General features: G+C 56.4%; 4 protein-coding genes across 9 annotated transcripts; 3 read left to right on the top strand and 1 right to left on the bottom strand.

The window, feature by feature from the left end:
- The first annotated feature begins 11,298 nt into the window (after positions 1–11,298).
- LDB1 (LIM domain binding 1) lies at positions 11,299–54,638 on the top strand. Of its 3 annotated transcripts, none has more exons than XM_067536973.1 (11): positions 11,299–11,593; positions 45,677–45,779; positions 46,465–46,509; positions 47,003–47,078; positions 47,594–47,696; positions 48,222–48,394; positions 48,916–49,038; positions 49,282–49,365; positions 50,781–50,904; positions 51,221–51,363; positions 51,672–54,638. In XM_067536973.1, exons 1-11 carry the CDS (start codon positions 11,569–11,571, stop codon positions 51,900–51,902), a joined length of 1,230 nt encoding a protein of 409 aa, XP_067393074.1. In that variant the 5' UTR covers positions 11,299–11,568; the 3' UTR covers positions 51,903–54,638. The 3 variants fall into 3 exon arrangements, with proteins under 3 accessions (XP_067393074.1, XP_067393073.1, XP_067393075.1); XM_067536972.1 differs by having other exon boundaries at positions 11,300–11,593; positions 51,221–51,369; XM_067536974.1 differs by lacking the exon at positions 11,299–11,593 and adding an exon at positions 32,108–32,350 and having other exon boundaries at positions 51,221–51,369.
- Positions 54,639–72,435: 17,797 nt separating this feature from the next.
- LOC137146109 (prominin-1-A-like) lies at positions 72,436–95,993 on the top strand. The gene is made up of 26 exons (XM_067537255.1): positions 72,436–72,586; positions 73,923–73,994; positions 74,670–75,082; positions 80,390–80,451; positions 80,858–81,063; positions 82,770–82,890; positions 83,026–83,089; positions 83,767–83,856; positions 84,552–84,742; positions 85,177–85,251; positions 85,748–85,811; positions 86,199–86,358; positions 86,795–86,947; positions 87,323–87,446; positions 88,146–88,237; positions 88,671–88,755; positions 89,618–89,761; positions 90,270–90,341; positions 90,593–90,685; positions 90,844–90,897; positions 91,516–91,596; positions 92,059–92,127; positions 92,588–92,677; positions 93,178–93,290; positions 94,104–94,127; positions 94,600–95,993. Exons 3-26 carry the CDS (start codon positions 74,953–74,955, stop codon positions 94,649–94,651), a joined length of 2,409 nt encoding a protein of 802 aa, XP_067393356.1. The 5' UTR covers positions 72,436–72,586; positions 73,923–73,994; positions 74,670–74,952; the 3' UTR covers positions 94,652–95,993.
- A 714-nt stretch (positions 95,994–96,707) lies between these two features.
- On the bottom strand, positions 96,708–103,063 carry HPS6 (HPS6 biogenesis of lysosomal organelles complex 2 subunit 3). Its single transcript, XM_067537254.1, has one exon. It carries the CDS (start codon positions 102,933–102,935, stop codon positions 100,464–100,466), a length of 2,472 nt encoding a protein of 823 aa, XP_067393355.1. The 5' UTR covers positions 102,936–103,063; the 3' UTR covers positions 96,708–100,463.
- A 778-nt stretch (positions 103,064–103,841) lies between these two features.
- ARMH3 (armadillo like helical domain containing 3) lies at positions 103,842–260,622 on the top strand. 4 transcript variants are annotated; one of them, XM_067537258.1, is made up of 26 exons: positions 103,842–105,133; positions 116,490–116,601; positions 117,160–117,216; positions 117,399–117,545; positions 118,558–118,665; positions 119,622–119,714; positions 120,605–120,679; positions 121,369–121,455; positions 129,751–129,807; positions 131,073–131,116; positions 134,308–134,368; positions 135,076–135,122; positions 135,897–135,972; positions 138,279–138,372; positions 142,863–142,964; positions 147,981–148,039; positions 150,414–150,479; positions 151,621–151,690; positions 152,760–152,820; positions 158,368–158,456; positions 174,783–174,865; positions 175,859–175,985; positions 180,300–180,375; positions 225,038–225,116; positions 254,235–254,351; positions 259,224–260,622. In XM_067537258.1, exons 2-26 carry the CDS (start codon positions 116,500–116,502, stop codon positions 259,314–259,316), a joined length of 2,070 nt encoding a protein of 689 aa, XP_067393359.1. In that variant the 5' UTR covers positions 103,842–105,133; positions 116,490–116,499; the 3' UTR covers positions 259,317–260,622. The 4 variants fall into 4 exon arrangements, with proteins under 4 accessions (XP_067393359.1, XP_067393357.1, XP_067393358.1 ...); XM_067537256.1 differs by lacking the exon at positions 103,842–105,133 and adding an exon at positions 106,536–106,859; XM_067537257.1 differs by lacking the exon at positions 103,842–105,133 and adding an exon at positions 115,233–116,036.
- The last annotated feature ends 17,247 nt before the right edge of the window (positions 260,623–277,869 follow it).

Genomic DNA, 277,869 nt, shown 5'->3' with positions numbered 1-277,869 from the left:
GGCTGGTTCCGCTGCCTGGTTGTGCACCGCGCTGTGAGATGGGCTGGTGAGCCGCAGGTGGGAAAGCCCCGTGTTAGCAGGCGTGAGCCCGCACCGGCGTGTGCAGCGCCTGGCACGGCAGTCGTCCCGGCTCGCCCCAGCCGCCCGCACTCGGTGCATTAAAGGCCAGGCCAGGCCAGGCCAGGCAGTGCTTCTCAACCTTTGTGATACCAGACACCACCTGAACTGGGCCGGGGAGATCTCAGGGACGGAACCGGCGGGTCCAGGGGCGGGTGGATGAGTCGCACTGGGCTAGGGGAAGGCAGGGGACGTTTTGAGAGTGGGCACGGAGCCTGGCTTCGCTGCCATCTTCCTTGCGGGCAGTGGTGGCAAAAAAACCCCAAAGGGACCCGCCCCTGGAACCTCCCCCTCCGGGCTGGGCTGGGCTGAGCGGGCAGAGGCTGATGTCACTGGTGCCAGGCGCCCAGTCACCGCCACGTCACCACTTCCCCAGCCTCCTTTCCCGCGGTTAGCGCCCAGGCTCCACCCACCGCCCAGCTGCAGCTTCCCTTCCATGCCTGACTGGCTGCAGCAGCCTGCAGGGACCGGGCCTGGCGGCAGCAGCTCCCCAGGGGAGATCAAGGAAAGCCGTGAGGCGTGCTCAGCCAGCCAGGATCGTCCCTCGGCTTGGCCAGGCCTCCATGTGCCGGCATCCAAGATCCCCCGACGAAATGCCAGTGAATGCTAGGGACTCCCCCCGTAACGCCGCAGGGACCCACCCTCCCGATGGGCAGCTGCCTGAGCAGCTGGACATGCCTGGATAGTTCATAGGAGCTACCCAAGAGTTCCTGGTCTGCGGATCCAACAAGACTTGTGTGGACACGGCTTCCTCTGTGCAACACTTTTCCCCAGCACTGAACAACAGCGGCCTGACGGCAGCCGCCCCAGGGAAGCTGCTCTCTGTTGTTTCTCGCAGCGCTGGGCGGCTGCAGCACTGAACTCCTGCCTGAGAGCCAGACCCTGGACAGGGCTAGAAGGAGAGGGCCCGTCTACACTACAGATCGGACGGTGCTGCGTTCTAACGTGATAGAGCCCTGTCTGACCGGGGAGAGCCGTGTTACGGCCCAGCACCATGTCCTAGCCCGGGCTGTCAGCTGCAGCAGTCCGAGGTGTCACACCGCTGGATGCCATCCATGCGCAAGGCAGACTGCGTTACCGGCGGCCGCCTGTGATGGGGTGAAATCGAATCTGTGACGGGAAAGTGGCCAGCCCCTGCCCAAGCTGCGACAAACGCTGCTTCTTTGCTCGTTGATTTGATCAATTCGCTCCCCCGAGCCTTCCGTGGCCTTTCATCAGTGTCACGTCACTTTCACCCTCCAAATGCTGCCCCTTCATCTCGTGCCCCTGCCCCTCCTGCTCCCCCAACATCCTGACCCTCATGTCCCATGGCAGCTCCTTACACACACTCCTAGAATGGGGCGTCTCAAATGTGTTCTGCTGGGACCCCCTTTGAAAATATTTCAGACTGTGAGACCCCCCCACACACACAATGCCGTGCCATCTTTACTTCTGCACTGCCGGTGGTTGCAGCGCTAGCGTCAGAGCTGGGCGCCCGGCCAGCAGCCGCTGCTCTCGCCATCCCTCTACAATAGGCTTGCGACCCCCTTTTGGGTCGGGACACCCAGTTTGAGAAACACGGTCCTAGACTGAGCGCAGGAGTGCGGGGCACCGGCAGAGCCGGGGGAGGAGCCCAGGGCTGGGCTAGCAGGGGAGAGTGGGTCGGGATTGAGGGGTACAGACAGAGCTGGGGGGTCCATCCAGCCCAGGATCCTGTCTGCCCACAGTGGCCAGTGCCAGGGCTTCAGAGGCAATGAACGGAGCAGGCCATCACCGATCATTTGGAGCTCAGGGCTGCAGGGCACCGGCAGAACTGGAGCGAAGGGGGAGGGGAAGCCGACGGGCACCTGCCAAGTTCTGCCTGTGCTGAGGTTTGCAGGATCAGGCCCCGAGCTATTGGCATTGACCGATTTTCCCCTCCAGACTCCTGGGGTTTGGACACGCCAGCATTCGCGTCTCTCGCTCTTCACCCCGCCTTGGCTCTGCCGGGCCCCGGGCAGGTCTCGCAGAGGAAGCGGACAGGGCCGCGCTGCAGGACGGGGGTCAGGCAGGGCCTCATCCAGCACAGGGCAGCACTCACAGGGTGCAGCCTTCTGACCCCGGCCCTTTGGCACGGCCCCGTCCACTTCCACTGCGCAGTGGGGGAGCCAGACGGGCAGGGTGCCGGGTCCCAGTGTTACCCAAATAACAAATTTCACAGGATCTTTTTAGGGGATAAGGCAACAAGCCACGTTTATTGTGAACACAGAAACTTGGGAAATAGTTTGAAAGAAAAGAAAAGTATCCACACTGCAATAACATCAATATTGAGCTTTAACAAAATAGTACCAACAATGCAACCACTATGAAAACAGTATTAACATCGTATCAACACAACTACACAGAGTCTTGTTTAATAAAATCTACTTTGTTGACATGTTTCAATCGGAACTTTCATTCACACACACTGACAGGCACACACAGACAGGGACAGACAAACATACATAGGGATCTTCCAGATGTCATAGTTACCAGCCTCTTGGTGCTCGTGATAGTCACTGGCCAGGTGACTAGAGCACGAGGATGAGGAGCAAGGTTCTGCTGATGCGCACCGGTACTCCTGGCTGATGTGATGATGTTGTAGACCCGAACCTCCAGCCTTCATCTTCTTGTCCCATTTCATAGGGAAAGGACCCCATGTCAGTCTATGGGTTTTGCATTGTCATGCTGCAACTGCATTCTTGGTGTGATTCTCAATCACCCACATTGTTGCAAGCCTGATCAGATTTTGTCCTTTGAAATGGGCTGGCTCCAAAGTTATCAGGGTGGCTCCTCTTCGGCCATTTGATCATCTTCGCTCCTTTCTTCTTCCCTCAAGCGTTTTAGGTGAGGCTGGTGTTTTCTTCATGTCTGTTTCGATATCCCTCACTCAGACCAATCATTCAATCACTCTCCCTGTCTACACCCAACTCAATTGCTCAGCCATTCACACTTCAATCACTCAGGGCCAACTCCTAGCCGAAGAACTTTGAGGGCACAACATAGAGTCATGCCTGGAAAACTGGGGGCTCCTGGGACTGTGGCGCTGGCCTGCAGGGGCAGACTAAGCCTCCATCAAGGTGTCTCTTGGTAGCGCTGTGCGTGTGTGCACACGCGTGTGAGCAGGGGGCTGTTAGTTCAGGGGAGCTGTTCTTGGACGAGATGGTTCTCTTCTTTCAGAAAGGGCCCCGGGTAACGGCAGCCCCTGGCAGCGGGGGGACCTCGGGCCGTGCCAGGTGGCAGACGGGGTGACTGCTGGTAACCTTCCCTGGTGCAGCGTGGCTGGGGCCGGGAATGGAAGCTCGGCGGGTCCCAGCTCTGCTCTGGGCCGGAGCTGGATCCCAGCGCCCACAGGAAAGGGAGCCGAGAGGGTGCCGGGGCAGTGGCAGAGCAGGGGGAGCGAGGTCAGGAGCCAGTCAGCTTGGAGTGGCCAGTGGGCAGTGGTTACCCGCCGGAGCACACGAAGAGGTGGAGGCGTGTGCCAGGGCGGGTACCTGGCTTGGGCTGGGCGCGTCCTGACCCCATTGCCCCACGTTTCAGGTTTGGACCCCCGGACGTGGCCCTGGGCAGCTGTTTCAGGTTCTCCACGTGTACAGGGGTGGGGGGCACCGAGCGCCCCCTGCTCAAGGCCCGTGCGCCTGCAGGTTTGCGCGATTTCTCCGCTCACGGCGCCCCCTGGCCGGGTGTGAAACAAACCGAACCCTCCCGGGGTACGCAGCCAAAACCTCCCCAGTTTCCTGCAGCCCTCCCTGGGCTCAGTCTTTGCCGGCCCCACAGGGCCCATCGTGGTGCCCTCGCTCAGTCCAGCTAGCTTGCAAGGTTCCTGCTCTGGACCTGAGCAGTGCCCCGAGAGCTTCTTCCCTGGGGACTCCTCGCCACTACTCGAGGCCTCACTCACCCCAGCCTGCCTGCGGAGCCAGTCCCTGTGCAGCCCCTTCCCTGGGTGCCACGGTCTAATTCCCTGGCCTAGGGCATAGCCACTGCCCCCAGTAGCTGGCGGGGGGCCTGTCCTGTAAGGGCTGAGGCCTTGTTCTTTGGCTAAGCCGCAGCAGCCGCATTAGGAGAGGCAGCAGCCAGGAGCTAAGAGGCAGGTGGTCACGTCTTCACAGCACATCACACAGCGTAACAGCGGCTGGTAAGAAGGCGGTTCCTGTCCTAACAGCGCCTGGCCTGCCGCCACCAGAGAGACACACAGCGCAGGATGGCTAAAGGAAACGCCGCGGTCCGGCCAGGATCCGCTGATCGGCAGCCGGGGCCGTGAAATCCACACGGCTCATTGTTTGCTCTTTATGGCTCTCACGTCTCTGCCGCTGATCTGAACGGTTCTGTCTGCTTCGGATTGTTTCTGGCTGTCGCATCACTAATGGTGCAATATTTAAATCAGTGCCGGCGGGGGATGGGATTGGGTGCAGGGCTGGGACTGGTGTTTGTAGCACTTCAGTGTAAACCGCCTGGTTCCGGGGGAGCGAAGCAGGCCCACGTTTTAGCTGCAGAACTGGCTCCGAAAGGACGGGCTTTGGAAGCTGCCTGCAGGACACAGTCCAGTCGGAGCTGCCAGACTCGGTACCCGGCCAGCCACAGAAAGCGGCGTCCCCAAACCATCTAACCCTGACTGGCACCAGGAGACGTTTGCCTGCCCCGTTGGGAGTGGTGTGCGCTGGATGCTCAGCGTGTGTGTCCTGGCTTGGTAACTGTTAATAAATGGAGGTTAAGGATATCACTGGGTAGGGCTGTTTCACTGGTAAAAGACCCTGCAACCCGCAGAATATCACCCCCGGAGCCCTACAAACTGGGAAGGGTGGGGGGGTACTGCAATGAACCAGGTTATGCCTGGAGCTCTACGGGCTGGGAACGGGTGACCCTGAGCCCTAGAGTGTGAACTAGGTACAGGAAGGTGCCTTTCCCCTGGAGCCCTACAGACTGGGAAAGTGTGGGGTGCCCTAGTGTGTGTGGATAACACTCCCACCCTCCCCTCCAGGTCCCAGCCCAGGGACCCATTAAGCATAGCAGCCTCACGCTATGTCCCTTTACTGATTGCTGCTGTACCTTTCCTTGAGCCACTTCCCCCCTCAGCCCAAAGATGAGTCCCGGCAGCCAGTCAGGAGCTGCTCCTCCATGCACCCCTGGTCCCAGCTCTGCCTCCCTCCCACCTAGCCTGCAGCTCCTTTTATATGAGCCTCTGGGCCTTTATTGGTTGTTCCCTGCAGCCTCTTTTCTGATTGGCTGCATCCCACACAGCCTCTCTAGGAGGCTTGGAGGACCCTCTCCACTGCCCTTTTCTGGGGTGGGATGTGGTGCAGGGCTGTAAGGCCACATGGTCCACCCATCATACCGAATTAAGTGATCCAGAACGACTCTTCTGCGAGCCAAGCGTCTGCTCCTGGGGAAGGGAAGGGCTCTCCAGCAGGCAGCGTGCTCGGGGCCCTGCCGGACACCTCAGTGTCAGGTTACTGACCAGGGGGCTCTCCCGTGGGGCGCTCTGCCTCTCCGGCATCCCCAGCAGCCATGGCCACGGGCAGCACCCATCCTCCACTCCCTCCTTTGCTTCACTGCGGAGAAAGCCGTCATCCCTCCGTCTTCTCCCACTGCTGGGACACAGCCATGGTGTCCCCAGGGCCTCATCCCCTTTCTCTCCCTCGGGGATATGCCAGGCGTTTGCCCAGCGACAGGGCCCCTGTTGTGGGGGCCATGGTGGGTCAGGTGCTGGGGGGGGGACACACGAGCACAAGCATTCGTTATTTTCCCAGCTCCCATCTCCATGCCAACAATGATCCAACGTTGCTTTTTCCTCCACGCTGGCCTTCCCCCGTCAGGGTGAGCGCGTAGCAGGGAGCTCCGGCAGGGCAGGCTAATGCTGGCATGGGCACCCCACCGGTGGGCCTTGCATCGGAGCCGTTACCTGCCGGCACACCCCACAAAAGCAGGGAAGGATCTCATTCAAAACGGCGACAGCCAAATCGAGATGCTGTGCAGCGGGGGAGTTTACCAGGACAGCACCCCCAGCTGGCCGAGAAGGGAACCCCAAGCTCTGCGGGCGGTGGCGAGAGAGCTACCTTGCCGCGCAATGTACACGCCAAACTGGAGCGTGACTTCACCTTCGGACAGTGCCTGCTCTGCCCCGAGGGGCCCGGAGAGCCACGCAGACCTGACGGCGCCACGCAGCCGCTGTGCCTTTTGCAAAGCCGCCGTTCTGTCCTTTGAGTCGGGCGATTTCCCTCATCCAAACCCCGGCGTGGCTAGCAGTGCATGAAGCTGTGTGCACAAGCACGTCCTCTCCGCTTTCCCCTTTGCACATCTGCAAGGAAGGTGGCTGGCTGGGTCAGCCATGCCGTGCGACACTCGTGAGCGGGGCATGGGGGGCGCTGAGAGCAGTAAGATACGCGGGGGGTGGAGGGGTCCTCAGCATGTTGGCTGAGGATTTGATGTTTCCAGGCATTCTCTGGCGGGGCCACTGTTTCAAGCAGGCTGAGGTAGAAGCTGAGGTTGCCACACATGGCGATGCCCTGGCAGTGCCCGGACGACGCTGTTTAAATCCCCCTGGACCGTTGCAAGGCAACATCACAGAACGGTGCCCACAAGAGGTGCCCGCCCAGCACTTGCTGGCTGGGTCTCAGCCTCGGATTTGGGGATGTGACACGCTGTGCCCCACGCACACCCGCACGGTGTGATTTGTGTATCATGCGTGTTCACCCTGGCAGTGCAGCTGGGTGTTGTCTGATGCAGAGCAGGCCAGGTGAGGCGTTTCTGGGATGCTCACGGCACACTGCACGTTACTGTTGTGGTAGCGTGTTTCCTGCAGTGTCACACACGTACAGATGTGAAACCGCTGTGTCATAGCCCCCACGTGTGTCCACAGGGCTGGACTAGCTGCAGACAGACACACAGCTGGGTTTCCAGCCCCGCAGAGCCCTGCACACAGGAACATGAGTGGCCTGAGCACCTGTGAGCGCTTTGGCTCACGAGGGAAAAATCCCGCCCAGGGCCGATCACCTGACCCAGGGGTCGAGGAAACGTGTTAAAAGCTGGGGTGTCTTTGTCTCAGGCTCGAGTTTCCCTGGGAACCCATCTTCTCAGCCACATCCAGGACGCTGACAACTGCCCACGGGGGGCCCGGCTGCAGGAGCCAGCGCAGGCAGCGGTGGGTAAGATAACAGCAAGGACTGAACCGCTTCTGAAGTATTAAGTTTAGCTTAGGAGGCGAGTTACCTTTTTGTTAATTGTGATCCAATCTCTTGATTCATATTCACCTGATTTATCTTCATTTAAAATCTTGCTGTCGTCAATAAACGTATTTGTTTGTTTTATCTAACGCAGGGCCTGTGGATTGAGTGTGCGCAGAGACCTCACGCAGGGACAGAGCTGGTGCCTAGCAATGTCTGTGATAAACTGACAGACAAGCGTACAGGAGAGTGCAGGATGCAGCACTGAACCCTGTCAGACGGCAGTTCTCGGGGTCACATCTGGGACTTCTGGATGTTTGCTGGGGGTCTATCCGATGAGTGGCTGGCCAGGGCTCCTTCACTAGGTCAGGGACCAATCACTCGCAGGAGGCTGGGTGTGGGCTGACCCAGGAGTGGGTTGTTCACACAGCAAAACGGGGTAAGTCGGGGCCCAGGACTGAGGGATTCGGATGACACAGCTTCACACTAGTCCAGATTGCAGGGGGGAATGTCACAGGGGGTCTCCTGAGTCTCTGGCATTGTCTCTAGCTCGGGGTTTGGGGGGGTCGACGGGATCCTGGCTGGTGGGCTGTCTTTTGGGGTCGCCCCTTTGGGGCTGGGCTCATCAGCTGGTGTAGTGTCTTTAATGAGGGTCTCCCTCCAGCCCCTCCTCTGGGGGCAGCCTGCTTCCCAGCGGGTCCGTGCGTGCTCCGCATGGGGCAGGGAGGCCCGTGACCGTCTCCCCCTTCCCATGGCAGGTTTGCCCCGTCAAGCCCCCCTTGAAGAGGTGGCCAGCCCTACCGGTGCCCTGCTTAGTGCTGGACGAGCCCAGAGGAGCCAGTTCATCCCCTCTCTCCTACAGCGAGGGGTGCCCGCCCCAAACCCAGGCAAGGGGTGAGCCGGAGACGAAGGGGCGACGGCAGACAGAGGGGCAGGCGTCCGGCGTAGATGCCAAGCTGGCCCACAGATGGACAGGGGGCATGTTCTGGAGTGAGCTGGTCCTGCAAGTGGAGGAGGCTGGGCCTCCCCTGTGCCAGGTTTCGGCTGCCTCCCCAGATCGGGTCAGTGATGCCTGCCAGACCCGGACCTCAGAGGCCTGCTGGTGCTTTCCTGTGACAGGGGCTGCTCGCTCAGGGGCGGAGAGCTGTCCCGGGGGGGCCGGATGGGAGGTGGGAAGGGGCTCTCTGCAGCAGCCACATGGACATGCCCGCCGGGGCTGACCTTGCCTGCCCCCAGCCACGCCACGCTGGGGCCGAGAGCCCTGGAACCGGCTGCTCTCCAGCCAGGGGCCGAGCGCCTGTGAGCAAGCAGCAGGAGAGGTGAACCTAGGCAGAAGGCAGAGATGGGCCTGCCCCAGCGTGAGGGGTGCTGGCTGGAGGAGGTGCGGCCAGGGTAGCCCCTCCCTGGGACCCCATCCCCTCCTGCTCACAGGACAGTGGGTGCTGGCTGGGAGGGGGCCAGGCCTCTGGGCTGGGCAGTGCTGGGGCAGCCCTTCGCCCTCCCCTGGGAGGCTGCAGCCCCTTTTGCCCCACGCTCCACTGCCTGGGGCTTTAATCCCCGCCAGCCCCGGAGCTTGGGGAGAACTTGGGGGAGGGAAGGTCCGTCCCAGGAGAGGCCCACGAGCGCTCGCCTGGCGGCTCCAGCTCTTCTCCCGCTTCGTGCTCCCCTCCAGGCACCATGGCAGAACAGAACAGAACAGACGTTCTGCAGCCACCACACAGGGAAAGGGGCTGCAGGGGAGGGTGCCCAGACCAGGGGGGCCTGGTCCCTCGGATTTATCATCCCCACCTCCTGGCCAAATTCCACTCCTTCCCCCATTGCCCACTTTCCTTCCTGCCCTCTGCTGGCATGCAGTGGAACAGCAGCCGTGCCCCACCCCAGAGGTGGCTGCATGACAGCGGCAGGTGACTGACGCAGCAATGAGTTCCAACGGAAAACGCAGGTAGAGTTCAGGGAGGCCACGGCCAACGGCCCATGCCGAGATTTGGGCCTCAGGCGAACGTCTCCTGTGCTAGCCATGCCCTGAACCCAGCCCCACGGCTGCGGAGCTGACGGTTTCTGCAACCAAGCAGCCACGTGGTGGCCTGAGGATGGGAGTTGGGAGGCCGAAGCCACGGTTCTAGGTCTGACTGAGGGACTCTGCTGCGCTGGTTGGGGTCCTAGTCGCCCCTGCAACGTCCTGGCAGCAGAGATGCCCGTGGGCAGCATCTCTCCTCCTGCGCCTCGGGGAAGAATGCATGCGGATGAGGGGACCCTGCTGCTGTCACCCTCGCTGGCCCCTCATGGCTGGGCCGCGGCCAGGGCGGCGGGTCATAGCTCCAGGCAGAGATGCGGAGCGTGGCGTCCAAGGGCAGGAGGGACCCTTGTGACTGGTCTGACCTGCTGCCTGGCACAGCCCAGGGGCCCTGCCACAAGCTGGCACCGCGGCCAGGAGCTCAGCCAGGGGCAAAGCAGGCGTGGCCATCTCTCCGGAGATCTCTCACCCACCCAGGGTGTGAGCCCAGCACTGTCCGTCCAGCCCGGGAGCCTGTCTCTAGGGGCCAGCCCGACACGTCGGAGGATGGGCCAGGAATCCTACCGAGGACAGCTGCGTCCCCTTATGCGTCCAGGAGGTTCAGGCGGCTTGTGGGGAGCACACATCAGGGCTGTGAGCTGAGGGCCCGCGGGGGGCAGCCGTGCCAGTCAGGGGGGCACTCAGGGAAAGGGGGGGCAGGGCAGCTGTGCGGGAGACTGTTCCTGCCTGAGTGGAGGGGCGAGGCGGGGCGGCTGTGAGTTCCCTTTGGGGGTGGCAGTGGAGAGGGGTGGTGATTCCCTGGCAGAGGGCCGGGGACTGGAGCAATTCAGGTTGGTGCTGCCCCTCCCCCCGTGCAGATGAGGCATCCTGAGCGTGGGGGGCAGGACAGGGCCACCCCACCCCACAGCCTCAGCCAGCTGGAGCCCCTGGCCAGGGTGCTGCAGTGCAGGCGGGCCCCTGGCATGACTGCTCTGGAGCCCGGGGGATTCTGTGCGTTGAGTCTGGGGGGCTCTGTGTCGGGGGGGGGGGGCGGGCGGGTCTCAGGGCTTGGGGACTGGACTGCGGGGGCCGCATGCCACACCCCAGGGAGTTGGGGGGCTGGGGGAGGGCTCCCCGAGCAATGCCCCAGTCACACACCCCGTAGCGTCAGCGGGGTGATACTGGGGTGGGAATCCCAGCCAGCAGGAGCTCCCTGTAGGCTGCCACGTGCCCCCCCCCAGGTGCCCTGCTAATGACCCCCCCCAACCCCAACCCCCTCTTCCCTGCTGAGCTCTGCCCTGCCCCCGCAGCCTCTTCCACCCTGATCCCCCCGCTCCCAGCCCCCCACCTCCTCCTGCCCCACGATCCCAGCCCCGACCCCACTGTATCCCCAGCCCCCACCCAGCCCCCGTCCGGCTGCAGGGGAGGGGGCGGCACACGTTGCACCGGGCAGCGCCAGCCGGGCTGGCTCGGGGCCGCAGCTCCCTTTGCCGCAGGCCCCGCCCCGGCCGGAGGGGTCACCCCAAGGGGGGCGCCGCGCCCAGCCCAGCAATGCGGGGGCGCCTTGCGTCGCCTGCGCGCTGCGCCCGGCACGGGCCGCGCACACACATACGCGGGCACACGCGTGTCCGTGCACACACATGCATCCATGGACACGACACACGCACGGGCACACACGTACCTGCGTGCGCACACACATGCATTGCGCACGCGCACGCGCGCGCGCACACACACACACACGCACATACGCGCACCCCCCCCGGCGCACGTGCACACCCAGCAGGCACCTCTATCGCTCGCACACACGTGGACGCACACGCACGCACCTGCACACACGTGGACACGCACGCACGCCCCCAGCACGGTCCCACAGGCGCAGGGAGCTAGCTGCGTGCGCACAATCCCACCCGCGCGTTCCTGCGCACACGATGCGCGCGCGCGCACCCCCATTATCTCACACACACGCACGCACGCACGCACAGACGCTGACGCCCCTCCCCGCCGAGCACGCGCACACACCCACCCGAGCACGCGCACACTCGCGCAGGCGGGCAGGCAGGCGCGCGCAGCGCAGGGCGGCAGGCGCGGGCGCAGCGCAGCAGCCGCGCACTCACCATGTCAGCAGCGAGGTCGGCCCGGGCCCGGTTTTTTCCGCGCTGCGTCACGCGCCCGTGACTGCCCCGCGGGCGGCCAGGGCCAGCGCGTGGGAGCCGCGCGGCGGGGAGCCCCAGGGGGCCGCGCAGCCCGAGCCCGCCGCGGGGGCCGCCGCCAGCAAGCCGGGGCCCGGCCGGGCATGTGAAGATGTCAGTGGGGTGCGCCTGCCCTGGTGAGTGGCTCCGGCCCGCGCCCCGGGGGAGGGTGCAGGGTTCCCCCCACCCCGACCGTCCTGCCCCCCAGGTGGGGCGCGCAGCGGGGCAGCCGCAGAGCGCCGGGCACGGCCCGTGGGTCGCCCCCCGGGAGGATGCCATATGGGGGGGACAGGGGCGCGGGGTCGGTCTGGGGCCAAGGGAGCCTTCCGCAGAGGTGCTGGGGGGGCGCCCTCCAGCTGCGGCCCCCCCCCCAGAGCAGCCGGCACGCTGGGGGCTCCGTCCGTCCGTCCGTCCGTCCCGGGCTGTGTGCGCACCCCTGGCTTCGCGGGGTGCAAGGAGCGTTCTCCTCCGCCCACAGACTCTGCCTGCAGCTGGGGGGCGGTGGTGACCCCTGGCCCGGCTCGGCTCGGGGGGAGGGTGATGGCACCGTGGGGGGTGTACCAGGGTGGGGGTGGGGCGGTAGTGCCCCCCGGCCCGGCTCGGCCCGGCCCGGCTCGGCCCGGCTCGGGGGGAGGGTGATGGCACCGTGGGGGGGTGGAACCGCCGGCCCCCCCAGCCCTGGCTCGGGAGGAAGCGGTTGTAAGCACCTGGCTGCTCAGACCAGCTGGCCGCTCTTCTCACCCCCCTGCCGCCCGGGGAGGGCGAGGGGGCAGTGGCTGGGGAGAAGTGTGATGAGGAGGCCAGGTCTCAGCTTCGTCCCCAGCCAGGCTCTCGGGCCCCTCCCCCTCTTTCCCAGCGTTGGGGCCTTGCCCTGCAGGGGGGCTGCCCCCCAAATGGCCCGTGGGGAGCCTCCCTTGGCTCTGCGGTGCCTTTCAGCCTTGCCCAGCGGTGGGGGTGCCGGGGCGATGGCGGGGGGGGGGGGGTCTCTGGGAGCAGCGCGGCGGCTGCCCCAGGCTGGGAGGTACCGTCCCCTGGGCTCAGTGCCCCTCCGTCCCTGTGCCGGGGGTGCTGTGAGCTGCCGTGGGGCCCTGGCCCGGGATGGGGCCACGGGCAGGGTTGTGCGGTGCTGTGCTGGTGGACGTGGCTCGTGCCCTCATTCCCTTCTTTTGCCCTGTGTGGGCAGGACTGGCAGTAGCCACTGCGGGGGGACTTGCCCGCCCAGTAGATGCAGCTCATCCTGGGGACCCTGGCTGTGCTATGTGCAGGGCACCACAGGCTGGGGGTGGGGGGAGGATGATCTGATGTGTTGGGGCTGTTGTGGGGTCTGGTTGGCCAAGCCGGCGGGCAGTGTTTGTGTGTGGGGGTCTGGTTGGCAAAGCCGGCGGGTAGTGGGGGGGTCCTGGGGTGTCCCCCAGCAGGCCCCTGCTATCAGGTGGGGAGGCGTTCCCAGTATGGGGTGTGAGCTGATGGACCCCCTGGGCTTGGAGGCTCGTGGCGTTGGGGTACCCGGCACCCGTCTGTGAGCAGGCTTTGGCCAGGCCTGCTGGGCAGGGTCCTGGATGGGGCTTGGCTGGGGCTGATGCTCTGGGGTTCCCCTGCCAGCTGTGTGTGTATGTGGGGGGTGGGTGGCCCAGTGATTCGGGCACTTGCCTGGGACCAGGCCTCCTGGGTTCAAGTCCACCACAGACTCCTTGCGTGACCTTGGGCAAGTCCCTCAGCTGCTCCGTGCCTCAGTTTCCCTGTCTGTACAGTGGGGATAGGGGCTCTGTGTTGCCTCCTGGGGGGCGCAAGGCTGGCTCCATCCCTGATGGCGAGGGGCCCAGAGACCGCGGCAATGGGGGGCCGGCGGAGTCCTGCCCCATTGGTCGATAGGCTGTTGCGTGTGGGTTGCCTGGGCGCGGCGTGGCTCCAGCCGCCCCCCCCCTCCCCCGCAGAGAGCTGGGGCGAGGGGGCGTGCTGTGGGGTGCGCAGGGAGCCTCCCCCCACTTGGGCGTCTGGGGCCAGCTCCCCCGGCAGGGCTCAGTGCAGGCTGTGCAGCCCTGGGGCCCAGCCCCCCATCCGGCTCCCCCTCCTTTCGGGGCTGGGCACCCCCCTTTGCCTGCCTGGCTGCCCCTCCCCCGCGCTGGTTCCAGGCAGCCAGGCGGCCCCTTCCCCCACCCGCCTCCCCCGAAGCTGCTGCTTCCTCGAGCAGAAAGTCACGTGAGCCTCCCTCCGTGCAAGCCAGGCCAGCCCTTAAAGGGCCAGCTGTGGGTCGGGTCCCCCCCACGCTGGGCGCTGCATGCACGGGGGGTGGGAAGGACAGGCCCTGCCCCACACGGCTCACCGGGCCTGCACCCCTTATGCCGGGAAGTCCCCGCTCGTCCCCCCCTATGGCCCAAGGAGGTTCCGCCGGGCAGCGCCCCTAGGCCCGACCCCCTGCCCCACTGCTGCCACAGCCAGGCAGGCCCCACTGTGCCTTGAGGCAGGTGGCGCGGCGTTGGGGGGCAGGGCCCCTTGCACGGCGCAGCGGGGGTGACAGACAGGGCCCCACCTGGGGAAGGGGGGAGGCCTCTGCCCTGGGTGTTTTGCCCTAGCCCCAGCACTGCGTAGGGCTCAGAGACTTGCCCCCCGTTCTTTGCACGGGCAGGCCTAGGCCTCTGCCCGCGGTGGCTGCGCGGACAGGGCTGGGAGCGGATAGACAGACAGACAGACATGTGCCTGCGACATCCCTCCCCGCGCAGGCAGGGCTGGCGAGGCAGCCAGCGATTTCCCCGCCAGCCCCCGCCCCCCCCCCCTTCCCGGCCTGTTTATGGGAATATAGAACAAACAGCCTCTGCCTCTGGCCGCCTGCCAGCCAGAAATGTTTAATGAGCCGCTGGCCGGGCTGTGTTAACTTGGAGCCGTTTCCTTTACTGCTTCGGATTGGCCGCTGGGCTCTGTGCCCCAGCCGGGGCCACCGACCCACTCCAACCCCCCGCCCCCTCTAGGGGGCAGGGTGCCCCCTCTGCTTTATTGGGGGCCGGCTGGGGAAGGGCCGGGCAGCTAGCCGGTCCGCTGGTGGGAATGGTAACGTCTTGCCCCATTGCTGCCCTGCACCCCCCCCATCTTGTTGCCCTGCACGCAGTTTTTGCCCCTTTGCTCCGTGCCCTGATCGAAGAATGGAGCCGGTGGGCAAGGGGGCCGGCACGCTGTACCGAATGGGGTTGTGTGAGGGTCTGAATGAGGCCTTCTGCCAGGTGGGATCGGAACCGCTCCGCTCCGTTGTGCGTGTGTCTTAGCCCCTGTATTGCTGCGGGGGGAGGGGGATTCTCCTGTGGCTTAGCTGGCAGGGGAGGGTTGGCTTTGTGGAGCAGGGGGATCGGAGCTCGGTGCTCGCTGGTCCTGTGGAGATCCGGGCGGGCAATGGTGGATGCCCCCGTTTCCCCTCTATGTGGTGCTCTCGGCGGGGTGCGGGTGGCGGGTGCGGGTGCCTGTGTTTCTCCTCGCCCCCAGGCATGGACCGATGAAACCCTGCCGGCGCAGGAGAAAGAAACAAGGCCCAGCCCGGGCGGTGGTGTCCTGTCGCGCTCTGTGCCCCCGCCTGCGTTGCCTGGAGCTGGGCTGAGGGCACGCCCCTGCCCCTTTGGCCGGGCACAGCCCTGCTCTTCGCTTGCCGCGGAAGCGCTCCAGTCTCTGCCGCGCAGGCCTGTGCAGGGGGTGTCTCGCAAGCTGAGCGAGGCTGGGCTCCTCACCCCTGGGGCGGCAGTTTCCATAGCGCTCCAGGACGTGTCCCAGGGGAGCTGAGTCACAGGCCCTGGTGGGGCCCCGTGAGCAGAGTGGCAGTCCCTGCCTGCTCGCCTGGAGTCCCTTCTCTGCCTGCCTGTGCGCCAGGATCTCGCTCCGCCTCCGGGGCTTGGGGAGTAGCAACCGCCTGGTTTGGCAGGGGGGAGGTGACTTGCCCAGGGTCAGGCAGTGACGTCGTAGCGGAGACGGGCAAGAACCCAGGTGTCCTGGCTTACTGGCGTGTGCTCTAACCACTAGACCATCCTTCCGCCCACCCTTAGGGCTCCCCCGTTAGCCCCAGTAAGAGTTGCTGCACTGGATCAGCCCCTCAGCGCCTCTTGTCCGGCTTCCCTCCTCTTGCCACAGCAGAACAGAGAGCGAGAGATGGTTTTTGGGGGGTGGAGGGGTGTGAGGTGCTTTGGAGGGGGGGAGGGGGTATCTGCGAGCTGTGGGTCCAGGCTGAGTCTGGGGGCGGCTGTGCCTTGCCCAAAGGAGTGACAGGCTGCCAGGGGCTGTCCCTGGGGCGGGGAGGGGGGCCGAAGCAGCTCCCCGTCCCGCCCAGCTGGGCAGGGGGATCCCACTGCCCCGCACTGACTGCTCGCTTTGGGGAGACGCAGACGTCGGGTGACACGTTCTCACAGCCGCACCTGGGACCCGGGCTCGGCTCCCCGCCGCTGTTGGGGGTGGGGGAGTCTCCAGTGTGGAAGGGTTGGAGAACCCCCAAAGGCTGGGGAGAGCAATCTCTGAGGAGGAGAGGATCCATGGGGATCTCTAGGGCAGGGGCCGGGCACACGGGCCCTACAGCACATGGGAGGCCTGTGGACCCCTGGGAGTGGCGGGAAGCGTCCGGAGAGTGCCCTGAGCGGAGACGCGGGGCGGGGGGGACGTGGGGCGGGGGGGCAGGCCAGGGTCTGCGTGCCGTGCCGTGGGCGGGCGTCTGGGGCTGGGGGCAGCAGCGTGTGAGTGTAGCCATGGGGTTGGGGGGCACAGTGGGTAGCGTCTGCAGCTGTTCAGTGCCCGCATACTCATGCACACGCATGAGGCCAGCCTGGGCACGCCGGGCAGCTCCCTGGCCCCGAACGGCGTGTTACCCGGCCCCGAGCGTGGGGCTTGCTGCGTTGGTGCGAGGGCCTGCGTGCCTGGGCGTGTCGCTCGCGCAGAGCGCCCTGGACTCTGTGCCAGCCCCGGGGAGCAGCTCCTGGGCCTCTGTGCCAGCCTCTGCCAGCGTCGCACCCTGCCTGGTGCCGCCCCCGGGGACTCCTTTCTGCTCCAGTCCCAGCCTCTCCCGACCGGGGGCACTGGAGGGCAGGGCCGGCTGTGGGGGAGGCCGTGGGGCAGGGCTGGCTGGAGGAGGGGCTTCCAGCAGGTGGCACTGTGGGGAGCGGGGCACAGCATCTACCCCGAGTGCGTCCAGTCCAGAGGTTGGCATCTGGCTGGGGGTGAGGGGGTCAGCGTGGGAGCCCAGGGTCCGGCTGACACCCAGCGCAGCACGGGAGGGGGCGAGAGCAGAGACCCGGCCCGAGTGGTCTGCGGGTGGGCCCCGTGTTCAGGGGCGCATGGAAACGGCGTGAGGTGGGCAGCCCCGGGCTGCAGGGTTGTGTGGGTAGCGCAGTGTCTGACACGCAGCCGCGAACCTGCTGTTCACGCCACACATCCCGGCCCGAGGGGTTCCAGATCGCCCAGCACTGAAATGCAGCCACCTCTGGGGTGTGCTGCCTGCAGCAGCCGTCTGACCGTGCCCGGCGCTGCCACACGACAGGGTAGGGCAGGAGAATCCTTATCCCGTGGTTGAAACTGCCAGTGCAGGCGGGGGCCCCTCCTGCACCCCCCCGTTCCAAAGCACATGGGTTTCCCTTCGGGGCTTCTGCATTCTGCTCCCCAAGCTTGTGCCCGTTACTGGCGGACCAGAGCCAGGCCCGGCCCGGCATAGCTTCGCCCTGCTCCCCTCCCCCGGCGGGGTGGGCCCCCTGCCTCTGGGGAAGCGGGGAGGGAAGCTGGGCTTGCGATGGAGATCTGGGGCTGCACTGTGGGTTTGGTCCTTCACGTGCCCCTCCGGTGTCCGAGCTTGTGGCAATGCTCCCCACCCCGTGGGCTGGTGGGGCGGAGGGCAGCTGTCGGCTCGGGGCCTGGGGTCTCGTCAACAAGCCAAGAAACTGTGTGTGGCCCTGATTCCGCAGCTGGACGTGCCCCGGGCCGGCGCCGGGGGGGCTCAGCAGCCCGGCGGGGCTGGGGTGCCGTTTCAGACAGGTGTGTGATTTCCAGGTGGCTGGTGCCCTTGGATGAGACGCGCGGTCCAGCTCCTTGCACCCCAGGTCCCTGCAGTGTCCCCCACGGCCTGGGGTTGCCACGTCTCCCCCTGGGGAGGCCATATTGGAGGCCGGGGCTGTTGATGGGGGGGCAAAGGCTGCTCAGTGCCTGGGATGCTGACGGTGAGATCCCCCTGCTCCGCCCTCCGTCAGCAGTGTGGGGCGTATGACACACAGCCAAGCAGGGCCGGTTTCTCCCTGGCAGAGGGCACTGCTGTACAGACATGCTGCCCTAAATATCGCCTGGGATGCTGCTGACGTCCCCGCATGGCCTGGCCTGGCCTCTGCTCTGGTCGCGCCTGCTGGGCTCGGGCATCTCCAGCCTCTCTGTATGGGCCTCGCTGCCTGCCCTGTGTGCTGGGCCCAGGCAGTCAGTGCTGGGGGAGGTGGGCAGGGGCCCATGGTGGGGTCCCCCCCAGAGCCTCCTGCCCACTACCAGTGGGGCCAGCGCGCGGCCGGAGAGCTGTACCCGGGGCCCTGGCCGGCGCTGGGGGAGAGCGTGAAAGGCTCCGTCCCCCACCTCTCCTGGTGTGGGGGGGATGCTGTCGGCCAGCCTGCAGGGTGCTGCTGTGCTCTCAGACCCATATCCTGTATAGTTGCCGGGTCTCCGGCGTGGGTCCCGGGGACAGTTGTCTGTGGGGGCAGGCAGGGCTGGGCAGAACTCGGGCCCCCCGCCCCCCCCCATCGCCGGGTCTTTGTCTTTCCAAGAGGAGTGAGGAGTTTCCTCCCCCCCCCACCTCGCCCCACTGAGCTGCTGGGCCGGGGTCAAAACAAGAACAACCGTTGGGGAGGGTTGTAATCTCCCAGTGTCACAGGCGCCGGCCCCACCCCTCCACGGCTCCGCCAGTGACCACAGATAACAGCCGGCCCCTCTGGGGACAGCTGCCGCAGGGGGCCCTGGCATGGAAGGGAGACGTCCCGCAGTCCCCGGGGCTAGGAGCAGTAACAGCAGATAGCCGCAGTGGGGGCACGCCACGCCCCTGGCAGGGGGGTGGGGGCTGCAGGCTTTCCCTCGCCCCCGGGAGTGGGTGGGGGGGCGGTGCGCAGGGAGCCCGTGGGGGTTGGAGGGATGCCAGGAGCCCCCGCTCTGTGCTGTGACCCCGGCAGCAGACGTGTGAGGTTTGTTTTGAAGAGGCTGAAGGTGGGATCGTTTTCTGAGTGGCTTGTGTGCCCAGGAGCCGCAGCCGAGGCGGGGCCGCCCCGCAAACCCGGGACAAAGAGACAGTCCCTGCCCCGAGCCTCTAGGTAAAACGTCCTGCTAGATTTCAACCCCTCCCCTGCCTCTGCCAGGGCACCTGGCTGGGGGTTCGGCTGGCCCATGCTAGGGGCAGAGAGGGAGCAAAAGCAAAGCAGGGTCACACTGCTGCAGCCGTCCCACTGGGGTTGCCAGGTTCTGCAGGGGGGGACACGGACGGACAGGGATGAGCAACAGTCTTGACGGAGGATTCTTAGAACTTGGAGCCCAGCGTATTGGGCTGGGCTGGACGAGCAGAATCAGAAGTGCCCAGCTGTGTGTCATAGGCACTTTACTGCACCCAGCCCGTGGGGATTCTCCCTGAGCACAGGTGTCAGGACCTGTCTTGTCTCCCTCGCCTGGGGCTGTGAAGCTCGGCATGATGGGGGAGAGCTGTGCGGGGCACGGGACCAGCGAGCGGGGCTGTGTCTTGGAGCCCTGGGTCAGTGTGTTACGCGTCCCCCCGTGGGGGCTCTGACACAGCCTGGCGCTCCAGCTCAGGCCGGAGGGACTTGTGCTCTCCCCCGTCAGTGCTGGGGTGTCGGCCGAGACGGTGCCCGTCCGGGTGTCCTGTTCGCATCCCACCTTCCCCTCGTGCTGCGGGCGCTGGCGGCTCCCGTGGCCTCCCCGGGAGGAATCCCTAGTGAAACTGTGCAGCTGTGGATCCCGTGGGGCCGCTTGCTCGGCTCCAGGCAGCCCTTGGCTCGGGTTTGCCGGGGCACGGAGCCTGGCCTCGCCCGGGGGGGAAGGGGGCCAGCGTGCTGTGGGTGCACCGCAGCGGAGGACTCGGTCTGGCTGAGCGGCTCCCGGTGCAGGCGCACACGCAGTGTGTGCAGGCTGGCTGGCCGTGCCAGGGCACTGCTGGAGGGACGCTCCCAGCCCAGCCATCCTCGCGGGCAGCGCGCTGTCCTGAGGAAGGGCGCGCGGCGCTGGATTTCCGGCGCTGCCGAGGGGCCCGGCTGGCCCGCGCCGTTGTGCCGAGCCGTGGGCAGTCCCTGCCTCCCCAGCAGCCAGGTCCCAGCTCCGGTGTCTGTAGCAGGAGGAGAGGCTGGGGAAGTGAAGGCGGGTTTGCGGGCGGAACTCACAATGGCTGCAGCTGCCCCCCCGAGCCCCACCAGCCCCGAACACCGGCAGTGAACGGCTGGGGCTGGGCTGAGTTAGCCCCGGGCACGTGCTGCTTTTAGACCAAGGTGCTGCCTGCCTCTGAGAGAGCCCCGGGCTTGGCTCGCAATAGCGGGGCTGGGGGTTGTGCGCCTTGTTCCCACCCTAACCCCTGCCCCGTTGCATGCTGGGAGCCCCTGGGGAGCTGGGTGCTCTGACACAAAGGGGTGCAGACCTCCGGCCCAGGGGGCCAGGCGAGGGGGCTCAGGAGCAAGCTGGGGGCAGGACTAGAGGGGGGCTTGCCCCGGGCGGGTTCTGCAGGCCCATTGACAACTGAAGGAAAACTCTGGCCTCGTAACCGGGGACAGGGGCTACCGCGGACAGGCCGGATTTAGTGGCTCTTCAGACAGCCAAGCCGGGACTCTGGGGCGGCCTGTTAAGGCTGTGGAGAAGGCAGGGGCAGGGGACCTCAGTTCAGCCTCCCGGGGAGGGAGGAGGCAGAATGCCCTGAGGGCAGCTCTGCTTTGCAGGGGGGCAGGCGGAGGCGAATCGGGGCCACGCTTCCCCAGAAGAGGTGGGTGGCGCAGGTGTGTTCGAGAGCCCAGGGCTGGGCTAGTAGGGGGCTGTGGGTCTGGGCTGAGGGTCGCTTGAGATCACCAGGTCACCGAGAAGCCGGTTGGTTTCCCCTCTGTCAGTACAAACTCTCCTGGCCCACGTCTGATCTCCGTGGTGCGCCTGGCTCCGTTTGCCGGCTGCCATCCGTGCCTTTGCCAGAACAGGCTGCGTCTGGCAATGGGTTTAATTGTCTTCCTCCCCCACCCCCTATGAAACTCCAGCGAGCCTCTGGGCATGGCGTGGCCGGCATGTGGGTCGGGGGGGATACTCCCCGTCTTGCAGACCCCAGCTGGGCAGGGCGGGTGGCCGGGGACTCTGTGGTTGGGGTGGCGTCAGTTTGCAGCGTGGTGGGGCGGGCCGGAGCTGGCGAGGCGTTCCCGGCTGTGGCAGCAGGTTGCCTTCGGCCCAGCTGGCAGAACAGGGCGGCTGTTCAACAGGAAGGACACACGCATCAGTGACAGGAAAGAAGCAGCAAAAGGAAACAGACGCGATACATTATTGATGGGGCCATTTGATGCTGCTATATTAGGAGAGGCGTTTCGGAGCGCTCAGCTGCAGGGCACTGAGCCGGGCGATGTGCTGCAGTAAACTGTGCGTGCTGAATGTCCGGGGGAAACACGGCCCTGGATTGCCCTCACTGGGGGCAGGGAAGCCGAGTTAAAAGAAATATTTATAGTTTATGGAGCTGGCCTCCTCCAGTGGTTGGAGCAGGGGCGACTGGGCGCCAGGACTCCTGGGTTCTGTCTCTGGGAGGGGAGGCATCGATTTCTGCAGAATCTGGGTTGTAATGTTTAAAAACCCCAAACATTCCCGGCCCCGGTGTTGTGGAGCAGTTGTCCTGGGGCCTGCAGGGTAACAGAGCAGCAATACCTGCACTCCTGCTTTGCCAGAGGGGGAGTGAAATTCACCAGACTCCGGTCCGTTTCAGGCTGCTCTGCAGGCTCTGTGTGCAGCAGGGAAACACTCCGGCATCTCCTTGGTTTCACCCTGCCCTGCTGCCAAGGGGGGAGCTCTGGACCCAGAGGCAGGGGCAGACGCCTACCCCATTCCTTCTGCAACCGCCCTGGGGACAGAAGGCTCCTCCCCCTCCTTCCTTCCAGCAGCTGGAGTGGGGGGAAGCGGAGCCCAGGTTGGTAGGACCACACCTGGCTGAGGGCTGGAGCTGGCCCCAGGATGGATGAGGTGCAGCTGCCTGTAGCAATCCCAGCCCCTCCCCATCCCAGCAGGAGGGGTTGTCCGGGTCTGAGCCCACAGCCTGAGCCATCTCTCTGACTGGGGGCTGGGGGGGGTCTCAGTCTGAAAGGCTCCTTATGCATTTCTTCCCACTGCTCCTACCCACAGACCCAGGCACCCCTGCCGGGTGCGGGCGTGTCTCTGCGTGGCCTCCAGCCAGCCGTGCTAGGCAGACCCAGCCGCCTGCGCCTTTCCCCCGGCTCAGCCCCTCCGGCTCCCCGGGTACTGGCGATGTGTGTGACAGCCGTGCCCAGACCCCCCTCCCGACCGAGGTCCGGGCCCCACCCTGCCGGGTGCATCGTCCGAACCAGGCCTTGCCCTGAAGAACTCACAGTCTAAACAGCCGAGCGGAGGAGGGGTGGGGGAAGGAAGGATCATTACCCCCAGACGCGAGCTAAGGCCCTGAGCCCCCTCCCCCCCGTTTCCCCCTCTCTCTAACGTGGCGCGTGGGAGAGAGTGTGACATTGTGGCTGTGGTTACACCGGAGCCTCCCACCAGCCGTGCGTGCGGCTCCGGCCTCTTATGCAGCTGTCACGGATTGCAAACTCCTTCCTGTCTGCCGTCACCCTGTCCCTGGCTCCCCAGCTTCGGCTTCCCTGGTGCGGGCTGGGGCTGGGGTTATTTTCCCCCGGGTGGATTTCTGTGAGCTTTTTCCAGCTGAGTCTCACTCTCACGATTTGTCAGGTCTGGCTAAATCCCTCTGGGTCATCTCTGCCCTCACTGCTGTTTGCAGCTCCTCCCAGAAGCTGCTCCTTCCACGTGTGGGCTGCGTGCAGGTTGCTGCAGGTTGTTGATGGTGAACAAGCCCAGTCCTAGCCTGGCTGGCTTTGGGCACCTCCCCATGGCTCATGGCTCTTCGCTTACCATCCTCCAGCCATTTTCCCTCCGTGTCCCGGAGTCTGGCTCTGCCCGCTTGGAGTGATTTTTTTCCCCCATGAAGACTCGGAGACACTGTATCCAAAGGACTAATTGCAGGAGAGCAGCGGGATCAGATGCACACGATGACTCATTTCTGTGCGCACACGTTGGGTTTGCAGGCATGGCCGAGCCACCTCGGCCTGATAATCCTGCGGGAGGTGGGTTATTTTCAGCGTGGATGATTCATTCCCCATGAGAAGTAGTGTCTTTGTGTTCTGTCTGTGCAGCACCTGACACGGTGGGGGTGAGGGGCCTGTCTGTGCCCGGGGCTTCGATCCTACAAACAGCATAATCCTAAAAAGGCTCCATTCCCTCCCCCCCAGCCCCTAACAGCTGCTTGGGCCCCTCCCACTGGAAGCCAAGGGGAGTCCACGGTCCCTTTGTCTGGACATGGAGGTGCTGGGGATTCTCAGCGGCGGACCCTGGATCCTGCCGCTCAGTTCTTCCATAGGTTGGTCCCAGCCTGAGTCTGTTGATCTTCAGGGCATGGCATGAAGCCATAAGAAGGATCGGCCAGGCTTGGACCAAGGGTCCATCTAGCCCAGGATCCTGTCTGCCCTCAGTGGCCAGTGCCAGGGGCTTCAGAGGGAATGAACAGAACAGGGCAGTTATTGAGTGATCCATCCCGTCGTCCACTCCCAGCTTCTGGCTGTCAGAGGTTTAGGGACACTCAGTGCGTGGAGTTTAGGGACACCCTGCCCGTCCCAGCTAATATCTGCCCTCCAGGAACTTAGCTAGTTCTTTTCTGAACCTCATTATACTTCTGGCCTTTACAACATCCCCTGGCAACGTCCCCCAGGCTGGCTGTGCGCCGTGTGAAGAAATGCTGCCTGTTGTTTGTTTTAAACCTGCTGTCATCGGGTGACCCCGGTTCTTGTGTTGTGAGAAGGGGTAAAGAACACTTCGCCAGTCACTTTCTCCAACCAGTCATGGTTTATAGACTGCTATCACATCCCCCCTTACTCCTCTCTTTTCTAAATTGCACTGTCCCAGCCTCTTTCATTTCTCCTCAAATGGAAGCTGTTCCATAGCCTTCAAGCATTTTTGTTGTCCTTCCCCATACGTCTTCCAATTGCTGTAGATGTTTTTTTGAGCTGGGGCGACCAGAACTGCACGCTGTGTTCATGGTGAGGACGTAACCAGGGATTTCTGTGGCGGGCGGCACTATGATATTTTCTGTCTTATCATCTGTGCCTCTCCTAACAGTTCCTAACGTGCTGTTAGCTCTGCCGGCTGCTGCTGCGCGTTGAGTGGATGTTTGCGGAGAACTCTCCGCGACGGCTCCACGGTCTCTTTCTTCAGCTAATTTAGACCCCACCATTTTGTCTGTCTCGTTGGGATGATGGTTTCCAATGTGCGTTACTGTGCTCTTACCAACCTTGCGTTTCACCTGCCATTTTGTGGCCCGGTCGCCCAGGTTTGTGGGATCCCTTTGTAACTCTTCGCGGTCCGCTTTGGACTTCACTCTCTTGAGTAAGTTTGTATTGTCTGCAAACTTTGTCACCTCCCTGTGTACCCCCTTTTCCAGATCATCCAGCCCTGGTCCCAGGACAGATCCTCAGGGGACCTGCTGTTTACCTCCCTCCAATATGAAAACTGGTAACTTATTCCGGCCCTTTCTTTCCTGGCTTTTAACCAGTCACTGATCCAGGAGGGGACCTTCCCTCTTATTGCATGGTTGCTTAAGCGTCTTTGGTGAGCAGCCTTCTCAAAGGCCGTCTGACGTCCAAGTTCGCGGTACCCATTGGCTCCCCCTTGTCCACATGCCTGTCGACTCTCTCCAGTTGCTCTCACAGCGTGGTGAGATCCCTGTGCTTTGCCTGCCGGGGCGGTGCTAGGACGCTCACCGCAACCTGTCTGTCCAGGTACTTTATGTGACCCCAGACCCTGCAGTATCTGCCCCCTCCCAACGGAGCAGTCACTCTGCGTCTCTGTGTGGTGGGGGAGGGGCATGGGACTAGCGAACAGACGTTTTTATGGGAATGTGAGCGGGTGTGCACGTTGTGTGTCTGTGCCGTGCCGTGCCGGTGTGGCTGTCTCTCTGTGCCGTGTGTGTGTGTGTAGACTCTCAGCCCCAGAGCAGAGTTTTGGGTCTGGCTTGTGAGCGGCATGCTGCCCAGGCTTTCCTCTCTCTTGTGGCAGTGAGTTCCGCAGGCCACGGAACCTGGGACAGTTCTGTCTCCCACGCTCGCGAATCTCTCCAGACAGTGGATGGTTTCATTGCTCTGGTGGGAGGCAGCTGTGGCGGGAGGTCCTGCTCACAGAGCAGGGGAAGGAAGAGGTGTCTGCGAGGAGTTAGGGCCTGAATATCAGAGGCCGTGCAGTACGTCTGCTGGGGAGCCGCGCAGGCAGGGGGAACTGGGGGGCTGGGCTGTCGGGCGCCGAGCCCTGTCCCAGCTGTTGCTTTCCCAGGGCGCGTGGCGGCTTCGTTCCTAGATTCACCGAGCGGCAGGACAGATCCTGGCGGGGGTGGATGTGTGGGTCAGCGTGGCCGGGTCTGTGTCTGGCTGGAGGGGGCGTGCGCTCCTGGCCAGTCCTGGTGGAAGGGGCATTTCGCTGCTGCAGCTCTTTAGACCCCCGACGCTGGGGGACAGATCAGGGTACGGGGCTGGATTCTTCAGTTCAGCCAAATGTGCTGGGACTCCGCCGATAAATCCCCAGCCTGTGTTTAGAGAAGAAGCGGGGAAGGCAGCAGTCAGACATTGGTGGAGTGTAATGCTCTGGGAGGGGTATTTTCCCGTATTAATGTACTTGCCCTAATGGCTGCAGGGGACAGCTGGGAATCTGAAACATCAGGCTTTGGACTAGCTGGTCTCCCTGGGGTCCCAGGCTGAGCTCTCAGCCAGGCTCCCTCCATTCCCGCACCCGGTGCCAGCAAGGATGCAGGGCCTGCCGTTGCTGAAGTCGACGGCAGAGGCAGAGGCCAGGGTTTGGGCTTCGTCTGTACAGCTCCCAGTCCGTAGGGGCCCTGTAGGTCCACACACCAGAGACGCAGGTGCTTCACCCCCAGTGGCCAGCTGCAAGCAGCCGGCTGTTCACCGCCCCGGGGTCACACACAACTGGTGTTACGCAGCGGTCAGCTACTCAGCGTAAGGACTGGTGCCCGTGCTTTTGCCACGTGGGAGAAGAGCTTATCAACAAAAGCCCTGTCTGCTCTGCCTGTGGCTGGAGGATCCTGGCAGCACTTTTTAGGAGGAGCAGGAGTTTTCCCTGTTGTCCAGATCAGGATTTCCCCACTCGTGCAGCATGCTGGCAGCCAGCTGCCTGCCGTGCCCCACCCCAGAGGTGGCTGCATTTCACCAGGGCTGTGTGGTTAGTGTTTGTGAAGGGCTTTGGCCTGAGAGGCATCACATACCGGTGATATGTGGTTACTCCCTGTGAGATGACCCCTGAGCGTGGTGTGAGGGGGGGCCCCAGCACGCATTGAAGGGGCAGGAGGATGCGCTGCCGGGGGCTGGGCTAGTTTCAAGGGGGCTGTCCATGTTCCCCCTTGCTGGCCCTCCTGTGTGGGGTCTGCTGGCCGTGAGTCTGTTCTCCACACCCTGCCCCCCGACCGCCCCTAGGGCAGGGACTCTGCCGTGCGAGGGAGGGCACAGCTGGCTGATGTGCTGCCCGGGGCTGGCTCACGTCTAGCTCACACCAGCGGTGACGCGTGTGTGCCACAGCTGCACCCCTTCATCCCCCTCCGAGGCTATCTGGGGCCTTGGCTGCTGCTCAGTGGAGAGCCCAGGGGTTGAGTGGGTCCCTGGGTGGAGAGATGTGGAGGCCTGAGCCCTGCATGTCTCTGCTCTCCCCACCTGAGCCATTCCACTGGGCCAGCATGCCACAGGCCCTGCAAGCTGCTGCCAGTCTCCCAGCCTGAGACCTGGGGTCCTGGGTGCCAAAAGACCCCGCGCTGCCGGCTGGGAGGTCTACCACCACGCCCGGAGCAGAGCCAGTCTGCGGAGGGCCTGGGAGGGGCAGCAGACAGAAACGGGATTGGGGCCCCTGAGAGGGCAGGGGATTCAGGGCGAAGGGGCACCGCCTGGGAGCTGGGCTGCGCCCCGTAAATGCCAGAAGGGGGCCCCCAGCGCTTCTCAGGAGGGAGGGAATGGGCACGCCCCGCCCCGGCTGCATTCCAGCGTCCCCTCTCCAGCCAGCGCCTGTTTAATTATTAACTCCGCTATAACCATAAACAGCTGGGTGCTGCAGCCATGTGGATGGACCCGTTGCCGTCAGGCCTAACCGCCAAGGGCCCCTGAGCCTTTGAGTGGATCACATGGATGTATTCCCTCCGGGTGACGGGGTACCGGCCTTAAAACATGCACCTCTCTGTGTGCTGTGTGAGACCCTCGCGCAGCCCCGGCAGTGTTGGGTGCCCTGCCGGCTAGCTCTTTGAGAGGGGAAAATGGCCCGAGTTTGCTGTATTTGAACATACAACAGCAGGCAAACGGCTTGTGAGCTCCAGTGGCCACGTCTGCATCACGAGCAGTGCGGCACTTCGCACAAAGAGCATTTAAACACGTGGCCATGAGCAGAGACCCGTGTCGTTGTATTTCAGGCGCCATCTGAACGGGGGAAGCGTTGGAATGCTTCTCTGCTTTCCCTTAGCCGTTGCTGGGAGAGAGTGTGTTTGTGTGTGCGTGTGCAGTCGTCGTGTGTAAGCCGGCGAGCAGGGCCCCATTCTGCTGGGCATTGTACAAGTGCAGAGAGACCGGCAGGGCCCTGCCTTAAAAAGCCGGCTAGCTACATAGGCAACGTAGACAAAAGGTGGGGGCGTTGAGGAAACTGAGGCACGGAGCGGGGAAGCGATGTGGCCGGGGTGGCCCAGCAGGACGGCGGCAGAGTCGGGAAGAGCACTCGGGTCGCCCAGAGCCGTGGTCCGCTGGACCGTGCTGCATTTCTGGAGCTCTCAGGGCACGGGCCCGTCGGCTGTTTGGTGCACGGACCCTGCAGCAGGCCGGACTGAAATTGAACCCGTTTTTGCTCTGTTCGCGTCAGTGTTTGTTTTTAGACGCAGGCGCACGGAGGAAGCTGCTCTGAGCAGCAGAGCCGGGACTTGCCGGCAGGGGGAGCAGCGTGTCCCGGTCTGTGCCGCGCTGCGGGGAGACGGAGGGTGGCTGTCCGTGGCTGTCCACAGCAGACCAGGGGCAGTGCAGGAGCTGCACGTACCTAGCCCTGCCAGCTTCCCAAAGCGGTGTCCTGCAGGGCAAGGGCAGGGCCCCGGGGTCCCCTCTGCCCCGGCTGATGTGGTGCCGGAGGAATGCACCCTCCAGCTCGGTCGGGTGCTCACGGGGTGGCTGTGGTGGGGGGGGGTCTGTAGGAGGGGGGTTAACCCCGTCAAGGCTGAGCAGTGTCACTGGGGCGGGTAGGCACGTCTGCACCGCAGCTGGACTCGGCTCGCGGGGCTGTGTAGACGTCTGGGCTCGGGTCGGAGCCCGGACTCTGGGACCCTTCCCCTGTGGCCGGGTCGCAGGTTTATAGCCCCACTGCCCAACCCCGGGCTATTGCAGCGGCGACGTGGACCCTGCGTGGCCAGAGGCAGGACGGCGAGGACGCGTTGGGCCCCTCAGGCCGCGCCGTGGGGTGAGCCCTGCGTCTCTGGTGGGTACTGCCGTGGAGATGTCCCGCGCCGGCGCAGCCTGTCCAAGCGTTGCTCTGCGCCCGCCGCGGGGGCGGGGAGGGGAGGGACACGGGCGAGCAGAGAAGCGGAAGATGCCCCAGCTCGCTGGTGTGTGCGGCACAGGAGTGCGTGCGTGCATGCCGGCATCGGCGGAGGGTGAAGGTGTTGTTTGTGGGGGCTGAGTAAAATGTAACAGCTGCAGAGGGAGCCTCCCCCCACACCCACCAGCCCATGGTGTAAGTTACCTGGGGTCCCCCCGCTGTGAAGAGAAGAGAAGGGACCTCTTCTGCTCCCCGTGATGTGCTCTTTGGGGGCTGGCATTTTGTGAGCCCCCCGTGCTGTGCAGTGAGTTGGTGCTTTGGGCCCGTTCCCCCCAGACTGCGCGGCCCCTGCGCTCTGCAGCATGACGCAGAGGGAAGGGGCGTCTCCAGGGCACTTCCTGGCATTAGCAGAGGGGACCCAGGCTGCCTGGGACATGGAGACTAACCGGTTCTGTCCCCGATAGATGGAGGAGAAAGCATGTTGCCGGGGACATTGCCCATCCCGTGGGGCTGGGCCCCTCTGTCCCGGCCCAGTGTGGAAGCGGGGCTGAGGAGAGCAAAGCCACTTGGCTCCAGACTCGCTTGGCTGGTGTGTGTGTGCGTTCAGATGGGGTGTGTACACGTGTAGACACGTGCATGTTGTACACGCCTAATCCGTGTGCCAGCGTGCGCCACTCTGCATCCCGCATGTGCTGGATCCGCAGGGGATGGGACCTCTTCCGTCCCCACGTGTGTAGCCGAGATCTTGAGCTCCAGGTGTCCGGACTCCTGTTCCAGGTCTAGGGGTGGGACATAACACACGTGACGGGGTGATGCTGATAACACCAGGGCGTGTGTGCAACAGCAGGGGTGTTGGTGTGCGATAGGGGGTTTGTTTGTGCATGTGCTTTCTACTGGGGGTGGCTTTTTCCTACCCCCTGCATTGCACGTCCTGGTCAACGGACGCTGCCGCAAGGGAGGGGCCGAAAGTGCCGTAGACAGACAGGTGGGAGCCTCCCGCTCTGCAGCAGCCCGGAGGTGGGGTGGGGAGAGAGAGACAGTGCAAGACATGCTAACCCTCGGTTCTCCCCTCTGGGCTCCAGGGGATGAGGCGTGGGCAAGGAGCCGGCCTTCTAGACTGTAAATGTAAAGTGCCTGGCTCAGCATGGCCCTGGAGGAGGCTAAAATAACCCGGGGTTGGTTCTCTCAATGCTGCGCAGAGCGCCCATTCGCTGAGTCCCAGCTCCAGCGTCATAGCCCGGCGCAGCGCAGGGGTGGCCGAAAACTTGCCGTTCAGATGTTGGGTTTTTAAATGAAATTGGCTTTTCGACTAACTGGAGATTTTCATGAAAACTCTCATGGGGAAAAAAATGGGATGTTTGTCAAGAAAGTGAAAAGGCGCTGGGTGGTAGAAACTGAAAACCAACTTTTTGTTTAATTTCAAATTGGGGGGAAAAAAGGGATTTTTGGTTGCGGAGCGCTGGAAAAGGTGCCGTTTTTTCATGAAAACCCACAAAGCTTCTAAAGAAAAAATTAAACAACAAAAACTTGTTGTTTTCTGGCGGCGGGGGCGGGAAATACATTTCCCCAACCAGTTCTGCTCCGGGCGCTTCCGTCTTCACAACATGGACTAGCTCCCCAGGCTGGTGCAGGCGTTTCACCGAGGGGGAGGAGTTCCTAGCACTTATCACCCCAGCAGCAGTTCCCAGGCCTTGGTTGTATCAGCTGTTTGCAGCGCCTGGCCCGGGGTCCTGAGTTACAGGCCTCCTCCCTCCCTTCGGCTCCATCCCTCCATTCAGTGCCTGGCCCGCCCCCACTTCTGACACAGGGCGCTATGGGAGAGGTGCCCCAGAATACCCCAGGGCAGCCACGGTGTGACAGTGGCTCCGTCAGAGACGGGTTTGCCCCGGGGAGAGGTTATCCTGGTGCAAGGACAAATGAGAGAGCTGGTCACTTCCTGCCGCCTGTGTCCCTGCCTAGTGCAGACGCCCAGAGAAATGAGGCAACATGCCCAAGTCCAGCAAATCAGTGGCAGAGCAGGAATTCCTGGTCCCAGCCTTGAGCTTTATCCACTAGGCTGTGCTTCCTTTCATGAGCCAGCCTGAGGCATTGAAAAAGCCCTCCGGGCACGTGAAGACAAGAACAGACTCTAGGCCCGTGTTTCAGTTGCGAACGTGAGAAGAGGGCATTTCCCAGCAGACCTGGGCGTGCCCTGGGGTTGTCAATTCCTGTGGCCTTACGGTGACTCTGAAGATATTTAGTGTGTTTCTTACAGCCTCAGCTGCTGGCGTCTTGCTGTGATGTGAGAACCTCAGTTGTCTTTTCACTTTTCAAAGTGAATTCCTTGCCCTCCTGCTTGCAGAGAAGAGCAGCTTGTAATAAAGAACATTACATGCTCTGAGCCGCAAAGGCAAATAAAAAGACACAAAATGTGTTACTGTTAAAATCACGATTTTTAAGCCAGTCTCATGATTTTTAGCACCTGACTTGATTTTTTTTTTAATGCAGGGGCTGCTGGCTGTGTGTGTTAGGTTTTCCGTAGACAAAGAGCAGCCCAGTGTGAATGACACTTCCATTTAGTTGATGGGAAAGGAAGAAAGAACAAAAGCAAAGTCTCCAGGGGAGAGCACAGTGTGCGCGTCTCCTCTGGATGATACCGCATCTGCTCTGCCTCACAAAATGGCAGCTGCTTTTAGAAGTAGAACATTGCCATGGGCAGCCAAATGTTGGCTGATGTGAAATGGGGTTAGGAAGTGACTGGGGCGGTTCTTTCGGAGACTGCGTTCCCAGTGCTTGCATTTCCGCAGCCCAGCTGCTCCTGCATCTCGTGGTGTGTGGAGGGAGCTGCAGGAACAGGAGAAGGATGGAGAGGAGAAGGGGCCAGCATGAGCCACTCATCTGAGCTCCTGCATCGAGCAGGAAATTCATGTACCTGAGTGGGTCTTCCAGGTACCCAGAGCGATGGGCCCGGCCATCACCCTGCACAAGGGGGGGACCCAAAGCCAGTTCCCAGCTGGTTGCTCTTGCTATAACCAGCTGGCCTGGAGACCCTAGTGCACCTGCAGGAGTCACAGCCCGGGCCCAGCCCTTGTTAAAAATCCATGCCAGCAGCTCAGATTAAAGGGGCTACTCCTCGGGTCAGCCGTGGTATCAGCTCTGCCCTGCAGGCAGCATGGGCCGGGTTGGCAGATAGATTGTCAGTCAGATTGTTGTTTTCTCAGAGCCTTTTCCAGTGGCTCCAGTTCAATTCCCAAACCACCAGCGTCTCAGCCAAGCCTCCGCATGCCCCCCCTGGACTGAGGTGGTGCCGGCGCTGGCGCTGTTTTGTGTTTCGTAAAGCCCCAGCTCCTGGAGGCAGGTGATGCAGGGGAGCGGCGCCGCTTTCCTTTAGCAGGATGCAGGGAAGGTCCCGCTCCTAGCTGCGGACAGAAGCCAGAAAAGGCTGGGCACCGGCACCAGCCGTGGCGTGGTTTTTTAAGCCAAACTTGGGGGGGGGGTCCCCCGACTCCTAATTTTTACCCCCTGGGCTGGGCTGTTCGGGACCCACCAGCTGCCCGGAACGACCCCAGCCCCCCGGTACCGCCCGGCTCGGGGGCAGTTCGGACCCGTGGGGCAGGGAGCTGGTTTTGCAGGGCGGTACCTGCCTCCCCTGTTCCGGGCCGGGCCGGGCCGAGCCGAGGAGCCGCCCCCCACCGTGGCCTGGGGGCTGGCGCTGCCCTTTGTTCGCCGCGCCTCCCTGCAGCCGGCGGAGCAGCCCCGGAGGAGCCGGGGGGGGGGGAGCAGAGGCGGGGCCTCCCTGGGGGGGTGTGTCTGCGTGTGCAAAGCACGGCGGCGCTCCACACACACCCACACCCCCCCCCCGCGGGCCTTGCACTCGCAGGCGAGCCGCGGCAGCCGGCAGCAGCCATTGTTCCGGCCGGGGGAGGCGAACAAAGGAAGCGGCCCGCGGCACGGCCCGGCCCGGCCCGCTCCGCTCCGGCACTTCCCGGCCCGTGGGCGGCGGGGGCGGGCCCGGGGCCGGGCGCCGCTGAGTCCCCCCCGCACCCGCAGCGCCGCGCCCGCTCCCTGCCTGCCCGGCCCGGCCCGACCCGCTCCGCTCCCCGCCCCCGCGGCGCTTCTCCCGGGTAAGTCGGGCCGGGGGTCCACGCGTGACCGGGGTCCACGCGGCGGGGGCCGATCCGGGGGGGGTCCCGATCCCGATCCCGGGGCGCCCCTAGACCCGCGGGGCCGATCCGGCCCACGTGCGCGGCCTCCGGGGCGAGCTTCGGGGCCGCCCCACGGGGCTGGTCGGCTCGGCGCGGCGCGGCTCGGCTCCTCGCTCGGGGGTTTAAAGTCCACGAGACGGACCCCCCCCCCCCGCCGTATTCGTGGGCGCCCGGGACCCTCCCCCGCCGCCCCAGTTCTGCAAAGTTTGGAGGTGGGACAATGGTTTGTTGTCTGGGGTTTCTCTGCCTTGAGGGGGTTCCCCAACTCCCCTTCCCCCCCCCCCGTGTCTGTTTTAAATGTCTGGGGTGAGTTGTGGGGATCCCCACAGAGGCACTGACAGCAGCACCCTGTGGGGACACGGGCAGTGATAGACTCCACCCAGCCCTTCAGTCCCCATCTGCTGTACCCCGTTATCCTGCACCTGGACCCCTGCCTGGGCTCCTCACCCCAACCGTCCCTACTCCACACCCACACCCCTGCCTGGCGTGGGGGGCTGACATCAGTGTTTTCCTGTCGTCCCCCCCGTTGTGCAGCTGGTGTGGCAATATGACCGGCCAGTGTCCCCAGGGACTCGACTGAGAACCCCAAACTCATCCCACTGGTGACTAAGGGGAATAAAAGCTGTAAGGGATGTGAACCCTCTTTGGCTCCAGGATTTATGCCAACATCTGTTTGCCCCGTCATCGTATTCCTGGATCTTCCTCCCGTTTCACACTCCCTGCTGAAACATCAGGTGTTGTCCAGTGTCAGGGACAGGAGCCCGACTAGGTGGCCGTTGCTCGGATCAGACGGGGCAGGAGGCCCAGAGACCACAGTACAAATTTAAGAACATAAGAACGGCCAGACGGGGTCAGACCAGTGGTCTGTCTAGGCCAGGATCCTGTCTTCTGACAGTGCCAAGACCAGGTGTTTCAGAGGGAATGGCCAGAACAGGCAGCCATCGAGTGAGTGATCCATCCCCTGTCGCCCACTCCCAGCTTCTGGCAAACAGGCTAGGGACACCCCGAGCAGGGTTTTGCATCCCTGCCCATTAATAACGCTAAATAATGGTCAATAGATGACGCATTGACCTGATCTGGGACGAGCGTCCCGCTGTTCGTAGGTTTGCGGCTCGGGTGGAAAGGCCACGTGGCAGCCCCCGGCGGTTGGTAATTCGGCTCTCCGTTTGAAGTGGAAGCGCTCTGGGGCAGGGACTGTCTCTTTGTTCTATGGTGGTTCCACACCGAGGGTCGTGGGCCGGGCCGGAGGCGCGTTGGTGCTCCCGCAGTGCAGTGGACAGGTAATAGCCGTGTGTTGGTCGCTCTGAAAGGAACGTGTGTGGGAGTGTGGGGCGGGCGGCGTTCTATCCGCGACAGGCTGCCCAGCCTTGTATGGTGCCGCGCACCCCAGCAGACCCAGGGTGCTTCCTAAAAAGAGTCTTGCTGGTGGCCCCCCTGCCCCCGGAGCAGCTGCCTGTGTGGGGAAGCGGCGCCGGAGCAGGGGTAGTTGGACTGAGGATGCTGAGGGAATCCCACTTCCGTGGGGTGTAAAGGCGAGTTGTTAGTAGGTGTGGGCCGAGCCGTTCCAGCTCGCGTGCAGAGCGTGGTGCGTAGCATCTCACAGGTGCTGAGCAGGCAGGGTTGAATGCGAGCGCCTCGCTAGGCTCCAGCTCGTCGGCTAGCATGTGCCAAAGTGTCCTCGCCAGCGCCTTAGAGCACACGAGCTGACGCCTTCTCATAGCCTGGTGTTTGTGATGATTTGCGTTAGCCGTAGCACCAAGGAGCTGCAGCATTCGGCCAGGACGCCGTCCTGCTCGGAGAGGTACAAACACAGAGCCCAAAGATGGTCCCTGCTCCAAAGAACTCACCGTCTCAGACAAGAGATGCAGACCGACAGGAGCGTGCAAGCAGACAGGATTGGTTGCCAGGCCGAGCGGTGATCTCGGGCGGTGATAGGCTGTTCAGTTGTCTTGTACAGCTTAGATTGTAAAGTCTTTGGGGCAGGGACTGTCTGTTTGCTCTGTGTGTGCAGCGCCTGGCGCACTGAGGTCGTGGTCCGTGGCTGGGCTCCTAGATTGGACTGCCGTGCAGATGGTGATGATAACTGTACCAACCCTTTGGGAAAGCACCCTGTGAGCCAGGCAGAGTGGACAGGGCCGGGGTGGGGTGCAAGAATCCTCTGAAATCAGTCCGGAGCTCAGCTGGCCTGTCGCGAATGGATGGATGTTTGAGATGAACCCCTGGTCCCTGGGATTCACACCTGGGGCTCCCTCTCGCTTCTCACAGTAGCCCAGAGAGGCTCCAGCTGAGCAAGGCTCTGTACCTACACAGAGCGGGGACGTTCACACTGGAGTGTAAGCCCAGGTCAAACTCAGCCTCATGCTTAACCTCCCCTTCCGCCTACATGCCAGTCGTGCTAATCAGGCCTCGGGTCCAGGACCTCACAGGGGTGGAGGGTCCAAGCCTGGGTCAAGCCGGGACCCAGGGTTCAAGCCCTGTTACCTCACAGTGTAGACGCAGCCCCACTGGACTCGTGCTCAGGGAGTCTGCCGAAAGTATCCCACGGGCTGGCTTCCTTTGTCCTCCGGCCAGTCACATTTTCCCACACCGCACCATGCCCCAGGGGCTAGTGTGGCCACATTTGGGAGGGCGCCGGGAAGTCTGGGGTACGGGTGGTTAGACTCGTCCCTGTACAACACCGTGTAGACGCTGGAGCCCCAGGCTGGGACCCAGGGCTCAACAACCCCTAACCCGGGGTTACAAACAAGTGGAGACGCTCAAGCCCTAGGTTGACAAAGCCAGGGTCGGCTACCTCGAGTTCTGCTAAGCCGGGGCTTACAGAGTGGTGTAGACAGACCCAGCAAGAGTGGGTCCCTACCCCGCCGAGCTCCCAGCCTACGCGGACAAAGGGGAGAGTATTGTTCCCGTTTCACAGAAGGGAAACTGAGGCACGGGAGATGATGCGTGCCCAGGGTCTTGCGGTAAGTGAGAGTTGAGTGGGGCTCTGGCTTCCAAACCCAGTCCATGCTGCGTCCCATGTCCAGTTCTTATAACTTGTCTTCTCGCTCCGTCCCGTGGGAGCCGTCCCATGTAATGAGTGCAGTCTCCGATACCCCCTCTCTGCCAGGGGATGTGTCCTGCTCAGGGGCATGGAGCCACTGAGGAACCCATGCCCTGGGCTCTGTGATTAGTTTTCCGATTTCAAGTAGCATAGCTGTTTTGTAATCCGCCCGCTCCCTCCTCCTGTAGAAGGCGGGGCTTTGTCTGTAGCTAGGGTCGCTCCTGAGAAAAATCCGGCCTCCGCGGTGGCAGTCAGACCCTGTGATGTTGCCCTGTGCAGGTGCAGCCTGGGTGTGGTGGCAGGGTTGGGGCCGAAGCTGCTGAGGCCTTGATTTACACACCCGCTTGCACCGGTTTCATGAAAGGTCTGGTGTTAAACTGGCTCTGTGTGTAGACCAGGACTTGGTCTAAATCTCGGCTAATAACACAGCCAGCACCCAGAGGGTGTGTTGGGGGTGGGAAGAAATGCAGTGTGGGTCCAGAGCTTGTGAATGCCGGAGCAAGCTGGGGTACAGGTTCTGTCGTCTTCCCTTTGGAGTCAGTGGGGTGGGAGGGAGGCAGGCTGGTGGGTCAGGCCCTGGACTGGGGGATCTGGGTTCAATCCCTGGCTCTTGTGTCTGGCACAGACACCCTTGGTGCGTGTCCTTGGGGGAATTGCCGAGCCTCTGTGAGATGGGGATAACGCTGTAATGAGCTGGCGAGGGTGCCTGAGTCACCGCCGCACTCTGCTTCACAGAGAGACGCCCGCTTCGCTGTGTGTCACGGGCCCAGTGCTGTAGGTGGCTGAAGGGGAGTCTCTCGTCCCTTTGGAGCAGGAAGTCCCGAGTTCTATTCCCGCTGTGGCGGGGAAATGCCGAATCTCTGCTGTGTGCAGCAGTGAAGTGAGAGGTGCCTACAGATCAGGGGAGATACTTAACTCCCTCGCAGGGCGTTGTGTGGGTTAAATAATAGACCAACTGCTGCCCTGTACCTTGTACTGCTGGGTTCATATAGTCATGCTGTCCCTGCTCTGCCGTGTGAGCCATCAGCATCTGGGGCCCAGGTGGGAAATTTGTAAATCTTCCATTTGCTCCTCGTTCTCCTCCATTGTCCTTCCCGGAGACATTTCATCTCAGAATCAAAGCCCTGCGCAAACCGCGGGTCACCTCAGCGTGCCTGCTCTGCTCAGAGAGGAGCACATGATCAGCGGCTGGTTTGCTTCCTGCTCCTCCCTTTCAAAGCGGTCAGTTTGCCGCTGTCGTTAGCTCTTCTTCTTTGACCAGAAGTTTGGCACTTCTGGTGTTTCTCTCAGTCCCAGCTCTTGGAGTCAGGAGATTCTGGGCAAATCTTGGGCTTTCATTAAAGTACATTTCTAGGCCTTGTGGGGACGGAGGAAATCCGGACGCTGTAACCCGGTTGTGACCTTAAAGGTGCAGAAACTAGAAAGCAAATAAAATAATGACTTTGGGGCTCTTTTTTAAAAAGAAATCTCATGATTTCGGGTGGCCTGACTCTCCGGTTTGAAGGCCGGGGCTGGCGGGGCAGGCTTCCCTTGTTGCCGTAAAGTAGGTGGGTATCCGCCACGTGGTACAGCAGGGGAAAGCGGCACACAGAGGTGAAGTGTGACTTGCTCACGGCCACATGCTGAATGCCTGGCAGTGACAGGCACTGAACTCGAGTCCTTGGGCTCAGTCTTACGTGCTGCGTGCCCGTGTCTCTCTCTCTGTCTCTCACATGGCTTGTCCTTCGGTGTCACAGGCGCGGTGAGCGTGTTCGGTTGTCGGAGGAGCGGAGCGTTCAGAACAGATTGTGTGTCTCCTCGCCCGCCGGATTCTCTCCTTTATCCCTGGTAATCCTGCTTCTTGCAGCTTCCCAGTCCCAGCCAGCTCCCTTCTCACAGGCGGTTCCTGCCCCCCGCCTGGAGCACTGACTCATGGCTGCTTCCCACGCACCAGGCTCCTCGTTCCGGGGACCCACCCCTGGCGTTAGCACCGCAGCTCTGTGCATCCTCTTCCCGGGTGCAGCCTGCCCCCTAAGAGGCCGTTACAGCCCCAGGTGTGGCCCTGCCGCCTTTAATTGGCGGAGTTGGGCCCCGTGCTCTGACCTGGAGCTGGGCCCGGTCTCCTCACAGAAAGCGACCCTTTTGCTTGCAGTCCATCCTTACGCCCATCGGAGGAAGTTGCAGGAGACTGTAAATTATTCTGGGCAGGGACCACGTCGTCTTCCGTGTGCACGCAGCGCCGAGCACCCTGTATTACAGCAACACTGCAAACTGAAGCAGTGCCTCGGGCTCCAGTCCTGGCCGGCCCACGGGGAGCTCGGAAGGGTGTGGTGAGCAGGATGGTGTGAGGCGCACCGAATGGTTTCTCTGTATCCGACCGGCCCTTGTATCCTGTGGTAGCTTGGTAGCTTCTCGAGCATCCCGTAAGTTTTGTGCAGAGCTAAAGCACCTTCTGCGACGGTGTGCAGCTCGGGTGTGCACACCGGGTGGAAGCAGGCTCCTGGGTGCTCCCGTAACACGAATAATTAATAGTAACAGTACCGTGTTGCTGATGAAATGACACTGTCCGAGCAGCAGCATCCGAAGGCCTTAGCTCAGTGAAGAAACCCACCAGGCCAGCGTTATTCACGGGGCCTTTCCAGGACGGGAGAAGGCTGTTCAGGTGTTGTCCCGGCAGACGTCGTAGCTTTGAGCGAATGCCCATGGCTGAGTAATATGTGGGGTTTACACATTGTCCCTTAGCCGCCGTCGCAGCCCCCAGAGCATCCTGTGTGTGGGAGCGACACCCCAGGTCTTTGAAGGTGGCTGCCCCCCGTTCTGTCGAAAGCACAATCTCGAAAGCTGTTGTTTGTGTCAGATTAGCCCCCAGAGGCGCCAGTCAAGACCAGGGCCCCATTATGCCAGGTGCTGTACAGATGCAGTGCCTGCCCCGAAGAGTTCACCATCCAGTGCAAGGGCTTGTCTGCACAGTGAGCTGCCACGATTTAAGGCCAGGTCTGACTTGAAACCAGCTGAGTGAACCTGGTGCACGGCCCTGTGTGCACACTCTGATTTCTCTTCCTGAGCGGCTGATTTCAGTTTAGCTTACGCTGATTCCTAATGGTCCAAAGCTAACCTGAAATAAACCAGAGTGGGTCAGGAGCAAGTGACGTTAAACTGCCACCACGTCTCCATGTCGGTGGGACAGGAAGAAGTGTGACGGACTAGTGGAGAGCACGCACCAGCCCTGTCATTTTTGTCACCCCCGCCTCCCACTTTCGAAGCATTGCTCCTGGCGCGTCTCACCTGGAAGTGGGACGTGAACTGGGCGTCCCTGATTCCGCTTGGTGTTGCTGTGCCCGGGCTGGGGCTCCCCGAGCGAACATCGCTGCTGGAAACGAAAGGGTCCCCCCGCATTCTGCACCGGCTCTGTCCAAGCGTTCGGAGTGATCCCGTGCTGTCCCGTCACCACGCGCTGGGGGAGCGCCGGAATGCCGGCCACTGGGAGTTTGCAGCGAGGGGTTGAGGCGTCACCCCGATGAAGGCGGTGCTGATGGCCTCGTCCCTAACGCTGGAGATGTGGCCCCTGGAGACGACGTGTCCCAGCGTGCAGCCCTCAATCCTGGTGCAAGTGAAAACGGCTCGGCTCATGCTGGGATTTGTGGCGTTTCCAGCCTCAGCAGGGGAAGCTGGGCCCATCGCTCTGCCTTTCCAGCCGGTCCGCACCGGTGCAATCCACTGACGCTCCTGGCTGCTGGAATGGGGGGTGCAGTCGCACCCCTGGGATTGAAGTGGTTTCCAGCATCTGCAGGGTGTGCAGTTTGGTTAGTAGTTCGCAGCACCCCCACTCCACGAATCGTTCCAGCCCCCCAGCCGGCGCACACAGCCGGGCCTGATGCCGGCTAGCCAGAGACCAGCACAGAGGTGAGTGAGCCCCCAGGGCGATGTCCTGGTGTGTGGGCCCAGGCCCCCCAGCTGCCCAGGAAGGGGAACGTGCTGGGCTTGCTACCAACGGGTGCTGTCCTCGTACCCTGTCTGGGGGCTTCCGTATCAGCCTTCCGGCTGGTGGGTGCCCGCTCGAATCCATGAGCTCCCCAAACCAGCCTCCTGACGGGGGAGAAGAGGTCTTCCTCGCTCCAGCCTTGGTGGCATGGGTCCTGCTCCCCGGAGAGCAGCTCCAGCTACTGCTCAGCATTTCCCAGCAGCAGCAGCAGCCATGGTGCAATTCTTCACAGCTTCCCTATTGCAAGAGGCACGTTGCACGTTCCCCAAGAAGGTTTTCTTACTGGCGAGAGGATCCCTCAAGTGCGTAGCTCTGTGGTTCCCACATCCCAGCATCATTATTTTTTCAGCTCCATAGCTGTGCATGGCGCTAAACGGACAGAGAGATTCCTGCCCCAAGCGTCCTTGTTCGGAGCGCGCTCGGCGAGGCCCGGGACGGAGCAGGATGTGCATGAGAGACGGAGCACGGTGAAGGGCTGTGTGTCTACAAGGGGGTTCTTGTGGCTAGCGCTGGCCATGGATCTTGTTAAAGAGATGAAAAGTGTAAAGGAATAAATAGGGGCCATGTGGATATTTATTGGAATCACAGGAAATTACTGAGGCCGTGTCGTCTCTACAGAAGAATTCTTCCATCGACCAAGCCGTGTACGCACCAGGGGTTGGATCAATTTAACTCTGGCATTTGGGGTGTGAATTTTTCACACATGCGCCCCCCCCCAACCAAGTGCTGTAGCTGCATTGACCTAATTTTTAAATGTTAGACCAGGCCTGACTGACATTACATCGATAGAAGTGACGTTCAAATGGGTTTAAAAGGCAGGGTTTCCTTAGGGGTTTGCGCTGGTGGAACTCCTTCAATTTTATGTCACTTTGTTATCCCACTGCAAATTCTTCCATGTAGTCCAGCCTGGAGGGAGCTCCCTGTCCATGGGTCTGAGTGAGCTGTAGATATAAACAGAGAAGTGGGGACCTGACATTCCCGGTATTTCTAAGGTGGAAAACCCCGCAGCTTTCAGGTCTTGCTTATAGAGGATAAAGAAGCAAAATATTGCTGCAAACCCAACCATATGTTTAACTCGACTACTGCACAGCTAAGCTCTTCAGAGTCAGGGAAAGCAAGAGTTAAAGTTGCAAATATACCCTTAACTCTGCCCCGTGGTACTCAGGCATTACGGTGCAGTCTCCAATTACATGCTGTTTCTCCAAGAATACCATCTCTGGTACGTTGTCTTCTGCAACTTCAGATGCACAAGTCAGGGGTAATCATTGACTTCATGGATTTTGGATTAGGTCCTGTGTGCCCAGTACAGTTCTAATTGAAAAGAGGACGTATGTTCCACAGATGGTGACAATGATTAAAATAAGTGCCTGGGACTTTGTCAGGGTGAAAAGTCTGAACACTGGTCCGTGATGAGAGCAGAAATCATGACAAACCATGAGAAGATACCCCACATCTGTAGGGCTCAGAAAGGGTGTGTTGTGTTGTCTGAGAAACAACAGATGGAGCAGAGTTAGGGTTGGACATACCAGGTTTCCTCTCTTGTGAACCCTAACCAGGACAACTCCAGCATTCTCAAGGGTTTGGATGGACTTTGTATATTTAGCTCTCATAAAACTTTCTTGTGTGCCATGGAAAAAAATTGCCACTCGATTCCTCCCTTGCTGTGGAGCCAGGCTCCAGGATCTCAGCTTTGGGTTATGTGGGGTTGGGTTTGGGGTTTGGGGGTCTTCTGGAGGTTTTTTTTTTCACCTCTAGCCCACATGGTTGTGGGAAAAAACCTTCAAAATATGACCTGAGTGTAACCAGTGCAGACGTCTGCCTGAGTCTGCTAGCAGCCTGAAACGACACTTATGAGAGAGGGAACTGTCCCATTAATATCAATGTGGTTAACACTGAAACCTAATGATGATATTTTACATAGCAACAGTATTAACTCCTTCACTGCTGATCATTTTAATGGGCACTCCCAACTGATGATCTTATCCCACGATCCTAACCTGCCCCCTGGAACCAGGAGCCCCACGAGCTCCCCACTTCGGATGTCAAAGGCCTCCATCTGTCCCCTTCCCCTAATGACATCTGTGATGCTGTTTTGCATTTTCAATTGGGGAAAAAAAAATTCCGTCACACGATGAAAGTTAGAAATGGCGGGGCTGCTTAGAATGCATTCTCCAGGGCCTGCGGGGCTCCTGGGTTTGAGGCATTTCTTCTCGTTCATATGCAAGTCCAGGAAGACAGCAGGGTTTGTAACTGATGTGAAGCTGCTGCAGAATGCAGAGAGCTGCCTGGGCAGATACTGGTGCTTGCCCACATGTTGGTGCCTTTCGCTGAATGGCTGGAGATGCTTCCTTCTGCTTCCGTTCCAGCCCTGCCGGATCTCCTGGTGCTGAGAGCCCACCGCCGAGCGGCGCTGAGCTGCTCGCTTTGTCTGGAAGAGGAGCTTTGCCCTCTCTGACCCGTTGCTGCGCTCCTGCGTCTCCCTTCGCTCTGGGTCCCGTGGTGGGAGGTGCGTTCCCTCCTCGCCGGCGGCTCTGCACCCAGCGGAAACGGCTTTGTTAAAACACGAACAGCGTTCCCACGTCCAACCTCGCCGTGCTGCTGGGGAGCTGGCAGGACTTGCTGCCAGGAGCAGTCCATCCTGTTTGCATCCTGGGTGCGGTGGGAGGAAGAAACCCCGCCGAGGCAAGCCGGAGCGGTGCCCCCCCCCGCCAGTCCTGTCCCTTCTCTTCCCCTTCCTTCTTCTCTCGGCGGCCGGGCAGGCAGGGACTTCGCTCCCCGGCTACGAAGCTGCATTGCCCCCGGTTAAAAAGTTCCTGTCCTGTATTTAGATGCTGTTTCCAGCCATTGGCTGCCAGAAGGCGAGGGTGATCTTGGTACCGGTTACAGCCTCTGGGCAGTGCGTAGCAGCGCGGGGTGCGTGCGTGTGTGTGTGTGTGACGGGTGCCATCGGACGCGTCACCGCCCCTCCCCGTTGGCACGTTCACGCCGCAGCTTGTTTCCCCGTGTTCCCCTCTGCCTCTTCATGCCCCTCCCTTGTACATCACGTCGCCTTCAGACTGCGTGCTCCCCAGGGCAGCGGCCCCGGCTCTGCTGGCTCTCCGAGCTGCCCAGTGTGCTTGTGGGCTCCTGAGCGGGCCCTACCCAGGGCGGCTCCTCTCCGAGCGGTGTCCGGCTGGGCTGTGTGTGAGCCCCTGGGTCCCGGCCACGGTGCTTGCGAGGGCAGAGATGGGGCCGTGAGATCCATCCCCCCCCCAGCGCTCCCAGCATCTGCCACCCCCCCCCCCCCCCCCCCCCCCGCGCCCCTCGCCTGCAGGGCCGGTCAGCACCTGCGCTATCGCTCGGACGCCAGCCTGGCCAGCCCGGGCCGAGCCCTCCCCAGCCATAGTCCTGAGACAGGCTGGCCTGGCTGAGCACCCAGCCAGGCTGGTTGGCCAGCGGAACTGGTGTGTGGGGTTGCCGGCCCGGCCGGGTGCTAAGCGGTGCCTGTCTCAGGACTGTGGCTGGGGAGGGTTGTCCCGGGGTTGTTGGCCTGTCGCCATGGCCGTGGGAAGGTCGCCGAACGGGTCTCGCAATCCCCCAGCGGGTTCTGGCTGCGTTTGCGGCACTGGTCTCAGCGTGGGAACGGCCCAGGGGCACGGCCCAGCACACCATGACTGGAGGGGGCAGAGATCTATGCACACGGGAGCCTGGGGGGTGGGAATCGGGCCCCAAGAGCTCTCTGGGTGTTGGCTGGGCCGGTCCATGTGGGCAGAGCTCTGGCCACCCCTCCGCCGGGGATCTGGGCACCAAGAAAAGCCAAGCACAGGTTAAGGAGCAGGATTTGAATCAGTCGGGGGGGAGGGGCCCACAGACCCGGCGCAGACCCCTCCAGCCCCCCTGTCCACGCCGGAACCGCCAGGACCCCGCGTGTCTGAGGGCGAGGCCTGGCTCCCCCGTGCGCGGGTGCAAAGACCCTGGGACAGAGCCACGCCCCACTGCCTGTGCCCGGCCCGTGTTTGTAATGGAGCTGGGGGCTGGTGTCCCAGGGCCTGCGGTGAGGCAGGGCAGGCCCCAGACATGCTGGCTCCGTCCCCCCCCCCCCCCCCCTGGTCTGTCCCACCCGGCCGCCAGACTGGGCTCGGGCGGGGCCGGCGTGGCCGCCCTGCCCCACCTCGCTGACATTCCTGGGGGAGCGCAGGGTGGGATCCTGGCCCATGTGCCTCCCTAGCCCCTGCCTGTCAGCACCCAATGGGGGGGTGGGGGAAGAGGCCTGCCTGCCCCCTCTGTGGTTGCTGTGACACGGCCCTTGGGGGGACTGGAAGGGAACTAAAATCCCACAGCCCCTGCTCTCCCTTCCCCCCAGCTCTGCCGGTGCCACTCAGTTGTCTCCCTCCCCCCCCCCCTCCCCCCCCGCAGACCCTCTGTCCCAGCCCTGGGATCCCCCCCTGCTGGGCTGCAGCCCCTGGGAACAGCTGGGCGAGAGCCAGGAAAGGGTCCCGCAGAACCAGCTGAGGTTCAAATCCCTTCGTGGGGAGAGGCCGAGCCAGCCCGGGGCTGCAGGCGGGGCTGGTGGGACTGGCCGAGGCCCCATCTTCCCTGGGCGGCTGGGGTGGGTGCAGTGGGAAGGCAGCCCACAGCTCTGAGCCCTGCGGGGGGAACGAAGCTGCTTTCCCAGGGCGGTGTCAGATCAACCCCGTTCTCCTGCCCCTGCTCCCCGGGGGGTGGGCTGCCCCCTTTGCTCAGCCGCATGCGCCCAGGGGTCTTGTAGGGCCGGCAGCAGCGGGGAGGGGGCTGGGACGTTCTCGGGGTTGGTGGGCTGGGACGTTCTCGGGGTGACGGAGGCTGCGTGTCACCTGGGGGCGAGCTGAGCCCGTCGGTGCTGGGCGGGGCCAGGATCCCTGCCAGGCCGCTGGATGAACACCCCCCCCCCCCCACACACACACACACACACACACACACTGTGGCTAAAGCAGCTTTCCTATGGGGCGCTCGCGTCGCTGGGCCCTGCCGTCTCAGCTGGGCCGGTGCATGGGGCAGGACCGCCCGGGTCCTCTCCCCAGGGCCCCGTGTGACTCGCTGTCTGACCTGGTGGGGTCTTGACACCCCTTCTCCTCCACCTGCCCCCAGCCAGCAGTCTGGGCTGGTCCGTGCTGGCAGCTTGGAGACCCGCCGGGGAAATGCGGGTGGGAATCAGATCTCGGCTCGGGGGCCGGGCTGCTCGAGAGTCTGTCCCGAGGACGTCGGAGCCAGGCAGCCCCACAAGTGAACTGCCCCCTCTGGAGCCCTGCATGGGGCTGAACACAGCCCCGGCCTCGGAAATCCAGATCCCAACCACACCGGAGCCTGGCGCCATGTGGGGCACTGGGGGCGGGGCCCAGCTGGTCTAGGGTTGAGCTTGGGGCGGGCGGGGGGGTGGACCCGTGGGAGGGGGGAGGCGGGGGTGTGAAGGGGTGAATTGTGGCTGGGGAGTCTTTGTCGGTTGCTGGGTTGCTTTTAAATCTCGCTGGTCGGGCCGGGGGGGGCCTTCGTTTTGTCCTGAAATAATAAATTGCTGCATCAGAAAAATGTCGGGGGGAGCAGTGTCCGGGGGGGGGGCTGCAGCCCCACGTGTTGTCCCCAAGGGCGGTGAATTGGAAGGCCCGGCTGCCTCAGTCTCCCAGCTATGGAGCTGTTGGGGGGGACTCCTCACTCTGTGGGGTGCAGGGGGCCAGCGGCGCGGTGCCCTGCGTCCCGCCCTGAGGAGCTGGGGGCAGTGGGTCCGGGCGGGGTTGGGAGGAAGGGGGCAGCCGGGGCCTGTGGCTGGGACGCACCCACCGTGGGGCAGGGGCCCGTGGCCGCAGTGCAGAGGCAGCGGGTCATTGCCCGGAGCCCAGGACAAAGCACCAGCCAGTGGGCAGGGCCTGGATTATTGCGGGGACGTTTGGCCGGGAGCGTGTCCAGGGGAAACCCTCGCGTTTATGGACGTGATGGGACAGGAGCCTGTCCCTAGACCTGCCGGTGCCCCTCAGCCCCCACCCGCAGCCCTCTGCCTGCCCCGCCCTGGGCCCCTCCCCGCTCGCTGTGCCCCCCATTATACCCCGGTGCTGGAGAACCTGTCCCATGGGCCCGTCCCGGCCCCACCGCCTGCCGGGATCCGCCCGCTGGCACCGGCGCATGGGGAGGGCGCACTCGGATGGGCCTGATCCTGCCTGGGCCCTGCTGTGACACATGAGGGCTGGGGGGCTGCGGATCCCACTGACCTACCCCCCTTTCTCTCTCCCTCCAGGCTGTTCCTCTAAGTCATTCAAGCTGTACTCGCCAAAGGAGCCCCCCAACGGCAACGCCTTCCCCCCTTTCCACCCGGGCACCATGCTGGATCGAGATGTGGGGTGAGCGGGGGCTGCGGGGGGCAGGGAGCGGGTGGGCGGCGGTTCCCTGCCGGGTTCGGGGTCTTCCCAGGCCAGGCTGCGGCCTCCCCCCTCCCGTCACGCCCTCCCTGAGCCGAAGCAGCGGGGCGGCCGTGGCGCGGGCCGGGTCAGGAAAGGTTAGATACCCGCTGGCTGGGGTGTGGGGGTGCGGGAGGGGAGCTGGCCCCCAGAGAGGTGGGAGAATGGCCCCAAAGACAGGCTGACCCTTAGGGCGTTCCTGACTCCCCTGGGCCCTACGGATGGAGCCCAGCCCCTGGCCGGGCCCTACGGACGGAGCCGGGGTGGGTTATTCTCCACGGTGCACGATGTTCCTGCTGTGCACCGGGCACCTCCCCCAGGTGTGAAGGAACAGGCGTTACGGCCCGGCGTGAAGGAACAGCGCCCGTGTCCTCGGAGGGGCTGGGCGCCCGGCACGTGAGGCCCGGCTCGGCTGACGGGTGTGCTGGCTGTTTACCGCGTGCCGAGGCCGTCACGCAGCTCGGTGAGACTCTGGGAACGATGCCACGACTCCCTGGTGTGGGTCAGGGCAGGTCCGAGCCCCCGCTGTCCCCGGACGGGGGTCACACTGCATTTGGGGTTCATCTTCATGGGCCGGAGGCTCCGCCAAGGACCTGCTCTAACGCCCCGTCGGCTCCTTTCTCCGCAGACCTACTCCCATGTACCCGCCAACGTACCTGGAGCCCGGGATAGGGTAAGAGCTCGCGCTGGTGGGGGGGCAGGGGCGCTGCAGGCAGCAGGAGTCCTGGCGGAGCAGAGGGGGCTGTGGAGCCCTGGGCCGCCCCTGACAGCTCAGTCTGGGCCGGATGCTGACCCCCCATTGCGGGGCCGGCATTAGAACTTGGGGCTCCCGCCTCCCAGCCCTATGTTCAGGCCGTCAGGCCAGGCTGCCCGAGGGCCGCCGGAGCAGTGGGTGGGGACGCTGGGGCAGAGGACTGGGGCAGTGGGTGGCGGGGGGGGGCCCGGCTGGGGCAGTGGGCGGGGGGGGGGGGGGGGGGCAGGGACACAGGGTTGCTGGGGCTGGGAGAGGGCAGGGGGCTGGGACGGGGGGCAGGGGGCTGGCTGGGGCAGGCCGGGCTGGGCAGGGACACAGGGATGCTGGGGCTGGGAGGGGGGGGGGGGGACTGGCTGGGGCGGGCCGGGCTGGCCGGTCCCAGCCCCGCTGAGTGGCCGCGCTTGCTTGGCAGGAGGCATACGCCGTACGGGAACCAGACGGACTACCGGCTGTTCGAGCTCAACAAGCGCTTGCAGAACTGGACCGAGGTGTGGGGGCGGGGCTGGGGGGCAGGGCGGGACCCAACGGCTGGGAGTGGGGGGAGGGGGAGGGGACCCTGGGTGCCAAGCCAGGCCAGGGTGCTCGTGGGTCTCACCGGGCCCTCTCCTGGCCCCTGTGCCGTGGGGCTGGCTCAGGGTGGGGCCTTGCCAGCCTGTATCTGCCCTGGCACAGCCCCTGCCAGCACCTGTGCGGGCCCCGTGGGCGTCGCCGGGGCCAGGCCGTGGGGTGCGGGTCCCTCGCTGCTCCCCCGGGGGCTGGAGGGCGTTATAGCTCCGTCTCAGCCCGCCCCGGGGTCACACATCCCGGAGACCCGGGTCCCGCCGTCGCTGGCAGCAGCTCGGTGGGCAATGGCTCTGTCAGAGTCTTGGCACCGGCTGCCCTCCCCCCCCACTCCCCCTAGCTGGGCTCTAGGTCCCGGACCCCCAGGCAGGGCTGCTGCCCTCTGTGCAGGGCGGGTTCTCACCCCCTTGCCCGTGACGCTGCGCCCGGCTCCCGCCCCCAGGAATGTGACAATCTCTGGTGGGACGCCTTCACCACCGAGTTCTTCGAGGACGACGCCATGTTGACCATCACCTTCTGCCTGGAGGATGGACCAAAGAGATACAGTGAGTGCCCTGCGCTCCCGCCCCACGGCGGCCCTAGGCCCCGCTGGTGCCCCGTGCAGAGGGGGCTGGCGCCGGGCTCAGTGGGTCTCTGCCGGTGCCCCGTCCCACGGAGAAGGGTGATGCTGGCAAGGGCTTCGAACCCATCTGTCCGGGCCGGGTGTCCCCAGCTCCGTGCGCCCATGGGGCTGGTTCTGGTCTGGGCTTGGCTCCACAGTGACTCTGGGGCAGAACTGAGCTCTGAGAACCGATACCGCGGTGACGGGCACCGTTGCAGTCCCGCAGACGGGGGGCGAGGGCCAGGCCTGGTTGGGCTCAGGAACAGGGGAACCAAGGCAAAGCAGAGCCCGCAGCGCCCAGCCTCGCGCCCCCGACCCAGGGCCATCTCAACCCCCGCAGGGCAGCTCCCTCCGCCCCCGGGACTGACACTGCAAACGCCCGGGAGCTGCCTGGCCCGAACCCCAGCCCTGCAGAGCTCCAGGGAAGCCGGGCACTGACTCTCCTCCCCCTCTCCTCTCCCCGCTGCAGCCATCGGCCGGACCCTGATTCCCCGGTACTTCCGCAGCATCTTTGAGGGGGGGGCCACGGAGCTGTACTACATCCTCAAGCATCCCAAGGAGTCCTTCCACAACAACTTCGTCTCGCTGGACTGCGATCAGTGCACCATGGTGACCCAGCATGGCAAGCCCATGTTCACGCAGGTAGGGGCCGGGGCCGGGCCTCCGGGGCTCTGCGGGGCCGGGCGTCAGGAGCCCGTCCCAGGGACCGGGCCTGCCTCCGGTGAGCACGGCGTTTCTGCCCCATGGAAGAGACTTTGCCGCCGAGCACGTCCGTGGGAGAGGGTCCCTGGGAGCTGCTGTTCAACGCCGCGGTTCCCAGCAGAGCCAGTGTACCGGCCAGCGCGGTGGGGCCAGCCTGGGCGCCCCCGTGTAGCTGTCCCCGTCCCAGCCTGCCCTGCAGCCTGAGTGCAAGGGGACCAGTCACACGGCCCCGTGGCCACCCGCTTCGACTCAGGGCACCAGACGCTGCCGTGGGGCTGTGCGGCAGGGCGGGAAGCCGTTCCCCTGGCGTGGCGGGTGGGGCCGGAGGGGCCGTGCATCGCACCTTGGGTCTGTCCCGTGGGAAGGGGAGCAGCAGGTCGGCGCTGGGTGAGCTGGGAGGGGCAGGGGAACTGGGCTGGGCTGGGGCCTTTGGCTTGACACAGCCGCGTCCCCGTGCCCAGGTGTGCGTGGAGGGGCGGCTCTACCTGGAGTTCATGTTCGACGACATGATGAGGATAAAGACGTGGCACTTCAGCATCCGGCAGCACCGAGAGCTCATCCCCCGCAGCATCCTGGCCATGCACGTGAGTCGCCCGGGGGCCGGGTGCGACGTGGCCCCGCGTGCCTGGGTCCTGAATCCCTGGGGCCTGGGTGTGCACACGTGGGCTGTGCTGCTCGCTCCCTGTGGTGCAAACCCCCCCGCGGCCGCGCGTGCCGGGGCGCTGCCTGCGCAGCTCTCTCTTGGCCGGGGTGGGGGCGCTGTCGCTGTCTCGGGTGCCGGCCCCGCCCGCCCACGGCTGACGTGTCCCTGTCCCCTGCACTTCTAGGCGCAGGACCCCCAGATGCTGGACCAGTTATCCAAGAACATCACGCGCTGTGGGCTCTCCAACTCCACCCTCAACTACCTCCGGGTACGTGTGAGGGGCAGGGGCGGGCGGGCGGGCGGGGCCGTAGGTCAGGTCTCCACGCTGCCAGGCCCCTCTGCAGCCTTTGGTCCGGCGGGCCCCGCGGTGCCGCTAACTCCCCTGCGTGACACGGCGGGCGAGGGTGGCTCAGCCCCACAGCGGCGCCAGCGGCTCCCCTCCAGCAGGGCTGCGAGCGGTGCTGGGCCGGCTGTGGGGCCTGTGTCCCCCCACGTCTGGGCGGCGTTGGCACGGGACCTTGGGGAGAGCCGGGGAGACGCTCTGGGCTCAGCTGTGGGTCTCGTGCGTGGCCTGGCCATGGCTGACGTGGCAGAAATCAGCTCCTGGGTGCCGAGCCGCGCACGGCGAGAGCGCGGCCACGCTGGTGGCTGGGGTGCTGCGAAGGACTGGCCGGGGCGTCGCCTCTTCCCTCCTCTCAGCTGGGCCAAGCCTCGGGGCCCCATTTGACTGAGTCGGGCTGATCAGCCATGGCCACAGATGCCTCCTCACCTTCCCCCGGGCAAGCCCTGGCCCACAGTGACCCGTGGATTCACCACCTCCAGGCTGGGTCACTGGAACCCGCGGCTGCCAGTCCATGGGCTTGGTGCTACACCCCAGCTTTGGAACCGTCTCTAGGAGGAGCCCCTTAAATATGCCAGACCCCCCCCAGCTCTCCTTCCTCTGTCCGGGCTTCCCCCCGCGAGCTGCCCCGTGCAGCCGGCTGAGGCGGACGCCGGGAGAGGCGCGACCGCTCTGCAGGGCCCGATGCACCAGCCGGGGTGTGGGGTGACGCCTGGCAGAGCAGGCTTTGCTGGGCTCCCGGACACAGCTTCGGGGCGTCCATAGCTTAGCCCAGAGATGCAGCCCGTCCTGGCCAGTCCAGCGCCCCACCCCCGGCCACGCCGCCGGGGATCCATTCCTGGGGGGCCCCCCCCCGGCTCTCCGCCAATCCCAGCTGGGTGAGAGCTCCCAGGTGTCTCCAAAACCCAGCTCCCGTCCCAGCCCTTTCGCTCGGGCCGTTGTCCTGCAGAGCCGGGCTGAGTCGGTGGCTCCGTGGCTGGGTGTTAATTGCTCAGTCCTGCGGCCTCCCATTGTCTTCCCGGACCCTGGGTGGGTTGCTGTGGGTCGGTTGCAGCCTGTCTTTACTGACCCATCTCTGGCAGTGACCGGGCGGCTCTGCCCCTGCCGATTTAACCCTTCGGCACCCGCTGGGCAGCACTTCCTTGCCGTGCCTTTCACCTCCCAAAACACTGCCAGCAATTCCCGCTCGAAGCGTGGGGCAGCCCCGGGAGGCTCTGGCGAGGGGCAGCGGGACAGGCTGGGCCGGGGTGGGGCAGGGCCGGCGGGGGGGGGGGGGGGGCTGGAGGGCTCTGCTCTCCCCGGCGCAGCGCACGCTGACTCCCCCCCCCCCCGGCTCCCCGCAGCTCTGCGTCATCCTGGAGCCGATGCAGGAGCTGATGTCCCGGCACAAGACGTACAGCCTCAGCCCCCGCGACTGCCTCAAGACCTGCCTCTTCCAGAAGTGGCAGCGGATGGTGGCGCCGCCGGGTGAGCCGCAGCGGGCGGGAGGGGAGGGGAGGGGAGGGTCCTGGTGCCCCCCGGCTGCGTGTGCGTGCTCGGATCTCGCCCGCAGTGAGGCAGCGGGGACGGGCATCGGGCTCCTGGGTCCCCTTCCCAGCATGGGGCAGAGGTGGGGGCGGGGGCACCATGGGCCCGTCCCTCCCCCTCCCCACCCGGGCAGCGGGGCCAGGTGCGCAGAACGGGATTGTGGGAGCAGGACGGGGCCTGGCCAGGTGCCAGCAGGTGCGGGAGGGAGGGGGGCCCCCAGCCCGGCTAACAGCCCTTCCCCCCCCTCCTCCCCCAGCCGAGCCGGCGCGGCAGCAGCCCAGCAAGCGCCGGAAAAGGAAGATGTCCGGGGGCAGCACCATGAGCTCGGGCGGCGGGAACGCCAACAACAGCAACAGCAAGAAGAAGAGCCCGGCCAGCACCTTCGCCCTGTCCAGTCAGGTACCTGTAAGCATCCCGTTTGCATTCCTCTTCCTCCCGGGCGGGCCGCCCCCCCTCCCCCCCCCCAGCTGCCGGTGCGCGGGTCGGGTGCCCCCGGGGTGCCAGGGCCTGGCCCGTAGGGAGCTGGGTGTGCGGTGGGGGGAGCAGGTCACAGGCCGGGCCCCCGCTGGGCGGTGCAGCTCTGGGAGAGGGGCTGGGGGACTGGGGGGTCACTGGGAAGGAGGGGGCGCTGTGGGGCGGGCGGGGGGGGGCCCCTGGCCAGGGCTGCCTCCGCCCCGATTATGTTGCGGGACCGTCTCCCCTTTCAGGATGTGATGGTGGTGGGCGAGCCCACGCTGATGGGGGGCGAGTTCGGGGACGAGGACGAGCGGCTCATCACCCGGCTGGAGAACACGCAGTTCGACGCCGCCAACGGGATCGATGACGAAGACAGCTTCAACAACTCGCCCGCGCTGGGCGCCAACAGCCCCTGGAACAACAAGCCGCCCTCCAGCCAGGAGAGCAAGTCGGAGAACCCCACCTCGCAGGCCTCGCAGTAGCGGGGCGCCCGGCGGGCTGAGTCCTGGACATGGCGAGGGAACGGGACTGGGCAGGGGCGGCGCCGCCTCCTGCCGGGCCGCAGAGCCGGCGCTTGGCGCTCCCGGCGTCCCCAGCCCTGCCAGCTGCCCTGCCCCCGTATCGGCCCTGCTCTCCGCACTCCTGCCTTCCCCCGGACCCCCTTCTCCCCGGCGCAAGGCTGGGGGTCCAGGAGGGCTGGTGGCATTTTCCCCACCGCCCGGGAGAGTGTTGTTCCCGGGCCTGCCCCCTGGAAATAGGGGAGCCCGGCTCCTGGGGGCGGGGGGGTTCTGCTTCCGACTCTCACGCCCGCCAGCACCCGACACCCTCCTTCGATTGGAAAACCAGCAGCCGGCAAGTGGCCGAGGACCACGCGTTGGGGCTCCCCAGGCGTCCCCCAGCTGCGGTACCCGGGGGCAGGACGCCTCCAGAGCCCTGCAACGAGGGGCGCAGGGTGCGTGCCTCCAGCCCCATAACCCACGAAGCGGCCGCTTCTCCCCTCCCGCCCTGGGCTGGTTCGTTGCCGCCGGGTGATCGCCGGCGCCCCGCACGTGGGGCATGTTGCCGCGGCTTGGTGCGGGTGGCCACCCGCGAGGCGCGTCCCTGTAGCTCCCCCCCTTCCGGGGGCTCGGGGAGCAGCAGCCGGGGAGATCCGTGCTCGCCGGGCCGAGTGAGAGCGCGGTGGGCCCAGCTGGAGCGCTGTGTATATAGAAACCCGGGGGGCAGACGGGCGCCCCGCTGTGTAGTTGGGGGCGAATCCCCCCCCTCGCTGGGGCTGGGATGTGGGGAGAGGCCGGCTGCAAACGGGAAGCTCCCCAGCGCCATGCCTGGATTCCTGGCTGTTCTCGCCGTGCGCGTCGGCCTGGGCCCGTGACGGCCCCGGGCTCCTGGCGCCTCCTACTTTGTTTTTTTAAAAAAAATAATATTATTAAAATTGTAAGTTTAAAAAAATGGAACACCCCCCCCCCCCCCCCCGCCTTCACCCTGCCCCCTCCCCACAAACCCTGCCCCGATTTTTGTACAGGCTTCTAGGTCCCGCGGGAGTCATGTTTTATACACAGTTCAGAGAGCTTCAGACCAAGGAGAGACTTTGCAGACTTCCTTTCTACCCCTCCAGGGGCGCGGGGCAGCCCCCCCGCCCCTCCCTCAATGTAAATCTTGTGTGCGGTCGTCCCTGCTCCCCCCCTCGGGTTTGTGTACCTCGTGCGTGTACATTTCAGCGCTGTAGCCTGTGTGTGATCCCGTTCTTCCCATGTGTTCTCACTAGAGCAGCTGCCTCCCTTGATGTTAGGGAAAACAATAATAATAACCATGATTTTTAAAAGGAAAACGCTCCCAAGGCTTCTTCCACGCAGGAGCCGGCTGGCGGGCGGCTGGGGGAGCCGTCACCAGTTCACGCGGCGGGCGGCAGGGCCGGGGAGCTGCGTGGCGGGCCCGGGTTGCCGTCGAGTGCTCTGCGGATGGGGGTGATCGCCTCCCGCGGCCGGGCAGCTCTCAGTGGGGCCGGGATGGATTCAGCGTGTTTTGGCTGCAGCCGGGCAGATGGACCCCGCTGGGCAGCGAGGGGGTGGGCGAGAGGAAATGGGCAGGACGCGCAGGGAGGGTTCTCCGCTCCGCCCCTGTCCGCAGAGCGTGGCTGGATCTCCTGCTGTGTGCGTCTGGGGGGCCGAGCTGGGGAGCACGGCGGCAGGTCTGTAACAGCCTATGGGGCCCCCCACCCCCCCGTGTCGGCTGCCGGCTCGTTTTGGGCCCAGCTCCGTGCCGGGAGATGGCGAATGTCCCAGCCCAGCCTAGGGTGTTTGGTTCCCAAGGGGCACCCCTGCCCCACGCCAGGGGGCATTGCCCCTCCAGTCCCCATTCTCGGGTCCCCCAGGCGGGTGCAGACCAGGGGTCAGGTCCCTGTGGATCATTCGGGGCTGCCCCTCGGGGTGGGGGCTGTCTCCTGCCCCCCAGGGGTGTACTCTTGTGTCACACGTACACGACTGGCCGAGACTACATGGGCCAGCCACCGGCTAGCAGGGCCTTGGCTTCCCACCGAGCCGTGGCCCCCCCGGGCTCTGGCTCCTGGGGCCACAGAACTGGCGGCTCAGGACAAGGGCCCCAGCGCCCAGGGCAGGCTGGCTTCCCAGTCCCACTCCTTCACTGTCCGTGGGGCAGAACCAGGCCAGTTCTGGGCCCAGTGGGGCACCCCCTCAGTGGCGGGCTGTGGGGGGCTCTGCTCCGACGGTGGGGCAGAGAGGAAAGCGTCGCACTGTGAGGGGCAGGGCTGTCCCTGCTGCGTCCCTCGGCGATCCTGGGCCCCGTGTCCACCCCCGTCCGATGGCCTGGACTTGTGCTGTCGGGGGGGGGGGGTCATTGGAAAGCCGGACCCCCCTGCAGTGGCTCAGACCCCAGGTGGCCTGGGCCACTTTCCAACGCGTTTCCCAGCCCGGCCCCGCTAGCGCCTCCGCCTGGCCGGGGGGCGGCTGCGGAAAGGGGTGGTTTGGGGGGAGCCGGGAGGGGGGGTCTGTGTCTCGTGTGACGGCAGGTACGAGTGTCACCACCCCGTCACTGGCGTGGCATGAAATGGTGACGTGGGCCCCCCCGGCGCCCCCCCCGGGCGCTGTACCGTGCCCCCCGCCCAGCCCCGCCTCTCCCCCCGGGCGCTGCCGTTCTTTCTTTTGCCTCGTTTGTGCCATTCCTGGGTCATGTACGGTACCAATAAAAACGACTTTTTGGTTTGACGCTGTCCTGGGCTGTTCTTTCCCCAAGATGCTCCCGCCGGGGGCCGACGTCCCCTGCACCCCCTGTTCCGCAGCCGGGGCCTCTTGCTGACCCACAGCCAGGCTCCCGGGGGGTGGGCACATCCACCCCAGCGGGGTTAGCCCGGAGCCGCCCCCCCCGCCTCCTCCCGCCAGCCTCGGCTGGTGCAGAGCCTGAGTGGGGAAATATCGGATGGCGTTTGCCATGACTGAGCCGCTCCGGCCCCTGCGGCTGCAGAACACGGAGGGGGTGGCTAGCGGCCCCCCCTCGGCGCTGCAGTCCCCTAGCCAGCCCACAGGGGGCGCCCATGGCGGCACGTGCCGGTGGCTACCTCGCCGGCCTTTCGGTGCCGGCTTTCGGGCCGCAGCGTTTTCGGGTTGGTCTCTGTGTAACGCCAGCGAGAGCAGATGCTCCTGGCGCGCCCAGGCCCTGCCCTGGAGCTGAGGGGGGGGGGACGCTTGCTGCCCTCCACCCTCTAGGGGGGCCCTGGGCCGGGAGGGCGCCCCATTTCCCGCAGAGGGGGCGGATAGCTAGCCGAGCCGGCTCGTGGAGCACGGCCCGTCTCAGCCAGGCGCCAGGACGCGCAGGGCCAGACCACGGCGCGACGGCGTGACCCTCTGCCCCAGCTCAGGCCTGGCACCCACCACGGCCCGGCCGGCAGCCCACAGGTGACTGCGGGAGGCCCGGCTTCACGTCCGGCCGCGGGAAACTGGCAAGAGAGCCCTATGCCCGCAGCCGAGCGCACGCCAGTGACGGCCGAGCGACATTGCCGGGTAAGGGCTGCCCGGGCAGGGCGCGGGGGCCAACGGGCAGGCCGGGTCCTGGGGGGTTTGCACAAGCACAAAGCTGCTGCAAACCGGGGCTGGCGTCCAGGCGGGCACGCACCCCCAGCCTGGCTTGGCGAAGGGGCCCCACCAGCCCCCACCGTGCCAAGAGAGGCTCCGTGCCCTTCCTGGGACAGGGCGGGGCTGTGCCCCCAGGCCCAGGAGTGGCAGCGGCTGGTGTCTCCCTGAGCTGAGGGAGCCGCCGGCCCTGCCCCCAGCACTGGCCGTGGCGTCTGGGGGTCCGTCTCGGGGAGGTGTGACTGGGGCAGGCCTAGAGCGAGGGGGGTGGGCTGGGAGCTGGCACAGACCCTCCCGCAGCCCGGCTCCGTGGGCCTCAGCGCTGGGGGGTCAGACTGAGGCTCTGCAATGCACAAAGTTCCGGGCGAGGCCGAGCAGCCGGGTGCCGCGTGGCTGCCCGAGGGCGGGGACGGAGACCACATGCAGCCCAGGCCTTGCGGTGGGGTCGGAGCCGCTGAGCAGGTGGGGGCTGCAACCTGCGCCCCACCCCAGGGTCCTACCCGCTGCCCTGTTCGCTGCCCTTTGCCATGCCAGCACGTGGGGCGTTCATCTCCCTGTGTCGTCATCCTGCCCATGGCTAAGCCAGGCCTCGTGCTGAACCGTGCGCCCCGCTGCGGTCCTGCGTGGCCGGGATTAGCCGAATGGCAGGAGAGGGGGGCGCGACCTGGAGCCCAGCCAGCGCCACCCGTGCTGCGCTGTGAGTGAGCCGGCCGGGACCGCCGGGGGCACACGGGTGTCTGCAGGGACTGGGTGTTCGCTAGCGAGGACGCCACTATCAGTGCCCTAATTGCTCCTGAGATCCAACCGGGCCAACTCAGCGACATCCCCTGGGCCCGGCTCCCGTGCCTGGCCCAGCGTGGTGCTTCGGGAGCGCAGCACGCACCTGCCCCGCCACGCCCTGAGCGGCCCATCTACCACCACAGGCTGGTCAGCCGCCAGCCAGCTGCGAGCCGGGGTGACGAGCTGCCCGATGGCGACGGCCGCGCGGCGATGAAGCGAAAGGGCCCGGGACCCGGGATGCAGCTGCAGCCTGGATGTGCCGTTCGCATGGCCGTCCTCACAGCTCCCTGGACGTGGGTGCGCAAAATCCACCCCAAGCTTCAAGCGCAGGCCAGCCCCGTCTCCTGTGACCTGGGACGTGTGGGTGCCCCTGTCCCTTTGCCCAGGGAACCAGCAATGGAAGGACACCAGACAAAAGGGGCCACCTGGACTCTGCTAGATCCAAACCCCCTGGAGCACCAGGAGGCTGGGATGGCCCATTGCCTTTCTCCTGCCTCCAGCTGCTAATGGCTGCATGGGCATCTCCCCGCCACACCCGCTGCTCAGCAGGGAAAGCAAGCCAGGCAATAGCCATTTCCCAGGCACAAACAGCCCATTTGAGCTCCTCCCACGCCCACCTGGGGAGCCGCTCTCTGGTTCCTGGTGTTAGCAGCAGATTGGAAGCTCTTCAGCTGATGGACCTTATCCTGCCACACCCCTCACCTGATCCGCACGGGAATCCACTGGGCCTCTCGCCCTGTGTGTTGGAAACATCAGCTGCAAAGAGACAACCCTGGGTGAGGCCTCGGCTGCGGTTTTCCAAAGGTTACAGCAGAACCGGAAAAGGTTCAGGGACGGGTAACAGCGATGAGCCAGGCTTCCATGCGAGGTGAGACGACCAAGAGTGGGACTATCCATTTTAGAAAAGAGACGCCAAAGGGGGGATATGATAGAGGTCTATAAGATCATGACGGGGGTGGAAAACGCCGACAGGGAAGGGTTATTTGCCCCTTCCCACAATACCAAAACTAGGGGCCGCCTGATGAAATTAACAGGTGGCAGATTTAATACAGACACGAGGAAGTACTTTTTTGCACAACGCACAATTAACCTGTGGAACTCATTGCCGTGGGATGTTGTGAAGGCCGAAAATATCACTGGGTTTAAAGAAGAATTAAGTCACTTCCTGGATGCTAGGTCCAGCAATGGCTGTTGGCCAAGATGGTCTGTGATGCAGCCCCATGGTCTGGGTGTCCCTAAACCTCTAATTGCCAGAGGCCGGGCAGGGAAGAGAGGGTGGATGGCTCCATAATAGCCCTGTTCTGTTCACCCCCCGCCACAGCTCTGGCCCTGGCCACTGTCAGAGGGCGGCTCCTGGCTAGATGGACCCTTGGGCTGGCCCAGTCTGGCAGCTCTTGTGGTCTTACAGGGGGTGTGGGTGTTCGACGTCCAGGTCTCGGGTCCCTGGGTTCCCGGGCGGCTCTGGAGAGCTGGGAGGTTTGACCGGTGCACAGCCTCCCGGCTCAATGCCCACATGCCAAGGGGGCTAGTTAGGGGGTTGAACACACAGTTTGTTTCTCATTCGCAATGATCCAGCTCAGGCACCAGAGCCAACAGGGGGGAGAAGATCTCTGCTGTTGGCGAGTTGAACACCCTGACCTCTTCAGTGCAGAGCTGAGGTCCCCCGGGGAGTCGCGGGGACCTCCAAGGGAGACCTCTGGCAAACGGGGAGCACCAGGCCTCAACAGCCCCATCTTGCTCAGAGACAGAATAAGCCAGCAGGAAGCACAGCGCAAGACCCCCCTTCTTCGAGCGCTTGCCCACGTCTCCTCCAAACAGGGGTGCGTGCGCCTTGTGCAGGGCGGTCGGAAGCTTCCCCCGTGGTACCCGGTGGGTCGGCGCCGGAGCCCCCTGCAGTCGTGCCGCCGTGGCGTCCGGTATAGGGCCCTGCCGAGCCTCTGCCTGCTCAGTTCCCTCGCGCCAGCTGTGACGGTGGCTGGATCCAGCCGCTCTTGCTCCGCAAGGGTCCTTTCTCCCCGTGTGTCCGTTCCCTTTTACCTGTCGATAGCGGTACCAGGTAAGTGCTTAGCTGGGAGAGTTCAGGCAGATCCCCTTAAGGGATTGGTCTTTGCTCTCCAGGGGGCCTCGGTCCCCTGGACTCCGTGCGAGGAGTATAAGAAGCCCATGCCAAGGGGCGACCCACGCGCCACGTGCCTTAAGTGTCTCGGGGAGGCGCACCAGAGGGGCTGCGGCAAAATCTGCAGAGGGGTCTGTCCCCGGACTCCGGACACAAGTCAGAGGTTGCAGTTCCTCCTCTTCGCCCGTCTCCGAGCCAGCGCCCGGCGCGTCAGCATCCCGTCGAAGCGCTCCAGCCTCCGTTCGGGACCCGGTGCTGGGGAAGGATGCACAAGGAAGTGGACAGGGGTCGCTTGCCCCCGCCGAAGCCATTGGTGCATGAGAGCAACGGTGCGGTGCGCCCCTCGGGCGCTGCTCCCAGGACCGCGGCGCCATCGGCTCCGGCCCCGGAGAGGGACACGTTGAGTCCGGCGCCGACGAGCCTTTCCCAGGGAGCTGGTGGGGACGAGGACCTACCGCTATCGCTGCCCTCCACCCGGGAAACCTTTGAAGCCGCCAGGGAGCTCCTTGAGAGCCTGGTGCCACGGCTGCTGCGGTCCCGGGGAAGGCGACCAGAGGCAGCGCCGCGGTGCAAGGCGGGTCGGTGCCATCCAAAGGGAAGCCGCCGATGATGTCCCAGCAGCCATCGCCCCGGCACCGAGGGGCACTGCGCCGCCCTGGTCTCCCAGAAGCACATCAGGATCCAATTCCGAGGCAGAGTCCAACACCTCGCAGACAGGACAGGGGACGGTACCGGAGCCAGGAGCCTTCTGGACCCCATGGGCCTTCCATCAAGCCCAAGGGCCCCAATCCGGACGGTGCCTGTCCTTGGCATCGGAGGCAGGTTTCACCAGGCCAGGTCAGAGACTCTCTCCTGACAACGGCACCGAGCAGGACCCCGAGCCCGGGCACCTGTGGCACCTACATCGGTACCGAGTCCAACACGGCCGGCACCGGCACGGAAACAAATCACCCAGCACCGCGCAATCCCCCGGGCGCTGAGGGGCAGGAAACCATCCCTTTACGGGAGTCGTCGTCCTCATCCCCGGACACGGCCCTTGCGGGCGTCTCTCCAGCACCGGCAGCGGAGGAGAGCAGGGCGCAGCGGGACCTCCTCTGCCACGTTGCCCAAAACGTCTCTGAGGGAGGAGAGGACCCCACGTCTGATCTCTTGTCCCCATCGGGCCCAGCTAGGGTGACCCGGCCCCTCCCAACGCCGATTGTTCAGACTCTGAAGGCAGCGTGGCAAACCCCTGCTTCGACTCCCCTGCCTGCAAAGAAAGTTAGCGCGAGACCTTTGTTCCCTCGAAGGGCTGTGAGCATCTCTATGTTCATCCCCCGCCGCCCGGCTCCCCGGCTGTCGCGGCTGCGGGTGAAAGGGAGAGGCAGAGGAGCCTGGCCCTACCCCCCAAAGCCAAGGGAACGGAGCTCTTTGGCAGGACGGTGTATTCCACCGGTGGCCTGCAACTCCCGGCCGTGCTAAGCAGGTATTCCTATACCACCGGGGCCGGCTCTAAAATGTGCGGCGTCCGTTGCAGCTGACTCCGAGAAAGAGCGTGCAGCCCCTGTGGAAGAGGGCAAGGCGGCAGCAAAAGCCGCATTACGGGGGGCTGGAGACGCAGCCGACACAGCCGCCCGCGCTGGGGCCTTGGGAGCAACACTGCGCCGCAGCTCGTGGCTACAAGCATCGGGCCGCTCCCGTGAGGCCCAGCAGACCGGGCAGGGCCTCCCTTGCGAGGGCCAGTCGCTGTTCTGGGACCAGACCGATGCAAAACTGCACAGTTTAAAGGACTCCGGGGCCACCCTCAAGTCCCTGGGCCTACCCACACCGGCGCCGCAGAGGAGGCATTTTAGACCTCAACCGTTCCCTCATTTTTACCACTCCACCAAAGGCAGGATTTTAATCACCGAAACAACAGAAACAACAAGAGGAAACCTTATCAATCCTCAGCTGGCCACAGGGAGGGCCCCACAAAACAACCTCCCGGACAGAATCCAGCTTCCGGGTGCGCCCGAGGGTGGAGAACCAGTACAGAGCCTGTCTCTGCCACCCGTTCATTGCAAACCGCTCAGCCCACTTCTACCACGCGTGGGCCCAGATTACGTCAGACAGGTGGGCACTGCGCCCGGTGGAACTGGGCTACTCCAGTTCAACTCCCTCCCGCCCCGTCCCTCCTCAGGGACCCCTCTCACAAGCAACTTCTGATTCAAGAAGCGCAGCAGCCCCCACGGTGGGCGCAGGGGAAGAGGTTTTTATTCTTGGTATTTCCTAATTCCGAGAGCCAAGGGTGGCCTCAGAGCGATCCTAGACCTAAGAAACCTCAGCAGATGCCCAGAGACGCTGCGGTTCAGACGGGCGCCCTGGCGTCAGTCAGCGAGTCTGGATTTGGGACCGTTCTCTCCATCACAGAGGAATGGAGTCGTCACCCTGTGGTCACAGTCAGAAACTGCTGGAGGCTGTTGGGCCAGTTGGCCGCCTGCGCTCAGGTGGGTCAGGACGCCAGGCTGCACCTCAGCCCCTCACAGGCATGGCTGGCACCGTTTACCACCCCTCGGGATGGTATAGACACGGTAGAGTCAGTCCCGGCACCGGCATCGGTCTCACTCTGGTGGTGGCTAGACCAGGGCGTGCTCTGGGCAGGCGTCTCCCAGCCTGACCCTGTAACCCATGCCTTGGTCTCGGGTTGGGGGGCCCATCCGGGCCAGCGGAGAACGCCAGGGCAGTGGTCACAGGGGAACCTCTCCGCTCACGTCACCGGGAGAGAGTTGAGAGCGGCACGGCTCGCGGGTCGAGCCTTCCGGGGACATCTGGAGGGCAAGTGCGTCGCAGTACGAACAGAGAACACGACAGCGATGTTCTGCATGAACAGATGGGAGTGCTCGCTGCTCCCCCCTGGCAGAAAGCCCTCGACCTCTGGCCCTTTCGGGTCGCTCTCACAATCCACATAGAAGCCTCGTACCTGCTGGGGTCCCAGAACATCCCTCTCAGCTCGATATCTACCCATGAACGGTCTCTCCCGCTCAGAGGTGGGGAACGGTATCTTCCAATGGCGGGGAGTTCCCCAGGTAGACCCGTGTGCAAGGAAGTCCAACAGCAAATGCCCGCGGTGCTGCTCTTCCCAGAACCACAGTCAGGGCTTGACCGCAGACGCTTTCCTCATTCCCTGGTCGGGCCCTCTGCTCTACGCCGTGCTCCCGACGACCCCGCTACACAAGCTACTTCTGAAGGTCCGGAGGGACAAGTCGGTGATGATCATTAGTGGCCCCGTCATGGCCGCGCCAGCATGAGTTCACCACACTGCTACACCCCAGACAGGATGGCTGCAGCACTAGCCTGCTCAATGGCCCATTAAGAAATTTACAGGTACAATGGGCCTAGAGGGAGAAGCCAGGAATATACCTGATGAGTCACCAGGACTTGCTCATGTGACTCTGGACTCCATCTTATTCCTGTAAATTTCCACAAGCAGCATGGCCTAGGTCAAAGGATATAAAAGGCAGCTGCACCACATCCGTTTTGTCTTCAGTCTCCAGCCTACCTCTGAATCAACTCATCTACAACTGAACTGAAGCTGTGAAACAAAGGACTGAGACCCAGCCAGGTACTGGCTGTGCACCAGAGGGACGATACAAGCCTGCAAACGCCACAATTCTATTAAAAACCTAATATATCTGGACTTTCAAATCAATTGTGTGTGTCTGATTGCTTTAATCCTTTAACATTTCTCTTACAGTTTGGTTCTGTCTTGTTATAATAAACCGTTAGTGTTAGTTACTGAAGGACTGGCTGGCAGCGTGGGATTTTGGGTAAGATCCAAACTGACATTGATCTGGTGCTGTGGCTGACCCCTTGGGGATCAGGAGAAACCTTTTTAATACAGAGCAGAGAGTTTAAACAACTGGTCTCTTTACTGGACCTAGTGGCCGATTGGGAGCCTGAGACTGGAATGCAGTGAAGGGGGCTGTGTGTATTTGTGGACTGGCTTCTTGACAACCAGTGTGGGGAATCATAAGCACTGTTTGTGGCTGGTTGGGAAGCCTGACTTCAGTGTCACACACCAGTGCTGGGAGAATCTGCTCTTCTTTTACAGCCTGTCCTGACCTGGGCATTTTCAGGTGGCTGCCCTAGGCACGGACGGGTCATAACAGGTGCCATTGGGGGACAAGCTCCTGGCGACCAGGTACGAGGCGTGCGCACCTACTTGGAATGGAGAGCAGCAGCCCACCTCGCAGAACAGCAGCTGCGGAAGGTCAGTGACCGTCTTTTTTCACGTTGCCTCTTTAAATCCCCACTACCTCCCGCCGGCGCCCGGGCTTTGGTCTAGCCTTTCGCTGGGACTGGCCTTCGTGGAGTAGGACTGTGCCTACGGGCCCCAGCTGAGAGCCGGGCCCCCATCAGATGGGCACTGCAGTGACCCTGACGGAGATCCAGACCCCTGGTCAGAGCCAGTCCCTGCCCCAGAGAGCAAAATTTGTCTGCATGCCCCTTTTCCCTGAGCCGTTAGCTCTTCAGACAAGGCCCCGGCCGGCCGTTCTGTAGGATTGTGCCCCTCTGTTGAAGGGTGGGGAAGATCCAGCTGGAGTCCAGACCCCGTCTTCCCCCTGCTCTGCCCCCCTCAGGCAGGCCGGGCAGGTTAAACCGGGAAGTTCCCTTGCAAATTTCACAGGCTCCAGGGTCCTGCTGAGTGAAGGGCTGGCTTGGCTGGGCTTGTTCGCTGCAGGATCCGTCCCGCCTCCTTCAGGAAACGGGGCAGGAAACTGGCCCAGTGCAGAGAGACGCAGTCACAGCCTGCACCCCCCCCCCCACCCCCCCCCCAGCTCAAACTCTCGCAAGGAGCAGCAGCAAGCTGTGTGCAGGCAGCTGGGGAGGAGCAGTGCACCGACGTAAATCAGGAGTCGTTAGGTTCACACCAGGGTCCAAGCAGGATCCAGCCCGCTGTATTTATTGGGGTTGGCTCTGATCCAGCTGCCTCAGGGTCATCCACAGCTCCTTGGGCTGTGCCCATCCCGTGGGACCCGGCGGGCGGGTGCTGTCATGTGCCGTGGCTGGAGGAGCCTGCGGCTGAGTCCGCCGTAGCGGCGCTCAGGATCGCTGAGCCGAGCGTGTTCGAGTGAAGGGCGTGGCATGGAAACCTGCCGGGCTGTTAAAGCTGACCGGTTCCCTGAGCCGTAGCAGCTCCGCTGGCGGTTTTGGCAGGAGGGGCTGTTTGGCCCAGGGCTCTGGGGTCACAGCTGGGGCAGGCGAGTGAGGAATCGTAGCGAGGGCGCCGGTGGAAAGCTCAGGGTCTCGCGTGGGAAATGGACGTTTTGATGCCATTCCGGGCCGTGAGGACGTCCGCCAGCCAGGCTGGTTCCGTTCCCGCCGAACGAAAACAAACGTTGAAACCCCGAAAGCTGCCACGGGAGGGTGTCGTGGCCGTCCAGCCCCTGTAACTCTCAGCTTGGGCCCATCAGCTCTCAGGCTTCAAGGCTTGATGGGTTGCTCCAGAGGTCAGGAAGGCCCCCTCGCTGTGGGGGCTTTTCAGCTCCTGCTGCCTGGGGGCAGGAGCTCAGACTTCACGGTATGATGCTGCAGGGTGGGAGCACGGACGGGGGCTGGCAGGGGGCATTGGTTGCAGTCTGCGGCCTGCTTCCCTTTCCCGCCAGCACTATGACAAGGCCAGGGCACAGATAGAAGAGGGTGAGCATGAGACCAGGGCAGTACGCAGAGGAGGGAGCCCATCCCCTTGGCATGCAGCCTTCAGCCCCGTACCCAGGTCAGAGCTGCCTCTCTGCTATCACTGCCCTAGCTGGGAGAGCGGGTGCTAACGCGTCCCCTCGTCATCAGGGCATGCGGGTGATGAGGCTCTGACGTTTGCAAAGCACTTTAAGCTCCGCCCTGTGGCGGGCGCTAGCGACGGGGGAGGGTCGTTCTTGACCAGCGCTAATGAGTGACGCCCCCGCAGTGGGTGCATATTTGTAGCCCCAGGTCGTGGGGAGGAAGTTGAGGCGCAGAGCAGGGTCGGCTGGACTATGGAGCCCACACACCTCGCTGTGGGTGTGACTGGACCGGCACGGTCGCTGGCTCCAGGGAGCCGCCTGAGTGCAGGATCCTCGCAGCAGGGGGGCGGTGATGCTTCGGGGGGTGCTGCCCAGCCCCCTCCCCCTCCGCCCCCCGCACTTGTTCATCCGGCTCACGTGACATTGGTTCCCTGCCCCGATCGGCTGGCCGTCGCTTTGCAAGCGACACTGGCTTCCGTCCAAAGCCCATTTCCGGGGTGCTGGGGCGAGGGGACCTCAGCTGTGCGCTGGTGCATCCTGAGCAGCGTGGCTGGGCCAAGGATTCGTGGCTTCCGGGGCCCGACAGGAACGCGGCATCTGGTGCGAGCCTCGGACAGCGCAGGGGGGGAGAGCGTCCCTGAATGACCCCTAGCGCAGAGCAGATAAAGCGTACGCCTTATCGCCATTAAACCACCCCGCCCACGCTCACGCGGAGCCGCGAACAACGCAGCCCAGCCAGCGACCGCAGCCGGAACCCGGGCTCCAGCACAACACACCTGGCAGCTTCCCCCCCACCCCCGCCCCGTTTGCACAGCAGCAGCTCTGCTCAAGGTCACCCGGCGAGTCAGGCACAGAGCCAGCCCGAGGGCCCAGGGACACAGGCGTTGGCTGGCTCGCAGAGGGGAGAAGTTAAACAATAACTTGGGGGCTGGCTGCCAGGAGAGCGCCGCAGCTGCCCAGACGGAGAGTAGGTGTGGGGCGGGGGCAGTGAAGTTGGGTCCATGAGCCACGTCCTCATTCGGGGCAGCGGCTCCTTAATCGTGGTTCCCATCCTCGTTCAAAGACCGAAATCACTTGTAAACTATCCCACCTCGGCGTCAAGGGTTAGAGACGGCGTCAGAGGCCTGCGCTGGGACGGGATACCCATGGCAATGGCTGGTTACTTCATTAGTCGTGAATTAAATGAGCAGATAAAGAACTGGGCTTTGGCGGGCTGTGGGCACCCCAAGGGACACGTCCCCCACCCCTTCCACCGTTCCGCCTTGGAATGCCTGCCGTGACTTCTGTTCAGGCGTGGCCCATGTCACCAGCCCTTTGCTCCTACCCCCCCCCTGTCCCCCCCCAGCACACGGACACCCCTTGGCAGGGCAGACGTTGCGGCAAACCGGAGGGGGAAGCTGCGGATCCCGTGTCTGCAGGCAGAGAGCTGGTGAGTGTTGTGTGTGTGTGTTCTCTGGCAGGGTTGTGTGACGGGGCTGTGGGCCCCTGAACCGGCCAGGCAATTCAGGTCTGTGTGTCTCAGAGAGGGCGTTGGTGCCGGGCCCCTTGGGGCGTTAAACCGAACCAGTGTTTGAAGTCTCGGCGTGACGGTTCCCTCCTGTTCGGGAGGCCGGGAGGCTCAGGCATGGTCCACACTATGAACTGAGACCGACGGAAGCTGCCGTGCCTTACGTCAGCCTAATAATGTCTGCGTCTGTGCTCCCAGGTCCCTTCCACCCACCTACTCACCTGCAATGTCGACTTAATGACTCCGCCACCGTGAGAGGTGAGCGCTTAAATCGACGTGGGTGAGTTGACGGAAAGGCAGTGTAGACGCAGCGTTGTGTAAGTCGACTGAATCGGCCTCCAGGAGGTGTCAGAGAATCATAGAAGATGAGGGTTGGCAGGGACCCCAGGAGGTGTCTAGTCCAACCCCTGCCCAGAGCAGGACCAACCTCAGCTAAACCAGCCCAGCCAGGGCTTTGTCAGGCCGGGCCTTCAAAACTTCTAAGGATGGAGGTTCCCCCACCTCCCTAGGTAACCCATTCCAGTGCTTCACCACCCGCCTAGTGACAAACTTTCTCCTAATATTCAACCTAGACCTCCCGCCCTGCAACTTGAGACCATTGCTCCTTGTTCTGTCACCTGCCACCATTGAGAACAGCCTAGCTCCATCCTCCCTGGAACCCCCTTTCAGGTAGTTAAAGGCTGCTATCAAATCCCCCCTCACTCTTCTCTTCTGCAGACTAAACAAGCCCAGTTCCCTCAGCCTCTCTTCATAAGTCTTGTGCTGCAGCCCCCTCATCATTTTTGTTGCCCTCCGCTGGACTTTCTCCAACTTGTCCACATCCTTCCTGTAGTGGGGGGCCCAAAACTGGACACAATACTCCAAATGTGGCCTCACCAATGCCGAATAGAGGGGAATAATCACTTCCCTCGATCTGCTGGCAATGCTCCTACTAATGCAGCCCAATCTGCTATTAGCCTTCTTGGCAACCAGGGCACACTGCTGACTCATATCCAGCTTCTTGTCCACTGTAACCCCCAGGTCCTTTTCTGCAGAGCTGCTGCCTAGCTCGTCAGTCCCCAGTCTATAGCTGTGCATGGGATTTTTCTGTCCTAAGTGCAGGACTCTACACTTGTCCTTGTTGAACCTCATCAGATTTCTTTTGGCCCAATCCTCCAATTTGTCTAGGTCCTTCTGTCTCCTATCCCTGCCCTCCAGGGTATCTACCACTCCCCCCAGCTTAGTGTCATCTGCAAACTTGCTGAGGGTGCAATCTACCCCATCCTCCAGATCATTAACGAAGATGTTGAACAAAACCAGCCCCAGCACCGACCCCTGGGGCACTCCGCTTGTTGCCAGCTAGACATGGAGCCATTGATCACTGCCCATTGAGCCCGATGATCTAGCCAGTTCTTTATCCATTGTATAGTCCATTCATCCAACCCATACTACTTTAACTTGCTGATAAGAATACTGCGGGCTACAGTGTGACCCGTCCATGCCTAGGGCAGCCACCTGAAAATGCCAAGGTCCGGGCAGGCTGCAAAAGGAGAGCAGATTCTCCCTGCACTGGCGGCTAACGCTGCAGTAAATTCCCCGACCAGTCACAAACAGGGCTTCTGAGCCCCCACACTGGTTATCAAGAAGCTAAAAACAAGACGCTACACAGCTCCCTTTACTGCATTTCAGGCTCCCAATCAGCCACTAGGTCCAGTAAAGAGAGAAGTTATTAAAACGCTATTCCCTTTATCAAAAAGTTCTCCTGACCCCAAGGGGTCAGTCACAGCACCAGATCAATATGAGTTTGGATCTTACCCAAAATCCCACGCTGCCAGCCAATCCTTTAGTGACTAAAACTAAAGGTTTATTGTAAAAGGAAAGAAAGAAAGAAGGTGAGAGGTGTTATCCGATGAAAGCAATCAGATACATACAGATGATTTGAAAGTCCATCTATAACAGTTCTTCAGTAGAATTGTGGAGTTTGCAGGTTACTTTGTATAGTCCCACTGGTGTATGTCCAGTATGTGGAATTGGATGGTCTCAGTCCTTTGTTTCACAGCTCCAGTTGCAGATAAGTTGGTCCGGTAGAAAGCAGGAATGAAGACAACATGGGAGCAGCTGCCTTTTATGTCCCTTTGCCATGCTGCTTGTGGAAATTCCCAGACATAGACACAGACACGACAGAGTCCAGGGTCACCTGGGCAAGTCCTCGTGACTCACAAGGTGTAGCCCCTGAGCTCATTGTACCTTTGAGTTCCCTTAATGGGCCATTATGCTGGTTTATTTGCTGCTGCCGCCTGTCTGGGATTTTGCCCAGAAACACAGCACAAATTGAGAAACAGAGATCTCAAACACAGCCATCACTTCCAATACAAATATGACACATACACCTAAACAATGTCATCATACTTAGCAAATTGTAACCCCTCTAATGGTACCTAATATGGCCTATCTTGTATGAGGTGTTGTAATTTTGCAATATTGATATTAAATCATATTCTGAAAGGTCCCCTAATCCAGACAGTGCCGCAGACCGTATCAACAGCTTTGCTAAAGTCAAGGTATATCATGTCCACCGCGCTCCCCACATCCACAGAAAGCAATCAGGTTGGTCAGGCATGACTTGCCCTTGGTGAATCCATGCTGCGCGTTCCTGATCAGCTTCCTCTTTTCCAAGTGCTTCAAAATGGATTCCTTGAGGACCTGCTCCATGATTTTTCCGGGGACTGAGGTGAGGCTGACCGGTCTGTAGTTCCCCGGATCCTCCTTGTTCCCTTTTTTGAAGATGGGCGCTAGATTTGCCTTTTCCCAATCATCCGGGACCTCCCCCAATGGCCATGAGTTTTCAAAGATAATGGCCAATGGCTCTGCAATCCCATCAGCCAACGCCCTCAGCACCCTCAGCTGCATTGCATCCTGTGATGTTCACAACAAGAGTGCGCAGCTGAGCAGGGTCCATGCTGCTTGGACAATTGCGTACCCGCGGCTAAGCCAGCCTTTCGAAAACAGGCGTGGAAAAGCATGGGTTGTTTGCCGTTGATATCAGGGTAGGGAGGGAGGAAACTGCATCATGGGAGGCTGAAGCCATGTTTTCATTCTCCCTTGCAACAATGTTTTGGTCCCATGAGGCGTTGCAAGCCTGTCCCCAAACTCCCTGCGGCTAGCTGCACTGTGGGGTAGCTGCCCACGGTGCACGGCTGTGTGCATCAATGCAAGCGCTGTTATTGAGATGCCCTCCACCGACACACTGAGCATGGTGTGGACACGCCCAACTGCCTTCATTACTGTGGCTGCTGGATGTCGACTTAAATTAAGTCGATTAAAATTTGTAGTGTAGACCTGCCCCTAGTTGATTGCCAGGCGAAGCGGAGTGGCAAATGGGGTGAGTTTCAGTGGGAGCATAGAGAGAGAGAGTCTGGGTCCTGTTCTAGATACGGCTCTGCCCCAGGTAACAGATGAGCAGGGTGAAGAAACAATTTCTCGATGTGCCTGGGATGTGCTAGGTTTTCCTTTTTGCTGGAAGCCAGACTAGCTTTCCAGGCTCTGAAATGCAAGCCGGTGGCCAGACTGCAGGAGAGAAAATACATCGTCTGGAAGCGGCATTGTGAAACGTCTGAGAAAATGAAGACTTCTTGGCCACGCAGATTTGGAATTCAGTGTCATGGAGACCACAGGGGGGAAGGATCGTCAGTAATGGAATGGGAGAGAATAAAAACCAAGGAAGCCAATACACGAGTTGTGACCAAGAGGGGACAGAGGGCCTGGAGGAATTCAGCCTGGGCTAGTAGCAGCAAAACAATGTCAGATACCCGGCTAGGCAACTAGAGAAGAACCTGTCTCCGGCGGAAGGGAAAAGAAAGTTACAGGGTATGTACGTGATGGGAGTCCTTGCCATGTGAAATAGACAGCACTCAAGAAAGGTTCTTCAACCATCCTAAGAACGCAAAAACTCATCATTGGCAACACCATATTAAGATGAGGGGACAGAGAACTCAGCTAGGGACACAAGGACCATAGGACGGTGCGCTGTCTCCTTGGAGTGAGTATCTGAGACATAACCGCAAGATTAGACAGGATGATGAAGTTGACTGATGAGTCTCGACCGATGATGATACTCATTGGAACCCAGGGCACAGAATCGCCGGGAGCCACCCAGGTTGTAGAAGACCTTGGGCACCTTGGAAGGAAGAGGAAGAAAAGGAAAGTCCAGGGGATCTTCTCAGAGATTCTACAGTGAGTGAGTGAGAGAAGGGAGAAAATACCGGAGATAAACTGTTGGCTGCGTGACTGGTGTGAGGCTGAAAGTGCTGGTTTTGTGGAACATTACTCCACGTGCCCGTAGGAGAAGGAGCTAGCTGCACAAAGGGGGTGGCCCGTACCTCCCAGTTAGAGGGGCTAACCTTCTTGGCTGGAGACCATCTGGAGCTGCTAGGAGGGCATTAAACTACCAACGTAAGGGGAGGGTGCTAAGGAGGGAAATGCGGCATAAAACTCAAACCCCAGGTGCCCTCAACACATCGAATTGCTGCAGCAAAGAGCGTGAAGAGAAGACGTTTTTCAGATGCTTCTCTACAATGCTAGGAGTCTGGATAACCAGTAAGAGGAACCAGAAATTCTCACTGAGGAGAAAAAAAGTAATTTAACTAGCATTACGGAAACCTGGTGGGACCATTCTCTTGACTGGTTAGAACCTGTTTAGGAGGAATCTAGTGGGTAAAAAGTGTGTGTATGTCTACATTAAAGACACCGGAGAAATCCTTTCAGCTGCCTCTCTCTAGCTCTTTTCCGAAAGGGCCGGCAACCGAAGGAATGGAACTCCATTCTCCAGTGGACGTTCGGAATTAAAGAGGAAAGGAAGTGGAGAGATTCTAGCCACAGCTCGAGTTCTCCAAGTTCCATTCGAGCCATATTGTCTCGCAGTCACAGCAGCACTAAAGACGCCGGTTGGTGGAAGTAACTGTAGTGTATAGAAATAGGACAGCATTTCTTTACGCAGTTTGCGGGTGCTCTAGGGGTTCTCTCTGGTTTAGAAGCCATCAGAAGAGTAGCTGTGTGCATTAAACTCGGCCTTGTGTTTGCACGGAGTTAACAAACACGTGGGAGCCAACTGTGCAAGGAGCAAAGACCCAACACAACTCATAACCACGGTTGTTTGGTAGACGCTGTAGCACACACGTTTGGATAACCTGAGCCATTTTTCCTATTCTTGTTTGATCGAACACCAAACCGAAGCGCCTGTAAACCTCTTCATTTGTAACCAACTTATAACTTCCGGCAAACCATGGCAGCTGGATTTACAACAGACTGGCCAGCTGTCCATGCCCAATTGTAGGTTTACTACAAAAGAAAACACACACAAAAATCTGACAGCAAATGTCAGAGCAGAAATCAAGGTTCCTGTCCTCAGCTCTTCATAACAAAATAGCGGTTGCAGGGACGTGTGGCCCCAGGCGTATTTGCCACGCGCAGTCAGTCAGCCCCCCAGCTCCTTATGCGAGCCCCACGGACAATGTGGAAGTGGGCGGGGGGTCTGATATGGGGCCGCGTGTTGTACAGAACAAAGATGTGGCTCATTCCAGCTCCTTCAGACCAGGCTATTGGCCACGGGACACGTCAGCGGGGGTGACCCAACACTTACTTTGGCACGTATGGCCCGTCTAAATCCAGCTCCGTGCTGGAGTCTTTCATTAATGAATAAAGAGCCATTTAAATGCTCATCACAGTCCAGCGCCCGTTTGGTGCACGTCCCAGCGAAGCACTGCTCTGTTACCGTATGGTACAGCAGTATTGGCCTTCGGCTGAGCAGCTGGGAATAAAGAGCCGACTTCAGCCTGATAAGCAGAGGGGGGTGGGAAGCAGCAGCAGCCCCCCCTCCCCCCGCTCTGCCCCCACTTGCTGGGCCCTTTGGATGCAGGATGCAGCCAGGGCAGACACACTCCCCCCCGCCCTGTTACAAAGGTTGGCTTTGCCCATGCGTGTGCCTGGCATCCTGCACGGGGAACATAGCTCACGCATGTCGGTGCCGTGTGTGTCATGAGATCCTGCCGTGCTGGAGCTCCCGGGCTCCCTAGTGCTATGTGTGAGAGGCAGGAGCTGGGTGGGGCAGCTTGGCTATGGGGCGCAGGAGGGTCAGGAGGCAGCGGGTGGGAGGATGGGGGCAGAGGCTGCATGGGGAAAGAAGGTGAGGTCTGGGGGGCAGGGCTTCTGTGTGGGGAAAGGGGCAGGGCGTGGGGGGCAGGGCAGGTATCTGTGGGGGGGCGGGGTGCATGTGTAGGGCAGGATGCGTGGTGGAGGGGCAGGTCTGGAGAGGCCAGGGTCTTTGTGGGGGGATATGTGTGTGGGCAGGTCTTGGGGAGGGGAGAGGGTAGGGAGGAGCAGGGGCAGGGTCTTGGGGGCAGGGTATCTGGGGGAGCAGGTCTCGGGGGGCAGGATGTGTGTTTGGGGTGAGCAGAATGTGTGGGGGGCAGGGCAGGGTGTGTGTGGTGAGCAGGGTGTGTGTGTGGGGTGAGCAGGGTGTGTGTGTGGGGCGGGGCAGGGTGTGGGGAGTAGGGGATGTGGGGGGGCTGGGGGCGTGAGGGGGTGAGCAGGGTGCGTAGGAGGCGGGGGGGGGCAGGGCAGGGTGTGGGAGGGGCAGGGTGTGTGGGGGGGCGGGGAGGGGAGGGGAGGAGAGGGCAGGGCAGGGTGTGGGGGGGCGTGGGGGGGCAGGGTGTGGGGGGCGGGAGGGGTGGGCAGGACAGGGCAGGGTGGGGGGGGGGGGCGGTGCCGGTCTCCCTGCCCGCCCCCAGGCGGTGCGAGCTCGCCGGGCGGAGCGGAGCGGAGCGGACCGGGGGGAGCCGAACTTTGCGCTGCGGGCGGGCGGGGGCTGCGCTAAGCCCGGCCCCCGGGCGAGCCGAGCCGAGCCGAGCCGAGCCAGCGGCGCTCTCCTGCCTCGCCCAGCGCCAGCGCGGCCGGACAGCGGGCGGCGGTAAGGAGAGCCTGCCCCACGCCTGCCCCACGGGGCCACCCTGGCACCCCCCGGGTCCCGCTGCGGGGTCTGTCCGGGGCTGCCCAATGAACGGGGAGCGGGGAAACTGAGGCACAGAGAGGGCACGGGACCTGCTTCCCCTCCAACCCTTGGAGACCCCTTCCATCGCAGAGCAGGGCACAGAACCCAGGCATCCTGGCTCCCAGCCCCCCCCTGCTGTAACCACTAGACCCCCCCTCCTTCCCAGAGCTGGGCACAGAACCCAGGTGTCCTGGCTCCCAGTCCTGATGTCACCCCCCAGCAGGCGTTCCCAGCAGGATGGAGGTGGGGGCTGGGGGGGCTGCCCCGCCTGCAGACCTGCCCTCTGATGCAGCAGTGGGGGCTGTGTATGCAGCTGGGAAATGGGGCTGGCTTCCCGGCTCGCCCCCCCAAGTGCTGTGACCCTCGGCTGCCTGCAGGGGCTGTGGGGGTGCAGCTACCAGGCAGGGGGATTCCCAGGGATCGACCCCTGGGTGCTGGCGCAGCCCTTCGGAGCAGGGCCCTTGCTCCTTCCTGTTGGGAACGGCACCTCTTGGGGTGCCCACCCCAGTGCTTTCAGTGGCAGGGCCTGGAGGAAATTCTGGCAGCTCGGGTCAGGTTTTCAGAGCGGAGCAGCTGCTGGGGAGATTCCCAGGGGCAAATCCTCAGCCTGGTGCCCAGCAGGCTGGCTCCTGCCCTCAGTGGCTAAGGGGGGCAGGCAGTGTGTACCTGGGGGCTCATCTTAGTCCCTTAGGGATCCCCTGTTATTTGTGGGGTCTGTCTCTAGCCGACAGGGAGGGGGGCAGGGAGAGGGCGCTGGCCCTGCCACTCAAGCGCACACCTCGCACATCCTTTGATCCCTGACCCACAGGGCTGCCCCAGCCATCTGCCCCTGGGAGGAGCTAATGCCCCACATGTAGGGCAACTGCCCTGAAGGGGTTAATTGGGCCCAGCCTGGAACCAGGGTGTTTCCAGATAAAGCGTGTGACTGCTCTGCTGGATTCCCCCATGAGCAAGGGAGGGCTGCGGGGATTGGCCGGGGTAGCTGGGGCCATCTTCTAGCCGGGAGAGGGCATCTCTGGAGCCCGTGGGTTGCCAACCGGCCGTAAATTGACGGACAGTCAGTACAAGAATGTACAATTTGAACACTCCCCGTAAACCCGCAAATAACTGCCAATGTCCGTGCCACTGGGCAGCGCTAAACCCGAGTGTATGGTGACATGGGTTGTTGCCGTTCAGAATCAGGGCTGGTATCGTGAAATGACACTGACCAGGACTTTCTCCGTTTCCTGTGTTTTCCTATTGCACACGCCCAAAGAACCCGCTTGATCAATTAACTGCAGCTCCAAGAAGTGCGCCATTCCGAAGCCCTGGGTGCAGCACAGTGCACGTGAGTACACACGGCGGTGACAGTGGTGTGTTGTTTGCGGGGTGTGTAGTGATGGCAGGGAAAGTTACCGGGTCAGTACAAAAAAATCAACGGCAGATCGTCATGTCAGTCAGAATTAAAATGCAAGGTTGGCAGCCAGCAAGGGAGCATGACACTCAGGGCAAGAACCTTGGCGGGGGGCCCTGGAGGGGAAATGGGAACCAGGCCCCCCAGCAACCTGTTAATGGGGTGCCAGGGGAATCACATACCCCAGCACCGGTGTTGCTTTGGTGGGTTATGGGGACCAGAATCAACCGAACCCTCTACCTGGGGATCTTCCGCTTCAGAAGCCGCTCAAAGGTCATGGGCGAGGCAGGTTTGGGCGCGGCTGCCCCTGGGGTGGTGGTGGGGGGGGGGGGCGGCAAACTCAGCCCTTCCTTTGCATTTCGTGGTTTTGTTTTGTGCAAACCACCAATGCACAGGAGCAGCCCGCAAACCCGGCAAGCTGGTGTGGGGCCCGCAGGCTCGTCCACCCCGCGCGGGCGGCCCCTGGGAACGGGAGGCTGCTGGGAAAGAGGGTGATGGCCGCTGCCCCTGCTCTGTAGTGTTAGTGTGACGGGCTGCCCCACGCCTGGCCTGCCCCTGCCCTGCAGCCTGTACCCCGTGGCCCCACTCCTCTTTGTTCTCCCCCACCAGGAAGCAGCAGGTATTTAAATTTCTCCCCTGCGTTTCCTGCTGGCTCCGTGCCCTGCTGGCTCCGTGGCCCTCTCACACCGCTTCTCTGTTCCGGGAGCCTGGCCCTGCCGGCCGTGCCTGAGCCCTGCTGAGGAGCCCCATTGCCAGACCCTCACGCCCCGACGCCGAGGAAGGCCAGGAGCTGACTGCGCCCCCAGAGCCGCGTGTTCCCCTCCCACCCCTGACGGCCCGTGGAGCTGCCCCAGCGTCCGGCCCAAGCCCCGGCTGAGGATCTGCTCCCAGGATGGACCTGAAGAACCTCTCGCAGCCGGAGTACCAGCCGGAGCCAGTGCCCCCCGAGGGCAGCTTGCCCGGCCTGTCTGCCATGGTGCACTCCTTCCTGGGGCTGGTGCAGCCCAACGCCTTCCCAGCCGGTAAGAGCATGGGATCCCCCCCCGCCTCCCTCTCACTCTGGGTTTCTTTTCCTGCTTCCCGGCATGGGGCGGGGCAGGACAGGTGGTTTCAGCCCCCAGGCATTGAAGCGTGGAGCAGGGAAGGGTCAGACCCGGGTTACTTGGGTCCCTGCAGAATCCAGTTTGAAGAGCTGCTTTCAGCGCCATCCGCACGCGTTGTCCCTCTGCTCCCGGCCCCGTGTGTCCCCACGGCCCCCAGCGCTGCGTTCGCCAGAGCCGTGCCTGCCACCCTGGCGTTCTCTGCTCAGCAGCTCGGCAGCCCTTTAGCTGAACGTGTTCTCACGGGAGGCAGCGTGGGGCTCCGGGCTGGCGGGAGGATTCCTGGGTTCTACGTCTGGCTCTGCCGCTCGCTTGCTGGCTGAGCGTGGGCCGGTCACTCCGCTGCCCCGTGCCTCAGTTTCCCCACGTGTGCAAAGCGCTCTGAGATCTATGGAGCGCATTGAGCCCGAAGGCAGCACGCACCAGCAGCTCTGCATGCAAGGTGGTGCAATGCGGAGGGCAGCTAACAGACGGAAGGGCTGTGGTGTGGATTACAGCATCCGGGGGAGGCGATGCAACCTGGTGGGTCCCACGACAGTGAACGGTTTATTTCTGATTGGGCAATCCGCTGCCTCTTGGAGGGGACATGGCGGGGGGGCTGGGAGGAGGCCATGACAGGGGCCAGTGGGGAAAAGTTTGGGGTAGCGGATGAAGGAGGCAATGTTGGGGTCATTGATGGGAGATGGGGCAGAGACCCAGCTGGGGTGGAGGATGCGCCTCAGCCAGACTCTCTCTGCCCCACCCAACGCGCCTCAGGCCTCTGCGCTCAGCCCCAATCCCCTCGTTCTCCGTGGGCTGTGGAGGAAGTCCTGAACGCCTGCTCACCGCTAGCGACCACGTCTGCCGCGGGACTGGTGCACAGAGTGTTAACAAATAAGTTGCGTGACACATGTACCCAGACTCCGCGTCACCCATTTCACCGGCAGGGCCTCGAGATCCACTCCCACTTGGCGGGGGGCTCGGTAAAGCCCTCGGGGACCCAGTCTAGATGACAGGCTGGCCCCGCAGCCCTTCTGCTTTGACTGGGGCCTGCGGGCTGGGGCCCGACAGCCGTGTCAGGCGGACGGTGGTGCTGGCGTCTGGCCCTGAGGGGTGAACTCCGTTGTGCTCTGAGACTGAGCCGTGTGTGTGTGCGGGGCAGCGATCGGGGCCTTCCTGATTATTGCGTGTGGCAGCGCATTGTTTAACTGTGTCAATTCAAAGAAAGAGGGAAACAGGGAGGAGGCAAAATCTGCAGGCGACACAAAACTACTCAAGATAATTAAGTCCAAAGCAGACTGCGAGAATTACAAAAGGATCTGACAAACCCCGGTGCCTGGGCGACACAGCGCGTGCAGCGGTGCTGTAGCCAGGTGGGTCGCAGGGTATCAGAGAGACGAGGTCAGTGAGGCAACAGCTTTTATTGGACCCACTTCTGTGGTGTCCTGCCACACGAAGGGGCAGTAAAAGATGTTACCTCACCCACCGTGTCTCTGGGCGACAGACTGGCCGATGAGAGTCACTGTTGGTAAGTGCCAAGTTATGCATCTCGGCAACCACAATCCCAACGTACATCGAAAACGATGCGACCTAAATACGCTCAGTAAAGAGACCGTGGAGTCATGGGGGGAAGTTCTCTGCAAACATCCACTCAATGCGCAGCAGCGGCCGGCGGAGATAATAGCACGTTAGGAGCCACGAGGAAAGGGGCAGGTAATACGACAGAAACGATCACAAAAGCGCTATGGCAAACGCCTGGTCCGTGCACACCGTGAGTAGTGCATGCAGCTCTGGGCACCCCAGCTCAAACGAGCTCAGTTAGAAGAGGGAGAAGTACAGAGGAGGGCAACAGAAATGCCTGGGCGTGGAACAGCTTCCAGCTGAGCAGAGATGAATAAGAGCGGGGCTGGTCGGTGTAGAAAGGAGACGACTAGGGGGGATAGGGGAGAGGGCTATAACGTCATGCCTGGGGTCTGCAGAGTGAATAAGGAAGCGTTATTTAGCCCTTCCCATAGTGCAAGAAGCAGGGTTTCACCTGACAGAGTGACTAGGCAGCAGGTTTAAAAGGACCAGCAGGCAGGGCTTCTTCAGACAGCGCACAGTCACCCTGCGGGACTCGTTGCCAGGGGATGCTGTGAAGGCCAAAAGCATAAGTGGGTTCAGAAGAGAATTAGCTGAGTTCTTGGAGGCTAGGGCCAGCAATGGCTATTAGCCGGGATGGGCAGGGTGCAAAACCCTGCTCGGAAGTGTCCCTAGCCTGCGTTTGCCAGAGGCTGGGAGTGGGCGACGGGCTGGCTCACTCGATGATTGCCCTGTTCTGTTCATTCCCTCTGACACACCTGGCACTGGCCACTGGCGGCAGACAGGATCCTGGGCTAAATGGACCCTTGGTCTGACCCCGTCTGGCCCTTCTGCCAGGACCGGGCTCCTCTCTGCAGAGCCTGAGCTGAGTTTGGGTCGGTAGGTCCTGAGGGGAGCAGCCAGAGTGGCACTTTCCGCCAGGAACAGAGCAGTTGGTTGCGGGCTTTGCAAGCCATGCTGGAAGCAGCCGGGAATCTTTCGTCTCTGGGTGTGGGACTCTCCTGCCTGCCCCGAACCGTGCAGGAAGCGCAGCGTGGTGACAGACGACCAGCCCCTGTCAAAGCACAGAACTGGGAGCCAGGACTCCTGGGTCCCATTCCACACCCACTGCGTGACCCGGGCTGAGTCGCATGCGGCCGATTTTTCCAAAGCGTCCACTGAATCGGGGCGCCTGGGGCCTGATCTCCAGAGGTCCGAGCACCCGCCGGTCCTGCTGGACAGAGATGGGCTTGTGGGGGCCCAGCCCCTCTGAGACTCAGGCCCCTTTGAGGGGTCTCAGGTTGGGCACCCGAGGTCCGTGGCCGTTTGTGAAAATGTTGGCCTTGGACTCTCTGTGCCTCGGTTGCTCTGCTCTGTAAAATGGGGATAATGCCCCTTCCCCGTTCGCAATGTTTGTTGTGCGCCCGGGTGTCAGCCGGTGCTGGAGAGAGGGATCTGCTCTTGTGGTGTGCCAAACCGGGCTGAGGCTAGTGGGTGCTTGGTTGGCGGACGGTGCAGGAAAACCTGCTGGGGGCCGGCAGGCACTGGGGTTGCTGATTTTTTCCTGTGAGCCAGTGCCCCGGAGGGACCGTCTCTCAAAGGAGATGTAGCACCATGGTCCTGGCTGCCTGTGGTCAGCGGAGAGCCCAAGGCGGGTAGCCCTGGTGTCTGCCCCGACTGGTTCGTGCAATTATGGTCCCCCTGCAGCACCCACTGCAGACTGGTTTCCCTTTCGCTTCCGGCTGCTGGCTGCTGTTAAACAGCTGCCGTGTCCCACCCCCGAGGTGGCTGCACTTCAGTGCCAGGTGGAGTGATGGATGCACTTCCTTTGTAAAGCACTCTGGTTCCCATACATCGCACAACCACCTCCCCGTCCGGGCCGGCCCCCTGCTCTGTGGAGCGCCTGAGGTGCTTTTGTGCACTCCCTTTGCCTCCCCTGGGTTTGTGTTTCCTTGTCACCCCCCTTTAAGCTTCTGTTTGTTTGGGAGTGTGCAAACAAGCCGCCTGATTCTCGGCAAGGGCCACCTGACTTGTTTGATTTCATGGTTTGTTTCCTGCTGCCACCCAAGTGAGCCGATGCCGGGTTCGGCCCTGGGGAGGTTGCAGAATGCAGGGGCGGGTGCTCGGGGGCGTGTGCAGGAAGCAACTAAAGCGGAGGGATAAGTGGGACTCGGGGGTGAATTTGAGAATGGGCGTCGCTATGGGGCTGGGGTGAGGCGAGGGGAAAGCGGGGCCATGGGAAGGAAAACAGCGGGACAGGGAGGCGTGTGGGCGGGCATGCGTTCCTGCAGATAGGAACTAGAGCTGGGGATGGGCCGGAGCCCCACAAACGCCCAGCGGTGCCTGGATCTCTGGAAATGCCTCACTGGAGAACGTCCTGTCCCCCCAGCTGTGCCCCGGCAGGGTGGAGTCCCTGGCACCCACGCCCGGCCCGGGTCTGCGCACCAGCCTCTGGGGGGCAGGCTGTGCCAGCGGGGGCAATCGCCGCCCAGCGTGGCCGGGGGGGCACGATTCCCGCTGCCGACCTCAGCTTTCTGTGTAGGGGCAGATGGCGCCTCCCAGTCCCTGCCGCACTGTAATGCCCGGGCAGCGCCAGGTCAGCACTGACGGCCAGGGGAGAGCGTCCCCGCTGGACCCCGCCCCTGCCCTGCAGCCTGGCGCCCCTGCTGGGCCCTGCCCCCCACTGAGTCCCACCCCCGCTCCCAGAAGCGCCTGCCTCTTTCTCAGGGTGCCCCTTCCAGACAGACCCTGCCCCTGAGCTCCTGGTGGTGGTGGTGGTGGGGTGCGACCAGGACCAGCTGGAGAAGTGGGCGTGGCCGGGTGTGGGGGGCCCTGCTGTCAGGGGAGGGACCTGGGGGGCAGTGCTGGCTCGTGGTGACAGGGCTGGCTCAGACTCGCCTGGGCCAGGCCAGAGACGCTGCAACCAGGGCCTGAACCCTGGACCCAAGAGCAGTTGAGAGCCAGGGGCTGTTTTGTCAGGACCCCGGGAAATTGGGGGCTGGGAGCCGGCTCTGGCTGAAGCCCAGCCCATGCCCAGGGTGCCCGGCTCCCACCGATGGGCTGTCAGAGCTGGGCTCCCGGCCAGGCTGGAACTCCCGGGCACCTTGGCGGGGTAGGGGAGGCCGGGCTCTTCCCGCGGTTGCCGCCTCCCTCTCTGGCTGGCTGGTGCACTCCCAGGGTCCGCGGGCTGGGCTGCCCCTGTTCTGCCCAGGGCTATGGGGCAGGCGCCCGGCGGCTCTGTGCATGCTGCAGCTCGCTGGTGCCGAGGTCATGCCAGGGCCGCACCAGCCGAGGGAGGGACTGTGCCGTGGTTCCCGGGTTCATCCCAGCTCCTGCCAAAAGGGAGATCAGTGGGTGTGGGGGGAGGTCGCTGGGGTCACCCCCTCAGCAGGGTCCCAGGCGTCCCAGCCCGGACATCGACCCTGCAGTTTCACAGCCCCGAGGCAGCTGAGCCGGGCCAGCCGTGAGTGTTTCAGTGCGTGGTAGACGTAGCTGGAGAGGCATCTCTTCCTGCAGACCCTGCCCCAGCGCAGCTACGAGTTCCTGGGCTCGAGGCGGGGGTCGCTGGCTGAATTCTTGGGCCTGGTTGAGGCGGGGGGGGGGGGGGGAAAGGGAGGGGCTCAGCAGGGTCCCTTTGGGCCAGGGCGTTTCGGGGGCTGCCAACTCCCCTCTCTGCTCCTGTTTCCCCAGAACTCCTCACGAACTTGATCCAGCGGAAAGTTGAGATTACAGAGCCCGTCGTGTACAAGGAGGTAGGGCCCGAGCGGGGTCACGGGGCAGGGCCCCCATAGGCACAGAGGGGTAAGGTCGCTGCCAGGGCCCAGTGGGGTCTCTGCGGTCAGCCCGGCCCCAGCTGATGCCCCTGCTCCCCCTCCCGTGATGCCATCCATGCTACATCCTCAGACAAAGGGGCAGCGGGGCTGGGGTGCTTTGTAAGAGTGCGGGCGGAAAGCCCAGCAGTGGCGGGGACTCCTTTCTGCCCCCCCAAATCCTCCCTCCTTCCCTTCCTGTCCTGTCCTGCCGCGCAGTGTTAAGCGCTGACGTGTTCCGCCCCAGAGGTGGCTGCATTTCAGGGGCGGGTAGGGGGGCTGTGAGGGATGCCAAGGGCCGTGGGTGCTGCTGGGATGGAAGTTGCTAGTGCTCGCTCTCTCGCCCTAGGTGCTGCTTTATGAAGTGGGTTTCCTGGTCTGCACGGCCATCGGGGTCCTCTTCATCATCCTCGTGCCCCTGGTCGGCTTCTGCTTCTGCTGCTGCCGCTGCTGCGGGAACTGCGGGGGGAAGATGTACCAGAAGCAGGGCAAGCACACCAGCTGCCGGCGCCGGGCGCTCTTCGTCTCGGTGCTGCTGGTCACCGTCCTCGTACTGTGAGTGCCGCGCCCCGGGCCCCTCCAGACGCTCCCCCACCGGGCCCCCAGCAGGGCGGGGGCTGCCCCCAGCGAGCACCTCCGCGGGGCCTTATTTCAATGGGCAGCCCGAACCACGCGGGCTTTGGCCGTGCTGCCCGGCCGTGTGTCGCTGGCCCCTGTAGGGGTGCAGTTACCCCTGTATATTGGGGGGCAGGTTGGCAGGGGCCCAGGATGACCCTGCATTGCACCCCTTCTCCCACCCGAGCTAGGCAGATCCCTGGGTCGGCCCCGTCCACGGGCCAGCCTGGCCGGTCATCTCTTCTCAGATGGCAGGGTGGCCTGGGCCGGCGGCTCGAAACCCCCCTAGGTCACCCGACTGCGATATTGTTGTTTTCCTGCCACGCAGCGGGTGCCCCGGAGCCTGCGGGCAGGGGAGCCCTGGCGGGTTTCTCTGTGCGCCGAGGCCGGGGATCCCAGCCAGGGGATGTTCTCCTAGCGCCAGCCGCCCGTTGCAGGGGGTCCTGCTCCCCCGGGGGCTGAGGTTCTGTCTGCAGAGCAGCTGGGACAGGAGACCCAGCTCCCTGGAGCCAGGAGACGCCTTTGGGTGGGGAGTGGCTGGGCGCAGTCACCCCGGGAGCCCAGATGCAACGGGGAGGGGCAGATGCCTCCGCCTGCGGGGAGGGAGAGCTGCTGGGAAAGCAGGCAGGCCAGGCAGCCAGGAGGGCCCTGCCAGGAAGCCCCCATTGTTCGCAGGAGCAGATTCCTGCCGCGGGACAAAAGGCCGGAAGTCACTGGGAGTTGCCCGTCACCGGGTGAGTTCAAGCCGTGGTCAGAGTGTTCCAGGCCACGGTGGAGCCAGCGCCTCAGAATCAGCTAGTAGCCAGGAATGGGGGGACAGCCCCCCGCTCTCCCAGTGAGCGTGAGCAGCAAGGCGAGGCTGGAGCAATGGCCCGGGAGCTGGGGGGATCTGGCGCTTGTAGCTGGGGCCCGGCCAGACTTGCTGGGGCAGGTCGCTCCCTTGTGCCTCAGTTTCTCCATCTCGGTGTCAGGGAGGGGCCGAGGAGGAGTTGCAAAGGGGCCATGGGGGGGCCAGGTTGGGGGCCTAGCTCCACTTTGGGGGAATCCCAGCAAGAGCCCCTTGGAAGGGGGAAAGGTTCTAGAAGTGCTGCCGTGGAGTGGCTAGCCGTGCTGCCCCCTGCTGGGCAGGATCAGAGCTGCTAATCTGTGTGTCATAGGCTCCGTACGCTGTGGCGATTCTCCATGAGCTCAGCTGAGTGGGGATGCTCTGTTAGCCCCGCCGGGGCGGTGAGTTCGCCGGCTCAGTGTGTGCAGCTCGGTGACCCCCCAGGTGTGTGACGGTGCCGGTTCTAACCTCCCTCAGACGCTGGGTGCAGACCCTCAGCGAAGGGGGGGTCGGATCCGAAGGAAGCTGCAGGGCTGGTGTGTTCGTTGCGAGCCCTGCTTTATGCTGTCTCGTTGGCTATGCTCCCTCACTCCCAAGCCAAGGGTGGACCTCGCCAGGGGGGAAACCGAGGCACAGTGAGGGGGCACAGCGAGGCCGGGGAACGGAACCCAGGAGTCCTGATCTCGGAGCGCTGGACCGCATGGCCGTGAGCAGGCCCCGCTGTGCGTGGACTGTCTGGGGGCCCAGCACGCGCAGCTCAGGTCCACCCCAGGTCTCCAGGGGCTGATGCTGCCCCCACTCCCTTTAAACCTTGTCCCAGGGCCGGGAACGTCTGCGCTTTCATCAGCAACAACCGCGTCTCCCGCGCCGTGAACAGCAGCTTCGGGACCATCAACGCCACGCTGGACAACCTGCGCACCTTCGTCGGCGCCATCCCCCAGGTACGCCCGGCGCTGCCCCCTGGCCAGCCTGGGGGGGGTGCCCAGCCGGGAGCCCCCCAGCCCTGCCAGGGGCCCGCGTTTGCCCTTTGCTGCTGTGGCTGGCCCGTGTTCACCCCCTTCTCCTGGTCCCCGCAGCAGGTAGACGTCATCATTGCTACCAGCGACGTGCCGGTCGGCCGGGTCAACAGTAGCCTGCAGAGTGAGTCTGTGCGCGGGGGGTTGGGGGGGCTGGAGGAGGCCGAGGCCCTGGGGACCCGGCTCCGAGAAGGAATGGGGGACGCGTGGTCCGATCGGCCTAGCAGGATCCTGACTGGCCACCTGGGCTAGCCCTGCCCCAGTGCTCAGAGCCCCACGGAGCAATGGGGGGGGGGGGCGGTTGGCCTGCCCAGGGCTCTGTTCCCTGCCTGTCTGGCCCTATCACAGAGCCCGGCATCTATGGGCCCTATAAGCCTCTTCCTCCCTGCTGCTGGGGGCGCTGGCTGGGCACCAGCCCCGTCCCGGGGCAGCCCAACTACCCCGCCAGGCTCTCACCCGCCTGCCCCTCCCCTCCCTCCTGGCTCCTCCAACCCCCCCCCCCGCCCGCCCCAAAGCCCTTCCACCGGGGCACGGCCCCCTCCAGCCCAGCCAGGGTCATTCTCCCCGTCAGGGAGCCAGCAGGGCAGTGCGGAGGAGGAAGGAACCCAGGAGTCCTGGCTCCCAGCCCGTCCTCTCCCAGGACTGTGGCGTGAGCTCCAAGGACTGTTCTGCCCCCCTGTCCATCCTGTGCATGCCCACGCTGCGGGCGGCTGCCAAGGGGCAGGGGCTTAGCTCTCCGGGCTGGAGGGGGGCTCGGGACCGGCTGGGCCTGAGCTGACCACGCTGCCCCCTTCTCCGCAGACATCGGCCCCATCCTGGGGGGCAGGATCGTCTCTGAGCTGGGAGACGAGGCCTACGGGGCGCTGGGCTCCGCCACGCGCCTGCTGGAAGGTACCGGCCCGGGGCTGCGGGGTGGGAGATGGGGAGCCCCCATGCACGGCCCCTTTGCCCCCCCATTAGAGCTGCCCCCCCAGCATCCGCTGAGAAGGGACGAGCCCCAGGGCAGCTCAGGGAGAGGCGGTGAGGGGGGAGGCCTGGGGGTGTTTGGTGGGAAAGCGCTGGCTTGGGGGGGCATGGGGCAGCGCCAGGGGGACACTCGGCAGCGTAGACCCTGCCCCCACAGCTGAGGGGCCTGGGGAATCCCTGGAGCCCAGGGACCCTCTGCCCTGGGCATTGAGGGGCTGGCCGGGCAGCAGCGTGGACTGGAGAAGCAGCGTCCTGCCCCGTTAACCATCCCCTGGGATCCCCCCGATTCACCGTCGCCCCAAGGGCCTGGGCAGTGCCCGCACCCCGCACCTGGCCTGCCCTGGGGCACAGGGAGCCCTGTCCGGCCCCACGCCTGCAGCGTGAGCAGGGTGGGCGTGACCAGGCTGGCAGCCCTGGGACCCTGGTCCTGCTAGCCCCATCCTCGGCCCAGGCCCTCCTGGGGGGGCCAGCTCAGCCTCACCAGCCCCTTGTCTCACCTCATCCAACCCCACAAGTCCGTGAGGTGCCAGGGGGCAGCACCCCGGGATCCCCGGGGCTGGGGCAGGGTGCAGACGGGACGAGGACTGAGTCCCTCGCTCTGCCCCCTCCGCCCGCCCCAGTGACAGACCTGGTGCAGAGCCAGCTGCACGCCGTGAACGATTCGGGCCAGCGCCTGCAGCAGCTGCAGGGGACGCTCAGCCAGAACCTCAGCCGCCTGCAGGTGCAGATCAACCGGACCCTGCAGGCCTGCGGCGCTCCCTGCTCCCAGGTGTCCGTCAGCGGCCTGGCCTTCGCCGCTGACTTCGGCACGGTGAGGCCAGCACGTGGGGGGCTGGGCGGCGTGTGGGGCTTGGGGGGCGTAGGGGGTGCAGGGTGGCGTGGGGGCTGAGGGGCATGGGGGGCTGGATGGGTGCAGGGATGCAGAGCGGTGTGGGGATGAGTGGGGGTGCACGGGGGGCTGGATGGAAGGCAGGATGGTTTGGGGGCATAGCGGGTGCAGGGTGATGTGGGGGCTGGGTGGGTTCACGGGGACGGGGGGCTGGAGGGACAGTAATCTCCCCCAGGTGGAAGTACCCCCCCCCCCAAACACCCCCTGACCTGCCCGCGTGCGCAGACATGGGCCCACGTGTGCCCCGCACGCACCGTCCCGCCCCTGTGCTGGTGCGTCCACAGCGAGGCCCACGGCGCTGCCTCGCCCCCCCGCGCCAGCCCTGCCCTGTGACCCCCACGCTCCTTTTCTCCCAGGTCCCGGACGTCAGCAGCCAACTGGAGCTTCTGGGTAACCTGTCCAGCGCCAACCTCAGCGCCACCCTCCAGCAGGTACGGCGGGGACTGTCGGGGGCCCGTCCCTCCCCGGCGCGTGGGGCTGGTCTGCAGGGGCATGGCAGGCTCTCCCCGACCCCAGGGTGTGGCATGGCCGAGGGGAGGGACCCAGCCCCTGGCACAGCCTGGGTCCCCGCGCCGGGGCAGTCGGGCGCGCTCGGACGGGGGCACGGGGACCCAAACCGCTGACGCTGCGTGGGAGATGCCTAATGGGCTGGCCGGGCGTCCGCTCCCACCTGAGCTGGAACAGGGCAGCGGGCGTCTGGCCAGGGCCCGGTGCCGCCTCCACCCTGGCTCCTGCCTGCCTGCGCACAGAGAGGCCAGAGGCCCGGGACTGGCCGGTGCTGGGCATTTCTGACAGTCCCGTGGCAGGGCCGGGGGCGCGGGGCTGGAACAGGGCTGAGGGTGCGTTTGCCCTCGCCCCGGGCTGTGCACTGGGATCTGAGCCTGTCTGTCCGTCTGTCTCTCTCTCCCCGGCCGTCTGGGGCTGCAGGCCAACGAGACGCTGAACGACACGCCCCGGCGGGTGGAGGAGCAAGCGCAGCCGGTGGTGTCAGGTGAGCCGGTAATGCGGGGGGTGCCCGCCAGGGACGATGCAGGGTCAGCTGGGGCGTCTCTTCCCCCTCCCGCCAGGGCCCCCTGCTCCGGACCGGGCGCTGTCTCGGCTCACAACGCCCGGGGCCCTGGCTGTCCCGCAGGCTCAGCCCGTCCCAGCCCGGAGCCGGGGGTCCAGGCTCCACATTGACCTAGGAAGCGAGTCCGTTCTCCTGGCTCTCAGACCCTCTCCTGCCCCCCGGGGCTCCCCGGCTGCCCCCTCAGTTCTGCCCGCTGCGGACTGCGTCTGCCCCACGCGTGGCTCAGGGGGGAGATGGGGCGCTGGGGGGCTAAAGGAGCAGCCAGCAGGCCTGGGTGTCCCTGACGTGGCCGGGGCCCGTCCCGTGCAGATGCGCGGACGCAGCTGGGCAAGGTGCGGCAGGAGATCGGCGCCGTGCGGAGCAAGATCACGGCGCTGGACGCGCTGGGGAACGTCACCACCACGCTGGACAGCCTGGGCGGGCAGGCCGGCCGCTACGAGCCGGAGGTCGCCACCTACGACGGCTACAGGTAGGGGGTGGGCCGCTGCCCCACCGCTTGGGGAGGGCTGAGCCAGCGTGACACAGCGGAGCCCCCCGGGGGCCCGCCAATCTGGGGCGGGGGGGCTCGGAGCAGGGGGCGCAGGGGCTGGTGACCGACGGCACGGTGGGGAGCCCCGAGTCGGAGCCTCCTTCCCAGCGGCGGGCTGGGGGGCGGGTGTTGGAGGGTGCCAGGGGAGAGTGGCCGAGGCCAGGCAGCACAAGGGGGGAGCAGCCGTCCCTAGCATGGGGCAGCCCCACTGTGCCCCACGGCACCGAGAGGCTGGGGTGCTCTGGGGAAGGGGGGGCTCGGTTCTAAGGAGAGGAGAGACCCCCCCCTTTAATCTGGCTGCCCCCGCTGCAGGGGGTGTCCCCCGGCTAGCCCCCAGACGCCTCCTGCCCCACCAGGTCCTGGGTCTCTCCCGCAGGTGGATCGTGGGCATCTGTCTCTGCTGCCTGGTGCTGCTGGTCGTCCTCTGCAACCTGCTGGGCCTGCTGCTGGGGGCCGTGGGGCTGCGGCCGTCGGCGCTGCCCGTCGAGCGCGGCTGCCTCTCCAACTCCGGCGGAGACTTCTTCATGGCGTAAGAGCCCCCGCGGCCCTGAGCCGTGACTGGGGCCCCCTGCGCTGCCCGGGAGCGCCCCGGGCAGAGCGAGCGGGGCCGGGCATGTCGAAGGGTGGCCGGGAGGGGGCGGTGCCCCGTGCCCGGCGCTGGGGAGACCCTCGTGGGAACCCGGGGCCCCAGGGGTGGCTCGGAGGTGACTCGACCCCAGGGGGAGAGGGTCTAGCAGGCCAAGGCAGGGTGAGATCTGGGGTGGTCAGCGAGATCTGCGACCAGGTTTCCCCGTGTCGTGCTGCGCCCTGCCCTGCCCTGGGGGGAACGGGGCTGTGGCCGGGGGGGCGTCCCTGCCCGCAGGTGCTGGGGCCCGGCTGGTGGCTGACGGTTCCTTCCTCGCAGGGGCGTTGGCTTCAGCTTCCTCTTCTCCTGGCTGCTGATGCTGCTGGTGCTGGTGACCTTCCTGCTGGGCGGCAACACCCAGACGCTCGTCTGCCAGCCCTGGCACAGCCAGCAGCTGCTGCGGGTGAGGCCCCGGCCCGGCCGGGCGTGTCGGTGCCAGCGGCTGACTCTGTCTTGCCCGGGGGGGTGGAAAGGCGCGAAGGGAAATGGGAAGCTCTGTTCCCAGCCCCAGGGGCCTGGCGGGAGAAGGGGGCCAAGAGAAAAAGCCCCTGTTCAGCTCTGGGCCGACGGTCAGCGTTTGTGAGGATGGGGACCGAGATGCCGGGCTGGGGACAGAAACACGGCCGTGTGGGACCCTCAGCCCCCCCGCCAGCCCAGCCCTGGCCCCCCCAGCTCTGCCAGTGCCCCTCAATCCCGACCCACAGCCCCCTGCCAGCCCAGCCCTGGCCCCCCAGCTCTGCCAGTGCCCCTCAACCCCGACCCACAGCCCCCGCCAGCCCAGCCCTGCCCCCCAGCTCTGCCAGTGCCCCTCAACCCCGACCCACAGCCCCCCGCCAGCCCAGCCCTGGCCCCCCAGCTCTGCCAGTGCCCCTCAATCCTGACCCACAGCCCCCTGCCAGCCCAGCCCTGAGCGCCCTTCCTGGGCATGGCTGCAGTGGTGGGTCGGGTTTGCCGTGTATCCTCCGGAGAGGAGCACAGCTCCAGCAAACCCTTTCCACGGGGGAGCTGAGCCGGCGGCCGGGGGGGGGGCGGGCGGGGGCCTGGCGCTGCGCAGCTTGGCTGGGGAGGGTCTCAGCCGTTCTCCTGCTTCCTTTGCTCCTAGTTCCTGGACACCCCGGGCCTGATCGCGAACTTCAATCTGTCGGAGATGCTGGGGCTGCAGGGCGGGACGGTGACCCTCTCCGGAGTGTACAAGTCAGTGCCGTGGGCCCTCCCGGCTCCCCCTTCCTGCGGGGCCTGGGGCCGGTCCCCTCCCTGTGCCTCAGTTTCCCTCTCTGCACACGGGGTTGGGGGGGACAGTTCTGATCTCTTGGGGGCCGAGGAAGGACGCCCGGCTCTGTGGCGGAGGCCTGTAAAACGCCGAGGGGGGTCACACCGTGTCTATGGGGCAGGGGCGGCTCTCTGGCCCCAGACACCCGCTGGGCGCACGGTCCCGGGGCCCCCATGATGGAGAAGGTCCCGCCGGCTGCACGGCCAGCGCCCCTGTCCCCAGCCTTCGGGAGCCGAGGGGCCCCGGCTCGAGCCCAGGCTGTGGGCCGGACTCAGTGCCTGCGTCTGTTTCTGGGGGGTGCCTGCCAGCACCCCTTGGCCGCCTGCCCGGTCCTCAGCTCTGCCCTCTGCCCCGCAGCGACTGCCAGCACAACGCGCCCTTGTGGAGCACCCTGCAGCTGGGCAAGGCCGTCTCCTTGGACGAGATCTTGAACATCAGCCAGGTTAGTGCGGGGAGCAGGGCCCGGCTGGGTGGGGGTCCTGAGCTGCCCGGCGGGGGGCGCTGGCCTGGGTCCCGCGGGACAGGGGGTTCAGAGTAGGTCGGGGTGCAGCTGGGCAAGCCGGGGGGGCATCCTCCCCACACGGGGTCCCTTGATTTCATTGCACCAGTGCCTGGCCTGGGGTTCCTCTGGGATTCCCAGCCAGCATCCCGGCCCCCCCGCCTGGCCCCCCAGCCCTGACCCGGCCAGCAGCGCAGCAGGCGGGATCGGGGGCCAGGGCCTGGCTGGGAGGTTTAGCGCCGGCCGCCTGCGCTCTCCGTGCCTGGGCCAGTTGCCGGCCCCCGGGGTCTGTGACGGGAGCCAGGGCCAGCCCGCTGCCGGGGAGATGGTCACGTGCTGAGCCGTGGGGGGCGCGGAGCCTGGCACGTCGGGGCAGTAACTCACCTGCGTGTGCCAGCCAGGCTGTGCCCGGGCCCCAGGCCCACCGGGAACCCGGGCGCGTGTGTGAGCTCCCCGCCCCCCCCAGCTCCTTTCGGGGGCCCTGCAGGAGGCAGGAGCGAGCTGTGCTGGGACTCAGCCCTGACGTCATCTCCTTCCCTAACCGAACCCAGCTGCTGCCGTGGGTCCGGCCCCAGGCGCTGGGTCTCCACAGCGACAGGCGGGATCGGAAAACGTCCCAGCCCTGTGCCGGGGGGGGGGCCCATGTTGGGCACAAGAGACTGGGCTCGGGGAGCCGGGGGGGGGCCAGAATCCCGCTGGGAGTCGTTCTGGATGCTGTGGCAGCGGCTAAGCTGGGGTCCCTGCCGGGGGGGGGCTCCGGGTTCCTGGGAGCCCCCTAATCTCTCATGGTGTTACTCCTCTGCAGTATACCAGCGAAATCACCACGGCCTTCGAGCAGCTGAACGTCAGCCTGGCCCCGGTCACCTTCCTCAGCCAGAGCCAGAAGCAGCTGCTCCGGGACGTGGGCGCCTCCGGCCTGCAGCCCAACCTCACGGGCGCCCTGCAGCAGGTGGGCCGGGGGCGGGGGGACCGGCATGGGGCAGGGCCCATCTCAGACTGGGGGGGGGGGGGGGGGTGATCTCGGGGCCTGGACATCGGGGAGGGGGGAGGTTTCCGCCAGGCCTTGTCCCATGCCATGTTCCTAGGGCAGCCCCCTGGACGGGGCCCGGCAACCAGTGGGGGCTGCTCCTTCCTCCCCCCGGGTGTTCCTACCCCTCCCGTGTGGGGCAGGGTGATGGCGGCAGGGGCGGGGGATGGGGCAGGAGCCGGGGGGCGGGGGCTGGGCTCTGCGGGTCCTCCCAGGTCCCCGGGGCCGTCACCCACTGCTTCCCCCACACTGACCGTGGGGCCCTTTGCCCCCCACCCCCTAGAGCAGACTGGGTCCGTGTCCCTCCCTCCCAGAGCCCTCCCGGGTGGCACCAGGAGACGTGCCCGCGTGACGGGTCTGTCCCTGCCCCCCCCCCCGAGCCCCCCCCACCTCTGGCTGAGCCCCCCCCACGCTCTCTCGTCTCTTCCAGCTGGAGAGGAACGTGACGCACCAAGACCTGACAGCGCTGGTGGCCCAGCTGGAGACTGTGGCCAACGCGACCGTGAGTGACGCCGGGACCCCTGCGCCGCGGCCCCATGGGGCGAGCACCAGCCCCGGCGTGGGCTCCCCAGGGTCACTGGGGCCCTGACCCGCCCCCCACCCTCTTTGCATTGCCTGCTGCCCCCCAGGGGGGTTCCCGGGAGATGGGCGGGGTGGGGAGTGTGGGCCGGGGAGCCAGGCCCCAGGGGCTCAGCTGCTCCCTCCATGGCCGGCCCGGCCCCCAGGCCCTGACCCGTCTCCCCCTCGGCTCAGGACGACGCGAGCAGGAAGCAGGAGCTGCGGGACGAGGCCGCGGAGCTGAGACAGATCAATGGGGAGATAGAGTCCAGCTTCCGCCCAGAGATGGTGAGCGACCCCCATGGGCCCCGGCCGCTCGCGCTGTGCCCCCAGCTGGGGAGCAGGGAGTGGGGCAGGGTCTGGGACACGCAATCCCCGTCCCCCAGCCCCCGGCTGAGCTGCTGGGCGTCCCCTGCCCCGTCTAACCCTCCTGCCTCTGTCCCCAGCAAACTCTGAACCGCAGCATCCGCGCCCTGCAGGCCACGACCCCCCAGGTCCCGGTAAGCAGCGTGGGCAGCGGGAGGTGCCGGGTGCTGCGCTGGGGGGAGGGACAAGGGGGCCCCCCTCTTGGAACCAGGCCCCGGCCCCGGCACACGGCCCGTGAGGGGCAGCCCGGCGGCTCCTGTCCCCAGCCGCAGGCAGCGTGGCCGGGTGCAGGCGTCCGCCCCTGCGCAGCCTGCCTGCAGTTCTGCTGGCTGCCAGCAGGCGGAATAACACCCCCAAAGAAACCCGACCAGGGGGCAGCCAACAACCCGCCGGGGCTGTGGGTCTAGGAGCCTGGCCCCGCAGGGACGCCCGCGTCACCCCGGCCCAGCTGGGGAGGGACTCGGGGAGGGGCTCGAGCTGGGGGGGGGGATCCAGGGGGAGGCTAGCGGGGGGCTGCAGGTCGGGAGTGAGGGGCACCGGCCCAGCTGGGGGGAAAGGGCTCTGAGCGCCAGGTGTCCTGATCTGATAATCGGACCGGCCCAGCCCTGCTGAGAAGCTGCCCCCGTGTGGCCGTGGGGGGCCGGGGCGCTCGGGCGCTGCCTTCCCACCGGGACTGGGTTTGCGGAGCCGCTGCAGCCCGCGGGAGCTGCTCCCAGCCCGGGCCCCGGTCCCACCGGCTCCTCTCGCCCCAGGCGCGGGTCAATGACACGCTGCAGCGAATCGAGGCCGCTCAGACCCTCCTAGACACCAGGGCTGCGGGGATCATCCGGAACGTGAGTCCCGCCCTGCCCCCTTCCAGCCATGGGCCCCGCGGTGGGGGGGGGCCCAGACGAACACCCCACGGCTCCAGGGACCCTCGCCTCTCCCAGGGCGTGAGGAGGAAATGCCCTGCCCTGGGCACCCTGATAGTCTCCGCCATGGGGCTCCCTGCACTCACACCCCAAGCCTTCCATGCACCCCCAGTTCCAGGAGAAGCCGGGGGGCAGGGCATCGGGAGGGCTTCTGACCGCCTGAGGGCGGGGGGGGCGGGGGTGGTGGGGATGTGTGGGGTCACGGCACGGAGCTGTCCCCTGTCCCGGCTGGACCTGAGCCCACCGGGGGTCCTGCCCCCCAGCCACTGGGGCACGAGCTGCTCTGAGCTTTACAAACGCTGACTCCCTGCGGCGGGGGCCCCGAGCCAGGCTCCGTGCCACTGGCCCTGGGCGCGGCGTCTCACCCCTCTGTCCGCCCCACAGGAGAGCCGGGCCTTTCTGCACAGGTTGCTGAACGTCTTTGAGACCTACGTGGCCTGGGCGAAGAGCACCGTGAGTGATGCCCCACAGGGACTGCCCTGCTCCTGTGGCAAGGGGGATGGCAGCGAGGGGTGGCCCAGGAGAGCCGGGCAAAGCCAGGCCCCTGCCCTGCCTCGCTGTCTGGGTCCCCGTGCACCCCCGCACTGCCCCCCGGCCAGCCCCGACACCGCAGCACCGCCGGCGTCTCTCGTGAAGCATTTCATGGACACTAACGAGCTGAGCCCCCCGGGGCCCTCGGGGAGGGCAGGCTGCGATTGTCCCTGTTTGGGAAACTGAGGCACAGAGCGAGGCAGGGCCTTGTGGGCACGCAGCGAGTTGGGCACAGCCGGGGTTAACCCCGGCTGCTGGCGCGCGCCTTATCCGGCTCCAAGCTGCTCCCCTGATGCCTGGGGTAGGTGCCGGGGAGGGATGCGGGGCAGGGGAGGCGGCGGGCGCTGACGGGCCGCGTCCCTGTCTCTGGTTCTGTCCCCAGCTGACGGAAGAGGTGGGGCGCTGCGGGCCCGCGGCCAAGAGCCTGAACGTGGCTGCCACCGTCGTCTGCAGCTACGTGGTGGACTCGCTGGTGAGGGCGTGCGGGGGCCGTGCTGAGGGGCCGGGCAGGGGGCGCCGGGTGGGCAGTTCTCGGGAGCACCGGGCGGGCCGTGTCCCCGGAGGCCTTGGTGTGCCTGACTGCCCCTGGGCGAAGCTCCCAGCTTGGGGCTGGCTGGCGGGCCGGGATGCAGACTCAGCCGCCACGGTTGGGCTCCCCTGGCTGCTGACTTGGGATGGCTACGGCCCGGGCTGGCCCCGCTGCCCCTTCCCTCTGCCCAGCCCTGGGGGCGAGGGCAGCCGCGCTGGGCACGGCCGGGGCCAGGCTCCCGGGCTCCGCGTGGGGGCCCTGCAGAGCTGTCGGCTGACTCACCCGCTGGCCGGAAGGGGTGGGTCCCATCCTCTGCCCACCCGCGGTGCGTGGGAGCCCGCCTGGCCCCGCGGCCTGGGCCCCGCGCTGCAGAGGGGAGACGGGGCCCCGGAGGGGGCAGCCGGGCGGGCGCTGACGTCCCCGGGCCTCTCTCCCCTGCCCAGAACGGCTTCTGGTTCAGCCTGGGCTGGTGCACCATCTTCCTGCTGCCCAGCATCATCCTGGCCGTGCGACTCGCCAAGTTCTACCGGCGCATGAAGATCGACGACGTCTACGAGTAAGGAGCCACCCGCCCCCACGGGGGCACGCGGAGCCCTCGCCCCGGCCCCCTTCTGAGACCTGCCCCGCGCCCGGCCCCACGCTGCCTTGGAGCAGGCTGTGAATTCACCCGAGCCCCCCGGGCCATGCTCTGGTCCCCTTCCACGCGCTCCCCGGCGGCACCGGCTTCGTGGCTCCCCTGCCCCCAGCTGTGAAAGGGGTGAGGGAGGAAACGTGAAGGTGGCAGAGGCACGGGCCTCCCGCCACGCGGCAATGCCCCTGAACCAGCCCTTCCTCCCCTGGGGTCGGTGCTGGGCCGCTCGGCTCTCCCCACGGCCGCTCGGAACGCCCCGGCCGGCCCTGCCCCACTGTCTCGCTGGCATCCCACCCCTTCGCCCAGAACCCAGCTGCAATCGGCCCTCTCCAGCCCTCGCTGTCCCAGGGGGCCCCACAGGTGCTGGTTCCAGCTTCTCTGTGGGGCCGGGAATTTGCCCGTGGGTGCGTGGGGGTCTGTGCAGCTGGCTCCTGGTGCAGGGGGCGGGTCCCGTCTCATCCCGGCCCAGAGCAGCGAGATGCTTCCGGACCGGTCCCTCTGCCGTGCGAGAGTGGCTGGGCCCAGCCAGGTCCCTCCAGCCTGGCTCCCCCCCCACGGAGGGGCAGGGGTCCCTGCCCCCCAGCCCCGGAGCACAGGCCCGGTTGGAGGGCACTGACAGATGCTGCCAGGTGCCCCTGGCAGGGCAGGCGTGGGAGGGGGCCCTGCCCGGCCCAGACCAGCTGCCAGCGCGGCGGCAGTGTGTCCGTCCCCTCTGACAGCCTCCCTCTGTCCCCCCAGGAACGACGAGGAAGCCATGGAGATGTAAGTACCTGCGCTGCCAAACTCCGGGGTGTGGGCACAGCGGGGAGGGTTGGGGGGGCATGAGGGGCCAGCGACCATCCCAGAGGGGCACCCCAGGCTGGGGGTGGAGGGACCGAGCGGCAGGGGTGAGGGCCACGTCTGCACCGGGGAGCCGTGGGCGTGGTGGGGGTGCTGGGCTGGTCCCCGGTAATGTATACCTTCCCCCCCCATGTGGGGGCCCTGCACGTCCCCCACGGTGCCTCCTACCCGGGCCCTGCCCCTTCCCTGGCCATGTCTGCCCCACACGGGCAATGGCCCAGCCCCAGAGCGCCAGGGGCCGCCAGAGGGGCCACGCTCGGCTGGGCCCCGGGGAGGAATCTGGGGCGCCGTTGCAGGATCTGGCAGCCCATGGTGCCTGTCTCAGCCTGCGCCTCCCCCCGCGCTGCTGGGCGACCCCTGGGTGCTGGTAACCTCCCCCCCCTTGCTTTTGCAGGTCTTCGACTACGACGCTGTTTAAAATCCCCCGCGTGGGGACAAGGAATTAGGGGGTGTTCCCCCCCCCCCCCCACCCGGAACCCGCCTCGAGCCCCACGTGTGGCTGGGGGGGGAACAGAAGGGACCGTGGGTGGCCGCTCGCTGATCAGGCGGGACACCCAGACTCCTCCACCTCGGCCCGGCTGTGGGCCAAACCAGCCAATCTGCTGTGCCGGCTCCACCAAGCCCCGCCTCCAGGAATTTGCTCAGCCAATCACCAGACTTCCCTGGGTGGAGCCATCCCCGCTATATCGTGTTTCATAGACCCTGCACTGCACCACCAACCCCGGGCCCATTGGCCAGGAGAGACTGGGGCAGGGGGAACCCAGCAGTCCCCCCTCTGCCATCGCTGTGGGGGGTCGCTGGGGGTGTAAACCGATGTTTAGCACAAAGTCGGGGAATCCAGCTCTGGGGGGCAGGACCCACAGCGGTTTGCTGCCCCTCCCCCCCCAGCTCAGCCTCCCTCCCTGGGGGCTCAGTTGCAGTGTTTGCCCACATGGCTCCGGCCGCAGGAACGGTCCCGGGGCTGCTGCTGCGGGGTGGGGTGAAGGGGGCCCCGATTTCCCACCCTGCCCTACTCAGTGCGGTGGGTGAGCAGAGCTCGCCGAGGGCCCCTGGCCCCTCCTGCTGGGGGACGAACCCGCCTGCCTGGCCCTGGCCCTGCCCTGCCCCTGGCGCAATGCCGATGATTATTTATTTTTGCGCACGGAGCTGCTCGCGGCTCTGCCTGGGGTTGTGACGTGGCAGTGACCCAATAAAGTGTGTGCAGCAAAGGGACGCCTCACGCCAGCTGCTTTCGGGGGGGGTCGTGCCAAAGGGCGAGCTTCGCCCAGGGGGTACCTGGAGCGGAGGGGGCTCCAGGGCTGGCCTGGGCACGTGTGGGGAAGCAGAGATGGGGGCCGGTGCGAGGGAAACCCTTGAGCTTCCCCCTTGCATGCCAGGAGACATCCCAGCTCGTGCTTCTGTGCCCCTCCAGGCTGGCCACCCTCTGCAGGGCCGTGCCCCCGGTTGGGGGGCTTGGGAGGGGGCTGCGAAGGGGTGGTGCAGAATGACGGCGCACCAAGGCCGTGCCCCACCCTGGAGCGCAGCGTCCGACCCCCGGCTGCGCTCAGCGTCTTGGCTGGCCGGCTCGGGGAGCAGACCGGGACAGCTTGCCTGGGCGTGGGAACCCAGCCAGATCGGGGGCTGAGCCCTTCCTCCCCATGCCCGAGTTCTGCCCCCAGGGCCGGCTCCCGCCTGCGCCGCGGGGGTGTAGCAGCACAAATGGGTAGGACGTGGGCCCAGCTGAGAGGCAGGAGGGGAGGGATGGGCCAAGGGTGGCCCTGAGCGGGATCTGGGCAGCTCGGTCGACAACTGCGCCAGGTGCCTGGGACCGAACTGGCGGGTGATGAGCCCCAGATGCACACCCCCGCCCCTGCCGCCAGGGCTCACAGCCGGCTGCCACGACGCAGCCCTGGCGCCCCACAGCCAGGCATGCATCAGGGCTGGCCCCGCAGCTGGTTCTGCTTTGTAACAGCCAGCCTGGCTTGAAGGGCTCCCGTCACAGCCGGGTTTGCAGCCTGGCTCTGGCGAAGGGGAGATCGCCAGCTCCTTCCTGCACCCAGCCTCTCTGGGTAAGGTGCCGTGGGGGGGGGGGGCCCAGGCTTCATCACAGCGGCTCTGTGCTGTGACCCCCCCTGCAGTGGGTCACGCTGGCCGCCGGATGCCCCTCCCTCCCCGCTGCAAGTGCTCGCCCACGCAAGCTTGAGCAGGGGAATTCCACAGGCCCAGCTGGCTCGGGGCCGGGTGCCAGGCCCTGCCCACCTGGCTGCCTTCCCTTCCTTTGAACTTCCTCAGCAAACCCCAGCTACCCCTGGGCAGCTTTGTCAGGCCCTTCTCGATTGCCTCCTGCTCTCTGCTCTAGGCTTGCCTCATCCACCTGGAGCCCCCGCCTCCTCCCCACCCCCAGCCATTTCAGCTGGCTTCAGTATTCTTCACTTCCAGTCCTCCACCATTAATCAGCTGCCATGCGCCATTTCAGAGGGGGCTGCATTGCAGCAGTGGGCCAAGCAAGGGGGCAGCGTGAGAAATGCTAGAAAGACCAGCTGCAGCGGGCACTAGATGCCGGCTCAGGGCGAGCCAGGATCCTTTGAGGCACCCCCTCAGCCTCACTGCGGACATCCTTAAAAGTCTCCAACGCATCCTGGGCTCAGGACCAGCTGGCGGCACAGGCCCTGTGGGAAGGAAGGCGGCTACCAGCCCACACGCAGCTTAAATCACTGCTTTACCAGCGGCCTTGAGACCAGCTCAGCACTAACCGAAGCCGGGCCCGTGTGGGCCGCCTGCCTCCCTTTACCCGCAGGCCCGGCCCTGGGAGGCCCTTCAGCAAATCCTCTTTCTAGCGGCCCGGCTGGCACGTCTTGCTCACACGCTCAGGGTCATATTGAGGGCCAGACGTGGGGGGGGGAACAATTCCCCCCCCAGCTCAGATTGGCAGGGACCTCGGGACAGGGGGTTACGGCCCCGTAGGAGCAGCGCTCAGGGGCTAGGATCCTGGAGGCCTCTCCTCGACTCAACGCCCTGCAATCTCTGCCGCTGACTCAGCGCAGGGGCCGGGGTCCTGAAATGCTTTCGTCTGACTGAAGTCCCTGGCTGAGTCCAGGGGCAGCCGGCTGGAACGCAGCAGCCCCTGCGAGCTGGGGCTGGGAGCAGCTGACCGGACGGGCCCTGTGCTCCGCGGCCAGGGCCAGGTCCTGCCTGGCTGTTAAATCTCCCGCCCCTGCCGTACCCAGAAAAGCAGGCGCCCGCCCGGCCTGCCCCTGCCTTTCAATTTTGTTCACTTAAAATTCTCTCAGCCGTTTCGGCTGCAGCCCGGCGTAGTTCAGCCTCCGCGGCCCAGCCTCGCGCCTGGTGCCCAGGGTGCAGGCAGGTGTGTGCTGGGGGCACCCCCCCTCGCTGGGTAGAGCTCCAACAACCTTCGCTTGTCATTTCTCTTGCTGGACACGCAGCCTCCTGCTGGCCTGTGACCGGGCCCGCCCGGCCCCCTCTCCACCGCATGGGGGGGCCCTGCCTGTGAGCCTGCGCCAGGCTGGACTCCAGGCCCCCCTTCCCCAGCTGGCAGGCAGCTGCAGGGCTCAGGGGGGCACGCAGGAGCCTCTGCAGCTGATCCGCCCCCCGGCGGTGGCAGCTGTGCTGAGGAAGAAGCTATTTCTAGGGGCTCGCTCGAGCTGGAGCGCTCTGTGGCTCCCACGTCCATCCTCCTACCCCCTGCACGGCCCCCCCTTCCGTCCCCCAAAGCCCCGGGCCATGCGGGGGGCAGGGCTGGGCTCACGGTGGGAGGGACCGAGGCAGGTCCACCTGCCCCAGCCTCGCATGGGCGAGCGTGGCAGGCTCCCCCTCCCTGCTCGCTGCTGCACAGGCCTGAGGTGCAGCAAGGGGGAGCCCCGTGCGCCCCCCTGCCCACCACCCTCACGCCACTGCTTGGGGGACGCCGGTGCCCAGCCCTTTTGGTCTCTGTGTCAGTGGTTCCCAGGAACAGAGAGGCCCAGGGGGAGAAAGCGACCCACTTCCCCTCTGGGCCACGCAGACAGGCAGCTCCCGGGCTGCCGCAGGCACAAAGCTGCATTGATAACGAGCCAAGCGGCTCCTGAACGGCCTCGGCAGTTCCTCTTCCAGCACGGAGCTGGGTCTGGCCCCGCCGCACGTCCCGCTGCAGGGACTTTCCACAGCTGCCCAGGACTCTCTCCCCGGCGGGGGAAGGAGAGTGAGGACATCAACGGCTTTCACCGCCACCCATGCCCCCAGCCGTCCCCTCGAGCGCCGGCCAGCCCTGGGCGCCCCTCGCCCCCGGGCCCTGCAGCCAGGGTGAGACAGCAGCGGGACTGCAGATGGTTCAACACCTTTAATAGTGCATGCAGCACAACAGCGGCGGGACAAGGGCCGGTGAAGCCAGCGACTGCCTCGAGACACAGCCTGAACCAGCCTCGCCCGCTTGTCTCGGGCCAGCGCGAGAGGTTTAATGAGGGGCAGGCGGGCACAGGGCCTGCGGGTCACCACGGCAGCCAGCGGCAGCTGGCCAGGCCCAGCAGCCTCACGGGCAGGGATCTGAGCTGCTGCCAGGAGCAGCCCCTTCCCCCCCCCCGTTAAAACAGCAGCTTCCCTCATGCAATGAGAGCTGCATCCCCAGGCCCTGCAGCTGCCCCAGGGAGCAGAGCCCCTTTGTGCCCCAGAGGGACTGGGGGGTGAAGCACAGTAATGGGGGCAAAGCAGCTACAGCTCAACGCCGCTGCCAGAGCCTGCGCCCTCTCCTCACCCCCAGAGAGTTGTCTACACTAAGGCTGTTGTCCTGGCGCTAACCTGGCACCAGGCTGACCAGGGTAGCCCACCCACGTGAACCGGTAAGTCAAGGTGAAAGGCTCTGGGATAGACAGTCCCCAAAGCAATCACCTCCCCTCCCTGCTCCTGAACCCAGAGGAACAGGGATGGGCAAGCAGCTGTGCAGCCTACCAGCTGGAGCGCCCCACGCCATGTGGGGCTGGCCTGGTTGCACCGTGCCCTCAGCCCCCCCGAGAGAAGGGAGAGGGGGCTCAGAGCCTTTGATTGATTAATTTCTGGCGGTCTAGTGGCAGGGAGCCCGGGGCTCCTCCAGCAGCCAGTCAGCTCCGAGCGCCAGCCAGCTGGCAGTCCCCCCAGCGTCCCCTGGGCTACGAGCCCGCGTAACTGCCTCCCTGTGGACGGGCAGCAGGGGCCAAGCGTGGCCGACCCCAGCTAGAGCTCGGAGGGGCACCGGGCGCTGAGCACCCCTCCAGCTGGACCCCCCCCCACCATTTAACAAGACCCAGGGCCGCAACAGGACCCTCCATTTCTAAAACCACCACGTGGGGAGGTGCGGGTTCTTTAAAACGTTCCCCCCCGCGCGCACACACACATTTAAAACAATGAAACCACCTCGGGAGGATCAAACCAGATGAGCTTCCCCACCCCTCATCCTCAAACCGGGGCTGTGTGCACAGGAGACGGGGGTGAGCTGGGACCGGGCCGGAACCCGCTCCCTGCCCCAGCCGGCCTGTACGGGCCAGACACCCTGCCCCAGGCAGAGATAAGGGTAGGGCCGAGGGCAAAGGTTGTGACCAGAAAAGGACAGGCCAGGCCAGGCCAGGCCTCACTCTGCCTCCTGCACTGCAGACATGGCAGGCCGGGGAAAGCAGCCGGCCCCAGGCACGGCCCACCCAGGGCAGCTAGCGGGGGCGTTCTCAGGACACGCTGGGACGCAGACAGAGCTGGTTCGCTCGCTCTCCTTGGCTGTGCAGGCTGAGGTGCCAGTGCCCGGACAGCCAGGAGATTAGGAGCAGAACACAGCCCCGGCGGGGACTTCGCTCAGCCACGACCCCGAACCATGAAGGTGTTAAACCCCAGGCCGTGGGCAGGTTAACGGCAGTGACTCAAAACCAAATGAAGTGAAACGGGAACTGTGGTGCAGACCCTGCCCTTTATCCCCTGCCCAGCCCCCCTTGCTGGGGGGCAGGAAGCCAGAGCTGGAATAAAAGGGGCACTGGAGGTCGGGGGGGGGGGTCTCTCACACATGCTCCTTCATTGGGGAAACAGCCTCAGTTTTTAAAAAAACCCAGACACCCCGGTGATCCTTCCCCAGGCATCACCTGGGCCCGGCCTCCCCCTGCCCCACTGACTCAGGAACGGTGCAAAATCTCTGGCATTTGTTTTAAGCAGGGAGGTTTAACAAGAGCTGGTCTCCACCTCTGCAAATGGGAGAGGCTGGCGTTTGCTCCCCGCCCCCCCCGGGCCAGGCTTCTAGGTTTGTCACTCCTGCTCCATGCACCAGCTTTTTCATACAGCATCGCCGGGGTCGCACCCTGGGAAAGGAGTCCTGTGCGCGCCCGCCTGCTGTGCCGTTTCCGGGGCTGCCTTCGGGACAGCCCTGGGCTCTCTTGGCGGGGCGGGCGGCGGGAACGTGGGGCCCTGCAAGAGGTCGGCGTAGAGCTCGTCCCGGCTGCACGGATGCTGCGCCACCCTGCGCAACAGCGGCTTCAGCAGACCCAGCGTCAGCGGGGCCCCCCCGTCAGAGAAGGGGGCCGGGTCTCCCTGGGCGCTAGGGAGGTGCTGCAGGACGATGCTGAGAATGTCCGAGACGGTCAGGTCTGCCGGGCACAGCTCCCACAGGGTGTCCAGGTACGGGTCCAGCTCCCTGTGCTGGGCGAACTCCACCAGGAGGGTGGTGAAGATCTCCTTGTTGAGCAGCGGGCTGAGGCTGGAAAACTTCTCAGCGGCCTCCACCACCCGCTGCCACCTGCGGAGGCGGACGAGGAGCTGCACGGCCTGCAGGATGGCTTTGGGCCGCCCACTGCACAGCAGCAGCTCCATCTCCAGCTCGCCGGCGGGGGCCGCGCAGGCGCTCTTGCTGGCGAGGACGGCCAGCGCCCTCTTGTAGAGGGGCACCCCGCCCTCGGGCCCTTCTTTGGCGCCGTAGGGCCAGGGCGCCCCCACGTACTGCTGGGTCAGCTCCACGAAGCGGGGCAGCCACTGGGGTTTGAACCTGTGCAGGGACCCGCAGACGAGCTCGAAGAGCGGCACCACCCCGTTGGGGCCCATCTCCGCCTGCTGGGGAGAGGGAAGGACGGGCCCCCCCAGCACCTTCTTCCATATGTCCGGGGTGGCCCTGGCCACCAAGAGGCCGTCTCCATTCTGCTGCAGCTGCAGCTGGCCCCTGATGGCTTTCCAGGCCGCCCTGGGGAAGGACCGGAAGAGAGCGTTCAGATAGGCCAGGTTCTCCCTGTCCAAGTCCAAGTGCAGGAGGCGGCTGAGCTCCTGCCCCACCAGCTCCTCGCAGCACCTGTCGACATCGCCGTCCGAGGCGCTCACCACGCAGGATTTGAGCAGCTCCAGGCTGAGGTAGCTCTGGAGATCCAGGCTCATGGTGCTCTGCAGTTTGGCATAGGTCCCCTGCAGGCCTCCAGCTGCCTTCTCCTGCCCACGGAGGCTATGCTGCAGGATGGCCGAGAGGGCGATGGGGGCCTGGAACATGCCCCCTTGCTTCAGCTTCTCCACCGTCAGCCGGGAGCTGCTGAGGCTCCTTCTTTGGTAGTACTTGCAGGCCTCCTCAAAGACCATCTCCACCAGGGGGGGCTCAGGCCTGCTGCCCTCCTCCCGGCTGGAGGAGCTGACGCGATAGATGCCCGTCGGTGTGAGGAGCTGGACCTCCTCCTCCTCCCCCCCGCCCGGGGACTCCAGGAAATGCACCTCCTTGGTGCTCAGGATTTTTTTCTCCATCAGCCTCCCACTGGTCAAGTCAATGAGATACAAGACTCCGGCCAGCACACAGGCCAGGGTGCTGCCACAGGCCTTCAGCTGCACGGGGTCTCCTTGGGCCAGGGGGATGCCCCCCAGGTCCCAAATGTGTCTCCATGTCCCGTCTGGCTGCACCAGCCGCACCGTGCCTTGGGTGCTGAGCAGCAGGAGCCCCCCGCAGCTGGAGAGGGCGCAGGTGTGAACGTCCAGCGGGCCGGTGGACAGGAGGAGACCCACGGACCCAGACACGAGCTTCCTGAAGTCGCTGGAGTGCAGGGCTTCGCTGTGGACGAACCCCAGGGACAGGGCCACCAGGGTGACTTTGGCCTCCCGGGGGCACCAGATGAGCAGGAAGGTGGCGACGCTGGGGCAGGTGGCGCAGGTGGGCACCAGGAAGACGTGCTGGGGTGAGGCCAGGACTCGGTACTGCGGGCTGTTGTGCAGGGCTATCCGCCTGGCACCCAGCTGCAGCCCCTGCTCGCCCGGCTCCAGGGCCCGGGTGCAGATGCAGTACTGGAAGGCGCTCCTGCCCGGGGCCAGCTGAGCGTCCGCGGGGGGCCTCTCCTCACACCACACCAGGCTGCCGCCCTGGCTGCAGATGGACACGATCCGGGCCCGGGCCCCGTGGCACAGCTCCAGGGTCTGCTGCAGCTGCCAGCCCCCCGCCGGCCCGAAGCGCCACACCTCGCTCCGGCCCTGCTCCCAGACCAGGGCCAGCACCCAGGAGCCGGGCGCCGCCGCGGGGCTCCGCAGGAAGAGCACCCCCACGAGGGGGGGCTGGGGCGGCTGCCAGCTCCTCTCCAGGCCCCCCCCGCCGGCGCCCAGGCGCTGGAAGGCGAGCAGCTGCGGCTGGGGGGGCGGCCGGAGCAGCAGCAGGTGGTGTCCGTCCGGGCTGGCGTGGGGGCGGCTGGGCGCCTCGCCGGGCCCCCGCTGGCTCAGCAGCTCCCGCAGGCGGCGGCCCTCGGCGAAGTCGCTGAAGTCCGAGACCTGCTGCAGCGCCCCGGCTCGCTTCATCGCGGGGCGCCCGGCCCGGCCCCCGCGGGCATGGGGCGGAGAGGGGCGGAGCGGACTGCCCGGCGGTCAGCGCTGCCGGAGGAGCCTTGGACTCCGCGCGCCCTGGTTCCTCCTGGGGCTCCCCAAACCCCCCCGTGCGCCCTGGCTCCCCCCGGGGGCTTATACTGGCACTAGCGCCCCCTCCCCCGGGGCTCCCCCGCGCCTAGGGGCTCCCCCACCTCCCCGCGCGCCCTGGCTCCCCCCGGGGCTCCCCAAACCCCCCCGTGCGCCCTGGCTCCTACTGGCACTAGCACTAGCGCCCCCTTCCCCAGGCTCCCCCGCACCTAGGGGCTCCCCCCGGGGCTCCCCACGCGCTCTGGCTCCCCCCGGGGCTCCCCAAACCCCGCCGCGCGCCCTGGCTCCCCCCGGGGGCTCCTACTGGCACTAGCGCCCCCTCTCCCGGGGCTCCCCGGCGCCTAGGGGCTCCCCTACCCCCCCGCGCGCCCTGCTATCCGGGGCGCCCGCTACGTGCTGGGCCGGGGCTCGGGGATCTCACGCCGCCCCCTGTCCGGACCGGGCTCAGCTGCGCTCCGCGCTGCACAATCACGAGGCCTTTTAGCGGCCGGGCGGAGCCGCGCTGCTCGCTCCCCGCGCCGGGCCCAGCCTCCCTCTGCCTCCGGCCCTTGTACTTCCGTCTCTGCACGATGAGGTTGGAGCCAGACCCTGGCTGAGCTGAGCTGAGCCGGGTCCGGGCCGCCCCCTGGAGCTGTAGCCGCTGCTGCTAGGCGGGGCGTGGGGAGAAGGGGGGGCCTGGCCCGCCGCCCCGCCCTGAATTAAAGGGCTGCAGCTGCGGGGGGGGGGCACTGTGGCAGCTTGCCGGGGTGGGGGGGCTGCTCCCTGCTCCAGCAAGCCCATTGCACTCAGCTGCCTCGTTCAGCCCCAAGTGGATCCGTGCCACTTGTGTCACGAATTTGGCCCGAGCTCAGTCAAGGGGGTGCCAGACGGGCAGCTTGCCAGGATCCTGAGGGTTGCACCCCATTTGTAGAGGAGGGAGCAGATTTCTGCCACTGCCCTAATCTGGAAAAGAGAGGGTCAGCTAGGGAGGTGGACTATCCCTGCCTGGAACAGCACCTCCCCTGTAACCCTGAACTGGGGGCGGGGGGATGAGACTGGTGGAAGGCACGAAAAAACTCTCCCACGAAGAGAGATGGAAAGGCTGGGGATCCTTTCCCGTAGAGAGGAGGTGATCAAACAGGGACACGATACAAGTGTATAAAATAACCTCTGGCCTAGAGAAGAGGAATTGGGAGCGTCTCTTCTCCCTGTCTCTGGACAGAAGGACAAGGAGGTTCGCTTATGTCGAAAGGTGGCAAATTCAAACTGATGAAAGGAAATACTTCTTGGCACAAAGCGTAATTAGACTGTGGAACTCACCGCCACAGTATGTCTCTGGGGTCAAGGATTTACTAAAATTCAAAGGGGGGTTGACCCTTGATATGGACATGGCCAGAGTTGTGATAGTTGATGCTATGACAGATTTAGAAGAGATGTGCATCAGGATTTAAACCCATCTCTAATGATGAGAGTTAGGATGAGACTTTCATAGGCTGCAGATTATTCCCCCTCCTGCCTGTTATGGGGTTCCTGCACCATCCTTTAAGCATCTGGTGCTGGTCACCCTTCCCAGAATCAGGATAAATCATGGGTCTGATCCAATCCAGCAATTCCTAAATTTGGATCAAGAAGGGGCATACGCCGGGACGTGCACACGTCTCTGAAGGGGGTACTTTTGTTTTAAAGAGGAAGATGTTGTAGAACTTCTTGAGACACTCTTCTGCCACCCCTGGCTTGCAAAACTTGGGATGGTCGAGAAACGGCTGGTTGCTCTGGCATACTCCCCTGCCCCCAGCACTTCTCAAGGAAGGAGAGGGGCCTGGTATTTCAACACAAGCCATCCTGTGTGATTCCTGTCATGAATCAGCTGTGATCTCAGAGGGAGGGAAGGTTCTGGCTGGCCGCCAGTCTGCTGGAAGGGAGGGGACGTTACTGTGAACCTGCTATTGAAGGAGAAGAAGGAATTCTGGACTCTCATGCCCTGAGCAACCAGACCTTACATTCTGACCTTAGCTGGGCCACAAAGACCCGTTTCTTTTCTTCATTGGCTTGAGATGTCTACCTCCGGCTGCTGATCTCTTTTTAAAATTATTGCTTGGTGGCAGGTATTTCGGGGGAGGGCGTGGGAGGGAACGCTGATTACTGCAACAGGAGCTCGTGTTCACTGCGTGGCTGGCTGCTTCCCATGGTAGTCTGGCTGTCGGGTGGGCAGGGCTGCCTGCACGGCCGTGTTTGGATGCCACGCTGAGCCTTGCACCCTGTGGCCGTCGATGGGCTGCAAGGCTGAGCGTGGGAGATGACAGACATTGTGACCCTGCGCCTGTGCCTGCTGCTGGGTCCGCACTGAGTCAGGACTCCTGGGTTCTGTCTCTGGGAGGCGAGTGGGTCAGAGGAGGGAGGGCCGGGGGGCCAGGACTCCTGGGTTCTAGCCCCAGCTCTGGGAGGGGAGTGGGGTCTAGTGGTTGGAGCTGTGGTTGTGGTGGGGTGGGGGGGGGTAGGCTGGAAGCCAGGACTCCTGGGTTCCATTCCTGGCTCGCCACTAACCAGCTCAGTGCCTGTCTGGCCTTACAGCATGAGGGGCTGCCCCCGGTCCTGTTGCAATGGTCTGGTCTGGTCTAGGCTAGGCCCCCCCTGCCCCGAATAGAACCAGCGCTAGGACCCGGCAGGACGCTGGGGGCGGCGGCACTGACGGGCTCCCGCAGAGCGCACGCGCAGTGGGGCGGAGCGAGGCCGTTGGCGCCTGCGCGTGGCGGGCTGGGAGGGAGGCGCTCGCTCACCCGAAGGTAGGTGCCGGGGGGGGGCCTGGCGTCTCCTCGGCCACGCGGCCCCGCCCCCGCCCGCCGGGCCCCCGTCGCCATGGTGCCGAGGGGGCCCCGCCCCCCCAGGTGGCGCCCGAGTCGGCTGGGGGGCCTCGCAGATCCGGGAGGGGGGGGCGGCGTCAGCTTCTGTAAGGCTGGGGCGGCCCTGCCCCGGGGGGGGGACAGAGGGGGCTGGGAGCCCTGCACGGCGGGGGCCTGCCCGGTGGGGGGCCCTGCCCGGGGGTCCTGCGGGGGGGCTGGGACCCCTGCTCTGGAGGGGGGCCCAAGAGGGTTGTGAAGGGTCGGGGGGCCCTACCCTGGAAGGGGCTGGGGGCCCTGTTCTGGGGGGGGGCAGAGGGGTCTGTGAAGGGGGGAGGCCCTCTGGGAGTGAAGGGGGCTGGGAAGGGTCGGGGGCCCTGCCCCATGGGAGTGGGGGGGGGGGGCAAGAGGGGGGGGCCCTGCCCCATGGGAGTGGGGGGGGCAGAGGGGGCTGGGAAGGGTCGGGGGGCCCTGCCCCATGTGGCGGGGGGGCAGAGGGGGCTGGGAAGGGTCGGGGGGCCCTGCCTCATGGGAGTGGGGGGGGACAGAGGGGGCTGGGAAGGGGCTGGGGGCCCTGTTCTGGACAGGGCAGAGGGGGCTGGGAAGGGTCGGGGGGCCCTGCCCCATGGGGCGGGGGGCTCATGGGTCCAGCTGTCATCCCTTTGGGTCCGTGCCCCTCACTGTCTGCGGTTGCCCAGCGCGGCCTGAGCCGGAGCGACCCACCCTTACGGCTGCTGTTAGCCCGTGGCACCGGCCACGCAAGGATGCCCAGCTCCGTTCCCGAGAGCGTCATCACAGCCCCAGCCCCCAGTCGGGTCCCTGTGGGTTTACTCCCCTGTTGGGACTGCATGAGCGCCAGGGTCCGCCCCAGTCGGGTCCCCGTGGGTGGCTGCGGGAGGGCAGCGTTCACCCCGGCTGGATTCCTGTGGGCGCACCGCTGCCATTGGGAGACGTTATCTGGGAACACGTTAAAGATACGTGTCATTCTCCTGAGGTGTGTGGACAGAAAACGTATCACTTAACGTACGATGTCGAGAGAGACTCCCCGGCCCAAGTTACACGGAGCTTGTAAAACAAATGATTTTTGCTGTGAAGTGTTGTCTAGGAACTGTTACACGGACAGAAACGTTTTTAATATGAACCCTATGGTTCATGAGTATTTCTAGGACTGATTTGCCAAAAAATGAACCGTCACAGACCTGGTTCTGGTATTGCTAGCGAAGGGAGTTGTGAGAAATAATAGGCTGGGTTGGGCTAGCCTGCGCCGGGTCTGTAAAGTAAAGATCAGTTCTTTGTGCGCAATGCACTGGGGAAGGGGAAGCCAGTGAAGGGATGCAAAGAGAAGGATGTTGTGTGGAGCTAGGAAAATGATGGTTGCAGCATTTTGAATGCATATAGGTGGGCCCATCAAGTCCAGAGAGGAGGAGGTGGCTGCAATTGTATAATGAGGACCTGGGTGAGCATTTTATCAGCTCGAACACAGAGGAAAAGCTGGATCTTAGCGATGTTGTGCTGGAAGAAATGGCTTGAATTTGTGGGTCTGGTATGAATATTTTTCTTTATATCTGTGCTCCCTGTAGTGGGGGGTGATGGGAGGAAGTATAGCTGTGTCTACACTAGCTCATTATTTTTCTGGTTTTCAGCAACAGTATAAACTCCAGGTTAGTCCAGGCAGAGGCATTTTACCCCAGCTTTGGGCCTGGTTAGATGATATACTGGTAAAAATGCATGCATCCAGTCTACGCTAGAGCTTATGCTGCTGCTGGCACTGCTGTGGCTACACTGCTGATGAAAAATGGATAGGAAATTTTCGAGTGTAGACAAGGGCTATAGGTGAGACACCAGTTCATATGTTTTGTTAATGATGAGTCAAACTATGAAAGCGATTGCTTTTTTTTTGTTGTAGAATATGGGATGGGAACATTTCCAGCTCCTGCTGGAAGTACAGCCTTAGCTATCATATAGGTCTAGTCTTTGAGGGGGCCCTCTTTTTATTTTGGTTGTTGGTATTGCACTGTTGGTATAATGGGCATTTTACAGGTGTGTAAGAAGACAAGATCCTCTTCTGAGCAGTTTTCATTCTAATAGACAATGTACAAACAAAGTTGTAAGGAGAATTGGCCAAAACGCAGGATTTCCAGTTTGCAGGAAAGGTGGCGTTTTCAGAATTTGGTTTTGTTGTGAATGAAAGTGAATCCAAACTTTACTGAAATTTCCCATGAACTGGAAATCCAGCCAAAATTCATTTCAGAAACACTCAGGTGTTCATGAAAGGAAATCTCTCCTGGCTGGAGAGCTCCTGAATGAAACTGATGTTCTTGTCAGTTTAATAGGTGCTAAGAGCAGACATGAAGCTGACAAAAGTGTCAATTTCACATAGCAATTGCTGGGAGCTCCCAAGGCCTGTAGCCTCAGGGCAGTCCACATGATGGGGCTGCTCCGGAGCTGCAGATCTGGAGGCTTGTCCTAGGCTCTCAGCTTAGCAGCAGGGAGCCTGGATGTCCTGGAGTGGTGAGTCCTGTCTCTCTCCAGCTCCCTGTGGTGGCAGGGGGAGGCAGAGCACTGGGGCTGTCCAGCTCCTGGTGTTGGTTGGGAGGCTGAACAGCAAGACATTGAGCATTGGCAGCTCTTTGGAACAACTTTTGTCATTTTCACTAGCAAAAAGTGAAGCTGACGAGCCTGCCAGGTGGGCAGCCAGGGAGATATCGTTTGGATTTTCTTGATGGAAAATCAATGTTTTTTGACAAAATTGAAATTTCCTTGTGGAACATTTTAGTTTTGCAAAAAGGGCATTTTTCAATCAGCTCTAGTTATAAGGAATGGATGTAATCTATAGGGAATGTGAGCTGGGTTGTTTTGTTTCAATAAGGTAGGTGACTGCTTAGTTCCAGGTTTATTTTATTTTGAACAGCTATAATTCTGATGTCGTGCGAGTGAGGCGAGATGGTTGAAGTGAGGCAGGAGAGCAACAGAGATGGGCTAGTGGTGGAAGGTGCCTGGAGAACTGACTCTTTAGGAGTGACCTGTTGGAGGAGAGCCCTGTGATTGACTGGCTGTTCCAAGCAGAGGAAGCAGTCTTTAAAAAGTTGCAGAGCTGTGAGCAGGAGGAGATGGAAGGGTTCAGGGAGGTTGGAGTTCGCAGAGCATATAGCACAAAAGGGCTTGTGGAGGGAAACCAGGGCAGAGAGGAAGGTGGCCATGGCATGGCAATGTATGAAGCCTTGGGTGTGAGGCACAGATTTTGAACTGGATGTGGAAGAAGACCAGGCTCTCTCCCCTGGCGCCAGGTATGAGGCGATGTGATTGGAGTGTGGTGAGTGTGGGAGAGGATTTTAGCTGCAGCAGCCCGAATGGGTTATTGAGAGGCAAGGTGACAGACGAGGAAGGAAGGGGCATGGAAAAGGTTACAGTAATTAAGGTGAGCTAAGACAAGCTCATGGACAAGAGTTATGCTTCCGGGGTTAGAAAGGAAGTGGCACATACTGGAGATGCTATTATAGAGGTAGAAGTGTCAGGATTTGACAAGAACTTGGATGCCAGCAAGGAAGGTTAAAGAGGCGTCAAAGATGACCTCAAGGTTGCAGGCCTGAGAGTGATCTGAGATCACTGTCGACAGGGATGGAAAAAGGGTGGTGAAGGTAGGAAGCCACGGGGAGCTGAGCTTGATGGGAGTCTTGAAAGGAGACGTCAGAGCGACAGGTGGTGCAGCAAAGGAGAGGTGGGTTTGGCTTACTGTCATCAGGTGGAATCTGAAGTCATGAGAATAGTGAGCTCACCTGAGGATGGGGCATAGAGGGAGAGCACAGGGGCTGAGGACAGGCCCTCTTGAGAATACTTCTGGGAAGGAAGAGGGGCAAAGAGGCTCCGCTGAGATCAATCCAAAAGGAGAGGTCAGCAAAACTTGCCATCTTCTGTGACCCAGCCACCGAGTGTGATCATTCTCGGGGTACCCAGGACTGTCAGTCACCTGATTACCCTCTGCCTCCAGCGCGAGGGAGGCTTTCTTGGGCTTAACTGGGTGACAGCTCCCTGTCAGTCCCCCAGATAATTTTCTCTGGGCTAGGCCAGCCTGCCCTTTGCTTTGTAGGTTAACAGAAGTTGCATCCCAGTCCCAGATGCCCTTTGAAGCATTCCTTTCTGATATCCAGCCCATGACCCTGGCTACACACACGATCACCAAGTCTGCTGCTCCCAAAGGAACAGCACACACCAGCTTGTCTGGTTCCACTCAGGATCAGCACTTAGCTTAACACCACAGCACTGAGATAAACTTACTCTTGTTTCACTATAAATTTATCATTCAAGATTCGAGTGATGGTGCATAAGAATATTGGAATCAAATGGTTACATATAAAACAAAATCATAACATGCTTTCTAGAGACTAACTCAAGAGGTTAACCTCCCATCTAAAGAAGTTTTATCTCACCCAGTGTCTTCTGCAGCTTTTCATCCAAGGTTGGCTGAGATCCTGTTTTCATGAGTGTAAATGCACTGCCCGTTTACTTTCTAGGTGCAGGCTGATGAGGTGTTGTCTTTGCCTCATAGATATACCCCCCAAAGCCTATTGTCTTTACACACAGCCAGCATAATCAGCTGTGGTTTGTTTTTCCTGTGTGCTCCTTCCCTGTTGATTTCACATCTTTCTGCTAACTTCTGACTTCCTATGTAAATGGGCATTCATAGTGTTAGCTTACAGTGCTTGATTTACATTCTGACTGAGAGATATATATCTGACCTCCTGTTTGGAGGAAATTGTGTTTTTCACCCCTGCCTTGATATAGACTTAAAACCATAATTTCAGTTTTTAAACATAACACTTTACATAGTAGCTGTATATACATTTCACAAAGCTATTAATGAGTGGTGTGACCCCAACTTCCATTTAAGACCTCACATGACATTCTTAGGTGAATGGGAATGTACAAACCAGAATCAAGATATTCCTGTAACCCCCTTGCCAGGGGACATTAAGGGTTTCTGGGTCACAGTCAGCCTGGTTTAGTCTCCCTCCATTAATCGCAGGTCCAGTTTCCCAATGGCATCTCTAGTGACCCAAGTTACTTCAGTCTTAGTCATGTTCATTTCCATCCCAGGCTGGTTATTATTCTGCATTATTATTGATGTTTCTACCATTTCCATCTAGTAATGGACCAGTATCATTATCAGGATTCTTTTCACTCCTAATATATTTTAAAAACTCCTTATTGTCCTTAATTCTGCTGGCCATTGATTTCTTCTTGTGTTCCTTGGCTTCTTTTATCAATTTTCTACAATTCCTAACTTCTGTTTTATATTCATTTCTATCAACTTCTGCTTTCTTCCATTTGTTACATATTATTTTTCAATTTTTTTTATAGTTGCCTTCACTTTCCCGCTAACCTAGGTTGGTTTTTTAACCAGCACAGTCTTCTTCCTCAATTATGGGATACTGGCTTTTTGGTCATCTAGTAAAGTATTCTTAAATGATTCCCAGTTATTCACATTTTTCTGATTCAATTCTTCCTCCCAGCTGATTTGGCTCATAATTGTTTTCAGCTTTGTGAAATTGACCCTATTAAAGAACAGAGTATAAATATATATGACTTGTCTGGACTTTATTCTTCTTGTACGTTATAAGTGTGATTAAATCATGATCATTTGTATCTAAGCTCCCATTAATTTTCAGTTCTGTGATCAGTTCTGGTATCATACAGGGCTTCGTTTAAAGACAATGGGAGGGTCATGATGGCATCACAGAGGGCTTAATTTGTAGATCGTGGGGTTGCATAGGCTTAATTTGGCCTGCAGAATCTGTATTAGAGCACATGATGTGCGCAGCGAAAAGAATCCAGCCTGACAGGCTGGGAGAGGAGTGTGAAGGCTTGTGGGTTAGGAAACGCATCATTTTACTTGCAAACTAGGCATATTGGCAATGGAATCACTGAGAGATGACAGATGTGGAGCCTCACAGCGGGACCTTGACACAGTCACCTTCCGTGAATGCTCTGTGCTTCATAGCACAGGTGCTAGTTTTGTATTTGGACAACTGCAGAATAAGTTCAGAAACAAACCATGTTTGGTACAGACCTGGCAGTCAGTACTTGGTGCTAGGAAGCATTCACTATTCTTGAAATCATTTGTATGGGTGAGCCCAGCCTTTCTAGCCATGATAAATTGAGAGAAATTGGACTTTAAAGCAAGTGTATACTAAGTCAGTCCACGTTTTTCAGAGTATTTGTTGCTGTTGAATATTAGCTCCATAAAAAAAGGCCTGGATTTCAGACTAAAGTAGATTTCATACCCTGCAGTGCCCTTCCCAGCTCTGAAAAAATGTAGTTTATAAATAAGATAAATATTTGAAAATACCATGTAGCACATATAGACAACACAGTATTATCTTCCAGTTTTTTTTAACAGTGGGATGCTGCAGTGGTGAACAGGAGCGTGGTTATTAAGCACTGCATGCTGAAAAAAGTGCAACGGTTGCACTGGGGTGCATGTGCAAAATTGCTTACAAACACAAGAATGTGCAGGTGGGTTAGCCTAGGAAACCAATGCAAAAGCAATGCTAATCAAACATTTACGCTGAGATGTTAAATACAAAAGTCCAGAAATTCAAAGCTGCGGATCATCTAGTAGACCACAGGTTGGATACATGTAGTTTAGAGTTGTTACAAGCATATACAGTAATATTATTTTTTGCCATTACAAGAGACACATGCAGTAAAACAAAATAGGTCTTTGTCAGGGGGCTGAATTACTGCTTTTGTGGAAACCGTAGTTTTGGCTGTCCCAGTTTGTGTGATTAAAGCTGCAGCCTTAGCATTACGTTAAGGTTTTTGCTTGCAATTTCTGTGGGTATTTTAATTGCAGTTAATGGCAATGTGTTCCTTGGAACATCGCCTGGTTGGTGTGTAAGAGCTCTGCTGTGGATTCTAAAATGAAATTGACGGCAGATGTGCCAAGTATGCGCTGTGCCTGGCTATGCCTTCAGCACAACCCAGTAGTGGCGATGGGTGAGCTTTGTAGTACAGGCAAGGCTTTTAGGCACCAGCACTTAACTGCCATGGCTTTTACGTCTTCACCTTCATGGTGCCATGTCTCGCTTCTTTAGTCCCAGCTGAAGTGTCCTGAATCTTCTGCTGTGCAGTGAGGAGCTTGGTGTACTAAAGGTTCCCAGGCAGCTCTCCTGAGCAGTCAGCTGCTACAGCAGGATTCATTTGAGTGCCAGGCGTCAATGGACTAGACCTATGACCAGAATAAATTATCCCTGTATACCTAGGAATCTGAAAACCTGTTGATGCCTTTACATCAGTAACTTGTTTAAAAGAACAGCTTTGTTAACGACAGCCAGCTAGTCCCATAGATTGGTTTATAAAGTCCCATAGAGTTCTGCTAATTCAACGTCTTTCTATCGTGCATAAAAGTTTTCAATGACACGATTGGGTGAATGATCAATATGTCCTGCAGCTGCGTAGAAAGCCCCCGGTAGCTAAGTGCAGCTATTAATATCGCCAATATCTAGTTCACTGTGGCAGCTGGATGCACCTTAGAATTGCCTAAAATGAAACCAAAGCACCATTAGCACTGGCTTGATCGTCCTAGGTCATGAGAGCACCAGCCCTATGGTTCTTTGGAATGAAAGGAGACTTGAGCTTTTCTCCTCTTGTTCCCCCACATGCTCATTTGTAGGAATTTGTAACCATTTGTAAACAAAGGTGTTCTTTAGTTGTAGCTCTAGCAAGCTTCTTTCTGTGCTTTCCCTGTAATTCAGGTTGAGAGATGCCAAATCCCAATTCTCATCTGCTCAGCTGAAGCTAGCCTAGCAGCAAGCATTTGTTTCACAAAGGATTTAGACTCTCCTGTCTTTCTAGACATGCGAGAAAAGTGCTAAAACGCATTGCAACCTCCCAGAGCTCTTTCGGTTTGCAGGGTGTATATTGAGTGTATTGATTTTTTTCCCTTAATTTGATGCAAGAGTACAGACCTAGAAGTATTGCAAGTTAGTTTATTAGCTTTGACATTGAGATTCATTAGCTGTAATCCAATTAGAAGCACACTGACAGATGTGTTCCTGTACTGGGCCTGTGTGCTGTTTCAGATTTAGAAACTTGTGATTCCAATTGGAGAGTTTGATTTGGGTAATCTCATGCAAAATCTGTATCTCCAGGCGAGGAGTGGCAATGCTTTTGATTTGCTTTCTAATAGAAACCTTTCTGTTTCCAATTTTCTTTTCCTGATCAGGGAGACATCTTATTTCCCATGACACAGATAAAAAGAAATGGAGAGTCCTTGAGGAGGGAAGCCATCAAGATGATTTAGCTGTTTTCTTTTTAGTTTGTTTGACTTAAACTTTCTTCAGCTCTTAATTGGATTTAAGGTCCTGCTAGGCTATAGAAGTGCTGGTCTAATATACAGAGGATGTGGTCCAGTAATTATCCTGATTCGTAGTATTGTGAGGCACTCCCAACCCGGTTTCTGGAGCAAATGAAATCCAAATCTCTGATCTGAAATGGACATCCACTAGTCACTGAAATTTGCTCTTTGAGGGAAAGCTTGTTCTGGCAGTAGCTGTCCTTTTGAACACACTGCTCCTGTGGAAGGAGTGCAGGCGTTCTGCTTTGGAAGCTGGATTCCAGAGCTGTCTCCATGACTGCAGAATTGTGAAGCTCCAGGGGCACGGGAGGCATGTTGGGATGCACTTACCTCTGTGTGCATAATTTATTGTTGCTGAGTTAGCGGTTGCATGTGCTTGTCCTTCTTTTTCTGGAGTCTGCTTCATTTCTAAGCTGTGCCGTCAGGTGCGTTGGCTGTTTCCCAGTGATTATGCAATCAGTAGGCTATTGGCTCTTTGTAGAGACCTCACATGCCACCCTTTGATAAACTTATATGCATACATCTGACCCCGGGGATCCCTGTCAGACTCTATGCACCCCCTGTTCCCTCTGCCAGTTGGCACCAAGCGGCTCCTGGGTCACAGAACCCTGTTTATATTTTTGGAAAACAAATTCCTTTTTCCTTGTGAAAGGGTCCTCTCTAATGCTTGCTTTTGCTAGGTATTTGTGACAGTCCATTGTCAGGCAGCTTGCAACCTCCCCAGCTTCTGGAGACGCGGAGAGAGTTTCCGTTCATGGCATTTTCTAATGAGCTGTTAGGAAAGAGACACGTAGGTCCTGATGCTGCAGTTGGGCCTCTAGGGGCAGAACCGTGTGCTTCTGTGAAGCCCCAGTGATCTAGGGAGAAACCATAACTGCATTAGCATTTGTTACAGGGAGGCAAATCCTTGCAGCTATTGCACAAGTGGGTGAGCATTTTACATAAGAACATAAAAAACGGCCCCACTGGGTCAGACCAATGGTCCATCTAGCCCATAATCCTGTCTTCCAACAGTGGCCAATGCCAGGTGCTTCAGAGGGAATGAATAGAACAGGCAATCATCAAGTGATCCGTCCCATCGCCCATTCCCAGCCTCTGGCAAACAGCAATTCCTGCCTGTCCTGGCTAATAGCCATCGATGGACCTAATCTCCATGAATTTATCTAATTCTTTTTTCAACTCTGTTATAGTCTTGGCCTTCACAACGTCCCCTGCCAAGGAGTTTCACAGGCAGTTGTGTGAAGAAACACTGCCTTTTGTTTGTTTTAAACCTGCTGCCTGTTAATTTCATTTTGTGACCTCTAGTTTGTGTGTTCTGAGAAGGAGTAAATAACACTTCCGTCTTTACTTTCTCCACACCCGTCATGATTTTATAGACCTCTATCATATTCCCCCTTAGGCGTCTCTTTTCCAAGCTGCAAAGTCCTAGTTTTATTAATCTCTTCTGGTATGGAAACTTTTCCATACCGCTAATCATTTTAGTTTCCCTTTTCTGTACCTTTTCCAATTGCAATATTACATTGGACTTTGGTCAGGATTTCAGTAGAGTAATGCACTGTAGCGTTTGCCACTCTTCTAGGAAAGAAATACAAAATAATACATGCCATAGCACAGGTTGAGCAGGCACTTCTTTACTCTCTTTCTCCAAATAGCAGAACAAGAACCAGATTGGTGGGCAGCAGATTTAAATCCCATAAAAGGAATGACTTTTTCAGAATGCCTGTGGAACTGATTGCCACAAGATGTCATTGAGACCAAGATTCCAAAAAGGACTGGACATTTATATGGATAGCAAGACCATCTGGAGTTAAAGCAGTAAGGACTTTAAAAAAAAATTGGAAGGAACATAAACCCTCCTGCTCCAGGCCACAAGCCAATCACTGACTGACGGGTTAGGAAGAAACTTTCCCTAGAAGCAGGTTATTCAATATCTGTGCTGCAGGGTTTGTTGCACCTTCCTCTGAAGCAATCTGGTGCTGGACACTGAAGTAGGATCTGACTAGCTGGACCTTTTGGTCTGATTCAGGTCTGGTGTGGCAGTTACTTCCTGCATGCTAGTGGCTGTTAATATCTTCGTGTAGCATGCAGAGATATCAGGGCTATGGCAGACAGAACACCTTGGGGAAAAAACATCCATGCATGGGCCATCTCTTTGTTCTGTGTTTGCACAGTGCCTAGCACAGCGGGGTCCTGGCTGGGACTACAGCTCCTACCACAATACTTCTCCTCCTACTTTCTCAGGAGTTTGGCTTTTGTTCTTACACCTAGGCTGTACACCATGGCCCAAGCTGAGAAGAAAGGCGGACTGCTCCGGAAATCTTCAGCCTCAAAGAAATCATTGAAAGAGAAAGTAGTGCTAATGTACGACGAGATCTTCATGGTAAGGATTTGGCCCCTTTTCCTTTTGTAGTGGCTCTCTGCAATCTTGTCCCTTTGGTGACTCCTTCTCCTGGAGATGGGGATCCTGCAGGGCAGCAGCAGCACTTCTGCCAGAGCCAGGCTGTCTCGTGACTGTCCCAAACTACATACCTTCCTCTGCCGCCTCCTGCAGCGATGCTCAGTGAGGGTCTCGGTGGATGCCACTTGTGGTGATGTGGCAAGCGGTGGCCATGAAACTAGGCCAGAGAACAGGAGGCCAGGGGAGCCTGTGCAGTAGGAGGAAGAGAGAGGAGCTGTGAGGAATCCTCTCCTCCTCAGTCTGCAGGAGAGAATATTTCTGGGAGAACAACCCCAAGAATGAAAGCTTCTCAGGCAAGACTTGCTTTTGCAAGTCCCGCTTTTGGGGCTTGGCGCAGGCAATATATTGTGTTCGGAGACCTCCAGGAACAGGTGAGTAACCGTCTCTTCCTGACTCTGATTGACACTGATGTTCTGCAGGTGTGCTTAGCCTGTCTTCTAGCTGTACTGTCTGGTCTCAGGAGTCTGCTTTCTCTTTCAGACAGAGGACCCCAGTAAATGCAGCCCTCGGTTCTGGGAGGAGCTTTTCCTCATGAAGGTACCATAAGAGTTGAAAACCATCCTCTTATCCTTTGATTTGCCTTTGCTTGTTTGCCCTGTGCTGTGGCAGATTCTCAGTACAGGGCCTTGCCCATCTGTGTGTCTCCACTTCCTTTCGAAGCCCTCAGCAGCAGGATGAAATGTATTAATGGGCTTTTCCTTCATTCCTTGACCTGACAGGTGAACCTGGAGTATCTAGAAAGCAAGCTGGAGTCTCTGGATGGAGAAGAGTTAGTGAAGATAAAAGATAACATTAACTGTTTGTTCCAACACTGCATCCAGGCCTTGGGGGAAGAGCACCCAATCCGAGTGGTCAATGCGTTACAGGTACCGTAGCTGATGGCTAGTGAGGTCACGGGAATGGGGCAGTTTTCCACTCCTGATGGAATAAGCTTGTTGATATCGTCAAGCCCCTTGTGCTGGTTTCTTTAGTGTGGCTGAGAGGCAGTGGCCGCTCACTGGTTGCTGCTATTATTTATTCTGTTCTGATGTTTCAGGTATTCACAATCCTGTCTACCTTTGGAAATGTAAATTGGTCTTAAAATTCAAATAGTGAGTTTCTGGAATTGTGAGGAGGACCACATGCAGCGGGATGGGGGGGAAGGGAGGAAGGAGAGGGACTCTTAAGTGTAACAGGTAACCAGGCTGGGAGTGTAGTCCAAGAGAAGGTTGATCTCTCTTCACCCCATCCATTCCTTGCGCCTTTGCTGAGTTTCCTGACAGAGGAAATGAAAGAGAGCTCTGGAAAAGACGGAGTGAAATCTGTACAAGAGACCACCCTTCTTAGATGACTTCTTGTCTGATGAGACTGCCCCACATGTCTCTAAGTGGATGGAATACAAGTTTGCTCTAGGCTTTGGAAATGGTGTGTTGTTGTTTTTTTTTAAAGGGACACTGTCAATTGCTAAACATAGCATCAAGTGCCACCCCTGCCTCAGCATCCCTGTCTGGGGCTTGGCAGTCACACGTGTCTATTTCGGAAATGTTTCTCTCCCCTTGTTCTGTGCGGGGCACCCGTGCAAGCAGGGGAAGCTGTCTGACTGCACGGGAGAAGCAGTGAGAATGGCTGGCTGCACAGTGCCGTCAAAGGCACACAGTGAACGAGCTGGGGAACGTTCTATTTTCTTTAACCTCAGCGTTTTCAGAAATGGAGGTGCTGTGTCGCACAGCAGGAAGGGACGAGCTCAGCCAGGAGTGTGACCTGAGCAGATGGTGGCCCTCAAAGCACCTCTTCTATGTCATTCCCGTGAAAGGGGCTTAACTTGGGGTTTGCTGTGGGTGTCGTAGGTGTGGCCTGATGTCCTATGCTCAGCTGCTTCCTTCCCTCTTCCCTCCCCAGACGCTATGCGCACTGATTCGTGGCGTCCATCAGAAGAACAAATCCACCTCTGGGTTCGACATCATCAACATGCTCATGGGCTTTGACAAGGCAGAGCTGTGCATGAAGGTAGGGGCTTTGGCACGCGGAAGAGCACGCCAGCCCTGTCATGTGGGGAAGGCCTTTGGAGACAGTTGCCGTTACAAAGAAGAGCACACATGTGAACGCTCCAACAAAGTATTACATGTAGCTGTCTGGTGTGCTCTGCCTGCCAAAGGCTGGCCCAGCCCAAGGGCACTTGGAATTCATTACAAATCTAACGTATCGATGGAGGGAGTTGGTTCCTTTCCTTTCACTCCATGATGTTGATTCATAGATTGTCATTAATAGATTTTAAGGTCAGATGGGACCTTATATTATCTAGACTGACCTCCTGTATAACACAGGCCGGAAAATTCCACCCAGCTACCCCAGTATTGAGTCCAGTCACTTGTGTTTAATGTTTATGTGGGTAGCCGCCTTCTTGGTGTTCCGATTTCCCTCAGTACAGATGGGTGGTTGGGAACTTATACACTGTAATCTCAGCCAGAGTCTGACCTTTGAATCTTTTACCAATGAGTGTTCAACTGTCCACAGGCAAATGCTTACTGCTGCTAGACAACTAATATACACATGTCCTGTTTATAGCAGTCAGAGGTCAGAATGCCTCTGTCCGAACTGGCATCTGATCTGTAAATCAGTTCCAATGTGGGAAGGCCCTACAGGGGATGCTCTGCTTTTGAATGTCCCCTCCTGCCATGGCTGTGATGGAAGGTTACAGTTTAATAAGGCTTTTTGTGTCACAGTTATGGAGTAATCCTATTAATGAACTTAGATGGTTATCTGTGGTGGTGGGGTAACTGGGCAAATGTGCTGTAAGGACTAACATGACCCAGCAAGCTAACTTCACATGTGTCCTAGGTTTTGGCTGGGATCAATCCCTCCCTGACGGGCTTTGTTCAGTGTTTGGTAGCCAGATGGGAGTGCTGTATGTAACTTGAAGGATTCAGATAGTGAAGTCTTATTGTCGCTGTGTCCTTCCTCAGAATCTGATGGAGAGTTTGGACTCGCTGCTTTGTGCAGAAGGCTCTGAAAGCCTGAAGAGTTTGTGTCTGAAACTGCTTCTCTGCTTGGTAACGGTAAATAACACAAAACCGATGTTGAACAGCGCGAATAATCCAAACCTGGAGGGCAGAGGTGCCTGAAAACTGACCAGAGAGCTCCTGAGTCAGGAGGAAGGGGGAATATTAGTGAGTGCATGGGACAGTGGTTCTCAATCAGCGCGCAGCTATGGCCCATGTGACATGCTGAGGGCCATACAGGTAGTATTGGACGCGGCCCGCAATGGTAAATAGGTTGAGAACACTGGCGCAGGACAAAGTGTGCTGTGGGGTGTCGTGGCTTGAAGTACTGCTTCCAGAACGGTCCGACACTGCAGTGTCAATTGATCAGTCTCTCTAATGGCCATTTGTCATTTCCACCGAGCACTTACTGAAGAGAATCTCATTAAAAAGCCCGGGTGGCACCCGCTGGGGTGTGGAAGGGCTGCTGGCTAGAAGGGCCGGCCTTTGCTGAGGCAGAGACGTGCTGCTCTTCGGGTGGTATTCGGGGCCTGCGCAGCCTTCGCTGCCCTTAGCAGGGGAAGAGGCGTGAGGCTGGGACCTGACTCTTTCTGCTGTGGTGTGACGAGTATATAAGTACATTAATCTCTCCCTGGGACTGGGATTTGCACACAGGAGCATAGAAGTTTTCTGTGCTGCACAGACTATGAGAAACTGGCAGATGCTGTAACTGGGGTGCACACAGGAGTCAAGGAGCTGGGTAGGAAGAGGAGCCTGCATGGCTATTTCCACTTTGCCCAGCTCTTCCAGTCCTACCCAGACTTTTGCCTTGCTGAATAAACAGGAGATTAGCATGTCTGTTCAGTAGGGTAACGCGGCTGTTTCCCAGGAACACCAGAGGCAGTTACAGTATGTTAAAGATTATGGAGCTTCAGTCAGGGCTTTAAAAAGCTTTTGATTTCTTTCAGGTGACAGATAACATCAGCCAGAATACAATCCTGGAATATGTGATGATTAACAGCATATTTGAAGCTATTTTACAGGTAAGTGTTTCTCATCTCTGGTAGGCTAGGGTTTCTCCCATAGTGCCAGACTTTCATTATACATTTACCTTTCAATGCTTTCAAAACAACAAAGGCTTACTGGTGTTGTGTGTCAACCTCTTATTCATAGTTGGGTGGTAGATTTTTCTAATGCTGCTTCCTTCTTACTCCAGTCTGTTGATGTCAGTCACTGTTGGGCTTTTAAGATTATTACACTTCTATCTTTTATGCTCAGAAAGCAGCTGAATAGCTCTGTGGGTCTAATTTCATGGAGGATTTCTAAACCAGAGGAACTTATTATGACAGTCAGACTGGGTATATCCAGCAATTTTCTCTCCTTTGATATGTTATGCTTTTTAGCCAAAGAACTTGGCTTGGGAAACCCACAGACCACATGCAGTATATATTGGCAATACATTGAGATACTGTCACGTCCAATGCTGGATGAGGCTCTGGGTGGGAAATTTTGCTGTCTGTAAGCTTATGACTCATAACTGGCTCTCTTTGGTTTCTTGTAAGCATTACAATTCACTGTTTTAAATCTCATCCATTAATTAGCACATAATATGCTGATATGTTCATGAAAGTCTTGTACACATTGGTCTGCTTGGCCTTGCTTCTTCAGGCAACTGGCTGCATTTCTTAGCCAACTACTGGGCAACATGATTCATTCTTGCTTCTTGTTTCAGATTCTGTCCAACCCACCTAGTCGCAGGGAGCATGGTTATGATGCTGTTGTCCTTCTTGCTTTGCTAGTAAACTACAGAAAGTATGAGGTAGGTGTTGAGGGTGGTTACACTGATGTCTTCACTCAATTTGTTCTTGGCACGTGAGTCTTTGGTGAGAGCTAAAATACATTTTAAAGGCCAACCACTGCTCAGGCAGCTTGATACTTCGAGTCCTCCTTTTATTCACTGTTTAGAGAACAACTCCTGGTGCTATGAAGCTAAAATCTGTTTCCTTATGAGAAAGTGACTTCTCTGTTGTGAGAGTCCACACTGGCTGGCTGTTGTGAGGTTGTGCACAAGAGCTGCGGTGCTGCCATCGATGCAACTTTTAGAAATAGGCATCATTCAGCAGAGTAAAAACATACAGTTACAGGAACTGCGCACAACCTCTGCATGCACATTGGCAGAGAACGTCAGCAATTTTCCTATCCAATTTTGTCAGCATCCGTTTGTGTTTCTTTTACACGTACATGTATATAGAAATGTGCATGCGTTCGTACAGTTATTTATATACAAGTACAAAGGAAAGCTGTTTAGGCGATTTGCCTGTGGAAATACTTTGGTTTGCAGGAAGCCCTCTTGAAAGAATGGCTGGGGTGTGTGTGTGAAATATATTTTCTCTGAAGAGAAGCAAGCTGTTACAGAGTTGCCTTGGGTTTCAGGCCTCAGACATGTGATTTGGAAGCTGACTATCAGGTCAAAAGAATTTAGATGTCTTGGGAGAGATGCCAGTCATGTGACCCGGGGATGAGCTGAAATGTCACAGCCTGCAACTCCTTAGGAGAGTGAGAAATGTGACTCTGCATCTCTCCAGTTGTCTGCTCTGCAAGAAACACAACTCTCTTTTCCTTTTCCAAGCGGGGCTGCTGCGTTTAGTAATCTGCTTGTGCTTCTGCAAAGTCTTTTCCTGTTGATCTTATTCTTGAGAGAGAAAGCAAAAGAAAGGTTAAAATACAGGTGAAGGCAATGTGATATTTTAAATGTATGTCATACAGTTTTTCCTCGGTGTTGGGATTTTGAATGTAATTGTCTGGAGACATGAATTCTGGGCTGTTAAGTTTTATGCTAAGCATGAAATACAGACGTGTTTCTCTCTGACCTCATTCCTCACTGAGGAAGAGAGGGCTTATATTAAGGTCGCCTTGTGTTGGCAGTGTGTGTTGTTCATATTGCTGAAGGGTTCACACTATGCTACACTATACTTCCTGAGTCTGGCCACTCCTCCGCTGTCTAGCAAGGGGCTAGGAATCCCACTGGCCAAATGTGTCACTCCCTCTCTACCTGGAGGATAACTGCCTACTTCTGCTACCAGTTATTCATTGAGCTCTCGGGGTGGACGCCTGTGCTGTCAGCCCGCAAGCTGCAACTCTGCATTCTATGTAGACCCCTGTATGCCCAGGAGCTGCAGCGCATCTCCATGCAACGTGGGCTGTTGTGAACACCTCAGACTTGTCCTCTGCTCTCCACATTGGCTTCGCCTGGAATAGAAAGTCAAGCCTGAGGGCTTATCCTTGTCTCGAGGTGCCCAGGTCTAGCATGTCTCAAAGAGCCCAGTGCTCCCATTGCAGGCTGTAGTTGACAGCCCTATGCCTCAGGCAGGATGGAGCCTTTTACCATAAGGGTAAAGCTGGTCTGTGCAAGAGACGCCACTTTCTTGGGCATCAGCCCATGATGTGGAATGAACCCCAGGAGCCAAGGACCAGCTAGCCCCGTCCCCCACACTTGCACTCCAAGTGCACAGAGCACATCTTCAGTTTGCCTCTCTACATAAACACGGATGAGCATGGACATTAACGGCCCATCTACTGAAACAAAACACTCCACAGCACAGGCAGTTCTTTCCCCTGCCAGAGAATGAGAGAGAACAATCCAGAGGTGACAGCTGTTAGCCACATCACTTGATGTGCAGCTGGCAGGTGGCCCGGTACTGCAGAGATTAGCGTGAGCTAAGAACCTGTATAGAATAGGATAGCGGTCCTGCTTATGACCCGTGTGGGCTTCAGTTTGTTTCCACTTTATGGAGCTTGTTTTTTCAATTAGCTGTTCGAGAAACGTAGGAAGTTACACACAAAACCCAACACGAAAGGAACACAAAGCTTGCAAAGCACTCAGAAGCTAGGAGATGACAGAGTGTAGTTTGCTTGTGCAGTCTGAATTCGGCCCCCTTGTGTGTACGTGTTGTCGTACAGTCTTTCATTACGTGATGGCATACTACTTCTTCCACAGGACCCCTGCCTCATTCCGTGCACAGGATGGACCTGTTCTGGGGATGAATCAGGGTTGTGTTTGTCTGTAGGATCTCTGCCTCATTCGTTGGAGAAACCGGAAGGTGTGTAGTGAATGAGGCAGAGTATTGCAGAACAAGAAAAGATGGGCTCATGGTTAAGGCAGTTGAAGTCTGCCCTGGAGAACTGGAGTCTATCCCTGCCACTGAGTTCATCCGTGATGCTGGGCAAGCACTTAAACCAGACTTTTCACCGGCGGTCACAAACTGTGTGTTCCTCATTTTCTGGGTTCCTGACTTAGACCCTGATTTGCAGAAGTGCTGAGCGCTCACAGCTGAAGTCAGCAGGGGCTATGAACATATAAAGTGCTATATCATGCTAAGTACTCTGAAATATCAGGTCCTAGGCATCTCAGATTGCACCCAACATTAATGTATTGCTGACATTATTATCTTTTTTTTAAAATCAGCCTGAGGCAGACATCCGGCATGGAAAACTTCAGCCCAAACAGTTAGAATTTGACAAAGTTAAAAGCAACTGAAAAACAGGATCTTAGAATGAGTAGTGTCAGACAGCCTTATCTATTACCAGCTCTGCCTGTAACAATGCGTTAGTTATTGTGGTCCTGAGGGAGAGGAGCCATCTTTCCCTTGCCTTACTCGGGCGTTTTTAGAGTTTGAATTGTTCATTGCTCGGCTGTCAGCATGTTAAATTGTTTCATGGCTCGGTTTCCTTTGGATTCCTGTCTTTCTTTTCACTTGGGCTGCATTACTGTTTATCAGTTCCCTTTCAGTTTGTGTCTCGTGGGTTGCTAAATTGTTGTTCCAGTTGCTTAAGGAAATCCAATTGGGCTGAAAATTGATTAATTGCCTGTGATTTGGTGTGTGTCTCTAAAGAAAGCACCAGTGTGTTTGTATGAACATGTTCTTTCAGATTTTTGGGACTTGTGTTTTCTAGTGTCCTTTACACCTCCATGTGGAATGTCTGTCCAAGATTTCATTACCAAGGCAGCTGCACTATATATCTCAGTATTCTTATTAACTTCTGTTATAGGAACTGAAGAGATGTGTCTGTTCTTTACACACAGCTTTAAAGGGACAACATCAACCTGAAATGTAGTCAATTTCAGAAGTAGTTTCAAAATAGTTTCAAGTCTGATACCTGCCCAAGTCCCTCTGTCACTCTTGGTAATTTTATGATCATATTTTTTTATTTTGTAGAAAATGTTTCCCTCTCCCTTGTTGCTTCGTGAAAGACACACATGAACAGGGGAAATTAAATAATTGACTGCACAGGGGATGTAGTGAAACTAATTGTACTCTGGCCTGTCAAACGTAGAAAATACACTTGGTCGCGGAGGGAGAATGATGTTTTTTCTCTAACCTGAACTATTTCTAGTCATCTGAAGTGTTGCTTGTGAGATTGGGAGATGAAAAAACGAAATTCAGACAGAACAGTGACTGAAGTTGATACATCCCTTTAAAAAAATCACATTAACTAGAAAAATTACATTTCTGCCTGGAAATGATTTACGTGCTAGAGTTATAAACATCGGCTAAGATGAGGGGAACTGAAAGATGCTAGCAAAAAATATTTTTCTCTTTTGCTTTGTTTCCTGTTTGCAGGGCAGCACTTCCCTGTGTCTGGTCAGGTTCACTGTTTCCAACCAGTCAATCTCTCTTTGAAAAGACCCTTTTTCAAGGAGGGATCAGAAAAACTTGTATAACATCTCTGTCAAGGGAATTTTGAAAGCGATATTGGAGGACATGCTCTGTAAAAGGAGCTCGATCAGAAACTTGAATTATTTTAAATTAATCTGTTTAGAAAAAATGAGTTACCCTTCACCTTTTCTTATGAGAGAGGGGATTCAATGTTTCTTGAGGGACTCAAACCTTCTAAGGAGGTTTATTTCTCAGTTGTTTATTTCAGCTCCTCTGTCTTTCTAATTAACTGGGAAAGTTCCTTGGGTTGTTAGCTGCAAAACCCGTGCACAGCCCCCAGCCTAAAAGAAGTCAGTTGGTTCTGTTTTTTCCTCCTTTTTTTGTTTCTCTCTCCCCACACTCCCCTGGGATATTTTGGTCTCCCTCTGGGCCTTGTATAATCAGCTGAGCTTTCACAGTGGTTGAGGAGTTGGGCTGTCAAGCTGTTCCCTGCCCGAGGCCCCAGTTGTTGGTCTAACTGACTGAAGAGTGGCATGGGGGATGCCAAGGTTCCATTTAAACAGGTCGCACACTTCTCCTTTAGTCCCCTGCTTGCACTGATGAGCTTGGAGACCCCACTTAGCAGGCTGGGTGACTCCTTTCCAAGATTTCTCCTTTCCCTGTCCTCCTGTGGAAGCAACTGCTTAGTGGCTGCATCAGCAGTGAGGGAGCTCGGGTCTAAAACTGTGCACATAGCACCATTAGGCAGATGACTGGTTCTGCTCCCACTTATCACTCGTGCCAAAGTTTCCCTGCTTAGAAGGCTGGCTGCAGAGTGAGACCCTCTGGCCAGGAAGAGGGTGGAATTGCAAGTCTGGCTGTACAGTTGTATGAGTCCGCGACTCTGCAGCGAACGCATACATTAATGGACTCTGGATTGCATTTGCATGACTAACTTGAATATCACTGAAGTATCCTAATTAGGGATTTGATATCTATTTAGTCTGTATTTCTCCTTAGTTTTCTTAGTGAAGAATTTCTGATTTCTGTTAATGTCTGCGGTGGCGTGGTGGCTGGTGCGTGAGTCACTTTCTTTTTGTTGCATTTGTGGAGAAATTCAGAAAGCTTTTGGTCACTTCAGTGCGTGGCGTTGTTCACACTGGGGGTTCTGCTCAGCTGATGTTGTAGCCAGGTTGTCCTTGTGTGGTTCCCTGACTCTGTTTATTTCTGCTTCTCTATGATTTATCAGTAGTTAATTTTTGGTGGCTTATAAGAGATATCCCTTGAGAGTTTATCATCTCCAGGCATGTGGCTCTGTAACTCCTGTCTGGTGAGCAGAGTGAGTGCTGGGATGCTTGTTCCGGGAAGGTCGGGGTTAGAAAAGATGGGCTTCCTCTGGATTGCTCTGTCCCAGGTGATCACCTCACCCTGTTAAAGGCATTCCAGTAATAGGAGAAGCTCAGAGAAGGGCAGTGAAAATAATTAGACACACGAGAGGGGGCTTCCTCTTGGGGAGAAGTTACAATGATTTGGTCGCTATAGTTTGGAAACGTGTGAATAAGGAGAGAGGTGACAGAGGTCTAGAAAATGATACTTGGTGCGGAGGAGACTGTGCTCCTTGTTTCCCATCCCTCTAATAGTAGTAGAAGAGCAAGAGAACACTTGAACTTAGCAAATTTTAAGAAAGGTGAAAGGAAATGGTTGTAAGTTGCATATAATTAGCAACTGGTAGAACTCACTGCTGCAGGATATTACTGAAGCAAAGACTATTTAGTTTTTGAAGAGTATATTTATATAAAGAATGGCACCTGCAGTTATTCAAAGGACTCTTTCTTCCAGCCTCGAGGCATAAGCTGGGGTCAGGAAATTTCCCCATTCTCTTTGCATGAGGTAGTGTTGCTCAGTGAGGTGGATTGTGGGGGGTTTCTGCCATTGTCTCAAACATATAGTACTGGCCGCTATTGGAGACCGTGTACCAGGTTAGCTGGACCATTGGTCTGTCCTGATACACCATCTCCTCTGGGTTTAAACTCCTAAATGTAACTGAAGAGGAAATGTAATTCTCTCAAAGCACTGAAAGCGTGGGAGGGGGCTGGGCTCTTAGCCTGTTCCTGACTCACTGTGTGACCTTGAGCAAGGCACTGCAGACAGTTGTAAAGTTGGGTAACTCGGTGATAAATTGCTTGATAAATTGAGGCTGCATCTGAAGGAACTTTGCTGGATGTTTATAACCGTCCCCTGCCCCTTTTCCTTTTGTTCCAGCCAGTCCCAAATGGCCTTTGCTAGTGTCTGCATTGACACGGGTAAACAACTTGGAATAAAGAGACATACTTTACTGATGAAAAATGCTATTTAGAATAGTAGCGGCTTCTCTACAGGAGTTTAGTTTGGACATTTCCTTCAACTGGGAGTTCCCATGAACATGAGAACGGCCGCACTGGGCCAGGCCAGTGGTCCATCTAGCCCAGGATCCTGTCTGCTAACCCTGGCCGGTGCTAGATGGTGCAGAGGGAATGAACAGAAAAGGACAATTTCAAGTGAGCCAGCCTTGCTGTCCAGTCCCAGCTTCTGGCAGTTAGAGGCTAGGGACACCCAGGGCACGGGGTTGCGTCCCTGCCCATCTTGGCTAATAGTCATTGACGGACCTAGCCTCCAGGAACTGATCTAATTCTTTTCTGAATTTTGGTCTTCAAAACATCCCCTGGCAACGAGTCTCACAGGTTGACTGTATGTTGTGTGAAGAAATGTTTGTTTTAAACCTGCTACCTATTAATTGCATTGGGTGACCCCTGCTTCTTGTGTTATGTGAAGCAGTAAATAACACTTCCCTAGTCACTTTCTACACACCAGTCATGATTTTGTAGACCTCTGCTATATCCGCCCTCCGTCATCTCTTCTCTTCTCTGAACTGTCCCAGTCTTTTTAATCTTTCCTCATATGGAAGCTGTTCCATACCCCTAATGATTTTGTTACTCTTCTTTGTACCTTTTCTGAGATGGGACGACCAGGACTGCACCCAGTATTCATGGTGTGGGCATACCATGGATTTATATAGTGGTGTTATGATATGTTCTGTTTTATGATCTTTCCCTTTCCTAGTGATTCCTACCATTCGGTTTGCTTTTTTTGACTGCTGCTGCACATTGAGCAGATGTTTTCAGAGAACTATCCACAATGACTCCAAGATCTCTCTCTTAAGTGGTAACAGCTAATTTACACCCCAGCATTTTGTATGTATCGTTGGGATTATGTTTTCCAATGTGCATTATTTTGCATTTATCAACATTGAATTTTACCTGCCATTTTGTTGCCTAGTCACCCAGTTTTGTGAGATTCCTTTTTAACTCTTTGCAGTCAGATTTGGATTTAATTGTCTTGAGTGATTTTGTATCATTTGCAAATTTTGCCACCTAACTGTTTTTTCCAGATCATTTATAAATATGTTGAACAGCGCTGATCCCAGTAAAGAACTTTGGGGGAAACCACTACTTACCTCTTTTCACTGTGAAAACTGACCATTTATTCCTATCCTTTATTTCCCTATCTTTTAACCAGTTACTGATCCAGGAGAGGACCTTCCCTCTTATCCCATGACTCTTTACTTTGCTTAAGAGCCTTTGCTGAGGCACCTTGTCCAAGGCTTTCTGAAAGCAAAGTGTGATATATCCCCTGGATCACCCTTGTCCACATATTTGTTAACCCCTCAAAGAATTCTAATAGATTGGTGAGGCATGATTTCACTTTGCAACAACCGTGTTGGCTCTTCCTCAACATTCTGTGTCTCATAATTCTGTTCTTTACTATAGTTTCATCCAGTTTGCCTGGTATGGAATTTAGGCTTACCGGCCTGTAATTGCCAGGATCGCCTCTAGAGCCTTCTTAAAAAATTGGCGTTCCGCTAGCTATCTTTCAGTATTCTGGTACAGACAATTGGTATGCTCCTTGGATTCCGAACTTTCAGTGGTCTGAACTAGGAAGGATTGAGTCCTAGCCCTGGCAGTTTGTGATAGATGGGTCCTTAACACTATCAGGCCTTCACCGGTCCTTCACTCAAACAGTTATTGACAGTAGTCACAGAATATAACTCGTCTCAGACCATGGTAACGTTCAGCTCCTGCATCGCTGCTTGGGCCTGCTGCATCATGGCATGTGTCAAAAAGGGTTGTGAGAATTTACCAGGCTATTGGGATTGGTCATAAAAGATAATACTGAATGCGTAGCTGAGACAGCAGGGAGCTTGTCTCACCGAGGGCAAAGCCAGACAGACCATCAGTTCCATGGGAGACTGGAGTTGAGTGGGCAGAGTGGAGCCAGAGCCATGGTATAAATGGAGTGAATGGCTGCTGTTGGATTGTGTGTGGGGGCAGCAGGAAGAAACCTCCATGGGAAGCTGTGGAAACTTTGCTGAATAGCTAATAGGCTTTTTTTAAAGCAGGAGGCCAAACTAAAGCTGTTTCCTTTCTTCTCTTGTGTCACAGTCGGTGAATCCCTACATTGTGAAACTCTCCATTGTAGACGACGAGGCCACGCTCAACGTGAGTATCCAGCTTGTTGGGACCCTCTCCTGTGCTCTGTGTGCTTTTAGGTCTTGCCCTCCTGGCCAGGAGGGGATTGTGCTACCCCAGAGGGCATCAGCATGACTGGCCTTCCTGTTAGCTGCACCTCTGAGACTTCTAGGAGTGGAGGGGAGAGACTGATTCCCGAGCAAATAACCGTGACCAAGTGGGGATGTTTTGTCTGAATGCTCTGTGTGTGCCTCAGTTTCCCCTATGTGTCACTCAAAGATCTAGGTGATGGGACAAGGGTGTGTGATCATTGCAGGGACTCCTAGAGGGCAGGTGTGACTATCGTCTGGCTGCCTGGGCACAGACAAAGGCTGGCACTTTGTATCCTGGCAGCTGATGGCTGGGGCCCATCCTCTGCAAGGACCCAGCCAGAGGTGTTGGAGAACAAAGCAAGAGGGGGAGGCCAGGTGACCTGTTTCCCCGGGAAAGAAACAAAGGATGGAGTAGGGCAACAGGGTGTGACTGAGGCTGGGCGACTGGAAGCTGGTTGGGTCTCAAGGGGAGTGAGCCCAGGATCCTTCCCTCCCCACGCCCCAAGATGGACTTTGCTGTAACTTCCTACCTTCTGTGCTAACAAGATCTGTTCTACGCTGTGTTCCCGATGATTAATAAACCCTTGTTTTATCTCGCTGGCCGAGAGTCACTTCTGACTATGGAAGTGGGGTGCATGGCCCTTTGGGGGACATGTCAGGCTTCCTCCGGTGTCTCCTTCAGGGGGACTCCTTGCGGGGAGCTCCCGGTGTGAACAGGGGTGGTGAACGCTCCGAGGTCAGTCTCAGGAGGTGCTGTAGTCAAGGACTCTTGCCCTGGTGAGAGTGTGCCGTGTGGGGAGAGAGACTGCACTAGAGCCCTGCGCGACAGTAACAATGAAATATCTAGTTGGAATGGGGACCTGGACGGGGAGAGAGGGACATGCTAAAATCAGGCAGCTCTGCTTCCTGGGGATTTGCCGTCGAAAGGGGCCCTGGCAGTTACGGATGCTTTCTCTCTGCAGTAGAATCAGCTGTGGAACATCGGTTTAACTTTCCCAGCCGTGGTTAGTGTTAATCCATGCTTGGGCCCTGACTTTTTAAATTGTGCCATGCTCTTTCACTCCGTATTTATCAATTATAACACACTGAATTGTGTGTAGCACCCAGGATGTTGGTGGGGGAGGAGCTTCATACATTCAATATTATTTGATTTCCTCTGGCATGGCATGGCATTGCAATGTAAACTGTCTTATATTCTTGCAGGGAATGGGACTTGTAATTGCCCAGGCGTTATCGGAGTACAACAGGTAAATCCGCCTTCTAAATACCTTAGTGGTTTTTGACAGAATGGGTAGTTGCTATCCCCTTCCACATGTGTTTTCTGGTACAGCAATCACTCATTGCTCAGCGCTTCTGGTGCAGGTGGCGATACTGGAACTGCCTTGCGCTTTGAGGTCCTTAACCCTCTGAGGCTGTTGTTGGTATCATTGCCAGCATGAATCTGCACCAGGCCTGGCAGATGAGTTTCAAGAGATGTCTTGCTTTAGGGAAAACCAGACAGATCTTCATTGTATGTTTTTTACCACCATTGACTGCACCTTTGTGAATCGTCTGTAGAATCTCAACTTGTGATGCGAAAATGAGTAAGAACATAACATAAGAACGGCCATACTTGATCAGAGCAATGGTCCATCTAGCCCAGTGTCCTGTCTTCTGACAGTGGCCAATGCCAGGTGCTTCAGAGGGAACGAACAGAACAGGCAATCATCAAATGATCATAGAGTCATAGCAGATTAGGGTTGGAAGGGACCTCAGGAGGTGTCTAGTCCAACCTCCTGCTCAAAACAGGATCAAACCTAATTAAACCATCCCAGCCAGGGCTTTGTCAAGCTGCACCTTAAAAACCTCTAAGGATGGAGATTCCCCCACCTCCCTAGGTAACCCATTCCAATGCTTCACCACCCTACCAGTGCAAAAATTTTTCCTAATACCCAACCTAGACCTCCCCCCCTGCAACTTGAGACCATCACTCCTTGTTCTGTCATCTGCCACCACTGAGAACAGCCTAGCTCCATCCTCCCTGGACCCCCCTTTCAGGTAGTTGAAGGCTGCTATCAAATCCCCCCTCATTCCTCTCTTCTGCAGACTAAACAAGCCCAGTTTCCTCAGCCTCTCCTCATACGTCTTATGCTCCAGCCCCCTAATCATATTTGTTGCCCTCCGCTGGACTCTTTCCAATTTGTCCACGTCCTTTCTGTAGTGGGAAGCCCAAAACTGGACACAATACTCCAAATGCGGCCTCACCAATGCTGAATAGAGGGAATAATCACTTCCCTCGATCTGCTGGCAGTGCTCCTACTAATGCAGCCCAATATGCTGTTAGCCTTCTTGGCAACCAGGGCACACTGCTGACTCAGATCCAGCTTCTTATCCACTGTTACCCCCAGGTCCTTCTCTGCAGAACTGCTGCCTAGCCAGTTGGTCCCCAGTCTGTAGCTGTTTATGGGACTCTGGACTTGTCCTTGTTGAACCTCATTAGATTTCTTTTCGCCCAATCCTCCAATTTGTTTGTCACTCTGTATCCTATCCCTGCCCTCCAGAGTATCTACCACTCCCCCAGCTTAGTGTCATCTGCAGACTTGCTGAGGGTGCATCCACCCCATCCTCCAGATCATTAACGAAGATGCTGAACAAAACATCAACATGAAGATGTTGATTCTTCCCATGTTGCTTCTGGCAATGATTCACTGAGTCCTGCTCTGCCAGAAGAATCACTGAAAGCCAATCTGAAACAAACACGAATAGCTGGGAGTGCAGGAATTGCCAGACTGTATCAGACCAGAGTCCATCTAGACAAGTAGGCTGTCTCAGACTGGGGCTGAGAAGGAGGAGAGGAGAAGCTGCCAGAAATACAGCAGCAGGAAGCTACAGGATAATCTGCCCCTGAGGAAGTGTTCCTCTTAACTCCCCTTACACAGCTTCTTCTAGCTTGCTGTGCTGAAGCACTGGTTGTCTGCTCCGTTACTCTCCTGCCTGCCCCATAGCAGTTACCCTTGGTGTAGATGAGAGGGGGCCCCGTTGCTCTTGTCTCTTTAGCAGACTGAAGCTGGGCCCAATTGAAGTAGAGTTAAGTGGACGGTGTCAGAATCGGGCCCCTTAAAGTTGGGCACCTCTGTCAAAGTGACCTGACTTTCAGACATGCTGAGCGCTTGCAGCTCACGTTGGCCTCCGAAGCGGAGTGTTTTGAAAGTTGGACATTTAGGTGAAATGCTTCTCTATGAGCCCCAGGGTTGGAAAACGTCAGCCCAGGTCATTCAAACAGATTCCCAAAAGAGGGAAACATTAATTTTCTAGCCCTCGTGGTTGTGGAGAAAACTGGAAACGGTGAAGCACGTGCAGCCTGAAGGCCAAGAGAAGAGCCCCAAGTGCTGGTTTGTAAAATCTCTCGTGACTTTTGAACACTGGGGTTAGTGATTCTGGACCTAGCGTAAGGAACACTGTCAGTCTGAATAATCGACTTCGCTTCTCACCATAGTGGCAGTTTACTTGTGGCGTTTCATTCATCTTGACAAGTGAAGTGTGTGGGTGGGTCACTTTTGTGTGCATTTATTAGACAGTTTTGCTTTCTGGTTCTCCCGCAGCAGCTCAGCGCTTTGCTTTTTGGATGGCAAATGCTGCTGAAAACCTCACTAGAAACGAGCCAGCAGATCTCTTCATATGATGATTCGGTTTATATTTATCTACACTGAAGCAAAAAATAAAAACCATCCCTCCGCTATCATGCCCCCACGCCTCCCCGAGAAGCTGCGCAATCTCTATTCTATGTAGCCTGCTTTTCCTCCCCCAAAACTGTTGGTTTGTTACCTTCACTTGTTGCATTGTAAGTAATTGTGAGCTCCCCTGGGGGAAGACCTTGTTTCAGATGTTCTCATACACCGGCTGAAAACCTTTTTCTTTTACGAGTTCGGGTTTGTAAAAAGCTTATTTCCCTGCAGTTCCGTGGCTGAGCTATTTGGTAGCATGTGTTTCAGATTCCCCTGGTTCGTCTCCTCCTCTCAGCCCAAATTGGGTGGGTCTCGTACGAGTAGCAGTGTGACCTCGGCCTCAGATAACACAGTGCTCACCTCTCCTTTCAGCCCCCAGACTGTGCCTTAGTACAGAAGACGGGCAAGGTGGGGGGGCAATATCTTTTATTGGACCAGCTTCTGGTGCTGAGAGAGACCAGCTTTTGAGCTTACACTGAGCTTCTTCCTCACTCCCCTTGTGTCTCTAATATCCTGGGACCAACACAGCTACAAGACCACTGCACACCTTAATACATAAGCTATACGTAACAGAGATTTTAACTCCCTCTGCATCTCTTCACAAGCTTCTTGAAAAGCAAGCGTGAACGTCGGTGCTCTCATCCTGGCCAGCTGTGTCTGTTGCATAGAGATTTGGATAAAATAATCCTGTTTCCATGCATAACACCCCGCTTTCTCTTGCCCCTTTTGTTCAGGCAGTACAAAGATAAGGAAGAGGAGCACCAGAGTGGCTTTTTCTCAGCCTTAACCAATATGGTAAGTGAGCAAAGCATTTTTTTCCCTACTTAAAAAGATAAATAAAGTATATGGGACTATGCGAGGCCTTGATCCAAAATCCACTGACTTCGGTGAGCTTTGGCTCCGGCTCTGAAGAGCGGGTGGTACAGGGTCTGAATGACACCACAGATCACATTGCTGTGCTGTGCAAGGAGCCCGTTACAGCTGCCTAGGGGAGCCCTTTTTAAGGCTGCGATCTCAGTATTCTTTGGTTGAGAATCAGAACTGTTTTTTCCTCCATCTTCATTTTTAAAAGCTGCACACGGCTTGTTTTAAAAACAGCTTTTGTCATAAAAGAGATCGTTGTTCTTCTGCAGACGCTGCCTGACACAAAGCCGCATTGCTGGCCCAAAGTAACGGCAAATGCATTGCCATAAACACCCAGTGTTTTGCCTGGGCTGTATTGGGAGCCCATTGAGAGATCCGGCACTGGAATCCCGTGGTCCTGGGATTAGCTGTAGCTGGGAGATGTACCTCAGTTCTGGGGTGCTTTTTCCAGGGGCAGCTCATGGCAGCCTGAAGAAGGAAGCTGTGGGATTTTTCCTTGTCCTTCCCCTCGTCTGCAAGCCAGCCAGGGTCTTTCAGCCTTCAATTCTGCCCATGCCTGCTCTTGCTAGCTATATGCAACGGCAACAGCTTTTCCTAATGTCCTTCATAGAGCTGTGCAATACTGTGTCCTTCCACAGGTGGGCAGCATGTTCATAGCCGATGCTGATGAGAAAATCTCCGTCCAGTAAGTACTCAGACGTTCTCTGCACAGTGAGCGGCAGCTTCCCACGCTGGTTCTGAACTGTGAAATGTCACCTACTGCTGTTCCAGCAAGGGGTCGGTTTAATGTAGAAAACCAAGCGGAAGCAAAGTCAGCTCTGGCCTGACAGCCAGAATTGTACCCTGTGAATGGTGGGCGAGGCTGGTACTCAAATGAAGTGGCTGGCAGTGCAGGAGCCCTGGGCTGGCTTTCTCCGTGTAGCATTTTGCAACGCTGTGCGCAAACCGAATAGTGTGTTGGATGCAAAGTCTCTGCTGTGGGCTAAAGGAGCGGGTGGGGAATTACTGTTTGTGGAGCCCCACTGTTGTGTTTGGTGTTGGCAGTGGGAGACAGGGCCTCCTGCCCGAAGGAGTGCTTACCTTTCAATCTCCTCCGTCCCCAACCCAACAGCAAGGGGATGGTGGAGGCGGCAGGCTGCTCCGTGCTCTCAGAAGCAAGGACTTTAAGGAGGAAGCAAAGCGTGAGACCAAGGAACAAAGGCGAGCGCTTCAGTGGGGGTGGGGCTACAAGATCTTCAGAAGTGACTAGTGATTTGGGGTGCCCAACTCAGTGCACCTTAACTGGAAGGGGCCTGGCTCTCAGAGGGAGGGTGCGCACTACTTCTGAAAATCAGGCCCCTTTCCTGTGTTTCAGGCTGGGCTCTGCGAATCGTTCGTCACCCCCGAAAATCCTTTGCTCTGGTGTCTGTCCCCTGAGGGCAGCCCTTCACGTAACTGTGCTTCTCTGCTGCTCTTGTAGAACGAACGAGGCGATTCTTCTGGCCCTCTACGAAGCCGTTCATCTAAACCGGAACTTCATCACAGTGCTGGCACAGGTGGGCTCAGTTGTGTGTGTTCCTGTCCATTCCTTTGAGTGGGGGGGGCCTGAACACTTAACCACAAAAGCACTTCAGCAGCAGGTCCAAGGCAGAGCTGGAGAAGACCTGTTAGCTCAGTCAGTCCATCTTTTCTTTCCCTGGGTTCTTCGGTATTTTGTTATAGTTCCTAGCCAGGTAGGGCCTAAAGCAGGCCAGGGCCCGGATTCAGGCTGACTTAGGAAATACAGCGCCCCTTATCTCTCACCCTGCCACAGAAAAGAATTCAGAAGTTTGTTGGGAGAAGTTTTCTGGGAGATGCCTTGTGGCAGACTGCTGCGTTTTTGTGTCTGGGGAGGGCTGGATGTGATTCCCTCTAAAGTCTCTTCATGCTGCCTGGAGGCTGGCTGAAGGGTCTAATCAGAAAGCGCCATGGAGGGTGGTCTGTTCCCTGCTAGCCTGAAGCGAAGAAGCTAATCTCTGCTCCCCTGTGTAGCACCACAGGTTAGTAAATCATGGCAGTTTGTTTTAGAGAGTAAACTACTGCCGGAAGAGTTTGGTTTCAAACACTCGTTTCTATACAAAGTTGCGTGGAAAAGGTGATGAAGTTAACCTTCTTTGTAGGTAAATTGTTCTGTCTTGAGAACCAACCACTCCTGCTGCAGTATCAGTGTGTGCGGAGGGAGCAGTAAAACCGTGTTTGTGTCTGAAGAGCAGTGGATCTATCCATAGATTTGATCAGGAAGCTTAGGCTGGTTCTCTGAATGCCATGTGGGTTTGCACACATACAAGCATGCTGAGAGGCAGACAGTAATGAGTCTGGTCATGCTACTAACCTGGGCTAGAGGCAGCCCTAGATACACCTGGGCACACAGTGGGATGTACCAGACCTGAAGAAACCATCGGGTGGGCTATCAATAACCCATGCCTGAAGCAGGGCATGTCATGTCTTAAAGCTCCACGAAAACAAAGGAAAAAACATAGGGCAAAAACTGCATTCTCTGCCTGCCCCGGTACTGCAGGAATTTCCCACCACTAATACCTGGGCGTGGAGTGGAGAGTTGCAGACGTGTGAATGAGGCTAAACTTCGATCTACAGTGTTATTACATCATGGTCTTTGGAGCTGCTAGTAACCTGCTCATACTGAACTCTTGCTGCTAGGTGGTGCTATTCTCCCCTGGCTGACTGCTGCATTTATTTTATTTTTTTTCGAGGGTGGGGGGAGAGAGCAGCTCAGTGAACCCTGGATGGTTTTATTACGTGACAGAAAACATCTTTTCAATGGAAAATGTATTTTAAAGCTATATTTCATATATTGGCTTTCGAATAATAGCAAGTGCCCATGGTTCCCCTAAACTGTGTGGATTTACATCCCACTCATAGTTCTACAACACTTCCCCTCATTTTCAAGCCCTTAGTATGCCACACATTGTATTAAGCATTTTGAGATGCATCTATATGCAAGACACTGTATGAAACAGTCTTGGTTACGTTCCAGTCGGACTTAAAATAGAATAGGGTGCTCATCTAGGATGGCACCAGTTCTAGCAGATGACTGAAATAAATAGAAGCCTATAGAGAATAAGGTTAAAGAAGTAATTAGGCATGGAGCAGTTAGTAACAACGAGCTGGGGAGAAAAGCCAATTGGAGAGAGCAGAACAGATCGATGATGATGATGTTTCTGGAGCACTGCCTTCGCTTGAAGCCCTCAAGCTTTTCATCAGGGCAGGAGTGTAGTAAATTGCTGTTGTCTTAAAAGGTGAACACATGAAAATCCCATTTTAAAAAGGGGAAGGAAGGATTGGAAGGGAGAGTATTAAATATTCCAGGGTCCCTCTACAAACACCGCTGGGGGAACCAAAAGCTTTAAAGGGGATGGATTGGTGTGTTTTTCCCATCCCCACAGTACCTGGGTGCCTTACAGTCTAATGTATTATCCTCACACGCCCTGTGCTGCTATCCCCATTGCACACATAGTCAGAGGGTTTAAGACCAATGGGGACCGCAGATCATCTGGTCTGACCGCCCGTGTGTTGCGGCTTTGTGAACTGAGGCACAGGGAGGCGAAGTGACTTGCCAATGGTCACACAGGGAGGTTGTGGTGGAGAAGAGACTTGAATTCAGGTCTCCCAACTCCAAGGCCAGTGCCCAGACCACTGGCCATCTACCCCCCGTGCTGCTCAGCATGGTGATTGAAAGCCCTCTGACTTGAGATCCGGTGTGTGACAGCACATCAGCAGCCTGTGCTCCCCTGGGGTAATCTGCCTTGTGCTGCTGATCCATATAACTAATGTGTGTCTTTGGGATCACGTGTTTCTGCTTCAGAGCCATCCGGAAATGGGGTTGGTGCCGGTGCCGATAAGCCCAATTCCAACAACGCCAGTCACTCCGCTCGGGACCACTCCACCTTCTTCAGATGGTGAGCCATGTAATCCTTTTTTGGGTGTAAGCATTTCAAATGAACCATAAAATAAATGGCAAAGCAGTTTTTCAAGGTGGCAGCTAACCCGTTCCAGCTGGAGCAGAGATATCCTGTTGTCTTCCTGGGAGACCTGGTTTGTTAAACAGAACCAGATGACACTTTAGATGGCTTTTTATTTCTACTGCGCATAGACTCTCTGCTCGTGGGTATACTGCCAAGAGGAGCCGTGCTGGCATCTTTCCCAAAACCATAGCCAAACCCCATCTTGCTAGAAAAGTAGGAACACAGCCCGCCTGTCCCAGTGCGTCTCCACACAGACGCACCCATCCAAGTCAGGGTTTTTTTTAAGGGCTTTGTTTATGGATGTGTCTAATGTTTCAGGGGTTTCTGTGGCTCTGATCTCCCAGGCAGTTAGTCACAGTGGGCTCCTACTTGTCACTAAGGCACTTGTTTACAGCTTGAAATGAACCAGGATTTGAATCCACGCTATTTGGGATGCAGGAGCTATTTCTCTATTTCCTCTGCCCGTTCTTCAGACAGGCCTTTGAAATGCAGCTTAAACTGAGATCTGGGAGCCTTGTTATTCTACACAAGATACCTTAATGTCTGCAGTAATGCACACTAGATCTGTATAGACTTGCTCTTTGTTTGAGATCGTGGTGACTTAACTCACTCTGAGAAATGTAGCAGCATTTGTCAATAATGTCACTTACACCATCAGTGTCTGAAGAAAGCGTTTAGCAGAAGAATGGAGTCTGTTTGAGTCGAGCACAATTTGGCAATATCTTCCAGCGAGAGCAGCATGGTCACCCTCTCATATCTGCTATTCAGGTCATTTGATATCCTGGTCCTAGACTGTTCTTCTCTAGGAGGATGAATTCTGCCTGGTTACCATGGATATCAAAAGCTTCAGTTAAAAAATGATGTCTTGAGCTGCTCTGTGTGTTTGTTCTCTGTGATGCAGCGGGCCGGGCGCTCCGTATGCTTCCTTTCATTGCTAATGTACCCGCCCACATGCTTTATGAGACGACTGACAGGATTGTGCTTACCTGCAACTATCTCCCTCCTTCCCCCATTTACCGAAAAAAGTCATTCCACGTCAAACAGACACAGCGAGTTCAGCCTTCCCTGGCGGCTCCCCACCGCTCGGAGGGCTCTTAAGCTTATGAAAAGGGAGTTGATTTGAACCTGCAGGGATCATGTTGGGAGGCATTTTTCATTGAAATTCCCTGTCGCCTTATCCCTGATCCGTCCTCTCTGTGATGCTGAGCACGGGAGCCTAGCTTTGGTTTAATTACAGTGCTGCTCCCCGGCAGTGCTCTTATTTTCAAGCCCTGTCAGAATTCCTCTCATTTTGCAGGGTTTTGCAATTCAGCTGTAAAATTGACTCTCGGCTCTGAGTTAGCACAAGATAGCTCAGCTTTCCAATGAAAGGCTTTTTAAAAAATGTCCTTTCTGGTGCATTAAAAGAAAAGCCAACCTATTTGCAAGATACAGAACATGCAAAAATCCATGTGTGGGTTCCAGCCACTCTTCTGTGCTCCTTGGGTTCGAAAACAGGCTCGTGTTTGGAATTGAAATTCCTCAGGCTGTTAGCCTGTGACATGAATTTAAGCCCTTTTAAAGTGTCAAAATAAAGCCTGCAGGGTTAGCTGGCTTCAGCAGTGACGCGTTCTGCAGAGCGATTCTTTTTTTAAGTAAGACTTTCTCAATTTGCTGTGAACTGTGCATCTGTAATATGCAAATATAAGGTGCCTGTCACCATGGGATCTAAAGGCTGATTTGCTTACTGTTGTTTAATATTCATCAATTGCATACATCATAGCAGCTCCGGAAGGACCCATTATGGATGTGAATACATATTGCTGACCTCAGCTGAATCTTCATGAGCAATTCATGGGGGTTGGGTAAGAGAGCGTCCGATCCCATTGCACAGGGGTGCACAGACTTTTGCTGTTTGAAGGTCATATTAGCAGCCTGTCGGCAGCCTCTGTGTTAAATGCAGCACATAGCAGACCTGGAGAAGTGCAGCCCCCACGCACTGAAGGTCCCATCTTGCACTACTCCAGTTTGATTCAAATTGCCGGGCCCCACTGGCTGTTTGGACCCATCGTCTCTGTGGACTGCAACTTTGTGTTAGAGATGAGCCTGTAAACCTTCATCAGCTGCGTGTAACCCTCCTCCCCACTCCCTTTTGGGCCTCTCTGTCTGTCAGGCCCATTTTTGATCCCCTTATTTCCTGCCTTACACATTGATGTAGACCAGAAAATTAGATGGCTAAATGCTGTTCTTTAACAAACACATCTGAAGGCGTCTGCCTTAGAACCGCAGGAAGCCGGACGTCTGAACGGGGGCTAGAACTTTTGCATCAATTCAATCTCAGGTTGCTGGATGTTGAACTCCGATCTCCTAAAGAACGTGCGCCTCAGAGCTCCCGTGCAATCGTTACAGAAGCCTGTTGTTCAGTGGCTAGAGCTGGGACCTGGGACTCAGGGCAGCTGGGTTCTATTTCTGGATAAGTCCCTGTGTTGCTTTGCTCCTCTGAGTTGTCACCCTTCCGTACCGCTCTGCGAGGTGGCGGGGTTGAGCCGACAGTTTGAACCGGGGGAGAGGCGGTCTGTGTATTTATTGAGATCTATTGTTGTAAAGGCTTCTGTCCCAGCCCCCCAGTGCATCGTACATACATTAAAAACACAGTCACATCAAGGGTCAAAGCAGCAGCCTCTTCTCAGCCCAAATCCTCTTGCAAGCCCCAGCGCTCTGAGCTACTCTGCTCTGCTCTGCTCTCTATGGCCAGGCCAATAGATCGGCTTTGTGCTTGCTGTGAAGGCAGGTGGAAAAGAGGGAGTGGATTTCAGAGAGGAGCGCCCCTTGGAGCTGCTGGCAGTGCCTTCTGTCCAAAAGAGGGTCCTGCTCACCCCTCTGATGAGACCAGGTCTGTGGCAGTGTGGCCTGGAAAGAGGGGCCCCTCAGATAAGCAGGTCTCAAGCCGCTTAGGACTTTCATTGGTCTAAACCAGCACCGCGAAGTCCACCTGGAAGTTCCCGGCAGCCAGTGCAGATCACAGAGCAGTCATGTCATGCTCCTGATGACCGGAGGTTGCTGCTCAGCAAACAGGCTGCCAGGCCCTGGCCCAGCTTTTGGTTCCCCGTAGCCGCTGTTACGGACCTAGAGCTGCGGAGCAGACCCGCCCCCATGATTGTTGAAGGAGGCTGGGTGATGTGTGTGAGGGAAGTGGGATGTTTGCTGTGCACGCGCCGTGCTTTAATTCTGGGGCAGCTGCTGGAAGAGCGAGCAGGAAAGCACAAAAGAGGGTCTAGATAAGCAGCCTCCCAGCAAACACTGGGGGCAATTGCGGGGCAATGGCTCCAGCCCGAAATCAGGCAGCTGCCTGGCCAGGCAAGAGCTAACAGATAAAGGGTTGCAAACAATTAAAAACTCTTTTCAGGAGGGAAAAGGGCAGGGGTCTTGGATGGGCTCGTGCTCGGTGGCTATAGTGTGGTGGCTCAATCCCAGCTAGTGTCTTTGTGAGCAAGGAATCGCACTCCCACTGCGGGGTAGAGGTGCCCACAGTCAGACTTGCTGTGAGTGAGCATGGCACTGCCGCTCAGGGCACTGCCGCTCAGGGCCCGGGCTGAGTCCAGCCCAAGGTAGAGGTGATGGCTTGGGGAGTGCACTCAGAGACCGGGAGCGGTCAGAGGTGCAGTTAGCCCGGCAGCTGTGACAGCCTCCCGCAGAACGCGTTGCAGAAGTGTCTCTGTGAGGTGGCAGAGGCACGGAGGACAGTCGCAAGGTCTGTATCCCAAATTCTCACCTCCTCCCGGCAGATGGGGGTAAATGTCTCCCCGTGGCTGTGTGATCACAGCAGAAACTGATCGCCTTGGATTGTGTCTGTTGTAAATCTGTAGAATTGCTGCCTTTAAATCTTTATTGTGGGAAACGTTGGTGGGCATCTAAAAAAATCTGTAAGTTGACCTACCGCGAACCTCCTTGGTCACACAGCAGTCATGACTCTCCTCCCTCTGTGCTGCGGCTCTTCTGCTCGGTGCTGTTCCCTCACGAGAAACGGGCAGTTTTTGATGCCCCAGAGAGAAAAGGAGGGAGGCTGGCATGCAACTGGCACTTATCTCTTCATGGTTGTGTCTTAAGGGCTCAAATTCCATTATTTAAACTCAGCAGGGCCTTTACCAGGCATGTTCCTTTCCAAGTGAAACTGGTGTAAGCCTCATCTGCACTGCCTGCTAGCGTTAGTCACGTGGGTTGGTAGGCGCAGAAGGCCACGGAATCTGTGTGCATAGGGTCAGGAGGAGAAGAGAGCTGGGACCCCTAGCCGCAGCTTGGGGCAGGAGAGGTGGACTCTGGAAGGAGTCGTGCCCCACCCACTGTTCATTACACCCCCAGACCCTGAGGTTCCTTGAGCGTCTTACCCTCGATTTTACTGCATGTGAGATGCAGAGGGTAAATGCGTTTCTTCTGCTTTGTTTCAGTTATAAGCTCAGCAGAGCTGCCTTTGGATGCCGATGTGCAGACCAGCAACCTGCTGATAACCTTCTTAAAGTACAGCTCGATTGTCATGCAGGACACAAAAGGTACGTAGAACCTGTTAGGGAGGAAGCCCGGGTATAAGGTGCTTCCTCGACTCAGTGGCGTGGTGCTAATGTAACTCCGCATGCACAACTTACCTGGGCTCCTGTGGAGGCTGAAAGTTCTGTACCTCGAGAGAATGAACTGACTTCTCACTGCCAGAGGGTCTCAGCATGGCCCTTTCCAGGAGGCATGAGCGGATCCAGTCCAAGCTGTATGGGAGGGGAGAGGAATTCGTACACTGTAGAGCCGGATTTCTAGGAACGTTACGGGACCGACACAGGAGTCAGAACTTGGCTCCAGGAGTGAAATGTTCCGCATTCCCCTCAGCACCTAGGGCTGATACGAGGGGCACTGGACTGAGTACAGGGGGCTTCCACGATTCCCTGTTGTAGTAAGACTTAGATGCTGCTGGCCCATGTGCTTTGCTTTGTGTTTCCTGGCGTTTGGCATTGGAACCGTGGTCCCATGCCACCAACACAGCGCTGGCTAGGTGTGCACAAGACGACTCCATTTGTGTACCTGATCACTAGTGCGAGCAATTACTTCACATGGGTGAACAATTTTTTTGTGCCAAATTGCAGCCGATGGCAAGCACACTATTATATGACCGGTTGTAGACTGAATGACAATAAGTCGATCCCACAAATGATATTGCTGTTGTGTTCATTTGAGCACTGACAAAGTACCTGTACAACACACACAGCCCTGTACTACACACAGAGCTTCCCTGCTGTGAAGAGCTTGTAGTCCAACGTACAGACAGTAAATGAGACCATTTGCAAGAGATGCAATATGCCAGGTGGCTAGTAGAGGGGAAAATCTCTGACAGGACAGATATTGCTCTTAATTTTTTTAAAATATAGCTTGATGTGCTTATTTCTTACACATCAGAGTATGGGAAATGTGCACAGGGACAAGGAATTCGATCTGATGCTCTTGTCTTTTCAGCATGGAAAAGTGATGCCGAAGGGGGGATATGACAGGTCTGTAAATCATGACTGGTGTGGAGATAGTGAATCAGGAAGTGATATTAACTCCTTCACATAACACAAAACAAGAAGCGGGGTCACCCACTGCAATTACACAGCAGGTGTAAAACACACAAAAGGGAGTACTGCTCCACACAATGCCCAGTCAGCCTGTGGAACTTGCCGCCAGGGGATGTTATGAAGGCCAACACTATAAGTGGGTTAAAAGAAGCACTGATAAATTCAGGGGGGGAGAGCTCCATCAGTGGCTGTTAGCCAGGATAGGCAGGGATGCAGCTCTGTGCTCTGACTGTCCCTGCCGCTGACTGTCAGATACTGGGAGTGGGCAACGGGATGGATCACTCGATGGTTGCCTGGTCATTCCCTGTGAAGCGCTTGGCACTGGCTACTGTCAGAGACGGCACTGAGCTAACTGGACCTTTGCTCTGACCCAGTCGGGCCATTCTAATGTTCTTGTGTCCAGCTTCCTGCTTCGGCCAGTCACTACAAATGGTCCAAATGGAAGTGTAAACCCCCCATAACAGACAACTGTGATGACATGCCTGTGGAGGGGATTTCTTCCTAAATCTAGGTGGCACATGGCTGGTTTGCTCTGATGCATGGAGGCTGGTGTCCCTTTGTTTCCCCCAGCTGGGTAACCGTGTTTGAGGTTTGCGGAAGGATGTCTGCGCAACCCATGGCAGCGAGCCTCCTGTCCTTGCTCGACGGGTTCGGGCCCACGCTCCAAATAGCTGCGTAGGCATTGGGGCTGGAGCTCAGGCTTGGAGAGCCTGAGCCACAGGTGACTAGCGCTGGCTACACAGCTAGTTTTAACTGCTAGCGTGAGCTGGAGTCTCCGCCAGGCTGGACGGCTCGCTGCTGCAGGCTGCCCCTAAATGGCTAACCCTGCTAAACTGTTTGCCGGGAGCGTACCCCGTGACAGTGAGCTCCACTGGGTTATTAGTAGCTTTACGCACCATGATAATTTAAAAACGTGCTGCCTTTTAATTTCTTCGGGTGTATCGCTTTCTTCTCTTTTCATGAGTGGGTACGTGGGGGCTCCCACCAACCATTCATTTTACCATACGAGAAAGCATTTAACATGAACATCCCAAGGAGGGATGGCAAAGCAGAGAGAACCAGTAATGCTGCTGGATCACTTCTACCTCAGGGTGGGTACGTGCATGGTGATGTCAATTTGCTCTGTCTTCAGACCTGCATAGTTGTTCTAACCCTGCCCTGCAAGGCATAATTTAAACCCCATCCATTCTGTCAGAATCCCGTCTAATTTAGCCCTCTCTGCCAGCCCCCAGTCAGGGGAGCCGTGAGAGGGACCTCTGTCTCGTTTTCCCCATCTGTAAGCCTGGGCTAAGATTTACATACATCCCATGGGAGCTGTGTTGTTTCCGTACCGTCATGCGTGTTTGTAAAGAGCTTTAAGATCCCCGATGGAAGAGGCAAAGTATTGCTGTGAATAACAGCCCCCGTTGCCCATCACTGGAGTGTCACTCACAATACGAGCAGGCTAACGCATGAGTACTGAGTGTGGAGCAGTAGCACAGCCGGATCCCAGAGCAGAGAAGTGGAAGCAGCCCCTAGAAATAAGCCGTGAGCTCTTGCAGTAGGAAGATAACAAGGCTCCAGTGTATTGGAGCTCTCGAAGGCCATTGCTCCTGCCCTCCTGAAGTGGCAAATCTTTCCTTTCTTTTTGAAAATGGCCTGCCTACGGTAGGGAAATACACAGGTGTAGCACTCAACCCGCTGCACCCCAAATGTGCCCGCAGGTTTACTCAACACAACGGCTTAAAATCCCATCCTCGGGGGCTCATTTTTCCTTTAATAATCCTACGTCCCAGCCCCAGCACTGGTATAGAGCAGAGCCAGCAGCCCGAAGCCAGATCTGCCTGCGAGCTCAGTGCGGTCTGTGGGTATGTGCAGTATTGCCGAGGCTTTGGGAGCGGGGCTGGGGAATGCCCTTTGCTGCTGGATGAAGAAGGCTGGTATTTTAAAACTTTCTTCTTGTGTTTTACTTTAGAACCACCCAGAATGTCAGGTCTAGGTCTGGTCTTCCTTGGTTTTCAGGAGGATTTGTTGGAGGTCTCAGAAATGTGGATTGGGGGCTTCCTCAGACCTTACTTGCAGGGCCGGGGTGCAGACTGCAAACTGGGATTCCTTTCTCCCCCGGGGTTCTCAGTTATTCCATCGGCGACGATAAAACAGAATAAAGGCAGCATTTTAAACAGTCTGAGGAAAGGTTGCTTCCCCACTCAATCATTTCCTTCATATTTCTGAACTGATAACTGCCAGCTTCTAGCGTCTGGAGTGTCTACCAGAGCAGACAAGCCTGAATTCCTAAGGTGGAAACAAGTGGTAGGTGTGGGGGAACCCTTACCTTTAAAAATAAGCCCTGGCAGGCTCTCTCTGTCCATCATTTTGCACCTGGGGCAAGTCTCTCAGCACTCTTGGATCTAGATGAATGCTGGGAGTAGAGCTCTGCTCTTTGACTGCCAGCACTGTGCTCGATGCACTAGACTGCACTGCCTGTCTGCCACAGCTCTTCTGCATGCTGTACTGGCTGGCGTCAGTTTTGTCCTCGGAGATACGATGGAAGGGCAGTCATGGTGGAAGAAGGGCTTTCCACCGGGAGTGTCGGCCAAGGGCTAAGCTCTTTGTGCAGAACATTTGGGAAAGGCAAATGCGTGAGCCAGAGAGAGTGACCCCTCTGTGATGTACCAGGGTATAATCTAGGCCAAAAGAACAGCTCTGTCACCCCTGTCCTGCAACCTCGGGTGCCTTCCAGTGCCTCGCTCCCCTCTGGGCTGCTCACAAATAGCCACACAGCATGCAAACCATACCCCGCGTGTCTCTAACTGCAGCCTGCCAGCCACCGCCTGGCTCTCCCCAGCCTGGGTTAGACTGCAGGGTGACCACAACATACCCCCACTCCCAGAAATGTGTCCCCCGTACTGCCCAGCCCTCTCCTGGACAGTCCCAATATTTTCAGTCTGTTTTTCCTTCCAGGGAATAAATATGCCAGTTTATTATCTCACGTGGTTATTCAGACCCTTCCATGTTAGATAAACCGGTCAAACGTGTTTATTAACGACAAAGAGGTTGTCAGTGAGTACAAGTAAACGAGGCAGAAAGTCAGCAGTGGCTACAAGGAAAATAAAGAGAAGCTGCTTAGCAGCACCTAACTGAAACGAGAGTCAAGCCAGGTTTCTCACCACATCCTTTCAGCAGTCTTACTCCCCAAAGCCTGTAGGTCAGCACCCTCCCCCGGAGTCCAGCAGTCCTTCCTTTGTTGCTTCAAGTGCATGAATGCGATGGGCAGGGGGAAAAGAGGGACACATGGGGGGGAGGGGTTGTCCCTTCTTGTTGTTGTTGCAGTCCCCCTCTTGAAAACCATTCCCAGCTGGGCACTAGGGGACAGAGTCTATGTGGAAGGATGTTCCCTGCTGTTTTTTTCCTCACCTGGTTGAGCTTTCTTTGTTTCCCTCCTGCTAGCTGACTGTTTACTGCTTAGCACACATTCCTTTGTCTAGGACAAACCCGTTTGCTGGCTGCTGGCTGGGCAGGGCTGTGGTTTGGAACATATGTTGTTAACACCATACGGGGAGCTCTTATAACTTCACAATGTCGCCACGTACATTTTCTCAGGACAATACTGACCAGCAAACTGAGTTTTCAAATACCTTACAAGGCATACCGTGTACAGAGATCATTACACTGGCATGCAGGGTGTGAATACAGGGGTGTGTCCTGTGGGACTCCCCAGAGCACCTGTGTGAGGGAGAGAATCAAATCTGATGTTCCCTCGTTGGCAGAGACTCCCGGCAGCTCAGAGGGGCGTCGTGGTCCGGCTGCTGGGATGCTGCTTTAGGGCCACGGTTAGACTTTTCGCTCTCGGAGGTGTTTGAAGAGTTTCTGATACTCGGCCTCACGTCTCGTTTCCACGAGGGAGGGTCTTTATGCTCCAATTCCGTGGGCTGACCCTTTGGTGTGGCAAGGCCTGGTGGCTTACGTGAGCTTGTTTCTGTTCCTTTGCAGACGAACACCGGCTCCACAGTGGCAAGCTCTGTCTGATTATCCTGACTTGCATAGCAGAGGTAGGTCCTGTGCGTGTCCCCCTCTCGTCAGCACACGGCAGTCTGTCTCACGCGGCGCCCGGCACCATGTGTGTGCCCTTCCCCTGCTCTCTGTCTCTTGGGAACTGGAGTGGGCTGGGGGAGGGTTACCCTGCCAGAGAGAGTTTAATCCTTGACTGGGAAGTCCAGTGCTGGTGCTGTTAGCACTAAACTAGCAGAGCGATGCATCAACTCAGGGCATGTCTTCAGCATCTCGTGTCAAATGTGGGGAGCCCAGTGCACGCCAGCCTGTTTCCTCTCATTCAGCATATGTGTGAGATCACTAGGGGACACCTGGAGATGTTACAAGCTTCCATGCAGACAAGACTCGGATGACACCTGTTAGAAATAACCAGACAGGTTGTCCCGGGGGTGGATTGGGGAGACAGAGCCCTTTATTGCCTGCTCGTTCCACCTCGATGCTGCGAGTGAGCAAGGAGGGGGTTTCTTTACAATCCTTGTATCCATCACAGTATGTAACTACCCATTTCCAGCAACTCCCCATAGACCCTGATTTGGTTACATTGACCCCTATAAAATGAATGTTAATAACTACATAATGAATACAATTATACCCGCCCCCGTTTGTTGTTTACAGGGTTATTGCACAGGGCGCAGGCACATCACCTTGAAACTCACTAACGTTCTTTAAAATATACTGTATGCAAGGGAGGGAAAAAAGATAATGCTGTATTCCCACCAAAGACCTTGAACGGAAGGGAGAACAGTTATTTGTTAGTCTCATTCCTTGAGCAAATGGCTAGGAAGGGAGGGAAAGAAGAGAGAGAACAGACTCTTAACTAAAATTCACACCAATTAACAGAAACAAGGTTTGCCCTTGCCTTGACCCTGTTCCCTGTAATTTAGGCCTGACCACTTGTCTAGCTTTTAACTCTCTACTCTCCTACAACACCGTTGTTCATGCCAAACAGACAGCGCCGCTTTTCAGCTGGCCCAGCTCCAGAGAGCGATCCGGGGCTGGTTGAAAAGCAGTAGGCTGGAGCTCAGCTCAAGCAAGGCAGAAGCAAATGCTGCTGGAGCCAGGAAGGGGCCATGGCCTCTGCAGACACCGACCACTTTGTCCCTCTCCTACCTTGAGGGAATTGGAAGCTGTCAGCATGATGGGCAGACTGCTCAGTTGGGGAGTCAGAGTGTCAAGTCCTGCCTGGAAAAGGGTTTAATGATTTTTTGGTTGCACGAGGAGTGAGACTTAGACAGAGGGTCGTGAGCCACAAGTGGCTCTTCCATGTGTCTCCTGCGGCTCTCTGCAGCACGTGATATTAAAACACTGGCTGCTGTCATTATAAACCAATCGGCTTTTGCTGTGTTAGTAACCAGTTGTAGTTGATGATGATGATTGTATATAAATGAAATATTTCCCCCGTCACACTGTTTAAATATGAACATGCAGCACTATAGGAAATGAAACAATGATTCACGCCACTGTGGCTCTTCTGGGTGATATTGATCACTAATTTGGCTCCTGAGGTCAGAGGGTCACTGATTTAGGGCGACAAAGTCACCGTTGTTGCTCGGCTTTTGCAGCATTGCCCTTCCACTTCCCGGAACACAGATAGGCCCACTCTCTGGCTGCCCTCTGACCGTGATGTATCACAAGAGTAATGTTTCAGAACGTATTTTTTCCAGGTGCTGCATCAGAGCTCGGTAACTCTTTTTTAATTTCATTACAATGTTAGTAATGAGCTATTCTTAGCACCGGAGCTCAGCAGAGGGGCAGGTAGACAAAGGGAGAAAAGAAATAACTGTGTCTAGCAAAGGCGTCTTTGGCCCAGGCATTAAATGGAGAAGATATTTATTCCCACACTCGGCTGTGTATTGCACCAAACTCAGTTTGATTTAGTGTTGATGATGGAATGAGATTTGCCTGAGGATGGGGGCTGATGAGCCACCTACTGCTGTAATAACTTCTGCCGTGATGGGGCCATCAAAATGCCACCATAAACCTCCCCCTTTGCTCTGTCACGGGGATGAGGCAAGAGAGGCAGGCATGAGAACCTCCTCGTGCATTTTACAGCCCACATTAAAATGTTCTTGGCGTTGTCGCACATGGAGTCTGCGACTTGGGTAAGCGAAGAAAGAAATGGGAAATAAATTACTGACCAAACACGCTGTGGTGCAGGTGGAGACAATTGGGTTGTAGGACTAGAGGCACAAATGGGGAACAGGAAAGAGAAAACTCAAACAAGCACCTCTTTCAGTCGACAGGCAGCTTTTTAACCTTTTAGTTGCTTACAGCTGCAAGCTTTGCCCTGGCACCCCTGGGGTTGCTTGAGCAGGGGGGTTGTTGCTGGGTAGTTTAGACGTGTTGCAGCTCACACCGTGCTCTCTCCCATAGGATCAGTACGCTAATGCCTTTTTGCATGATGACAACGTGAACTTTCGAGTAAACCTGCACAGAATGGTGAGTCTTCCCCAGCAGGTTCCTTCCTTTCTCTGTGGGGCAGAGGAAACGGAGGTTTTGGGTCCTCAGCTGGTCGTGTATTGTTGGGATCACCCAGCCAGTGCACGTGAGAAGCCAGCAAGCTCTCCTGGCTGAGGAAATGTCGTTGTGGAGTGACTGGTTGGGCTGGGGGGCCTGGCTCATGCGCTGTCTCCTTGCAGGCTAGCTCGAGGAGCTGGGTGAGGGCTGACTTGGAGACGCGTCTGGCCAGTGTAGCTAGGGAGAGGACGTGTAATGTGAGGTCCTTGGGAAATGGAGCAGTTAGTGCATTCTGCCTCAAGCCTCAGCAAACGTGAGGCCCAGGTGATACATTAATATGCAGGTCCAGGGGACTCTAAACCCTTTGAGCTCAGTTCACCCCCTGTTTTAAATGGGTGGTTCGCCCTCATGCAGGGGACGTGGTGTTTTCACTGCTGCCTTGCCCCAGGGGTCTGGCTGCAGGAAGGCAGCTTTCATTTGCATCCAGGGGGTCACGCGAGCCCAGCCTGTAGAGGCAGCCCAGAGGATGTTGTGAATTGGTTTATGCTTCCTCAGTGGGACTGGCTGCAAGCACCACCCCTCCGACCTGCAAGGTGGTCATTCCACTGTTGCAGTCTCCCTCCGAGGGAATTTTTCCCCATTGGCAGCTGGTGGCCTTGGGAGATGCTGGTGCCCACTTCAGGGCAGAATCAAGCCCATTATTTTTAAAGCAAGTATAGTCTGAAGGCATTAATCCTTCCTTCTCTGCAACAAGCATTGAACTGGAAATCATCTTTCCAAGCTGCTACAGTTGATGGAGGAGACTTGTCACGCTCCACTCACAGAGTGAAAAACAAGTTTCTGGCTCCGGGAAACCGCTCTCCCTGGTGCAACAGCGTCTCCACTTACACAGCTCAGAATCCAAGTCCCTAGACTCACAGCTGCTGTCTCCCCGGGGAGCAGGGACCCTCTCTGCCCTGGGCCGCAGCAGCTGTAAAGCTGAGGTGGCAATAAAGAAATGGAGAAGCCCAAAACTACAGGAAAGCCTGTGGCAGTGGTTTGATTTGTGTGGAAAGCAGGCGATAATGTGCTGGCTGCCGTGCCAGGCATTTGCTGACTTCCTTTCTTCTTTGTGTGTTTGAAGCCAATGAGACACAGGAAGAAAGCTGCAGACAAGAACCTGCCTTGCCGCCCCCTGGTGTGTGCAGTACTAGGTGAGTATTGCTGGGGTTGGGATCTTCCAGAATCGACCCGTGTCCTGTGATGAAGAGAAAATCAGCTCAGGCTGGGGGACTTTACTGGCTGTCTATTATCTGTGGAAGGAATTTGATTTCTCAGCAGGGTGCATTGCATCCTATCCCCTCATCTTCTTCTAGTGGAAATAGATAGTCAGATTGCTGCCATGTAATATGCTGCATGTTGTAGATCTGTGGAAAGCCACATTTCCTCTAAGGTTTTTCAAAAGGCATTGACCCCCTCACTTCCCTTCCTTGAAGGAATGTCAGTGATGGACCGTTAGTTGGTTAATGCATCAACACTCTTAGGTGGGTAAGGAGATGATTGGGCATGCAGAGTCTTTGGGTGACACAGCTGAGAACGAGCTGATGGCAAAGACGGATATTTGGGGATGGAAGTGACTTTTGGGCACCTTGCCTGCCTGGAACAGACAAACAGGGCTGAATGTCACTAGCTGGAGTGTTGTTTTGCCCCTCCCTCTTGCTGTTCTAGCACTGAAGCCACCTAAATGTGCCCCTTGTGAAATTGACCAAGATTAAAACAGAGTAATATGTAGAAGACTTCAGTCCTTTTTGAAGCAAGACTGGATTTATTTTGCTTCAGAGCCAAATCTGTAGATATATGGATGTCCTCTACGTTATCGTCTCAGAAAACGAAGCTGTAAAACATATCTGGTCTCTGGTGACAACCATGTTCTAACTTCCATTGGTGCCAAGGGTTGAAATATGAGTGCAATTCTATGCATCAAAATTAACGATGTGTGTTTTTTATCTGAACAACAGTGGGGGGAAAAGTGTGTGGAGGAAGCGTGTCTCGGCGAGAATAGCATTAAAATGCCAGGCAGCTCTCAGTAGCTTCTTCCTGGGCTTTCAGAAGAGATGTGTAATTCAAACTCAGCTATTACTAAATTCTCTCTCTTGCTTCTAATCAGGATTGTTGTCTGGTGACATGGGTGTGTGGGTAGTTTGATGTGCTTGTTGTTGTCTGCCAGGCGATACTGCATCTAGTTTTACATTTACTTGGTCATTTTTCTCCCTGCTCTCCTAGATCTGATGGTGGAGTTCATCGTAACACATATGATGAAAGAGTTTCCTATGGATCTATATGTGTAAGTGACTGAGGCCTGGTTGGCTGTGAATTCATAAGAACATAAGAATGGCCAGACTGGGTCAGACCAATGGGCCATCTAGCCCAGTATCCTGTCTTCTGATAGCAGCCAATGCCAGGTGCTTTAGAGGGAATGAATAGGACAGGTAATCAAGTGATCCGTCCTGTCAGCCCATTCCCAGCCTCTGGCAAACAGCAATTCCTGCCTATCCTGGCTAACAGCCACTGATGGCCCTGTCCTCCATGAATTTATCCAGTTCTTTTTTGAACCCTGTTATAGTCTCGGCCTTCACAGCATCCTCTGGCAAGCTGTTCCGCAGGTTGACTGTGCGTTGTGTGAAGAAATACTGCCTTTTGTTCGTTTTAAACCTGCTGCCTGTTAACTTCATTTGGTGACCTCTAGTTTGTGTGTTATGAGGAGTAAATAACACTTCCTTATTTACTTTCTCCACACAGTCATGGTTTTTTAGACCTCTGTCATATCTCCCCTTAGTCATCTCTTTTCCCAGCTGAAAAGTCCCAGTCTTATTAATCTCTCCTCATGTGGAAGCTGTTCCATCCCCCTAATCATTTTAGATGCCCTTTTCTGTACTTTTTCCAATTCCCATATATATCTTGAGATGGAGCAACCAGATCTGCACACAATATTCAAGATGTGGGCGTACCAGTGATTTATAAAGAGGCAATACGATATTTTCATTCTCTGGAGCCTAGAGACGGGGGAATTCTAGTCAAATAATGCACTTCAGACTGAAATAACATTTTTGTAGGCAGGTGGGGCTTTCCAGAAGCTCCTAGGTCTGAGTCTATATTTTTGAGACATCCAGTATGCCAAGAAATTGAGAAAGAAATGAGTTTTCCCCCACCAGACAGATTTCCTAATCTGCCTGACCAAATACTAAGAGCTACATAGTGAGGAGAATTGTTACAATACATTGCGCCAACTCTGGGTTGGAGCCAAAAAGCCAGTGTTGAAACACCAAGGATGGATAAAACAGGGAGTAGGAGCCATTCTGGAGATTGGCCCCAAGCAGTTCCACCACGACAGAAAGCAACCAGCTCCTTGAGAAGGTTGTTTGCTCGAGTTCAGTGCGTTTCAGAAATCATGCGGATCACAGTTACAGAATTGGTTGGAGAGATGCAGGGGAGGCTCGAATCCAGGTAAAAGTGCTTCTTAAAAAGACAAGAATAAAGATCAGCAGCAGCACCACCAGTGGACAGCTGAATCCCTCAGTTCCCACGTGTGTACACAGTCCCCTCATTAAATTCCTGTCTGAGACGATCCTGCAGCAGACAGAATGATTGCAGGCGAGAAGAATGCTATGAATGCACAAATAGTGTTGCATCAGCCGGTGAGTACGTTTAGAAGGTGACAGTGTGGGGCTGTTACGGGGAAGGTACATTAACATTCATCAGAATAATTCTGATTGCTTTGACCTAGGGGGTGCCCGTGAGTCCATACTCGGGGCTGTGTGTTCTAAATCTGCAGCACTTTCCCTGCCAGCCTCCAGAAAAGGAGGCCAAAAATGCAGCTAACGCAGGTCACGATCCCTAATGCAGTGCCCTCTGGGAATAGGTAGGCTGACTGCAGGGCATGGCTTGCCTGGACAGGGACAGGATTAGGCACCGTTATCCACCCTCCCTGTGCGCCCTGCCTCTTGGTTCTGCTATTGATGGGCCTCGCTGTTTGTAGCCCGTCGTTTTCAGTCCCAAGCTGTGCCCCAGAACACTGACCACCAGCGGCTCTTGATTTCACAGGGGTAAGAAATGGTTTGGCTTTTATCAGGCTCCCACGGGGCATTGCCTGTGGAGCTGTACCACAAGAGCGAGCCTGGCCCAGCACGCAGGCTTTGGTGGAACGGCACTGTGCAGAGATCTTGTACATGGTCCGGTGCCGCTAGCGTTGGTGCTAGCAACACTGCCGCAGAAGACACGCAGAGCCTGGCTCGCTACTTCAGTTTGCTTCCATTTCCCTTTGTGAACTGAACCCCACGTTAAGTACGTACCAAACGCCATGTTCAGCCAATGGTTAGGGTTTAATCTAATCACACACTAACTAGGAATTTCAGCCCTTCTTACCATCTCTTGGTACGGCAGGGGGTCATCTAACAGTGGCTGATGAAATGTGTCATAGTCTGATACTTGTAAGCCAGGCTTTATTTTAAGCCCAATTTTGAACAGCCTTCCTCTCTACTTCCAAAACTTTTCCAGAAAGAGCTCCTTTCTGCTTCATTTGTGTGTATTTCTGCCTGGTGAGGGTGTGTGTGTGTGGGTGGGTGGGGTTAGACCTTTGAACAAAGATATTTTTCCTCATTGAAGTTTTTTGGAAGGTTAATAGCTAAAATCAACCTGGTCTAGCAAGTTCAAATTTGTATTTTTTAAATTTTGTTCTTAATGAGATCTGGTGCCAGGGACAATTATCTAGATGGCTAGGTCATTAATTTTGGAGTTCGTCGCTGTGAATATTTGAACTTCTGGGAGCTCTGCAAAGTCTCTGTGGCATTTATAAAGCCTGCAAGGTTTGGAAATTGTTCGAACGAAATAGCTGTGGTTTTAGGAGATTGCAGAGTCTGCAGCATAGCTGCCAGCCCATGATATGAAGGGGCAGAGCTTCCCCGACCCCCCTCAGTTCCTTCTCACCGCCTGTGGTCCGTAGTCGAAGAATATGTGAGCGTCTCACACTCTTTTCCATTGTCCCTTTAGAAAACTGTCAGAGATCTTTTATTGTAAATGGGTAGTGTAGTGGTGGTGGTGTTGTAGTTTAGTTTAGTCATTTCCAAAAAATTCTCTGTGTCTTTCTCTTCTTCGAGCTTTTGGCTCTGTACTGGGGCATGCCTGTGTCTTGTGGATTTCAGCGCTGTTCGGGCTCTAACAAATCTACGCCAGTCTGCAAGCCTCACACCAACTATTGAAAATGTTGAGGGAAGGACACGGGAGGCATAAGTGTCCTATCTCTTGGGGGCTAAGACCAGGGCTAAGAAGTTGAGGAAGCTGGACATTGAGACACCCTGGTGGAAGCAGCTTTTCACCCCCATTGGGAGCCTCACTGCTTGGTGTGTAGGAATTTGGACTTGATTCGGTCTGAGTGCACCACCAGACTTGGGGTCATCCTTGCATCGAAAGGAGCCAGAGGGAAGACACCATTCTCCATCTCCAGCATAAAAAGCAGAAGAAGTCCAGCACTTTTGGCCTTGTCTGGCCCGAAGAAGCCCTCCTTTTTGAGGACTAGGCCCCCTACCCCTACTAACTTTCACAAGAAGAGTGAAATCAGCTGCTGCTAAGGTGTTCCCTGGAACCACATTCGAGCAATATAGAGTCGTTAATTCTGGCACCTTCCACCAACTCCATTGCTGGGACCTTCAGTGGCATCAGCTTCCCCTGTGATGGACCCTGGTATCGGTGCTGGCCATCCTGAGGTGCATGCAGCGGCCACGGGTCTTTTATGTCTGGCAATGCCGGATTCTCCGCTGTTGCAAAGTCCGTTCCAAAGTCCAAGGGAGGCCTCAGACTTGGCTTAGAGCGGCGGAGCCTCAACCGATGCTTGAAAAAGACAGTTTTTGTATGGTTACCCTGGCCTCCATTTCCCCGTCCCTAGACCCCAACCACTGTTTCGCTCTCCTTGTCTCAAAGGCCACCTACGTCTATATGGCCTTTCACCAGAGACGCAGGAGGTTCATGAAACTTGTCGCAGATGTTCATTATCGGTTTATGGTCCTGCCCCCTTTGACTTGGCATCAGCCCTCGAGTCTTCATGAAGTGCGTGACAGTGGTGGCACGCATCTCTGGATGACTGGCTGATCTGAGGTCAGTCCAGACACCACGTACTAGTGGACAGCGAGAAGATCCAGTCGCTCTTTTGGTCATTGGGCCTGTTACTCAACAAAGACAAATCCATCTTTTTCCCTGTACAGGGAATCGGATTCATAGGAGCAGGTCTTGCTCGACCTCAGCCAAAGTGGGTCTACTTCAGGCCAGGTTTCAGGCAATGCTGGGCCTATGCACGAATTTCAAGGCACATCCTTGTACAACAGTCTCCAGTGCTGACGGGATGACAGGACAATCTGTCACTTTGCAGAGTGTCTTCCTGGGTCTCCTCTTGCATTCATCTGTGCTACGATATTGCTAACGTTCCTCTACCTCAGTGAGTTTTAGCACGCTCCACAGGAGTGCAGCATCAGATGTTTTCTTGAGTCATGAGCCCATCAATGACGTTTACAGGGCTGCAACTTGGTCATCTGTTCATACATCCACTCTCATTATGCTCTCTGCTAGGAGAGTGGTGTTGGAATCCTTGTTTAGGTGGACTCTGGTACCTTCCTCCATCTGGAATTGCTTATGACATGTGCAGACGTTCAGAGATAGTTACATGCCTGTTTGGTAACTTTGTTCTTAGTCGTATTGCACATGGATTGTCTTGCACAAATCCTGCCTCTTGGCAGGGGGTTAGACTAGATGACACTCGCGGTCCCTTCTAACCCTATAGTTCTATGATTCTGTCCACTCCACAACCTACCTCCTTCCACCCTACATCAGAGTGGCAGCAAACTCTGCCTTCCAGTGTGAAGAAACTGAGTGGGGCGGGGGCGGTTCCGCCCCTTTACGCCCTTGACTAGCAGCACGAGCGTGTGGAGGTGCATGTGCCACTGTGGGAAAAAGTTCTCTGGCTTTGGTGCACTTGTGCACACACACCTAAAGTGGAATGGACGTGCAACGCATCTTGAAGAACAACAGCCACCAAACAGGTATTCTGCAGACTTTGCCCAGGAAACTTGCAAGCTCCACAGATGCGACTCGTTCCCAGGAAGGTCTGGAGGTGCTGGGGGCTTTGGTCACGCGCTCAGTAGGCAGACTTTGATACGCGGTATATCTGCTGAGTGCAACACCTATTGCTTTGGAGCTTGCAGCGTCTGCAGGCATTGCCTCTGCAGCTTAGTCAGCAAGGGCTGTAAACTCAGTGCTGTCTCCTGGGTTCCCCGTGAGTCGTGCCTGTGGGCCTTGCAAGGACTTGTGTGTGCTTGTGATGCTGTTGTGCGTGTGGCGCTGATAAGGTTTGTTGCACCTGTCACTGGTTCCAGTGCAAGGAACTTGCAGGCTCACTGAACTCAGCAGGCAAAGCACGGCAGTTCTGCGAGCCACGTAGCTCCTTTCCGTGGGCCCTGCAGGCTCCTCCGGCCCGGACAGTGAATCTCCTACACTCCCCATGAAGACACTGGCCAAATGTGAGAAACCAGCAACCCAAAAGAATCCAGGGTATTGTTCTGTAAATGTTTCCATAGCTCATTCAGTCCCTGGGAGCTTAAACGCTGCCATGCGAGACGCTTTCTCTTGTCCTGTCCTAGTGGCACTGCTGCCCTCCGGGCAGCAGACCTGGGATAGTGTGTCAAGCCCTCCGAGTTGGGGACTGTTTCTCCCCCAAGAGAGACATCCTGCCGCCTGCTGTCCTTTCCCTTCTAGCGGTCTGCAGGCCTGCTGCGCAGGGGTGTAAAATGGCTGCTGCAGTGTCTCGGGGCGAGTGGTAATCCTGCTCTCCTCTCTCTCTCTCTCCTAGGCGGTGCATTCAGATCGTGCACAAGCTGCTGTGCTACCAGAAGAAATGCAGAGTGCGGCTCCATTACACCTGGCGGGAGCTCTGGTCAGGTATCGTAAACCCTTCGCGTTCTCTGTTCTTGTGCACGTTCAAGGACCTGCTGTTCCCTTGCTAAGAGCACTAACTCCTTCCTTCCTGAACTTTCTGAACCACAGCTACAGCTGTCGCCAAAACGACTTGATTTTCTGTGAAAAATTGCTGCATGTAAATGAGAGTAAAAAATCCACCTCCTCTTCGCCTGCTCTGTATCTGTCTCTGGTATTTCTTGGGGTCTTACCATAGTAGCTAATCTGCCTTCTTCTGTGGCCCTGCTCACCATGGCATCCAAGTGCCTCGTGTTGTGTATATTTCATAGCTGTCTGCAGAGCCCTGACTGGAGCAGGCTCTCTGTCCTGCAGACAGCGGAGGAGGGAGGGTGGCTGCGGTGCTGGAGGAGCTGGACCCTTCCTTTCCCGCTTCGTGGCAGTAGGTGGTCGAGAGGCTTGGTGAGGAGATGAGCGATCGCTTGCCCAGAAATCTGAATGGGCAGGAGGAGATGGCTTTTAAACTCTGCCCCCTGTAGTGTTTGCTGAGGGTGCACTTTGTTCCACTCCCCCACCGAGCGAGAAAAGGCCTTTTTCTGGCTTTACTTTTGTTTTCCATGAAACGGAGTCATTTAACATTAACGTGGACACAGCGCTGTATGGTTTTAGCGGCCGGCGTGATCTTTGTATTCGCCCAGGGGATGGACCCAGGTGACCTAACAGGCTTTTTCCATTGCTAATTTCCAAGCTTCTGTTCCAGCTGAACTGTGAGGGTACAATCACGCCCTTAGTCTTTGTGGGTTCAAAGGGAGGTTTATGCAAATTGAAGGGGACCTTGTCCCCTGTGTCCTGCTCTGGGAGTTGGGGTTCAGATCTACAAGTGATGACTTGGCTGGATTCGTGCAGCTCTCGCCAGGAACTTGGCTAGAGGATGGCTGTTGAAAAGGCGTGCTGAGTGGTTTCAGAAGCTGTTCTCAATTCACAGTTGAGCACTTTCCTTCCTTCGGTGGCTGTGCAGAGTTGAGTGCAGGTACATGGGAATGCATCAACAATCTGACTCCATCTCCGTTATTTAATTTTGCCTTTGGTGACATGTGACCCATCCTGCCTTTCTCCGTTATTCCTGCAGGAGCTGAAGTGGGGGCCCTTAATTAATTAGTGAGTTCTTTCCCATTGCTTTCTTCAGAACGGAGCCCGCAGCGGACTGGTGGGGTGGCGCTGAGATCCAGTGCCAGTAGGAACGGTATCAGGCAGGGAGTGAGCTGTAGTTGCAGGCTGGAAATCAGAGCAGTCCCAAGAGATAGCATTTTCCCCACATCCATTAGGAGACTAGTCCAGAGTTTAATGCTCTCACTATTAGGGATCATTATAAACCTAAACTTTCCTTTTTAAAAACGTCACCCCCTGCACTCTGAGACTCAGGGCATGTCTGCACGACAGAGTCAGTCTCATTAAGTGACACGACATGCAGCTACCGCAGTACTTCAGTCGGATTTGTCTGCCCACACTAGTGTCTTCTCTTGGTGGGATGCGTCCCCAGGAGGAGTGCTTGAGCCAGCTGTCCGTGTGGGGCATTGTGGGGCAATGATGGGTGGAGCCCTGCCGGGCGGGGCTGACAGCTGGAACAGTCAACGCAGTGTTTACAGACGCTGCGTTGACCTGAGTACACTGACCGAAGCGCTGTGCCTGTCACCGCGGCGGAGTTAAGTCGGTGAGTGGGCGGCTTACGTCGGTGGGGGCAGCACAGACACTTATCGAGTTCGGTTGACATAAGCTGCGTAGTAGAGACCAGGCCTCAGTATCCAGAGGCAGTTTTGCTAGCTCTCGTTAATTAGCTACTGTTTGTACAGTGCTTAAAACACGTAAAGTGCCTTAGAAATGTGAAGTGCTGCTTGTGCTCTGAAAGGAACCAGGGAAGAGCAAAGCACTCAGGATTGGGTGAGTGTGGGTGGGCTGACGCACCCTGCACGCTTCAGGAGCTCGGTGTTTTCTGTGAGATTCTGCATGATCAGGGAGATCCTCTCAGGAAGAAATCTCTCGCACTGAGGATTGTTCTGTGGTTTTTCCTGTAGGATCTTTGAGGTTTAGCAGGAAATGACGCTTTTCAGCAGGTGCTTCGCTGATTCACGCAGGCCTGGGTAGACCTGGGATTAAAAGACACGTGCACCTGTGCCAGGCGTCCTGCTTAGCCCAGGCGTGAATTTCCTGGATGGTGTCTTTGGCAGGTTGATTCCCGAGAGGCTGGTTCTACCTGTGGATGCATTGGGTTGTTCAAATGATATCCCTTGACGAGGGAGCTGGTTGATTTCCATGGTGCTAACTGCCACTGGCACGAGTGAATGGGGTGTTCTGTCCTCGCTCTGTCGGCTACCTGATGCCATGTCAGGACACAGAAATCTCTGTACCCAGCTCTGCCCGTTCCGAGCCCACGGCTGGCAAACTGCCATCTGCTTCCTGCGCCAGGCCACCGAAACGTTTGGTGCCTCTGGCTGAAGTGCAGCAGGGAGCTCCAAGTCTGCAAGCCTGCAGAGCTGCGGAGCGCCAAAGCTGTGTCACCCTGAAGCTCCAGCGACACCTTGCAGAGGGTCCTACCAGCCTGCCTCAGTGCCTTCCGAATGCAGGAGCTGCACAGACTGAGGCAAGGGCTCTGCTGTGCGCCCATGGAGCGGCGGAAGAGAGCACCCCGGCGAAGATGGGGGTGGCAAACCAATGGGGGAAGGCTTGTAAGGCGTGATTGACAGGCGGGAGGGAGTTGTGCATGGCACATTGGAGGAGGAAGGCTGTTCCAGGCACAGAACGGCGTGGGGGAAGCAGACAAAGGCAGTGCTGTGCAGAGAGGAGGCAGCAGCGTGTAGGGCGGAGCGGAATTGAGATGAGAATTGTAGGCGGTGACGGCAGAGTTGTGCAGAGCCGCCTCTTCCCTTCCTGCATCCAGTGTTGGTTGGTCTCTGGACATGTCCTCGAATGGATAGACGCGCTTCCTCGGTGTTCTTTGTCCAGGGGTTGAGAGGCCAAAGCTTCTGCAGTCTCCTGCTGGGACTTGAGCTACAGGGAGATCTTGCAGTGAGTGCAGAGGAGCTGGGCGCCCGGGAACGCTACGGAAGCGCAAACAGCCACGAATACAGACGGAGCCTGTTGTGTGTGATGCTGCTGTCAATCGATGTGTGCAGCCCCTCTTGGACACTTTGCTCTTGGGCATGTATTTTTGCTGAAATGCCATCACATTGGTGGCTTTCCCTTTTCATGGTCATGTGAGTTTGCGGGAGAATGGTCCCTGGTCCAGCCCTTAGATGCCTATCAGATTTCTGCTTTACCCTCGCCAGTTGTATTTCTAAATACGTTTATAGTACGAGGTGTGCCAAGTAGGTATTAAGACACGAAGGCCAGGAGCTTGGTATCAGTTCCCAGCTAGGCGGGCTCAGATGCCCACAGAGATTGGCTGGTTTGTGAAGAATGAGGGGAGAATCCAAGTGCCTTGCCCTGAGCAGCGGGTGGCAATCTGACGTAGCTGAGCGCCTGGAAGTTTTGTTGTTTTAAAATATTTCTGCTTGCAATTTGTAACTATCAGCCAAGTCCTGAGCTGAGTGGCTCCTCCAGACTCCCACCGCAAGAATCCTTCTGTGTCCACCAGAATCCTCCGCTCAGAGTATCCAGCTTATATCCAAAACTTTGAACAAAAGAAACTGGAGAGCATAGGTGTCACGGTCACAGGGGAGCTGCGCTTTAGACCCCGTTAGTCCGTCGGGAGTGCTCCCCTCTGCTGACAGATTTTGCCACCTTCACCCTCCTCCGGGTGGAACCATGTGGTCCCACCGCTCCTCAACTGGATCTCCGGGCTGAACCCGTTTTACCAGCTGTGATAACACGACGAGCCCAGCTGTGCGTGGCGGCTGTTTGCCCTTCGTTTCTGGTAGCCTGTGGCCAGCCGCTGATTACGAAGTATTTATTGACCCAAAGGCCCACAGCCGGCAGGGCGAAGGGATACAACAATAGAAGGCCTGTACGCCTGGGTCCTACCAAAACGTTATCCTTTCCCTGCAAGTTCCACTCCGCCCAGACCGCTGCTCCTGGCCGGAGAGAGACAGCCAGCCCCCTCGCGTTCTCCAGCGACTCTGGGAGACTCCTCTCCAGCCCCTGCTGCCCCCTCACTCCCCTTCCTCGCTAGGCTGGGGCTGTTAGAGGTTTGGTGCCCCTTTGACCCTAGGCTTAGGCCTTGGAAACATGAACCTGCTGGCTTGGTTGGGCCAGGCAGGTGGGCATTTCAGCCCCCCCCCTTGTTCCCATAGGACCCTGGGTATTCCCTCTGGAGGCACCTTGTCTCTGTTGTGTTTCCTTTCCTGTTTTCTCCCCAGCAGCCTCCTCTGATTTAGCTCCAGGCAGTCAGGCAGGATAATCTCAAAGTAGGGATGTGAGGTCAGGTGATATTCATACAAAATAAACAAATATCTCCCTTGTTCTCCACAACAGGGTTTGAATTCTGCTTTCTAGTTTGAAGCCTTATGCCTCCTTCTGATTTCTGTCCTCCCCGCGGCTGGCGGGGTGCACAATGATCTGTGTGAATACAGAATGACCACCTAGTCTGGCGGGCGTAAGCCGTGGAGCTGGGCATTGCTGTGACAAGTAAAGTTGCGCAGCAGATTCCACAGTTTGTGTTGCTTTGTCAGGAATTTAAGTAAAACAAATGGTGTGGAGCTTCTCTGTTGCCACAGCCAATTAATCATTGACTTTGCCAGAAGAAGAAAAGGCCAGGCCCTGAGAGGTGGTAATCACCTCCTTCCTGTGTTTGCTGTTCTAGCCTCTGCTGCTACCCGGAAGAACAGATGTCCCCTCCTGATCCCATAGACACTGCCCCCTTGGGTGTACCATTCCAATGCAATCTTTACTTACAATTTTCCTGCATACAATATGCAGCGTGTTTTGCAACTGTCTGTTACTGCCTCTCTTTGGAGTACACAGTAGCTGAGGGTGCTACATATGTGTGCTTACGGTTCTAGAAAAAATTCACACAGTTGCTTAAACCTACTGTTAAAACTAAAATGTTTGAAATGCACAGCACCTTCTACAATGCTGGAACTCTGTGTTTTAGGATTTTTATACTAATAGCAAAGCAGATTCTTTCTATGCTACTAAGTAGACCTTGTTTCTATTCCTTGTGTTGACTCACTCTGTGACCTTGGGCACGTCACTTAATCTTTCTTGTCCTCAGTTTTGCTATCTGTAAAATGGGGATGGTTCCTGCTTTTGGCAAAGGCTCTGGGTTCCCTGGCTGAGTGCTATAGAAGTGCAAAATTTGCTGTGGAAAGCATTAAAAAGGCAGCCCTATTAACTGAGCAGAGACAAGGAGACAGTGATAGGTATTTAAAATGGCTTTCAGTATATGTAATACATAGTCTCTTAATCAGTACATATTTAGGGTTGTATCATTAATCACTGGCGTTTTGCTTTGGTAACTGGGGGCTCAGGTATTGACCACCGATAGCATTTGTTACTGATAACACTTCCTGTACTCCAGTAATTGTTCGAGACTTGATTCAGTTTATCGATTCGTGTTGCTGGGCAGTTTTTTGAACCAGTTCTTTCCAGACACCTCTCCACTCCTGATCCCACTGTCAGGGGCTGCAGCAGCGATCTAGCTGGGGAAACTCGCCTTCTGCAAAACCAGGGCAGACTGGCGTCATGTGACTGTCTCAGTGAACCAGCTGGGCTAGGCAGGAGATACAGTGGCAATCGGGAGTGCGTAGGAATAAAAATTTGACGGCTTTTGGAGGGTAATGTCCTGTTCCCCCGCCACAACCCTGGGGCTGGAGGAGTTCTGTGTCCTTGCCAATTACTGGGGGGGCCCCGTGCCCCTGCTTTCCCCCCCTTGAGCATGCCCCTGATGGCAATGCATGCAGCTGCCAGCAGAAGCGTGACTGAAGAGTTGATTGGTCAAATGGGAAATGGCTTGGAAAGAGGTTGTAGTAAAAGGAAGAAAAGGCCTAAACTGTGACGTCCCTTCAAGCTGATACAACATCATTGTGACAAATGTTCTCTGGATTTTGCGTGCCCACTTTCTCATTCCGAAACACAGGGCTGGACGCCCAGCAGAACCAGTGCTGCGCTTGCTGCCGCCATAGGGGCAGTGTTACTTAGCAAGCATGACTCTGCAGAGCTGTCCCATGCCAGCTGGCCAGGTAGCTGACGGTGGCTGCACTGGTTTTTGTGCTAGCGGAGATCCAGGATACGGAGGCAGGGACAGAAATGCTTCCAAGCTTGAGAAGTTGTTGCAAGCAGGGGAGGAGGAGGAGGGCTCCTGGAACGTAGCCTTCAAGTGGCAATAGTGAATGATTTCTTGTTCAGCCCGGCTTTTTCTGCTGCAGCTACGGATGGGCATGAGGAAGGAGAGCTAGTGCATTTGAATGACATTAAAGCCATGACTGATGTAGAGGGAAAAGTCTGTTCGGCTCCATTGTGCTAAGTAGTGATACTCAAAGTGCATCATTTTGAAAGAAAAATAAATTACACAAGACTTGACCTTTCAAATAGCTGGCAGTAAAAATGGAAAAACACTTCTCTGTTGCTTTCTAAATCCACTCAGCTTCTTGTAGACTTCAGAAGCCTGGAGAGCCGGGGCTGGAATCTAGCAGCCTCGTAGAGTATGCTCTTCCCTTAGTCTGTTCTAACTAGGTTCTTACAGTGCACTCATTACCCTAGCATCTGAGTGCCTTTCAGAAGTGCAGCCATTCACGTGGCTACACATCTGGTGTTTGTTCTCTCATCCTCCCAGGGGGAGAATGTGCGGTGGAGTGGCTTGTTTTGGTAGGTGATTTTTTTAATATGCATGTTGCTTTATGTTTATGTCAAAGAAGGCAGGTCAAATAAACATGGACCTAGATGCAGAAGATGGTGACGTTTGTGATAACCCTTTGTTCCTGAGGGAGTTCGTTTCACAGGCTTGGACTGGCCCCTGAGAAAGGTTCTGTTGTCTTCCCAGATGAATTTCACCCTTATTGTAGAGAGTTGCATTGTGCCAGCAGAGCATAGTTCTTGGCCAGGGTCTCTATCCTGGAGCGCTAGGCTCTTTTAGATACCCTGGGCCCAGGCCATGGAGCAGCCTGAAGATAGGGACTGAGACCTTGAACTTGAACCAGGTTCTCTAGGAAGCCAGGGTAGCGAGTCGAGGTCAGGTCTGAGGTGCTCCCGGCAGCCTGTGTTGCTGAGGAGACACCTTGCAGCGTTCTGGACCAGCCAGGATTTCCTACGCGCTGAAGGCTTCACGCCCAGGTAGATGGCACTGCTGTAGTTCAGCCGAGCGGTGATGAAGCCGTGAATAACTAAGGCCAGGTCTTTGTCCACCTGGTTGGGACGGCGTTTTCTAGCTAACCAGAGCTGGTAGGAAGCATCACTCGGTGGGTGCTGCTATGGGAGAGCTCAGGTGGTGAGGACTAGACGATGGAGTGAACAGACCAATCGTGCCTGTGTTCCTGGAACCAAAGGAGACTGCCCTGTGGCTGAAGACTCTTCGGGAAGCTTTCCTTGCCCACCAGCAGCACCTCCCTTTGCTCAGGCTCAGCTTCCACCGGCTGTTCTTCTTCTCTGAGCTGGTCCTGGTGGTGGTAAGGATAGGTAGAGCTTTGTGTCAAGTGCCTGTGGCTGGTTCCCGAGTGCGCGTGGCCTGACTAGTTCCTCTCGGGTGGAGGTTCCCAGACGTTTTGCTGGCATGACCCCATTTTAATGAAGTCTTTCCTTCGGGGACCCCCGGCAGCATGGAGGGTGCCCTGCTGAAGAGCAAAATGGTGTCCTCTGCCCAGCAGTGATTGCCCCGACCCCAGCCCCCAGCCCGGAAGCCGTCAGTCTAGAGGCTGCACGTCCCGCTATCTCAGCGCCTGCCCTCGCTACGGCCTCGTTCTTTCGGCATCCGCTGCCACGCTGCTGCTCTGGCTTCTACTTCCTGGCCAGGGCTTTGCCCCAGGACCGCACAGAAGCTGTTGCAGCCGTCACTTCCAGGCCTCCTCTTCAGCTCAGCAACTGAGTCTGCGCTGGCTCCTTTAAAGCTTCCCCTGCTCTGGCAGGTTGGCCCGAGGCGACGCAGCTTGGCACCGCCCTGTCGAGTGCCCGCACCTGTTACGGGGAGAGCAGTTTTACTGACCTACAGAAAGTTTTGATTCACCTGCCCTTGGACCACAGTTAGCAAATGCGATGTGTGGCCGACCCTTCGCTGCCATGACAGCAAAGAGCAGCTACAACAAGCCCCAGTCCACTGCTTTGGCATCCGTGCCCGCTGGTGACGTTTCCATTAGTCCCACCGCTTTCACACGGGTGGCTGGGACCTGGGGGGCAGAAATGAGTGGGGCAGGTTTACATCAGGCTGACTGGTTCTTGGAGCCAGTAGCTGCTGCTCTCTCCTCCCCACCAGCCCACTGCTGGCTCTGGCAAGCTGCTGCCATTGTTTCTCAGCTCGGTGACTCTCTGGGTGCAAACTTCTCGTAGCCCTGTATCCTAGGAGTCCCGCAGCGCTGGGGGCAACTGGAGCAGCTTGCCAATGGCCTAGTGATGGGGAACCTGCCAACAGCAGACTGTACCGCTGAGAGAGGCACCAGCTGAGCTGTGCGACCTGAGCGGAGCTGTGGAATAGCACTGTCTGAAGTCAGCCGTATAAAATGGAGTCAGCAGCTTGGAGCTGTTAGAGGAGCAACACTCAGGCTTCTTTCTGTAGCTGTGAAACCGCAGTGGCAGCCATTAGGAAGAGCAGAGGACAGGAGAGCAGGAGATCAGTCCCCGTCCTGTCAGTGCGGGGAAAGGGCCGGGAGCTATCTTAAGCACTTGGTCTGGGCTGCCCTCTTGTCAGGTCAGTGAAAGGTGCCCTCTCCCTGCACACTGGGTATTCAGAGCCAGGGACGAGCCAGCTTTTGTTCTGAGGGACCGCTAACGCTTTAAAGGTATCCCTCTGCCGTTCGTGGGCTCACCAGCGCCCCCTGCCCCCAGGGTCCCAGCTGATTGGCTGTAGGTGGGCCACACCAGTGCCACCCTGGGTAACTGGTTACCTTGTCCATGGACGCTGGGGTAGACTGCCTTGGGCGGTGCTGGTGCATGTGTTTGTAACAACGCTGCAGCTATTTCTAGGACATGCTCTCTCTCGAGAATGCCGCTGGCAGTTCTCGCCTGTCAGAGCCTATTGTCAATATTCGTCTCCTGCGGAGTGGTTTGATCGCTGTTCTGCAAAGCTTCTGTGCGCACTTAGCATGGCCACTTCCTTCAGCCTCGGTACAAACTCGGGTTCTCTCAGCAGACAATTGTCTGCTTCCCTGCCTTCAAGCCTTTATTCAGGCATCACAATTACAGCTCTTGTGGATTTGTGGTGTTTTGGGGTCTCCCTTCTTCCCCCAGTTTAGAGAGAGCTTTAATGCAGCGATCCTCACAGCACTGCTGTCAGGTTGGGAGGGAGGTGCGGGGCTAGGAGACAGGACTAGCTGGCTCCCTGGCTCTGTCCTGGCTGTGACACCTTGACCAAGTCACGTCCCTCTTCTGTACCACGTTTCAGCCCCAGTGGAACAGCGCTGGTAATACTTCCCTGCTCACGGGGGTGGTGATGCTGAATTCGTCATTGTGAGGTCCTCCGATGGACGACGCCAGGGAAAGAGAATTTAATTAGTGGGTAATTAATCTTTCTCTCGTTCTCAGCTACACGAGCCTGGGCCATTGCTCATCACTTCATTCCTGACCTGCTTTACTGGATGCCCGCGTGGGGAGAGGAGGGGTTCCCATGTTACCTTCCCTTCGGCTAGATGGCAGCCTAGTTGTTCCACCCCCGGTGGAATTGCCTTCCACTGATTTCTCAAGCTACCTACTGCCTCCAGCTAAATACGACTGGCCTGGCCATCAGGCTGGGAGCTAGGAACTGTCATCCCAGTGCCGAGAGGTTCCCAGCCTCCAGTGGTGACCTGACCTAGCTGCCTCGGAGAAGGGTGATCACCCCCCTCGCCATCTGCCATACTAGCTATATTACAACCTGCACGCACATCTTGAACCGTCTCACCTTTCACCTCCCCGCCCTCTGCTGCTCTACTAGGCAGCCAGCTGCCCTGTTCCCATGAGCACCTTCCCAGTCCAAGTGCTTTTAGGCCCTCTTCCACTCCTCATTCCGATCCTCCAAAAATCTGCTGCCTCCACAATGGCTACAAAAAGTCGGTTATTGATGAGTGAATACCCTCCTCTGGGCTGCACAGTGTCCTGCCGTCTGTGTGTGTTTTCGACTGTAGCTGTCGGGACGTTGACTGTTTGTGTGTATTGTACCACACCAAGATCAGCTGCCTGTGATCACAAGGGTTGATTCCCTGACGTCAGTCTGAATCACTCAGTGCAGCTGTTTGTTCTAGCCTGCCTGTGTACGTGTCCCATCCCTTCGTAAATCCCGCTGGGCTCCATGGTTTGAGCAGCTGCTGTTCCGACTTCCACCCGACAGAAGCCCACATTCGAATATCCTGGGATTAAAAGAAGGATGTATTTCAGGCCTGGGCGTGTGATTCACACCTGGTGAAATGGGGAACCTGGAGCGAAGCCTGCCCAGGTTTACTGGTCTGCTGCAGCTGGATGCCGGAAGTGTGTTCTCTCTCTCTCTGTCCAGGGTGGAGGTTACAACTTTCTACTTGCGCGCGTTGCTCCTTCACGTCCATCCGTGCCCCCGTTACTGTAATAGGTCGGCACCTCATGGTCTGCAATGTTTTAATCCTTACCACACTGCTGTGAAGTGGGCAGGGCCGTGCTGCTACCCCATGTTACAAACCAGGCACAGGGAAACCGGGACTTGCCCCTGGTCGCACAGGAGTCTGTGGCAGACAAGGGAATTGAAACCAGTGTATTGCGCTAACCACTGGACCATCTGTTTTCTTCCTTGCTGTCTGTCTCAGGCGCTCTGTGCAGCTGCTGGTGCTATTGACACCAGGATGTTTTTCCTCCTAGGAGGGAGCAAGGTGGCTGCTGCGAGATCAGGTGCACTGTGCTGCTTCGCCAAAGAGAGGGCAGAGGAATCCCCAGGGGTGTCTCTGCCTACAGCAAGCGAGCACCCCGAGGAGCTGCCTTGCCAGCTGTCCTGTAGGGCCGAAGTGGGAGGAGAACACCCGGTGGGGGTGAGCTGGAAGCAGTGCTGCATCCTGCTTTTCTGGCTCTAAAAGCGGGTGGCCTGCGGGGGTGAGAGGGAGACTGGGGAATAGAGCTGCCTTGCTGGGAGTTCAGGGGACCCAGCTGGAAGGTTTGAAGGGGTCAGGAGCTCTAAATGCATGCTGCTGATTTTCTGAGTTGGAGTTACACAGCAAGTTAAGGGCAGCCCCATGGCTTCCTGCCCCTTCCCCTCTTTAGTGACCCTGCATGCAGCATTCAGAAGACTAGATTTCTGAACAGGGAACCTTGCAGGGCTGGAAAGCAATGCCACAGCCCCTTCCCACTCCGCCAGTCTATTTCCCGGCATTCGACAGCAGTGTCTCTTTTGGGACCAGTCGTTTTCTTGCTCAGCTGTGCAATAGCCTGCTGGAGCCCGTAATGTCCTTGGCAGAGTTTGCGCTACCATTGCAACTGGCTGAAGGGCTCTGCCGCCTCCCCCTTCTGTGGGAGCAAAGCCCCTCCGCACATCCGTACAGCATCCAAACCAGGAACGGGGAGGCAGCCACTAGACCGGGAACCTCTTACCGATGCCAGATGCTCTTGGGCTGAGTTCACTTCAGTTCAGTTCAAATGAGGCTCGCAGAGAAAAAAGGTCCATTTTATGCAGCGAAGGGAAGCAAAATCTGTTGGGGATGGGGGACTGTCAGGCAGGAGGGATCCTGCCCGCTCCAGCGGCTGGAGGGAGAGGAGCTGGCCCCCAAGAACCCATCCCTGGGGAGCGCTGTGGCGAGCAAGCGTGCTCTCCTGTGGCCGTGTGTCTGCGAGGTAGTGGAAGGGCCTGTCTGCTCAGATAGCTCCCTGCTTAGGAGCTAAAAGCTCCGCCAATGGGCAGTAATTTCGGTTTAAGGAATGGGGAGGGCATCTTAAAAGCCAGTGGGCCTCTCTTCCATCCATGGGCTATCATGGTCCCCGGGAGGGTGAACGGACTGAGAGCTGAGGCCTGGACACTGATGCCAGTCACAGTGACACCTGCACAGCCAGTCACGTGCCTCCTCGTAATGCCCGTTTGGGAAGGCTCTGCTCCCCTCTCGTGGGAGTTCAGGCTCTTCCTTCCTGCGGCGTGTTTGGGAAGCGCTGACAGCGTGCTCAGCTCTGTACAAAACAAATCCCGAGTCAAAGGTTTACTCCGATTCGGTAGGTTAAGGCTACCCCGCTTTTGTTGCTAGAGCAGGAGTGGCAGCCTCTCTGCTGGGCCTGGGAGCCAGACCGGCTCTGTGGCACGGCTGGTGAGCCGGGGAAGATGGGCCTGCTGTGTGAGGGGGTGAAAGGATCACCGGGAGGCAGGGGAAGCTGGATGTCTCCTTGGAGGGGAGAAGCTAGGAGGTTTGGTTTAAAAACATCCACATTTTCCAGTCTGTGTGTGAAACAAACCTCAGACTCCTTAGCAGGTTTCCCGTAGCTGTTTAATACTGGAGAACAAGTTTCGGGTGATGGGACCAAGCACAACCAGGATGCTCGGAGCATCCATGACTGAGGAACTGACCTGCTGCCCTGCAAGGGGACAAACATGCATAATTTATTGGCACGGTTCTGGGCTGAGGGCAAGCTGCTCACGTGGTGTGTGTAGAGAGCAATTGCCTCTCCTGAAGAAGAGGTGACGCACTTAGTCTGGCAGCAGGCTGCTCAGAGTTATTCAGAAAGTGCCTGTCAGAACTTGGGGCTCAACCAGTCGTAGCTTCTGCTCTGTGAAGAGTCCTCGGGGTTATTCTAATGGCACAGTCAGCATTGAAGGGCCGTGGATGGCAGAAGCTGGATTTGTAACTTTCGTTTGCCCTCGAAACGTCATGAAATGTATCAGCAGGTCCTGCCTTGTAAACACACTGCTGGGACGTCTGTGCGTCTAGGTTTAGGACTCTGTCTTTCCTGTTCCCAATCCTTTGCTCAAGACACATGTCCAAAGAGTCTGCTGTATAATCTGCTTGGATGAAAGAAGGTTAACAGTGCTGGCTGCGACGTTGCAGTGTACCTGCTAACTGGGGGCTTCAGAACCTTCCTCTGCACATGGGATTCCCGAAGAGCCAGACTAATTTGTCAGCAAAGTATATTCAGCGACTATAAACCTGGCGGGTCTTTAGTCCCTGAGCTGTGGTTGCTGTGAGTTTCTGTTCTCCTACCCAGCGTGCTAGAACGACGTTCTGAGTGGGCAGTGATTTGGTGCAGTTCAGATACCCAGAGTGATTTGAAGCTGCAGTAGGATCTTGTCTCTTTCTGATAGAGAAACTGGAAATTAAGCATGCGGACACATTTGTTACAGTGAGTGAAGCGGATGTGCAGAGCATGGGAATTGTCAGACTAGATCAGAGCAGCGGCCCGTCTAGTCCCATATTCTCTCTCCAACCCAACGAGTCACCAGATGCTTCAGAGGAAGAGTCAGGAAACCTCCTTGTGAACAATTGCAAAATAATCTCCCCAGAGGAAAAGGTTTTTTTCCCAGCCCCTACTCAGTTAATTGGCTTAAGCCCTGAAAAATGAGGTCTGCTCTCCTTTTTGAAACAAAGCATTCTCTAATCACAGACAGTATTTATGCTCACTATGTCTGCATGTTTCATGTAGCTCTTAGTGGATTGTCCGTGCACTGTACGTCCATCCTTTGCTGACTTTCTTTGAGCAAGGTTGTGTTAGGAAAGTGAGTTGATGGTGGGGGATTTCTCCTGGGCTAGGGAAGGGGTTGTTCAAGATCCATCTGTTGGCCACTTGTTACGGACAATCCGGAGCGCCTTGCTAATCCATTTCCAGAAATCCCAGCTCCCAGGAGTTCAACAGCCGCACTTGGGCCAGAGGCTCGGCGATGTGAACGTCTGTGGGCCAGGCTGGAAATCACGTCTATTTATAGCTCCTCAGCTCAGAAAAGCTGCAGTGACAGTGATGCAGGACAGCTGTCTTCAGTCCAAAGCACTGCAGTGTTCTTCATGAGGCTGAGTTACCTTGGAAACCTGTTTTAACTGGATCTCAGCTCCCGTGAAGAGCCCATCTGTACCTGCTCTTTCTTTGTGCTGAAGGCAGCTGTCTCAGAGAGAAATCCGGGCCTGAAGTTGGTCCAGATCTCAATGACTAAGGGCTTAAGGCCCTGACCACAGCTGGATTCAGAGCATGAGCTGTTGCGGGGTGGAGCTTTGGGGCTGAATTTAAAGCACATGAATGCCCCTGCTTCCTGAAATGGGCTCTGGAAGGCTGAGGTCGCAGATCAGCTCGGGAATGTCTCTGGACGAGAAATGGTTCGCGTGGCCGGGGAGTTGCACCTCAGCGGCACAGCTGCGCCCAGCTCACCAGAACTGAAGTAGCCTGGCATTCTGGGTTGCTTAAATGTTGTCACAGGGTCCGAAGGCAGGTTACCACCAGGACTGTCTCCCCTCCCTCTGGGCTGGTGTAGGCGCTCTGCTGATACTGGGGAACTTCTGGCATTGGGAGTGGACGCTTCGCAGGGCTTTGTTCAGGCTCTCTGATAGACCATTCTGTTCAGACCGCTGCTCTGTCTCCATGTCCATCGTCACTCCTGTTTCTGGCATGCTTTCTTTCTGCATGTTTGAGACTCTGGAAACCCAAAGAAATCTACAATTTCCCCCTTTATCTTGTTGCTTCCCCATCCACATTTCCTGTCCCAGAGCCATGTCACTGCCGAGCAGGTCGTTCTGAACAGCGGTTGTCTGCCTCATCTGAAAGCTGCTTTTCCTCTTCTACCCAGCGCCCTCCCAGAGTAGGGCTGGTTTGCTCCCAGGTCATTGAGACGTGACTTTAAAATAGATGTGTGTACCTAGGCTTCAGAGCTGTAGTGATGAAATATCGTCCCAGGGTTAATTGGTCCCTGTGTGCTATATTGCCCAAAGGCTGAGACCAATATTGAACACTCAAAGGAACTATTCCCTCCCCCTTCCCCCCCGCTCTTGCCTTCCAAGTGTGCAGCGTTCGCTTCTTGAATCTGTTACACGAGGGGGTGATGGCTCTGGGCAAGTCTTCGTGCAGCCGGCCATCTCCTTCAGGCCTTGCTGGAGCTTGCAGAGCAGGTTTTCCACCAGCCATCTCTTTCTCTAGCACCCCACAATCCAGAGTGAGTTCTAGGACCTCTGGGTCTTCTGCCAGTTCGGCTGGAACATTTTTGCTGGGCCACTGCCATTTCTGTTCCTGCCAGCCTGCCTCTGGTACCCTGCCTCATCTGTCATCCCCCGGCGGCTGCTGTTGCCTGGCTGTGTCAGGTCCTGGGCAGCAGGGTGTATGGGACGGCAGCATTGCCGCGAGCTGGAACGCTGGTTTTTCAGAAGATTAATACAATCTGAGCTGTACCTGTTAAACTAAGGGCACATTATGCTCTTGGCTCCAGTTACTAATTAGTAAGTAATAAACAGCTTTTTAAAATCTGCCTTTAAAGCTTCCTAACCTGCATGTCTTGTCTGCCTAATTTGGCTGTCTTAAAGTCCCAGAACCCCATTCTTAGCGGCTGACTTCAGAGCAGAGAACGTGTATAGAATCTCTTCTAGGCAGAATTATGGGGGGAGGGAGGGAAATCTTTGAAAACTGCTAATAATCAATGATACTACTGAGTCTATTTCAGTTTTTGCAAATGTTCAGAATACGTTGATGCTTTGTAAATTGGACATGCTTAAAGCCCTTTAATTAGCTAACCCTTTCATTTAAACTCAGCTAATCTAGCTTTCACTAGTGTTGGATGGATACAGGAGCCTTTATTGATTTATTTGTCTTCAGGAAACAAATCTGAGCTGGGTTTGTCGTCTTCCCTGTGCAGCCCTAGATAATTGACACAATAAAGTACCGTGTCCTTACTGGTGCCATCACTGAGGCAGCAACGCTGCAGAAGAACCGTGCTGTCTGTTGTTCTGCCTCATGTGTCATCAACACAAGTGACAGCAGAGTTTTGGTTTCACAACCTTATGTTGATGGTGTATGAAGCAGAAGGGCCTCCAGGTTCCAGGCACAGCTTGAGATGTTGGCAGGTAGAAAAACTTCATTGTCAACAGACTTGATTGACAAGTGACTCCACTTGAAACTGAGCAGATTTGATCTGGAAGTTGGTGAAGGAGAAAAAAACCTGGGACAATCCACAGTCAATGAGCAGACCAGAATAGCATTTTAACTAATAAAGCCATAAGTAAATTTGAATACTTCCAGAAAGACCAGTGGACTGGTGGTTAGGGGTGGTTAAAGGCACTAGCACTTAAATGGCTTGTTGAAAAAAGCTTTGATTACTTTTATTCTTTCCCTTAGCTCTGATCAACTTGTTGAAGTTCCTCATGTCCAATGAGACTGTTTTATTGGCAAAACACAACATCTTCACCTTGGCTCTCATGGTGAGTACAGAGAAAGCAGGTTTGTGATGAATGACCAAGAGGAAGCGGTTCGGTGGGGGGGACAAGGCTTGCCTGTTATGCAGATCGCAAAGGGCAGATCTCCAGCTTGGAGCCTCTCTGTGCTAAGAAAGCACAGGAGTACCACAGAGACAGCGCTTGTTGGGATGAGGGGTATGGGCAGAAAGATGCCTGGGACGCCTCACAGGGCCCTCCTATCGGGTGTCAGGGCAGTGGCTTGCCAGACAGCTGTGCTTCATTGGGACGGAACAGGGATATTAGTTTTTCATATACAGACAGGATAGAAGTCCAGTGGTGCAGTCCCAAGACTGAGTTCTCTCCCAGTCTTTGCCAGCCTGGATGAAGTATCTTTTGTGGGAGAGATCAGGAAAAGCCAGTTTGGGATAGGAGACCCTGAAACTGGAAGGAGAAGGCGAACCAGATGAAGGGGGCGGGGGAAGTGGTCTTAGTTCCCTATAGAAAATGACTGGCCTCGCTAGCATGCAGTCCTGTATCTGACAGCAGCCAACAGCAGGTGCTTCCGAGGGAGGTCCAAGAACCCTACAGTGGGTGATCAGGCATGTCAGAACTTTGCTCTTAAAGGACGTTTCTTTCCACTCCAGGGTAGTTAGTGGCTGGTTCGTAGCTAACTGGACTATACAAGCTCATGCCCAGAATCGGTTAGTTCAGTTTTCTGAGTCAAGGCAACTGTGTACACACTGTAGCCTCCCCACTCCGCAAAGCATCAGAAATCTGTCAGTCCTACGGTTTTATCTGGCTACTCAGCACCTTCGTGTCTGAGCACATTCCACGTCAAGACACGACCGTGCAAGAAGGTAGTATATGGACCACTCTTTGATGGGGTAAAAGAATATTGTCCAGTGTACTAAGTGCTTATTGCTCTGAAGGTTTTAAACATCATTTGTGTCTGACTGGCATCTGTTGTAAATTAGATTTTGTGTAACGATCCCCCATTGTCATTTTAATTTTTTGTAGGTCGTGAACTTGTTCAATATGTTCATCACATATGGAGACACCTTCCTCCCAACTCCCAGCAGCTACGATGAGCTGTACTACGAGATCATCCGTATGCACCAGAATTTCGATAATCTCTACTCCATGGGTGAGTTTTGTGGGCTATTTGGGTTACTCTTGATAAAACAAGCGGGAAGTAAGCCGTGTCCCCTCTGTGTGATATTCGTGTCTATGCATCTGTTTGGGGTGTGTGAATATACACATCTGTGTATTTACATACATACCCAGTAAATTAAGACTGGACAAAGGGATACATCGGGGAAAAGAATAAACTTTTCCTGTTCCAAAAGAATACAGTAAATGGAATTGGCTCTTCGGCAAAGACACGGCCTGTGAAAGTAATCCAGTTGTGTGTACCAAAGGTTACCAATGTCGTAAGCGTATGGTGTTAATACAAATATGTATTTGCCAATGTGACTAAATCTGTGATATTTAAATGACAGCGAGAACCCCCCTGAATCCTCGTGTAGAGTTAACCAGTCTATAGTTTGCCTCTGCCAAGCAGTGTTGAGCTCCCAGCTGGGAAACGTGCTTTAATCTCAGGTCGCAGAGCAAGTGCAAGCTGCAGAACCAATCAGCCGAGGGAAACGGGCATTGTAAACAAAAGGTATAAAAAGCATTTGAGAAATGCATGACAAGAAGCCTGCCGTCCTGGACAAATCGTACACTGCGCTCTCGCAGGGCCAGAACAAAGCCGGAGAGTGGCCCCCGCAAACCCATTTGCAGGGAGGAGGAAATCACAGTGCAGAAGAATGTGCACGCTGGCAAAGTAAGAAGCTTTCCTTCAAAGAGAGACGAGTGTGTTGGAATGCCACCAAGTGAAACCCAGCAGGGAGACGAGGAACAAAGGAGAGAAGCGAAAAACACGTGGAGGCATAATCAAGCAGTCTACAAATGAGCCTGCCTTCGAGAACATCTGCCCCAGGTTTGGTTTAGTTCCTGCATGGTGGACGCTGCAGATAAATGGATGTCTGTGCGCTCTTTGTCTGCCTCTCCCCGAGGGCATGTCTCCCCTGTCCCTCCCTCTCCCGGTGTGAGCGTGTAACTGCCATTGTAAGTAATGGGAGTAACACAAGCACATAACAGGAGTTAAAAGGCCTGAGAGAGAGAGCCAGCCAGGGACAGTGCACTACAGACTAGATGCAGAGAAGCATCCCCGTTAAAATAAAGGTCACTAGCTGTTCCTTGCAACTGCAACTGAATTGAATCTCTGCAGAATAAACCACAGTTCATCTCAGAAGGAATGTGTTCGAATTGGAAAAGGCCTGGAGAAGGGCACCGACTAATGAAAGGTGTGGAACAGCTTCCATAGGAGAGAATGAAAAGACTGGCATTGTGCAGCTTAGAAAAGAGACAACTAAGGGGGAGATGATGGAGGTCTGTAAAATCATGACTGGTGTGGAGAAAGTGACTGGCGAAGTGTTATTTACCCCTTCACAGAACAGGTGAACCAGGGGTCTCCCAATGTGTTTAGTAGGCAGCTGGTTTAAAACAAACACAAAGAAATACTTCACACAACGCACAGTCAGCCTGTGGAACTACTTGCCAGGGGAGGTTGTGAAGCCCAAAACTATAACTGGGTTCAAAAAAAAAATTAGATCAGTTCCTGAAGGAGAGGTCCATCAATGGCTACTAGCCAAGATGGTCAGGGACACCACCCCATGCTCTGGGTGTCCCTAAACCATGGACTGCCAGACACTAGGACTGGATGGCGGGATGGATCGCTCGATAAATTGCCCTGTTCTGTTCTTTCCCTCTGAAGCACCTGGCACCAGCTGCTGTCAGAGACAGGATCCCGGGCTAAATGGACCATTGGTCTGACCCAGTCTGGCTGTTCTTATCTTCTTTTGTTCTGATCCCTCTGTTGTAAATTACCTATATTTTTTGTCATCTGTGCAAAGTACCAACCAGTCAGTCATGCTCACAAAACAATGCAACAGCCATTCCCTTTGGAGCCAAAAACTGCCCAAGCAGCTAAGCTGGTAAAAAGACATGTCTGCACTAGGCGGTGACGTCTCGCACTCCTCTGGGTGAAGCCGGAGAAAAGTGGAACGAAGGAATAACACACTCGGATACTCTCTCAATTGGGCTGCAGTATGGATGTCGGACTGCTGAAACAATTCATTTATCACATGAATACATTTTCCGTTCCGCTAAGTGATGTGAAACCCTTTGAATTAACACCGCAAACGCCTGAATGGGAACACGCTCTGAATTCATCGCAGCCGATGATATACATGAGATACCTGCTCTCTGACAAAACAGTGTTACTCTCAGAGCTGGCCCCTTCTTTTCTTCTAGAGAAATGCAGACTCTTGGAGCTCCTGAAAGAGAGGTGCTAGTGCTGTGTCTGGCTAGAGCCAGGTCTAGTGTAGGTAGCTGTCCAAGGAGCTTTTCCCGGGCTTTGCCAGCGTACTCACTTTGCAGTTACCCTTCCTTCCGAGTCCTGACCAGATGTAGTTAGAGACTAATAACAGATCCAAAGGAGAGGGTGGATTGTAAAGTGGCTCAAATTGCCAGGTTAATCTAAAGTGTGTGTTTATGCCCTGAATCTTCCTTTACCCAGGTCTGCAGAGGTGATGGGCACTGTACATTAACCCACCCTGCTTGTGGAGTTGTGTGCTCTGTTGAAGTAGTTTTGATGTTTATAGATGGTCCTAATGAGGGTGCTGTACTCCTTGGCGTGAGAAACTGTGTTCATATACAAGTATCAGGTTCCCCTTTTCAGCAGTTCCTAACTCCAGGAATGGCATCATAAATAAATGAATCAATCCTTGAACATACAAATTCACCCACAGTTCCAGCAGAGCACAAGCTTAAAGAAAATGTCTTTTATTCTGGATTTCTTGCTGCATAATTGTGTTTGAGGCATAGGTGCCAAGCTGATTGGTCCCCTGGAAACACTGTAGATTGGGACCTGAATAAATATCTTGGACGGTCTCTCAGCGGTACAGTGGGCTTCCATAGAAGTTCTTCCTGATTCATAGTGTTTTCAGATCTGCTCCCCAGTTTGTCAGAGTTCGTCTGCAAGGCAGAAGTGGCATGCTGGTCTCTTTCGGGAGCAGGCTTCTCCCCAGGCTTGTGTATGACCCTGCTCTGTGAGGCTGATTATCAGAGCCAAAGAAACTTTCTGCATTGAGAGAGCCTTAAATTACAGGGCATGGTCCAAAACCGATGGAACCCTGAATAAACAGGGACCGGAACAGAAGGGAACGAATGTTGAGTAAGGTACCAAAGATGGTGGCATAAGCAAAGAGCAACTGCTACAGACTGGGGACCGACGGGCTAGGCAGCAGTTCTGCAGAAAAGGACCTGGGGGTTACTGTGGACAAGAGGCTGGATATGAGTCAGCAGTGTGCCCTGGTTGCCAAGAAGGCTAATAGCATATAGGGCTGCATTAGTTGGAGCATTGCCAGCAGATCGAGGGAAGTGATTATTCCCCTCTATTCGATATTAGTGAGGCTACATTTGGAGTATTGTGTCCAGTTTTGGGCCCCCCACTACAGAAAGGATGTGGACAAATTGGAGAGAGTCCAGCGGAGGGCAACAAAAATGATGAGGGGGCTGGAGCACAAGACTTATGAAGAGAGGCTGAGGGAACTGGGCTTGTTTAGTCTGCAGAAGAGAAGAATGAGGGGGGATTTGATAGCAGCCTTCAACTACCTGAAAGGGGGTTCCAGGGAGGATGGAGCTAGGCTGTTCTCAATGGTGGCAGGTGGCAGGTGTTCTCAATGGTGGCTGTTCTCAATGGTGGCAGGTTCTCAATGGTGGCAGGAGGATGGAGCTAGGCTGTTCTCAATGGTGGCAGGCTGTTCTCAATGGTGGCAGGTTCTCAATGGTGGCTGTTCTCAATGGTGGCAGGTTCTCAATGGTGGCAGGAGCAATGGTCTCAAGTTGCAGGGGAGTTGTTCTAGGTTGGATATTAGGAAAACTTTTTCCCTAGGAGGGTGGTGAAGCACTGGAATGGGTTACCTAGGGAGGTGGTGGAATTTCCATCTTTAGAGGTTTTTTAAGCTGCGGCTTGACAAAATCCTGGCTGGAGAAAGGGAATTTGGAGACATGATGATGAAATCAAGTCGAAGAGATTAGCTCACCGCAGGAAGGAGGCCTGCACTTTGGCCTGGTAGTCCTAAAATCTCGGAAGTGGCCTCAGAAGTGGCTGCCCATTATGGCCCAAGAGTGAGACCTTCCCCCCCTGTGGTGATAACCAGAAGGAGGCTGTGGGTCCCTTTGGCCAAACTAAACGAGATACTTCCTCTCAAAGGCTGTTCTCTCTTTGACTGGGGTTTCCAGTGGTTCTTTCATTACACTCGTGATTGGACATTCCAGATCAGAAAGTCTCGCACTGTCGTCGGATCAGGGCCAGCAGACTCGACTTAACGTCTTTCTCCTTTTCTTTCAGTTCTAAGGCTTTCGACCAACGCCGGCCAGTGGAAGGAGCCCGCTAGCAAGGTGACCCATGCCTTGGTCAACATTCGGTAAGGAGTGGCACTGAATAGCAGCGTCGGCGCTCTTGGGCTGCGTTCTGTGTGGTGGGCCTGTCTCGACACGTCCAGATTTGTTGCACAGAGCTTGATTTAGAATTTCAAAGCACTATTAAAGCTTAAGCAAAGGCGGGTGGGGGGAGCCTCATGGAAGGTTGAATGTACTTTCTGTAATAATAATGCTGAGCTCTTCCAGGCGGCTCTGGACTTTCAAAGCACTGCACAAGCATCAGAGTTGATCCTTCTAGCGCCCCTGGTATTTGGGCAGGGCCATTGTGGGGCAAATGGGCTTCGCTGTTGCTCGATCCCATTGCATTCTCTGAGACGACAATCAATGCTTCTGAGTCATCTGCGTGCGGTGTCGGTCATGTCAGCAGAGAAGATCTTTGTAGAGCCCATCCCAGAGGCGTTGAGCTTGTTTCTTTAAAAGGGGCTTGGAAAAAAAATGTGAAAATGGTTATTTTCGAGGTGATTTCTGTAGGACCCATTGAACTCTCCTGCCCCAGGGCCATGAGTCAGTTGCTAGTTGATGTGGCTCTGGAGTAACATTCCCCTTTGCGAGGTTCTTCCACAGCTTCTCTTATAGCTTCTGGGTTTCTCACTCTGAAATCGGTAGTCCCTGGCCATTCCTGAAGACAGGGCGCCGGGCTGGATGGCCCATGGGTCTGACCCGGTCTGCTTGGAAGGGAATTTAGGGTTGGACTTAAAATAAAGCACCACCATAAAACACCCACAGCCATTTACAAGGCGTGTGCCCATCAGCACCCCAGTCGCTCCGTGGGTGTGAGCCCGCTTCTCTCGCCTTTCGGTCTGTTTTCCTCATTGCCAACGATGTGCTCTGTGGGGCAGGCACTGTGCCATCCTCTGTGCTTAGCAGGCGCCAAGCACCATGTGGGCACCACCATGTAAATAAGCAGTAGCATTGACCATATTTTACAGAAAGGGAAACTGAGGTCCAAGTCCACACTAAAGGCAGGAGCAGAGTCAGAATTGGAACTGCCCTGCGGCATACTGCCTTCCTGGGAAGCAGACTGTAGCTCGGTGGTGCTATCTCAGTTTTTTGCAATTCCCTCACAACAGGAGACAGCGTATACAAGGCAAACGCTCTCTCAGGGCACATTTCAAGGAAATGTGTCCATAAACCACCTTTAAAGGTTTCCTCTGTACCTTTCATGTCCTCACGTGTGCATTGCAGAAGACTTACTTTGTTCCCATCTTTATTTTTCATAAACAGATCTAAATGAAACCTCTGTGGGCAGATAACACTCCCTAAACGAAGCCGCAGAGCAGATAGCATTTAAAGTGTCACAAGTGTCTGCCCTGGGAGTTCTCTGGAAATCCTGGGGCACCTACGTGCAGACAGGTCTCTAAACCGCGAGTAGAGAATTCACAGACGTTAAGGATGTGCCTGCCAGGTTTTTAGGCTCACCGTTTACCTTGTAGAAGAGTGGGCTCATTTCCCCTGACGGGTGCCCCCTTTCCCTGAAACGTATTCATTAAAATTGATCTTCTCAAGCAGCTGAAAAGATACAAGCAAACAATGGCAGCACGCTTTCCTTCCCACTGCAGCCCTCGCCAGGGGCATCCTGCAGCAGGCAGTGCGGGTGGATGGGGAAACTGGCCCCATGGGTTCCATTTTAGCCTCTGGTTAGATTTTGTTGTTGTTGTTGTGTACGTGCTGTTCTTCCATCCTCCTTTTCAGTTCAGATCCCTTCATGAATTGTCACGAATTGTTGCTTCCATCTGGGAGGGTGTCAGGGTGCCAGCTTCTCTCACATGGGCCTGAGGAGCCACGAATTGGTGGGCATGGTTATTGAGTAGTTCCTGGGAAGGCGACTCCGGATGGTATCATGCAGAACCCTGGGATTTCTTTACTCGGTATGAACCTGGTGGGTGGCCTGGGACTGCGCTTGGGAGAGCTGATCTTCGAGCGATCGGCAGAAGTTGTGTCCATGCTGGTTCAGCTTGACCAGAGCGCACATTGCTGTGCCTGCAGACCCCGGCTGGGGTGGAGTGGTGGCTTACGCTGGGAAGCTGTGTTATTTCGGCTCTGAGGCTGGTGCTGGACAGACTGAACTTCAAGAGATGCTTTCATTTCAGTGGGCTGGGGAGAGCTGGGGGGACTTTCAAGACTCTTGCACTTAAACCATCAACCTGTTTCCCTCTGTCCTTTTGTAATTTCCCCTCGCTGCTCTGTGCTGTCTGCTGGGGCCTGCGGTGTCTGCTGGTCACACACACTGCGTGAAAGGCGAAAGGGGCTGCATTTATCCAAGGAAGACGAGGCTTTCAGATTGAGGCAGGTGGTTTCTGCAGGTCTCAGCTGGGCAAAATGTGAGCACTCCTGCTTCTTCAGCTGGCATATCAGGGACGCTCTTGAAAGTGGCTTCTACCCTTAATCCCAACCAGTCCCGTGGTGCCAATGGGCCATCGTGAATGATTGGCATGTCTCGTTCAAAGACACTCTGCTCCCACCAGCAAGGACACCTCCCGAGAGGTTCGGGTTGTTCTCTGCATACAAGCAAAGCTACGTTTTGGACCTCATTATGTCGGCTAAACTTAAATTACCCACAGGATTGGAAGTTGGTGGCTGCCTATGGGTCAATGCTCATAATCTGACTGCTTTCAATAAAGGCAAACACAGGACAGTCCCAGCCAGCAATGTACGTACTTGGTGCTTCAGAAGGGCTCATTTTCCAGAGCTAAAGAAAATTGAGTGAAATTGATTGGGAGGAGAAATTTAGACAGAAAAATATGAATGAAAATTGGGCGTTCTTCAAGAAGAATTGATTAGATGGCACAATTCCACAGTCAAGAAAGAGGACAGCTTTGGCTAAAAGACTGTCCTCATTCATTTGGGGAAGTGAAAGCAGCAATTGAAAATTAAAAAGTAATGTATAACATGGGGGAAAAGGGAACTAGATAGCAGTTGAGAACTGAGAGTCATGAAGCTTAGAAAATTGATAACAGACGCTAAAGATGGGAAAATCTGTGGCTGGCAGAGCCAAAGAAAATAAGAAGAGGAGTTTAAGTATATTTGGAACAAAAGAAATTCAAGTGATGGTATAGGCAGATGGAGCTGGTAAAATTGTTAATATTGATGGAGAAATGGCAGAAATATTCAAGATATTTCTGTTCTGCCTTTTGAAATCTGCAGGCTCACCTAACTTGTACCCAAGAGTCCTAAAAGAGTTGGCTGAAGTGATAGATAGCTTGCTGCTGTTAATTTTTAATAAGTCTTGGCGTACAGGGGAAATTCCAGAAGACTGGAAGAGTGCTAATATTATGCCAATATTCATAAAGGGCAAGTGGGATCACTTGGGTAACTATAGGCAGGTTAGCCTGACATCAATCTTGGGCAAAGGAATAGAAAAGCTGATACAGGATCAATCGAAAAAGAGCAAAGGTTAGGAATATAATTATTGCCAAACAATGTGGTATTTTGGAAAATAGTTCTCCCTGTTTTCAGTCTCTGAGATCAGTCTGGTTGGTAAAGGTAACTGTGCAGATGTAGTAGTGCTATGCAATGTCAAGGAAACATACATCACATGGATTAAGAACTAGCCAAGTGCCAGAACTCAACAAGGAGTTGTGAATGGGAGAGTTTCTAGCGGGGTCTCGGGGATCAGAGCTAGGCCCAATACGATTCAACATTCTCATCAAAGATCCGGAAGCAAACATAAAATCATGGCTGGAGGCGCCAGACACGGTGAGAGCTAATTCCCAGCTCCTCGCACAAGGTAAGTGGAATCCCTTTACACCGCCCTGTCCTCGTCACCATTTACATTCTGCCAATGCTTGTGTCAGCTGCCGATTTTATCAGCCATGATTTTGTTTATTTCCAGATCATGGACGAGAATGTTTAATCGAATTGGGCCTAGTTCCAGTCCCTGAGAGACCCCACTAGAGACTCCCCCGTTCATTGATGGTTCCCCACTGACAGCCACTGGTTGAGTTCCGTTGCTTAGCCAGTTCTTAATCCGTGTTAGGTATGTTTAATTGAGGTTGCACAGTGCTAATTTTTTAACCAGAACCAGCTCCGCAGCCTCTTCCTGGCTTGTAATCCTCCCCCAGCTGGGCTTCACCTGCCATTTATCAAGCTCGGGTCCCCTCCAGGTGCAGTTTATAAAATTAATTGGCTCCTTCTGCCCACGTTAACCTCTCAGCGCTCGTGGGGTGGACACCCCATCACTCACAGTCATCCAGAGCCATCTGGGTCACTTGCTAAGCTGGGCCCATTCAAACCAACTGCTTTTAAATACAGCCAGATGCGAAGTTATACATTAGAAAGAAGGACTGAAGGCCAGACCCACAGCATGGGGGGCAGGGCCCTGGGAAGCTGTTCCTCTGAAAAGGATCTAGGGTCCTAGCAGACAAGCAGCTCAGCATGAGCTCCCAGTGCGGTGCTGTGGGGAAAAGGGCCAGCATGATCCTGCAAGCATGAACTAGGAGTAGTGAGAAGGGATAGGGAAGTGCTTTTACCTTTGTATGCAGCGTTGATGAAGCCGGTAGTGGAATATTGCGTCCAGTTCTGGTGTCCACATTTTAAGAAGCACATTGGAAAAATTGGAAACGGGGCAGCCGGAGAAAATGCCCGAGAGTGAGAGACGTAAGCAGATCGGTCTGTTTAATATATCAGAAAGAAGAGTGAGAGGTGACTTGATCACAGTGAATTATGGGGAGAAAATACTGGTAGTAAAGGGCTCTTCAGTCTCTCAAGAAAGGCAGAACTAGAACCAATGGCTGGAAGATGAAGCCAGACAAATTCAAATTAGAAATTGGGTGCATATTTTTAGGCGTGAGGGTCATTAACTTTTGGAACAGGCAGTGGTGATTCTCTGTCTTGATGTCTTTAAATCATGGCTTGCCATTATTCACAAAGATGCTTTAGCCAAACTCAAGTTATTAGTCTCAGTACAGGGGTAACTGGGTGAAATGTAACGGCCTTTAATATACAGGAGGGCTTTAATATACTTGATAATCTAATGGTCCATTCTTCCCTTAAAGTCTATGACTCTGCAGATGTGGAGGCAGCAGGTCAGGAGGAGCTAACAGAGGAAGAGAGAATCCCTCCAACTTCCAAACTCTCCAGAGCCTGACGTCTGTCTGATCTCTGCAGGCTGCTGGAAGAGCCTCTTTGAGTTGGCCTGTCATCCATCCCAGACCTTGTGCTGTGACTCAGGAAGATGCAAGGCTAAGGCCCAGTAGAGCTGGAGTGGGGCTTTGGGTGCACAGTGGAATCTCACCCACATTCTCTGCTCTCCCCTGTGCCACATAGTTTCTTACCAACTGACAGAAAATCAACATTTGCAAAAGGCAGCATCTTGGCAGAGTCTGCAGACCCGGACCCTTCTTCTGTCTTCCTGAGTGGAATACGTGCTCCATCAGTGGTGAATTACAGCCCTCTACAAGGGATCGTTTGAATGTCGTGCACAAGTAGTTGAGTTGGGTTGGTTTTCCAGTATGTTGCTGCTGCACTCATTGGCTGAAATAAGCAAACTCAGCAGTTAGTGGATGGAAAACTGACCTCCTTTGAGTGCTTGCTCATGTCCCTTCCATGGTAGGTGTGTATGCGCCTCCGTGCATGGTTCCCGGAACTTTCTTCCCTTTAGCAGTACCCATAGGGCCGGCTCTGGCGCCCCCGGGAGCTCCATGCACATGCCGTGGTATATGAGGCGCTGCCGGCCCTAGGCCCCCTCAGTTCCTTCTTGCCGCCTGTGACGGTTGCTGGAAGTGTTACGACTTGCATCTCTCGTGTTCTCAATCCCTTTTGTTTTCCTTAGTCGTTTGTTGTTTGTCTTAGTTAGGTAGATTAGCCCTTAAGTGCTGTTCATAGTGGTAGTCAGTCACTTAGGATAGTCCCGGCTGGCGCTGTGCTGGGAGCAGGGCATGCCCCGGTCACTGGGCTTCAAACCGGTCACCTCCTGTGGGAAGGCCTTTCTGCTGAGCCACCCCCATGAGAGGTGCCTGGGGGAAGCTCATCGTAAGGACAATGCAAGATCTGTCAGGCTTTCACACCTCGGACCCAGAAAGACAGAGAGATCCGCTTGAAAGCCTTACTGATGGGGGCAGCCCTCAGACCGGCCTCCAAACCGACCCATTCCACCTCAGTACCGAGCGTGGCATCGGTGCAGAGCGCGCCGTCAGCACCGGCCCCGCCTTGGCACCGGACTTCTTCCGCTCTGTCAAGGAAAAGCAGCAAAAGCAGCATGCAGAGCGGGGACGCTCCCCTGCACCGTCCAAGAAAGCAGGGTCAAGCCCAGGGCCACACAGAGATCAGACAGTGGAGACTTGCTTGACACTGCCAGAGCCTGTCTCCAACCAGAGAGCCACCCCGACTCCTGGGAGTGGAGGACGTCTCTGCACCTGCCGGTGCCGTCGACACCAGAGGCATTTCATGTGGCACGGACCTTACTGGCCTTCACCACGCTGCCCCCGCCCTGACCTCCGCCCAGAGAGAAGGGGCCAGTGTTGCAGGGGAAGCCTGCGTTGGGACCCCCTGGTTGGCTCAGGGGATCCCTGGAGCCTGATCTCCAACAGCCCGGTTGCCCTGAGTGGAAGGGTCGCTCCAGGTCACGGTTGCCGGAGCACCCCACATCAGCAGGGCATGGAGTGATGTCACCCTCTCAGCACCAGTCGCAGTCCTTGGCACCGGGCGAAACTCGTTCCAGGAGGCGGCGCCTGTCTGGGTCACCTGCAGAAGGAAGTCGGCACCGCTCCCGCTCCCCGGCACCGAGGAGTTCGCCTGCACTGGTGTGGCGCAGAATCCAGTCACCGGTGGCAGACCTGACACTGAGAGGGAAGCAGCGCCATAAGTCATCGGTGCCCAGGCGCCGCTCTGGGTGTTCCAGTTCGTGGTTGGAGCATGGTTCCCCATGTCGGCACCGGTTGCGGGCCTGGCACTGCGGCTCATCGTCATCACGATTGACGCCGCTGAGAGGCCGTTCTCCAGAGCGCCAAAGCACCCACAGATCGGGTCATCGCTCCACCACCACTCGGCACCGTACAGCGGAAGCCTCTAATGCAGCCCCACCATGGTCATCCGACAGTGAATCGGTGTCCTCTTGAGAGGACGGCCACCGGGAAAGTTGTCGCCACCAGCAAAAGATGCTGGAGCACCTCTCTGCCCAGACAGCCCCAGGATGGCCTCAGGGGCAGTGGACACCCCAATGGCCATATTGGGGACCCTGGGGGTTTCTGGTGGGGCCAGGTCTGCAGTCACTCAGGTTGTCTGGGGTACAGTCTGCACCACCGGCGCTGGAGAAAGCACAATTTTCACATAATAGCCTCTCACCTCCCTGGAGCGAGGAACAATGAAGTGGGGACCACCTCAGCAGGACATTCTTACCCCGCCACGATTGGTTGCTTCACCCAGATGTAATCTCCATGATTTTCCAACGGTGGGGCTCTCCCCAGGTGGATCTATTTGCATCAGCATGGAACAGGAAATGCCCGCAGTTCTGCTTCCTCCGTGGTCTGGAGGCTGGGTCGCTCTCCGATGCCTTCCTGCTGCAGTGGTTGGGGAGTTTCATGTACGCGTTTCCGCCCATTCCTCCTCTTCACAAAGTCCTGCTGAACATCAAGAAGGACAAGGCGGGCGTTACCTTCATTGCAATGGCCTGGCCTCGCCAGCACTGGTTCAGCTGCTGGACCTATCGATCGCCCCCCTGCTGGAGCTCCCGAGACGTCACGATCTCCTGTCCGAGGACCACGGTTGTTTGGTACACCCGGACCTGGACTCCCTGCACCTCACGGCGTGGAGGCTCAATGGCTGAGTGCAGACAAGCAAGCTTGTTCGGTACAAGTCCAGCAAATCCTGCTGGGTAGCAGGAAACCTTCCACCCAGGTCGTGTATTGAGCAAAATGGAAGCGATTTACCTGTTGGGCAGAGTCCCAGGGAATTTTGCCTGGGTTGTCGCTGATACAGGCGATCCTGGAGTACTTGTTGCAATTAAAACTCCAGGGACTAGCCGTAGCCTCCCTGAAGGTTCAACTAGCGGTTATATCGGTGTTCCACCAGCCTTTGGAGGGGAGGTCAGTTTTCTCCCACCCTATGACAGTCAGGTTCCTGAAGGGGCTGGAGAGGCTTTATCCGCAGGTCTGTGACCCGGTGCCTTCCTGGGATCTCAACCTGGTCCTCTCACAGCTCACGAGGCCCCCCTTCGAGCCCATGGCTACATGCCCCTTATTGCTGCTGTCATGGGAGGTGGCCTTCCTGGTGGCCCTTACCTCGGCAAGGAGGGTCTCTGAGTTTAGGGCACTGACCTCAGACCCCCTTATACTGTGTTCTATAAAGACAAAGTTCAGTTGCAGCCACACCCGCCCTTCCTGCCCACGGTGGTTTCCCAATTTCATTGTAACCAAGTTATTTTTCTCCCCATGTTTTTTCCCAAACCGCACGGTTCGGAGGAGGTGCGGAGGCGGCACACGCTAGATGTCAGACGGGCGTTAGCATTCTACATCGAGCGCACGAGGCCGTTCTGGAGATCTACACAACTCTTCGTTGCGGTGTCTGATCGGATGAAAGGCTTCCCTGTCTCCACCCAGCGCATCTTGTCGTGGATAACTTCCTGCATCAAGCTCTGCTATGAGCAGGTGAAGGTGCCGCTTCCGGGGATAATTACAGCCCACTCAACCAGAGCTCAAGCTTCGTCCACAGCCTTCCTAGCGAGAGTGCCTGTGCAGGACACCTGGTCATCTGTGCGCACGTTCACGTCCCACTGCACCATCGTCCAGCAGGGCTTCGGCAGATGACGTGGGCTTCGGCAGAGCGGTGCTGCAGGCAGCTCATCCATAACTCCGGCCCGTCTCCAAGGTACTGCTTGAGAGTCACCGACAGTGGAATGGACGTGAGCAAGCACTGGAAGAAGAAAAGACGGTTACTCACCTTGTAACTGCTGTTCTTCGAGATGTGTTGCTCATGCCCATTCCAGACCTGCCCCCCGTCCCTGCTGCCGGAGTTGGTGCAAGAAGGAACCGAGGGGGCGTAGGGCCAGCAGTGCCTCATATATCATGGCATGTGTGCGGGGCTCCATGGGGTGCCGGAGCCGGCCCTATGGGATCTGCTAAAGGGAAAAATTTCTGGTAACGGAGCATGGAGGCGGGCACGCACCTACCATGGAATGGACACAAGCGACACATCTCGAAGAACAGCAGCTACAAGGCAAGTAACTGTCTGTTCACACCTGGGAGGAAATAAGCAACTTTCGAGGCAAGTGATTTTTTGAGGCTAATGAGCTCCTTTAAGTTAACATCTTGCAGGTTTTCATTTAATGAGAATTTTATTAATGCCAAGTTCAAAGGGATGTCCTCAGACTGCTCACTAAGTGAGGGGAGGTGGTGGCTGAATCAGTGTACTCTTCTAATAGACTTTCTCCTGCTCAGTGATTTTCTCAAGGTGAATAAACAGATGAACCCAGTGATTAATAGATTGAACTCCCCCTTTCTCTGGAATGCAGTCACATCAGCATCGTTTGTAAAGTCATTTTATTTTTCACTGAAACCTTTTTAAAATGGGGAATACGTCTGTAGTGCAGTGATACTCAGACCTCCGTGGTTCAGGAGCCAAATTAGGGATCATCATTACCCAAAAGAGCCACGGGAGTGTGAATTCATTTTCGTTTACTGGTTTTATGTCTGTTTTATTCTCACAGCAAAGTGACTGACCAGGTATTATTATTTTACCAACTTACGGTTGGTTAATAACAGTCAGAGCACCCTGATCTGGTTGTTAACTCAGCCTGGTGAATAACTCAATCACCCAGTGTGCTGGTATGTGCTGCAAAGAGCTGCAGGAGACTCGTGAAGCTGCTTGTGGCTCGCAAGCTCAGTCTGGGTATCGCTGCTGTGGCATGTAGCTGATCCTGTCATTCATGTCTTAAGTGACTGTGTGTGCGCTGGTGGAACCCGTCTCCGCTTGGGCGTTCCGACTCCGTAGCCAGTCGCGTTCCGTGTCAGCGGCCATCGGCGGCACTTTTCCTTTGTGCGGAAGGCGCCGCTGCTTCTGTGGCTGCCGTCTATGCCCTGGCGGTGATCTTTGTGGGGGGGCGGAGCATGGAGAGTGTCACTTGTGGGTTTATAACGGATGTGGTGGCTGTTAGTCTGTGTGGGCAGTGAGACTGTGTGTGAATGGCTGAGATGTAAATGGGAGGCTGTGCTGCTGTTTGCGTTAGGATAGCCCTGTCTCAGCTCTCAAGATATAGCCCAGCGTGGTCTTTCTGGTGTTCCCCAGTATGAACCATTTGAGAGCCCGGACTGGAGGGCTGGGAGAGGAAGCGGGCAGCAGAACAGTCGAGGGTAATCAGAGTTCTCGTCTCTCCAGGGGAACATGGAGTTTACTCACTTGGTTTAGTTACAAAACTATTAAAATAACGAAACGACCACCCTGGCTTTGAATTGTTACTTGGTATGTGAGTGTGTGTGTGCGTGTGTGTGCGCGCCAAAACCACAGTGTAACGGCACTTGTGGGGTTTGCCCCCAGTGTCAGCCTAGCCCAAACCCAGTTCAGAATTCTATGATTCTATGTCTGCTCACCCGTACACCTTCCATACACCCAGCAGCCAGTTCACACACTTCTTTTTTTCACCACTCCACCACCAGAGGTGGGTCCGTACAGGGATTTTTTAGAAAGCGGTGAAACCTTTGCAGCCTGTCTGGCACGCAACCGCTGAATGTAGCGTCCAGCATCTCACAGTGGGGATAGACACTCGTGGACTAAAATGCTGCTGGCCTGGGAGGACTGTAATGAATTGCTGGAGGATTTACCCAGGTGCCCGGAGAGACATTGCGATTCCATGTGGAGTGGACGTCAGGGCGCTTCACTCAGCCCGAGAGTGCTACGAGGGGACCCGGGAGACCAGCAGATGAGTAAAAAGGGAGGCCGTGCTTTGGACTGATTTGATGTGAGCTTAAGTGGCCTGGGGAAGGTGTCAGGCAGATCGCAATTGACCCCAGTGCTGCCCTCCAGTTGTGACTGACAAGTTGAATAGGCAGAGGGAGCGTGGCTGAAACTGCTTGGAATGAAGTGACCAAGGAAGCTGGCTGCACACATCGTGGGGCCGGCTCGTGCCTCGCAAATCCTCTTTCCTTCTATTGCGGTTGGCAGTGGCCCCACGGTGATGGGCGAGCGCAGACAAGCCTAGGTGGATGGGCAGTTTGATGTTGTTTACCCACACGCTGCCCAGCCAGGCCTCTTTGGCTGGCAGTGGGGGAGCTGTGTGGGCTCCCACATTCAGGTGTGCTTGGTTTGCTCTCTCGTTCTGCTGTTATTGATTGGCATGCCCGGCTGGTGACAGAATAATGACTCAATTAAATTGCTCACTGAGGTATGTTTAATAGTAATGACCTTTGGCAGGCTGCCGCTGCTAATCAAACCTGGCTGATGTTGTGTTACAAGATAGCAAAAGGCCATTAACTAAGTAATAAAATGAATCCTGGATGCCGCCGGTAGTTTGCTTTAAAGCCCTCGCCCGGTTATTGCCAAGGTTACAGCGGGAATAGTTACTAAAATGCAGTCTGGTAAGAGCACTCCCAGCAATGAACTAGCAAATGTCTTTTCTCCAATAGACGCTGCCCCACCTCACGCAGGCTCCTGCTAGCGAGGCGCCAGGCTGGAGGAAAGGAGAGGACTCTCCAAGCTGCTCTTACGAGGGTTTTGTAGTTTGTTGTTTTAAAATCCCTTTGTACCTGCTTTAATGAAGCTCTGTGACTCCCGCGGGAGGTAGCTCTGTGTAATTACCCTTCTTTTACCAGTCGGTAACGGGAGGGGCAGAGATTGTGACTCGCCCAAGTGAGGGCTGATTCTAGGAGTACAGCCCAGAATCCTGCACACTTGGCCACTCTGAGCATTAGCCGCTGTTGGAGGGGGCGGTTTGGAAGATCTCGTCTTGTATCAGATCGTCTGCCTTTTGCTGCCCCAGGGTCTTTGGCCTGGAAAAGCGGAGCTTACATGCTGTGATGATTATGGCAAGAGAGGATCTTGGTTGCTCCGAGAATCACAGTCTACACGTGGGCTCTTCCAGTTTTCCATGGAGTCACCACTTGTTCTTTCAACTCTTTTTTCACTAGTTTCTTCTTCTTTGTCCTTTCTCCTTGCGTCTAACTCTCCAACAGAGGGAGGCAGCTGACAAGCCCATCTTTTCGGAACGCTTGTGTTGGTTTCCATGTGTTGCTCTCTAATTAGTTGACTCACTTGGATTCGTTTCTCTTCTGGGGCATGAGCCAGTGTCATTCTGCCTTGATTCTCCTTGGTCCTTCCTCATTCATGCAGCAGCTTAATTCAAGCGCTGTCGCTAACAGCACTGGGCTGGTTCCTGGAACAGGGTTTGTTAGCTGAGTGGCATTATGCGGTCCGGTTCCACCCAGACAGACAGGTAGGAAGCCACCCAATCCCATCCAGGGACACTTGCCGCCTTTCAGCCACGTAGGCTTGGTCTGCGTTTGAGGTGCTGGCACAGCTGTTGGTGGGGGCGGGGACACTTTGTGACGATGCAGGTATGCCAGCAGAAGCCTATTGTCAATGCAGTTACATTGGCAAATAGTCCTTTTGAGCCATAGCTCTCTTGGCTTGCGGACTGGTGTATAAGTTATGCTGGCAATAGGACTCTTGCTGGTGTACCCTGCGTCCACACCAGGAGGGCCCAGTGCGGCAGCTGTCCCAGTGGGTCTTTGAACTGTCGACCAGGCCTAACTCCTTCCTCCCTGGTGCTGTCCTCGTTTGCCTGGCTACGTCAGAGCTCTTCTGTGAGTGCGTCAGGCCCGTTGGCTCTGCTGTTCTGGCAGCCCAATGCACCTCCCGCCCCCAAGCTTCTGTTCTGCTTTAATGGCTTCATTGGTCTTTTGGGTTCATTCTTGCTGGGGTTTTGCAATTGGGCAAAGAAAGGCCAAGGTTTGTGGATCTGGCCGAGGTACTGACTGGGCTAGCTCGTGCTCCAGGAAACCCGGCGATGTGGCGGTGACTCCCCCTGGAGAGAGCAGCCTGCAGGGTCCAAACACCCGTTGGCTCAACTAGCAATCCTGCTGCCACGGTTACCCTCCCTCTCGTCTTCCTGCCGCTGCAGTAAGCTGAGTCCCAGCCATGTAGGCAAACTCACAGGTGGGGAAGAACCATTTGCTCCCAGGCCAGAGCTTGCTTCAGCTAGGCTTTCTTGGCTTCTCCTCACTGCCTGTAGTTGGAGGAGCCGCCTTCCCTTCTCCCCACACCTCAGAAAGGCAACGAGGCAGGACCGGGGGCAGGTGGTTTTCCAGCAGACCCATGCCTGGGCTCAGGAAGCCAGCTGCTCTGCACAGGTGTCCTGCCCTGTTGTGGTGAGGGCCTGTTCTGCTCCGGCGAAGGCAGCATCCTGGGAGAGAAGGGCCCCTCCTCTGCTGCCCCAGTCCGCTGCTTGCAGATCTCTGCCTATGTTCAGCGAACATCCCAGCCTGGCTGTGTGGTCCTCAGCAGACAAGCATTCACCTGCAGAGCTGTTTGCCCTCTGGAGAACATTTCGCTCCTCCTGGCCCCGCTGCCTGATCCTCTTCCTCCTTCAGGTGGTAACAGTTTGGGATCTTTGGGTTGAATCCGCTTCACTACTTGTTTACCTCCCTGCCCTGTTACCTGAGGCCCTGCCGCACAGACCACATCTGCTGTGCACCGTGGGCAGCAGGCCGGGAAAGGGGAATCCTCACGGGCCATTCCTTACTGCGACCCAGCTCCAGCGGTGCAGATGCCTGCCCTGCAGCTGCGTTGGTTAAGCTGCTAGCTCTGTTAGCGTCTCTGGTTACCTGCGTGTTCAGACTGGAAAGTGAACGCGTGGCACGAAGCTTCAGCAGCTTCTGTGGGGAGAGGACGGAGTCAATGGCTGAAGGAGGGGAAAGCATTTCTCAGTGTGGTTGGGGTGACCACCCCTGATTGCACGCGACCCAACTGGCCTGCAGAAATGCATGAGTGGGGGAGAGCTCCGTCCCTCGCTTTGCTGGCTCAATACTGCCTCTGTCCAGAAACACACAACTTGCACCTTAGCGGTGGCTGGGTTTTTGGTGGTGGTGAATATTTACCAACCACTGGACACGTCCCTTCTAGCTTCAGACGGGTTTGCAGAAAATCACCTTTTGGACCGAAACGACTTGACTAGGCTGCATTCCCACTGTGCGTCAATAACGGGCGTTGTGTCTGTGACAGCGTTCCATCCGTTTGTCTCTCTGATTCATGTTCCCCTTCTTGGAACGGGAACGCACAATGGCCTCTTTGGTGTACGTTTGCTGCGAATGGCCCAATAATCTCCCAGCAGGGGATACCTTAATGGGCACACCGATGGCTTCTTTAAAGCTGCTTCATCTGCCCAGTTTTAGGTGACTTCTGGATCTTGCCTGACTGCTGCTGTTAGTTATGTGTGAAGGTAAGCGAGTCCGAGGGACGTTTGATACATAACCAGTAATAAGAGGTTGAAACAACGAGAGTTCTGTAGCACTTTAAAGACTAACACATTTAATTTCAGCAAGCATAAGCTTTCGTGGGCTTCAGCTCACTTCCTCAGATGCAGTTGGCTGAAGCCCACGAAAGCTTATGCCTGCTGAAATTAAATGTGTTAGTCTTTAAAGTGCTACAGAACTCTCGTTGTTTTTGCTGTATACAGACTAACACGGCTACCCCTCTGGAATAAGAGGTTGGACTCTTCCAGAGGTAGGATGTGTTTTCACCAACAAGTTGCCCACATCTTAAGTTTTTTGTTCAATGTCCGAGACCCGAAAACACAAGACTTCGGTTTTCTTTTTTAGAGGCTGTCCTGTTTTTACCAGCAGGGTCCTAGTAACGAGCTCTGTGGTGTCGTGGGTGGCTCAGTCCAGTTCCTAGTTGACAAGTGTCACCCTTGTTGTCGACTCCTTTGTTGGTAGCCCAGCCCAGCAGAGAAGCCAAGGACGGAATGGATCCTCATGACCATCCTCCTTGGCCCCTAGTGTTGGGTCTACCGGGTCAGGGTCGAAGCACAGTCTGAAGGAGCTGTTTGGAAGCTTGTACAGGTTCTGCCCGTGCCATGCCTTTTCTGAGAATAGATACAGGGCTCATGTCTCCACTGCTACCAATCTAGCCATAAAAATTCACTTAAAGGAAGGAAAACCATTGAGCTGCTTGCTTCATAACCCAGAGAACATAAATATAGTTGTGAGCCTGTGGTGTCTTAAAGAACCCCTTCTTGACCTGGAAAACGGAGCAGAATGAGGCTATTGCTCCGACTCCTGCTTAGGGGAAATCTCCTGCTCTCAGAAGAATCGCAGGAACCAGCATTATTCTGATGTTTGATTTTGCACTAGAAATGCAAATGTTCTATTCCCTTAATTTTTCCTTTAGGACTAAATTGACAAAGCACCACCTCATTAAGTACATCTGCTCATTAAGATAATGAAGTGCCTACCTTAGTCATGTACTGAAAGCAACGATAATGGGTCATTAGCGTGACTCCAAAAGCTGCGATCAATTCAAGGATTACACCAGAAATCTGGGGAGCAATCCCCAGGAGGGCACCCAAAGCTAAAATCAGACTGTTTTATTAAAAGACAGCAGCACGGGTTGTGGCGATGCCTCCTAGCTTTCGAGGTTGAAATGGTTTGTTTTCAGGAGCGTTCTCTGCTGTGCGCAGAGCTCGTTGCGTCACACACGTAGACTTGGTGGATGGGTAGGAACCAGAACACTTGCTCCTGGAAAAAGGGGCACCCCAACGACTCGTGTTTGCTTTCCACATTTAAAACTGTCTCTTGGGTGTGGACATCTTTGCAGCTGTAATTTAGACACCACCGGGATTGAATTAGGCTCAATTAGAGCGGCTCAGTGGGCCGATGCTCGTTTTTGGGAGGCTGCCATCTGGTGCTCCAGCGTGTCGGAGAGTGATTTAAAATATTGCTTTTGCCCTTGTAGCTGGGAGCCAATCGCCCGGCTGTGAATGGGGGGAAACTGCTGCAGTGCTGTCTGCATGCGTCTGCACCTTCCGAAGCAGGAGCACCGAGGTCCAGCTTCCTCCATCATCTCAATGGAGGGCTAGTGCTGAGCTGGGATGTTTTCAGTCTCAGTATTCTTACCTGTTTCATTGCTGAGACGGAAGCACACCAGAAAGGAGGAGGAGGATGGCATTACAAAGAACTGCACAATCCATTGTGTGTGGCATCTCACGCGGGTGTCAAGGGGGTGGGGCATGGTTTTGGGCGGAGCTCGAGAATTCCATGGACCCCCGGATGGTACGGTCCTTTTCACCAGGGTGTCCCGAGACATCTAAGGGCGACTTCCTTATGGTGGCTGGTGTTGGGGAGGGGATTGCTGCCGCAAACTAAAAACATTCTCACCAATGTATTTTTTCAGGGGGTGGGCTGGGAGGAGGGATCTGCAGAGCACCAGACCTTGCTGGCAGACCTGAAAGCCCCAAAGTTGTGTCTTGTTACATTAGTGATTAATTAGGCATCACAGTGTGTGTTAATTACAGTGACATTTTTCTCTTCCGTAGCTGGATTTTGGAGAGGTTTGGGGGCTGTTTGGAAGGTGTGGGGTGCTGTGCAGACTTTGCGGCCAAGGAAGGCATGAGTTCAGCTCTCGGGATCATTGAATTTCAGCGATGGTTTTGGTCACAGTAACAAGAACTGCTGCTCCTCGGTGCAGGAAACATAGCTGTTAGTGTGTGCTGTGAGGGGTGCTGAAAGCCTTTATTCCAAACAGACAAGTACAAATGATGGTGCCCAGACATCGGGAGAGAACCCTTCAATTGGATCTTTCTTCCTGAAGGCTGTGTGTTGTACAAGCTGATGTAAAACTTTCTCTGCTGACGGGAGGGTGTGGCTATGATACATTTTGTTTTCATGTACCATCCTTCATGCAGTGTCTCGAAAAGCTTAACAACAAGCTTATCAAACAGGAGCATGCGTGTGTTCAAAAGACCCATCACTTTTATTTAGACTTTTTCCTCTGGTGAATTATTTAATATCCTGCGTATGATTTTGTGGCATAATTGATTTGCTTTGGATTTTGAACTCTGCATTAACTTTTTATGGACATTTGAGATAAGCCCGTCTGAGGCAGATGCTCCCTTCTAGTTTCCAGAAGCCAATGGTCTGCCGTGTGTTGTTCCCAGTTTCTTCAGTTACTAGCTTTTGAAAGCCCTTGCTGCTCTGAGGTCAGCCTGTGTGTGACATCTAGAGTCTTGGTGCTCGAGCAGAGGCAGGCTCTGGAGTTCACAGTGGCTAATACCTGTTCTTCCATGTCCGGTGGCTTCTGCACCTCATACATACATTTTCTCAAGTGTGGGGGGCAGGCAGAGGGAGCCCTCCATCCCGGGTCTGCTTCAGGGGCTTGTCATTAGGCCATGAACAGGATAGCTTGTATCACTTGAACTCTGCACTCAGTGGGTGGAGGTTTCGATGGACTCACTGAACAGAGACGAGAGAGAAGCAATAGCCCCTTTTTGTTTAAGGATGCCTTGTGCTACATGCTAGCTGTGGGGCTGCCTTCCAGAGGTCCTGCTCACATCACTGGGGCTGTGGGTTCAGAACAGCTCTGAAGACCAGGCTTGAAAATGAAAGATAAATCTGAGCTAAAAGGGAGAACGCTGAGAATTTAGTTTTGCACTCCCCTGATCTGAACTCGTCAGGAAGTTGTGTCCTGTGCTGAGACCCATCTTTGTAGTTCAGTCGTTTGAGAGAGGCCCAGGCTGATGATGGGGACAGGAAGCTTCCTATCGAATGACGCCTATAATGTTATAGTCCCCTGCGTGAATGTGCAAAGGAAAAGTCTTGACTCTGTGAAACTGAGGACATTTCAGAAAGGCGGTTAATGATCTGTGAGAACAAACAGCCAGGGTAGATGGATTGTTAAATGAATTGTGCCCACATTCGCTGTCGTTTTAATGGGCTATCAGCCAAATTCTAAGTACAGTGCAGTATAGTAGAAAAGAAACAGCATTATGCACATCAGATGGTCCCTGAGCGATCGAGAAGTTTAGCCAGCGGGAGGGTTTTCTCTTTGTGATGCTTCCTGGGGGCACCCAGGCTTGTGTGGCACCTTGCTACCACCTGCCCTTCACGAGAGAAGGCTTGTCTGTGACTGCCGGATGTCAGCGCCCATCCCACTCCCTATGGGCAGCGCAAGCCAGGCCCTCCTCACTCTCTGCATGTTAGTGGTAGACACGCTTCAGCCCCTGCGTCCTCCCAGCTTCCCCCTGGAGAGAGCAGTCCCTGGTCCACTGGACACTCACAGAATTCACAGATCCAGTCCCCTCCGCTTACCAGTTACACCTTAGCTCACAGCTCCGCTTAACGCACAGCACTGATGCTGGTTTTTATTCTAAACCTGTCCGTGCTTATTTAACAGAGAGAGTTAAATGACCGCAAGGAGAAATATTGGAAAGAAAAGGCTCCCTGGAAAATGAAATCAGAGCGCGCATTCTAGAACCTGGACTTGTTGAGCTAGGGACCGGCGTGTCACCAGAACGTTTGCCATTCCTTCTGCATCAAACAAGTCCCGCTCTCACCTTGTTTCCTCAGCGACAGACGCTGGCTGTACCTCTACCCCTCCCTCTGTTCCAGCAGTCCAGTCTCTCTGCTTGTGAAGAGCATATCCCCCTCCTTCCCTCCCTTCTAGCTGGTTTTTTGCTGTAGGCGTCTTTCTTGAAGGTTTTGCAAACGTTGGTGAGGGTCTGGCTCAGTGATAGGCATCCTTAGTGATGCATACAATGCTCAGCACACACTTGACCTGACAGAGAGCTAAGTGTGTGTACCCCCGGCCTGAACAGAACCTGGTTACCATCTTCTGATGACCTGTCTCAACACATGTCCCTGAAGAACATAGTTTTCGGGAGACTTACACAAGTCCTTCAGTGTTATCTGTACATCCGTTTGGCAGTAATTATGACGACCAGTAAGCTACTGGCTTTTATGCCACTGTTTGGAGAATTGTTGTGCATATACCTGCCTCGGGGGATCCATGTAACCACTGTGCGTGCTCCCTGCCAGTTGGCGCTAAGGGCGTCCCTTGGTCACACTCTTCTACAGCTGTCCCTTGCTGTGGGTGGTTTAGTGCAGGTTTTGCTTAGTTTTGCTTTTATAAATTCTCTCCTGAGCCTTCCTATTTTTGACATTGTAGCAAAGTGGGATTTTGTTGCAGCTGGTTTCGTGTAAGTCTTGTTCTAACTGGTGTCTGTATAGAGCAGTACTAGATGAACTTGGTTTGGAACATGGCCTGTGGTTTTTTTCACCCCACTATACACCAACAAATATTTTTTTAGCTTTGTTTGGCAAGAGGCTACTTGAAATTTGTGTCTTTGCTCTAGGTTAACCATAGCAGAAATTGTAGGTGTGGAAGAAGACCAGAGCAGCCAGGCCTGGGGCTCATCCCCGCACCCTTCTGTTGTCAGCAGCCCAGCTCTGCACCTAGCGGAAATCTGCCATGTGAATCGATTCTGAGCAAGCGTGGAGCAGGGAGGGGTTGATGGGAGCTGTATGCGTCTAGCAATCTTGTCTCAAATCAAGCGCACGGTCCCTGATGAATTTAGTGAACTTTGCTCAGTTTCACCCGGATAAAGCAAAATGTCACCACATGTTGTTTGACGAAGTTTAGTGGTCCCTGCTCAGACTGTGTTTGCATAGCAATTGACTTGGTCTCCCAGCCCTTTTTGCGTCTGATTGGATTGTTAATGTGGTTGGCAGGGATGCCAGGGGAAGCAGTCTGGGCCCAAGGACAGCTGGAGGACTTGAGCTTTCAGTGCTTCCAATCAGTTAATCTTCATGAGCCAAATTGTTCACTCAAGGAGAACAAAAATGCATCCTCACAGTGAGGACAGAGAAACAGCCAATTACCAGCAAATCTTCCCCTCTGGGGAAGGGGAGTCTAAGGTGCAAGTTGAACTGATCTGAGACAGGAGTATTGAGAGAGCCCGCAAGCCACTGGCTAGAGTCTGTGTCAGGGCACGTGTAAGGGAGGCTGGGAGAACCACCTCTCCTGAAGGACTTGGCAAGACACAGCGGGGTTTCCCAAGTAGCTCAGCCATCCCATCAGAAGGCTCGGTGGTGGCCCCTCCCAAAAAGCTGCTCACGCTCATTAGAAAATGATACCAGTAGGCTGCCACACACGGAGGTGAGGGTTTCTGAAGCATGAGGCTTGTGACTGCATCTCATTTGTGTCTGTGTCTGGGTGATGTGCTTCCTGTGTTGTAATGAGGTGACTCTGGTGTTCATTGGGGCGCTGGCGTTCCTGTTCTGATGAGTTTAGCTTGCCAGGCCAAAATCACTTTCCGGCTCAGACGGGGCAATAAACGTCCTGTACAATTCAGAGGTTAGCTAACAAATTGCAGTTTGGAATTTGTTTCAGGTGATACTTAACTGGAAATCTATTCATTCGACTTAGTGTTTCCATGATTCAGTGCTTGCCAGATTAAATTGCTCCACAGAAGTGCACACTCCTCTATTTGATCGCTTCCTGGTGTGACTAGCTAACCCAGGCCATTTCCTTGGATGTTAATTACTTTGACATTTTTCTCTTCTGTGGTTTAATTATTTTATAAATTTTTAGCCCAGCATGCTTCCTCTTAGCCAGGCTAAAAGCTATGATGTTTTGCTTTTTTTAGCCACTGCCTTCTGCTCCAGAAAGATCCTGGAGTGCTTTACGAAGGTAGCAAACTGCTGCAGAGAACACACACAGGGACCTCTCCTGCCACCGAGACACAGCAGCTGTATTCAGCGCACAGCTGCACTACACCACTGGTTCCCAGCCTTTTTGGCTCGAGGGCCACAAATATAATCTTTAGAAGCCTGAAGGGCCACCAGTCTCCACCAGCAGCCCCCTGCCCCTCCCACTGCAGCAGAGGGAAAGAGTTCAGCGAGGAGGATCTCCCATCCCATCCCCCTGGGAGCAGCAGGGACGCCATGCGCTCCATCTGGGTCCCCAGGCAGCGGCTCCCTTCTGCAGCCAGGGGGACGGGAGATCTGTGCTCCCTTCCCTCTGGCTCTAGCAGGGACCCCAGCACCTAGGGACCCGTGTGGAGCGCTTTGCCCTGCTCCCTGCTACAGCTGGGGAAGGGGAGTGCTGATCTCCCGTCCCCTTCGCTGCAGCAAGGAGCCTGCCCCAGCAACGCACTCTGCCTAGGTGCTGAGGCAGCGGCTCCCTTCCGCAGCCAGTGGGAGGGGAGCCGCGGGCCGCTCTGAAAGACCCCAAGGGGTGGGAACCATTGCACTGCACTGCAGCTTAGGGCAGGAAATGACCAGCACTTGTTACCAGCTGAAGCTACGGGTGTCCATGTGGGAGTAAATGCCCAGCCGGAGTGTGTCCAGGATGCGGAGGGCAGCCCACCTCCTTGTGCAGAAGGTGCCATGGAATCTTTACTGACCACACAAGGTCAGGACCTGTCTTTTGTGTCTGTACCTGAAAAACCGCAGCTGAGCCTTCCCAGCCAGACTGGAGTGTTGGTGCAGGGCTGATGTAGGCCTTGGAGACTCCATATTCAAATACCGACCTGGTTCAAGCCTGCTGGATGGCAAGGCCGGGTGGAGAATGGCAGCGAGCATGCTGCAGCCTAGGAGATAAAGAGAACAGAACTCGAGTCAGTTTGATGCGGGTTCCGGGTACAGCTATTTGTAGATTGCACGCGTGCACACGCGCACACAATTGCCTCAGACTCCTGAAGTACCAGTCCATTCCCTTTCCCTTGGAAAGAGATCATCACAGTGTTACCGGACAGTGCAAACCTGATTACTTGCAAAAAAAAAAAAAAGTAGGTTGAGCCAATATTAAGCTTGGGAATTTCTGTGCTCACAAGTTAATGTTCCCATAGCAACATTAATATGACCTCATTTCACTGCATTTGTTGTTACTGTTTAGCTGTTACATCTGACTAGATAGAGTATTTACAGTGTGGCCAAGTTAATATTGGAATCTGTGTTTGAATTCCTGACGTCTCTTGATCGACAGCTGAGTTCTCTTGTTATCTGTCTGCCCTCTATCTAGTTTTTTCCCAGGTGTTGTCTTCCCCTGGAATTTATCTCCGAAGGTTGACACAGGCTTTCATGTTAATGAACCCATTGTTTTACTGACCAGTGTCCAAAGCCCAGGACCTTACATGAGTGCTTACGTTGTACCTCTGTTCATAACTTTTCAGGAAATCTAAGCAGCTGTTTGCTTCAAAGGCTGTAACAAGGACAAGATGCATTCAAGACCTCCATTGCCCACTGGATAAAGGATTTTATCCTGTCAGTTTGCAATCACAGCCATAGTTCTCATCTGAAGTTTGTCAAAGATATCACTCCTGTTCCAATATATAAACAGATGGAAGGAGGGGGAAATCAATAGCAATAAATAGAAATCAGAAGCTAGGAATTGCTGAAAATTTACAAGGGAAACAAAAGGACATAGAGACATCTCTGGCCAGCAGAGCTAAGGACAATACGGAGGAGTTTTTAAAGTATATTAGGAACAAAAGAATCCTAAGAATGGTATTGGTCCGTTACTAGATGGAAATTATAACAATAATAATGCAGAAAAGGCAGAAATTTTCCATAAATATTTCTGTTCTGTATTTGAGAAAAAGCCTGTGATGATAATGTGACTTGTCCGTGCCTAGGGCAGCCACCTGAAAATGCAAGATCAGGGCAGGCTGATAAAGGAGAGCAGATTCTCCTAGCACTGGTGGGTGACACTGAAGTTAGGCTTCCCAACCAGCCACAAACAGTGCTTCTGATTCCCAACACTGGTTGTCAAGAAGCCAGTACACAAATACACACAGCCCCCTTCACTGCATTCCAGTCTCAAGCTCCCAATCAGCCACGAGGTCCAGTAAAGAGACCAGTTATTTAAACTCTCTGCTCTGTACCAAAAAGGTTTCTCCTGACCCCAAAGGGTCAGCCACAGCACCAGATCAATGTCAGTTTGGATCTTACCCAAATCCCACGCTGCCAGCCAATCCTTCAGTAACTAACACTAACGGTTTATTATAACAAGAAAGAAACAAACTGTAAGAGAAATGTTAAAGGATTAAAGCAATCAGATACATACAATTGATTTGAAAGTCCATATATATTAGGTTTTTAATAGAATTGTGGCGTTTGCAAGCTTGTATCGTCCCTCTGGTATACACCCAGTACCTGGATGGGTCTCAGTCCTTTGTTTCACAGCTTCAGTTCAGTTGTAGATGAGTTGATTCAGAGGTAGGCTGGAGACTGAAGACAAAGTGGATGTGGTGCAGCTGCCTTTTATGTTCTTTGGGCTTTGCCATGCTGCTTGTGGAAATTTACAGGGATAAGATGGAGTCCAGAGTTACATGAGCAAGTCCTGGTGACTCATCAGGTATATTCCTGGCTTCTCCCCTTGGGCCCATTGTACCTGTGAATTTTTTTAATGGGCCATTAAGCAGGCTAGTGCTGCAGCCATCCTGTCTGGGGTGTCGCCCAGACACAGCCCAATTTGAAATACAGATACAGCAACCATAGCCATAACTTCCATTACACATATTACACATGAACATAAACATTATTAGCTTACTTAGCACATTATAGTCTTTTTAACAGTGCCTGATATGGCATATCTTACATGAATTATTATGGTTTTGACATACTGATGTTAAATAATATAATAAATGCCCCCGCCCCCCAATCCAGCCAGCGTGACAGTTGTCATGTCATATATGAAGATGATGATTTTGCTTTCCAGTAGTAACTCAGGAGAATGTTAAACAGCAGCTACTAAAGATAGGCATTTTAAAATCAGCAGGTCTGTATAACCTTCATTCAAGAGTCTTAAAAGAGCTGGCCTCGGAGCTCTGTGGACTGTTAATGCTGATTTTCAATAGGTCTTGGAACACTGAGGAAGTTCTAGAAGGCTGGAAGAAAGCTAATGTTCTGCCAATATTTTATAAAGGGTAAACGGACTGACCCGGGTAATTATAACTCTGTCAGTCTGACATGCATCCTGAGCAAGATAATGGAGTGGGTGACATGGGACTTGATTTATAAAGATTTAAAGGAGGGTAATGTAATTAATGCAAATCTGTGTGGGTTTATGGAAAATGGATCCTGTCAGACTAACTTGATCTTTTTTTTTGGTAAGATTACAAGATTGGTTGATAAAGAAAATAATGTTGATGTAAGTGATTTAGACTTCTGTAAGGTGTTTGACTTGATACCACATGACATTTTGATTAAAAAACTAGAGTGATATAAATAGCATGCTCACATTAAATGGATTAAAAACTGGCTGACTTGAAAGCCTTCAAAATGTAATTATAAATCGGGCATCTCATCAAATGGGTGTGTTTCTAGTGGGGTCCCGCAGGGATCGGTTCTTGGCCCTCCGCTATTTAACGTTTTTAATCAGTGATCTGGAAGAAAACATGAAATCATCACAGGTTAAATGATGTCAAGTAAAAGGAATACAATTAGAAAGGGTTACAAGCAAATAAAAGTGAAAACATGCATCTGAAAGTCTAAACTTCAATCTCGTAAGATAAAGGCTTTGTTTAAGCTGGTTTTTTGCTTATAGTCAGCTTCCAGAAACATCTGCCTTTTTGCACTGTGTAAAAGATAAACAAAAGAAATAGCATTTTTCAATTCACCTCATCCAAGTCCTGTCGTGTAATTTCTTTATCGTGAAAATTAGAGCCTGCAAGTCCACTCAGTCCTATTTTTTGTTCAGCCAGTCACTAAGACCAACAAGTTTGTTTACATTTACAGGAGATAATGCTGCCTGCTGCTTCTTTACAATGTCACCTGAAAGTGAGAACAGGTGTTTACATGGCACTATGGTAGCCAGAGTTGCAACATATTTACCTGCCAGATACGCCAAACGTTCATATGCCCTTCATGCTTTTTACAGTGCAAATATTGGTAATAAAAAGAATAGAACGTGTGCACTTTGTGCACTTTGTATTCTGTGTTAATTGAAAGCTATACATTTGAAAATTTAGGAAAATACCCAAACATCTGTTTAATACATTTAGATGGATATTGTACTATTGTTAAACTGCAATTAATCAGGAGTGTATTTTTAATCTCACAATTAATTGTGATTATTTTTTTTAATCATTTGACTGCCCTAAATAAAAAGGCAGCAAGCAGAACTTTTGTTTTGATGGGACCAATCCTTTCGGGCAGCCTTTACATGGGCCTTGCTTGCTTCTTTGCACAGTCCAGTTGTTTGTTGCACAGCACCATTATGAGGGTGGGTCATTTTTCACTCTAATTTACTATTCCCTTCTCACACTGTAGGTCGTCCACTGCCAGGCTATAAATATCCCTGCAAAAGGCAGTTTTGCCCAGTTCTGTGCAGGCAAACCTTAATTTCACTAACTCTGAAATAAACTGTCATCAGTTTTGACCCAGGGTGCCCAGCAGACAGGCTAGAAAAACAAATGGATCCGGGTCAGAGACCCCAGCCATAACTCTGCCTCAAATGATCACTGATTCTTAGCCGTACCTCCTTATCTGTGGAGACCAGGCGAGGTGTAGCTAGAGACAGGCTGATCTGAAGGGTTTTTCTATGGAGCTAGTAATGTATCCTGCTGGCACCTGTCATCTAAATCTATCCAGCTGTGTGGGCTTGGATGTTTCTGGAGGGGGGCAGAGGAAGGCACTCATCTGCTGCTAAACTGCCGCTTAACGGCTCCAGCACACATTTCTGTCCACACCAAAGCTAGCCTGACCCCTCCATCTGTGCTGCTCCTAAGCAAACGCCAACACAGCCGAGATCTGGCACCGTCTCCCTCAACCCAATCATGAGTGCCAAAAATGAATTCAACTCCCATCCAGCTCTCCTCCAACCCAAAATGCCTCTGCTGGGCAAAGCCACCTGTGTGGCAACCTTGGTGCCTTAGCTCAGTGAGGGAGATGGACTTGTCTCCCCATTGCGTTAAATCATCCTGGCTGGGCTGGTTTAGCTGAGGTTGGTCCTGCTCTGAGCAGGGGGTTGGACTTAGACACCTCTTGAGCTCCCTGCCAACCCTCATCTTCTGTGATTAGTTATACTCCAGCTGTGTGAAATGTGCTCAGAGCCCATTGCTGGCTACCACAGACAGATGTGACCTGAAGTGGTAGGCAGCAGTCAGTGAAATGCTGGGTATTTGGAAACCTCTCACGCTGAGCAGACCTCTCTGCTCTCTCAGTGTTTCGGTGGAAAGTCTCTGCTCAGCATTGAATGCTGCTGCTGGGGAGCCCTAGGAAGGCCCCGGTAAGGGCGCATGTTGGTTTGTGTCTCCCTTTACGAAAGGCCTTGTGTAAGAGCCATAACTAATGCAGAGGTACTAGATCCAGTGCTTAGCAATTGTTTTGTTCTGGGTTACGTTACGATTACCTGATCAAGGTTCGGACTCTCTCCAATAACCATAGCGTAAGAAGTACACTGTTTGCGTATCCTGCCTTCATACGTTAGTCACCACTCAGGGACGGGCAGGCTATCCCTCAGAGCAGTGATCAGCCATCCAGAACCAACAGCTTGTAACATGGAAATACTGCAAGACTTCATTTAAAGCTAGCCATACATCAGATCTGTGCGGTGGAAGCACAGCAAGCTCCTGCATTCTAGCTGCACAGTCCTCACGTTTGTACGTCCCTTTTACCCCGAAGATCACAAGTGCTTTGTAGGCTGTGTGCACATGTGGAAAATAAATCGTTTCACCCACTCGTGGCAAACAGCCGACTTGCACTAGCAGCACTGCAAAGCACGTTTCACGAGGGGACCAAAAGAACTGAGCCATTTGACATGTTGCAGGGCTTTAGGTAGCCAAAATGTCATCATTCGAACTGGAGCGTGTCCAGCGCTCCTCCCTAATCGCTTGCAAATGGTGCTGGGGATCTTTCAAGGTGACGTGTGGATGGAACAGAATTGGCTCTCTGCCCTGCGTGGTGGCTTTGTGATATATAAAGATAAATGGGTGCATGTTTGGGTTCTTTACAAGATTTGCCCCTGTTTGCTTGTTAGGTTAAAACCAGGCGGTTTGAATCTTTAGCAAAGGTTTCTTCTCACAGCTGTTTGGTAAACATTTGAGCTCGAGGCCTTGTCATCATTAGCGAGGTCAGCCAGCGGGTGGTTCCGTCAGTTGGGAGGAAATAAACTCCCGTATATGCACCATTTGCTCCAGTCAGTGTGTCTCTGGCTCTGTTACAGGTTACCCGGTTCCGACTGGGGGGGGGTTGGTTTAATTGGTATTGGCGCAAAGTGTGGCCATATCCCCCTTCCAGTGCAAATAGTCCTCCTCCTGCTGCACCCAATCACTCCAGAAGTGGCCTGTCTGGTAACTTAGCTGTGACGTGCCCAGTACCTTCCCCAGACCCGCAGAAGAGCTGTGTGTAGCTCGAAGGCTGGTCTCTTTCTCCAGCCAAAGTTGGTCCAATAGCAGCTATTCCCGTCACCCACCTTTTCTCTCCAGAGGTCTCCCTTGACATTTAAATCTAAAGAGGAACATCCCAGTTCTGGCCTTGTATTTCCCAGTTGTGAAAGTTCTCCTCTCCTTGCCAGGCAGCGTCTGACAACTATCAAAATCCGTCAGCACAGCAATTAAACTGAAAGCCTGTGCTGGAAGCAGGTTTGGAAGAGCTGTCACATAAAAGGCGCAGGGAGACATCTGTGGGCTGAAAACCTCGGATTTTTCCCCACAAGTGGTTTTTGCCTCAGTTGACAGTCCCAGTGCTGCGAGGAGGTGGGCTACAGAGGAAAAGGTGTGCAGGGCCAGGTGGTGTAGATCGGAGAAGATGGACTGGGAGCTCTGCTGTCTGCAGTCACTAGCCTGGCCTCCTGGCCAAAACGTCACGTTTGACCTTATTTACGTGTTCAGCCGCACGCGAGTCACACCGTTTCCAGGGGAGATGGGGACTTCGCACAAAGTGGCGGATCTAGAATTAGTGCATTGCCAGTGTGCAGCAGCGTTACAATAAGTCTTTGGTTTGGTTTTAAAAAAGAAAGTTTATCCAAAATGAGGTACTCACATAATCTTTTAAGGACAGGCGGGAGCTGTCAGAGCTGAGCAGTCCCAGTGGGGTGAGAGGAACAAGCTTTCCTCGCGCTGAGACGCCTCATATCTTCTTGGAAAGGGCTGACGTGGGGCCACGTGCTGTTTGTTTCAGCAGAGTCTCTGTCTTCGTCCTGAGGACTTCTGGAAAAGGCCAGAGAAACAGCGTCACATTGTAGCTGTTTGTAAGCGTTGTGCACTTCTTGGTGCCCTCAGCCTGGGTGTCCCTCCGAATGGGATGTCAGGATGTTCCCTTTGTTAGTGACATTTAAAATCCTACTTGTCAGCTTGAAGGACTTGTGTTACGAAGCACTCCGCTGTCGGCGCTGCCTGCCCAGCGCAGCGGGAAGTCTGTACCGTTGAGAGAGAGTCCCATTTGGAAATGAGTTCTGGGGCAAAGTCTCCGACGGCTCATTTGGTGGCATGGAAGGAAACCAGAGTTGATGTGTGACGAGCAGGAGAGTTTAGAGTGCCATTATGGGCTAGCGGCAACACCTTTCACCTCTGGAGAGCTGGGTTCAGATGCTGACACATGCCGTGTGCGGAATGATTTCGTCTCGTCTCTGTGCACCGCATCTTGTGCTAATCTGCATTGCCTGGCGTGCTGTGCTCCACGGCCGGGCTTGGGAGCCGCGTGGCTCAGAACCACAATGCGTTTGGAAGAGTGCTCCTAGCTCTGCCCCCGGCGCGCCTGGCCCTTGCAGGAGGCAGCCCTCCCTGTTCTTCCCAGAGCTCTGAAATCTGCGGCTGAGGAGCAGTTACTCTCTCAGAAGCACCTTGTGAGCCGCGGGAAGCCCACAGGAGCTGAATCTTGACTGATGCCACAAACAAAAAAGTAAACCAAGGCTTGTTGGTTGCTGCGTGAAGCCTGTCCTGCCCTTGGTTTACTGGTTCATGAACAAAAGTGCGGCAGCAAAAGGGCTCCCTGTGTTTATTTCGTGACCTTTTGGTGCCAGGTGATCAAACTAAGCAAGACTCTGCCCCCACAGAGTCAGCTTTGCTGAATCGTCGTTCCCTCCAGAGTAACAAGAGAAATGTTTAATTCTCTGAACTGGCTCTTTATGGGGGCAACTAAAGCCACTTGCAAGTGAATTATTGATAGTGTGTTAAAGGGTTTTTCTTTAAACGGAGACAAGGAATGCAGTTAGTGCTTCAGCACGGCAGCTATTCCCGCGTCTTCAGTGCTTAAGGCGTTGTTTGAGGGCGAGTTTCAACAAAAACCTCATCTGGATCTCTTATTTTAGTTGTTCGTTACTTCATAACCCTGAGGGTGGGTGTGTGTGTGTGGGAAGTACGTGCATCTTCATTCTTCTTCCTGCTGCCCTTCAATCCTTTGTGTGTGTTAAATAACATAGGAGGTGTTTTACCTCAGTAAGTTGTTGAGGGTTGTTGAGGTCGGGTTTGCCGTTGCTGTGCGTGCGGTTACCTGCTCTCTGTTCACCGAGCGCTCTGCTGTGTTGCTGGGGATGGGAAGGCACATGCGCCTTCTTGTTCCTCTGTTGGCTTTCCCTGTTGCTCATTATGCAGGAATAAGTCTTGGAAGCTGGGTGAATATTAATTTTTCAGGCTCTTTGAAGAGAGTTCTGGACAGCGAAGGTCAGTTGCGATGCGGTTGGCTCTCTGTAGCAGCTCTGCGAGTATTCTGAGCCGTGTGCGTGACAACCTAGCACAACTCTGCCCAACTGTGGAGAGCTCTGGTAACTTGGCAGGAGCCCGCGGCCCCACTTAACTTTCAGCAACTCGTTAAATAGAGGAACGGTCAGACACCCTCACTTTCTAACGCATAGAGGCTGCCTGTGAGGAGGCACTTTGATCTGAGCATCCCGCCACTTGGTTCAGTTGGGCAGCACTAGTGGTGCTAAGGAGGGAGATGAGGGCTTCTCTTTGGACCATCCCTGAAGTAGGAGACTTGAACTGAATTGATTGACGAAGGGGGTGGTATGGCCAGCTTTGTTGTGTGCAGCTGGGCCCTGTGATGCCAAACCTTGTCTAATAGCAAGTGAATTTATTATTATAAATAGAGCTGGTCAGAAAACCTTTGACAACCATCGTCTGTTGGCAAATGCAGTTCTGTTAACGTTGGCACACTTAGCAAAATCCTGCCCATTTTGCTGAAATTTTGTTTTGGAGAAAAAACCGGGGGCGAAAGTTTGGACATACCCCGTTTGGACACACTCCGAACAAAACGCTTTGCTTTTGTTGTTCTGCAATCACTTATTTTTAAAGAAATGTTGGTTTCATTTTTATAACACAATACAAATATTTCAGTCTTGTCAGCACAGAATGTCTGAAAGGAAAACCTTTTCAGAACTTTCCTCTGTGGAGAATTTTAAAACTAGGGGGTTTCGATAACAGACAAACCTAGATTTGAAATCTCAAAATCCTTTGCAAAATGGAATTTCTGTCCTCTCCCAATTCTAATTCTAAATCCTGACCCCGGAGAATATCCCTAGCGTGGGGATGAGCCAAATTTAGGCCTGCCCTTCAGGAAGTGTTTGATTCATTTTTTTTCAAGAGGTTTACGTAATTTTCCTTTTTCAGTATCGTAGTGTTGTTGCCCAGCCGTGGCTTGCTCGAACTGATCAGTGTCATGGGTCGTTAGCATCAAATACCCCAGCCCATGTCACTTATAATGTGCTATTCAGCTAGCATTGGCCACTAAAGACAGCGCTTACTTCCCGTGATATTGAGGGGTCTTGGAAAATCTGATCTGGTATTTAGAATACTAATAATCATTTCTCTCATGACTCAGACAGGTTTCATTGCTTTGGGGCAGCCACTGTTCGGGAGGTCACGGTGTTGCCATTCCAAATGATAGTGACCTGTTCGTCCATGCCAAAGCAGCTGGAGAGAAGTTTTTGAGAGTATGTGGAAAAGTTTGGCATCAGAAAATGAAGCCCATACTGCATTGACAGCATTCCCACCGCAACTTTGATTAGCATTTTCAGAGCAAGATCTTTGTAGTGCTTTATTACCGAATGTTAAAAGAACACCATCAAGTAGTTCAAAGCCAGTTTTAAATGAACTAGGAAAGGGTGTAGCTATCCATATTGTCTAATATCTTGCACACATGCACCCTTAAGTAATGTAAGTGTGTGTATGCAGAATGATTGCCAACAGAGGATTGGAAATCCCACAGTTTTTATTTTCCAAGTGTAGGGGGAATTACAGCATGGCCACCCATAGCATTGGGTAGCAACTACTGGCAATTTCTGGCTTTTTAATAGAGACCTGAGTATGCAAAGACATTTTTGTACCATCCCTATTTCATTCCACTCACCCCACAAACCTTCCTGTCTCATAGTGAGCAGTTCCCCCAGCTGGGTGTGCAATAAGATTGTTGTTTAAAACATTTTCCAGTGCTGGGCAGACACCTGTGATGCTGGTTTCACAAACAGGAAAATAAGCAAAGTGCCGTATTAATTGCAGCTCCCTCAGAAACTTGGGGGGTAATCAATGTACAAGGCCAAATGAAAGGCCAAAAATGGGTCGGAAAGGAGCATTAACGTCAGGGTTCTAGAGGGGTGCTCGAGGGGATAGAGAAGAACAACCATCTTAAAACAAGCTGGTGTTGTGGTTTGTTAATACAAGTATAATATTTAAATGACAGTTCATTTTGGATTTCAGCCGAGTGTTTAATGCTTCTCTGAAGGGATTCTGGGCCAAATCCCAGAATTTTCATCATCTGAAGATCTGGCCTCTCTCTCCAGCATTTGTTAATTATCAAACCTGGAGGAAACACTTTGCCTGGGCTTTTTTTCATCGATTTTGTTTGTGCTTTTCCTGAATGTTCATTTTATCGATTAACGCTAAAATGTTCAAAGGTGGCCTCGGTTTTTGGATGTCCAGCTTCAAATGCTTTGGGCCTTTGTTTCAGGGTGCTGAGCACCTAGGAGTCAGATGGAAGTATGGGTGTTCAACCTTCCCAGAAATCAGGCCAAACTGTTTCCATTGGGTACCCAAAAATTGGACCCACGACACCAGAGGCTTCCTTTGAAAATTCAGGCTTGTGTGTGTAGCAGTATGTAGCAGCTTGGAGCTTTCCAGAGTTGTATAACGGCAACTTGCTGTCCATTTCATGGTCTTGGCCCTGAAGATCTGATGTTCCTCTCTGGAAGTCGTGAGCAGCTCCACAGTAATTGCGGTTGCATACGTAGCCTGGATGCGTTTTGTGTCAGGGAAATTTACTGTTGCGAGAGGTCAAAAGCAAACCTGCCGTTCTGAATTCATACTGAAAAGTCTGGGCTTGTTGTTGTGTGCCAGTCTTCACTGCCACTTGCTTTTTGTTGTGTGTAATGATGCCTGGGAACCATCTGCAGTGTTTGCTTTAGTTTGCTACATTTTTATGGACACCTAGTTATTTTAAAACAAACAGGCCAGGAAAATAAGGTCATAGAGGGCACTTTGATGCTGCATGTCATTATCATAAGCATTTTATCACAGGGCACTTTCTCCAGCAACTTGCATGACAGAAAAAAGGTCAGCAAATAACTTTGAATATCTTTAAAAATGTTCAGTGCTGCATTGTTTCTCAGATCTAAGAACCACTTCAAACCTCGCCACTTTCCATTTCAAGGGGAAGATGTGCTTCTTTAACCTTGCTTTCAATAACAACTACACACAGGGCAGCTAACGTAAATACAGATAATATGAAAACAAAGCAATGCTAAACGTCATATCATTTCCTCCTTGGATAGAAAGCGCACCCCACATGAGCCATGCTAGGCATATTGCTTAATGCACTCCTGGAAGGTGCTCTAATACCATGGGGATGAGGGCAGAGTGAGAATCTAAAGAGACGTCCATTATGCAGCACGTAAAAGTCTCTTCCCAACGTGTGTCAGCTTTGTCTCTGTCTTGCCCAGTCCAGCTGAATATTTTAGTCAATGTCTGGTAGAAATTGGAGCAGAGAGAAGGCTGGGCAAGGTGCCCAAAGATCATTCAGACAATGCTATGGTGCTGACTGCCCTAGAAAAACCCCGAGCAGATAAGAGAGATGTGGGCGAGGAGCATAGATGGCATCTTTCAGGGAAGTGCGTTTGGCAAAGGGGTGTAAACAGTGGAATGGAGGGGCCAGGGAATGCCCATGCAGCGAGCTGGAGTAAATCCTTCCGAGCCCGGCACCCCTCACCCGACGGAGACGTGTGTTTGTGGTGAGATGGAGAATGGAACACTTGCTAATCCCAGCCTTTCAGACTTGATGTAGCTGCTCAGAAAGAGATGGTAAAGCTCTTTGTAAGGCCCGGGTAATTGTAGTGATGGTTGGCTCTGTGACTTTCCCTGAGACAGCATCTTCGTTGCAGGCCCCCTCCCCCCTTCTTTCTCCCCCGGCCTTAGAAATGATGTGCAAGTTTGCGTTGATTGGTGACACTGTGTTTGCGCCATAGATTCGGCACTTGATCCCACATCCTCCTCCCCCGGTCCTGGCCTTTGAGCAGCAGAGGCACTGCCCAGATGGGTTCCATCAAGCATTCCTGGCAGCCTCTGAACATTGGCAGGTGAATTTCCATTTCTGCTTGTCTGATGGGAAAACAATGCCAGCCTTGCATCATCTTGTCTCTTCAGAGAACTGTGCGGTAAATAACAGGTTTCAGTCCTGTCTGGGCGGTTAAGATGAGTGTTAGATTTACACGGCTGTGCTGACACAGCCGTAACTGACACCACGGGTGTAATTATTCACCTGGTTAAATATCATAGCAGGGCTACGTTTCTCTTCCCTCGGAAGGCAGGTTTGACTATGGCTGATTATCGAGCCTACCCTCTCCTACAAGAATCCTTCGATGATTTAGCCATTTATGGCTCGGTCACGTTGTTCAAACCATTCATCCATCCAGTCCTGAAAAGGACCACGGCTTCTCAGTGCCATCTCCTGGAACCTGTCATGGGGGCAGTTTTGGGTGGCGGAGAGGGGCTGGCGCTCCACGGCAGCAAGCCTGATGCTGGAGGGGATGGAAGAAATCTCCTTTCTATGACCTAAAGAGATGGGCTTTTTTCTCACTGTCACCATCTGAAAGGAGGCAGTTCAGGACCGCACACAACAACTGCAGGCTGACCCCCTAGCAGAACAACACAGTAAGATTCATCTACATTCACTTTAAATGAGATGGGGTTTATGGTAAATGTTCGGTTGCTTAATTAGCCCGACAGCCTCTTTAATTGCCTCTCCCAGGGAGCTTTACACGGTCCCGGTAGGATGGAGAATAAACTTCTGAAATTCCACTCCTTGCTTGGTGTGTTTGGAAGCCGCTGTGTGCGAGCCATCTGGCATTCCGCAGTAAAAGAAGCGTCCAACGAGCTAGGCACTCTGGTTTTGTTAAAGGTAAATGCCCTGCACTAAAATGACTAATTAGGCTACTAATGGGCATAACGAGTAATTAAAATGTTTCAGCTTTCAGAGGCATGCCAGTGTTGTGCAGTGTGTTGAGTCGGAGAGTTGGAATCGAAAGCTGCAATGTGAATTGTGAAGCAGCTGGTGGATGATCATCCATTTTCAGTGGTCGCTATGAATAAATCAATATTTGTCATCAGTTATTAACTGTTGTCAGCAGAGGGGGAGATGGTGGCATCCACGACCTCTGTATGGTCTCTGTTGGCAAATATTGACTTCCTGCAAGCAGCTGGTGGACATCGCTGGACTAGTGGAATATCCCTCCCCAGTCATTTGCTCCTTGTCTATCGGGTGCCTCAGGAACTGGAGGGTTAAGAAAATAGCCTTTGCCAAAAAATGATGTTCAGTGATTTCACTCAATGTTTTGACACATGTCACTGTTTTAAAATACATGGCTGCTGATGCTGGGAGGATCCTGCTGTTTGCACCACGGGGTACAAAATTGGCTGGGTGCTGGGTGTTTTAGATGCTGAAAGAATCCTGGCTTGTCTGATGAATAGCCTTGATTTTTGCCTGCTGGCACATTTTAAAAAAATGTGTCCATCCAGGTGAAAATACCAGCCAGTGACTGGCCAGGCTGAGAGGCCAGTGTGGGAACGACCCCGTGCAGGGGATAGCTGGGGTCTGGGGTCAGGGGCTAATTGGGATCTGGAAGGGGTACTTGGTTGGTTGGTATTACAGTTGCGGCCTCGGTCAGGGTCAGGTTCCTTTTGTGCTCGGTGCTTTGAAAGCACATGGTGAGAGAGTCCCTGTCCCAAGGAACTTGCCCCTTGCATGTCGAGAGGCTGCTGGTTGGTGTTGAGAGGAGGAAGAGAGGACCTCAGGCGTGTCCGCTGTGAGCTGTGCTTGTATTAAAGCCTCCTGCACGCTAAGCCTCGTAGCGCCCCCCACCCCGCCCACATACACAAGAGTATGGTCATTCAACGGTTTATGCAGGCCGGCTGCACCCGCTGAACTTTGTGCTTCGCTGTCCAACAGCCAGGAAGCAGACGACAAGCTTTAGACTGTGAGAACGGCGCTGGTCAGGCAGCACCCGCTGAAGGAGCTTTTACCATCCCAGTGTGTAATTGCTGCTCTTTGGAAGCAAGGTGTGGCGGGAGCGTTGTGTTTCCTTTTGAAAAAAAGGCTTTTCATTTGATGATCCGCTTTGTGATACACCACTGAGGCAACAGATTCATTCGGGATCTAGGCAGAGCCATGCATCTCTTGAACGAACATAAAGTTAATGAGCAGCGTGTGGCCAGGAGCGAGGGCACGTTAGCCGGATGCATCTTGCATGCTAGGTTTGAAACTTGTTCCAATGCATTCATCCTATCGGTGAGAACATGGTGGGTTTAAGAAGCCTCTGACAATCGTTTGATCATTCGTGTTGCTTAAGTTAGTAAAGCCGTTAGCTAAGCCTAATGAATAATTCTAACACCCCAACTGGAAACTCACTGTGCAGAGAAGCAGAATCTGTGATTCCTGGGCCATGGCAGGAATGGCATTTGGCAAGGGCTTTCTGAAAGGCTTCTAGCAGCGGACTGGCAGTTTGGAAATCCAGCTGTGGGTAGAATCCCGCCCAGCTGCCATGCGCTCTCCTGACTAACTGCTGGGACTCTGCTGGACTAGTTCAGCTTCTCACCTCTGAGACCTGCCTCAGACAAGCCAAAAGGAAGTGATTTGAGTGGGACTTTGGCATCTCACTTGGCTTAAACGTATGGCAATGAGCTGAACTGAAGAAAATTAGCTCATCCTTCAAACAAGGACGATGTAACCAATTGTTTCGTATCCAGCAAGTGCTGAGGTGGAAATGCGCATTGGAGAGAGCCATGCGTCAGGAGAATCACGCCCTCTCTGCGTGCTCCATCTCAGGAAAGAAGCTGCATCTAATGAGGAAAGCTGGAAACCTGCCAAAAGCTCAACCCCTGCACACACGCTTCTGTCCCCTTCTCATAAAATAAGTAGGGCATATGTCTCCACCGCACACAGTCTGTCTTCACAATCAATACGTTTCAATGTGATCGACCTGAACAGGTGTAACCGGCTTATTTCTGTTACGAAATGACAACAATGGTGAGTCAGACGTTTCCGGTGAGCTGAAATGTGAGCTCTCTCTTGATTAAACTATCCCTGTGTCTTGGCTTCTTGCCTGCTGTTTATTTTTGTGGCTAGGAGATGCTCTCTCTTGAGATGTGGACTCGCTGGTTAATTGTGGCGCTCATTAAAGTGAAGGAGCTGAAGAAATCCTACGTCCTGCTCAAAAGTAGCAGCCGGTGATGAATCCAGAATAGGGAGGAGAATTTAGTCTCCCATTCCAGATGGTCTGCTTGGGTTTAATCTGTGTGCTCTTTAGAAACGCCTTATAGATGTTTGTTTAAAAAATGAAACCTTCCTGCCAGGTCTGCTGTACCTGCCGAATAACCCAGACAGTTGCTGTCTTGGTATGTGAACGCTGGGCGTGTGTAGAAACAGGTCCTTGCCCCCCGGGAGCAGATTACAATCTAGCTGAGACATGGTTGGGAGAAGTTGCAGGTGCAAAAGTATTTCTGGGTCGTCATTAAGAAAACTGGAAAAGTATGCGCTAAGCAGGAACTTGACGGAGAAGAGGAGGATGGTTTGATACAGGAGAATAGTTGGCCATCGTTCCTTCTCTACATGTTGTTCACTCTTCACAGTGCTGTCTGCAGCCTCGCACGTAGCAGATGATACTTGTGAAAAGCTGCTCATCCATAAATCTAAAAGACACTTGACCAAGGTAATGACCCTTGTCCCCGTTGTACAGGTGGAGAAACTGAGGCATGAGGCTGGAGTGACATGTGAGTGAATCAGTAGCAGAGCTGGGTACAGAATCCAGGTTTCCTGACTCCTGGTTCTGAGCCCTAACCACTGGACCTCACAGCCTCCCTTTATATACAAAAGCCAACTTTATAAAATCCATTATTATAAAACAAAACTGACTGTCTCGCGGTCCCCATGCACTCCCCGCTCCTGCTCTGATCAGATGCTTCTGGTGTCACCGGTCAGTGCACGCTGCCATGTTTGATCACCACCGAGATTGTCAGGAATTGACAAATGGGCTGTCAGAAGCAAGACTGGCCTGTGACTCTGATTATTACACAGGTGACAGAGAAATGAGGATGGAGCTGAGCTACTTACACTGGGAGCATGAGCCATCTTTTTGCTCTGTGTTTGTACCACACCTAATGCAGTGACGTCCTGGTCCACGACTGGGGCTCCTGGGCGCTACGACTATACAAATAATAAATAACACTTGGAACCATGTTCTGGTTTTGATGCAAAGTGCCATGTTGTGCACAAACAAGTTTGCAGATGACACTAAGTTGAGGGGAATAGTAGATACCCTGGAAGGCAGGGATAGGATACAGAGGGACCTAGACAAACTGGAGGATTGGGCCAAAAGAAATCTGATGAGGTTCAACAAGGACAAGTGCAGAGTCCTGCACTTAGGACGGAAGAATCCCATGCACAGCTACAGACTGGGGACCGACTGGCTAAGCAGCTGTTCTGCAGAAAAGGACCTGGGGGTTGCAGTGGACAAGAAGCTGGATAGGAGTCAGCAGTGTGCCCTGGTTGCCAAGAAGGCTAACAGCATATTGGGCTGCATTAGTAGGAGCATTGCCAGCAGATCGCGGGAAGTGATTATTCCCCTCTATTTGGCATTGGTGAGGCCGCATTTGGAGTATTGTGTCCAGTTTTGGGCCCCCCACTACAAAAAGGATGTGGACAAGTTGGAGAGAGTCCAGCGGAGGGCAACAAAAATGATGAGGGGGCTGGAGCACATGACTTATGAGGAGAGGCTGAGGGAACTGGGCTTGTTTAGTCTGCAGAAGAGAAGAATGAGGGGGGATTTGATAGCAGCCTTTAACTACCTGAAAGGGGGTTCCAGGGAGGATGGAGCTAGGCTGTTCTCAATGGTGGCATGTGACAGAACAAGGATTAACGGTCTCAAGTTGCAGTTGGGGAGGTCGAGGTTGGATATTAGAAAAAACGTTTTTCCCTAGGCGGGTGGTGAAACACTGGAATGGGTTACCTAGGGAGGTGGGGGAATCTCCATCCTTAGAGGTTTTGAAGGTGTGGCTTGACAAAGCCCTGGCTGGGATGGTTTGGTTGGCGTTGGACTAGGTCAGGGGTGTCAGACTCATTTGCTGTGGCGGGCCAGATTTGAATGAAATGTACTTCAAGTGGGCCATACATAGCATCAGTGGAAATGCTGGGCACGTTTGGAGCGCTGTCTCGTGCACACACTGCTCCACGCGCTGCCGCTAGAGCACACAGATCTTGTGGCAGCGCCGCCGCCAGAGAGCACAATGCTGTGAGACGTTGCGGCAGCACGTGCTGCCGCCAGGGGCCAGACCAAAAAGGTTGGCGGGCCGTGTCTGGCCTGCAGGCCGGATGTTTGCCATCCCTGGACTAGATCCCTCCTGGGGTCCCTTCCAACCTTCATCTTCTGTGATCCTATGGACAGAGGCACCTCCCGGGCTGCCCGATGCAGGAGACTCACGGGAGCATTCAGCTGAGATGCCGGAGAACTGTTGTGGGCACAGAGTCGCACTTGAGCAGCTGGGCAGGGGCTGTTGCCTGCCTGCTGGGGGATGCTGGGAGTATTTCGTACGGTCTCTGGATGCTGAGCAGATGGGAACCTGTCTCCAAGCCGCAATGGGATGAGAGGGAAAGATGAGCCGATGCTGGTGCTTTAGTGCGTGAAGCGGCTCTGGCTGCAGATCACCACGCTGTGTGCCCTGCCTTGGAACGGGCGCAACAAGAGCTTGAGAAAGGGACGGGACAGAGGCCAGTATTGCTGACGTCCTAACAGGCTCAACAACCTTCCTGCTCCTTCCCGAAGCCCCTGCCAGCCCCTCGGAAACACTTGGTTTCTCAGCGAAGGCCAAGAGGCCGCAGCTGGCTTGGAGGTCGGGGGAACTGTTGCTGCCCAGTGAGACAGCAGAGGTGTCAGAGGTTCAGTCTCCGCTGACCTGCCCAGAGGGGTTGGGGAGGGCTGAGTGAACAGCTGCTGACAGCACTGAGCTGCCTGAGCCTGTTGCCTTTGCTTTGTCTTTACCTGGGATCCACGTCAGCCTTGATCACAAAGTGGGTAGGCGTGAACCGTGCTCCAGCCCTCCTGGGTAAGAGAGGGCGGCGAGAGCCCCTTGGCCCACGGAGTTGGGTGCCATGGTCTCTGGGGAATGGCAACCCCAGGTTGCTCTGTAGCCTGCCTGATAAATAGCAGCAAACCCCACCAAGGGTCTGTGCAGCGTGGAAATAGGTTTAAGCATGCACAGTATCGAAGGCTGGACTGGCGAGTGAAACGGTCTCCCTTGCAGTCAAAGCTGTGTGGTTTACTCACTGTTCAGATGTGCCGAAGAGCTCGCCAGCTCCTCATGAATGCCGAGCACAGCTTTCCCGCTCTCCTGCATGGTCCAGATACAGTTCCAGAGGGGGAGCCGGGTTAGTCTGTACACAGCAAAAACAACGAGAGTCCTGGAGCACCTTGCAGACCAACACAGTTCTGCAGGCATAAGCTTTCATGGGCTGCAACCCACTTCGTCAGACGCATGAAACAGAAATCAGATAGGGGGTGTATATATACAGCCAAGGGTAAGGAACAACTATGGGGAGGGCAGGTGTTAGCAAAGTCCGTTCAGTTAGAGTAGATGAGGCCTATTCACAGCTATTGATTAGGAGGTGAGAATGTGTGAACAGTGACAATTACTTCTTGTAATGAGAAAACCATCCCAAGTCCCTGTTCAGACCCAGTCTGATTGTGTCAGGTTTGCAGATCAGTTCCAGCTCTGCAGTTTCTCGCTGAAGTCTGTTTTTGAAGTTTGTTGTAGAAGTATGGCAACTTTCAAGTCAGCTACAGAGTGTCCTGGGAGATTGAAGTGCTCTCCCACTGGTTTATGGATGTTACCATTTTTTGTGTCTGATTTGTGTCCATTTATTCTTTTGCGCAGTGACAGTCTGGTTTGGCCAATGTACATGGCAGAGGGGCATTGCTGGCACGTCATGGCATATGTTACATTAGTAGATGTGCAGGTGAATGAGCTCCTGGTGGTGTGGCTGATGTGGTTAGGACCTGTGATGGTGTCACTAGAGTGGATGTGCGGGCAGAGCTGGCACCGGGGTTTGTTGCAGGGATAGGTTCCTGGGTTAGTGTTCTTCTTGTATGGTGTACGGCTGCTGGTGAGTATTTGCTTCAGGTTGGGGGCTGTCTGTAAGCAAGGACAGGCCTGCCTCCCACGGCTTGAGCGAGTGAGGATAGGTTGTAGATCCTTCATGATGTGTTGGAGAGATTTTAGCTGGGGGCTGTAGGCGATGGCCAGTGGTGTTCTGTTGTTCTCTTTGTTGGGTCTGTCCTGTGGTAGGTGACTTCTGGGTACCCGTCTGGCTCTGTCAATTTGTTTCTTCACCTCTCCAGGTGGGTATTGTAGTTTTAAGAATGTTTTATGGAGATCCTGTAGGTGTTTGTCTCTGTCTGAGGGATCAGAGCAAATCCGGTTGTATCTTAGGGCTTGGCTGTAGATAATGGATCGTGTAATGTGTCCCGGGTGGAAGCTGGAGGCATGAAGATATGTATTGCGGTCAGTTCGTTTTCGGTATAGGGTGGCATTAATGTGACCATCCCTTATTTGTATTGTAGTGTCCAGGAAGTGGATTTCTTGTGTGGACTGGTCCAGGCTGAGGTTGATGGTGGGGTGGAAATTATTGAAATCCCAGTGGAATTCTTCGAGGGACTCTTTCCCGTGGGTCCAGATGATGAAAATGTCATCAATGTAGCGTAGATAAAGGAGAGGTGCTTGGGGACGAGTTTCGAGGAAGCGATGTTCTAGGTCAGCCATAAAAATGTTGGCATGCTGTGGGGCCATGCGGGTGTCCATAGCTGTGCCACTGACTTGAAGGTATAGATTGCCTCCAAATCTGAGGTAGTTGTGGGTCAGGACAAAGTCACAAAGTTCAGCTACCAGGTGTGCCGTATCATCATCAGGGGAAATGTTCCTGATGGCTTGTAGTCCAGCTTTGTGTGGACTGTTGGTGTAGAGCTTCTACATCCACAGTGGCTAGGATGGTGTTTTCGGGGAGATCACCGATGGATTGTAGTTCTCAGGAAGTCAGTGGTATCACGAAGATAGCTAGGAGTGCTGGTGGCATAGGGCCTGAGGAGAGAGTTCACGTAGCCTGATAATCCTGCTGTGAGAATGCCAATGCCTGAGATGATGGGTCGTCCAGGATCCCCGGATTTGTGGATCTTGGGTAGCAGATAGAATAACCCTGGTCGGGGCTCAGGGGGTGTGTCTGTGTAGATTTGTTCCAGTGTTTCTTTAGGGAGTTTCTGAAGTAGATGTTAAGTAGATGTTGTAGTTTCTTTTGGTATTCCTCAGTGGGATCAGATGATAATGGCTTGTTGAATGTGGTGTTGGAGAGTTGTCTGGCAGCCTCCTGTTCATAATCCGACCTATGCATGAAGACTATGGCACCTGTTTACACCTACCCTCCCCATTGTTGTTTCTTACCCTTGGCTGTATATACATACCTCCTGTCTGGTTTCCATTTCACGCACCTGACAAAGTGGGTTGCAGCCCACGAAAGCTTATGCCTGCAGAAATTTGTTAGTCTTTAAAGTGCTACAGGACTCCCGTTGTTTTTGTCCATATAAAGGTCTCTGTAGATGTCGCGCACAGCAGCTCTGCCCACCCCGAAGAACCATGTGCTGACCGATACTCCTGTAATTGGCGCTACCACGGTAAAATTATCCCAGCCCCCAAAAGCAGGGAGCTGTGCGGAGGCGATTCACAGGAAGACAGTGGAGTTGCTGCCTCGTTGCCCGTAAGGGGAGCTTGTGCAAACAGTTGCTCTTTTCCCTGTGGTGCTTGGCTGCAAGAGTTGAGGGAATAGCTGCTGTGCCAAGTGAAATTCCACCTGGTAACGAATCATCCGGCGGGTTAGCAGCTCTGAGGTGCATCCCCGTGGGGGGAAAGGGGGGCGGCTGACACCCCCTCGTTCCGCGGATCTGCAGCAGCAGTTCTGGGGTTAAAGTGCAGGGTGGTTTCCGAGTTGCCTCCCTTTGGAATGACAGCGGCTCTTTTCTTCTGACGGAGGAAGGAGTTACGTGCAGCAGGGCTTTCGGGGGGGTTTGCGGTGGCACTAGCATTGCTCTGCTGTGAGGGTGAGGGGCGCGCAGGGGCATGTGCAACGCAGAGCAGCAACTGCAGAGCGGGTCCGTTCCCGTGGAGCTGCGCCGGGCTCCCTTCTCTCAGTGCCAAGGAGGAGCCGTGCTGTGTCCCCGGGTGTCCTGGTGCTGGGGTCCTGGAGAAGAACCTGGCGAGGCAGGGCCAGGAGTTTAGCCTGGCTGCTCACACTTCTCTGCCCTGGGCTGCCTGCAGACTGAGGGGGGCAGCGCCGCCGCAGGCCACGCTGGGAACGGGTTCGTCACGGAAGTGGGACAGCGCTAGGAGAAACGAAGCTGCTGAGCCGCCTCTTCCCCGTCCTCTGACCCTTGGGGAGTGTGCGCGTTATTGAAAGGCTTTTAAAACGGAAGCCAGTTGCTGCTTTGCATCCCCAGGGTGAATCGCGGCTGTGATTGCAGGTATCGCTCTGTTAGCTTGCAGCTGAGAAGGGACCGTGCAGGCGGCCCATTGCGAAGTGCTTCACAGCAGTGGAAGGAAACGAATGCTAAATCTGTTCCTTAATAAATGCTGGAGCCATGTGCCTGCACTGCACCCAGCTGAGCTGCCAGCCCTGCTGTGCGCTGCTGTGCGTACGCATTCTCTCTTCTTCTGTTGCTTGCCGTGTGTCCATTAGCGTGTAAATATTACTCCAGCCAGGCATGAAACATGCAGCTTGAAAGCCCCAGCTGGCAGGAGGCCTGGGTCCTGGAGAGCGCGATTCTGTCTCTCTCAACGGGAGATGCTTCTGTCCTGGAGGTGAAATGGGAAAAGATAGGGCACTTCCCACCAGCCTCCGTACTCCCTCCCTCCAGGGGCGACCAGCTGCCTGGCAGGAGACCTCCAGCACTTGCATTATTGGCGGCAGCTGTCAGAGTAGCTGAACCCATAATTGTGGTGGGCGGGGGCTCTGCATGTCTGAGCTGTGGGATCGGTCGTCTGAGTGATTGCCTCCTGCCTGGGGACTGGGGAGCTCTCACCGTTTAGCTGACGTAGGGTCACTGGGAATGTTGCAGGCATGAGATGATTGCAGATTCAGCCCAGCTTCCCAGGTTTCCCAGCCGCCATTATTTATTTGTCTGAGCATTTAAGCAATTAAAGATGCTCCCAGGCAGCCTTTCTTCCCACTGCCTCTGATTGGCACTTTTGAATCTCATCAGTTCCTGACACTCAGTTGCCACTTAATAGCAGGATGAGGTCTTGAGCAAGTAGCTGACAGCCCTTGTGGATGCTGGGGAGGAGGAGCACTCATTAGAAGATGTGGGTAGGAGACTGAGTGGATTTTCACGCTGATGAATGTGAGACGGAAAGCCCTGACGACTGTCACAACATAACGTGGCTGGGCCAGCTTCCTCCAGGCCTCTATCAGAGCGGGTCTCAGTTCTGAGCCACGGCGCAGGCTGTTGTGTTCCCAAGCGCCACCCCGGCACAGAGCGTTGTCCAAGTGCCAGTTGCCACCAGTGCCGTCCCTGCTGCCGCGCTCGAGAGACTCAGTTGGTTCAGCGTTTGTCTCACCATTTGTCCTCCCAGCTGCACATCAGAGAGCCAGATGGGAGCTCAGGAGGAAATCTCCAGCTGTGGTGTTTTTTGCTTAAGTTTAGGTTGCAGTTAGGATTCCCCAGCCCCTGTCCCTGCTGCCTGCTTGGAGCCTAGGGTTGGGACCTTCTGCTGCTGAAGTGAATGAGACGAGAGAGACCTGCTCTGCGGGGGCTCTGACCTGGGTTACTGTCATTGCCTCTGAGGACTCAGATTGTGGGGAGGGCCCAGTCAGACCTGGGGGTGTGGAGGGAGTTCAGGGGTGGGGATGAGAAGCGTGCGGAGGTAAGGGAGATCCTTGCAAACAAGCAGGCAGCATCAGTGCAGATAACGGAGTCACTCCGGACACGATGTCATGCGACGCCCGTCTCAGAAAGAGCCTTGTTGGCCTGGGGGAGGGAGGAATCCCTCTAAGCAGGGGAGGGCTGTGTGCAGTGGGGGTTCCCTCCCCAAGAAGCTGTGAGCTCAACCCCATGTGCTCAGTGCAAAACCTCCCCACCCTCCCGTGACCGCCACTCAGGGCAGGCTCCGTTTACAGTTTCCCAGCGAGTGTTTGACAGTCACCGTGGGCCCTGCAGCCCCTCCCGGGTCATCTATTCCTAACCGCTTGGTAAAAATGCCCCCTTCTCTTTCAGAGCCATCATCAACCATTTCAGCCCGAAGATCGAGTCTTACGCTGCAGTGAATCACATATCCCAGCTCTCGGAGGAGCAGGTAATCTGCGCGTGTGACGGCCCTGTTCACTTCCTGCCAAGTGTGGCATTCAGCTGGTTCTGCCAAACGTGCTGCCCTGCGCTGGGGCAGCTGGAGCGTTAGTTTCCCAGTTTCTCCTGTCTGCTCCTGGCACTCGCGGGCTGGCAACCCAGCACGGCTGTGGTGATGGCGGCGGGACTTCCGCTCTTCTATCCGGTGGCAGCCCCGGAAAGCTCTGTAAGTGGGGAAGGGACCAGGCTGGCCTTCCCAGTACTGCCTGCAGGCAGACGCAGCCTGGTCCAGCATGTGCAGGTTGGGGTCGCGTTTGCACGGGCGCTGCGTGGCTATTCGGAAATATGCAGTGGGATCTTGGCAATGGATCTACCTGCCAGTTAGAGGAACGCCGACTGCAGCTTCGTTTGAGCCACGGTTGGGCTCATTAGAACATATGCAGCAGCTGGGAGAGAGATTCTCCGGGATAATTGAATTCACAATGCCCTGCTCAGCTGTTCTGCACTGGATGTTTAAATAGGAAGGTTTTCATAGGGAGGGCTGATTGTTAGGGTTTTGCCCCCCTTAATTTAGCCTGATTTCTCCTTTTCCTGTCCACCCTGAGTTATGTAAGTGTGCAAATGGGGCCTCCCGAGGGCGGGGTGACGCTCCCGGCCTCAGGAAGGAAGAGATGGCCTATTTTCTGGGATAAAATATTCCGCCTCTTTTGACACGCTCTGCGAGTGCTGTGAGGGATGAGGGGGGCAGTGGCAGTATCCTGAGCTGGGCCTGTCCGAGCAGAGCCCTGGCTCCTGCTGCACTGGAATGGGACCTACTGAAGCTCTTTACTTGTGACTCACTCAGGATGTGAACCCACGTCTCCGTCTGTGAACGCCCTGACTGCTAGCCCTGTTCTGCCTCCCTCTCCTTCTGGGGCACTTTGTCCTGCACCTGACGCTCACCCCCTTGCCTGTCCTTTGGTGCAAATCATGGTAATGGCTGCACCCAAAGGCCCAGCTGGATGTTTGTACAATGCATGGGAAGAGCGGCCCAACCGCCTTTCACTCTCCTCTGACTCGCACTAATGGACAGGAGCACGCCTGCCGCGCCTGGTCTGCTCCGCTCGATTTCCACGCGTTGCTCCGCCTCTGGAAGTCTCGTGCTCAGTGGCACGTTCTGGAATGTTTCGTGCTCATTACTAACTGTACATCATCGTATGCCAAAAAAAAAGTGTTGGGGGGGGGGGGGCCTTGGATGGGGGAGCTTCTGTGCCAGGCTTGGGGTTCGTCTGGTAGTTTAAAACCAGAAAGGAGCTTTTCACAAACATCAGCGCAGCACGGCATAGCATTCATCCCCCAGCAGTTCAGGGAGGTCGCGCTGAATTTTCCTCTTCGTACGCTGTGCTTTAAATAAAATCTCTAGCAGCAGTCAGCGAATGAAAGCAGCTCTGACGCGTGGAGCAGTTGGAGGGAGATGATTAGGAAGCAGAAAGATGGCGTGATTTCTTTTTGTCACAGTTTAGCTTTTCCCTGAAGTGTAGTGTAAGCATCAAGGGAAAGCAAAACAATTCCAAGCCCTGTGAACCGCAGACAGGAGATGGAAACATCACCTCGGTGAGAGGCCATGAACGAAGGAGTGCAGGTGCGTGGCCCCTGCTGTGTGATTTACTGCACCAGAGAGTTGTGTAAAAGCAAGAATTTCAAACTCATTTGTTGGAGAGGGGCAAATTCCACCCTTAATTGGAGTCCATGCGCTGGGGCACGTATCTAGGACTACACACTCCCTTCAGTCTGCAGCCATCTCCCACGGATGGCACGGCAGGGGGGATTGCACAGACATCAAAGGTAGAATCTGACTTTCATGTAGTAACTGAGTTCCTAGTTATCATGGGGTATTTGTTCAATTCTTTGGTGTACTCAGCATCATTCTACTCAACATCGTTCAGCAGGAAGTCGACTCAGGTTAAGGCTGTTGCAATTTCTGCCTTTAGTTTCTCTTCTTTCTCTATCCTCCATCCTTTATTTCCTGCAGCAACTCCAAATTCCCACCCCCTTCTGCATCCAGTCTGCTCAGACAATCAGCTCTGGAAGTGTAATGCTGATATTTAAAGCACAGTCATTCAAACTGGGAGTCAACACACACAGGTTAATTTGGGGGCTGGGTTGTTCCAGCCCTGGGCTCGTGTTTCAGGCTGTGTCTTGTAGGACAGCCTGCAAAGGTGTGGCTCAGTTCACACTTGGAAGTTGGTTTTTCCACAGCCAGGAGGGCTCGACACACCTTTTGAAAGGAAAGCTTGGCTTCCGCAGAACGTGACTGTCCGTCTTGGCTCCCACGTGGGTGCCCGTTGCCATGGCATCTGTGCTCCTCCCACAGGTCAAGTGTGAGTGTGACCCGACTGTCTTACATTTCAGCTCTGATCCCGCTGCGGTGGTGTTTCCGTCCAGTTCTTTTGACTCCCCAGCTTGGGGGCTCCTCCTGAGGCCTGAGCGAGTGTCGCTCTCCTGGCCTCCCCAGCCTTTCACGTGTACCAGAGGAGTTTTCTTTTTTTATATTTGCTTCGTTAACGTCCTTAAAAGCATCTAAGCGCTTGGCTGAAATAGGTTTTGCTGTGTCTTCCTCTTTCCATCAGCCCATCGAAGGCTTTATTAGCGTGTGAATCACTGATGTCCATTTATTACCGTTCACAGTTACGTGCTCTGTCTCCTTCTACTGATCATCATTGTATGCTAAGGAGACCCCCAGGCCTAGGACGATGGTGTATATAGGGCTGTCTTAGGTACAGACAAGTCGTTGATGAGCTGCTTGGATTGTAAAAAGCTCCCGGCCTGGCATTCTCAGTCACAAGGCATGCTGGTGCTGCTCTGGTGCTAAGTCGGTGTGATCCTGCTCGTCCCATGTTTGTGTCTAAAGACGCTGGGGGACTTTCCTTTCCCTTTTGCTTCCCAGACTGGGGCAGGCAGTTGAAACTCCAGCCACCCCACCCCCAGCCAGCATGGCCCTGTCCATTGCTCTGCGCTCCAGCAGAAACTCAGACAGGCGTAGCTTTTAAACTGCAGCGCAGCAGCCGAGTAAGAGGTCACCTGCTAGCCCTGCTTGCCTTTCGTGCTGTGGCCCCTTCTCCTACTTGATCACGGCATAGGGGTCAGGGAATGCAGGTTCGAAGTACAAGGCCTGTTATGTGATTGCCATGTTCAGCAGGGCAGACTTCTGAGAACACCTGTGCTGTGTGCCTTCGCCTGCTAATTGCAGGGGAAGAGGCCTGGCGACCAGAACACATCGCCACTGAAGAGCAAAACCACTGCATCAGTTTTGAAAGTACAGCAAATGAGGGCACCGGTTGCCGTGTTCTGCAGTATAACAAGCTTATAATTCAGCGAGCTGCAATCCAGCTTCCATTCGGATAATCTCAGAAGGCCATTTTTACTCTGGCTGAAATCATCCGCCAGCTGTTCCCCTCTCCCCCCCGTTCATGTAATTGGCCCTCTGTTAGCAGGCAGAGCTTTGCGGGACTTACCACCCCTGATTTAGACAGAAAGCCACAAGACCACCTAAGCTGTTTTGGATGCCGGGAGCTGTGCTAACTGTGGGAGCCCCAGTTGCTATGGTTTATTCCATTTACTTTGCTTCCCACACTAGGGAAAAAATCCCAAGCAGCTACAGTGTGCTTTGTCCCATCATAGCAACCCCTTGCAGCAGCAGTAGAGTGAAGGGTCTGTTGGCGTGTGTGTGTGTGTGTTTGATTGGCTGATGGTTTTAAAATACCATGAGGAGGAAACATGTTTGATCAGTGCTGAGAATTCATCAGAATCGCATCATAACGTCCCACGTTAACATAGCAGGTTGGGAAAGCTCCAGAAATTCTCTTTAAACGTGGTGTGTGCAAGAGCCACAACGCTCCGGAAATGCAGCCACCTCTGGGGCGGAAGGCAGCAGTCTGGGGGCATGCAATGCAGTGCACAACAGTATGGGTCTGTGAAACTTCAGCTAAGGACACAGGGGCAAAACCCAGATCTTAGCTCTTTGTCATCCATGCAGGAAAGGCAGGACTGTTGGATTTTATGGTGTCATCGTGAACATCCACACGTGGATTGCTTGAAATGTGATTGATCAGTTAAGAATGAAGGGCCGAGCCATCCTAGCTGGGATTTGAACCCAGGATTCTAGGGAGTCGGTGTAGTTCAGCGGCTCCCCGTTGGTGATTGGCCTGGCTGATAAAGTAGCTTTGCTGTTCGTTAAATAACCTTGCCCCCCCCACTATTTTAACTCCCAGTAGGAATAGCCCGGTTGCGTGATGTCACTGGACAGCTTGAAGGCGGGTGATTGTATCTGGGGCGAGTTCAGGCCTTGGCTGGCTGGGCTGCAAGCTGAGTGCAGAGCGGAGTTCAGCGTCAGTGCAATTACTTACTGCTGTGCAGCGCCTTTCGTTAGTCTAACGAATCAGATGCAACCAAACCCGTGTCCCTGGAGCAGAGCGGAGGGAGTAGGTGAGCCATGCTGCAAGGACGGGCGAAGGGCTCCGGTCTCAGGAGCTTCCATTGGCGGATGGGGAGATCTGACCCACCCCCTCCCAGCAGTCTCAACAAAAAATGGAAGAGAGCACCCCCAAGTCCCCCTCCTGGGAGCTCCACGCAACCAGTCTGCCCGGCGGCCCCCACTCCTGCACTAAGGCAGCATGTGACAGTGGCTTTTCAGTGCGTCAGCTTGATGGGTGGCAGAAGGGTGCACCCCACTCCCAGTGCCTGAGCATCTGTGAGCGCTACTCCCGGCAGCGTCCCCCCCTGCGCCACCCTAGCCCAGTGCCCCCTAGCACAGGCTGGGGGGAGAAGCTTTGCGGTGTGTCCTGAGGGTCCTGGAATCTCTCCTGGCAGCCTGCGGAGGAAGGTGGCGAGCTAAGGGGCCCGTGCTAAGAATGCCTTGCCTCCAGCCCTTCTCCGTGCGTAGGTGACGGCTGGTGACTGGAGCCCTGCCGAGGAGCATGTCGCAGATAACCAGGACCCAAACTCTTCAGGGTTTTATCGTCAGCAGCATGGCCGTGCGCTTCGCTCAGACGCCAGCAGGCAACGGGTGCCGGTCTCGGAGCTCTGTTCCTCACCCACAGTGAGCAGCCTACCTCAGCGGGCGCCAGCCGCAGTTTGCCAGGGCTTTGAAGGCATGGCTCCACGCAAAATGTATGGCACCAGGCTCCCTCCAGGTGGGGAAAGCCTAGTAACCGTAGCAACGTTCACATCCACAAAGGAAGGCTGCGACCGTCCTGCCACGTGCAAGGGTTAGGAAGCACAGGCGCCTGCTGCGGGCGGAGGGCCCAGAATCCACCAGGACACCCAGGGTGCAAAGCTTGGAAACAGGCAGGCCCCATCAATGCAACCTCCGCTGCTCCTTCCATTGGCTCTCCACAGCCTCCGGCGTGCCTCCGTCTCCACTGAGCGCTGGGCACATCGTTCCACGACGCCTGGAGGGCCGGAAGCAATGAGGATGTAAACGGGGGTTCATCGGCCCATGGAAGGCACTGCAGCCCGCACCTCCTCGCCGACTCCTTCCCCCTCATACCCCACGGCCTTGGAGCTAGGGTGACCAGATGGCCCGATTTTATAGGGACGATCCCGATACTCAGGGCTTTGTCTTATATAGGCGCCTATTACCCCCCCCTCCCAATTTTTCACACCTGCTCTCTGGTCACCCTCCTTGGATCACACCTCGAACCAGAGGGCTGATGAGACAGAACCCCGCAGAAACCCACCTGAGCACGCTCTGAGCAATTGGCCCGGCCTCAAGAAGCTTTGTGATGTTAGTGCCCAGTCCGTGTGTGTGGTAGGGACCGACAGAGGTCCAGTATTGCACTCCCAACGAGCTCGGTTCAGAAAATTGAAGAGCAGCAGTTCCCGGGTCTCTGGTATATTATTAAAACCTTGCTTTTCTATTTCAGACCCAGCCAGGAGTGGGAAGGGGTGTGGTTGGGCGTCAGTGTTCCCGAATTCTGTTTCCAGCAGTTACCGAATCGCTGTGTGATCTTGAACGGACCTCTAGGGCTCTTTGTGTTCCCCCATCTATAAAATGGGGTGCTGGTGTCTGTGAAGCGCTTTGCAGCCGTTGGCTGAAGGGTGTGGGGTAAGCACACAGCAGCAATTGCCATTAACCATCTGTGTAGGCCAGAGAGCCCCGCCGAGGGTCGCTACAGAATGATCTGAACAGCCTGTGCTTGTAACGGTGAAATTACAACTTCCCACCATGGAGATTACGGGAGAAGCTGTCAGGGATTTGTGAGAGCACTGGGTTCAGTTCGCATTTTGTAAAACCTGCGGTTTGCTTTTTGAAGAAATTCCTCATGAAACTGAGGGAAGGAGAGACAAGTGGCTGTTGCCAGGCAAGTAATGCATGCAGGCATTGCGCAGACGTCCCCCGCATGGCTCTGTGTCAGTCTGAGCCTGTCCCACAGCTCCCTCTATCACTCCAGACCAGATCAGCTCCCCCCTGCCTGCCTGGGAATCTGATCGGAGGTGGGGTGTGGGTGGTGACAAGGCTGACCATGCCCTTCTGTGCACTTATCCCTTCAGGTTGGAGCCGGATGCAGCTCTCCAGGTGTGGGCCAGGATTGCTGGAACCCGCGGCACCGCTGAGATTTGGGTTTTTCCGTTGCTCTGAAGTGCTTGTTTTTGCAGCAGGCTGCAGGACACCGGCTTAGCTCAGCCCGCTGGGCCCGAGACTGATTTATTTAAAGAAAACGGAGCCCAACCGCACTGCATCACTGCAGTAGTGTTCCCTGTGTCCATCCATGCTGTCCTCCTGTCCGGCTCCGTTTGCACCTTTGGTTCTTCCCCAGCGCTGGACTGGCAACGCCCGTCCTTTAAAGCAGCACTTCTCACCTTTCCAAGCCAGAGCTGGCCTCTTGGTCCCCTCTCCCCAGCCGCCATGGACCGTCTCTGCTCCCTGGACTTGATTAATGGACTCTGGCCTGATCCCTGTGAGCAGATGGTGTGCTGCAGCTGGCCACCTTTCACCACCAGCTCTTGGGCTGCAGGCCGTGGGAGGCTGGGCTCGGAGCAAGCCCAGCTGTGCTGTGAATTTGAGCGCGCACAGCTGACGGGGCAGCAGTCTCACCCCAGGTCCAGTCCACAGGCTGGGCCCGAAGTTTATCACTGATGTAGGATGGGGTATGCGGTGAGGTAGGCTAGCGGACGGATATCCGTTCTGGCGGGTCTCAGGAGGTCAGGAACCACCAATTCACAAACAACGGCGCCTTTCTAGCTGATTCACGCTTAGCAAAGCTGCTCACCCGAAGGCTCTGGAATTTGGAGGCTCCTGATTCTTGGCATTTAAAGCCGTCTAGAAAGTCAGGGGGGAGAAGTTTGGCACATCCCTTTCCAGACGTTCCCTGTGCAGGTGGCAGGTTTTTGCCTTGGGTGTCCCAGCCGTGCTCCCCAGAGGGGAGGAGAGTAGGAGAACTGAGGGGCAGGGCTGTGACACACACTTTAGAGGTTTTCAGCTTCAACAATAATATCCCTTGGCGCATTCTGAGCTGAATTCCAGCTTTCTATCAACAGCTCCGCCTGACTGCTAGCAATGCGGTGACGGCAGCCTGCAGGGCATAACGCTTCTTGGGGGAAGCCCGCTTGCCTTTTGAGGGCTCTTGTCTCTGACCACCTCTGGTGCCAGTGTGCCATAAAGCCACTGCGTTTCTCTGCCTTCCTCCAGTGATATTTCTTCCTCGCCCTTTTGTGCCTCTTGGCGGATCTTCTGCTCACAGCTGCAGCCAGTTTCCAAAGGGATGCATTAGCTCGTTGCTCTGATTTCCGAGGGAACCAACTGGAGTTTTGCAGGCACCATGCAAAGCGAGCGCATGCTACCAAAGCAGAAGGGTGCCGTGTCTCTGCGAGGGAAGCACATGAAAGTCCCACGCGGCGGGAGCTCTGCTCAGTCAGAGGATTTGCTTTTGACTCTCAAGCGCTTGGCATTTGCGTGTTGAGCAATTAAGTTCAGATGCAGCCAGCAAAGACTGTTAGCATCAGGGAGCTGAAAGGGAAACCTTGGAGGGAATGTAGCCTTCCCGCCTTCTGCACGGAGCTGTCACCACCCCTGTCTTCGCAGGAGATCTGGGGCAAGCGGCAGGACTGCTGAGTGACCTCAGACCGGGCGTTCAGCCAGCAATCCGGAGAAGCAGGCTGCAGCCACCAAACGCCAGGGTCTACAAATCAACCCCGGTACTTTAGGCAGGGCGAGCTCTGGAGACGCTTGGGATCCCCATTGGCTCGGTGAAGCTTCTAGAGAGCAAAGCATTGCCAGCAGCATATGTCGCCTCCCCAGCCTCGTCTGTCTTGTGGCTGGTGCCAGCGCAGCCCTGCGGGAGGAACGTGAATTCTGAACAAGGTGTTTGTGTTTACCTGGCTGCTTGTTTTTAGAAACTCCCCTTTATTTTTACATAAACGGCTGACTTTGATTCAATACGAGTCGCTGTAGGAGAGGGGACCTGCTGACGGGGAAATCCACATTTCAGGCCTTCAGTAAAGCTGCTGATGGCACCAGCGGATCATTTCACAGCGCTTCTGGGGACTTAGTTAGGAACCTCTGCATCTGAATCTTATTAAATGCAACCCCAAACAGTTAAACATTCTGGATGAAAATTCTCCTTGCGCAAGCCCCAGGACATTCCCACATAAATCCCACTGTAATTCAGTCCCTTGTGCGTGCGCAGTAGTTTTAGAACGTCTGTTTTGGGGTGTTTTGTTGGTTTTTTTAACAATTTTGAGGTTTTATGTGGATGTCCAAAAATTGGATTGTGGGTGGGGTGGAGGGTTTCTCTCTATGTATTGTAACGAGCAGTCTCTTTGTAATGTTCCCCGGGTGCTTTAATGTAGTAGTGCATCAGACAGCGCTATGTCAGGGTGCTCTAGGGAACCTTTAGTGCACGCCAGCAGGGGCTGCGTGGAACGATGAATACCCAGCGCGTTAGCGCTCTTGAGAAGTCGCACCCTGTAGTCCAGCTCACTCTATGCAGACAAGCCCTCAGATACAAGCAAATGTTTCCAGGGTTTTCCAGTGTTTATCGGACAAACAGCAATTCAGTTTCTATATCAGAGGTTTTCTTGGTAAAAACCGAAAATCAGAAGCTCGAAGTCTTTGATGTTGTTTGTGGTGTTGACGTAGGGTGAACACCCGCTGCAGGCCCGGGCCAGCTGACTCGGGCAAAGGGGCTGTTTAACTGCGGTGTCGATGTTTGGGCTCCCATCCCACAGGGTCTAGAGCGTCTGCACCACAGTTAAACAGCCCCTTAGCCCAAGCCCCCGAGCCTGAGTGGGTTGGCATGGGCCAGCGGCGGGTGTCTAACTGCAGTGTACACAGACTCTCAGCAGACGAGCCGGGTGGCAAAGTTAAATGCTAGTGAAGTCGTGACTTTTGAGTCTTCTGACCCGAGTGTGTTCATGCAGAATTTATCATTGCGATGTCACAGGTGTTTTGCATTTCATTTCCCTTGGGTGGGGTGGGGTGGGGGAGGAGAGGGCAGTGAGGGCCCAGTCGAATGTGCGTGTGAGAGCCAGAGTGTTCTCGCTGCACCTCATTCAGCTTGCCCCATTGCAGCGTGAAGCCCTAGGATCAGACTGGCAGCCTGCGGAGAGGATACCGGCCAGGCCCTTGGCTGCCCGCTCCAAGGAAGGAAGGGAGATTTGGAGTGATCTGCAGGAGATTGTGTGCAGATACGTGTCTGTCTGGACATCGTTGCCTACTTACACTGGGGAGACCAATGCACAGCCCCTATTCATATAAATCCTCTGCATGCTCCAGATGCTTGTGCAGCTCCACATGCCGGGCTTCTCCCACTCTGAGTTAGAAACATAGAATCAGAGAAGATGAGGAGGGTTGGAAGGTAGTTCAGGAGGTATCTAGTCCAACCCCCTGCTCAGAGCAGGACAAACCCCAACTAAACCATCCCAGCCAGGGCTTTGTCAAGCTGGGCCTTAAAAACCTCCAAGGATGGAGAATCCCCCACCTCCCTAGGTAACCCATTCCAGTGCTTCACCACCCTCCTAGGGAAAAACGTTTTCCTAATATCCAACCTAGACCAACCCCACTGCAACTTGAGACCGTTGCTCCTAGTTCTGTCACCTGCCACCACCGAGAACAGCCTAGCTCCATCCTCCCTGGAACCCCCTTTCAGGTAGTTGAAGGCTGCTATCAAATCCCCCCTCATTCTCTTCTGCAGACTAAATAAGCCCAGTTCCCTCAGCCTCTCCTCATAAGTCATGTGCCTCGAGCCCCCGAATCATTTTTATTGCCCTCCACTGGACTCTCTCCAATTTGTCCACATCCTTTTCATAGTGGGGGGCCCAAAACTGGACACAGTACTCCAAATGTGGCCTCACCAGTGCCGAATAGAGGGGAACAATCACTTCCCGCGATCTGCTGGCAGTGCTCCTACTAATGCAGCCCAATATGCCGTTAGCCTTCTTGGCAACAAGGTCTCACTATTGACTCACATCTAGCTTCTCGTCCACTGTAACCCCCAGCTCCTTTTCCCCAGTTCTCTACTACCTGTCAGACTAAAGCATGCTGTAATAGACAGAGCAAGCCAAGGAGAATCAGGGAATAGCCCAGTGTGTCAGCCGTCCGTGTGCCAGCCCCTGATTTCACATCTATTTTTGATTGCATCCTTTTTTCACAAGTGCAATCACGTTTGTGCATGCCAATCAGTCCGTTGGCTGTCCACTCGGGCAGTTGCATATGGAAAACCAGGCTGGGGATGAGGACATGGTTCCTAGGACTGTGCTGAAGCTGCAGTGACATTGGGCTGGGATGAGGGAGTTAGGAGGCCGACAGCTGATTCAATCCAACAAAGGGAGCCGGGAGAAGGTGCCGAAGAGGCTGAAAGGCTGGGCAGGAGCTACTGGCCACCTGTGTCCCACACCACTTTTCACAATCCTGCAGATCAGAGTCTCACAGACACCTGACCTCGCACTGATCCCTGTGGCAATTACCACACCTGCTCACCTGGCCAAGTGACGACATAACAGAATGTAATATGTCCTTAGCTTCTTGGCATGAAACTTGGCATCTGGAAGCAACCACCAGTGGGGCAGAGTCCATAGTCTGGGAACCACAGAACATGGGAACTTGGCCACGCATTGGTGAGAGTTGCACCATTGCTAGCACGCCAGTCTTTTTCCAGTCACATCTGTGAGGGAGACGCCCAGCCACAGTAAACCACGGCTCTTGCTACTGGAGAAGGGCTAATGTTAGTCGTCATTCAGAAGCTGGGTTGCCCTTCTTTTACCTCACTCAGAATCAGCGTTCCAAACCGTGGACAGAGCCGTTGCTGCGTGAATGCAGAGGTCGAGCTCAAACAGCGTTTGGCATGTTCTTGCCGCTGATCCTCTGGGCTGCATGCCAGCAGCAGCCTTCCTCTGTAGCGCTCGCCGGAAAGCCATGCCCTGTCAGAGGTGGTGGACGTGTCTTGTCTTCCACTTCTCTTGTGCGCCAAAAGGCGTGTACAACCCTTCCGAAGCCAGGGCGCCTCAGACTTCGCCCAGCAGAGGTCATTGGAATTTGTAGCCAGCTGCCGTCACCCTCCACTTGAATACAGAGGTGGAGATTTCAGGTGCCGGTATAGAGCCCAGCCAGAGCGCTCTGGGGGAGCTGGAGCATTGCATGCTGGGACCTTTACTCTTTGTCCATCGCATCGCACACCACACAATCCAATGGCTGGAACTGAAGCTAGACACATTCAGACAGGAAATAAGGCGTTCATGTTCAACGGTGAGAGCCACTAACCACGGGAACGAATCACCAAAGGTCAAGCGTCTCCATCCCTGACCAGTTTTAAATCCAGGTTGGCTGTTCTTCTAAAAGCTCTGCTCTAGAAATTACTTTGGGGCAGTCCCATGGCCTATGTTATACAGGAGGTCAGAATAGATGACCATGGTGGTCCCTTCTGGCCTTGAAATCTGTGAATCTCTATTGAAAATGAAGGCAGGCACAGGTTGCATGGTAGAACTCCTCAGGCCACGTCTCATTTGGCCTCCCCTATTCTATAATTAGTTCCTTCTTTCATTTGCAACACATGGAACCAGGGGGCCGAGTGATCCGGAACCAGCTGGAGGAAGCAGGGATATGGTTTGTATGCCAGTTCAGGGTAGCCAGGTTGGAGCTTCGATCTAGCCACATGACCCCCCTGGCATTCCCAGCCTGCCTTCAGCTCCTGGAGCACCTCTCTGGAAGACGCACAGCGCCACCTCCCAAGTGCCATTGGGCATGTGGGAAAGTGGGCACAGCTGTTGCAGAACTAAACGCTTTCATGGGGGGGAAAAGAGAGAGCCACCTTAATTCCTCACTCTCCGCCTTCTCCTCCAAGACACACACGTGTGACACACTCCAGCAATGCTGCAGGGGAGGACGTTGACATGATGTGGGCATCATGATTTCAGCTTTCAGAAACTTTCCCACAGCCTCCGTTTCATGGCTCAGCCATTGTGCTCCAGGGCTGTTTGGGGGAAGGATCGGACCGCGAGGCCTCTCCGAATCCGGAGTAGTTCAGAGTTTGAAGCCAGGGCTCCATGTAGATGGTCTAAATACAAGTGGGACTGGGGTGGTTGTCATGGGAGGAACCGCTGCCCTAGGACGTTGGTCAGTCACTGCACCTGCTGCTGTGACGGTCTTTTCTCACCAGTCACCTGCCTGGAGGCCCGTTCAGACACACCAGAAGCCTGGAGCTTGTCTGCACTGGAGCGTTAGCTCGAGTTGTAGCTTAGCCCGGCTCCCGTCCACACACGCGTCTCTAGCTCAGGCTAAGTGGGCCTTTAAGCTCAAGCTGACTGGCCCGTCCAGAGGTCTGGGTTGTAGCTGACGCACCAGCTGGTAGCGCAGGGGGGACGCAGCTCATGCCTAGCAGAGGGCGCCGTTTTGTGAAGCGTTTGCATGGCAGCGGGTTAAGGTGATCGGAGATAAATGGCTGATTTCATCTGGTCTTGACATCTGTTTAAAAGCAAACTTCAGGAAGCAAGTCTGACGTGGGGGAGGGGCTGGGCCGTTGGTTTTGTTAAGCAGCCCTGTTCTCTGGTTTTTGGTTTGTTTTGTAGGAGGATCCTGTGTAATTTGTGAGCGTTACAAACCCCTACGCCCTAGGGTAGCTCGGAACCGTGTTCTGTAGACAGTGCTCCGAGCCTTTTGTGTGAAAGCAGGTCCTGGGCCTCTGTGCCAGGGAGCTGCTGCTGCTTGTAGCTCTCAGCACTCTGTCCAGTCCAGGCGCTCACCTGCGCAACCAGACGCCAAGGTTGCCAGCAACAGAATAGGTGCTATGGCGAGGATCCAAGAGAGGTTAAAGAAGTCTCCTAAGGGTGCGTCTACACTTGGTTCAGCAGCGTTTGGTGTACATACCCGTATAGCCACCTGACCACAGGTGTAAGTAGCAGTGTGTGGTGAGGCATGGCTTCGGCAAGTAAAGACATGCCTGAACAGTGTGGGTATGGACCCCAGTACGCAGCCTACACGGCTCTCTGCTCAACCTCCCGGTCCCTGCTGGAGCCCTTTCCTGACGTTGGCAGCGGGGAGAGGCTCTGGCACTTGGGAGGTGGTGAGGAAAGGCTGTGGCTACGCACCGCAGTGTGGAGACGTGCACTTTTCACTGTGACATGTAGCTACACGAATGCTATGTGCCACCACCAGTGGCATGTAACGTAGATGTCCCCTAATTGCCATTTCCCAGGGGCACTGGTGGTCAGAGGTCTCCCAATGCTAAATGCCGGTGGATGGCAAGCAATTTAGATGAGTCTCCTAGATGATTGGCTGGTTGGGACGCGTGAATGCAGACTTCTTCCAGGTACCTGTTTCTGTTCCCTTTCCTCAAGTTCCTGGCTTTGTGGGGGGCAGGTTTTCCCTGTCTTTGTCGCACATCTGGGCCAGACGTCCCGTCAAGCTACCCACAGCACATCCACTGGCCATGTTTCCTTCACTGCAGCCACCTGCCTCCTCTGACATTTTAGAGTCTTCCTTTTCCAGCAGATAAAGGTACACTAGAAAATAGATTTGCATTATCTCCTTTTTACTCCTCTCGCTTCTGCTTCTCATGTGATCTTCAGTTTCTTCCCAAATTTCAGAGCCCGTTTCATGACTGGGGAGCGGGCTTGGTTTAGGAGCTTGATCCGAAGTCTCCCCTGGACATCAGTAGGTTTGGATCAGGCCCTAGGGGAGCAGTCGTCCTTCCTGTGGTTCTGCTTAGCCTCCAAGCCCATTAGCCACCGTGTTAGCCACTGCCTCAGAAATGCCTGAGATAGCTGGCGAGGAAGATGGCCGCCTTCCCAATGCATGGTCTCTCTTGCTGAGTCGATGTATCTGCCAGTCCTGCCCTCTGGGTAACTCTGAGCTGATTCTCGCTGGCAGCTGCCACACACAAGCAGTGAAACAAAGTGAGCAGCTCTGATTATAATGTATAAAAACGCCCCAAACCGAGCCGTGAGGCACAGTCACAATGGAGTCCCTAGAAATACAGATGGAAGGAATTTCCGTGTTTGACCGTAAAGCCCTCCCTGCACATCAACACTGAACACATCTACCTGAACGCAGGCCTGCGCGTTTAAAGCGAGGGGCTTTGTTTACAACGTCCAGGAGGTTCAACACATCTGGGGGAAGTTCTGGCATCCAGGGCTCTGCACTGAAAGCCTCCCACTTCAAACAGCTACTGGACCTGTGAACTCAGACTTCCCAGTTAATCTCGGCTCCTGGGGAAAATCCTCAGGAAACGCCCTGGGGGGATGCATCCCCCATCTGAGAACCGTGGCTCGCCGCTCTCGGAAGCGTGACAGCATCTGTGAAATGTTTTGTTAGTGATCAGTTGTTACACTGCACTGACAGAGCCTCGAGTTGGGACTTGGCATAATACAGTCTGTCCCGTCATCAGCCAGTCGGGTTCCTCCTTTCATAAAGCCTCTGTAGTATATTAGAGGTGGGTGAAAGCGCTGGTTCAAGGCTCCTACTGCCCCTCCTGGTTGGGCTGTGTCTGAGCAGGGCTGCTTTGCGCACACTCGTGATTTGGTCGGAAAAGCTGAGTGGCATTGGGAGAAGTGGCCAACTAGCACAGCGTGCTGTTTGGAAGTGTGTGAAACAAGTTTTGAAGTTCCTCAGTGAGTGCATCTGTAATTCTGCTTATGCTAATTATGCTGAGAGGGAACTGCAGCAGGTCATTGGAAATAAACAGCTTAAGAGTCTATAAAGACAGAAAAGGTGGTGCAAGGAAACCTACCAGAACAAATTAGTGGTTTTAAAATCTGAAAAAAAGCAGCTGAGATATTAATCTCTGAACCGAAACCCTTAGCTCGTTTTAGCAAGTGGCTTCTGCTTGTCATCTAATCCCTATGGAACATGGGAAACACGGACCCAGAGCTGTTCTCTGTGCTTTGTAATAAGAGGAAATTAACCAGAGCAAGTGAATAAAACACATACATAAGGAGCTGTGTATGCACTGTCTCTAATTGCTTTTTTATATTACCTCTTCCTCCAACTTCTGAGAAGAAGCCGGTTTGTTGGCTGCGTATGCAAAGCCACGCTAAAAATACCCCAGCGAGGCTTTGAACCTGCGTGTTCAAAGATCATTGTGCGCATCACCTTCTATTGCTTTGAACAGTTTCTAACGGGGACGCTGCTCCGCCAAGCTGAATTTATGCATTTGGGATTCATGTGAAATTGAACACAGCTCAGAATCACAGAATCTAATTTCCCTGTGTGCGAAGATGTGGGCTGTGTGGGCTTTTTCCCCCCCTTCCCCACTATTCAGCATTTTCAGATTGCACTGTTCTTATACTGCCAGGTCAGAACCACCTTCCTTCCTTCTGAGGCGCTCAGAGTGCCTGGTGCTCTGCTGAGCCTTATTCAAAATCCAATCAGAGAGAGCAGCTTTGCAAACGTTGGATGTCCTGCTGGAGCTCAGGAGCGCTACATCCTCACGGGGATTTTCAGGCTATGGAGCAATGAGACCTTGGAGCTCTGCAGCAAGCACAGTGGAGGCAACATCTACCACATGGGCCCTGCCGATTCCTATCTGGGATCTCAGGGAAAGGGAGATGGGGACGAAAATGGATGCATACTCAGCATCTCCCTGTCCCCGAGAGAGAGAAATCCTCCTATACTGAGTCTCCAAAAGCACTGACTAGAGGTGGCTCGTCCTGCTGGCCAAGGAGGTTTGGAGGTGGATCTGCTTGGAGCCAGTCACCGTAGCATGTAGGGGTTCTGGAGCCTGGGCCCCAACTCTAGATTTCCCCATTTAGCAGCTCCATGCACTGCCACTTGCCCATCTGCAGGGCCCAAGAGAAGGGCACTTTGAATCTGAAGCCCACATTTTTTATTCTCTGCATCCTTTCGGAGGGAATGGATGTAGTGTCAGCAAGGAGTCACCTTTATCGAAATGCCAGGCATGCAGCCAACAGAATAATCTCACTTGGTCCATCAGCAATAAAACGCCTTGGCTCTGTCCTCCCTGTCCATCCAGACTCAGAAGCTGTGCAGTTAGGAGATGCTCATCTCTGACAGCAGGGAGACGCTACCTTGGTCAGCCTGTACAGGTCTATTGGTAGGCGTTTGTTGGGTGCTCATCACTGTATCTGAGGGGAAAGAAGCTGACGGAAGAGCCAGAAATAGAAACTGACTTCCTGATTCCCAGGCCAGTGCCACAACCTCAGGACCAGCCTTCCTCCTTTTTGAAGTGCAAACATCGTAACTGGCCATGGAGAGAATCCTGTGTGCAGCGTCCCTCCTGAAGAAGCATCAGGGCTGAGTCCTCCGAATGGCTGGTAGCTGGAAACCCAAACGGTCAGCTGTTAGCAGCTACTAGAAAATGCCCACGCCCCTGACCACACAGTGCTCTACCGCTGAGCAAACGGGTCCTTCCTGCCTGGCTAGACCCCTGGGTTTGAACACAGCTCTCTCCCTGTGGATTGAGAGGTGCAGCCCCACAGTGCAGCTGAATCTTTTAGCTGGAGCTTTCCTTAGCTTCCTTGAATGTGTGCAGCGAACATGAGGACTCCGTCCGCTTCTCGCGTGGCGGTTGGGTGAGACTGGTGATGTACTGCTGGGTTAGGATGCAGCAGCTGGAGAAAAGCCTCCCCTGGAACAACCCATCACGTTCAGCACTTAGTTTAACTGAAGCACAATGGGGAAATTAAAGGAAAAATAGACCGGTCCAGTCCATAGCTGTCTGCGCTATGTTCTCAAGGCGTGGCAGAATTGCAAATGCTGTCACCCACCTAACACTGAGAAACGGGATCATAAATGGCACCAGCTGGAGACAAGCATTCTCTGCTCCAAAATGTGTAATCCTGAAATAGCAAATCTGAGCGCTTTCCACACCTGCCATCATGGTGGCTTCTGGTAACCTTCCACATAAAATCGATAACAAGAACTAAGTCCCTGGGGGTCTCCATGGGGGTGAGACTCTACTGCTGGGGAAGGCGGGGGTGGAGATTGGCTTTGCATGTGTGAGCTTTTATTAATTTGCTTTTTTTAGGTTGATTTGTTTCAGGGACCTTCGGTGTGTGTGGTTTTGTCTTCTGGGGGGCTGTGTGCACAAACGGGTTGTCTGTTGTGAGTGGGTGGAACTTCATTCTTCCAGGCAAAATATGGACCTATTGCTCTGCCCTTCACTTGAGCCATTTAAATCAAAGCAGTAACATTCGCCTGTGTTTTTATACAGCCCCTTTCATCAAGAAGGAACCCAGAAAGCTTCGTGTGTTGTGTATATAGGAAAATACTACATCTGGAATACTGCATGCAGATCTGGTCTCCCCATCTCCAAAAAGATATATCGGAGTTAGGAAAGTGCAGAAAAGGGCAACAAAAATCATTAGGGGTCTGGAAAAATTTCCACCTGAGGAGAGATTAATAAGACTGGGACTTTTCAGCTTGGAAAAGAGACGACTAGGGGGGATATGATGGAGGTCTGTAAAATCATGACTGGTGTGGAGAAAGCAAATAAGGAAGTGTTGTTTACTCCTTGTCAGAACATAAGAACTAGGGGTCACCAAATGAAATTGGTAGGCAGTAGGTTTACAACGAACAAAAGGAAGTGTTTCTTCACACAACGCACAGTCAACCCGTGGAACTCCTTGCCAGAGGATGTTGTGAAGGCCAAGACTATAATGGGGTTCAAAAAAGAACTAGATACGTTCATGGAAGATAGGTCCATCAATGGCTATTAGCCAGGATTACTGTTTGCCAGAGGCTGGGAATGCGTGACGGATGGATCACTTGATGATTGCCTGTTCTGTTCGTTCCCTCTGAAGCACCTGGCATTGGCCACTGTCGGAAGACAGGATACTGGGCTGAATGGACCATTGATCTGACCCGTATGGCTGTTCTTATGTTATGTTCTTAATCAATCACCTATCACTGAAATGCAGCTGTCTCTGGGGTGGGATTTGACAGGTGTTCCCCAGGCACACTGCATAACCGTTTTTAGATGGTAAAGTAATGAGTAACTGCTCTTACTGAAACTGCAGAGGCACTGGGGAAGTGGGCTGGCGCTACCCACGCTGGGAAATTGTCCAGGAACCAGATGGTCAGACCCTCCGATCAATTCACCTCCCAGCCAAAGCTGATATTCTTCATGTGGAGCTTTAACGGCGTGGGAGCAGTTTGTGCTCCCCTCCATGGTCTCCTGGGAAGGGGTGGGGGTCCCAAGGAATTCAGTGTCTGGAAGTTCCCGTCTTTGATTATTACAGAAATTTGAAAACATTCTAGGTGAATTCAGTGGCTGTGAAAGTGGGGGAGGGGGAGCAGTTTGCTCGCCTACTGTGGGTTTGTGGGATTTTTCCAAAGGTGTAAATATTATGGGATATGGATGGCATTATGGGATGGAGAAAGTTGCATGCTGGGAATTTGAGAGATCCCTGGGCAAATCACTTCTGCCCCCAAAGGCATTGTGCTGGATGGTGACTTGTGGCATGCTGGGATACCTTCCAGTGGTACACCGCGCTTCGCAGCGACACAAGCACTCCAGGGCAGTGCGCACAGCACTGACGCAAACAGTCACGTCTGCACGTGCATGAGTCCTGCGGGCTCCCTGCTTCCGTCAGAGATGGAATAGACCATGAGAGAGATCCAGACTTTGGGGGCCGTACACCGGCGAAACTGGCATTGACCGAAGTTTGCAGTGCAGACATGGCCCCTGCAGAGACGTGCTACTAACTACTCCTGAAGAAAGCCAAGCCTGTGCTCAAGCGTTTGCAGGACCAGGACCCTCCTCTGGGTTTGAACTGCATGGAACGTACTGTAGGCGCCGCTGCACTCCAGTGTGTTCTTCAATGAGCTGATCCAGATTTCAGTCCATGACTCCCGTTGACCTCGCAGCGTGTCCTGCTGCCCCAGTGATGGCTCGGCAGGTGGCCAGCAGGGATTTTGACAGTCCTCATCAATCTCTATTTTTCAAACCAGTTTAAAGGCGCACCTGCGAGTCGTGCACACGGCTTGTCTGTGTAACCAGGTTTCCGGCGCTGTTGCCCTCATCCTCCCCCCTCATCCCCTCTGCTTGTTACAGCCACAGCTGAATCTTGTCTTAGAGAGTAAGTTCTTGGGGCAGGGCCGAAGCTTTTGTACAGCACCCAGCACCACAGGGCCCGGATGTTGGCTGTAGCCTTGGATTGATAGTGCTACAAATAAGCAGTAGTTACACAGGCTGTCTGCTGTCCCTGGCCACTTTTCTAACAGCTGCTGACCAGCTGAACCAAGAGGAATGGGACCTTCCAACCTATCTTCTGACGCAGACCCATACAATTGACCAAGTGTAGCATGGAGTTTTCCCCTTCCTCTTTTGTCAGCCATAGCTGGATTTAAGACATGGAACTAGGTGGACCGTTGGTCCCTTCCCATATGACAAGGTCTGACGTTCACCTGCAAGGGGCAGAGCCACTGAAGAGCTGTGACCTACATCAATGTCTCTAAATGTGGGGCTGGCTCCTGGAAGGCAGCATAGTTCTCACTTGCCCTCTTCATTCTTGGACTAGGGGAAACCATTCACCATCCCTTGCCCTGCTGCCTCCTCTCCCCACCTCTTGTTCCACAGCTGGAATTACATCATTTGTGCTTCAGGGAGACCGTAGCGTAATGGGAACAGCCCTTGCTCCTTTTTCATCCAAGAATGGGAAAAATCCCGGTCATTCCACCTCTAACACCACAGCTCCAACGTCCGTCAGATCGTGCGTCCTCCACCAGCGCAGTGCCCTGGGCGGCCTGTCTTGCCAGACTTGCCCTGATGTCGTCAGGATGCTTCTGAAAGCTGTGACCATCCCAGGTTTGTTTAGTCTTTGGTCACATTAAACTCAGCGTAGCGCACACAGTCAGCATCAATAGATCTCGATTGAACAACATTCCAGCGCAGAGGGTTCCAGACCCGGAATCGGATGCTGTGCTTGCTGGCCACAAGAAATCTTTACAAAGAGCTTGGATTGCAACAGTCACTCTCCGCATGAGATTATCATTTATTCATCCTCTGAGGTGGCACCTTTGAGCAGGGGAGGGAATTTAACCTGTCCCCCCCCCATTCCCTCCTGGTTGTGGCTGGAATCGATCAGCTTTGTAGGGCTTGTTCCTTTTAAAGATGTTGAATAAACACCCAAACTCCTGTAAATCATCTAAGGCCAACAGAGAAGCTCAGCGTGGGGGAGGAAAAGGGTCATGAAATTTCCCTTCTTGATGTTGCTGGTGCCATTCTTTTATCTATCTTCAAAACATTTTGCCTTGTGTGGAGAAGTAGCCAGGCCCAGATTTCAGTGCAGCTCTGCTGTGAGTGTGTAAAATCTGTTCCACGTGAAGGATGAGTATTTGTGGGGACTTGGGCAGGGGTGAATAAAGGTGTGACTGGCCTGGAACATGGGGGGCGTTGTAAAAAAATGCAGTATCTGAAATGGAGCCCCCAGGGTCTGTGTGTGGTAGAAGGCTGGAGCCTCGCCAGATGGGAAAGGACCAAAGCGATGGGGGAAGACATTTAATTCCCAAGCCTGCGAATTACAGCTGGAGAGCTCGGGAAAGCAGCATGTCTTTTTTATTACGGCCTGGGAGGCGGGACTTGGAGAGAATGTGAAGGAATGCAAGCAAAGGGTGTCACCGTTCAGGGCAACTGCACCTGTATTTCCCCACGTGGGCAGCACGCCGCTCCTCCAGGCTCCTGGCACAGCTCCTCAGCCTGTTTAGAGCACCAGGACAAGGGAGCAGGGACATGCGGAGCGAGGGGGGGAGGGACATCAGCAAACTGGCAATGAGTTGCTGGCTTGTTGCCGACGTAGGCAAAAGGCCCATCTGTTGGGCCAGGGATCAGTTCAGATCAAGTCCTGTGCCCACAGCTGGGCACCCGGCAATGGTCCCAGGATTCAATGCAGAGCTATTCATTGAAAAGCAGGGGTCCCAGACAAATAGGAAGGACTATGCAACGCCTCTCCTTAGTTAGCCTCAATTTCCCAGCATAAACCCTCAGTAGCTATGCTGGCCCCACACAGCATCCTGATCGGTAAGCAAAGCAGGACAGCTCCCGCGTCTCGGTGACGACTGTCTCTTCCTTCTTCAGCTTCCCTCAGGTCCTTGGTCTATTTCTGAGTCCCTCGTAGTGGGGTCTTGGCTACCCCGAGGCCCTTTGGTCTCACGTCCCTCTTCTGACCAGCAGTCTCACCGGCCCTCTTGGATATGTGAGATCTAGAGGGAAAGCTAGATCCCATGCGATCGTCCCTGTACTTATAACCTCTTCTCAGAGAAGTCACGTCCTCAGAATGTGCTTTGCCAGCGAATTATCCGACGTCTCCAATTAAGTCATACTTTGGGAAGGGGCTGCAGGGATTGGCTGATCTGCACTTTCCATAAACTACTCCCCTCCAGGAACCTGATGTCAGGTCATTCTGTAGGGTCAATTGAGCCAGGTCAGCTCGCCCCAGCTTCACCAGTGCACGCCTCCACATGTACACGCCAGGCAAACTGGCCATTGGCTGCTGGTGAGAGCAGCACAGCTGCTTGCACAGTGGTGCACAAACATTCGTGACGCACGTTGATGCCAAGTGCAAATTTGGCTGTTCCGGTGATTTTCCACAGTCTAGTGCTACGAATCCTCTAGCACTCAGCTCACCAGACTTGTCTGGTGTGGTTCAGCACCGTCCCAGCACCAGCAGTCCAGCCCTTGCTCCCCACGGATCCCATTTTAAAGGGAGCCCAAGATCAGACGCTTCCTTGACGCAACCGCAGTAAATTGTCCGTGTGGTTCAAGTAGCACCTTCCAGCATCTGTGCGCTCGGCTGACGTTTGGTCATCTTAGCAGAGCTCAACCCAGCCCAGAGAGGGAAGGAGGATGAGCCTTGTGGATCCAGTGAGGTTCAAAGACAGGTCCGGGGGGTGCTGCAGTCACATTTGGACTGGAAACGCGGAAGCTGTTAAATGTGCTGAGCGCGTGTTTGTTTTTATTTAACTTCTAGTTATTTAATTCTGTGCTTTTGTCTCTGGCGCTTCTGGGAATTAACTCCAGTGGCATCTGCAGCCTGCCTCAGCAATTCTGAAGTTGCTGCACAAAGACGCATGCTGTGATTTTGTTAGCTTCTTTTCCATATTAATTAGAACAGGCTCTTGTAAAATTATCTGGTGCTTTATCACGGAGAGGCAGTCTAATCTTCGTTGCTGAAGTGACTGGAGTCTTTTCGTTAGAAAGAGAAATGTCACCAGCCATCTAAATTCCTAGGAAAAGCCCTGTAGGGCTAACTGGTGTGTGAGTTGGTGTGAAAAGGGGATGGTTTGTACCAAATCTGGGCTACATTAGACGAGTCATTGTGGACACAGGAGTGTAAAAAACTCCAACTGCTTTTTGCCAATTGGAAAATCCCTATCTGTATTTTGTCTCTTAGCCGGACATCACGTCAGGTTTGCCTGTTGCATTTTGGTCACTGCCTGGCCGCTTTGGCTGTGTTTTGAAGTTACTTGTTTCCGAAATATGAATGCTGGATTCCCCTCTGTGAGCACCCGCCCGCCTTGTCAGGGGTGCAGAATGCGCTTCTTTCCTGGGGGAGCCTGTCAGGTAGTTAGTGCCTGAGGGGCCCAAGCAGCTCATGCTCTCCCCGATAGGCAGGAGCACAAAGGGACAGAAGGGAATTCCTTGTGCCCCCCGCTTGTGTCCATGGACAGGGCTGGGCACATTCAAGCCTTAATAAAACCCTGGAAACAGCAAAATGGGGGAAAGTAACTGCTCAGGTTCTCCACCCCCGTCCCATGCCATGCGGGTGCAGTCACACCATCGCTAACTCACTCCTCCCGGTCAGTAGGCATGGTGCCCGGTGGTGTGGGCCTAGTGTGCACGATCTAGAGGGCATCCCCATGGCAGTGAAGCTGGGGGTGGGGACCTCTGTATTTCAAACTGGGGAGCTTTTGCTTTGTGCGTGTTGCAGGTTCCCTGTTCAGTGAGTTGTTTTCCAGCTGCCCTGGAGTTTGTGTCTGTTAGGCCTGGCTGGCAGACTCCATTCCTGGTGCTCTGCTGTGCTGATTAGAAAGGCAGCCTTGAAATACCTGCTTTTCCTCCTCTTGCTTCTGTTTGCCAGGCATTCTTCCTTTCCCTCCACACCTGCATGTTTCCTTGCTGTGTGGCCTCATAAATCGTGAAAGCAGCAGCTCTGTGACCTCAGGTCCCAGTGTGGGGAGGACATGGCAGCGCGAGGAAGGAGGGATTATTCCCTGATTTAGTGCTTGGATGGATGTTTGCAAATGGTGAAGGATCCTCTGGGGATGATAGTCACTGCTTAGCAAAACGCTCAGAGTCCACTGGACAGAACTGCCCTGGATTCCTCTGTTACAAGTACGTTTTCAGAGCAGTTCTGCTGGTTTCCCTGTGCGAGGTGAGCACTTTCCCTTGGATAGAGAGCGGAGGGGATGCAAGTGCCTATGGCCCCATTGCATTCCTAGCTCTCGCTACCCTGGTGAGAGGGGGGCAGAGTGGACAGTCAGGGCACGTTGGGAAACTAACATAAGGCAAAATATGGATTGTTCTGTGTGAAGAACAAAACAGTTTCTATAGAAGAAGCCAGTTACTTCCCTCCTTCGAATGGCGTCAGCCTAGATACACCGACTTCAGCCACTTCACCCAGCAGCCGGGCAGCTCACAACGGAGGAGGCAGCTCTCAGCAAAGAGCCGGATGATGAGGAAGCCAACAGGTGTTCAAGATAACCTTGCATCACTGTGCATAGGGGTGGGACATGGGAGGAATTCTAGGGTGAGCCAGTTCCCACCCATGCTCCTAGTTGTGAAATGTGCTCCCCAGCCGTGTTACACAGCTGCTGGTGCCTGTAGCAGTGAGGTCTGTTGGGTACCAGCTGCCTGTGAATCGAGGCGCTAGCAGCTTTCCCCAGCAGGAAAGTTTTTGTTAGCCAGAATCAGGCAGAATTCTGCAGAGAGCAATTGCCATTCAGAGCAGCAGCTGAAGGTTAGAATTTGGGATGCTACCAGCGTAAAGAGAGCCAACCTCTCATTAGCATTGTGTGCGCACCCCGGGGTACACGCCGGGCTGAAATGCCAGTGCTCCCCTGGGATCTTCATAAAGCAGCAGCTGAGAGAGGTAGGCCGAGGGCTGGCTCTGACAGTAAGTTATCCTCTCCATTCCGTTGGCCCAGCTCCAGGGGCCTTGTGCGGGCGTGACCAAGAGGAGAGGGCAGCCCCGAGAGTTAATGAGACTCACAAGTGGGAGGCATTCAGCAGCGATAGTTTTCCTTGTAGAGGACTGCATCTGCATTGCTCCTGCCTCCGGCACACCGAGCCTTTCACCCCTCAGAGGCGAGAGCCTGGATTTGTCCCGTCTTCCTCTGCTTTATCCTGGAGAAAGAGCCAGGAAGGCTAAAAAAGCTGAACGTTCGGTCTGGGTTTTTACCTCGGCAAACTGACCATTATCAAGTCTTGTCTGTTCTGCCCCATGCTGAGGGACTGTCTCCTTTGAGGACCAAAGATCTAGAATGGGACCTTTCTCAGCCCTGACTTGACACTGGAGATGTCTTTATCGACTGTGTAATTCAACAGCTGTTAAACAGAACAAAGTCCCGCTAAAACTTCCTTCCCCTCTCCATTGCTCAGTTTCACTTTCTGGGTGTTTGCAATGGTCTCACCCTACCGCTTCGCCAGCCTTCCAGGAAGACCAGGGCAGACGGCCTAAGTGGCTAATGTACAGAACCAGAGAGAGAGAATGTAAAGAAAAAGAGGCATCGAGACGCTTCCAAGCCTCCCAGAGCCTGCCGAAAGAGGCGGAAAAGGATCCCCCTCGAGTGTTTCCCTTTGGCTGGGCACACTTAAGGTGACGAGGGTGGCTCTGCCGTGCTTTCCTTGAGCACAGTCTGTGCAGACAGGACGCACCAGTGAAGAACATAGGGGCGCAACCTTCTGCTATGCAGGGTGTGACGAACTGGGGCTGTATCTCTACACCCTGCGGATTGCGATGGATCGTGTGAAGTTGTGTTATGCAAATTTGCTGTGTCATGAGAGCCTGTATGTCTGGACCCTCCAGCTGATGAGTCCTGTAGCAGGCATACACCAGAAAGAGAGACCAGAAGGTGCTTGGGACCTAAGGACCCTATTCAGGTGCGAACATCTGGGACCCTCGATGAGCCGCATCCTTAGAAAACCGTTTAGCCGGTTCCTCTGGAGGGTGAGGGACGATAGGAGCAGTGGAGACTTTCCAGGCATAGAACAAAAGCAGCCAAGTGACCAGTGGGATTTAAATAAAGAAACGCAGGAACAGGGGCCAGACAGGAGGGGGGAAGCGTGGGGTAGGAGAGGCTCCAGTAGGGAATGCATACCCTCATGGGGTGGTGGGGTCTGCCCACTTGCTGAGCCCACATGGCTCCAGGGACTCTGGACAACCCAAGGGACTTGGACCCCAGCCCAGAGAACTGCCTGGAATGGTGAAGGAAAGGAGGCAGGGACGTGCGCTGGGTGTTTGTTGTTTTCCGTGATCTGTGCTCTTCTATGCTTTACGCCATGGAGTGTGAAGGAGCAGAAAGGTGTTGGACTGTGCAAAGTGTGCACGGGTTGCCTGCTTCACCGCTCTGCCTGCCCTGAGAGCGCTCTCTGGGGGAGGGCTGTGTTCGAGCAAGTGGGATGTCTCAGGGGTCAGCGCTGGTCCTGGAGGCCTACGGCAGCTGGGCTGAGGGGCCCCACTTCCAAGAAGGGGGAACAGATGGAGAGTCCGTGCCCAGGAAGCTGCTGAGACTCCAGAAGCTGAACATGCCCTTGGGGATCTGGAGCGAAGCGGGTTGGATTCTGCTCTCAGCAGTCCTGACGGGCGCGTGCTAGGATCTGTGACGCAGGGGAGGTGCGTTTTAACGGCACCTAAAGAAGCTGTGTAGAAAGGTTTCCCTCTTGCCTTTCAGATCTTCCTCTTTGATACCTTTAATACCTGTCCTTCCTTTCAACCCTTCCCCGTGCGCTTTCTATCAGCCGCCTCTTAGAGCGGCTGAAAGCAGCTCAGGGCTGGCAAGCAATAATCTTGCTAACAATTCCCTTGCATTGTGAGTTCTGAAGTGAAGCAACCTGTAAATGGGTTTCTCTCTGCGACAGCTCACGGAATGTTTTCTTGCCTCAGCAGCGAGAGAGGGAAATGAGCAGGAGATGGAGAAGTTTATTTTCCATTGTGCCCCTCTTTGGAAGTTTGAGCTGATAATTAAAAGGAGATAGGAGGGGAAAGCCGGAAACCTGACGCTCACTGCAGTGCGACGGTGTGATCATGCCTGGGTCATACAGTAGGGACCATGGGCGTTATCTGCCAGGTCTCAACATCCTTTCCCATGCTCCCATTTGAGCATCAAGCTAAGTCCTTTGCCTGTTTTTCACATGGCATGTAAGAGGATTGCCCGAGTCGTGTCTGGACAGTGCTTATCTGCCCAGCTGCGGAGGCTAGGGTTACTACCTGACTGCTCAAGGAGGCCACTGGGTTGAATGTGATGAAGGGAACTCAGCTCAAAGCTAGCCGGGGAGATGCCTGCTTCCCCATCCATGGGTGTGCAAAATGCATGTGCCTGGCCCCTCTGCGTGTGCACGCACAGGCATGTGCTCACCCCCAGCCGGGACACACAGCAGAATCAAAGAGGAGCTCAGGGAAACTACTTCAAAGACAGAAAGTGGAAAGGCAGCACACGTGTGAAATGCCCAGCCCCTGAGCATGCATCTGCGCTGAGCTGCTCGACTGTCAGATGGAGTTTGTGTCCGTCCGCTATCAGTCTCCAGCGGTTTGAGCTCCTGGGATTGGCCGACGGATGGCTCTCTGCTCCGTGGAAGCTGCTGCAGTACCAGGCTCGTTTACTGCTTGGAGAAAGGTGTGTCATGCGGTTACTTTGCGTCCCCGGGGCCGAGGTGCATCCCAAAGTAAATGATTCTCTTCCTAGGCCTGCTCCGTTCACCGGGGCTCTTGGCTCTGAAATGGCTCCGCACGTGAGCATGAAAGGATCCGGCTGCGTTTGTCGATGGTGCTTGTTACTGGGCGATTCTCGCCCCAGCCAGCAAACCTGATGCCCAGAGGTAGGCGACGAGGCCATTTGAAGTGGGAGCTGCCTGGCCTGGTGGTGGCTGGACGCTGACACACTGTTCTCACGTGACCAACGTTTATCCAGCCCCTTTCCGCCAGGCGGGGGGGGTGATAACGGGTGGTGGGTGCCCTGCATCTGCAAGTCAGTCCGTGGCACCAGGGAGCTGCAGCCTGGCCAGCTTGCCCACAGTCTTCACGCTGGCAGTGCTGTCGCTGAAGGTCTGTGGCTCTTCGAAGGAGCGAGGGTTTTGGTTTGGCCCAATGATGTTAGGCCTCATCTCCCTGGCCACTGGATTTGTAGGTTTGATCCCTTCTCCCAACCTCTCCTGTGTCTTCTCTTGCTAGGCTGGCAGCTCTTTAGGGCAGGATCTCTCTCTACCTGTCTGTCTGCACAGCTCCCAGCAGGTTGTAGCACAAATCGTGTAAATAGCGAAGCTCTGACCCGGCTCTGCAGGGAGATCAGACAAGCAGCAGCCGGCGAAGGGCTCCCCCGTTTCTCAGGGAGAATTGGTTTTGTGCATCCATTTTGCCCAGTAGCACAAAGGCTGCGTCTCCTGCTAGGCGAGCGTCTGTGCAGTGGGAGGATCGCTACTTAACTACCTCACAAGGACTCTGCGGGATCAGTTAATGCCCGTGCAGCCCTTTGCAGAGAGAAAGCACTGGAGAAGTAAGTGGTGGTTTTCCTCGCCTGGACAAATGAATCGTGCAGAAGTCGAGAGGGGGGTGTAATAAGCCTGTGCGAGTTTTACGTTGTGTATCAGGCAGAGAGAAGGGAGAGTTGAAATGTAAACTGGTGTAAGCTTCTTGGGGGTGCAGGTAGCGTCGTCTTGTTCTGTGTTTGTACAGCACCTAGCGCGCTGGGGTCCTGGGGCTCCTAGGTGTTATGGTGATACAAATAGTAACTACTACTAATGGGGTGGCCAAGCGGCAGTAAAGGCGGTGTGATAAAATGTAGCTCTCGCGTGTAAAGGTCAGCATGTTATCCCCCACAACTCCTGTCCCAGCACCACCCGCACAGTGGTCTCGCTCTTATCCAGCGCCTACCAGACGTGTGTCTCCACCACAAGAGAATCACACACCGCGACCTAGCGGAAGCCTGACTAGCAGCACGTGCTGGAGTTGAAGGCAGATTGAGACTGGTGCTGGGAGGGTCCTTGGGACGAGCTGAGAGTCAGGACCGAGGTGCATTGGCAGAGCTGGGTGTGCGGGAGCCTTGAACCGGAATAGCAGGAGCTGGGGGTCAAAGCAGCGAGAGGCAAGTTTGCACAGTGCCTCTAGTTTTGTCTGGTTTATCCAAGGGGACCAGCCCCTGACATTCACGAGCTCGTGGTCATCGTGAGCAGTAGCTCCGACAGCTGGCCTGCCTGCTGCTGCGTGCAGGTTTGTACACTGACCCGCTAAAAGGAATTTCACTGGCTTGTGTTTTTTCCCAAGGGGTGAAATCCCGACTCTTAGGTCTGCTTCTTAACCTTGGGTCAGGCATTTCCGTGTCTGTCCCCTTGCTGTCTGCGCATGTGCTGGTGCTTGGCCATTGACACCGGGAAGTGCGTGTGTTGCTAACGGCACAGCCAGAGCTGCAGTTTTCTGCCAGCCTCTTCCACTCCGGCCTGGCGCCCCGAGCGCTGACCCCTCCTCTGTGTTCTGTTGCCATCTGCAGGTTTTGGAAGTTGTCCGCTCGAACTACGACACGCTGACCCTGAAGCTGCAGGACGGGCTGGACCAGTACGAACGCTACTCGGAGCAGCACAAGGAGGCTGCCTTCTTCAAAGAACTGGTGAGCTGCCTTCATGCTCCAACGGCAGAGTGCGTAGCCGCGTCCAGCGCCCGCTCCCACAGCCTCGTGCCTGGCTCAGCGCACGCCCACAGCGGCGCCAGAGCATTCCTGGTCCCCGGGTGCAGATTGGAGGAGAGTTTGGTTTAGGCCCGTCTTTCCTGGGAGATGGGGCAGCGGTGGGCTATAAACAGAGCGATTGCAGGTCCCCACTGATGCAAAACCCCTTGAACGCCCAGTGCTGCGGATGGTTTGGGCAGAGCCCCTTCCTGCCGCAGGCCAGTCGATCTGTCTCTCGCTCTCACCTCGGAGAGCTAGTGCAGTGTGTAATGGTGAATTTGCACGAAACCCATGGTAGGTTTCCCTGTAGCAGACCAAGCAATTTGTACGTTTCCTGCTGTCATTTTCAGAAGCATGAGAATGAGTGGGATGCACAACCCTGGCCAGACACCTTCGTTTTCATCTGCCCTTCATCCTCCCTTGCAAAGCAGGGACTTAAACCCAAAAGGAAAGGAGAGAAATGGGGGGACATTTACAGTAACAAAAGCAGGACCCAGACAGGATTGGGTTGGTTGGCCAGGGTCGCCGGCCAGCCAGCTATTTGGGCCAGCTCTGCAGTGGCTGGCTCTGTAGTGTTCAACTAACCTAACTGGATCGCCTGTGAGCCTGCCAGTTATCTCCCTGCGCCATGCTGGATTGGGTTGATTATCCCTGGCAGGTGTCTGTTATCCTGTTTGACTCCAGAGATGGGGAGTCCTCAAACTCCCATCGGGAGCTCGCTTCACCGCTGAGCTGGTTGAGAGCTAATTTCTCCTGCTAGTTCTGTCCTTGCTGACTAATGAGAAATGCTTCCTGCCCACTGGCCTGTCTGAACTGAGAACAGCTCTGCCTCTCTCCGTGGATCTCTCTCGCGTCCCTCAGGGACTTGTTTACTAACCTTTTCTCATTTTTGCTGCTCTCCTCTGAACTCCTGCCTCTCCCTGTCTGTGTGATGGATGGCCTAAACTTGAACATAGTGCAAAGAAATCAGTGTAATGGCCTCCTGTGTGATACATGCAGCCCTCATTAGTACAACCAGGTGCTGGGACATCATCACAGTAGCAACTCCTGCTGCTACCGAACGGCTCCTCCCCATTCTCCGCGTTCCTAGGATTGATTACTTCCAGCTTGGACCATTTACACTTGCCCTCATTGAACCTCAGACTGGTTTTGCAATTGGTTAAGATCGTTTTCTCTTCAATAACCTGCCCTCCAAAATATTTGCAGCCCCTCCCAGTTTCATCTCATCTAAGAATCTGATTAGCATACTCCAGTCCCTCCTTCAGCTCCATCATGAAAATTACCAGAGCAGGTACCTATGGGAGTGTCCTTCTGCCAGCCATGAAAGCATTAATCATTCCTGTCTAAATGCAGCGATTTACCCAGTTGTGTATCTGTTTAATCCACATTTCTCTAGTTTCCCTGAGAATATCACGTGGGAAGGACCGTATTAAATGTTCCTGACTTAACTGCTATAGAAAATCTGCTGTATTTCCACTAAGCTTGTTCTCCCAACACAGAAAGAAACCGAGGTGATTAGATATGATTTGTCTTTGACAAACCCACTTAGCCTTCTATTCATCACCACCACATTATTTTTCCTCTCCTACGTAGCAATTGATTGCTTTACTAATTGTTATAACAGTGTACCATGAGCTGAGGTTAAATGAACTCGTTTGCATGGCCCCGGCTCTCCCATCCTCCTTCGTAAAAACAGGTGCTTTGTCTGCTCTTTTCCAAGCCCGGATCTTCACTGGGCCCTTCGCAGCTGCACCTGTGCCGGAAGATGTCTGGCCCGTAACTCCACTGGCGGTGGCAATGGTGGAAGTTGGCAGGATAGCTGAGACTTTGGGGGTTTTACCCCCATGTCAACATGACACAGTGGCAGAAAGAGCCAAGTCCTGCCCATGCTGCAGCCTCCGCCGTTGCTATCTCTGGTGGAGCTGCTCCGCTGGTCCCAGTGGAGACAGCACCATGAACTCCCAGTGTAATTTCAGATGGTTCCCATAGCCGTATGGGCGGTACCAGACCCGCCTGAGCGAAGTCTGTTTGTTCGTGAAGCTAGGGACCTGGCTTTGATCCCAAAGCAACACAGTAGGGGAACAGAGCAACTACTGGTGTCACAGAATGAAAGCAGGGAAGCTGGTGGTGACCTGTCTCTTACCCTGTGCCCCTGCGATAAGCATCCTGCATCAGGAACCTTTTCCAGTGGAGAATGATGGCCAGCAGCCATTTTATTCTTCAGCCTTCTCTTCATCTCTCCTTTGCTCCCTCCCTGGGAAGTGGCGAGCATGTTCTCTTGGCGCCTCTGTGCAGCTTAAAAAGATTTGTTCTTGCTCCTTCCCCGTGCTTGGCTAATGCACAGCCGTGCTTCTCTGCCTTGGCCTCTCCGCTCTCCTCTTTCGTGACTCTCAGGGAAAAGCTCCTGGCTTCTACCACTTCCTCTTCAAAGGAGCCCTCACGGCCCCGCGCCCTGGTTTTGTTTGGGGCCTCAGGGGATGTAGACTGAGCCTCTCGCACCTTAACTGAAGCGGAGGGTGTGTTGAGACTTCAGCAAAAGGTTCCTTTCTCAAAAACCCTAATTAGTTGTCGACTGTTAAATAGCTGTTGACAAAACCCAGTGTTTTAGACAGTCTGTCTCAGGGCTTGTCGCCAGAGGAAAATTGCATGAATAATTAAACCAGTGTAAGCTCCTGCGCGCAAACGCCTATTCTGGGTTAAAAGCTGCATGTTTTGATGTAGCCTGTCGACTGGGGACAGGTTTTAATTTAACCAGAAAAAGCAGCTCTTAACTCGACATAGGAGCGTCCACACGGGGTGGACCCGGTTTTACCGTATTGGTTTGAAAGCCGATTCAGTGCAACTTTCCCATGCAGATAAGGCCTGAAAACCCCTTCTCCTTGTCCTTGGTGTGCACCCTCGGGGCTCCAAGGTCTGTTTTAAAGGATTTCTTTCCCAGGAAAAGCTCAGGTCCTGTTCAACTGCAGACGCTGCGGGGCCGGGAGAGCTAGTGCAAGGATGTGAGAGCTCGCAGAATTCTGCTGCTGCAGAGGGAATGAGAGACAGGGACGTGCCCCCTCCCACCAGCTGCTGCTAACCCCTGGGCCCCCGCAGGCGTTCCCGAGTGAAGGACTCTGAGTTGGGGTGGCAGATTCAGGCCCACTCTGACGGTGCCATTCACACTCCCCAGGGGAGCTGGCTCCACGTGTTCCTGGCTAGACAAGTGCGCTCCTTGTTCGGGGCCTGATCCTCGAGGGGGCAGCAGGATCGGGCCCTGTGGTTCCAGCTGCTGATCCATCATTCCTGGGTCACTGGATGCAGAGCTAGTGTCACGTCATGGGAAACCCGGTGCCCGTTCTAATCCGTGCTCGGTGGAGCACGCTTTCCCTGCCCACTCCGTGCTGCACAAGTAGAGTGCGTGCTCGACACTTCAGCCACTGGTATTGGCCTTCTTAAAGTCCTCGATCCCAAAGCAGCACAGGTGAATAGAGCAGCTACTGGTGTAGAAGAATCCAAGCAGGGAAACTGGATGGTCAGCGCCCCACGGGGCAGAGTTAGGGGGCCCCAGCTGTGCCCCGTCACTCTCGGGCCGGATTGGGTTTATTGTAAGCACCACCTAAACTCTGAGTTTTCTGGGCTTCTGAAATGTGTCTATTGTTGAACTCGTACGTGTTGGAAAGGAACATACGCTGAGCGCTGGCCTGGGTCTGCACCGGCAGGGGCTGGGTCACTCCTTTCCCAGCCCTTCATGTTGGGTTTGTTTTCCACACTCCCTGAGACGTAGTTTGCCCTTTGGAAGTGTCCAGCTTTCCCGAACTCTTTCCCCTCTTCCATTGGCACTGGCAGACTGGAAGGCACGGCAACGTCAATGCACGTCCCGAATATGCAGCACCTACCTCCTGATTGCATTTTACTCCAGTCCATCCATGCTTTTCATAGCACAAAGTGCTAACCGGCTCAGCGGCAACCTTATTATCCCCAGCCCAGAGCATCTCTGGGAACCATAATCCTGTTGTTTGCAGGAGCTTGCGTCAATGTTGCTTTTGGTCGCCATGATCCATGGTCACTGAGACAGATGTTTGGTTTGCATGGAGTCAGGTACGGCCGAGCCTGGACTCGTTTGGAGGCCCGTGTTTTCAGCGTGTGTGTGGCAGGGGCTGGGTGTGCACGGAGGGGGAAGGGAGATTATTTCCGACAGCAGGAAGATCTGGCTTGTGTTTTCAGACTGCCGATGGCAGGTGTCGTCTGTGTGAGGATGCAGGAAGGAGGTTGTCTGGGGGCTTGTCTACATTTAAAATGCTGCAGCGGTCCTCGGACGTTACTGCGACGGGAGGGTTCTCCCATCACTGTACTAAATCCACCTCCCTGAGCGACGGTAGCTGGCCGGAAGGAATCTTCTGTTGACCTAGCGCCGTCTACACAGGGACCGAGGTCGTTTTAACTGCGCCGCTCAGGGGTGTGGGTTTTTTCATGCCCTGACCAACATAATTAAACCGGCCTAATTGTCTAGTGTAGACCAGGCCTTGACATAGCTGATGGGAGGGAGGGAGGATGCTTCTTCAGCTCTGCCCCAAACCTGAGGCACGCTGTCTCCTGTAATTCTCTCCTCCCCGCTGGGGTCTGACTGCGGACGCTCGCCCTGTTCGTGTGAAGAGCTGATCCGCTTGTGTTCCTTGCTCGGGTCAGTTGTTCCTATCTGTCAGACTCTGCTGCAGCCACTTCCACCGTTTAGCTGTACCTGCTGTGCAAACTGGAGCCCGGGGGGGTGGCAGCAGCTGTCCCGGTCACCGAGAGGCCAGGGGCATTTGGATGAAACGTCCCTTTTCTCTCCGCCAGGTTCGGTCCATCAGCATCAACGTGCGGAGGAACCTCACCTTCAGCACGCTGAGCCAGGAGGTGCTGCTGAAAGAGTTCTCCACCATCTCCTGAGACAGAGCCGCTCGGCTGCTGCGCGGGGCTGCCGGGAGAACGGCCCGGCTTGGTGCAGACGCTGCAGAGCTGTGGCCGACCGCCCCTCAGCCGCGGACTGGACTGGACTGGACTGCGCTGCGCTTCCTGGGGGCACCTTGCTGCTGAGCCTTTGATTCCCAATTGGTGCATTCCTACAGGACTCTGTGATCCAGGAGAGAGACAGACCCCCACACACACGCTCACGGACACGGGGCAGGTTTAACTGACGCAGCATGTTAGCCGTGACACTGATGCACTGGGAGAGCAATAGCATGCTGGTGACAGGGTAGCCGCTGGATGCCGGGGGGGTAGGCAGCTGGTGGGCTGCGGTTCCTGGGAAGGACAGCTGAGAGCGTCCCTCGCTTGGTGCACTAGGGAGGCACGTTAGCAGTGCACAGAACTGAGCTGGGTTTTCTCCCTCCCCTGAGCAGGGGCAGTCCAGAGGTGCCCAGGAGCAGCTGGGGAGAGATCACTCACCTTTCTCCGCAGGGAAAATAGATCCCCCCCCCCCCTTTTTCCCGAGGCTGGCCAAGCCGCCTGCCCAGATCCTCCCACGCTGCAGGGACCGAGCAAGGGAGGCGGCACTGAGCAGCTGTCAGGTGCTGGGAGTTGCTTGGGTGTTTAGGAGGGACCCCCAGGGCCCAGCTCAGAAATGGGGCTCCCTCTCCCAGCTCCCTGCCCAGCTGCCTTTGCTGTTCTGAGGCTTCATCACAGCCAGGCTCTGAAATCAACAGTGCAGGGGGAGGTGTCCCACCAGGGCAGCTCTGGGCTGATCCGCTGCTTCCTCCAGCCTGCCCGTGATGTGAGGCACCAAAGCGGAGCGTCCCACGCCTGCTGCAGGAGGCTGGTCCCGCCATTGCTGACGTCTGCCCCTGCGCTCGGGAATTACACAGCTGGAAAACAGCCCTTGCCTGACACTGCTCCTGCCGCCAGCCCAGGGCGTTAGTTTGTCTGGTCGTTTTCACTCTGCTCTGGTCTCAGCACTGTGCACGGAAAATCAGGAGCTGTTCCCAGGGCTTCTGGGGAGAGGGAAAAGGACCATCTCCCTTTCTCTCCCTCTTCATTGCCCCTCAAAGGCTGGGCGGTGCGACCCCTCCCCGTCCCCAGAGAGCTGCTGAGCCTGCGCTCACATTCGGAGCGGCTCCCCAGTGGCTGTGTGCCGCCCCCCCCCGCCAGCTCTGGAGCTCGGACTCCTACCTGGGTGGCTGTAGCAGCTAGAAGCTCCTGCGGCACCAGGGTAATGCGAAGTGGGAGGGGTTATTTCGTAGGATGGTCTCAGCTCCAGCCTTTGCAAAGCAGTGGCTCTGTCAGCCTGCTGGGAACTGGCTAGAGAGCTCTGCTGGGGGGGTTGGGGCAGCGTTAAATGCAGAGAGCTCTCCTGGGGGGGTTGGGGCAGCGTTAAATGCAGAGCGCTCTCCTGGGGGGGTTGGGGCAGCGTTAAATGCAGAGCGCTCTCCTGGGGGGGTTGGGGCAGCGTTAAATGCAGAGCGCTCTCCTGGGGGGGTTGGGGCAGCGTTAAATGCAGAGCGCTCTCCTGGGGGGGTTGGGGCAGCGTTAAATGCAGAGCGCTCTCCTGGGGGGGTTGGGGCAGCGTTAAATGCAGAGCGCTCTCCTGGGGGGGTTGGGGCAGCGTTAAATGCAGAGCGCTCTCCTGGGGGGTTGGGGCAGCGTTAAATGCAGAGCGCTCTCCTGGGGGGGTTGGGGCAGCGTTAAATGCAGAGCGCTCTCCTGGGGGGGTTGGGGCAGCGTTAAATGCAGAGCGCTCTCCTGGGGGGGTTGGGGCAGCGTTAAATGCAGAGCGCTCTCCTGGGGGGGTTGGGGCAGCGTTAAATGCAGAGCGCTCTCCTGGGGGGGTTGGGGCAGCGTTAAATGCAGGCCGGCTGGTTTAGGGGCTCGAGCACGCAGCCGTTTCCGAACCCGCGGCTGCTCATTAAGGACTGAGCCAGACTGCCCTCAATAAACCGTGCCGTGGGAATGGGCGTCCGTCATGCGTGCGCCATCAGCGTTTCAGGCTCTCTCCGCTCGGCAGGATCTGGGTTTGTGTGCGTGAGAGAAGCCAGCGCCGGCATTTGCAGCCCGAATCGGATAAAAAGCGCCTACCTCGGTGTCTCATGCTAGGTCAGAGGAGTTTGTGTTGAGGCCATGACAGGCCTGTGCTCACACTCAGCCGCTCCTGCAGGGGATTACCACCACACTAGTTAATGAGCCATCTCCACCCCCACGAGCAAGGAAACTGTCACTGCTAAACTGCACCCGTAACCCCTGCCAGGCGCCCAGGGCCTGCACAACACATGGCCGGGGGGATGAGCTGCTGTTGGGCGGCAGAAGACCGTTCGCCTTGACTGAATTCCCTGGCTTTTCTCAGCTGAAGCCAGGCGTTTTGTTTGCGCGTGGCTGAGCGTCCGTGTCCGCGGGCTGGCTGAGTACAGAGCGGCAGCGGGCGAGCAGCGTTCAGGGGAAGCCAGGCTAGCGCGGCGCCATCTGAGTTCTTCAGCAATACATACGCTGAAGGAGCCGGAAGGCAGCAGCAGCAGGCACTGCCCCTGTTCCAAGTGCCGGGAGAACGCTTGCCTGGTCCTGTCCTGTCTTCTCGGGCTGCCGTTTGCTGAAGGCGGCGTGAGCAGCACCCCCCTGCCAGAGGGGGCTGGGTAGGACGGAGGCACTTGGGGCCCCCTGGCTGATTCAGTTCAGCCTGCGCCTAGAAAGGTGGGGGCAGGAGAAGCCAGGCTGCCTCCGCTCCAGAGAGCAAGCAGACTGACCGAGATCCCCTCTCCTGCAGCACCACCTTCCCCGGGCGGCCTGACAGTAGCAGGCCCCATGGGGGAGTCAGGCCCAAGCTCAGCTGCTTCTCTGAGGATGTGCTGAGCGAACCTGGGGGTGGCAAGTGTCGTGTGCAGCGTCGCTGACCCCAGCAGGGGGGGGGGGGTTCTGCGTACTAGAGAGAGCGAAACAAACGGGAGAGTTCGTCTTCGGGGGGCAGGCGTTTGCTTGGGGCTTGCTCGGACGGAGCCCTTGGGGACGCTGGGCAGTCAGTAGTGGGGGTAGAGCGAAGGGGTTTTGCTGGCACATGCAGATCCCCATGTGCGTGTGTACGCGTCTGCGTGCTCTAAGGGGCTTTCCTGTGTGCGCCCTACGCTGCTCTCTGCGTGCACAAGAGACGCTCCGGCCGCCTCACTCACTCTGAGGGCAGGTTTCTCCCTCGCCCGAGGGTCTGTCTGCTCTGCTCTGCAGTGTTAGCTCAGGCTCTTGCTCTGTTATTGCCCCCAATCCGCTCCTGTCCCTCCCCCACACACCCCCCCCCCTCGCCCTCTGCCCCACGTCTGGGGCTTCCACGCAGGCTAGCTGGCCCTGCTGGGGTGGGGTCAGAGCCCAGCTGCTGTATTCCCTGGGGTAACCTGTCCACAGGCTAAACCGCTCACATGCAGCTAGTCCTCCAAGCCTCCCCGCTCTCTCTCCCGCCATACCTGGGACAGACAGGTTCTCCCGCAATTCACTGGGAAAGGCTCATGGAGCCGCTCAGCTCCCTGCAGCACCAGGACCCCTGGGCTGTGCCCCCGGGAGCCCCAGTGACCTGCGTGGGACCGCAGCACCACTGAGGACGCAGGAACTTGGGCAGGGTTGGGCCGTGGGCTAATCCAGGGGCTTAGAGCTGGGTGCAGATCACTGGAGCTAACGCCGCAGTGACCACGTCTTGAGCGAGGTGTCCTGGCGATGGGGGTGCGGTTGCTGCGTATCCCAGCTGTGCCCCCACCCTCGGACCAAAGGAAGGAGCCAAGGGCCGGCTGGATCTGTAAGGCAGCCGTCCATCCACGCTGCTCCGCCGCTGCTATGCTGGATGGAGACTCCAGGCGTTCACAACCGCTGCTCCAGGTCCTGCTGCGTGAGGTGCCCAGTCTGGTGCCCTCCCCTTCAGGTCTGCGTGCAGGAACTTCAGCCGCCCGTGCCCCCGAGCGGCTGCTTTGGAGCATGAACCCAGCTGCACGCCGTGGAGGTTGGTTGGTGCTGCCAAGGTCCTGCCATGGGAGCTGCTGACCAGGTGGGAACTCGCTGCTGTGAACGACTGATGCAGAGAAATCCAGCGTCTATCCATGGTGTAACCCGGTCTGCACTGCTGGGTACAGATGGACGCCAGCTGGAACTGCGCAGACGTTTACCGCTAGTGCTCAGCGTTAAAGCACAACTTTAGGTTCAGGATTTCCACGGGGCTGAGCCAAGTGGTTGAGTGAATTTTGTTCTGGCTTATTTATAACCCTGTCCGTCGTAGTAAGAGCCGTCGCTGAGACTCTGATGCTGTGGGGAGAGATCAGATTGCCGGCGTTTCAACCAGGCCAGCGATGCAGAGAGACAAATATTTTAAAAAATGATGGCCTCTCCTGGCGGAGAAAGATTGCGTTTGCACTAAGATGTGGCTGGGGAGATTAAACATGGATTTTTTAAGCACAACGGGGCTTTTTGCTATCAATTTTCCTTCCCTCGTTCTCACAGGTTCCATTTTTCATGCACAACTGGGAGAGCTTTCACTCCGCGGAAACATGGCAAGTCAGTTTGTCTAGTCCTGGCGTAACCCTCCCCCTCTGGTGCCCCACGTCCCTTCAGGGAAATAAGGCCGGGCGTTAGCAGAGACGAGTTAGTCTGCCTGGCCCCATGGCATTCAGGTAGCACCCCCCATCAAAATGGGGTTCCCCTGGAGGGAGCCCAGGGCTCGGAGTGGCTCTGGGAGGAAAGGCTGGAGGGTGCCCGGAGGTTTTCAGCCTAGCAAAGGCAGCACACTGGCTGGAAGTGGAAGTCAGCAAAGTTCAGACTGTACCAGAGCCGCACAGCCTGCAGTGGTGGTAATTAGCCGGGGGCAGAGCCCCGGGGCTGGGCGGGACTCTCCATCGCAGCTCGGTTCTCTGTCACCTGCTCCAGCTCCCCCCAGCACTGGTCTGGAGGCAGGAATCGATGCGGGGGGGGGGTCCCTGGAGGTCAGCCTGGCTAGTCCCTTGCGGCTTTGTGGTCTAGGAATCTCTGAGCTCTGCTCCGTGGGGCTGCAGCTGGAAGTCCTTTGCCTGCCCCCTTCTTCTGCCTGCCGTAGCCCCCTCCCTCGATGCTCTCAGGCGGTTTCGCCAGCAGCTTTTCCACTGCCCACGGCAGAGTGCAGCTCCCCCAGGGTGCAGAGCTGGACACGGCGCCCCAGCGGGAGACGGGCCGAGAGCCACCGGCGGGTCCCTGTGCAGAGCTCTGCCAGGGGGAGGTGGGGCCAGAATCTACTGAAGCAATGTGTCCGGCTGCCCTGGTCTCTGGCCACGGTCATCTGCAAATGCAGCTGTTGAGCTGGCTGGGCCAGAGAGGGACTGAGCTGACAGCGGGCTGGGCATCCTGTCCCTGGCCGGCTGCTAGGGCGAGATGACTGCGCCTCCCACGCCCGCTACACCTCCGGGCCAGGCTCGCTTCTCTCCCCCGATCTGCGCTCCGGTGAATCGATCAGCTCCCAGACACGGCCCTCTCCTCCTCCGCTTCCCGGATCACCTCCTCCGCCCGCCACGGCTACCGACTGCGCAGTGCTGGGCAAAGCTCTGCTGAGACTGAGTTTGGGCACCAGCTCCCAGCCAACTCACAGGGGGCAACGCAGGGCTGCCTAGTGCATCGTGCCCCCATCCTGCCCCTTGGCCGCGTGGCACAGATCTCTAGGCCTGGCGGCCGCTGCTCGCCACGAAGGGAGGAGAAGGGGTGATCGGAGGGCAGGAGCAAAGGCTGGAGACCTGCAGTAGCTGGCTCTGATTTGGGCCTGGGGAACAATAGTTCCCTCCCTTCCCCGAGGTTTCTCCAGACGGTGAAAGGTCACAAGGATGAGCTGGCCAGCAGCTGTGGTGCTCCAGGTAGCTAAGCGGGTGAGAGGCGCTGGAGACGCACCGGGGGGATCCCGAGACTCCTTTCACTGCCGCTGAGCGGGTAACGTTTCTCTTCCAGCCGTTCAGGGCCCATCAGCTGCACGGCGGCATCACTCAGCAGCCTGCCGCAGGGGGCAGAGGCCAGGTTTCAGTAAAGGCTTGGCGCTGGTTGGCCTGGCTTCGAATTGCAGGCCGGGTAGCCGGGCCCGTCCTGCAGGACGCGGTTTGGTAGAGACATTAAACTGAGCTGCTCTGCCCATTTCTAGCGGGAGTCTGGGGTGATGCCAGGGTCCGACTTGTCCAGCCCTGAATGGGCAGGGGATGGGCGCGCGCCATTGCTTGTCGCAGGAAAGGGGGCGCGTTAGCTATGGCAATGTCCTACCTCCCATCTCTTCTCCCCCTGGCTGGCAGGAGCGTCCCAATGCACCCCGCAGGCTGTGCTTGCCACAGCCTTTCACCGCAGGGAGTTGCTGCCCCCAGCATGGCTGGTGCCTGTGTTAATTACCCCTGCCCCCTCCCCGCTGGGGCATTGCAGGTGTTTGGAAATTGCCCTGAGTTTCCAGGGACAGGCGACCAATGCCCCTACAGCCCCTCCCGGCTGGGCCCTGGCTTGGCAGCGCTCGCCCAGCCAGCTCCCTGTCCGCACGCCCAGACGGCGGCTTGGATCCGCTCCGGCTCCGGCGTGTCTGCAGTGCTGGTGCTGGGCCAAAGAGCCGGGCCGGGCCGTTGGCACCGAAGGCGGATGAATGGAGAATGTGCCCCAGCTTGCCTCCGACTCTCCTGGCCTGCGAGCTGGCCCCCGCAGTCGGCTGGTTGTGGGGGGCCAGGGCCCTTGCGGTGTCAGGGCTGGCAGCTGGGGCGGGGGCCAGACAGAGTGAGATTTCCCGCTTGCACTCGGCACCAGCGATCTGCTGTCCATCTGCGCGCCAGCACGCGTGTGTATCCCAGCTTCCTCTCTGCCGGGCCCTGTTGTCTCTCGGCGCCAGCTTGTGCAGTAACATGGCGCTCTGTTTGCACGGAGCCGGGGGGGCCCAGCGGGCTGGCAGCCCAGGCACGGGGTGCACTGTGTGTGCATGCACGCGTGTCTCAGGCCCAGTCCCCAGGCAGACACACGAGGAGGGGTGCGCTCCGGGGGGCTTGTGCCAACGTGCCGAGGGTGCGTTCTCCCGGCCAGCCGCCCATGGGCACCGTGACCCTGCCCCGCTGGCTGAACACGTTTGACCTGTTGAGTCACTTGCAACAGGCTCAGCTGCTCCGAGCTGAAAAGTCAGGCAGCAAAAACGATCGTCTCACCAGGCGCCATTTCCAGGGCCTTTGACAACCCGCTGGGTGGAGCCAGTCTCTGGTTCCCCTGCAGCCCCTGGGGGGTGCCGGAGCTGGCTGGGGGAGCGGCTCTGTCCCCCCTGCAGAGAGGCACCCCCGTCAGGTTGCACTTTTGGGTCCGTGCTGGGTGCATTTCCGTGCCTGGCTGCGGGACTTGAACCCAGGACTTTCCAGCCCTAGACAAGGGCTGCCCATGGCACGCCGTGCTGTGTGACTGCACTCCCCCCGGCCGGGGGCTTATGTCTGGGTCCCCGGCCAAGTGGCGGGGTGGGGCGGCCCCCCCGATTGCCAAACCCCTGCCCCCTCCGTCTCCTGCCCCCACTCCGCGGCTGCTTGAACGCAGGCCCAGGCGGCTCTCTGACCGTGGCGCGCGGCTCCGGCGCACCGTCCCTCCAGGGCTAATTGAATCAAGTGGCTGGAAATTGAATCCAATTGAATAGATTAAATGAGCCGGGTGCGTCTCTCTGCACAGCTCAGCCGTTTGCGCCGGGAGCCGAGGCGCCTGATGAGCCCTGAGCCGTGCGCAGGCTTCGGTGAGCCGCCGAGGGGCTGGGATTCCCGACGGCCGGGACGCTGAGCAAACAGCGCTGGGCTGGGGGGAGAAGCCAGCGCTTCCCCAAGCCTGGTCTCTGTCAGCCGGGTCCTTTCTCCTGGGCTTGACAGCTGAGCCCCAACGCTCCAGTGCCCCCCACCCCCCCGCTGAGGATGTGAGCGGGGCTGGCTGCACTTAAACCGCGCTCGCGGCCCACCTGAGGCTTCGGTGCGGCCGCTCACCGCCCCTACGGGAGGGGCTGGCCCGTCACTGGAGTTAATCCGCCCCCTGAGAGCCGGCAGCTCGGTGGCGGGAAGAATTCTCCCACTAACCCAGCGCGGTCTGCGCCAGGGGCCGGGGCGGCACAGCTCCCGCGCTGGGGGGTGGCGGGGCGGTTTGTCACACCCTGAGCGATGTCGCTGGGCCCATGTGAGTTCTGGGTCGCCCGGCCCTTAGTCCCTGCCCTAGACACGCCCGGGCCACGCTGCTCCCTGCGCTCCCCTGGCCCTGCCAGGCTGGCGTGCTCTCTGCAGTAATTAGCAGCTAATTAGTGGAGCACTGCTGCCTGCCGGGCCAGGCTGCTCCCCGCTGCTCCGGGCCGTGGCGTCGAGGGTGTGGGGGGGGGCTGCAGGTAATGAGCCGGCCCTGGGCACCTCGCGCTCATTTAACTTCGGCTGCGGCGTTCCCAGACGGCTCCACGTTGGCGCCAGCGCGTTGGCCTCTCCCCGGCTGGTGTGACTCGTCCAGCGCGCCGACGGCCTCAGCGGGGCCGGCTTCCCGGCTGGGCTCCATCAGCGTCGTGTGACTGAAATCTAGGCCAGGCCGCTTTGCCCCCCGCTGAGGATCCGTCCCGCTGCGCGCCCACCTGGCACGATGCCGCCTTCCCCTTCCTGCTCCCGCTGCCTGGGTGCCTCTCGCCCAGTGGTTCCCAGCCTGTGGCCCAGGGGCCAGAAGTGGCCCGCGGGGGCTTTCAAAGTGGCCCACGGCTCCCCCTCCGCCCCCGGCTGCAGAAGGGAGTCGCGGCCGAGTCTGGCTGTAGCGGGCGGAGGCTGCTGGCGTTGGCTGGTGGTAGTAAAAGGTTGGGAACCCGGCTCGAGCCCATTTGCTGTCCTCGCGGGATGCTCCGGCAGGGCACGGTCAGACGTGGGGGGGGGGAGGGAGCGTTGCTTGGGGGGGGCAGTTCCTGCTCTTTTGTTTGTCTGTGGGGCCCACAGACATGGCAGCTGTTTTGTTTGGTGATGGTGGATTGGGCACGCGTCCCTGCAGGCCGCGGGGATCTGGAGAGGCTCCCCCGGGGAGATTAGCCGGCTTCAGGTGCCCAACTCCCAAAGGCTCAGCCCCGCTGGCCGGGGGAAGCCTGAGGTGTGGGTTTCTGGTGCCGTTGGTTGGTGCTGACAGGGCGGGCGGGCTATGCTGGCTCGGGGAGGGGTCCTGGGATCCTCATCAGATGAACAGGGTTTGTATAAGACACTAGGGGTCTGCCCGGAGCCCTGGACGCTTCTGAGTGGTCGCTGTGGTCTGACTGTTACAGGCGTTGGTTTGGGGCCCATCCCCGGGGCATCTGGGCGCCTTCCACAGACGAGCTGCCCCTGCTGCTGCAGATCCAGCCATCACCTCGGCCACCGCGACGGAGGCAGGGGAGGAGGTGGCTGGCCCCGTGGCCTGGCTGCGTTGCCCTGCAGGGTTCTGGTGCGGTTTTGATGGGTGGGGACTGCAGCCACACGCCGGGATCCGGACGCGGGGAGTGCAGTGCAAATAACCTCATCCATCAGCTGTGCGAGCAGCCGGCGCGCTCGGAAACCTGGGCTCCGTGTTCCTGCTTTCCCAGGGCTGGAGAGGCCTGGAGCCACGCGCCGTGTCCATGCAGGAGCCCAAGGCACGGCGCTAGCCTTGGTGGGTGACCCAGCTCACAGGCTGGAGAGACTGCGAGGGGACGAGGGGGCCTGTGTCGCTGCCCCGTGGGGCTGGCAGGGGGCTGGAAACACTCTGGGTTCCATCCCCTGGGCTAAGGGAGGTGAGACGCCCAAAGGGAAAGGGGGCAACCCGCAGACGGCTGCGCGCGCTGCTCTGGGCTCCGGCAGCTCTGTCGGGGACAGGGAGAGACATCCCTGCGATCAATGAGCCATCGATCAGCAGCAGCACGCTCCCTGCCTGCCATGATCACCCCGTTGCGAGTGGAGCTCCGCTGCTGCACCCCTCGACAGCTGCAGATAGCCTGCGTTCCTACAGCGCCTCTCGGGCCAGGCGCACAGCTCTGCTGTGGTGCGGCCACCTCTGGGGTGGAGGGTGACGGCTAACCACAACTGTGACAGGAGAAGACACGTCCCAGGAGGCCAGGCTCTTATGAAGGGTGAGGCCTGGGCTCTGGGCGCCCAGTCAGAGCAAGAGGCGCTTAGGCTGCTCTCAACCTGCCTTCTCACCGCCCCGTAACTTGCCCAGCGCTTGCTGCGTTCACCGGGGCGTGGAAAGAGCCAGGGCTGGGCCAGGCCAGCTGGGATTTGAACCCGTGCTCTGTGTGTCTGCTGGTGTGCTCAGCCTGGCCACGGTGCATAGCCCCCCTCACGCTGGCTGGATTGGGGGGCATTTATCATATTGTTTGACATCGGTATGTCAAAATCATAATAATTCATGTGGGAGATGCCGTGTCAGGTACTGTTAGAAAGGCTGTAATGTGCTCAGTCAGACGAGGATGTTTGTGTTCATGTGTAATGGAAGTTATGGCTATGGTGGCTGTATCTGTATTTCAAATTGGGCTGTGTCTGGGCAACACCCCAGACAGGATGGCTGCAGCACTAGCCTGCTTAATGGCCCATTAAGAAATTGACAGGTACAAGGGGCCCAGGGGGAGAAGCCAGGGATATACCTGATGAGTCACCAGGACTTGCTCATGTAACTCTGGACTCCATTTTATTCCTGTAAATTTCCACAAGCAGCATGGCCTAGGCCAAGGACATAAAAGGCAGCTGTACTACATCCATTTTGTCTTCAGTCTCCAGCCTACCTCTGAATTAACTCATCTACAACTGAACTGAAGCTGTGAAACAAAGGACTGAGACCCAGCCAGGTACTGGCTGTGCACCAGAGGGACGATACAAGTCTGCAAACTCCACAATTCGTCTAGAAACCGGATATATCTGGACTTTCAAATCAATTGTGTGTGTCTGATTGCTTTAATCCTTTAACATTTCTCTTACAGTTTGGTTCTTTCTTGTTATAATAAACCGTTAGTGTTAGTTACTGAAGGATTGGCTGGCAGCGTGGGATTTGGGTAAGATCCAAACTGACATTGCTCTGGTGCTGTGGCTGACCCTTTGGGGATCAGGAGAACCTTTTTAGTACAGAGCAGAGAGTTTAAATAACTGGTCTCTTTACTGGACCTCGTGGCTGATTGGGAGCCAGAGACTGGAATGCAGTGAAGGGGGCTGTGTGTATTTGTGTACTGGCTCCTTGACAACCAGTGTGGGGAATCAGAAGCACTGTTTGTGGCTGGTTGGGAAGCCTGACTTCAGTGTCACCCACCAGTGCTGGGAGAATCTGCTCTCCTTTTACAGCCTGCCCTGATCTTGCATTTTCAGGTGGCTGCCCTGGGCATGGATGGGTCAACCCCCCACCCTCCATCCCCGAGTCTGCCCAGCACCCTCGGTCCGGTTGTGGTGCACGTCCCCCCCCGTGGCTGTGGGCGCACGGAGAGGGAAGGAAGGGGCCTGAGGTCGGAGGAGCCGTGTGTGTGAATCCAGTGGGTCTCAAAGATGGACAGACTTTGGAAGCACCACACGTCACGGTCACCCCCCAGCCTCAGCTTAGGTTGATCGTCCCCCCCCCTGTGGGTTAGCTCTGTGCACAGGGGCGCCCGGCCGCTCCCTGCGTCTTGTCGGGGCGGAGGGGCCTGACGGAGCTTCGTGTGGCTAACAGCTGGTCTGGGGGAGGCTGTCACCAGCACAAGGGGCTCCTTCTCCTAGCGGTGAAATGTTTGAGGGCTGGAGCGTGCGGGGAGCTGGGCTCAGGTACGTGGGTCTCACACTGTGCGTGTGTAAAACGTGTCGATGGCGCTAAGAGGCTGGTCTCAGCTACGACAGGGGCAGTGCAACCCGACTGCCGTTAGCGGAGTGACTCCGGATCTACAGTGGCGTGAATCCGGAGTTCAGCCAGCCCCAGCAAAACTTTCCGGATTGTTTCCATGGGCCCCAGCTTCGCACCCTCCCGGCATCCATAAGCGCATCGTCATGGCGGTGGCTGCTGGAGGAAGGTCAGTGCGATCCTCTGAGGCCCAGAGAAGCTAAGTGATGGCCCCAGGGTCACGGCGGCAGTCTGTGGCTGAGCCGAGAACTGAACCCACGTCTCCAGCGGCCCAGCCCGGGGCCCGCCCTGCAAGCCCAGCTCCCCTCCTCTCCGTTCTGGGGGTGGCGTGAGCCTTGGCCGCGTGTATCTCGGCATAAAGCAGGGCTAGTGGTTGTTCACAGCGCACGGCCTGGGGCTCGCTGGTTTGAAGCACAGCTCCCAGTGGCTGCAGGGCGGGTGATTTAGCGCTCGCTAATCCCGCCGGTTTGAGCCGCTCATTCGCACGTTTCAGCAGCCTGAACCCTGCGCGGTGCTTTTCCAGCCGAGTTATTAACCATGGAGCGATGCAATGAGCCCACGACGGGGCTGGCAGTACAGATCAATGGCTTGCATTTCCCTGACCGAACTCTGACTGGCTCCGTCTCTTCCCCCCGAGACCCACGTTCCCGGAAGGCGACTTTCAAAGGCCAGGAGTTTCTGGCTTCCTTTGCCTGGCCCAGGGCGGTAGACGACTGGGATGGCCGCGTCACTGAATAGCTGTTGCTGTGGCTGCCGCAGAAGGGCGGGGGGGGAGCGTGGGTTTCACACCCGATTGTCTCGTGCTTTTCTTCGAGCCCGGGGTTTTCGGTGTCACGTTGTGAGGCCGGAGGAGCGGCTCCTCGCTTGTGACAGGGCCAGGTCGCACTTGGCCAGGAAGCGTGGCTGGGCGCCGGGATCCCAGGGGGATGGAACTTGACGTCCCCACGCAGGGACCCTCCTGCGAGGCAGAGCCCTGGCCCAAGCGCGCGGGAAATAGATCAAAGGGGAATGAAACTCTGGAGCCGGGGGAGGAGGTTTGGTGTCTGGGAGGCGGGCGTTTGTGTGGGAATCCCAGAACCCTACTGGGAAGTCCCCATTGCTCGGCCCCCCTAGCGCACAGACGCCCAGCAACAGGTGTGGCAGGAGAACCTGGCCAGACTCGAGGCTGGCGCGAGCACGCAGTGGAGCTAGCGCAGGGGGTGCGTCCGTGTGTGGCGGCTGGCAGCGAGCGGGTTACCAGCGAAGCAGCCAGCGAGGCAGGGACCCTGCAGCTCTGCGCTAGCTGGGGCCGTGCGCCCGGTGATGGCGCGTGCGAGCTGGGCGCAGGGGCCGGGATGGGGTTCCACGTGGGTGGCTGGCCTCCTGCGGCAAGCAGCTCCCACCCAGGCATCTGGGTGCCAGCAGCTCCCTCGGCCCAGACCTGCCGCAGCCCCGGCAGAGCAATGTGGTGTGTTGGGGGCGAGAGTGAAATCCCCTGCCTAGAAGGAACTGGATCTTTCTGCTGCTTGGACTCGGGGGGTAAAATGTTCTCGGCATAAGCAAAAGATCCCCAGCCGCTTAGCCTGGGTCAGCCCTAACAGCCAGACAGAGCTCGCTTATCACAGACGTTTCTAGTACTTTGGACACTTAAGACGGGAACTCCCATGTGTAGCTATCTACGTTTACTGCTCCAAGCTTGTGAATCCTGTTCCCGTTACACAGCGTCTTGTAGGAGTGGCGCCACGCACTGGCTTTGATGTGAGATCTCGGGCCCGGTGGGTCGTGCTCCGATGGGGCTGTGGGAAGGCACCCTCCCACCCCGTGCCATGGGGACCGCTCCCCCACGACATGGACCCTGCTTACTAGGCCCCCCCCCCCCCCCCCCCGCCGGGCTGGTCTCCCACTGGCCCGCCCTCTCCCCCAGCAGGACAGGTGGGCGTCTGGCTGTCTCCTCAGTGGCGCCAGGTGTATGGATGCCACGTGGTGTCCCAGGGCGTGCAGCGATTTAACAACAATCCTCGGTCGTGACTTGGCCAGCCCAGCCTCCTGGCAGGCTCCCGAGTGCTCAGCTCCAGTGCAGGGGCCTCGGGGGGGGGCTCCCGCGCCCCTGACCCCTGCCCTCGGGCACGTGGCTGTGGGTGCCAAGAGAGCCGGAGCTGGGAGGGGGGGCAGATCTCGGCTGCTCTGCCTGCGTCAGGAGAGCGAGAGCTGGGGACCTCAGGCGAACGTGGCCACCCAGGCTAGGCCAGCGTGGGCCCCTGGAGCCGGCTTTCCTGGGACAGCAAGTGGGAGCCAGGACACCGGGGTTCCCTGGACAGACCCCCAGGCGTGAGAGCGGAGCAGACGTTGGCTCCGTCTCCCCCCAAGGCTGGTGCCTCCGCCCCAGAGTCAGGAGCTGCAGCGTGTGCGGCTGGTCCCTAATGCTCTGGCCGTGGCTGGCAGCAGCCTGGCTCTGTCTGGGGGGTGCAACTGGGCTCGGTTTGTGACCCACGGCTCGGCCGCGGGCTGGGCGCTTGGCCCAGGAGGCGGCAGGCGCGGCGCCGGTCTGCGTACCGAGTCCGGCTCCCTGGAAGCTGCGGTGCTGGGAGACCTGCCCTGTTCTGATGCCCCCAGCACAGCCCCTTCCGCTCTGCAGCCCGGTGCTCCCAGCCACCCCTCCCCCCCGCCCGGGGACAGGCAGGGGAGGGGGTTCCACTGGCCCCCACACCCCAGCGGCCATAGGACACTGCGCACCCGTCTCCCTCCCCAGCCACGTGTCACAGGGCGCCCGGCCAGGACCATGCTTCTCCCCCCCCCCCCCCCCCCCCCGTGAATACTGATTGCATTTGCCACAGCCCCCCAGGCTTGACCTTAGCTGACCGTGGTGACAGCCCTGGGGTGATTGCTCCAGCCAAGGGCTGGGACCTTAATTCCAGGCCCAGCTGGGACCGGGCGCAGCAAATTGGTTTTCAATCCTTCTCATTTGCCTGCCAGGATGAAATCTTGGCAACGCGCTGCGGCTGAAAGTGAAGCAGGGACCCTGCCTCTCTGAGCACCCCGGCTGCGTCCCCCGTCTCTCCTCCCCCCCCCTGCACGCCCCCCTCTTTCGGCTCAGGCGGGGGGGCTCCTGTGACCTAGCGCTGCTGCAGGGCACCGTGGGTGGCAGAGGCCCCTTCGTTCAGAGAAGCTGCCACCCCGCGATCTTGATTGCCTGGGCTCATTACAGAGGCCGTGGCGGGTTTTATCGCCCTCCATCTGGCTTGTGCGCCTTGCTGTTGTAGCGGAGAGCTAAGGATTGAGGCAGGAGCCCTCGGCAGATTCCCACGCCGCGGCTTACATTTACCGACCCTCCATCCCCGCTACCCCGGCCACGTCAGATGAGCCCGGAGCTTCTGTCGCCTGGCGAAACAACGGAGGGCTTGGCAAAAATGGCCTGACGTGCTTTTAAAAAATGTTTCTGGTTTTCTCTTTAAATTGAAGTTTGAAAACCATCGCCCAGGGCCAGTCGGTTCCTGCGGGGGCTGCTCTGGCCCCCAGCGCCTCCACTATCGCTGCCTGCACTGTGCCGATGGCTGGGACCGAACCCCCCACCCCGGGAATCCGAACTGCTTGGCTGGGACGGGGGACCTGCTGACAGGCGCCTCTGGGTGTGTGGACACGAGGCGTGAGATTCATGCCTCGAGCCCGGCACCAACACCCCTGGCCGTGTGTGTGTGTGTGTGTGTGTGTGCGTGTGTGTGTGTGTGTGTGTGTGTGTGTGTGTGTGTGTGTGTGTGTGTGTGTGTGTGTGTGTGTGTGTGTGTATGTGTGTGTATGTGTGTGTGTGTGTGTGTGTGCGTGTGCAGATGCTGGCAGCCTGGCCAGCACTCGTGCTGTTTGGTGTTTTTCTTAGTCCCAGCTTCTGGAGTCACGTGAACATGCTGGGAAGGCGTTTGTTCCGCAGCAAGCTGGGAACGGCACCTTCGTCCTCTCTCATCCTCACACCTGCCTCTCCCCCTGTCCTGGTGCACAAGTGCCCCCCACCTTCATTCACAGGCAGACTCCGGCTGTGACACCCTCCAGCGAGCACCCAGCACATCCACGCGTGTCCGTGGCACCCGCCGCTCGTCTCCTGCCCTGCTCTGCTAGGGCCCAGCCTGGTCTCGGAGCGAGCTCAGAAGCCCCTCAGGTGGGGCCTGCCCTAGGGTCCGGTATGTAGAGGGCAGAGCAGGTCACCAGGGCGTGGCAAATACTCCTCAGGAACTCAGTCCTTCCCCCCGTTGTGATTTCTTGGGCTCCCCGCCTGGCTGATATACCGCAGGGAGCAGTCGGTGCCGCCCGAGCAGCCGGCATTTGGGTTTGCTGCAGCTCAGCTACAATTCAGCCCGCGGGCACTGAGCCGGCAGCGCCGCGAGCGACGGGGCACGGGGGCTCCCTGCCCACTGGACTAACGTGCTTGGCGGCCGCGTTTCCGCGGCGGGACGCAGTCGGCTCCGGCAGCAGGAGGCTGGGGAACAAGCCCTGACCCCGCTGCCCCGAGCGCCGCGCCGCTCACGTTTAGCCTGCACGTTGGTGTCAGGCGTGGGAGTTGCGCCCGTGGCTCTGGGCTGCAGGGGCCGGGGGTCGGGGCCGGGCTGTGCTGCAGTCTCCCTGCGTGAGTCACTTGGTCTCTCTGGCGTTCATTCCCGCCTGTAACTAGGGACCGTACGAACGGCCAGGCTGGGTCAGCCCAAGGGGCCATAGAATCCCAGCCGGCTAGGACTGAAAGGGACCTCCACGCGTCCAGTGTGTTTCATCCTTTTTGGTGCCAGGGCCCGGCTTGCTGCATGTCCAAGCTGTCTCGGGGAGATCTCCGGGACCGGCGCCGGCCCACGGACCGGGTGTTGAGGAACACTGACCTGGTTCAGTCCCTGCATGCGAGGCAGAACTAAGTAATGCCTAGACCAGGGGCCGGCAGCCTAGGGCCCGCGTGCCCAAGGTGGCAGGCGCTGTGATTTTGGCATCCTGGCCAGGGCGCTGGGCCCACGGCATATGGGAGAGAAGCGGGGACAGAAGGGGGAAGACGTGGCACGCCGCAGCCAGACGTTTGCCGACCCCTGGACGAGATCAGCCCCGACAGGTGTTTACCTGGCCTGCTCCTAAAAATCTCCAGTGGCAGAGATGCTACCAGCTCCCTGGGCCATTTGTCCCAGTGCTGCGTTACTCTGACACGTAGGAAGATTTCCCCAGCCTCTATTGTAAATCTCCCTTGCTGCGATTTAAGCCCAGCACATCTTCTCCTATCCTCAGAGGTTAACGAGAACACCTTTTCACCCTCCTCCCTGTAACAACCTTTTATGTGCTTGGAAACTGCCACGTCCCCTCTCACCTGCTTTTCTCCAAACTAAACAAGCCCCGTTTTGTCAATAGGTCAGGGTGTTCTCCACCTTTCATTGGTTTTGTTGCTCTGCTCTGGACTGTCTCCAGTTTGTCCACCTCTTTCCTGAAATGTGACGCCCAGAACTGGACATGAGACGCCAGCTGAGGCCGTGTCAGCGCGGTGCAGAGTGACGGGATTACTGCTCGTGTCTTGCTTACCACACGTCTGCTGATACAGCCCAGAATGAGGTTGGCTTTTTTTTCAGCATTGTTACACTGTTGACTCATATTTAGCTTGTGATCCACTGTGACCCCCAGATCCCTTTCCGCAGTGCTCCTTCCAAGGCAGCCATTTCCCATTGTACGTGTGCAACTGATTGCTCCTTCCTCAGTGGAGCACTTTGCATTTATCCTGATTGACTTTCATCCTATTTACATCAGACCATTTCTCCAGTTTGTCCAGATCAGGCTGAATTTGAATCCCAAAGAACCTGCGACCCTCCTGGCTTGGTGTCATCCGCAAACTTTCTGTGCATGCTCTGTGCCATTGTCTAAATCACCAATGAAGATATTGAACAGAACCGGACCCAGAACTGATCCCTGCAGGACCCCACTCGATCTGCCCGTCCAGCCTGACTGTGAATCTCTGATAACTACGCTCTGGGAACGGTTTGCCAGCCAGTTTTGCACCCACCTTACAGTAGTGCCCTCCAGGCTATATTTCCCTAGTTTCTATATGAGAGGGCCATGCGAGACAGTATCTAAAGCCTCACTAAAATGAAGATATACCCCATCTACTGCCTCCCCCCATCCACAAGGCTTGTTGCCCTCTGAAAGAAAGCTGTCAGGTTGGTTTGACACGATTTGTTCTTGGCAACTCCGTGCTAACTGATACTTATCACCTTATTAGCTTCTAGGTGTTTGCAAATCAATTGCCTGATTATTTGCTCCGTTATCTTTCTGGGAACTGAAATTAAGCTGCCTGGTCTGTAATTCCTCGGGTTGGGCTGTTTTTCCCCGTTTCATAGGGGCGCTGTATTTGCTCTTTTCCAGTCCTCTGGAATCTCTCCCGTCTTCCAGGACTTTTTGAAGATAATCACAAATGGCTCAGCTATCTCCTCAGTCAGCTCCGTGAGTATTCTAGGATGTATTTCATCAGACCCTCATGATTTGAAGACATCTCACTAAGTCATTTTTAACTTGTTCTTTCTCTGTTTTAGCCCCTGATCCTACCTCATTTCACTGGTGGTCACCAGAGTCGAGGTCTGATCACTACGAACTTTTCTGGTGAAAACTGAAACAAAAAAGGCATGTAGCTCGTCTGCCATTTCCACGTTTTCTGTTATTGTTTTCCCCCTTATTGAGTAGCAGGCCAGCCTGCCCTTGGTCTGCCCTTGGCTTCTAATGTCTTTGTTTTCTTCTTGCCCTGTATATC

The sequence above is a fragment of the Emydura macquarii genome, unplaced genomic scaffold, assembly GCF_026122565.2.
Source record: "Emydura macquarii macquarii isolate MOO-44397 ecotype Brisbane River unplaced genomic scaffold, CSIRO-AGI_Emac_v2 contig_3692, whole genome shotgun sequence".
NCBI lineage: Eukaryota > Metazoa > Chordata > Testudines > Chelidae > Emydura > Emydura macquarii.
This window is presented reverse-complemented; position numbering and strand designations above follow the sequence as displayed.

What these genes read in the sequence shown, in the direction of transcription:
- LDB1 (XM_067536972.1), top strand. Translation starts at nt 11,569, where the DNA reads ATGTCAGTGGGGTGCGCCTGCCCTG. An exon ending in GCAAGCCCATGTTCACGCAG is followed by an intron (nt 48,395 to 48,915) that starts GTAGGGGCCGGG and finishes CCCCGTGCCCAG; the next exon opens with GTGTGCGTGGAGGGGCGGCT. An exon ending in CCACCCTCAACTACCTCCGG is followed by an intron (nt 49,366 to 50,780) that starts GTACGTGTGAGG and finishes GGCTCCCCGCAG; the next exon opens with CTCTGCGTCATCCTGGAGCC.
- LOC137146109 (XM_067537255.1), top strand. Translation starts at nt 74,953, where the DNA reads ATGGACCTGAAGAACCTCTCGCAGCCGGAGTACCAGCCGGAGCCAGTG. An exon ending in TCACGGGCGCCCTGCAGCAG is followed by an intron (nt 89,762 to 90,269) that starts GTGGGCCGGGGG and finishes CGTCTCTTCCAG; the next exon opens with CTGGAGAGGAACGTGACGCA. An exon ending in CCAGCTTCCGCCCAGAGATG is followed by an intron (nt 90,686 to 90,843) that starts GTGAGCGACCCC and finishes CTCTGTCCCCAG; the next exon opens with CAAACTCTGAACCGCAGCAT.
- HPS6 (XM_067537254.1), bottom strand. Translation starts at nt 102,935, where the DNA reads ATGAAGCGAGCCGGGGCGCTGCAGCAGGTCTCGGACTTCAGCGACTTC.
- ARMH3 (XM_067537256.1), top strand. Translation starts at nt 106,630, where the DNA reads ATGCCCAGCTCCGTTCCCGAGAGCGTCATCACAGCCCCAGCCCCCAGT. An exon ending in GCGTTATCGGAGTACAACAG is followed by an intron (nt 131,117 to 134,307) that starts GTAAATCCGCCT and finishes CCTTTTGTTCAG; the next exon opens with GCAGTACAAAGATAAGGAAG. An exon ending in CACTCCACCTTCTTCAGATG is followed by an intron (nt 138,373 to 142,862) that starts GTGAGCCATGTA and finishes GCTTTGTTTCAG; the next exon opens with TTATAAGCTCAGCAGAGCTG.